This window comes from Oncorhynchus clarkii, chromosome 19 (genome assembly GCF_045791955.1).
Source record: "Oncorhynchus clarkii lewisi isolate Uvic-CL-2024 chromosome 19, UVic_Ocla_1.0, whole genome shotgun sequence".
Taxonomy (NCBI): Eukaryota; Metazoa; Chordata; class Actinopteri; order Salmoniformes; family Salmonidae; genus Oncorhynchus; species Oncorhynchus clarkii.
Genome location: NC_092165.1, coordinates 33193307 through 33481664, shown reverse-complemented (window position 1 = coordinate 33481664; position 288358 = coordinate 33193307). Strand labels below are relative to the sequence as shown.

The 288358-nt window shown below is 42.6% G+C and overlaps 6 protein-coding genes and 1 pseudogene across 23 annotated transcripts; 1 reads left to right on the top strand and 6 right to left on the bottom strand.

Moving 5' to 3' along the window:
• Positions 1–83633: 83633 nt before the first annotated feature.
• On the bottom strand, positions 83634–87530 carry LOC139375074 (JNK1/MAPK8-associated membrane protein). Of its 2 annotated transcripts, none has more exons than XM_071116497.1 (7): positions 87381–87530; positions 87114–87193; positions 86818–86972; positions 86431–86637; positions 85465–85646; positions 84859–84935; positions 83634–84753 (listed from the first exon to the last, which is right to left on the bottom strand). In XM_071116497.1, exons 1-7 carry the CDS (start codon positions 87382–87384, stop codon positions 84535–84537), a joined length of 924 nt encoding a protein of 307 aa, XP_070972598.1. In that variant the 5' UTR covers positions 87385–87530; the 3' UTR covers positions 83634–84534. The 2 variants fall into 2 exon arrangements, with proteins under 2 accessions (XP_070972598.1, XP_070972600.1); XM_071116499.1 differs by having other exon boundaries at positions 87427–87523.
• Positions 87531–93725: 6195 nt separating this feature from the next.
• Positions 93726–165765, bottom strand: LOC139375073 (disheveled-associated activator of morphogenesis 1-like). 3 transcript variants are annotated; one of them, XM_071116495.1, is made up of 25 exons: positions 165613–165765; positions 132040–132278; positions 121719–121808; positions 118431–118502; positions 117341–117435; positions 115785–116118; positions 115415–115525; positions 115222–115325; positions 115045–115111; positions 114826–114943; positions 114089–114227; positions 113287–113345; positions 112980–113167; positions 110846–111124; positions 110312–110419; positions 107902–107999; positions 104999–105083; positions 104042–104148; positions 101815–101903; positions 100045–100213; positions 99719–99826; positions 98972–99032; positions 98675–98806; positions 97407–97577; positions 93726–97094 (listed from the first exon to the last, which is right to left on the bottom strand). In XM_071116495.1, exons 2-25 carry the CDS (start codon positions 132220–132222, stop codon positions 96888–96890), a joined length of 3174 nt encoding a protein of 1057 aa, XP_070972596.1. In that variant the 5' UTR covers positions 132223–132278; positions 165613–165765; the 3' UTR covers positions 93726–96887. The 3 variants fall into 3 exon arrangements, with proteins under 3 accessions (XP_070972596.1, XP_070972595.1, XP_070972597.1); XM_071116494.1 differs by lacking the exon at positions 165613–165765 and adding an exon at positions 148756–149382; XM_071116496.1 differs by lacking the exon at positions 165613–165765 and adding an exon at positions 149018–149330.
• Positions 165766–175743: 9978 nt separating this feature from the next.
• Positions 175744–178592, bottom strand: LOC139375072 (serine dehydratase-like). Its single transcript, XM_071116493.1, has 7 exons — positions 178111–178592; positions 177649–177688; positions 177429–177568; positions 177196–177284; positions 176682–176909; positions 176440–176570; positions 175744–176306 (listed from the first exon to the last, which is right to left on the bottom strand). Exons 1-7 carry the CDS (start codon positions 178261–178263, stop codon positions 176113–176115), a joined length of 975 nt encoding a protein of 324 aa, XP_070972594.1. The 5' UTR covers positions 178264–178592; the 3' UTR covers positions 175744–176112.
• Positions 178593–178781: 189 nt separating this feature from the next.
• LOC139375071 (apoptosis-stimulating of p53 protein 1-like) lies at positions 178782–226667 on the bottom strand. Of its 15 annotated transcripts, none has more exons than XM_071116487.1 (18): positions 226058–226667; positions 211449–211596; positions 208784–208903; positions 206464–206534; positions 194454–194555; positions 189533–189707; positions 188914–189110; positions 188245–188385; positions 187606–187798; positions 187100–187225; positions 183802–183884; positions 183065–183494; positions 182054–182823; positions 181655–181795; positions 181270–181403; positions 180932–181098; positions 180451–180650; positions 178782–180080 (listed from the first exon to the last, which is right to left on the bottom strand). In XM_071116487.1, the coding sequence occupies exons 1-18, from the start codon at positions 226064–226066 to the stop codon at positions 180039–180041; spliced, it is 3249 nt and encodes a 1082-aa protein (XP_070972588.1). In that variant the 5' UTR covers positions 226067–226667; the 3' UTR covers positions 178782–180038. The 15 variants fall into 15 exon arrangements, with proteins under 15 accessions (XP_070972588.1, XP_070972589.1, XP_070972592.1 ...); XM_071116488.1 differs by having other exon boundaries at positions 181655–181792; XM_071116491.1 differs by having other exon boundaries at positions 187100–187228; positions 188221–188385; positions 226058–226152.
• Positions 226668–239153: 12486 nt separating this feature from the next.
• On the bottom strand, positions 239154–240739 carry LOC139374218 (protein tyrosine phosphatase type IVA 2-like; annotated as a pseudogene).
• Positions 240740–245096: 4357 nt separating this feature from the next.
• On the top strand, positions 245097–248031 carry LOC139374217 (gap junction beta-4 protein-like). The gene is made up of 2 exons (XM_071115240.1): positions 245097–245236; positions 246660–248031. The coding sequence occupies exon 2, from the start codon at positions 246669–246671 to the stop codon at positions 247476–247478; it is 810 nt and encodes a 269-aa protein (XP_070971341.1). The 5' UTR covers positions 245097–245236; positions 246660–246668; the 3' UTR covers positions 247479–248031.
• Positions 248032–260168: 12137 nt separating this feature from the next.
• Positions 260169–279120, bottom strand: LOC139375070 (zinc finger MYM-type protein 4-like). The gene is made up of 26 exons (XM_071116475.1): positions 279066–279120; positions 277135–277621; positions 276742–276825; positions 276541–276590; positions 276195–276359; positions 275682–276055; positions 275332–275509; positions 274989–275201; positions 274563–274710; positions 274158–274273; positions 271901–272263; positions 271581–271731; positions 271285–271445; positions 270830–270992; positions 270570–270686; positions 270258–270449; positions 269756–269901; positions 269367–269496; positions 268930–269106; positions 267879–267973; positions 267497–267653; positions 263589–263740; positions 263185–263299; positions 261481–261714; positions 261184–261316; positions 260169–261002 (listed from the first exon to the last, which is right to left on the bottom strand). Exons 1-26 carry the CDS (start codon positions 279099–279101, stop codon positions 260771–260773), a joined length of 4569 nt encoding a protein of 1522 aa, XP_070972576.1. The 5' UTR covers positions 279102–279120; the 3' UTR covers positions 260169–260770.
• Between the last annotated feature and the right edge of the window lie 9238 nt (positions 279121–288358).

Genomic DNA, 288358 nt, shown 5'->3' with positions numbered 1-288358 from the left:
ATCATCGATGTAAATGTCTTCGAAAATCTAATCAAACACTTCATGAGAGCCCATGAGCTCATGTTGCGCAACATTTCTATAGGCTATGCAATTGCAGGAGAAAAGAGTGATGGCCCTAATAAAAAGAGGAGTAGCCATTCAGCTTTCTATAGGCTAGGCCTACTATATTTATTTCTAAACATTCCTAATGTTAAGCACATTGCTTATAATTACAACAGGAGTACAGCCTACCTGGCTGGCATGAAAATAAACTGTGTGGAAAGCGTCCTCCATTTGCTACTTAAGTGCATAGATTACATGCATTTTACATTTTTAAAAATGGCAAACATATATTATTTAGTATATGTTTTATTCAATTGTATTCTTCATACTATAAAATAATGCCACGGAATTATAAGTAAATCTTGTCTGCTACAGCCATTTGACATAGCCACATCAGTACCTAACATAAGGACAACTCAGAGTATGCTATTCTGTTCTTCTGAAATAGACTACATGTTCTTCATATCATGCTTCTTTAGACCTGTCTAAAATAAATCATGGATTTATTGTGACGGTGTAGGCTATATTACAGGGATTTATTAGACTTTTTGAATGGCTTGTAGATTATGTAACACGATTGAGGATAAGACCCAGATGCAGACACAGGAGGTAGACAATTCGAATTTCAGATGTTTATTACAAAACAGGGCAGGCAAACGGCAGGTCCAGGGCTGGCAGAAGTCAGTAACCGAAGGCAGTGTTAACCAGGGACAGAACCGCAGGCAGGCTCAGGGTCAGGGCAGGCAGAATGGTCAGAACTGGGAGGACTAGAAAACAGAAACTAGAGCTACTAGAAAATTGGAAAACACGCTGTTAAGACTAGACAAGACAAACTGGCAACAGACCAGGTTATAAGTACACAGGGGAGAATGGGGGGAAATGGGAGACACCTGGTGGGGGGTGGAGACAAGCACAAAACAGGTGAAACAGACCAAGGTGTGACACTACGTATGGAAGTCAGGAGATGCTAAATGTGTTTATGTTAGTTAACGGTCGATTACAGTGAGACCGACAGTTATTTGCTTGGCCCAAAATGTTGTTACCGCCACAGCCCTAGCTACAAGTTATGATTATTATTACTAAATAACACAGCAGCCTGGTAATATGGACCAATATGTTGTTAGGATAATTTCTGGATGGCAAAATTATATTTAAGATGGTGTCAACATAATTTTATTTTCATTAATTTTGGAGTAGTATGGTCACCAGAACTGACTTTCTCACAGTCATTCTATGAAACAATTACATGCCAAGCATGTTGAAGGGTACACGAATAAGCATAGTTGTTTATAACATTCAAAATGTGTTAAACCCAGGGGTTTGGTGGTGACTGTCTGAACATCATTGTCTATGAGAAAATAGCAAGCATTTTCTAAAGGATCTGTTTGAGGTGGGTTTTTTTTAAGTGTTTTTTTCTCAAATGTATGCTTTGACCACAAATATGAGTATAAGTCCACAACATTATTTGGGTATGAGTTAACAGAACATAAACTTTTAAAAGTGAGATTTTCACCGGTCAGTTACTTTAAAGTATTTCAGTTGTGGTTGGGATATATTGACCAAATGATCAGGAAAGTTGCAGATGTAAAACAGAATTCACCAGTAACACCATTTCACAGCTCCTTATTTATTTTTAACTCTCAGGAGGACATGTCCCTGGACCCCCTAGAGGGGTGTTGACCCCGGAAACTATTGACCCCGAGCCCCCCAATATGCAACACAAAGTTACACTCTTGGCTAGTTAGTTAGCTCAGCCTACCTTAGAACATCAATATCATGGAAGTCATTACATTATATTAATTCACTGGGCAGTTGATGCTTATGTTCCTGCTCGCATTTGTATTGAAATAATTTAGTGTTCTGAAATTCCCATAAAGCTACAGCGACAATTTCAGAATAACTGTCTTTTACTGCAATTCCAAGTAAAAAGTAAATAAAACAAGTCTTTAATATAAGGAAAATGCCTATACATTTCAGCTGTTTCAAAAACATTGCTCTGCTATTACTAGTTTTACTGTAGGAGTGTTGGGCTCAATGAAACAATTCTGTTTACACTGCCCTGCTTGGTAACGGTCGAAAAACAAAAAGATTGCAAGTTTACGTTATAGATTCCTCTCGAGAATCTAATTCAACTCTCTTCAGTGTAAAAAGGGCCTGAGTAATGAGACCCCATATTGAGTCAACAGATCATGGTAAAAAAGATAATGGTGTGTAAACACACACATAAACAGTATTTGAACTATCAGCTACTAAAATCCACAGCATTAAACAAACTATGTGGCAGTGAGGAAAATAATGGATACACATTACTGTTGGAGAGTGTTCCGTCTGTCACTGAACAACAGAACAGACTGCCGTGTTTATGTTTTAGTTAAGCAAAGAGTTCTCTCTCTCTCTTTCTCTCTCTCTCTCATTGTATAAAGGACCAGACTCCTCTCGATACACAGCATTTACACCTCATGCACTGCTGCAGCTTTTATCTAAGATAAGATCATGTTTTATTGTCACATACACCGGATAGGTAGAAAGAAATGTGTTGTTTTACAGGGTCAGCCATAGTAGTACGGTGCTGCCCCTGCTCAAGGACACATCCCCAGATTTTTCCCATTGTCGGCTCAGGTGCAAACCACTACGTCACCTGCCGCCGTATTTGTCCCCCTACAAAAATAAACACACTGGTTCCATGGCACACACTCCATGGCTGGGATCAATAGGCTAGCATTGTGTGGAGACACAGACAAATCAATGTCGCCAGCCGACAAATCAATGTCGCCAGCCTCCCCAGACCAGATCCGTGTGGATCCAGGGATAAATCTGAGCCCTGGCCTAAATATTTCAGTTATTTTTAGGTTACATTCATAACTAGGCTGGTGTCATGTCAGCGGAGCAAGTAACATTGGTATCCTCCTGAGGTCCAGAGGTATCTGTGCAGTCAGGCTTCGACCCGGGTCCGGGGCAGGGTTGAAGGGCTGGAGCTGTGCTTTCCTCATAGCTGTGCTGGATGGGTAGGTCTGCTCCGCAGTCCACATCCTCTACTCCTCTCCACAACACCCTGAGGTGATGAGAAAGTGAGCAAGAAGGAAAGAAAGAAATCTGTAAAATCTGCAGTACTGCAGTCTCTCTTTGCATAACCACAATTACCAGCCAGCGTGAATGTGAGGCAGGTTCTTAAACAGAGGGGGGAGCATGATGAAAAGGTAAGTGCCAAAAGCAAGATGCTCCAGCCTCACTGCGAGACAGAAAGGTATTGCTTTAATTACTCCTCGTCCATACCAGAAAGTCTATCTTTTTGGCTTTGCAAGAAAAGAGAGAATGCAAAGGTCATCAAGAAAAAGATCACATATTTTGCATCTATATTTGCAAAGTCTTCTAACTCCAAGACCACCATGCAGGTCTGTTCTCAGCTTTGACTTTCATGCCCATGCTGGAGATATCCCTTTCACTCTGACCGATCACATGTCACATCTCAGCACAGTTATTTTCAGGCCTGTCCATTCTGGTCATTGTTTTACAGAGCAATGTACAGACAGCTTTTACAATAGCCTCACTCTTATCCATCTGTTCCCTTATGAGGACAGATTGTTTTTTCTTCATGGCCATTCATCTTGGCGCCCTACATGTGCCTTAGTCCACATTGGACTTTTAGCCCTTTGACGCGTACGATCACATATTTGTGATCATTGTTAACTGGTCCCTGCAGCGCACCATCACACATACGTATGTGATTGGAACAGTAGCAACAGAACGTATGATGCAACGCCTCTAAACAGCATTGTTGTCTGAAAAATATCGAAAACAATGTTTTGTACTGCTGGGAAATAAAGATTTTCACAACTTTATTCCTCAATGTAACCTTTTATTGTAAAAGATCAATGCGAACTTCATCACCCAAACAACAAACTCATTCCATAAACCAGTCTAAATAACAGGCTGACAAAAGACAAAACATAAATTATCAACCTAAGAGCTGGACTTGTTTACAATATATTATACCTCTGGGAGAAATGTAATATTGTTTAGAAAAGAGATGCGTGTGAGCTAAGCTAACAGCAGATCAATTCTTTATGATGGCAGCCATGTTTGTTTATGTTAGACAAGTGAAAAATTAGGGCCTAATCCCAGAATGCCACTCACTAAGTAAACAAATAAACAAAGTTAAAGATGACTGCACCCATTGCCTGAAAAATATAAACATAGTTTGGCCCCTTTTCAGCATATTACAAATGTTCGATGTACGGTACTTGATACAGTGTATACAAGAACCGGAGCACATGACTTGACAAGTAATTTATTGTTTTTGACAAATCACAAAGCAAATACAATGTTATCACCTCACAGATCATCAACCCAAATACAGTGCCTTGCAAAAGTATTCATCCGATTTTCCTATTTTGTTGCATTACAACCTCTAATTTAAATTGATTTGGATTTGGATTTCATGTAATGGACATACACAAAATAGTCCAAATTGGTGAAATGAAAAAAATAACTTGTTTTAAGAAATTCAAAAAAATGTAAATAGGGAAAAGTGGTGCGTGCATATGTATTCACCCCTTTGCTATGAAGCACCTAAATAAGATCTGGTGCAACCAATTACCTTCAGAAATCACAGAATTAGTTCAATAAAGTCCACCTGTGTGCAATCTAAGTGTCACATGATCTCAGTATATGTACACCTGTTCTGAAAGGCCCCAAAGTCTGCAACACCACCAATCAAGCAGCACCATGAAGACCAAGGAGCTCTCCAAACAGGTCAGGCAGAAACTTTGAACATCCCACGGAGCACCATTAAATCCATTATTAAAAAATGGAAAGGGGCCTCCCGGGTGGTGCAGTGGTCTAGGGCAATGCATCGCAGTGCTAGCTGTGCCACCAGAGACTCTGGGTTCATGCCCAGGCTCTGTCTCAGCCGGCCGCGACCGGGAGGTCCGTGGGGCGACTCACAATTGGCCTAGCGTTGTCCGGGTTAGGGAGGGTTTGGCCGGTAGGGATATCCTCTCATTGCTCACTAGCACTCCTGTGGCGGGCCGGGTACAGTGTAGCGATGAGACAAGATAGTAACTACCAACAATTGGATACCACAAAATTGGGGAGAAAAATAAATACATTTTAAAAAGTGGAAGAATATGGCACCACAACAAACCTGGTGGGGCTGCCCACCAAAACTCACGGACCAGGCAAGGAGGGCATTAATCAGAGAGGCAACAAAGAGACCAAAGATAACCCTGAAGGAGCTGTAAAGTTCAACAGTGGATATTGGAGTATCTGTCCCCAGGAGCACTTTAAGCCGTACACTCCACAGAGCTGGGCTTTATGGAAGAGTGGCCAGAAAAACACATTTGGTGTTTGCCAAAAGGGAGACACCCTAAACATATGGAAGAAGGTACTCTGGCCAGATAACACTTAAATTGAGCTTTCAAGGAAAGCGCTATGTCTGGCGCAAACCCAAAGTTCAATCAAAATAAAAGCCCTGGAAAGGGGGTGTCTGAGCCGGCAACCCTGAGGTACCATAGTTGCAATCTGATGCCGCGTTCAAAACAACTGGAAATGGGAACTGGTCTATTGTCTACTTCGTATGTGAATTAATAAGGAGGTGGAACACACCTCAATTCAAACTGTTGTTAGAAAGTAATTTGAAATTGACAAGTTGAAACAGCCTACAGATAAAAGGGACAGTTTGAGGACAGCACCGGACAGGGCAGCACCGGTTAACTATTCTGTTCTGTTGAGTAACAATCACATTGTGGAGTGAATTCTGACATCACACGCATAAAACAACTCACACTGGGGCGACCTTTAGAGATATTTGGAACTCACACGTGAAAAGGTTAGATAATGTCCCAAATTTCACCCGTGGCCTGTCCCCTATATAGTGCACTACTTTTGACCAGGGTCCACGGGGCTCAGTTCAAAAGTAGTGCACTACTGTATGTAGGGAATAGGGTGGCATTTGGGACACAATATATTTCGGTACATTCTGCTTGGTTATATATTCTTCTGGTAAAGTGGACCAGGCAACATTTATTATTTTATGCTGTTTTTAGAAACAAAAGGCACTATATGGGCCATTTCCCTTTGTTCTTTGTTGTTGTTGTTTCTTCTTCTATGGAAATGTGGAAGCACTCTTCCTCTAATACAATGAAGATATACATTTTTAAAGCCCTTGAACCTCCATTTGAAATAGGGACAAGTTGAAACAGCCTACAGATAAAAGGGACAGTTTGAGGACAGCACCGGACAGGGCAGCACCGGTTAACTATTCTGTTCTGTTGAGTAACAATCACATTGTGGAGTGAATTCTGACATCACACGCATAAAACAACTCACACTGGGGCGACCTTTAGAGATATTTGGAACTCACACGTGAAAAGGTTAGATAATGTCCCAAATTTCACCCGTGGCCTGTCCCCTATATAGTGCACTACTTTTGACCAGGGTCCACGGGGCTCAGTTCAAAAGTAGTGCACTACTGTATGTAGGGAATAGGGTGGCATTTGGGACACAATATATTTCGGTACATTCTGCTTGGTTATATATTCTTCTGGTAAAGTGGACCAGGCAACATTTATTATTTTATGCTGTTTTTAGAAACAAAAGGCACTATATGGGCCATTTCCCTTTGTTCTTTGTTGTTGTTGTTTCTTCTTCTATGGAAATGTGGAAGCACTCTTCCTCTAATACAATGAAGATATACATTTTTAAAGCCCTTGAACCTCCATTTGAAATAGGGAAAATCCACAAAATGGATGAAAGAAGGAACCGGTGCTTTAACCCCAATCGGCAGCTCTCTCCTATGCCTCCAGGTACTGAATTAATAAGCAGTTCAGAGAGAGGCCTGAAATAGCTGAGAGAGACCACATGGTTCAAGTCAGAAATCAGTGGGCAAAACTTTCCTTCTGAGTAGTGGAGAAACACCACTACAGCTCCAGCATCATAAGGGTTGACCTGTCAGAATAGAAAACAATAGACCGGAAGAAAAATGACCATCATCCTCTACTGCCAGCTGTGTTTTGCAATCTCTACACCATACAAGTGTAGGATATTAATTTAACTACTTTTTCACAGAAGGAAAATAATCCTGCAGCAACAGGAAATATGAATTATTGTGTAGATTATAATGAATGGACATTTTTATAGGGGTTGACAAATGTTTTGTTTAGGGCAAATGAAGTCTGACATTTTAAACGGAATATTACAAACTTCAGAAGCCTTTTTAACCTTTCTGGCACAGGCGTTCCGCTAGCAACCCACCTCGACAACATCCGGTGAAATTGCAGAGCTCTAAATTCAAATACAATAAACACAATATTAAACATTCATGATAATACAAGCGTCATACATGATTCTTTAGCTTTAGAATCTTGGCAATCTAACCGCATCGTTTCCTGCAGTGCAGGGTGATCAAATTAAGATCCTTCATATGTATTCACATCTCAAAGAGACACTACACAATCAGTTGAACTGTAACCAGTTAGAAGATAATAGAATAGAAACAAGCTAGTGAACTGAGAGTGCTGCTATACACATTTCTGCAGATTGGGAGGCTAAAAACCCGCATACCTCCAGGCTTTCATACAAATAGCATCCCTGCAGTGAACAGATTTTGTGAATCTACAGCAATTAAGATTGTCTCCACATCTGCCATACCAAGAAATGTTCTGCTCTCACAATCTCTCAGAAAGGAGGCTCCTCCTTTGTTATCCTCTATTGAAGCTCTTCTTGCACTACAAAGTGTTGCCACCGCTGCAAAGTTTCTACCGTTTTACTTTCCAAAGGAAATAAAATGCATAAAACAAAAACATGAAACTATGCTTCACTTTGAGATGTAAATTTTTTATTGTAATCGTCCTACCTTTTGTTCTGCTGTTTTATGAATTAACGCATAAATTGTTGAAATCCTAGGCCTTTTGTCTTTTAACTCCAGGTACGGATTGGTGATGCTGTGTATCATAAAGGAAGTTGAATACTAATAGTGACACATAATACCGGACAGTTTAACAGTTTGACTGACATTTCTGATTCATATAGGGACAAACCATAATTAAAGTCAATACATCTGCGTAAGGAGTACAATATAATAAGGAAACAACACATAAAATATCCTTGAGAGGTATTGAATGGCAACAAATTAGTATAGATTTTCCTAACCAGAGAATGAACTGGGGCAATGTATCGAGGGTAGTGTCTGTCAGTGCTGGTGACTGCAGATGTGCTATTTTGCCCTATGAATAGAATGAAAATCAGTAAAGATATGACCAACCTAAATACATGACCCAAGGCTCAATGGCCCCTCAATGTTCTCTCTCAGCAATATAAGGTAGCATCAAATAATATGTAAAATAAATGGTAACTGAACGTTGGCTACTTTGTGAGAGTGTTAAATGTTTTTAGTCAGGTTGTTATTTTGGTAACATTGTCTGTTTTGTCCCTCTACAGATGGATGGCTTAATGATTCCTTCTGTGCTCTCTCCTCTCTTTGTCTCTTTCTTCTCTCTCTGTCTCTCTCTCCCACCTCCTTTCTTTCAGTGTTGGTGATGATCTCGCACAGCTCATGCTGTTTCCTCTCTCTACTGAGTTTACCTTGATCGATCTGCTCTGCTTAACCAGAGGTCTGGCAGGGAGATCAAAGTTCACAAGCCCATGATTAAACCTAATTTATGCTAAAAACCTGGGCCTCGTTCTTCAATAGAACCCCCCTTATCCACCACTATCCATCCATTCCATCCCACTCTCACTTCCCCCGCTTACGACATGAAAGGGTGAAATGTATTTTCTGTTCCTGATCAGATCGAGAAAACCTTTAATCTTGTTAAGCATCGACTGAAAGACATGCTGTTGCAATGTCCGTTACATTTCTCCTCAACAGTCTGATTCTACTGCAGTTACTGCTATATTGTTCTGTTAGAATGATCACTCTCTATCATGTCCCCAAGCAGCATTTCACAATCAATCCTTTCCTGCAAGGCAGCCTTTCAACCAGTAGTTTCGAAATTAATTTAAATTCACTCTCTATACACACACACACACACACACACACACACACACACACACACACACACACACACACACACACACACACACTCCCTCCCTCCAGGTTAAGCCTCTAAGCTTCTATTATCTCTGAAAAACAGCCACCAACTCCTGGATTGGGTTTCCTGATGGTCAAGTTGCTAGGGGCAACATTTAAGATGAATGCCTTTTTGGCCCCAACTAGCCACTGTGAAAACACATTACACTCCTTTTCTCATTTCAACAGTGCACAGCTTGACTTATCCAATTCCTTAAACTATTTATTTCCAGAAAGCAAGTCCTTCATGAGAACTGTTCATGTACTTGAAGAGTGTGAGGAGGCATATCTACTGTACAGTCCTCCGCACAGCCTTCAACCTTTAGTCAGACACTATAGTGGTTTAAATTTTACACCATGTTCTTCCATTCTGTTTAAAAGTCACAGGTGGCAGCTGATTGAAGTTTGATTCGTCTCAGTCTTAGGTATCTTCAGTCTGTAGGTGTACAGGACATTCTAATCAAAGCTAACGGTCTAAGGACACCTTGGTTACACAAGCAAAGTCTTGTGGATCCCCATTATTAGGATCCCCTAGCTGGCTGTCGCAGGCCCCAGCGAGGGGCCTGGAGGGATGCATCTCCATTCTTTCACAAGGAATTCAATATTAGGTGTTTTGTTGATGGTGGTGGAAAATGCTGTCTCAGGCGCTGCTATTCAATTGGGTTGAGATGTGGTTTACATCGTTTTCATGCTCATCAAACCATTCACTCGTGCCCTGTGGATGGGGGCATTGTCATCTTATCGGGGCATAGCCATGGTAGCCAAAATAATGGTTAAGTGTTTCCATCATTTTGGCAATTACATGCACATTTCTATAACAGAGAAATTGCACCAAAACCAAAAAATATATATTTTATCAGGCCCATGGGCCATTTTACATGTTTTATAGATTTTTGTTTGTTTTTGTGTGTGTATGCATTTCGACCAGACCACCTTACAAAAAAATGGCCAATTCACCCCAGTATTGCACAATGTTTTGTTTGATGTAATGTTTACTATATGTTTGGACCCCAGGAAGAGTAGCTGCCACCTTGACAGTGATGGGCCAATGAGCGAGCCAATCTACTCCCCTCATATGCGCTCAAGAGAAAAATGTGTTCTGATTGTATAATAATTATGGGAAAAAATACAACTTTGAAAGCTTTGTCTCCTTGTCCCTGTCAAAGCTCAGTAGCAACTATTACAACCAAGCTTTTTGATATGGCTTTGAGATATGGAGAGGTACACTCACCATTGCGAGGGCATACGCCTATAGGTCTCATGGGTAGTAGCCTACAACTGCAAAGTGTTTTTAGGACATTAAATTGACTGAATACATAGCTACTAGCAGTGGCTACTATACTGAGAGCTAGCGATCTAGTTCATTCTTAAGAGTCTAAGCTATTGATTTTGAATGTTAGGACCCCTTTAAGTATAGAAAATTACATAAAACATTGATTTTGGCCTTACTGTTATCATCCCATAGAAACGCATTGAATAGCAGATTCATACATGGGGGGGAAAGAGAAGAACAGATTGTTCAAAAATGTATCAAAATGATGTTTTTTTTGTGTCTGTCCCATATCTGAGACGTAAGAAAGATCAGGAAATTGGCAGTGTGCGCAATGATGTGGGCTGGTGTGAATATAATGCCTAGGCCCAAATTCTTGTCCCAGTCTGCCCTTGGTGCAATATACAAATTGACATTGCACCATTATTACATTTCAATATTACAATACTACATTAGAGAGAGAGTGTGTAAGTGTATGTGTGTGTGCATCCCATAGGGCTCTGGTGAAAAGTATTGCAGTATATAGGGAATATGGTGCGATTTGGGAGGCACGCTGTGAGATGTGGGGCTTTTGGAGCTTTTACGGCCATGTCTTGTAAACCAAAATACTTTCTGGCGGCGACATCCATCAGTTGAAAACATCCTTTATGGACTGAAGAAAATACTTCAACATTGCTGGGCTGTTCTTTTTCCCTCCAGTCTACAAAGTACCCTCAGTGTTTTATCTAACCAACTAGGTCGTAAAGTTGTAGTGTGGTACTGAAGAGCAACAGTCTGAAGTGAAGAGGTGGAAAGGGGTCTGTCTAGCAGTAATAACCTGATACGCCTACTTCAACTAAATGACCTATGCCGCTAAACGCATTCTGAGCTGCTCTGAGAACTGCCCTTGTCTGCGCACATTTGCGCTGACATTCTTTCTCCTCGCCAGGATAAATTGACAACCACTAAAGGTCACCCACAAAATCATCTCTCTCTGTAATACAGAGTGCTCTCTCTTCCTCTCTCTCACGCTCTATCTCTCTGTATCTCTCAGTCTACGTTCTCCCGACCCGCAGTAAAAAAGCTAGCAGAGACAGGTTGTTTATGGCAACACAAATCCTAAATGATGGCTTTTACGATAAGCCTCAAAAAGGCTGATTTCAGCGTTTTAAGCATTTGCTTATTCACCGCCTACATTATGCATCAGATGCTGCTTTCGCCTTCCCCTCTCTTTTTCTCCTCTCCTTCCCTCCCCTCCTCCACCACCCACATCAGTCTAATGGGTTCGGCCTCCAGGTAGAATTAGAAATAATGTTCTCTTTCCATTGCCTTGATTTGCAAATGAATGACGGGGGATCTGGCAGGCAGTAGCTACAGTTGAAGTCAGAAGTTTACATACACTTTGGATGGAGTCATTAAAACTAGTTTTTCAATCACTCCACAAATTTCTTGTTAATTAATAAACTATAGTTTTGGCAAGTCAGTTAGGACATCTACTTTGTGCATGACAGACGAACTGGTCCGTTTGTTACATTTTTGGGAAGCTCATGGGAGACGGTGTGGCCACATTACCATAACGCTATTTATATAATAGCCTCAGATATGAGGTTTACATCTAATTGTTGTATAAGATGAATGAGTGAGGATGTTACTGTTTGATTTTGGACTGTTTAATTAAGGAAACTCCAATTCCCTTTTGAGTTGAACTAAATCAGAGGACCGCCCATGAGCCCAGTTAGGGTCAGGCATCCTGGGACAGCCCCTTTTCTGCAATTCCGAATAAAACCCAACTTTGAGAAATTCTCAGTAGACCATGTTTCTCTCAATCACGGGAGGACGAAGGTTGCAGACCATTGCTGAATCTTTTAACCATACCACGTGGTTAAACTCTTAGACTATTGATACCGACAGAATAAGAACAAGTCTTTGATATTAATTACTAGTCTGCAGCTAGGAATTCGGTATCATTGAACGCGAAGAACGACAACCGCCGAAACATCCATTCTACAACAACATGAATGAATGTCGCTCTGAACTATCCCCTCAGAGAGAGAGAGAGAGAGCGATAGAGAGATCAATAGCACTACAGAAAACTGTGATGCCCAGTAGAAAACAATATACAATTTCTTGTCAGTAACGTTATAATGAACGGAAACTCTCCAACAGAAACTAACTTTTCAACAGCGATCAAGGCGACACACTGAGCGTAAATATATATTGATTGCAATTGTTCCCGAATGAGTGAGCATTCATGTGTAAAGGATTAGCATTTCAATTATTAACTCTGTAGTGATTTCTTAGTCGACCCCCACTTCCCTTTTGTCTAATAAGCCGCCATGCCGGTTTAGCCCACTAGGGCACATTCTCCTATCATTTCTTGTAACCATATTTACTTTGTTTGTTTTGTTTATGCATTTCTGTGAATTACTTAGTGATAAATAAATGATTTAAGACAATTGATAGTGAAGACTGGGTTCGTGCAGATAACCAACAATTTACGACATTTGGAATGAGACTAACGTGAGGTAAAATAAATCATTAATTAATTATTCAGAAGACTATTGATCAGATATGAAAACATCTGAAAGGTTATATTGGGAAATTATAACTTTGTAATCTGAATATTTTCCTTGGTGCCCCGACTTCCTAGTTAATTACAGTTACTTGATTAATCAGTTTGATCGGGTAATACTATTTACAGAGAATCTTGAGTAAAAACTAAAAGTCTTCATTTAATGATAGTAAAGACACGACAGGAATATGGTACCATTTGGAACATTGGCCTTGACTCGGTTACTCTTTCTTGTTGCTCTAATAATGGTGATGAGCAGCTTATTCAATCAATGGATAAAGGGCTATGGAGATGAGGATGGTGATAGAGGTTGCCCTAATAGGTAGGTGAGACTGCATATGAAACAGCCATGGCTGCATTTACGCAGGCAACCCAATCCCTATATAACCCTCCTCAGAGGTCAGAATGTCAACCTATACACTTCTACAATAACAGATTAATCATAGAAATGTCAAGGTAATTTCAGGATTGTTTACATTGTTGTAACACAATTGGGAATTGTGAAAAAGCTTGGTTGAAGGGTATTGCTACTTGTGTTGAAAGGTATTCTGCCCTACCAAGCAAAAGAGCAGTAACTGCTCATAGAGTGAAACGAGCGATAATATTGAAATGGAAGGAGTATCAGACCACTGCAAATCTACCAAGACCTGGCCGTCCCTCTAAACTTTCAGCTCATACAAGGAGAAGACTGATCAGAGATGCAGCCAAGAGGCCCATGATCACTCTGGATGAACTGCAGAGATCTACAGCTGAGGTGGGAGACTCTGTCCATAGGACAACAATCAGTCGTATATTGCACAAATCTGGCCGTTATGGAAGAGTGGCAAGAAGAAAGCCATTTCTTAAAGATATCCATAAAAAGTGTTGTTTAAAGTTTGCCACAAGCCACCTGGGAGACACACCAAACATGTGGAAGAAGGTGCTCTGGTCAGATGAAACCAAAATTGAACTTTTTGGCAACAATGCAAAACGTTATGTTTGGCGTAAAAGCAACACAGCTCATCACCCTGAACACACCATCCCCACTGTCAAACGTGGTGGTGGCAGCATCATGGTTTGGGCCTGCTTTTCTTCAGCAGGGACAGGGAAGTTGGTTAAAATTGATGGGAAGATGGATGGAGCCAAATACAGGACCATTCTGGAAGAAAACCTGATGGAGTCTGCAAAAGACCTGAGACTGGGACGGAGATTTGTCTTCCAACAAGACAATGATCCAAAACATAAAGCAAAATCTACAATGGAATGGTTTAAAAATAAACATATCCAGGTGTTAGAATGGCCAAGTCAAAGTCCAGACCTGAATCCAATCGAGAATCTGTGGAAAGAACTGAAAACTGCTGTTCACAAATGCTCTCCATCCAACCTCACTGAGCTTGTTTTGCAAGGAGGAATGGGAAAAAAAATTCAGTCTCTCGATGTGCAAAACTGATAGAGACATACCCCAAGCGACTTACAGCTGTAATCGCAGCAAAAGGTGGCGCTACAAAGTATTAACTTAAGGGGGCTGAATAATTTTGCACGTCCAATATTTAAGTTTTTGATTTGTTAAAAAAGTTTGAAATATCCAATAAATGTCGTTCCACTTCATGATTGTGTCCCACTTGTTGTTGATTCTTCACAAAAAAATACAGTTTTATATCTTTATGTTTGAAGCCTGAAATGTGGCAAAAGGTCGCAAAGTTCAAGGGGGCCGAATACTTTCGCAAGGCACTGTATTTAATGCATAAAAAATATAAATAACTAATGTTTGACCAAATGTGCAGTTACTGCTCTTTTGTTTGGTTGGGCAGTATTGTTGTTGTTTGTGAATGTATGCCATTCTGCTCTGACAGCCAAGTTATCATATTTCTCCCTGCCCTTACCAGGGATGGGGAATAACTGATTACAAAAAACTGTAAGTGTAATCCATTGTTACCAGCAAAAGTATTGTTTAATAAATTTACAGGTACTTTTGAAAAACTAGATGATCACTTCTAGGATGACTTTTAAATTCCGAAAGAATGTGTTGGAAAAAAATATGTATAATTTTGTTTTCTCAATGACATTAAAATCAGCATTGAAGAAATGAAGAAAGTTTAAGTTTATTCTGCCTGAGCAAGTTAAAATGACTGAGTGACAGGTTGTTGCAAAAAAAATCTATCTCCGATGCGCTGTATCAGCATAATGGACAGGGTGTGCCGCGATGTGTGTAGGGGGGCTGTGGAAAGCCACTGGGTGGTTAGGTATGACTGCTTTGTACGGGGGGTGATTCATGCCAGAATTAAGCCTTGTGAAGCTACTGATACCTCTCACCAAGTCACGTAATGTCTTCCTAGTGTCATAAAATAACGCCATGAATTAACATGGACTGTCAATGGAGACAAGTTTGTTTCTAAGGTGTCAAACTACCGACGGGTTCACGTCACGTGACACGTACACGTCATGTAGACGTAGTGTTCACGTGGCGTTCACGTCGCATCACGTCACGTGTAAGTTTATTATGAATGATCTTACCATGAACGCCTTGAAAACGTCTACATGTGTTACGCGTTACGTGTTAGTTTAAGTGTCTGTTTAGTTAATCAATTTCATTTGTCGATTTAGCTAAAATAGGCCTATCATCGCAATGCAAAAATTATTAGGATAGTTGATATAGCAGCCACCATTACTGTGTAGATTTGTCTATTTCTCGCAACAATACAAACCCAAGGGCTTCTTGGTAGCCTAGTGGTTAGATTGTTGGGCCAATAACCAAAACGTTGCCAGATCAAATCCCAAAGCTGAGAATAAACTTTTTTGTTGTTGTTTTGCCTGAGCAAGACAGTTAACCCACTATTCCCCAGGCGACGAATAGGTGCATTTCGATTAAGGCAGCCCCCCGCACCTCTCTGAGGGTTCAATGCGGAAGACACATTTCAGTTGAATGCATTCAGTTGTACAACTGACTAGGTATCCCCCTTTCCTTTTCTTTGTTGGAGGTAGCCTAGGTCTCTAGTGGCGCCATCAAAACAACTCAGAAGTCTGCAATCTCTGACTTCCATCTTCAGTGCGTTCAAGACAACTGGGAACTCTGAAAAAAACGAGCTCAGACTGGGATTTTTGTTTTGTTTTGAACAGTCATCCAACTCGGAATCTCTGGAACCTGAAAATGACTGATGTCATGACTTGACCTCATTTTCCCCCCACTTCCAAGTTTGCCGGATAAACAGACATAATCACTGTCACCATGCAATCCCTTGCCTATACATTTCTGTGGAGATGTCTTATGGTTAAAAGCAGTGTTCGAATTTAGGGGGTATGTGAGGATATAGGCCTTGTTATAGAGACGTGCAAAAAGCATATGCTACCACTTGTTTTCTTAGCCATAGGAAAAGCAAAGGTACAGCTTTTATAAAGCCACCTAGGCTATAACAATGATAAACTCCACAATTATTTCTGCAGTCTACTCGCCTATCGAAGGTCTTGCGCAGCCTAAACATCCCATGATGTGGTTGGTTTATTAAATGCTCTGCAATGTAGAGCTATAGCTATGCCTTATGCAAAATACCAAAAAGTTAGAATCGGTATGGGTCTATGCATCGACCAAACAGCTTAACAGATAAAAATATTTATTATTCAGGAGCATCCCACTGAATCAGGCTATTAATTTCAGTGCAGTTGCGTTCTTACGCATATCCTTAGACTAAACGGAACTGAAAACAGATTTGATACACATGATACACACTATATTTAATCTGGAATTGACAAACAAAAGCCTGACTAGGATCCATGCAATAATGTTAATGGCAGACAGAAAAGAAAGGATACCTGTCTAATTTTTGATGTCAGTGGGGTTGGTAAGGGATGGTCCCTGGAAAAGATAGAGAGATGAGTTGTGAGAGAAACTCCAGGGTGGCGTCATGACCAGTGCAGTCATACACCTTAACAGTACCTACCTGGAAGTGGCGGTTACTTAAAGTGACCCCGTGGTTAGCTTTGAGATTAACTATTTGGAGAAACCCCTGGGCCAGTGTTGGTACTGCTGACAGCATGTTGATGCCGCCCACCATGAGGCAGCATATGCAAATAGTTATCATCTGAGATTTTTATATTTCACCTTCACAAATGTTGACCCCAGCTTGGAGCAAAAGAGCACCAAGGCTTTCCCGGGTCTCGCCTTCCTTCCGTCCTTCTTCCAAGCCAAGTCATTCACCCAGATGTTGAAGCACTTTGTCCACTTGATTCTTCTGCGCCCTGTCCATGCTCAGTCTCACCTTGATTGATAATATAAATAAATGCAATGCTTATATATCTCTTGGAAGGCCAGAAAATAAATAAACAGAGGACCATTTTTACCTGGTCAAAAACCTCCACATCCTTCTCAGTCCGTGCCTGAAGGTGGTCTTCGAAGGCGTTCTGATCTGGTTCGACAACTTACACCACATCAGGTGGAGTATCAGTGACCTCAAAGTATGTTATACAAACAGCAAAAGAAAAACACTAAGTCAGCCAAAAAAATATATTCTACAGTGTTTTTGTCAGTTAACTGCTGAGGCTCATAGAAAATAAAACAAATTGGATCCAAAACTTTGAAAAAAAAAGTACGGTCACCATGTTAATCCCTTTTCATTCATGTAAACCATTAGCAACCTAGCCAAACTCCATTACCTTACTTACAATTGGGAAAATAACAACCAGTTTTTCACTCAGTTAAAACTCCCTTCAAATATCACCAAACTCATGGACTATGCAATTAACCATGTTACCTCAATATTTTGAGTCATATTGCATTTTTGCACATTACATACCTGAATTAATCGGGTAAAATTATGAGACGGAGAAACGTTCGTTTTCAGAACTGTTACGGATACCATTATCCTGTGTGTGTTTCTTTTCTCTCTGTCTCCCCTCACAGGTGAACATCATTACTCCCCAATCAGTCAACAATCAACCCATCAATCAGAAGACACACCTCCTCCTGTTTCCTACCCTATCACAGTTCCTTCCCCATGGTTTAAAAACCCCATCATTTGTTTGCCCTGGAGCTCAATCTCTTTGTAAATGCCATGTTTGTAGATCTCTGCTCTTCGTAGATTTCAGTAGCTCAATCTCTTTGTAAATGCCATGTTTGTAGATCTCTGTTCTTCGCTCGCTCTCTGTGTATTAATTAACCTCTCTTTTGTTTGAGCATCTCCATAGCACTTTGTCATCACCTGTGAGTATTGTTTTGGTTATGGTGTTTCTTTGTTTGCTAGTGGGAAAAGGGGAAACCAAGACAAGTCGCCCATGGGCATACACTACCCGTAGGTGAACTTTGTTAAATACACTAGTTAGAACTGGGCGGACCACCCACTGTATTTTTGGTTAGTTAGCTGTTGTTAAAGTAGGCTAGTCTAGCTTAGGGGTGGTTTTGCATATTTGTTTCTTTCCTTGGGTCCAGCTCAGCCCCTTTTCCTGCTCCCCCCATTACCGTGTGTTTATAAATAAACCCTGAGTTTGACGGTATTATTTCGGTTGTCGTGGTTATTTCGTTCACACTTACTTTGTCACAACTATAATTTGCATGAGTTATGTTACGCGTCTCATTACCATCCCCCCTAGACTGTCGGGCCAAAAGGGATTCGTAACAAGAACTAATGTTAGTCATTCTCCATAATGAAGAAGAAATGTTAAATATCTCACTAACTTACTTCATTGACGTCACAGTTCCCCTAGCAGCAGTAATTATATACATACATTAAATGCAAATACCTGGGAGAGAAAAATAAACAAAATTAAACATTAATAATAATGTTTGAGTACCACCTTGACATCTCTGATCTGCTTGCCTCAATAAATGAATACTGGAACATTAGTAGCCAGGATTAGCTATTTCAAATCAAACTTTGTCACATGCACCGAATACAACAAGTGTAGACCTTACTGTGAAATGCTTACTTAGAAGCCCTTAACCAACAGTGCAGTTCAAGAAGATTAAGAAAATATATTGTTTGAATGCAAAATAATTCAATGTAACACAATAACATAACAATAATGAGGCTATATACAGGGGGTACCAAGTCAGTGTGCGGGGATACAGGTTAGCTGAGATAATCAGTACATGTAGGTAGGGGTGGAGTGACTATGCATAGATAATAAACAGCAAGTAGCAGCAGTGTACAAAACAAATGGGTGGGGGGGGGTCAATGAAACAGCAGCAGCGTTTCTAGTCTCCTAACAATTGCATAACGGTGCAAGTTAGACAAGTCATCTTTTGTATATATATTTTTATGTAACCTTTATTTAACTAGGCAGGTCGGTTAAGAACAAATCCTTATTTACAATGACAACCTACCACGGCCAAACGCTACCCCGGACGACACTGGGCCAATTGTGCGCTGCCCTACGGGACTCTCAATCACGGCCGGTTGTGATACAGCCTGGAAACGAACCAAGGTCTGTAGTGATGCCTTTAGCACTGAGATGCAGTGCCGCTGCACCACTCGGGAGTCCCAAGCATGTCTTTTTTTGGTCCTGTCAATGTTGGGTGATCACACATCCCTCAGCACACATGGGTTTCTTTGCCTGCTTGCAAATGTGTGCTAAAAGTGGGGATGTTTCATAGTATTTCTGATTATCTTAACTCACCACCACCATTTAATTTTATTTTTCACAGATGTCCACGGAACCACGACCGCAATATGGGCCTACACTCAGATAAAAAAAGGTGCTATCTACAAACTAACAGGATTCTTCCGCTGTCCCCATAAGATAACCCTTTTTGGTGCCAGGTAGAACCCCTTCTGTGCCTAGGTAGAACCCTTTTGGGCTCCATTCCACAGAGGGTTCTACATGGAACCAAAAATACTTTTACCTGGAACCACACACACACACACACTATAGCATCTTACTTACATTTCTCACATTTTAGGCATCCAGCTAAGGCCTTGGATGGATCATATTACACTGAGATGGGCACAGGGGTATATGTACAGTCATTTTTAGTGTGGTGGCAAAGTAGTTGAACAGGAGAAGACGATGTGGTTACTTGTGGAGGGAGAACATTGAGGGTGGTCGGTTGAGCACCTGCAGTGAAGCTGATTGGTTGCTCTGGCTCATCACATCTTGACTGAAAGAAAGAGATTTAGAAAGTAGCTTGACATTGCCATAGTTCAACAGCTGAAAAGCCATCAATAACATACTCCCAGAGATAGCAATATATGCAGTATTCACTGAATGAAGTAGCCTACCCATCCCCATTTACAACTGTTAATTAATTAAATAAATTATACTATAGCACATTCAATTACATTATTACTATAGACTACTCCTGTATATACCTTGTACAATAACGTAATCATTGAATGAAACAGCGTACCCATCCACATTTACAATTGATCAATTAGATAAATAATACCAGCACATAGTTACATTGTTGTAGAATAGGCTGCTACTGTATCCACACTAAATTAGGATACCGTTGTGATATTGTCAGGCTTAATTTTAGGTCTTCGATCGAAGTTGTATGTTGTACCGCATTTGCCGTCTACAGTGAAAAGTAGTTATTTCATTTACAATTAAATTAGTCCGTTAAGCAAATAATACTAGCACATCAAATTACATTATTGTACACTATCCTACTCTATTTAGACTAGTGTTATTTACGCTATCGACACAGTAAATAATATTGCCTACGTGCTTTCGACAATACGTTATCAACAAAAAAAAAATATTTTCAAATAAAACACAGAACTAAATAGTTCCTAACAAAATCACAACTTAAATATGGCCTACTTACTCCTCAATTGGATCAAGGGCATCTTGGTAATTATTTTCATTATCTCTAATGAAACTATCATGGGCAGACACTCGAAAATCCTGACTGACTTTTGAGGTGTCCACAGTTACCTGCGATAACTAATTGTCCACTTTGACAAGTGTTCAGTCAGCACAGAAGAAGCATGCTACACCTGAAGAAAGCTAAACTAATCACTCTAAAAATAAAAGGTTCCTGGAGTATCCTTTTAGGGGTTCTTCAAATTGAGACTGGGGGGAACCCCTATAATTTCTTTGAAGAAAAGGGTTCTTTAAAGAACCCATTTTAATGGATCCTCGAATAACCTTTTGAAGAACCTTTAGGGGTATATTTTTGACGCCCTCTCCCCTATTATTATTATTATTATTATTATTAATAATAATACGCATAACAATAACACAATATTTTAGTTCTCAGTGTTTATTATGATTTGAGTGGCAAAGCAGAATTAAAAAATCTAAATATGAGGTAAACTGAGAGCCCCAAGTCCAATGGGTATATCCTCTGGCGTGTTGATGATAATGTGCTGATGTTCTCCGTATCCATAGCCAGAATGATTTAGCAGTGCATGGTGATCAAACAGGTTTCCTGTTATATTTAATAGAGGTGTATGGAAGGTGAAGTCTGTGAATGAAAAAAAAATTGTAATTATACAGATGACTAACAACATGCACAAGTCAGTTTTCATACCTTGGATTTTGTGGTGAATGTGAATGAAAAAAACTGTTTTGATAAGGGTTTTCATACACATACCTTCATACACATATCCATAATGTAGATGCTTATGGGACATCCATTCACTGAAGAGGTAAGGGAGGAGGATGGTAAATGTGATCTGCGTAACATGCCAATACTAATTGACATACCTTTGTATGCCTCCTCATCTGTATACCTGCAGACACTGACAAAAAAAGTGAGTAGCTCAGTCATCTGTGCCCAATACAGCTAGCCTTCAACATATTCTTATAGCCTTCGTATTCTTACCTCTTTGTTGATTGATATCCATTGAATTGTGTCCATTTTCAGGTTTAGAAAGATTTTCACAAATATGAAAAGATAGATGGTATCATTATAGAACAATATCAATTTAGATCATTCAAGGGACAGATCTTACCTTAAATCGAGATCTTTACATTTTTCAATTAAGTGCCTGCACATGCTGTCCTTTCAATTTCAAATCCAAATGTTTCAGTTGGGCAGTCAGGTTCCTGCAAGAACCCCCACCAACTAAGGAGGTTCCTCAATGAACCCCACCTCCTATGGGGTTCTTGGAAAAACCTTTTGGAGGCCATTTTCAATGCCAAGAACCCTGAGGTTCTTCGAAAAACTGAGGATCTTAGAAGAACCCTTGTTGAACTCCACATGTTTTGAGTGTGCCGCTGTTTTGTTCTGTTCCATTCATTCACATTCGCAGTTTTGTCGGTATTCTAAGCAAAAACTGCTATTCAATATTATTACTTGCTTGCATGAATAACTAGGCAACTATTTTCAGCATGCATTAGAATGCATTATTTTGATAAGACAGCTGTGTGTACTGTTTGTAATAGGTGAATTGCCATATCTATCTTGTAGCCTATAGTCATTACCTAAATGGCCTAGCTGTTGGGTGCTGTCCATTGTGCTGCTACAGCACAGCAGAGATAGGCTAAAGATTTCAAAAGCACTCAATAATCTCGCAGTCTCTGCATTTTAACTTTGTGTTTATTGTGGTATAGCGTGATTATATAAGCATAATTCAATATTATTCCAATGCAAGAACGTCCCCCAAAAAATGTATGCCTCGCCAATTTCAACTGCGCCCGTAGTCATTTTATCCTGCGGCCAGGTCTGAATAGGCTTATAGCAAATGCAGCATATGGCATTCATTTTTCACATGCAAATAGCACTTTTCGGGTAGTGCTCAATGCGTGCCATTCAATGAGAGCAGCATTTATTTTTCAACTCTAAGCAATGAGCCCAATCAGTCCTCCACGGCAACAAAGTCATAAGCAACAGAGTAGGCTAAAAGTCCTTGGTTTTGAGGTTATGCTCAGGTTAAACAATTCAACCAATCTATATTTCCAAGTCCGATTCTTAAAGATTGAGGGCTATTAAATTAATTGGAATTACTTGAAATCTGACAGACTTTGGCCTAATCGTAATATGATCTGTAGTAGAAAGCAATGGGTTAGAAGAAGCCTACATAAAGTAAAATGCAACGTCCTGTTTATGGGCAGTATGTAAACAATTATTTATCCTTCATGTCAATAGCTCTAAAGGGGAAAGTAACTGAAAGTAATCAGATTATGTTGCTGAGTTTGGGTAATCCAAAAAATGACCGATTACAATTTTGGACAGGTAACTAGTAACTATTCGATTACATTTAGAAAGTAACCTACTAAACCCTGGCCATTGCTAAATTATCTTAATTAGCACGTTCAGTTCAACATGTCGCTGTGTTTTTCCCCATTGTCTCTCAGTCTTCTTCACAAGGAAATGCAGAGGTGTAGAGACGGTCTCAGCCCAGCGTTAAACTCATCTCAGCTTCGTTCACAATGAGGTGTGGATAAGGGGGTTGTTACACATAGTATGTACCATAAGATTGTGGTTTTGGCATTGGTGCTGTTCCCAAAGCGCTACATTGACAAATCTCAGTCATTGGGTTTGATAAAGTGTTTAACTGATACTAACTGTATGCCAGAGCTCAAAAGACATACAACCCACACACATCATACACAAGTATTATACTTTGACAACATAGCACTACACATACTGTAGAACAGACTAAGCATTCCAAATGTCATCTACAGATGAACGTGTGAATCATCACTGTCCTATAAGAACTGTAAATATAATATTTCTTATTTTTAAAGGCAGTCAAAAATTTGATTTTCCTGTCATTTATATGCACTGTATTTCCACACTATGGGGTTAGAATAATACTGTGAAATTGTGAAAATTCTGATAATTTTTGTGTAAGAGCTGTTTGTAGACACTGCCTGAAGTTTCAGCCTGTTTTGGTGGGATGGAGATTTGGCCTGCCTGGTGACATCAGAAATTATATGATATTGAGATAAAAATGGCCAGATTGGACCTTTTAACTTTTGTAGCACTTTTCATTTATGTAATGAAAAGTGCTAAAAAAGCTAGTGGTCCAATCCAGCCTTTTTTATATCAATATCATATCATCTCAAAGTGCTTTAAATATTAAAGAGTGAAAGTAAAGACATGCAATTTTGGACACAAAAACAAATAATTATTCCGTCGATGATGGACGGGATCATGACAGGCAGGGTAGTTCATTCATGGCTTGGAAGGATTGAGTAGTTCAGAGATCAAACAGATGGAGGTTTCAGCCCGGTCTAGAGCTGTTCATCAGGGAACCCCGGCACTTGCCATCTCTGAAAGATGCTTCTCTGTAGTAGTCTCTGAAGTCAGACTCGATGGGTAGAACTCCACCAGTACCGATATGTAGCACGCTGGGTGACGTCACGATAGAAACAAAGGTGCCAGAAAAGCACACTGGACATCAGTCCAGACTAGTCAGCCTTGGAGCTAACCACTCAAGAAAACTGCTCAAAACGGTAACTTCAGCATCCTTATCTCAAAAACAAACATCCCCTTTACTTTCAATCAAAACATGACCTAGTTAGCTTGCTAAACTTCTTGATGACAGTGAAATATTTTATGGCGAAACCAACTGACTTGCCAGTCATACCATGCTGATAGATAACAAATTACAAGATAGTTAGAAGATAAAAAGATACTTCAAAAATCCCCCAAAATTATTCAATATTTACAAATGTACAGGAGCTCATAGCCTAGGGTATCAAACTCATTCCATGGAGGGCCTAGTGTCTGCAGGTTTTTCCTTTCAATTAAGACCTAGACAAGCAGGTGAGGGGAGTTCTTTACTAATTAGTGAACTTAATTCATCAATCAAGGTTAAGACATAACTCTGCAAGATTATTATTCAAAACAGACCAGCTTCTGCATTCAGAATGAATGGAGGAGTATCGCCGAAGCACCAAAACAATAAGAAAGTCGATTTATGCATGTGTTTTGTAATATCCTGATATAGTTCAATGTAAATGAAGACAGTTGTGTCACAGACTAGTCTGTGCATGCTTGTTTTTTTTTTGCAAATGGTTGACTGTCTTTCTATTGTTAGCCTCTTCACTCCGGGACAGCAGTACATGTAACATTACAAGTCTCCCTGAATGAAGTGGCTAGCTACAGCGAGCGATAAAACTAAACTGGTAACCCGAAAGGTAGCCTGTGAAAATCATCCTAGCATATGGCTAACACTGCTAACAAAACAGTGGGTTGTGATTATATTGGTGATATAGGAGCAATTGCTATTAATCCCAATGTTAGTTTAAGACCAGAAGCCAATTGTCTCTCACCAAGATTGTGTACGAAAACACTCAACACAAGCATTACAAGTGTGTTTCACGTTGTCTTATGTTATTTTTGTTTGAAGTAGTTACCGTTGGATTTTGAAAGTTAATTTTCAAATGGCACCATTGATTATAGTTGTATCTTTTGCTGTAGACGTTGCTACAAAGTAACTAGCTATCTAATCAAAACCGTTCATGTACACTTGTATATTTTTTAAAGGTGCTGAGCCACTCAAATAGGGGTGATGGGGCAAACAAAATAAAACAAATCTGTTTCCAAAAGAAAGGAAAAGACAGGAATTGTGGTTTAGGGATATCAGAAGTACAGGACAGAAAAACAGTTTTCAATTGTGGTTTCCCAAACCAGGATCAAGGATTTGTGAGGTTGCTATCTATAGGTTGACAAGATCAACTTATTTTAGACATAATGTCATATCAGTCAACAGGGCTTGACATACATGTAAATTTGCTAGTGGCAAACCGGCCCATAACGTGGGCCATTGGTGAATTTTGATGTTGTGAATGTGCAGAATAACAAACGTGTCTATTCGAATTACACACCAAATTTCAAACCATGAAGAACACGTGATGCTGATGGTTCATTGACTTGTGCAGGGCATGCGGCCTACAAATTACAATTATAGGCTAGTGAATTTGTTTTTAATGTTGAATACTAACAGGGCCTATTTAACTTTTTTTTTTCATCATATTTGCCCAAATGTTGTACGTATGACTTCCTCTTTCACTAATGTTGCTTCATTCCTTCCTCGCTCTCAACAGTTAAATTAAATAACTTTCATTGTCCTTCTCGTCATGACATCAGTGGTGATTTTAGCATGTCAAACTTGGTGGGGCAAAAAAAAAAAAAAAAACATTTAGATGCATGCCAGCAAAGCCACTACACAACACTAAACAACACATTAATTGCACTATAATGGTGACAAACGGTGCTCACAAACTGTGGGCCTAAATAAAGCTGTCCCAAAAGCAGAGCTTTCTTTTCAGCACCATTGAGTGAATCATTACCACTGCTACACCTGGCTATCAGCGTAGCCTTGTCTGGCATTGAAACAGTTCAGTCAGCCTCATTTACTACCTTTAAAAAAAAACATATCTGATATGGCTGACTTGCTTAAACAAATGTGGTTTCTACTGACAATTGATATGTACAAACTATGGTATAAAGGGACGACGAGTGGATAAGAGGCAATCCTTCATTTCAATGAAGACATTAATGAGCGAGCTAGGATGGATGTAATCAATTAAACTATTTGTTCAGCACTTTTGAAAGGTACAGCGACATAATTCAGAACATGGGCCGTTCTTACAGTATGCTCCATGTATACCAAGTCAGAAGCATATGATAAATAAAGGGAACATATACGCAGACAATGAAAGCTCTTACAGTATCCAAGGATTACATTTCTCTAAAACAGGTAATAGGCCACCAAGTCAGAACAGTAGGCTAAGTTATGAGGGGGAAAGGAACCAAATTATTAGGGTGAGGAGCATGGGCTACTAAAAACTTACTACACAACATACACTTAATATTAGTTCCTTAGCTACAGTATACATATCTCCCTGGCATACAATACCTTTTTGGACTCTTGTTGTGCTTTTTGGACTCTTGTTGTGCTGTTCTCACTTGGACAAGAAGGTGGTGCGGCGGTCCTTGTGGGCAAATTTTGTCATCAATGTCTGGCATTCTCTGGATTGATGGTGCTCTCATGACAACTGGGAACTCTGGGGGGAAAAAACAAGGTCGAATCATGATGTCAGTGATCATCATGTCGGAGCCCTAGAAAGAGGCCAAAGGTCCTTGGAATTCCAAGTTGGATGACTGTTCATAATCTTCACAGTCGGAGCTAGTTTTTTCCCCAATTCCCAGTTGATTTGAACTCACTGAAGTCTGAGAATTCCTAGTCCCGAGTTTCCAGTTGCTTTGAACGTAGCAGAAGTCATGCTGGATTGACAACATGGCCAATGTATTCAAACTTTTCTGGTCCATGGTGTTGAATGTTTATCCTTTTAAGCTTGGAAAAATTACCCTTAAACCCAAACTTGGACCACATAACTACTCCACTGAATAACAGGCTACTGATTGCTTTGCAACGCTTGCAGTTAGCTACTGATTCCTTCTAAACCACTCATTGTTGAATTTGCGATTTCCAACTTGTTGTGTGATGTTTATGTCCGAAGGCCAATGAGCACCGATACGTTTTATCTGTAATTTATCTTCATATGACAAGGATTGAAAAGGATTTTCCAGGAGATTGCCAACGTGATTCATGATGATGACTGCTTATCTAGCTTGCTAGCATGATGTTAACATGATCAGTCCAATCAATGCTACAGTAGATATAACGTGATTTGTCGTAATTTTATCTGTGGCTAATGACCTTGAGCCTTCTTGGATGGGCTCTTCTAATATAACTCTATGGCAGCACCCAAGGTGCTTTCATTTTAGAGCTCTCCCTGTAGATTTTGCTGTGATGTAGTGTCCCCATAAGCAGTTATTACTACATCATTATTTAATCCAGTATTATATATGAATGTGAGCAGTAGATGAGAATGTAGTATCAGTAGACAAAATATGAACCTGAACGAATAAGCTGAACCTGAACTTATTAGTTCAGGTTCATGTTTTGTATACTGTTACTACATTCTCATCTACTGCTCACATACATATATAATACTGAATTAAATAAGGATGTAGTAATAACTGCTTACTGTACCTCTCTCCACTGATCTCCACAGCGACCTGCTCAAACGGTTCGAGGACTCTGCACACCACCTCCTGCATTGTCGCTAACACAACAGACCACTTTCCCATCTACTTGCCATTCTCTGGCCACTCTCAACGGTTCCTCTGCCAAGTTCCCTGAGGTGTGTCTGTTGCTGAACTCACTGGAGTCCAGAAGACAGCTAGACATCAAACAAATCTTCAATGAAGTGACATGTAACCGTAAGAAGTGGTTACCCTTGATGTCCAGCTATCAGTGGTAAGGCAAACTGCAGTAGCTTTTTGGACTCTCTCCCGCACTGAAGCCTGTGTGCTCTCATACAGTTGTGGAATAAGTGATTTTGAAAGGGTTTTCCTGCTTGGAATTGTGTACACTGGATTTAGACTATTGCTATAATTTCTAAAACCTCCATCCTCCACGATCAAAAATGGCTGGAAATCGGTGGAAATCATTTTAGCCAATGCAATATCAATTTGGCCTTGTTTTGCTACAGACATAGACTTTGGCATAAACTGATCCCTAGAAGATTGCGTTGCTGTGGGTCGCGGAGTAGGCCTACTTGACTGTGTGGTGAGGTGCTGGCTCCACCACTATCACTAGCAGGCCCGCTAGTTTCTCGAAGCTCCGCTACAGCTAGCTTCACAGTTGGGTGTACAGTTCACATATGACGGTGTAGGTTGTACGTTGAACCGGCTTTACATTAAATTTTGTTTTGGCAAATTCTACACTGTGCTTTAACATTGTCTACATTATTAAAATGCATCCAAATGCTACTATGCTTCCGACTCATTTTCCAGCTGTTGTTTTCACAGCTGTCCTTCCTCTCTCTCCTCGGCTGCTAAGTGTGTGACTGTGAGTGAGTTGGCTCGGCCCTCCCTCACACATCTTTGGTTCATTGGTTGACCCTGGGTGTCTGATTGACAGGAACAACACGTGAGGCTGTTAGTCTGAGCAGACAGTCAGAGCAAATGTGTGTGCGCTTGAGCATTTAGCCCTATATTATTTTTTTAAAATGTTTTTCGTTCTTTGAATTAGCTAATTATTCATTTAAATCTTTTGATTATTCATATCTTCATTTTTTTATATTTTTAGAAATAGATTCGGCTCGTTTGATATATGAGCTGGCACCCAACACTCACCTATAAGAGCTCGCTCTTAGAGCCGACTCGTTCGCGAACGACCCATCACTATCAGTTACAGCTAGTGGAACGAGCACTGGATACAAATGTCAAGATATGGAATACATAAAGCCATGTTTCACACTAAGGCACGATCATTGAAAGTAACTAACCAGAAAGATTAAGTATATCTAACGTACAGAACAGTTCTGGGTTTTGATCAAATTAAGTTGGATCTTAGTCTGTTTTTTTTATACTTGACTTAATATATTAGTGGTTGAAAAACACAAAAAATTAAGTATATTATATGTAAAAATACATAATGTTAGAAATACTCAAAAAGCTAACGCAAATAGTTACTCAATTTTTTTAAGTGGAACTTGCAAAGGTCTTTTTACAGTGAAACTTTTTACAGTGAAACGGTGTAGCAAAACACCCAGTCACTACAAAGGTACTTCCTAACTCGGTTGCCGGAGATAAAGGAAACCGCTCAGGAATTTCACAATGATGCCAATGATTGTGGACTACAGGAAAAGGAGGACCGAGCACGCCCCCATTCTCATTGACAGGGCTGTAGTGGAACAGGTTGAGAGCGTAAAGTTCCTTGTTGTCCACATCACCAACAAACTATCATGGTCCAAACACACCAAGACAGTCGTGAAGAGGGCACGACAAAGCCTATTCCCCCTCAGGAGACTGCATGGGTCCTCACATCCTCAAAGGGTTCTACAGCTGCACCATTGAGAGCATCCTGATTTGTTGCATCACTTCCTGGTATGGCAACTGCTCGCCCTCCGACCGCAAGGCATTACAGAGGGTAGTGCGTATGGCTCAGTACATCACTGGGGCCAAGCTTCCTGCCATCCAGGACCTCTATAATAGGTGGTGTCAGAGGAAGGCCCTAAAAATTGTCCAAGACTCCAGCCACTCTAGTCATAGACTGATCTCTCTGCTACCGCATGGCAAGCGATACCGGAGCGCCAAGTCGAGGTCCAAAAGGCTTCTTAACAGCTTCTACCCCAAGCCATAAGACTGCTGAACAGCCAATCAAAGTGCTTCCCAGAACCCTCTTTTACGCTGCTGCTACTCTCTGTTTATAATCTATGAATAGTTACTTTAACTCTACCTTCTTGTACATATTACCTCAATTACCTCGACTAACCGGTGCTCCCGTGTCACGCCCTGGCCATAGAGAGGCTTTTATTCTCTATTTTCGTTAGGCCAGGGTGTGACCAGGGTGGGCATTCTATGTTCATTTTCTATGGTTTGTATTTCTTTGTTGTTTGGCCGGGTGTGGTTCTCAATCAGAGGCAGTCGTTGTCTCTGATTGAGAACCATACTTAGGTAGCTTTTTCCCACTGGGGGTTTGTGGGTAGTTGCTTTCTGTTTTTGTGTCTGCACCAGACAGAACTGTTTCGGTTGTTCTCTTTGTTGTTTTGCTATTCAGTTCAACGAATAAAAGATGAACACGTACCATGCTGCATCTTGGTCCTCACCTTCTTCCACCAACGGCCGTTACGTCCCGTCGCACATTGACCCTGTACCGGTACCCCCTGTATATAGCCCTACTTGTTATTTTACTGCTGCTGTTTAATTATTTGTTACTTTTATTGTAAATGGTTTACTTATCTATTTTTTTACTGAACACTTTTTTTCTTAACTTAAAGCATTGTTGGTTAATTGTTGGTAAGCATTTCACTGTAAGGTCTACCTACACCTGTTGTATTCGGTGCAATTTGATTTGATATGAGAACTGAGGATGGATCAACAACATTATAGTTACTCCACAATACTAACTTAATTGACAGAGTGAAAATAAGCTTCTTTGTCATCGGTGTCCCTTCCACGGGACGGTTGAGCTAACGTAGGCTAATACGATTAGCATGAGGTTGTAAGTAACAAAAAACATTCCCAGGACATAGACATATCTGATATTGGCAGAAAGCTTCAATTCGTGTTAATCTAACTGCACTCTCCAATTATAGTAGCTATTACAGTGAAAGAATGCCATGCTATTGTTTGAGGAGAGTACACAATTGTGAACATAAAAAGTTATTAATAAACAAATTAGGCATCATTGGATCAGTCTGAAACTTTGCACATACAGTACACTGCCAAAATAAATGTTGTACCTGGAATAATGTTTTTTTAATCTTTTTACCTTTATTTAACTAGGCAAGTCAGTTAAGAACAATTTCTTATTTTCAATGACTGCCTAGGAACAGTGGGCTAACTGCCTTGTTCAGGGGCAGAACGACAGAATTTTATCTTGTCAGCTCGGGGATTCGATCTTGCAACCTTTCTGTTACTCGTCCAACGCTCTAACCACCTGCCACCCTTCATGGTCTTTCTCTTGCATTTCAAAGATGATGGTACAAATAAAATACAAAATAATGTTTTTTTTTTTCTTTGTATTATCTTTTACCAGAGCTATTGTGTTATATTCTCCTACATTTCACATTTCCACAAACTTCAAAAGTGTTTCCTTTCAAATAGTACCAAGAATATGCATATCCTTACTTCAGGGCCTGAGCTACAGGCAGGTAGATTTGAGTATGTCATTTCAGGTGAAATTTGAAAAAAATGAATTAACTTTTTGTCCTGAATACAAAGTGTTATGTTTGGGGCAAATCCAATACATCACATTACTGAGTGCCACTCTCCAGATTTTCAAGAATAGTGGTGGCTGTATAATGTTCTGGGTATACTTGTAATTGTTCAGGACTGGGGGGGGGGGTTCAGGATTTAAAGAAAATAAATGGAATGGAGCTAAGCACAGACAAAATCCTAGAAGAAAATCTGGTTCAGTTTGCTTTCCACCAGACACAGAGAGATGAGTTCACCTTTCAACAAGAAATTAACCTAAAACACAAGGCCCAATCTGAACCGTGCTGCAGTGACTTCCTGAGTGGCTGAGTTAGTTTCTACTTCTAGAATTTAGAAAAGAATAAAGGGAAAATGTTGCACATTCCAGGTGTAGAAATCTCTTAGACAATTACCCAAAATGACACACACCTATAATCGCTGCCAAAGTATTGACTCAGTGGTGTGAATACTTATGTAAATGAGAGATTTCTGTATTTCATTTTCAATACATTTGCAAGAATTTCTAAAAATATGTTTTCACTTTGTCATTTTGGGGTATTGTGTGTAGATGAGCATGGCAGAGCCTGGGGAGAAGCCCCCTACCATGGACCAGAGCTTTGAGGGTACAGAGGCTCAGTAAGGCAGAGTAAGCTTTATTACATCATTTACCAACAGAAACGCTTACAAATAAGTAACGCCAGTACCAAAGGTTATCTTGATCTCAGTCTTTTAGTCCCAAAATGTCTGGTGCTGTGTCCCATCCTTTGTGAGCAGCAGCAGCCTAATCATAAGGTTGGGGCTGATTGTACAACCAATCACACACTCTATTGACTAATTAACCTCAGCTGGGCTCCATTAGCCTCCCAACTGGGAAGGTGCAGGAAGGAGCCAAGAAGGCACTGGAAGGACGTCTTTCCCCCGAATTCTGTCTGTAGCACAAAGTGTGCAATAAGTCAAAGGGAAGTAATACTTTCTGAAGGCACTGTATTTAATATTCAACAAACAAGAGCAAGTTTTCACCCCTATTCAAATAGTCTATTAGCCAAATAAATGCAAAAAAAATATGTCCAACAAGTTACACCAGTCTAGATTTTCCTCCACAAGAGCTAAGGAGAGAGGCCAGCAGTGAGCAGGTGTGTTATTGCGCAATAGAACAGTGAAGACAGATGCTATAAGTTAGAAGCTTATGCATGTTAACCCACAATTCATTATCCCTAATATGAGGCTAATAGGCCTACTGCATTGAATTGATTACCATGCTCTATGTAAGACCAGAGGCTAAAACATAACCTTTCTGAAACATTTCCCACATGGAGAGCGTTTCCATCACACGCCATCATTATCTTTTATGGAGATAAACTCGCTGTAGAATGGAGCCTTTTCTTAATATTGTAATGGCATTTTTGAATAGTATATAGGCCTATTTGGGACTAGAATAAAGCACAGATCTGGTTTTGGCTTCTCTTCAAGTGGATTGAATGGGTCTAAATGAATAACTGCTATAGGCCATGCATTCATCCTTTGAGGCTTTAAAAGTGTTCTTACACTGATTTTGAATATTCAAAGCGATTGGGAAACGTCCATGGCAGGCATTGTTGTCACCTTAGCTTGCTATGTAACTTCTGAGTGATAGGAAGCACGAGCACCAATCGGCCTACAGCACTGTGCATACATCCATCGTTACTATGACAACTAGCGTAGCCATGAACATTAAGGCCTGCAGTGTGAACAAGGCTTCAGACAGAGGGATGATTTTTGCCTTGCTCGTATGCTTTCTCTGGTGAAATAGTAGTTGAAGGAAAATGAAACACGAATAGACACGAATGAGAAATCATTTCATAGGTTTGTATCTTTTTGTATTGTAACTTTTTGGGTATTTTTTATGGCATTAGCACAAAAAAAAGAAACATTGCCAACCTTATGATCGGCTTCAGACTGCTTTCCAACTGCCTAGGCAGCATACTGTAGCTACAATGCATGAGCTGTTTCCATGGTTGATTCAGAGCGGTATAACTTCCACATTATTGTGAGGCCATTGTCTGTATTCATTCAACCTAGTAGAATATTGAATTAAAAGTGGGAATTGAAATGTGTGTAGAATAACAAGAGATAGAAAAGGAGGGGGAGAGCGATTACTCAGAGGATTCATAAAGCTCTTCATAACAGAACCTAGGTATACAGAATATACTCTAAAGCCATATGGTATGGAAGGTGTGTGGGTGTAAAAAGGTTATATAGTAAGAGCATTATGAGTAATGTGTCAATAACCATTCAGCCGGGAAGTCGGAGGTTTCACTCATTAACATTCAACACGTATAACAAGGGGTGTTAATGGAACACTCAACACTATAAAGCTTCAGCTTTTTGAAGGAGTAAGTGGTTTTATATCAAGAAGAAAATAAGCCATTTTGGGGCAAGAAGTGTGATGTTCCTGTTCCCTGTTCTGAGATGCCTAGAGAGCTAAAGGGCTGTTTCTAAGTTGGCTCTGTGTTGTCCAGGAGACTCTACTGTAATGGCACTGAGGGGATTAGACTCTGGGAACAGCAGTGGCAGAACGACACGGCACGCCCCTTGCACAATGAGCCATCCTGGATCTTTATTGTACTCTGTGTCCCTAGAAGGTTTCCCCTGAAAAAGTAATCCATCAAAAGGCAGTTAAGGTTATCAATGGGGATCCTGAGACGTTCTCCCATTGTACCTCCAGATGAAAACAAAGAACAGCTAGCCAAGGACTCTGGGTCTCCAGAGGACTCATTATTTAATTATCTAGCAGCCCAGTGCAATTTATGGAACTATTAGGACAGTTTTCTTCCTTTAAGGAAGTAGACCTATCAGAAAAACTAAATCAAATATTGGGAATCCTAAATGCTAATTTAGAATTTTTGGTGGTGTGGGCATACCCCAACAACAGAATGGTGTGAGTGTATACTGATCATTAAAGTGTACGTGTCACTTCACACAAAAAAACAATCATAGTCAAAAATGGCATCTATAAAGCATTGCATCATCTATAAATATGTATGCATATTAATTTAATTATTTTTAAGTACAATGGATAAAAGGACAATTAGGAACTTATAAAGAAACGCCTCGGAGGATGATGTGGCAGGCTTTGGCGCAGGCATTAACATTATTGTTACTTAATACAATGTCACATAATTTATTATTTTCATCATTTTGGCTGGACAGCTGACAAAAAATATCATCCCTAATTTTGTTATATAACCCACAGTAAAGCAAGGCATGAGCTTCAGTTTCAGTTAATCTAGCGGAGTGTTTGTTTATCGACCAGTCTCAATAGCGAGAAGGGCCACTCCACGTCCACATTTTGTGAAAGAGCTTCGACATTGCTTGGATAGAACAGTACACACATAAGGTAATGTCCCAAAAGTGCGTTTTAAAAAGGCATTAGGTTTGCAGTTTGTTACTTTCAGGTTTGTTTATCAGTTTGTACCACTTTTAGTTCATTGCTCTCTAAAAGTGCTGATTCAAAAGCATTACGGTCATTTCTAGAATACACTCCGTACTGTATCAGTGAGCTGAGACATATGGATGGAGTTTTAAAAAAGGTTTTGACATGGTATATGCCATTTCTCTTTCCAGTTGCAACATCACAAGCCCATAAAAATACAAGTTTACATAGATGTTCTTTTGGCATGCTGCTAAATCTCTGCCAATTTGTAAAAATACATAGCCACTGGTGATGCCATAGTTTTCCAGCCCATATCGCATTGAATAGCAGCATTTGGCGGGCATTTACCCACACCAAGGTAAAATATGCAGTCACGGTTAAAAACAGCATTAACACAAGTATAATTTCCGTGCCCCCACACTACTGCAGCATAAGTAACAGCAGGTACAATTGTCAAAAGTCCGAAGTTTACATACACTTAGGTTGGAGTCTTAAAAACTTGTTTTTCAACCACTCCACAAATTCCTTGTTAACAAACTATAGTTTTGGCAAGTTGGTTAGGACATCTACTTTGTGCATGACACAAGTAACTTTCCAACAATTCTTTACAGATTATTTCAATTATAATTCACTGTATCACAATTCCAGTGGGTCAGAAGTTTCATACACTAAGTTGACTGTGCCTTTAAACAGCTTGGAAAATTCCAGAAAATTATATAATGGATTTAAAAGCTTCTGATAGGCTAATTGACATCCTTTTAGTCAATCGGAGGTGTACCTGTGGATGTATTTCAAGGCCTACCTTCAAACTCAGTGCCTCTTGAATTGACATCATGGAAAAATCAAAAGAAATCAGCCAGAAAAATTGTAGACTTCCACAAGTCTGGTTCATCCTTGGAAGCAATTTCCAAACGCCTGAAGGTACCACATTCATCTGTACAAACGATTGTACGCAAGTATAAACACCATGGGACCACGCAGCCGTTATACTACTCAGGAAGGAGACGCATTCTGTCTCCTAGAGATGAACGTACTTTGGTGCGAAAAGTGCAAATCAATCCCAGAACAACAGCAAACGACCTTGTAAAGATGCTGCAGGAAACAGGTACAAAAGTATCTATATCCACAGTGAAACAAGTCCTATATAGACATAACCTGAAAGGCCGCTCAGCAAGGAAGAATCCACTGCTCCAAAACTGTTATAAAAAAGTCAGACTACAGTTTGCAGCTGCATATGGGGACAAAGAAAACGCCGCACACTGCAGCGTTTTTGTAGTAATATATTTGTAGTAATTTACATACACATACAATGTTCAATTGTAAAAAAGACCATTTAGAAGATAAAAAAAGACAATTTAGAATTATTTCAACTATAAGAACAGTTTCAAGGTCAGCCTGTGGATCCAGAAAGATTCCCTTTGAAGAAGTTTCCTCTCAATGTCTCCTCCCTGCGTGACATCTTGACCATTTCTATTCCAATGTATCTCAGAGAACTAATAGGATGTCCAGCTAGTACAAAATGAGCAGCAACCAGATTTTTTGTCATTGGCCTGTGATGTTGGGACAAATGATGGTCCCTTACCTAGGGCAGATGAACATGTATCAGATATAGTAGACCTGTTGCTTCGTGTGTGGAGCAGGGACTTCGGGTGTTGTTGTCTTTGTACGTTGTCCACAGGCTGAACACACTGTCTCCTCTTGGCCTTAACGAGGAGTTTGACTTGAAACCGTTTTTTTTTAAAATCCTAATTGAATATTGTATGTGTATGTATATTACTATAAATATTGATAACATTCTCTGTGTATGATAATGTATTATGATACATTGAATGTTAATATTGTGAAACTATGTTATACATTTTTACCCTAAGGGTCGAAATGTTGTAAATAAATATCACCTGTGAGCATGAGCAGCAGTCAGCCGAGTTTTCCTTTCTGTTTTCCATGAATTTGCCTACAACTCCAGCTCCTGCGGAAAGTACCTGGATGTACGTATGTTCTTCAGCTTTTGTACATGAACTCTATACCATACAGCACTCCTTTATGAGACTCCCTTTTCACAAGTCTACCTGTCTTTTAACATTATGACTGACATAAGAGTTCTCAGAGCATCATTATTCCCGGATCATAATGAAGGACTCGCTTTTTGATGAAACTGGCCCAATGACAGATTGCAATGCAGACTCAGTTATCACATCTCTCAAGAATCTACGGATCCGTGAGGCAAAACAATATTATCATTAAGTGATTATCTAAGGAATAAAATTCCAAGAGGATTACGGACACAGAAAGCACCTGCTCTTGGTTTGAACCATCCCTCTTTTTGTGACCGACGGTGCGAGATTCTTAATAAATGCTCTTTTGATTTAATGGCGCTTACCATCCAAGAAGTGACAGAACAACTGAGTGGGACCAGAGATCAAGTAACACAGTTAAATGTTGATCTAGAAAACAAGATCACCGATAAGGACAAAAGAGTACATTCTGACCAATGTGGAAAATGTTTGTGACAAACTTGCGGAGGAGACAAAGACAAACAAGCGGGAAAAGTTTGAGCATGATACTGCGGACAACACGGAGCAGAAGGCTTATTTCTGGAGGGATGGCCAGAGACAGCCATTTGGCACTCCCCCACGAGCAAGCTGGAAGGGTAAATGCCAGCCCAGCCATAATCCTAGAGGGCCACTAATGTGGTGATCAACCAACTCTCTCACATCTGACTCCAGTGACCAATCCGGAGCTGGAGCGTCTTCTGTTTTGGGGAATCCCGATGGACGACGTCATCGAATAGGCCGTCATCAAGACCACCGCTCACTCTGCATACCCGCAAGAAATGCAGGCGAGGACTACGTACGAAGTCGACAGCTCCCAAAGTCCCCGCCCCACACACGGAGCAAGACACGGTAATAAACCTGTCCAACAGGTCTATATTTGATACATGTTCATCTGCCCTAAGTAAGGGGCTATCATTTGTCCCAACATCACAGACCAATGACTTTTGGACTTTTTTTGCAGTTTGAGATTGACTGAGTTTTTTGGTAATGGAGTTGCTGCCAATGTTAATCTATTGGACAATATTAGTAACCAGACAGGAAACAGTGCTAATGTTTTTCCAATTGATAACCTCAATGAACTTGACTCTCGCACGGAGGACATGACAAGGGAAAATACATATTTCAAGAGGAAAAGCACATTTTTACCAGCCAAAAGAAATCCCTCTCTTGAAACATATTGCCGCCTAGTTGTAAATAATGTAAATAATCTCCTGGCTAATAAAAATAATACAAGGTATTCCACAATATGTCCAAGCAGAGAAAGAATCTCTTGTGGAACTGAAAAATGACTCCAGTATCATTATAAAACCTGCCGACAAAGGAAGTGCAATAGTGATACTAAATGCAGCAGACTGAAAAGGAAATTCTGAGACAACCTAGTGATGATGAATTTGACAAAAGACTCCCAAAGGACCCTACTAATCAATTCAAGTCTCTGATCCATGATAAATTGTCAACATTTTTGAATGAAGTGGAAATTACAAATACAGAATATGAGTATATGAAAGTTGACTGCCCAACCACACCTGTCATATACGCTCTACCCTAAATTCACAAGAGCATGACACCACCTATACCAGGCATGCCCATCGTGAGTAGTAATGGATCTCTGACAGAGAATATCTCTACCTTTGCAGACCGTTTTGTGAAACCCTGGGCAATCTCCCTCCCCACATATACTAGAGACTATTGATGTTATACTTTTTTTTAATCAGCGGACCATATATCTGGAAATTCTATTCTGTGTACTTTTGATGTTACCAATCTATATACTAACATCCTCCATTAGGGTGGCCTAGAGGCCCTCATGTTCTAACCTCAATGAACGTCCCCCTAATGCTCTACTCAGCACCAATTGTATTGTGGACTTGGCTGAACTGGTACTAAACTCCAACTATTTTCTCTTCAGAGGAGACTTCTTCCTCCAGACAAAGAGACAGCGATGGTAAGCACTATGGCTCCTAATTATGCTAACCTATATCTAGGTATGTTTGAAAAACAGGTGGTGCTGAACCCAGACCTTTACCATTTTCTCTCTCCAATGTTCTCCAAATTCTGAGATATTTTGATGACATTTTCGTGATCTATACAGGCACCCAGGAAGAACTTTTGGAATTCCATGCTTATCTACACTCTATGAATGAACACCTTCACTTCACCATTAACTATGACCTATCACAAATCAGTTTTCTTGATGTGATGGTTATTAAGGACAAAACCTCCCTCTCTACAGATCTCTATAGGAAACCTACGGACAGCAATACCCTCCTTAGAGGTGACAGCTTTCATCCACATCCACTTATTAAGTCTCCCTATAAGTCAATTCAGTCGTATCAGAAGAATATGCAGCTCTGATGCTGCTTATCTGAAACAGACCACGGACCTCACACAAAGATTTAAGGAAAGGGGGTACAAAAACAATTGGGTAAAACATGCCAATAATCGTTTTGAAGAACTAACACAAGTGGAAGGCAAGTGCTGTACAGAAACCCAGCCTAAAACCCCAAACAGCAAGCAATGCAGGTGTAGAAGCACGGTGGCTAGGAAAAACTCCCTAGAAAGGCCAAAACCTAGGAAGAAACCTAGAGAGGAACCAGGCTATGTGGGGTGGCCAGTCCTCTTCTGGCTGTGCCGGGTGGAGATTATAACAGAACATGGCCAAGATGTTCAAATGTTCATAAATGACCAGCATGGTCGAATAATAATAAGGCAGAACAGTTGAAACTGGAGCAGCAGCACGGTCAGGTAGACTGGGGACAGCAAGGAGTCATCATGTCAGGTAGTCCTGGGGCATGGTCCTAGGGCTCAGGTCAGTTGAAACTGGAGCAGCAGCACGGCCAGGTGGACTGAGGACAGCAAGGAGTCATCATGTCAGGTAGTCCTGGGGCATGGTCCTAGGGCTCAGGTCAGTTGAAACTGGAGCAGCAGCACGGCCAGGTGGACTGGAGACAGCAAGGAGTCATCATGTCAGGTAGTCCTGGGGCATGGTCCTAGGGCTCAGGTCCTCCGAGAGAAAGAAAGAAAGAAAGAGAGAAGGAGAGAATTAGAGAACGCACACTTAGATTCACACAGGACACCGAATCGGACAGGAGAAGTACTCCAGATATAACAAACTGACCCTAGCCCCCCCGACACATAAACTACTGCAGCATAAATACTGGAGGCTGAGACAGGAGGGGTCAGGAGACACTGTGGCCCCATCCGAGGACACCCCCGGACAGGGCCAAACAGGAAGGATATAACCCCACCCACTTTGCCAAAGCACAGCCCCCACACCACTAGAGGGATATCTTCAACCACCAACTTACCATCCTGAGACAAGGCTGAGTATAGCCCACAAAGACCTCCGCCACGGCACAACCCAAGGGGGGGGGGGGCAACCCAGACAGGATGACCACATCAGTGAATCAACCCACTCAGGTGACGCACCCCCTCCAGGGACGGCATGAGAGAGCCCCAGTAAGCCAGTGACTCAGCCCCTGTAATAGGGTTAGAGGCAGAGAATCCCAGTGGAAAGAGGGGAACCGGCCAGGCAGAGACAGCAAGGGCGGTTTGTTGCTCCAGAGCCTTTCCGTTCACCTTCCCACTCCTGGGCCAGACTACACTCAATCATATGACCCACTGAAGAGATGAGTCTTCAGTAAAGACTTAAAGGTTGAGACCGAGTTTGCGTCTCTGACATGGGTAGGCAGACCGTTCCATAAAAATGGAGCTCTATAGGAGAAAGCCCTGCCTCCAGCTGTTTGCTTAGAAATTCTAGGGACAATTAAGAGGCCTGCGTCTTGTGACGGTAGCGTACGTGTAGGTATGTACGGCAGGACCAAATCAGAGAGATAGGTAGGAGCAAGCCTATGTAATGCTTTGTAGGTTAGCAGTAAAACCTTGAAATCAGCCCTTGCTTTGACAGGAAGCCAGTGTAGAGAGGCTAGCACTGGAGTAATATGATACATTTTTTGGGGTTCTAGTCAGGATTCCAGCAGCCGTATTTAGCACTAACTGAAGTTTATTTAGTGCTTTATCCGGGTAGCCGGAAAGTAGAGCATTGCAGTCGTCTTACCTAGAAGTGACAAAAGCATGGATTAATTTTTCTGCATCATTTTTGGACAGAAAGTTTCTGATTTTTGCAATGTTACGTAGATGGAAAAAAGCTGTCCTTGAAATGGTCTTGATATGTTCTTCAAAAGAGAGATCAGGGTCCAGAGTAACGCCGAGGTCCTTCACAGTTTTATTTGAGACGACTGTACAACCATTAAGATTAATTGTCAGATTCAACAGAAGATCTCTTTGTTTCTTGGGACCTAGAACAAGCATCTCTGTTTTGTCCGAGTTTAAAAGTAGAAAGTTGGCAGCCATCCACTTCCTTATGTCTGAAACACATGCTCCTAGCAAGGGCAATTTTGGGGCTTCACCATGTTTCATTGAAATGTACAGCTGTGTGTCATCCGCATAGCAGTGAAAGTTAACATTATGTTTTCGAATAACATCCCCAAGAGGTAAAATATATAGTGAAAACAATAGTGGTCCTAAAACGGAACCTTGAGGAACACCGAAATTTACAGTTGATTTGTCAGAGGACAAACCATTCACAGAGACAAACTGATATCTTTCCGACAGATAAGATCTAAACCAGGCCAGAACTTGTCCGTGTAGACCAATTTGGGTTTCCAATCTCTCCAAAAGAATGTGGTGATCGATGGTATCAAAAACAGCACTAAGGTCTAGGAGCACGAGGACAGATGCAGAGCCTCGGTCCGATGCCATTCAAATGTCATTTACCACCTTCACAAGTGCCGTCTCAGTGCTATGATGGGGTCTAAAACCAGAATGAAGCATTTCGTATACATTGTTTGTCTTCAGGAAGGCAGTGAGTTGCTGCGCAACAGCCTTTTCTAAAAATTTTGAGAGGAATGGAAGATTCGATATAGGCCGATAGTTTTTTTTATTTTCTGGATCAAGGTTTGGCTTTTTCAAGAGAGGTTTTATTACTGCCACTTTTAGTGAGTTTGGTACACATCCGGTGGATAGAGAGCCGTTTATTATGTTCAACATAGGAGGGCCAAGCACAGGAAGCTCTTTCAGTAGTTTAGTTGGAATAGGGTCCAGTATGCAGCTTGAAGGTTTAGAGGCCATGATTATTTTCATCATTGTGTCAAGAGATATAGTACTAAAACACTTGAGCATCTCTCTTGATCCTAGGTCCTGGCAGAGTAGTGCAGACTCAGGACAACTGAGCTTTGAAGGAATACGCAGATTTAAAGAGGAGTCCGTAATTTGCTTTCTAATAATCATAATCTTTTCCTCAAAGAAGTTCATGAATTTATCACTGCTAAAGTGAAAGTCATCCTCTCTTGGGGAATGCTGCTTTTTAGTTAGCTTTGCGACAGTATCAAAAAGGAATTTCGGATTGTTCTTATTTTCCTCAATTAAGTTAGAAAAATAGGATGATCGAGCAGCAGTAAGGGCTCTTCGGTACTGTACAGTACTGTCTTTCCAAGCTAGTCGGAAGACTTTCAGTTTGGTGTGGCGCCATTTCCGTTCCAATTTTCTGGAAGCTTGCTTCAGAGCTCGGGTATTTTCTGTGTACCAGGGAGCTAGTTTCTTATGAGAAATGTTTTTAATTTTTAGGGGTGCAACTGCATCTAGGGTATTGCGCAAGGTTAAATTGAGTTCCTCAGTTAGGTGGTTAACTGATGTTTGTCCTCTGGCGTCCTTGGGTAAACAGAGGGAATCTGGATGGACATCAAGGATCTTTGTGTTGTCTGTGAATTTATAGCACGACTTTTGTTCCTTGGTTGGGGTCTGAGCAGATTATTTGTTGCAATTGCAAACGTAATAAAATGGTGGTCCGATAGTCCAGGATTATGAGGAAAAACATTAAGATCCACAACATTTATTCCATGGGACAAAACTAGGTCCAGCGTAATTACAAATGTGGCCAACGTGCTCAATGCAGCTTTACGTACAAATGCTCATTTACACACACCCCACAGGGCAAAAATGTAAGATAAAGGGCCTGATTACTTGCATGTCCACCAATGTTATTTCCATGTTGAAATGTCCTTGTGGTCTGTCTTGGAGGGAAAACCTGTAGAAGCCTTAAGACACGGATCAGTGAGCACCACAGCAATATAAGGACAGGGTAGACAAAAAAATCTAGTTGCTGCTCAATTTGTACAAGCTGGACATCCTATTAGTTCTCTGAGATACATTAGAATAGAAATGGTCAAGATGTCATGCAGGAGAGAGAGGAAATTTCTTCGAAGGGAATCTTTCTGGATCCTCAGGCTGAACACACTGTCTCCTCTTGGCCTTAACGAGGAGTTTGACTTGAAACTGTTCTTATAGTTTCAATAATTCAAAATTGTGTTTTTTTTATATTTATATTGCATGCGTATGTATATTACTATAAATATTGATTACATTTTCTCTGTATGATCATATATTTTGATAAATTGAATGTTAATATTGCGAAACTGTTATGCATTTTTAATTCCTATTTTAGGAAGTGATGTCACTGAGTACTGCCCGAAATATAGGACCTTCCACCTCCACCATGGAATATGGATGCCTGATGATGATGTAAGGGTCGCAACGTTGTAAATAAATATCACCTGGGAGCATGAGCAGCAGTGTGCGGAATTTTCCTTTCTGTTTTCCATTGTTCTTTTTACCACACTGCTGTCTTCCACAGGTTCAAGCTTTGAGATGGGTTTTAAAGGAGAAAGGCGTTACTGTCATACGGGAACACATAAACCCCCTTCATTGTGGTGTGGGTGTTTGCATCCAGATGAAGAGGTACAGGTAACTGCCAAAATAAAAGAAACCAACATAAAGTGTCTAAATTGTGTGTTGGGCCACCACGAGACAGACCAGCTTCAATGCACCTTGGCATGGATTCTATAAGTGGGATGCAACACCATTCAGAGGGGTCTCAATTTACTGTTGCAAGTTAGAATTTCACTAAATTCACAAGATGTCATTCTAAATTTGATTGTGCATCAGCAGTTTCTATCTTGTTATGTCAGACCTGCAAGCAACTGCGGCCCCTCATGATGAGTTCAGATTTTTTTGTCTCCCACCCCCATTCAAAGTTGCCCATCCCTGGTTAATATCGTTTTCATGCTCATCAAACTATTCAGTGAGTGACCTCTCGTGCCCTGTTGATGGGGGAATTATCATCCTATGGGAGCATAGCCATGGTAGCCAAAATAATGGCCTGCCCAGTATGACCCTAAGCATTATGGGATGTGGTACTGTGTGGATCTGTTGGTAGAGCATGGTGCTTGCAATGCCAGAGCTGTGGGTTTGATTCCCATGGGGGGGACCAGTACAATTATGTTTTTGGAAAATGTATGCACTCACTACTGTAAGTTGCTCTAGATAAGAGCATCTGCTAAAATTACATTAAAAAAAGACATTTTAATTGCTTAAATAACTCAGGAACCACAAATGTGTGAAAGCACCTGCTTTCAATATACTTTGCATCCCTTTACTCAAGTGTTTCCATTATTTTGGCAGTTAGCTGTAAACAGTGTAAATATCCAGCTGAGAGTGTGAATTTATGCTTCTTATATTCGCCTAAATGTATTGTACATAAACAGTATGAAACAAACAGTCAGCCGACAACTTCTAACAGGCCCATTTGGAGTGAAATCAATTACATCAATGCACAGGTATTACCATACCTCCTGTCTTTTCCCAGTGGTTGACATGACATCATAATGAATGTACAATTGGTTGTAATGATGTCTGGGATTGCTATAACACTGTACAATTGCCTGCCATTTCTTCATAGTGCAGTGCAGAACAGTGCATCAAATACAAATCATTTCTGTGTGAAATCAAATGCATTACAACCAGAATGCGAAAGGCTGTGTTGGCCAGACTAAAAAGTCGCCAGAGCCCGTGTACAGGTTACCGTTACCCCTTTATTCTACCGAGTAGTGACAGGCATGCCAAACAACCCCCCCCCCCCCCCCCACGGCCAGACCCCTCGGTGGCTCTTTTACCCCCTCCTGGCCATGGTAAGAGCTGATCAGAGATGGAACCGGTATCTCTCTCTCGCAGAGTGACAGTGCAATCACGGAGCACAGACAGCACACAGGTGTTCAGTGACAGGGAACACAGCTGATATAACACTCATTATTCATCTGAGCCAGCTGATGCTTTTATCCAAGGTGACATGGCCGACAACACAAGACACAGCTGGAGACCCAGCCAGGTGATGAGGAGGAAGAGGAGGAGGGAAGAACGGGGTTCACAATGTTCTCTGAAAGATTGTATCATCCAACAACCAACCCCTCCCAAATGGTGTTGGCACAAACCAAAAACCTTCCCCACTCTACATGGTCTAAATGCAGGGAATAAGATCAGATAGGATAAGATAGTACTTCAATAATCCTCCAAGGGGAAATTGGATTGTGCCAGCCAGAACATACAAAACATGAACATATACACATATCAACACAATAATTCTACCACAAGCAACAAACGAATAAGGCAATATGATGATATAGATATGCACTCTTCATTGGGCAGTAATGAAACAACAGCTAGAATATTGCTCAATGGTAAATAAATCAAATCAAAGTTTATTGGTCAGGTAAATAGATTTGCAGATGTTATCGCAGGTGCAGCGAAATGCTTGTGTTTCTAGCTCCAACAGTGCTGTAATACCTAACAATAAAAAAAATAAACAATACACATACAATCCAGAAATATAATGTATGAGACCTGCCAACTTCGTGGGCAGAGAAAGACATTTTCTTTACAGGAGCTGTAAAATAAATTAAGCCCGGGCAAAGCAGTGCAGACAATACGAAGACAGGTCTGCAGTTGGCTCCTATGTCTCACGATTACATTCATACTTTGTTCACATTGGTAAATAATTGTGTTCGGTACATTGCTGAACATAATCAAACTATTATGTTTAGGACAATGCCTTGCTGTGCTGTGCCTCATCAAACAAATATAATATGTTTGCTTCGCTCTTTCCCCTTCAGTGGGAAAGGGAGATGTTTTAGTATTTGAAAAATGATTGTCTCTCTCTGGAGATCTTTTGTCTGAGTTATAGACACCTTGCAAGGTAAGCACTTCTATTTACGTGTTTGCATGCATATTTTCATGTAGCCTATTTTCAGATGAAGTGTTTTCTAAATGGAGCTTGGAAAGAAGATGTGCAAGAGAGCCAGTTCCTCCTCGTCTCAAATACATTACTAAACAGAAATCAGACTATTCATTCAGGTTGTTTAGGGTTCAGTTGAGCTTGTAACGGCCTAAAGTCTGCATGCAAACATAATTGTGTACAAAATGGATACATTATGCATTAGGGTAAAGTACTCTGGTAGAATGTTTTTACATTTTAAATTGTCTCTGACATTTCGGTGATGATTTGCATCTATAATCTGGGAATAATACATATTTCTGGGAATAATACATAATTCCAAAACAGTCATCTGAATTAAGCAAGGACCTGCATGTGCATCAAGCCTCTAAACAGAATGCAACAGGGTATTACCACTGGCATATAATTAAATGGGTCAAGGAATCTTTGCAGGTGTCAAATTCTGAATTCATTAGCTAGCATGACGATGCAATCCCATAGCAATTCTAGTTTGAACGCCATTTTGTAAAAGTCTGCAATACAGACAGACACACACAACCACTGATCAACTCTATACGGGCTGAAGTTGGGTGTTCCACAATGTTTGATTTGGGAAATATGTTTTGCTCCTGACTGATGTGCGTAAAAAAATAAATTAAAGTTACATTTTTTCTCTCTGCATTGTTGAGAGGGGCCTGTAAACAGGGGCCTGTAAACAACAGAGGGGCCTGTTTACTCTACACCTGTTGTGTGACAAATACAATTTGATTTGATTTAATTGATTGGCCTAGTCTGTCAATCTTATTCTGCCACCTGGTGGTTTAAATCAGAATGCCCCCCCCCGCTCCCCCCAACATTCTGTTCAGAATGTTATTTTCAGAATATTCTATGGGTCATGAAAGGGTGAAGTTGTTTTTAACTGAGCCTGTTAAACCCTGGCAGGGGGGGGAATTACGTGAGGATGGCTAGGGGGAAGGTTCCAGAGGCCCCTGTCCGTAAAGTTGAGAAATTTGCATTTTTTCAAACATCTGAAACAGCCTTTTTCTGCAATCTAGAGCCATAATCATTATTTTCCACAACAGGTGGAAATTATAGGCAATTAGCAAGACACCCCCAATAAAGGAGTGGTTCTGCAGGTGGTTACCACAGACCACCATAGACCACTTCTCAGTTCCTATGCTTCCTGGCTGATTTTTTGGTCACTTTTGAATGCTGGCGGTGCTTTCACTCTAGTGGTAGCATGAGTCTACAACCCACACAAGTGGCTCAGGTAGTGCAGCTCATCCAGGATGGGACATCAATGCGAGCTGTGGCAAGAAGGTTTGCTGTGTCTGTCAGCGTAGTGTCCAGAGCATGGAGGCACTACCGGGAGACAGGCCAGTACATCAGGAGACGTGGAGGAGGCCGTAGGAGGGCAACAACACAGCAGCAGGACCGCTACCTCCGCCTTTGTGCAAGGAGGAGCAGGAGGAGCACTGCCAGAGCCCTGCAAAATGACCTCCAGCAGGCCACAAATGTGCATGTGTCTGCTCAAATGGACAGAAACAGACTCCATGAGGGTGGTATGAGGGCCCGACGTCCACAGGTGGGGGTTGTGCTTACAGCCCAACACCGTGCAGGACGTTTGGCATTTGCCAGAGAACACCAAGATTGGCAAATTCGCCACTGGCGCCCTGTGCTCTTCACAGATGAAAGCAGGTTCACACTGAGCACATGTGACAGACGTGACGGAGTCTGGAGACGCAGTGGAGAACATTCTGCTGCCTGCAACATCCTCTAGCATGACCGGTTTGGCGGTGGGTCAGTCATGGTGTGGGGTAGCATTTCTTTGGGGGGCCGCACAGCCCTCCATATGCTCGCCAGAGGTAGCCTGACTGCCATTAGGTACCGAGATGAAATCCTCAGACCCCTTGTGAGACCATATGCTGGTGCGGTTGGCCCTGGGTTCCTCCTAATGCGAGACAATGCGCCACTACTTCACAGGAGAGGCATTTGAACGTAAACATATATTTTTTTATCAAAATGTGTTTTTTGGCAGAAATGCCTTCTGGAACATGTAATCTTTTATTTCACTTATTAACAAATTGGTATGCCATCTGTAAATACAAAGTCTAGTTGGTTTTGCCATGCAAAAAGACAGGAACCTTCCCGCCAGCCATGATTGGCTGAGATAATGGATGAGCTGGACATTCTGAGAGATGAGTTCAGATTGGTCTGCCAAGTAGCACTCTTCTGTCTATAACAATGGGCTGCTCAGTATGTGTAGGTAATACTTTCTAAAGCTGCCTTTTTTAAGATCTCACGAATAACTGCTAAATCGTTGCCCTCCACTTTCTGGAGGACTGAGTTTTTAAATCCGTGGACTGCCCGGGGGAAGCGGAGTATGATAGCTAAGGACATGGAGAAAATTCAGGTGTTTGATTGCAAATAGGTAGAGTGAGTTGAAAAGAGAACAACACAGGCTGTTGTATAAAACACCTGTCTCCGGATTACATCTTCAAACTAAGAGCAACCATGGCATCCATGACTAGGAGGGAGAATCGTCCATCCATGTATACAGGTAAGAGTATAGCTAGCTACATTTTCAGATATTACAATTTTTTATTTAGTGAAAAAGTCATTTTCATTGCAAGTTAAAGCATACTGTTAGCTAGCTAATGTTAGCTGGCTGGCTCGCTAGCTAACATTACGTGTATGATCTGTGTAGTACTATTATTCGTATCTCAGCGACATTTGCATAGCTAGTTATAGACTAATGTCAGCTAGCAAGCTAACATTGAATCTAGCTGGTTAGCTACCTGCAGGTTCATGAAGGGTAATAACATTTTGAGTTGGGATTATGGTTCACATGTCTAAACAAAAGACTACACTATGCAAGGTACCATTTCACTGTATCGTTTACACCTTCTGTATCCTGTGCATGTGACAAATAAACTTTGATTTTATTTAATATAGTGAGTGTTTACCAGAGACGATAACGTGAAGAACAACATTACCTGCACCAAAGGTAATTTCCTATTGTTCCTCAACTGTAGTGTATATACCATGTTCTGGCTCTGAGTCTCTACTTTTATCCAATGTAAAAAAAACTATTTCTAATTTTGCTACATAAGACTGAATCGAGCCAGTCGGTCACATATATGTTTTTGTCATTGAACTATATTTCTGTAGAAGTGGGAGTAAAATGGATTTGTGACAATCATCACAAAATACTATTGATTAAATACCTTTTTGCCAAGCTACATGTAAGTGTTTCTGTCTTACTGCGACAATAGATAAGGAATTAAGGGAAAGGACATTATTTTCCAAGCCAGGCTTCTTTTATCCATGCATTATCATAAATTAGACAATTGGGACACTGCCTTGTGTAGGGTACCGTCTTTCGGATGGGATGTTAAACGGGTGTCCTGACTCTCTGAGGTCATTAAAGATCCAATGGCACTTATCGTAGGTGTTTTAACCCTGGTGTCCTGGCTAAATTCCCAATCTGTCCCTCAAACCATCACGGTCACCTAATAATCCCCAATTGGCTCTTTCATCCCCTGTAACTATTCCCCAGGTTGTTGCTGCAAATGAGAACGTGTTTCCAGTCAACTTACCTGGTAAAATAACTGCTAAATAATAATTGACATTTTTCAAAGAGTAGGAGGGCTCCTCGTTTTTTGGCACTGCAATGGAAAAAATATTTTCAATTATGGGGAATTTATGCCAGCTTTCACAGCTGAAGTGTTTGAAATCCAACTGAGAAACTAGATCATTAGCTTGCCAGCTAGCACCCAGGGCACCTTTGTAAATAAAATTGTTATCTCTGGGTAAACAGAGGAGCCCATGTGTTTCTGGGAGAAATGGATCTCTGTGGAGCATCATGTTTTTTGTTAGTGCAAGACGGTGCCGCCGACAAGGTTAGTTTGAAACAAATTTAGGCCCTGTGCCATAGAGACTAGAAGCAAGATGGTTCTCAACTATCTAAGGTTTAGTGTTGACTAGAGGTGATGCCTGGCGGGATTCTCTTGGTTGGAATAGGTATGTTGAAAAGCCTGGTGGTTCTAGAGTAAAATATTTGAGAGCAGCTAGAAGCTGCAGCCAGGCCTCCTCTACAGTAAGTAGTCATCAATTTCTATCATAGACAATGTCAGGACATCTCAGAGACATAAGTGAACAGAAATGGAATGAGACCTTCAGTTTAAGTAAACAGATAGGCAGTAAGTAGAAAGGAGCGTTTCCCAACCCTCAGTATTTATTACTGTCACTCGTGCACACACACACACACACACACACACACACACACACACACACACACACACACACACACACACACACACACACACACACACACACACACACACACACACACACACACACAACATAATAACATGGCACTAATTGTGGAGTTACATCATGTGAGTGTTAGAACACACATATCTACGAGTTACTATTTAATCTAATGTGGTAAGGTATTTTTCCTGGTCTAGATTCCAATCGCATGGAAGTGTCTGCTAGGTTGTCATCACCGTCAAGGACTGCGGTATCATCACAATTATGCTGGGTGCTTATTGCCTAACCTAATAAGATCAACAACCTGACAGACTCCTTTCTCATTGTCTCCAAGAAGCAAGAGTGTAAGTGTGACAACTGCCAGTGAATGGTTTACATAATAGGCACAAGTAATACACAGTAATAACAAACTAGGACCAGGACTCTCAGTCAACAGCAAATTCTACATGTTCTGACAGACAGGTACATGTATGAATGACATGTATGAAAAGGGTAATCATTCAGGTCAATCCAGTGAACACAGAATACATGTGATGTGTCCAAAGGCATCCTATCCCCTATATAGGGCACTACATTCGAATAGGGAACCATTTGGGACCATTTACCAGCCACTCATCATCTTTCCTGTAGTTTTCATGTTCCTGTCTGGAGAGCCTGACTGACTGCCTGGTTTCCACAGTGACAATACTTCATTAGAGAAGTGGACTGCAGAGAGAGGGTGGCTTCATGAGTAGAAATCTTAGTCGTATTATATAAGCAGTATAGAGCACACAGCTACAGCTATGACACAGCAACAAACAGAGAATAACTAAATCTGCAGAATGGGACAAAAGCTCCATGAACTCCATTTGTCAAACATATTCATACTCAAGCTCAAAGAATTCAATTTATCAAAGATATTTAGCTACAATATCAAAAACATGCTCCAACCTACGCTGAAAGGATGTGCTCTGCCCAATAGCATCTATGCTCAATTTGATCAGTCGGATAAGAGCTTGTTCCCTGATCATTGATTGTTGCCAAATAATATTTCATGTTTACCTTTTTTATTCATTGTTTTCATATGTGATGTGATGAGTGATGGTCAAATTACATATTAATTTCTAGGAACAAGCCAAATATTTAATGTCAGTGTTATACAGATTCTCCATTTCCGTCTTTGAAAACTTGTCCATTCTATGGCGTTTCTACATTGGGAATCCAAACCAAATCAATCTCTGAATCTAAATTATTTGAGATAAAAATGGCCCAACCTGTGTTTCCAACAAACCCAGGCCAAACTCTAAAGGATTATGCTGAAAAAGTACAATACGAAGTATTTCAAAAACACTGCCTAGAAGGAATATTTCATCTACTGTGGTTCTATTCTTGTTTCAAACAGTTTTTTAGTGTGCAGACCAGAGCAGGGAATGATCAATAACATGGTGTGAAAAACTGCAGACAGTAAATGAATAAATGAATAGCTAGCGGATGGTACGCATAGGAACGGAGTCATCTGGCAACATGCTACAGAAAGGATCCATCCACACAGCACTGCTATTTTACCAACACCTGTTCTGTTGTCTCTCTCACGCCCTCTCTCAGCCAACCAACTGTGACGTACAGATGCTGTTAGCTAGCTAGTACAACAAGGAAACAATGTCCAGGTTTGTACTAATACCACCATTTTTTATCATTTTTTTCAGTCAAACAGTAGCCAAAATCAGTTATATTCTTCAAGAATTAATGGGTATATAATTAATTGAAATGACCATAAACATAGGTTATGTCACAACTCCTACCGAAGGTGGCTCCCCTTCCCGTTCAGGCGTCACCGGCTTACTAGCTGCCACTGATCTTTTCCTCCCCCTCCTTGTCTGTTTATTAGTTACACCTGTTGTTAATTAGGTTTATTAGTTGGGCTTTATTAGCCTGCTGGGTGTACGAGATTGTTTTATGTGTACACGCCTGTAAGTCGCGGTTGTTCGTGTACGTGAGTTATTTTCGGGACTGTTTAGTTCCCCTGTGTTTTGGGGCATTTGTTTTGAGTGGCGTCTGTTTTCACCTGGTTGGTGAATAAAGAAGAAGCGCTACTCTGAACTCTCTGTCTCCTGCGTCTGACTCCTTCCTCCGCTACACCCCGGGCATTACAGGTAAATATCACAGCTTGTACCATTAACGCCTGCAGGTAAAACCTAACTGGATAATGGCGCCGGAGGGTATGGCTCTCGTTTTACGGTCTCCTAGCCAACTCTGCTATTTTGTTTGTTTTTTCGCAATGTTTGTAACTCATTTTGTACATAATGTTTCTGCTACCGTCTCTTATGACCGAAAAGAGCTTCTGGACATCAGAACAGCGATTACTGACCTCAAACTGGACAAAGATTGTTTCATTAATTAGTCCGATGCGAAGGAAATACAGCTTTTTCGGGAACAGGCCCAAATGGCCAACATGCAATCATTGGAAAATAAATTGGACGATCTACGATTAAGACTATCCTACTGTCATGACGTTGGCCTGGGTAGGTTTATGACAGTCATAAATACCTCTACCCCCTTTTTCCTCTCTCTACCCTACTGAGGTTACATTTGCAAAACCCTTGGTTAACATAGATATTCTGGGAACATCAGTAGGTGGGGGGAAATTAACTATATTCTGGTAATCCGAACAATTGAACATATGCGGTGGTACTTAATGAATATGATGTCAGTTCGGTTGTCATCTGAGACATTCTCATCAATGATAAGATGACATAAACTTTACAGTGGAAAGTCTACACATCAGAGTTATCAGAATCACATGGAATTGTTGTTCAATCTAAATATGAAATTATTTGTGATGGGATGAAATGTGATTTTAGCTTCTAAAATGTGAGATGTGGGTTTTCATAAGATACGGCTGCTCAATCAGTGGCCCGCCCTGTGAAGGGACATGGGCTATAAAACTTTTCAAAAACGCCCTCCTCTCCCTTCCTATATAAGCCCTTGACGACAATAGAACTTCCTGGTCCGGGGATGTAGGACGACGGTCCTATGTCAGAATGGTTCAGATAATAACTACAGAACGAAGCCAACATCAGCGTGAGCTTTGGTTGCGAATGGTATGAACTTTGAACTCTTATTCACTACAGAAGTGATACCTCCTAGCCGTTGAGTTAGCAACCGCAGCTGCAAACGCAGGTTAGGAAGGAACAGACAGAGTATTCCGTCTACCACCCAACAACGTTACTACAATGTATCCAATTGACCACCAGAGACATTCTTCAAAGGACTCGGTTGGGCAACACGGCCTTCCATCTACCACCAACCTTCCGAAGCGCAGCTCAGAGTAAATACTTATTGCATTTCCTTTTCCAAATGGGCGGTAATTTAGAATGCATAAGATAAAGTATTTACGATAGCACAGCTTCTTCCCATTGTTCCTCAGTCTTCCCGCTCTTTCACGCAAACCCAGCTCCTTTTCTTTTGTGTAACAAGCTGTCATATCTGTTCCGCCCGCCAGGGACGTTTTCCTTTATGACGTAATTTGTAATCAAGTTATGATTAATTGTGTGTATGTGTAAGTCTGTGTGATTAGTTAGGTATTTAGTAAGTAAATAATTATACCCAATTTTGAATTGCTGATTCAACTTGTTGGCCAGGGTTCGTGCAGATAAAATAATTTACAACTTTCAGATGAGACTGAATTGAGATGACGATTGATATTGACTGCTATTGATGTAAAAGATTACTAGGTCTTTAAGAGTTTATTCGGAAGATAACAGCTCTATAAATATTATTTTGTGGTGCCCGACTCTCTAGTTAATTACATTTACATGATTAGCTTAATCAGATAATATTAATTACGGATAAATGATTTTAAAGAACAGCATGTCATATCACTTAATCCGGCATAGCCAAAGACACGACACTACCAACGTGACATTAAAAACTGTAATATCTTGTGTTTCACCAAGACATTGCTGAGCGACAACACGGATAATAAAGAGCTGGCTGGGTTTTCCGTGCATCGATAGGACAAAGCATCTACGTCTGGTAAGATGAGGGATGGGGGTGTGTGTCTATTTGCTGGTGCGCGATGTCTAATATTAAAGAAGTCTCGAGGTATTGCTCAACTGAGGTAGAAAAGCTGTACCAAGAGAGTTACACTATCTACACTATCTACACTATCTATATCTATATAACTATCCATATAAGGCTGTATAAGGCTGTATTTGGTAGCATTGCCTTTAAATTGTTTAACTTGGGTCAAATGTTTCGGGTAGCCTTCCACAACCTTCCCACAATAAGTTGGGTGAATTTTGGCCCATTCCTACTGACAGAGCTGGTGTAACTGTGTCAGGTTTGTAGGGCTCCTTGCTCGCACACGCTTTTTCTGTTCTGCCCACAAGTTTTCTATGGGATTGAGGTCAGGGCTTTGTGATGGCCATTCCAATATCTTGACTTTGTTGCTCTTAAGCCATTTTGCCACAACTTTGGAGGTATGCTTGGGGTCATTGTCCATTTGGAAGACCCATTTGCGACCAAGCTTCAACTTCCTGACTGATGTCTTGAGATGTTGCTTCAATATATCCACATAATTTCCCTACCTCATGATGCCATCTATTTTGTGAAGTGCACCAGTCCCTCCTGCAGCAAAGCACCCCACAACATGATGCTGCCACCCCTGTGCTTCACGGTTGGGATGGTGTTCTTTGGCTTGCAAGCCTCCTACTTTTTCCTCCAAACATAACGATGGTCATTATGGCCAAACATAACGATGGTCATTATGGCCAAACAGTTCTATTTTTGTTTCATCAGACCAGAGGACATTTCTCCAAAAAGCACGATCTTTGTCCCCATGTGCAGTTGCAGACCGTAGTCTGGCTTTTTTTATGGCGATTTTGGAGCAGTGGCTTTTCCTTGCTGAGCGGCCTTTCAGGTTATGTCAATATAGGACTCATTTTACTGTGAATATAGATACTTTTGTACTGGTTTCCTCCAGCATCTTCACAAGGTCCTTTGCTGTTGTTCTGGGATTGATTTGCACTTTTCACACCAAAATACGTTAATCTCCAGAAGACAGAACGCATCTCCTTCCTGAGCGGTATGACGGCTGCGTGGTTCCATGGGGTTTATACTTGCGTACTATTGTTTGTACAGATGAATGTGGTACCTTCAGCCGTTTGGAAATTGCTCTCAAGGATGAACCAGACTTGTGGAGGTCTAAAAGAAATCTGAGGTCTTGGTTGATTTTTGGGGATTTTCCCATGATGTCAAGGAAGAAGGCATTGAGATGGAAAGTAGTCCTTGAAATACATCCACAGGTACACCTCCAATTGACTCAAATGATGTCAATTAGCCTATCAGAAGCTTCTAAAGCCATGACTTCATATTCTGGAATTTTCCAAGCTGTTTAAAGGCACAGTCAACTTAGTGTATGTAAACTTCTGACCCACTGAATTGTGATACAGTACATTATAAGTGAAATAATCTGTCTATAAACAATTGTTGGAAAAATGAATAGTAGTAGAGTAGTAGATGTCCTACCCGACTTGCCAACACTATAGTTTGTTAACAAGAAATTTGTGGAGTGGTTGAAAAATGAGTTTTAATGACTCAAACCTAAGTGTATGTAAACATCCGACTTCCACTGTATATAAGACAACTGCTGGGACTACCCAGGCAGAGCTCCTGATGACATGTGTACTTTGGTGCATTAAGTTGGTTGGAACCTCTCCAGCACGCTGACAATAAACAATGATTAATATTAAGATTGACTTCAAGTGTCCCTGTGTCAGAATTTCCACGACACTGCTAACAAGCAAAAACTAAAGCAGGAAATACCAGTGACTCGTTCAATATGGAAGTGGTCAGATGACACGGATGCTATGCTACAGTCCTGTTTTGCTAGCACAGACTGGAATATGTTCCGGGAGTCTGTAATAACTACATGTTTCAAACAGATCACCATTGAACCTGTGCCCAAGAAAGTGAAGGTAACCTGCCTAAATTAATCTTAATCGCACTCCACACTGCACTTTCCCACCTGGACAAAAGGACCTAACACCTACAGTGGGGGAAAAAAAGTATTTAGTCAGCCACCAATTGTGCAAGTTCTCCCACTTAAAAAGATGAGAGATGCCTGTAATTTTCATCATAGGTACACTACAACTATGACAGACAAAATGAGAAGAAAAAAATCCAGAAAATCACATTATAGGATTTTTTATGAATTTATTTGCAAATTATGGTGGAAAATAAGTATTTGGTCACCTACAAACAAGCAAGTTTTCTGGCTCTCACAGACCTGTAACTTCTTCTTTAAGAGGCTCCTCTGTCTTCCACTCGTTACCTGTATTAATGGCACCTGTTTGAACTTGTTATCAGTATAAAATACACCTGTCCACAACCTCAAACAGTCACACTCCAAACTCCATTATGGCCAAGACCAAAGAGCTGTCAAAGGACACCAGAAACAAAATTGTAGACCTGCAACAGGCTGGGAAGACTGAATCTGCAATAGGTAAGCAGCTTGGTTTGAAGAAATCAACTGTGGGAGCAATTATTAGGAAATGGAAGACATACAAGACCACTGATAATCTCCCTCGATCTGGGGCTCTACGCAAGATCTCACCCCGTGGGGTCAAAATGATCACAAGAACGGTGAGCAAAAATCCCAGAACCACACGGGGGGACCTAGTGAATGACCTGCAGAGAGCTGGGACCAAAGTAACAAAGCCTACCATCAGTAACACACTACGCCGCCAGGGACTCAAATCCTGCAGTGCCAGACGTGTCCCCCTGCTTAAGCCAGTACATGTCCAGGCCCATCTGAAGTTTGCTAGAGAGCATTTGGATGATCCAGAAGAAGATTGGGAGAATGTCATATGGTCAGATGAAACCAAAATATAGCTTTTTGGTAAAAACTCAACCCGTCGTGTTTGGAGGACAAAGAATGCTGAGTTGCATCCAAAGAACACCATACCTACTGTGAAGCATGGGGGTGGAAACATCATGCTTTGGGGCTGTTTTTCTGCAAAGGGACCAGGACGACTGATCCGTGTAAAGGGAAGAATGAATGGGGCCATGTATCGTGAGATTTTGAGTGAAAACAGCAAGGGCATTGAAGATGAAACGTGGCTGGGTCTTTCAGCATGACAATGATCCCAAACACACCGTCCGGGCAACGAAGGAGTGGCTTCGTAAGAAGCATTTCAAGGTCCTGGAGTGGCCTAGCCAGACTCCAGATCTCAACCCCATAGACAATCTTTGGAGGGAGTTGAAAGTCCGTGTTGCCCAGCAACAGCCCCAAAACATCACTGCTCTAGAGGAGATCTACATGGAGGAATGGGCCAAAATACCAGCAACAGTGTGTGAAAACCTTGTGAAGACTTACAGAAAACGTTTGACCTCTGTCATTGCCAACAAAGGGTAGATAACAAAGTATTGAGATAAACTTATTGACCAAATACTTATTTTCCACCATAATTTGCAAATAAATTCATTAAAAATCCTACAATGTGATTTTCTGGATTTTTTTCTTCTCATTTTGTCTGTCATAGTTGAAGTGTACCTATGATGAAAATTACAGGCCTCTCTCATCTTTTTAAGTGGGAGAACTTGCACAATTGGTGGCTGACTAAATACTTTTTTGCCCCACTGTATGTGATTAAGCAGTTCAATGACCACAGCTCAGCGTTCAACACCATAGTGCCCACAAAGCTCATCGCTAAGCTAGGGACCTTGGGACTAAACACCTCCATCTGCAACTGGATCCTGGACTTCCTCACAGGCCACCCCCAGGTGGTAAGGGTAGGCAACAACACATCTACCAAACTGATCCTCAACACTGGGGCCCCTCAGGGGTGCGTGCTTAATCCCCTCCTGTACTCCCTGTTCACCCATGACTGCGTGGCCAATCACGACTCCAACACCATCATTAAGTTTGCTGACGACAACAGCATGATCACCGACAATGATGAGCCAACCTATAGGGAGGAGGTCAGAAACCTAGAAGTGTGGTGCCAGGACAACAACCTCTCCCTCAATGTGAGCAAGACAAAGGAGCTGATAGTGAACTGTAGGAAAACATCGACGGGGCTGTAGTGGAGCGGGTCGAGAGTTTCAAGTTCCTTGGTGTCCACATCACCAACAAACTATCATGGTCCAAATACACCAAGACAGTTGTGAAGAGGGAACAACAACACCTTTCCCCCCTCAGGATACTGAAAAGATTTGGCATTGGTCCCCAGATCCTCAAAGTTATACAGCTGCACTATCGAGAGCATCACCGCCTGGTATGGCAACTACTCGGCATCTGACCGTAAGACGCTACAGAGGGTACTACGTACGACCCAGTACATCACTGTGGCCAAGCTTCCTTCCATCCAGGACCTATATATTAGGCGGTGTCAGAGGAAGGCCCAAAAAAATTTCAAAGGCTCCAGTCACAGTCTGTTCTCTCTGCTACCACACGGCAAGCGGTAACGGAGCGCCAGATTTAGGTTCAAAAGCTTTGACCCCAAAGACTTCTGAACAATTAATCAAATGGCCACCCCGACTATTTACATCGACCCCCCCCCCCCCCCCTTTTATTTTTACACTGCTGATATGCACTGCTTATTATCCATGCATTGTCCCTTTAGCCCTACCTACATGTACAAATTTCCTTGACTAAACTGTACCCCCGCAGATTGACTCGGTACCGGTACCCCCTGTATATAGCCTCGTTACTGTTAATGTGACAAATAAAATTGGATTTGATTTAAAAACAGGATTCAAGATGGATGCCAGGGATGCTGAGACCTATACCCTGTTGAAGGCAGGGTATTCTGACGTTTCTCTTCTTTCATTTTACTTCTGACAGGCAAGCCTCTCGGTCGGGGAGTGCTATTGTTTGCTTTTAACAGGCTTTCAGGCCTGCCGGTAGTGCCTGTAAGACATCCATTATGGCCTGTGAGCCCTCTCTCTCCAATCATTCGCCCATTGTCAGTTCACAGCTGACAAGCTGCCTTTTTCTCTCTGTCTACTATCTCTCAGAAAAATCAATGCGATCTGATTTTGTGCCACCCTTGTCAGAGTGCTGTCAGAGCGCTATCTGAGTAATTAGAGTGGGATTTTTCTGAAATGCCATCGGCCGACAGACATGAACTCTTCCATTTTGTATGTGCATAGGTGATGCTCAATATCCACACAAGGCCATAACAAGGGAATTTAATGAAAGAAGAAATAAACAAGTGGAATAAACCAGTCGAGTGCAGGTTATCTAAAGGCCATCAGAGGGTTTGTAGTGGTTAGTAGCTCACAGAACCTGCCAGCCAGGCAGCCAGGCCTCTTGAGGATGCCAGAGCCAGAGACATGGATCTGAATGGACAGGAGGGGACAGCATACAGGGTGCAAAGCCGGCTGTGATGAATTTCTCACTAGGCGAACATATCCCCTGAGTCAGCGAATCAGTCTGGGCACTGTGAGTGGTCAAGGTAAGGAAGGCAGGCAGAGGAGATAGAGTCATCTCAAGCACCTGCACACATAGTTCAAGAGAGCTCCAGCTTGAGAGCACTCCAGAACTTAGAGCGGGTCATTTTAGTGCCAAGAAGCATGAAAGGATATTTCGATAGAAAATAGAAAAAAAACTCTAAAACATTGAGAATTTATACACAGGGGACCCCCAAACCTCTGTGTCAGCACTCCTACCTCCCATTGAAAGCTGTTCAATAAATCTCAGCCCTGTTGCCTCTCAGCCCTGAAAAGTGCCTCCAAACAAACTTGTTAAGCAGGAATTTGAGTTGTGTTTTTGTGGTATATATCACAGCTATCTGGGTACCTCTCCAGAGGGGGTGGATGCTGGAGAGATTGAGAAGGTACTTAAATGTGTATTATTGCCATGTCAAGTGGGGGAAAGCGGCCAGGATCATCGTGTTACTGGTCAGAGCTGTCGAATGAGAGCCCTTATCCACATAAGCTCTGCCTCTGCAGCCAAGCAAGAGACATTGTGATATATTACCCCAGCTGCCCGCCTGGAGTTCATTGGCTGAAGCCATCAAGCTGCTCTCCACACACTCACACACCACTTCCAGCACCTATAACAGTACAGTTTAGAGATGGTTCTTGAATGCCTTCAGCAGGGGGTCTGCTCCTTTACTGCCTCAATATCACAGGTAAGTGATAAACCTCAAAGTTCGCAAACATGGTCATACACACACACACACAAACACACACACACAAACACACACACACACACACAGACACACACACACACACACACATATAAACACATTCAGTCCCTAAGTGACTCCCTAGCAAGGAAACTGTAGTTTATCTGTGCTGCAGTTTATCCCCCATCATGTATTATTCAAGGCCCACTCCTGGTAAAGGGCTCAATAATGTATCAGATAAATAGGATATCTGATGTTAAGCATGTGGCCCATATCCAGTGACCAGGCTTAAGTAGGATTACTTCATGAGCAGAGCACCTCAGTGGCTAAGAGCAGGGGAAGGAAGGCCACACAGTAATCTGGGCCTGCAATCACAAAGAAGAGAAGAAAGGCCTCCATTATCAGAGAGGAGAGGAGAGGCAGGAGTCAGGACGCATTTATTAATTCTCTATACTGACGTGTAAGGAAGTGGAAATCAATCAATAAGAAGAGAGGGGGAAAGAGATTGAAGGGACCAACTCTGATCTGGTTGGTTGTAACATCTTATAACATTATAGCGTGGTTTTGATCCACCTATCAACCCACTAAACTACAACCATGAGAACCATACATCACTGTAGTTTGGTTGCTGCCTCTTCATCTCATCTTTCTTGATTTAAAACATGCATCACTCTAACATTATATTACCCAGCTGGGGCGGCAGGGTAGCCTAGTGGTTAGTGTGTTGTGTTGGACTAGTAACCAAAAGGTTGCAAGTTCAAATCCCCGAGCTGACAAGGTACAAATCTGTCGTTCAGCCCCTGAACAGGCAGTTAACCCACTGTTCCTAGGCCGTCATTGAAAATAAGAATGTGTTCTTAACTGACTTGCCTAGTTAAATTAAGGTAAAAAAAAAAAACATAGCCATGAGATTAAATAGCAATATTTTAATATCCTGAAAATCAAGTATCTTGTCTATATTGTTCATCAAGTGGTGGCATCCCACACTGCCTGTTGTGTTTATTTCCAGGTGATTGGATCAAGCTATCAAGCATGTGAATCCTCCACACCTCCACACCCTTCAACAAGACTTGTTTTTAGAACCGTTAAGGGTGAGATACCAATAGACATATGTTACAGCAACAAACAACAGATGCATGCTCCAGGACCAACAAAACAATAGTTAACTTTTTTGATAGAAGACAACAATTGTTGGAGGAGTGATGTTTGTAATGTTGGTTTCCTATTGGTAGGTTAGTTCATGGGTAAGTCTACCTGAAACCCAGAAAATAATGATTGTGGCCATTTATAAGCCTAAAGGGATGGTTTCTTCCCAAAAAAGCATAATGATTATAATTGTTCCATTGATATTTATCTGTGCTGCAAAAAGCTTTTTCTGTGTTGTAGAGGATCACACAAAAGTAAAAAGGAGAATATTACATTACATTAAAGAGATGATCTACTGGTTTAATATTTTCCTTCCTAAACGTACCTTTTCCTTCACATGTATGGTGTTATGAGAATCGAAATCCTTGTGGCCATGCTCATTAGCCCATTCTTAATGTTTTCATAATCAATGTTTCCAGCTCAGCCTTTTCTCCGCACTGCTTCAATTGATCTCATTAATTGGTAGCTCTGTGACAAGGATGAATACTTAAAGGTTTCAGTCGCTCAAGAGAGAGAGAGCGAGAGAGAGAGACAAAGAGAGAGAGGAGGCTTGGATGTCCTAATATGATTGCAGGCTGCAGTGGTGGTGTGGTGTAATTGCTAGTTTAGAGATGATTTTATTGTGTATGACAGCAGATGGGGAACAGTAGAGATGACAGCTTGGGCTCCAGGCACGCCACACTGACTGTGGCTCCGCTGTGCTGTCTGACTGGCTGCCTCTGCCTGCCTCGCAGATGCTCCTTTTTAATATTTTATTCAGACCTACATGGGTTCAAATGATTTAGCTGCTGATTGAGTTTTCCTGCTGCAAAAGAACTAACAGAAAAGTCCCGCAAGGTCAAACCTCGTCCACCTGGCACTCCAGGTAGGCTAAAGCCAAACGCTTAGTGTCTGAAAGATTTCAGATAGTATTTGAACCCAGGTCTGCTTTTATTCAGATCAATCACACAGACACCCAGAAAATGTCAGCTGCAATGCACACTGGGAATGAATAACTAGAGGGGTCGATGCAAGGCTGGCATTATGGGCCGGCCCTAGGGGGCCTGTACCTTCTTGCCCATCCCCAAAAAATATTGAAATATTGATAATTTTTTGGGACGGAGATGCACGCCAAAAGAAAGATGCATCAATCTCAGATAAAGCATCCGAGCGAGGGAAACAGTGTCCCTCTGTCTCCGTACATGTGGACCATGTATCTGACACTGTCTGGACAAAAGGAGTACGGCATGTCATACCTTTTCTGTCCAGACAGTATCAGATACATGGGATAAATATAGTAAGACAGAGGGGCGAATCGAGAGGGCTCACTCTCGCCAAAAATCTGTCCTGAATAAACCCAATGCTTTTCTATATGCACAATATGCAGACCTAAGCTTGTTGCCTGCATTCCCAGCTTTGGGACAACGACTCGCATTGTTAGGGCGGAAACATGAGCATCTCATCATTACAGTGCCTTGCGAAAGTATTCGGCCCCCTTGAACTTTGCGACCTTTTGCCACATTTCAGGCTTCAAACATAAAGATATGAAACTGTATTTTTTTGTGAAGAATCAACAACAAGTGGGACACAATCATGAAGTGGAACGACATTTATTGGATATTTCAAACTTTTTTAACAAATCAAAAACTGAAAAATTGGGCGTGCAAAATTATTCAGCCCCTTTACTTTCAGTGCAGCAAACTCTCTCCAGAAGTTCAGTGAGGATCTCTGAATGATCCAATGTTGACCTACATGACTAATGATGATAAATACAATCCACCTGTGTGTAATCAAGTCTCCGTATAAATGCACCTGCACTGTGATAGTCTCAGAGGTCCGTTAAAAGCGCAGAGAGCATCATGAAGAACAAGGAACACACCAGGCAGGTCAGAGATACTGTTGTGAAGAAGTTTAAAGCCGGATTTGGATACAAAAAGATTTCCCAAGCTTTAAACATCCCAAGGAGCACTGTGCAAGCGATAATATTGAAATGGAAGGAGTATCAGACCACTGCAAATCTACCAAGACCTGGCCGTCCCTCTAAACTTTCAGCTCATACAAGGAGAAGACTGATCAGAGATGCAGCCAAGAGGCCCATGATCACTCTGGATGAACTGCAGAGATCTACAGCTGAGGTGGGAGACTCTGTCCATAGGACAACAATCAGTCGTATATTGCACAAATCTGGCCTTTATGGAAGAGTGGCAAGAAGAAAGCCATTTCTTAAAGATATCCATAAAAAGTGTTGTTTAAAGTTTGCCACAAGCCACCTGGGAGACACACCAAACATGTGGAAGAAGGTGCTCTGGTCAGATGAAACCAAAATTGAACTTTTTGGCAACAATGCAAAACGTTATGTTTGGCGTAAAAGCAACACAGCTGAACACACCATCCCCACTGTCAAACATGGTGGTGGCAGCATCATGGTTTGGGCCTGCTTTTCTTCAGCAGGGACAGGGAAGATGGTTAAAATTGATGGGAAGATGGATGGAGCCAAATACAGGACCATTCTGGAAGAAAACCTGATGGAGTCTGCAAAAGACCTGAGACTGGGACGGAGATTTGTCTTCCAACAAGACAATGATCCAAAACATAAAGCAACATCTACAATGGAATGGTTCAAAAATAAACATATCCAGGTGTTAGAATGGCCAAGTCAAAGTCCAGACCTGAATCCAATCGAGAATCTGTGGAAAGAACTGAAAACTGCTGTTCACAAATGCTCTCCATCCAACCTCACTGAGCTCGAGCTGTTTTGCAAGGAGGAATGGGAAAAAAATTCAGTCTCTCGGTGTGCAAAACTGATAGAGACATACCCCAAGCGACTTACAGCTGTAATCGCAGCAAAAGGTGGCGCTACAAAGTATTAACTTAAGAGGGCTGAATAATTTTGCACGCCCAATTTTTCAGTTTTTGATTTGTTAAAAAAGTTTGAAATATCCAATAAATGTCGTTCCAATTCATGATTGTGTTCCACTTGTTGTTGATTCTTCACAAAAAAATACAGTTTTATATCTTTATGTTTGAAGCCTGAAATGTGGCAAAAGGTCGCAAAGTTCAAGGGGGCCGAATACTTTCGCAAGGCACTGTATATACAAATCTCTGGTTACAGCCACTTGCGAATTAGAAAAGAAAAGTTGGCGGGTGAACCTTTTGGATGCTGGCATCCCCTAAAGTAAATTGCTGTTTTGCCAAAAATATATAAGTATGTCTGTCTATATAAAGTCAATAGAAATACTTTACCAGAGCCTGACTGGGCACAGAGGATCATTAGCTTATTTGAAAAAATAACTAGCTGTGGATTGTTTCAGATCACAATAGGCCTATGCCTATTTGCGAAGCCATCAATTTGGGCAGAGTGTGTGGCAATATTTCTTGCTGATTATTGAGTTGCAGCTCTCAGTGAAAAGCAAATGTGTGAAGATATTGTGTCTTGAGTATAATTTAAAATGTTGAGACAAGAAGAAGGGGAGAAGTGTCTGGCGAAGATATGGGTATCTCTCTCCAGAATGTGCTGCACTCAGCTCTCCAGAATGTGCTGCACTCAGCTCTCCAGAATGTGCTGCACTCAGCTCTCCAGAATGTGCTGCACTCAGCTCTCCAGAACGTGCTGCACTCAGCTCTCCAGAATGTGCTGCACTCAGCTCTCCAGAATGTGCTGCACTCAGCTCTCCAGAATGTGCTGCACTCAGCTCTCCAGAATGTGCTGCACTCAGCTCTCCAGAACGTGCTGCACTCAGCTCTCCAGAATGTGCTGCACTCAGCTCTCCAGAATGTGCTGCAATGTCTCCCACCAATTCTTGCACCTTCGTTGTTTCGTTGTGTAAATTGTTCGCCTTTGATTGTTTATTTTTATCAATTCACCACTACATATGTAACCAGTAGGCCTAGAAGAAGTACTGTTAACCCCTTTCATTTGGTCACATTACATGAATTTCTGTTAATGCATGTATTGTATACATGTATATGCATGTACGTTCTCATTCTCGGAGTGGAAACGTTGTTTGCAGAGTTCACAACCTGCTACAATTGTGAGAAACAAGTTTTGGTTTATTTCATAAGCATCAATTTGGAGTTTGGTCCATTTTTTCATTATTTTTTGTTTGGAGTGCTCCATGTGAACAATGAGCATGTGTGTGATTTCTCTGTCCTGATTGTCAGCTTTAGGCCTATGTATTTTACTTAGTTGACGATGGAAGTTAGGCCTATGGCTGCATTGGCCTATAGGCTATATCTGAGATCTTTAGCCGCCAATGGATCACTGTGTATCAATGTGTCCATATGGCAAAAGATGGTGCTTTTGCATTAGTTGAATTGTAACTTTTAGGCTTTTATCAATCGAATTTGTATTGTTATGATTAGCCATTTGACAATAATTTTGAGAAACATAAACGTTTTTATTGTAGTGAAACTGCTCCACGAAAACGCGCAAATTGACATAATTACTGGCACACAGACAGGTAGAAATTGTAGGATAAATTGTAAGCCTCCCCGGACATGAAACTCATGAGTTGCCTATGGTCTTCGTGCAAGGGCATGTGAAATGGGCCCGCCTATAGAAATCAAATGCCCTTCCAACTGATTCGTTCTGGCGTTGGCCCGGGGTCATTGGTGCAATACGTGCACATCCAGAGTAGAGTACATCGAACTGTGCTGTTAGACATATAGACAGAAAGTAAAGGTGCCAAATGTTGTGGAATACAGAATGTATTATGTTTTGTGAGTTTATTTTTTTGTGAGTTATATTATCTTTGGTTCCTCTCCAGATGCCTAATTTATAAACCGTGAGTATTTACAAAATATACCCCCAAAATGTGCATGCGCCAGTTTCCACACAAAAGTTGGCATTTATAAAAATGGAACTTCACGTGAGATGTGCTCACCTCCCCGCAAACTTTAGACCATGAGTACGCACATCTGCTAGTGGTTGAAAGATTCTATTGCGAGATGGCAAGTAGAGGTATTCTGGGCAAATGGGAGATATGTGACAGAGTTGATGGACACCCTATGTTCATTAACGGACAGAAAGTTCCACATAATTGAATATAATCACGTGTTATCATAAACCGCTGCACTTGACCCAATGTTAAAGAAGTTAACCTTCAGTGATGCCAGAGTGAATGATGTGGCTCTTCAAAGAATAACCTCTTCAGCAGGGAGGGACAGCCCCAGCAGTCAGCTGGCTCAGGCATCAGGGCAAAAGGAAGAAGAGGGAGCAGATGGGGCAGAAGCACCAGCAGTACCAGGTCCGATCCTATTTGGAGGAGCCCCTCCTCCAAAGATCTGCAGATCCTCTGAGCTGTAGGAAGACCAAGGCCTTTGTCTACCCATGGCTTACTAAAGTCATGAAAGGGAGACTGCATAGCGGCCACATCGTTCCCACATCCGTTCCTGAAAACGGGACAAATAATTACTGAGAGAAGAAACTGCATCAGCCCCTCGAAAGTGAGGCAGTTTGCATTTCTGAATGCAAATCTCTCATAAAAGCTAAACATGGTCAGCATTGCTGTGTGCTGCTGGTTATAACATGGCAATAAAGAAGAGAGAGAAAAGAGGGACCGGTTTAATATTTTACGTGGGATGCTGCAGATTTATATGCACTTTGTTTATATACATTAAAAGGTTATACTTTAAATGCAAAAGTTTAATAGCATTATTTTTCATAGCAAACCAATGCATTTGAAAATACATTGTGGTTAAGGTAGAGTATGATTTCATTTAATAATTTAATTAGAATTCATTTAACACCAATCATAGTCAAACTATCGCAAACTACAGTGCAGCAAAAAAGTATTTAGTCAGCCACCAATTGTGCAAATTCTCCCACTTAAAAAGATGAGAGAGGCCTGTAATTTTCATCATAGGTACACTTCAACTATGACAGACAAAATGATAAAAAAAATCCAGAAAATCACATTGTAGGATTTCTTTATGAATTTATTTGCAAATTATGGTGGAAAATAAGTATTTGGTCAATAACAAAAGTTTATCTCAATACTTTGTTACATACCCTTTGTCTTCACAAGGTTTTCACACACTGTTGCTGGTATTTAGGCCCATTCCTCCATAGAGATATCCTCTAGAGCAGTGATGTTTTGTGGCTGTTGCTGGGCAACACAGACTTTCAACTCCCTCCAAAGATTTTCTATGGGGTTGAGATCTGGTGACTGGCTAGGCCATTCCAGGACCTTGAAATTCTTCTTACGAAGCCACTCCTTCGTTGCCCGGGCAGTGTGTTTGGGATCATTGTCATGCTGAAAGACCCAGCCACGTTTCATCTTCAATGCCCTTGCTGATGGAAGAAGGTTTTCATTCAAAATCTCACGATACTTGGCCCCATTCATTCTTTCCTTTACACGGATCAGTCGTCCTGGTCCCTTTGCAGAAAAACAGCCCCAAAACATGATGTTTCTACCCCCATGCTTCACAGTAGGTATGGTGTTCTTTGGATGCAACTCCGCATTCTTTGTCCTCCAAACACGACGAGTTGAGTTTTTACCAAAAAGTTATATTTTGGTTTCATCTGACCATATGACATTCTCCCAATCTTCTTCTGGATCATCCAAATGTTCTCTAGCAAACTTCAGACGGGTATGGACACGTCTGGCACTGCAGGATTTGAGTCCCTGGCGGCGTAGTGTGTTACTGATGGTAGGCTTTGTTACTTTGGTCCCAGCTCTCTGCAGATCATTCACTAGGTCCCCCCGTGTGGTTCTGGGATTTTTGCTCACCGTTCTTGTGATCATTTTGACCCCACCGGGTGAGATCTTGCGTGGAGCCCCAGATTGAGGTAGATTATCAGTGGTCTTGTATGTCTTCCATTTCCTAATAATTGCTCCCACAGTTGATTTCTTCAAACTAAGCTGCTTACCTATTGCAGATTCAGTCTTCCCAGCCTGTTGCAGGTCTACAATTTTGTTTCTGGTGTCCTTTGACAGCTCTTTGGTCTTGGTCATAGTGGAGTTTGGAGTGTGACTGTTCTCATTTGTCTGTCATAGTTGAAGTGTACCTATGATGAAAATTACAGGCCTCTCTCATCTTTTCAAGTGGGAGAACTTGCACAATTGGTGGCTGACTAAATACTTTTTTGCCCCACTGTATTTGACTTGAAAAAATACAAAACATATATTTTTTTAGAGCCTTTTGGGAGCCAAAAGAGCCGGCTCTTTGGTGAGCTGAGCCGATGAGCCGGCTCACTGAAAAGAGCCGAATGCCCATCACTAATGCGCATCTCTCGTTTAATTGGACCTAGTAGCCTAGTAAATAGATAGCCTATATGTATGCATCAAGTTTAAGGTTTGTATTGTCATGTGAACAACTATGCTACAGTGAAATGTATTTATTGCTTGCTCTTTCCCAACAATGCAGTAATGAATATCAGTAGTACTGTACAATATATATTTTTTTTTAAAGAGTAGCCTGCCCTACGTTTCAGAACTCGCGGGAAGGCCATCATCTTTAGGGTGGTGAAAAAGTCATAAAACATTGTTGAATTCAAACGTTCTGCTGACAGGTCCATGACAATTTGCCATTTCTTTCTCGTTCCAAAACTGCCACAGTCCTTTTCCAGATACAGTATAAATTACTGCAAAGATTAAAATATTCTGCCAACACAGTAAATAGACCATTAAAATATTCGACAGTATGGGTAGGCTACATTATTGCTGTTCGATAAGAGCGCGACATCATTGGCTATTTAATCTTAGAGCCTATACCAAGGCAGGACATATAAACCCAATGATCTATTGATAAACTGAATATTGAACAACAACTCGTATTATGCCGTGGCATAATGCCAATAGTTCCAAATTATACAGCAAATTAAGGGCATTACTGTCACCATAAAAGGGGAATGGAGGCGTTTTACAGGTGGAGTTTTAATGCTCATTCACACGTGCACAGTTTTATGACAGGTCTGATTTACAACGGGAAACATGCGTTTGTATTTTTCAGAAATGGCGCACGCAGAAAGTTTGTGTGAAATGTACGCAGCGGTTATAAATGAGTCCCCAGTAGATCATAATATGACTTGGGCCTTGATGTCAGCACAGTAAAGGGTTATATTCCCTCAGATGTGAATTACAAGGCTGTAGAAATGTTCTATCACAAAGTTATACAGTTATACAGTTTACAATACCAACTTCAATCCTTTACTCAAAGTCAGTTGCATAACAGTAGCAGCATGACCATTTTGAAAGCTACAATGTGGGAGTTGTCAACACCAGCGAGAGAGACTCTCAACCTTACAATACTGACACATTGTACACAGTGGTGTATGTAAATATATATATATATTGTTTTTAGAAACATAAAAGAATGTACCTTTCTTCTCTCAGTGTTTCATAATTGTTCTTCAAATTGCAAGAGGCAGAATGTATCTCACAGGAGAAAGCATCCAGGCGAGCGAAACAGCGCCCCTCTGTCTCTACCCATAAGCCATCTGTATGATGCTGTGAGTATGCCATTGTTGCCGCTCATAGCACTGAAGGCAAGGGAAGCCAGCAAGCATTTGGCCTCCCTTGATGAAAAAAAGTATAACAAATTAGCCAATCTGCATTGAGCTAAACTGAGAAAGCTCAACTATGAATGGCCCTGGAGCACCAAAAATAAGTGTTAAGTGTTAAGGGATTTTGGCATCACTCCTATCAAATCCCATTGAGAGCATACAAGTCATTGACAGAAAAACTTGGAATTGTTGCATCTCGTTGTCCTACAGTGGCTAGCAAGCTAGTGAGCTAAAATGGCCCTTTCCTAAATTAGCCATGAATGGAGATAGGGATTTGGATTTGTGATTTTCCTTAATTCTCTGTACTTGCCAAGGATTATAATGGCAATTATGATCCAACGATTAATTCATACATTGTTGTGCACCTGGCCTAAGAGGATGGAAGTTCAATATGTAGCTAGATGTAGAAGGCCAATGTTAACTAGTTAACGTTGCCCATGAATGGAAGTTAGGCTAGCGGACAAGAATTCTAGCCAGGTAGCCTAAGACAACAAAACACTTAAGTGGGAACAGTATGACATAGCGGTAGACCATATGTCAACATGAAGGAGAGGAGGATGGTATTTCTCTGCAAGTAGGGTGAGTCAAAATGTTTCCTACTTGCACAACACACATGCACACACACACACACACACACACGCACATGCCACACATAAATCAGAACCATGGACAGCTACATATTTAGCTTATGTTGAATGGGCTAAATTGTTTTTGGTATCTTTTAGTTGTCTCTGTATTAGACTAAGCAGAGGTGATTTGATGATGTTGAAATGTTGAAGATGAAATGGTGCTGGAATAGTAGAGGCAGCTCCTGTTTTCTTTGAGACTTGAGGTAACTCCCTGTGTTTCTAAATCAATCGTTTTTTACTGGTCCGAAAATGTCGGAAACATTAACTTTCTTGACCAAGCTGTAGGTCATATTATTAGGTCTGTTACTGTACATGCAATATGCTTTGAGGACTAAACCAGACAGAGGTTGCTATCCAGTTGTGAAAAAACAAAGTTGTGGTTGAATTTATTCGGCCACTGTCTTCCTTATGTCTCTGCATTTTTAGGCCTATATATCACGGTCGCAAGGCATATGAATTAACAGGTTATAGAGCAAACAACAGATTTAACACATAGGTTGTAATAAGGCTTTTGGGGGGGGGGGGGGGCTTCCCCAGTGATTTTACAGACGCACCGCTACTGATTGCGCATCCTCACAGGTCCTTTCCTGGCTCATTCTGTCCAATATTCTACTCAAAAAGGTTTATTTTACACATCATCTTCATAAGTGATATTCAACGAGACATTGAACAACTTCATGTTGAAATGACATAGCTAACTACAGTACAGGCAACACTGGAGCTGTTTGACATTGAGTAGATAGTGAATAAGGATCTTATACTTAACCCCTGGCCTGTTGTACTTGACCTTGAATTAGAGATCAATTATGCACATGAGTTGTTACAGAACACCTGAGTGATCCTAGGACCTGCCTGCCATGTGCTTAAACATCCTTCCACCTGTTTCATTACAATGATCAAGCCCCATAACACACGCACACGCACACGAAACAGAATACCTAAATCAGGGGTTGGCAACAGGCGGCCCGCGGGTCAAAATCGTCCCTCAAGCAAAACATTTTTGCCCCTCAAAAACTTTTTAGGCCCAAATACTAACATTTTGTTGGGGTGGGTGGAGATTTTAGTTTTGGGTCAAAAAAATGACAGGAATTCAGCTGAACATGACTTTCATTTAGGAAATCTGTTAGTCAAATATTCCCATGAAAATGATTACATTAAAAAAAGAGACGTGATCCTGTCTAATTGTAATCAAGGTATGAAATGATCTATTTTTGGTCTTAGTTGTGGTCAATTTGCAGTGTACAAATGATTACAATTATGCTTCGGGCCCCCAACCATGTGCTTTGACATAAATCGGCCCGTGGCTAAATCTAGTTGCCTGCCCTTAACCTACAGCCATGCTATGTTTGACACCAGATACACCCAGCCCTCAAGACCTAAGTGGCGGCTTGTATCCCAGTTCCTGTAAACAAAGGAGGAAAATACTGCCCGTCTTTTCATCACAGTGAGGAGTCAGAGGAACACAGGGGCCAGTGACAGAAGTAGCTTCTCTTCTAAACGACTACTGTAATTTCAGGCGATCAGGCAAGGAGTCAGTGTGCACAGGGGAAGAACATACACACAGACAAACACATCAACACACACCTGCACACACACACAGCGAGCATGATTGTATAGTTCTTCTGTATAAAATCATAGGTTTTGGTTTGAGACATCATCCTGACATCTATTTCACAGGTACATCTCTCAGGTCTCCATCTCACCCTCGCCACTTTTTTATAAGAGCTATGATTTTGGGTCTCGGTCTGTTTTAGCGAGCTGTGCTTAGCCTACAGTGATCCCTGAGAAAATATGTCTGTGAGAATGTCTTTGCCCTCAGAGAGAACTGTGTAGTATAAGAGTCCGGGAGATAACTCCTTCACAACCTCAACTAGAAGATAACCATCCCTCTCGGTCTCGCTCTACTATGCTGGTGTATGGTGCTTAGCCAAGGTCCCTTGTGGGGAGTGTCTATGGCTGCTGGCCTATTTTATCACTACTTTAAAAGGCTAATTACCCTCTGTAGATAAATAAATAGTCATCTGAAGGTCAGTGCCAGTGGTATACATTCAATTTGGTAGCATGAGTAATATTCCACAGAACTATTATGCCGTTGCGTTGTGTGGTATAACATTTGCTCTGTAAGAAAACTGAAAGCACAATAGCAATAATGTGCATCTTATATGAGGTTTTCAGGGGTTGCAGGAAGTCAAAAGGGGGTGATCTTAGCTGATGTGAATCAAATACAACAGCTAGTGAACGCATGTTGGCATCATACAGTGACTTCACCTGCCCTGAGACCTAAAGTATTGTCAGCCGACCACACCCTACCATAGCTGTTCGTTTTGGGAGGCCGGTGATTTGCCCAGGTTTGCACTGCAGTTTGCTGACACTCCTTTCCAAGGTTATAGACTCATAACTTAAGATTGCTGTTAGGACAGAGGACATTGAGGAAGCTGCTCTCCACTGTCATTGGCTAATATAGGCCATTGCTGATGGGGGTGCGGGGGGGGATCAATGCCAAAAAATGTAATGCAGCTCAAATCCATCTAATTTCCTCTCAAACATTGTGGATCAGAGCCATCGGTCCTAGTGATACAGACAGATCCACAGTGCCCCCTTCTTGTAAAAAGATGTATGGAATTATAATAGGAGCATTGCTGCTGCTGCTAGACATAGATATCTGGACGGTCTATTCTCATGTAAGCTACAACAAAACACCATCTAGGTGAAAGCACAGGTGAAAGGACAAGATAGGGTTCAATGACATGAGAACGGGCTAGGGTTGGTCAAGGGCATGCCAACATATTGCCAGCACATGGACACTTTGAGGTCAGTGGGCACAATGGAAAAACTGGACAGTCTTGTTCTGGGCATTGGTCTATGTCTGGTCCTACACTGCCATCTAGTGCACAGAGCCTTCGAAAAGTATTCAGACCCATACACTCTTTCTACATTTTGTTACATTACAACCTTATTCTAAAATTGATTAAATGAAAAAACATCCTACACACAATACAATAATGACAAACCGAAAACAGGTTTTTAGACATTTTAGCTAATTTATTTTAAAAAACAAAAAAAACTTATTTTACATAGTATTCAGTCTCAGCTATGACACGTGAAATTGAGCTCAGGTGCATTATGTTTTCATGGATCATCCTTGAGATGTTTCAACAACTTGATTGGAGTCCACCTGTGGTAAATGCAATTGATTGGACATGATTTGGAAAGGCTGTCTATATAAGGTCCCACAGTTGACAGTGCAAGTAAGAGCAAAAACCAAAGCCATGAGGTTGAAGGAATTGTCTATAGAGCTCCGAGACAGGATTGTGTCGAGGCACAGATCTGGGGAAGGGTATCACAACATTTCTGCAGCATTAAAGGTCCCCAAGAACACAGTGGCCTCCATCATTCCATCATTCTAAAATGGAAGAATCTTGGAACCACCAAGATTCTTTCTAAAGCTGGCTTCAGGTCTGGGGAACGGGCGGGCCAGTCCATAGCATCAATGCCTTCCTCTTGCAGGAACTGCTGACCCACTCTAGCCACATGAGGTCTAGCATTGTCTTGCATTAGGAGGAACCCAGGGCCAACCGCACCAGCATATGGTCTCACAAGGGGTCTGAGGATCTCATCTCGGTACCTAACGGCAGTCAGGCTACCTCTGGCGAGCACATGGAGGGCTGTGCGGACCCCCAAAGAAATGCCACCCCACACCATTACTGACCCACCGCCAAACCGATCATGCTGGAGGATGTTGCAGGCAGCAGAACATTCTCCACGGCGTCTCCAGACTGTCACGTCTGTCACATGTGCTCAGTGTGAACCTGCTTTCATCTGTGAAGAGCACAGGGTGCCAGTGGGGAATTTGCCAATCTTGGTGTTCTCTGGCAAATGCCAAACATCCTGCACGGTGTTGGGCTGTAAGCACAACCCCCACCTGTGGACGTTGGGCCCTCATACCAGCCTCATGGAGTCGGTTTCTGACCGTTTGAGCAGACACATGCACATTTGTGGCCTGCTGGAGGTCATTTTGCAGGGTTCTGGCAGTGCTCCTCCTGCTACCTCCTCCTTGCACAAAGGCGGAGGTAGCGGTCCTGCTGCTGGGTTGTTGCCCTCCTACGGCCTCCTCCACGTCTCCTGATGTACTGGCCTGTCTCCTGGTAGCGTCTCCATGCTCTGGACACTACGCTGACAGACACAGCAAACCTTCTTGCCAGAGCTCACATTGATGTGCCATCCTGGATGAGCTGCACTACCTGAGCCACTTGTGTGGGTTGTAAGACTCCGTCTCATGCTTCCACTAGAGTGAAAGCACCGCCAGCATTCAAAAGTGACCAAAACATCAGCCAGGAAGCATAGGAACTGAGAAGTGGTCTGTGGTTATCACCTGCAGAACCACTCCTTTATTGGGGGTGTCTTGCTAATTGCCTATAATTTCCACCTGTTGTCTATTACATTTGCACAACAGCATGTGAAATTTATTGTCAATCAGTGTTGCTTCCTAAGTGGACAGTTTGATTTCACAGAAGTGTGATTGACTTGGAGTTACATTGTGTTGTTCAAGTGTTCCCTTTATTTTTTTGAGCAGTGTATATTGCAAATTGTGTAAAATTGCAGGAAGTTAGCCATTTTCCCCCTCCAAAAACGTTTTGTGTGTGGGGAGGGGACTTCTGCTACTAGTCCTAATGCTACTTGTTGATGTTGCGCCCCGTGATTCAGCCAGGATTAAACAATAGACTGCTGCAACCTTGGTTGGCTGAACGCGAAATGCAACATCGGGGACTAGAATTCCTGTAGGCATTAGCCACTGTAGCATGATGGTGGAAAATGGTGTTTCATAACAAAAGTACACATACTTTCCCCATTTTCCCCTGCCTTCTCACTATTAAATCCAGTTAAGGAGGAAATCGACGAAGCGGCCTGAGTGGAAAATGTTTTATGTACAAAATGGTCCACAGGGGTACAAGTGTATAGACTGCTGCATGCATTCTCTTTAAGATGGAACAACTCAGTATAGCCATCGGCCAGCTTTTGGGCTACATCCCATTCCAAATGCACCACCTTTCAGTGCAAGTTCGACTATTTAATCTCGTGCCTGTTAGTTACCATGCCAACCCAGTGGTCAGGTGTGTCGTGCTGCGCTGCTAAACACTGATAAAGGTCAATGACAATTTGTTGTTGTTTTGGCTCTGTACGCCAGAACTTTGGATTTGAAATAATACAATGACTGTGAGGTTATAGTGCAGACTCTCAGCTTTAAGGGTATTGTCATCCATATTGGCCAACAGGCGCAACCAACCGACGGGGTCAGGTGGGGAGGGGGAGGGGTGAACTTGACGATGTCACAGAAACTTTCGGGAAGTGAGTTCAGAACAACAATGACAAAAACTTTGTACAAAAAAATATACCCAACAGGGTATGTGCCTGTATGTGGGGTCATGTGGGGGAGCCTCTATTGTTTGTAGAGAATTCTCATCAAATCAAATGTATTTATATAGCCCTTCGTACATCAGCTGATATCTCAAAATGCTGTACAGAAACCGAGCCTAAAACACCAAACAGCAAGCAATGCAGGTGTAGAAGCACGGTGGCTAGGAAAAACTCCCTAGAAAGGCCAAAACCCAGGAAGAAACCTAGAGAGGAACCAGGCTATGAGGGGTGGCCAGTCCTTTTCTGGCTGTGCCGGGTGGAGATTATAACAGAACATGGCCAAGATGTTAAAATGTTCATAAATGACCAGCATGTTCAAATAATAATAATCACAGGCAGAACAGTTGAAATTGGAGCAGCAGCACAGCCAGGTGGACTGGGGACAGCAAGGAGTCATCATGCCAGGTAGTCCTGAGGCATGGTCCTAGGGCCCAGGTCCTCTGAGAGAGAGAGAGAAAGAAAGAGAGAAAGAGAGAATCAGAGAGAGCATACTTAAATTCACACAGGACACCGGATAAGACAGGAGAAGAACTCCAGATATAACAAACTGACCCTAGCTGTTGGAGGCTGAGACAGGAGGGGTCAGGAGACACTGTGGCCCCATCCGATGATACCCCCGGACAGGGCCAAACAGGAAGGATATAACCCCACCCACTTTGCCAAAGCACAGCCAGGGATATGTTCAACCACCAACTTACCATCCTGAGACAAGGCTGAGTATAGCCCACAAAGATCTCCAACCCAGACAGGAAGATCACATCAGTGACTCAACCCACTCAAGTGACGCACCCCTCCTAGGGACGACATGAAAGAGCACCAGTAAGCCAGTGACTCAGCCCCTGTAATAGGGTTAGAGGCAGAGAATCCCAGTGGAAAGAGGGGAACCGGCCAGGCAGAGACAGCAAGAGCGGTTCGTTGCTCCAGAGCCTTTCCGTTCACCTTCACACTCCTGGGCCAGACTACACTCAATCATATGACCCACTGAAGAGATGAGTCTTCAGTAAAGACTTAAAGGTTGTGACTGAGTTTGCGTCTCTCACATGGGCAGGCAGACCATTCCATAAAAATGGAGCTCATAGGAGAATGCCCTGCCTCCAGCTGTTTGCTTAGAAATTCTAGGGACAATTAGGAGGCCTGCGTCTTGTGACCGTAGCGTGTGTGTAGGTATGTACGGCAGGACCAAATCAGAGAGATAGGTAGGAGCAAGCCCATGTAATGCTTTGTAGGTGAGCAATAAAACCTTGAAATCAGTCCTTGCCTTGACAGGAAGCCAGTGTAGGGAGGCTAGCACTGGAGTAATATGATCAAATGTTTTGGTTCTAGTCAGGATTCTCATGCATTAGTAGATAAGGCGTTGTGTAGATGGGCTCTTCTGTTATGTGTGCAGGTAGATGGTGAGATGAAGGAGTGCCAGATAGTGAAGGCCATCCACCTGGAGTCTATTGCTAAACTGTCTGACAGCTTCAAAACTCAGTGGAATGAGGAGGGAGACGTCATGGATGAACACCTCAGTGTCTCAAGACGACTCACCCTGCAACTCTGCTTTCCCGTTACTTTGGCTAACAGTCATATTTACTTATATTTTATGTTTGTTTGTCTGTCTGTTTCATTTTCAGGTTACAAAAATCCAAACTTAGACTTGAGGAGCACATTACATTGATCCCTAAACATAAAAGTGAGAACAGAGAAATGGAGAAAGATCAAACAACTCCATGAAAATAATATGTAAGTAATATGGTCCATTTGATCATATTAGGCTATAATCTCCATCATGAGGTTTGTGTAGTATCAAAGTTAATTATTTCACTATGGACAGCATTAACCATCTGACTTAGTTAAAAATATAAAGTTTGAAAAGGCAAAATAATTATGTTGAAAACTTTTCTCAGAGCTTTTATCTCATAGTTTAGTTTTTATGTACTGATCCTAAAGAGAATGGCATGTAGAATAGTGAGAATAGTTTCTTAGATAGTTTGCACTCCGTTTCTCATAGTTATTGCAGACCTGTTTGAAAGGAATATGGACGATCTGCATGGACAGCTCAATAAAGAACAGAAGAGCATGTAAGCAAGGTCCTCTTCAGATAGACAACTTATCAGGATAAGGTAAGACCCAGATGGAGACCGTGTCGAAGTAACAACGTTTACTACAGCAACAGGACGGCAGCCAGGCTCAGATCAAGCAGAGGTCAAAATTCCAGACGGGGCAAAGGTACAGGTCGGCAGGCAGAATCAGGGTCAGGCAGAGTGGTCAGGTTCAGGACAAGCAAGGGTCAAAAACCAGGAGGGTGAGAAAGAGAGGCTGGGAAAAACCAGGAGCTGACAGAACAAACGCTGGTAAGCTTGACAAACTGGCAACAGACAAACAGAAAACACAGGTATAAGTACACAGGGGGTGATTGGGAAGATGGGCGACACCTGGAGGGGGGTGGAGACAAGAACAAAGACAGGTGAAAGAGATCAGGGTGTGACACAACTCTCCCAACAAATCAAATCAAAGTTTGTTTGTCACGTGCGCCAAATACAACAGGTGTGGACCTTACAGTGAAATGCTTACTTACAGGCTCTAATCAACAGTGCAAAAAAGGTATTAGGTGAACAATAGATAAGTAAAGAAATAAAAACAACAGTAAAAAGAAAAATAACAGTAGCGAGGCTATATACAGTAGCGAGGCTATAACAGTAGCGAGGCTACATACAGGCACCGGTTAGTTGGGCTGATTGAGGTAGTATGTACATGTAGATATGGTTAAAGTGACTATGCTTTTATGATAAACAGAGAGTAGCAGCTGCATAAAAGAGGGGTTGGCGGGTGGTGGGTGGCGGGACACAATGCAGATAGCCCGGTTAGCCAATGTGCGGGGGCACTGGTTGGTCGGGCCAATTGAGGTAGTATGTCCATGAATGTATAGTTAAAGTGACTATGCATATATGATAAACAGAGAGTAGCAGCAGTGTAAAAGAGGGGTTGGGGGGGGGATGCAAATAGTCCGGGTAGCCATTGATTATCTGTTCAGGAGTCTTATGGCTTGGGGGTAAAAACTGTTGAGAAGCCTTTGGGTCCTAGACTTGGCACTCTGGTACCGCTTGCCATGAGGAGAACAGTCTATGACTGGGGTGGCTGGGGTTTTTGACCATTTTTAGGGCCTTCCTCCGCCTGGTGTAGTGGTCCTGGATGGCAGGCAGCTTAGCCCTAGTGATGTACTGGGCCGTACGCACTACCCTCTGTAGTGCCTTGCGGTCGGAGGCCGAGCAATTGCCGTACCAGGCAGTGATGCAACCAATGCTCTCCATGTTGCAGCTGTAGAACCTTTTGAGGATCTGAGGACCCATGACAAATCTTTTTAGTTTCCTGAGGGGGAATAGGCTTTGTAGTGCCCTCTTCACGACTGTCTTGGTGTGTTTGGACCATTCTAGTTTGTTGTTGACACCAAGGAACTTGAAGCACTCAACCCGCTCCACTACAGCCCCATCGATGAGAATGGGGGCATGCTCGGTCCTTCTTTTCCTGTTGTCCACAATGATCTCCTTAGTCTTGGTTACATTGAGGAATAGGTTGTTATTCTGGCACCACCCGCCAGGTCTCTGACCTCCCTAGAGATTGTCTCATCATTGTTGGTGATCAGGCCTACCACTGTTGTGTTGTCTGCAAACTTAATGGTGGTGTTGTTGTGCCTGGCTATGCAGTTGTCGGTGAACAGGGAGTACAGGAGGGGACTGAGCACGTACCCCTGAGCGGCTCCAGTGTTGAGGATCAGCGAAGGGGAGGTGTTGTTTCCTACCTTCACCACCTGGGGGCGACCCATCAGGAATCAGCCCTGTGTGTATGAAAAGGCTGTGTTGCCTTTTGATTTCCTACAACCTCGCGGATAAAACACCTCCTGTTTGACTTATGCATCCCCCACACATCCTCTGGGGGAAATACATTCTGAATAGAGAGTATTCTGTGCACGTTAGTGCCCAAGTTAGTTTCAAACGCCCAATTGAAGAGACCGAAAACCCTTTGTTTTGAAACACACACACATACATGCCCGCATGCACACGCCTTTTTTCTCCGGGTCATGCTTGGTGATAGAGCGAAAAGACATATTCCTTTCGTTAAAAGGTGAGATACAATTTTAAAGCCATTTATTTAATTCTACATCTTTAGTACAGACCTTTTAAAACACTATATAATTAATTAACCAATTTTACTGCCCAACATTGAAACATGCAATAATGTTTTTATGTATAAACATTGTTGTACAACAGTTATACATCATTCCTAGACACAGTACTACACTTTTAATAACCTTTAAATGTTTATGTTTATAACTGTCTGTTGTAGTAAAGACTGTATTCGTATAAAAATAAGACATTATTTTGAAACGCACATGCCCATTTTCCCGCGACAAACCGGGGCGAGAGCGAAAACGAGAGATTCCCGTTCGTTAAAGGGTGAGATACAATTTTAAAAACATGTATTTAATTCTAATTCTAATTCTATCTTTGTAGTGACTGGGTGTATTGATACACCATCCAAAGCCTAATTAATAACTTCACCATGCTCAAAGGGATATTCAGCATCTGCTTGTTTTTTTTTTACACATCTACCAATTGGGGCCCTACTATGAGAGATCTTTGTGGTTGAATCTGTGCTTGAAATTCACTACTCAATAGAGGGACCTTACAGATAATTGTATGTGTAATTTTAATAATTTTAAACACTATTATTGCACACAGAGTGAGTCCATGAAATATATTGTGACTTGTTAAGCACATTTTTTCTCCTGAATTTATTTAGGCTGGGGTGGAAGAGGTGGAATACTTAGGGACATATCAAAATTAACTGGTGGGAGTGGCTGGTGCGACTCAATGTGTCATATAAAATGCACCACGTGTCACGAACGTCGTCAGGGAAATGACCGGACCAAGGTGCAGCATGGTGAGCGTACATTTCTTTTTATTACGATTGTCACCAACAAAAACAAGAAACAACAAAACTAGCGTGAAGCTTACTAGGGCTATACAGGCCACTAACAAAGTCAACCACCCACAACTAAGGTGGAAAAACAGGCTGCCTAAGTATGATTCCCAATCAGAGACAAATATAGACAGCTGTCCCTGATTGAGAACCATACCCGGCCAAAACATAGAAACAGAAAACATAGAAATAAAGGCGGCTGCAGACCCAGCTCCACCTCTGGCTTTGGTGGTGCCTCTGGACTGGGGACAGTTTCGCTGCAGGCCCCAGATCGGGGACCCTCGCTGGCGGCCCCGGGCCAGGGACCCTCGCTGGAGGCTCCGGACCGAAGACCGTCGCTGGAGGCTCCGGACCGGGGACCGTCGTTGGAGGCTCCAGACCGCGGATCAAAGCTGTAGGCTCCGTGCCATGGATCCTCACTGCAGGCTCCGGGCTATTGATCATCAATGGAGGCTTTCTGCCATGGATCATCACTGGAGGCTTCGTGCACTGGATCATCCCGCAGGTGTAATGTTCGGATGTACCGATCCTGTGCAGGTGTTGTTACACGTGGTCTGCCACTGCGAGGACAATCATCTGTCCATCCTGTCTCCCTGTAGCACTGTCTTAGGCGTCCCACAGTACGGACATTGCAATTTATTGCCCTGGCCACATCTGCAGTCCTCATTCCTCCTTGCAGCATGCCTAAGGCACGTTCACGCAGATGAGCAGGGACCCTGGGCATCTTTCTTTTTGGTGTTTTTCAGAGTCAGTAGAAAGGCCTCTTTAGTGTCCTAAGTTTTCATAACTGTGACCTTAATTGCCTACCGTCTGTAAGCTGTTAGTGTCTTAATGACCGTTCCACAGGTGAATGTTCATTAATTGTTTATGGTTCATTGAACAAGCATGGGAAACAGTGTTTAAACCCTTTACAATGAAGATCTGTGAAGTTATTTGGATTTTTACAAATGATCTTTGAAAGACAGGGTCCTGAAAAAGAGCTGTTTATTTTTTTGCTGAGTTTATATATATGCCTACCATGTAGGCATGTTGTGCTTCTCTACAACTTCGTCCCTGACCTGCTTGGAGAGCTCCTTTGTCTCCATGGTGCCGCTTGCTTGTTGGTACCCCTTGCTTAGTGGTGTTCCAGACTCTGGGCCTTTCAGAACAGGTGTATACAGTTGAAGTCGGAAGTTTACATACACCTTAGCCAAATACAATTAATATCAGTTTTTCACAATTCCTGACATTTAATCAAAGTAAAAATTCCCTGTTTTAGGTCAGTTAGGATCACCACTGTATTTTAAGCATGTGAAATGTCAGAATAATAGTAGAGAGAATGATTTATTTCAGCTTTTATTTCTTTCATCACATTCCTAGTGGGTCAGAAGTTTACATACACTCAATTAGTATTTGGTAGCATTGTCTTTAAATTTTTAAACTTGGGTCAAATGTTTTGGTTAGCCCTCCACAAGCTTCCCACAATAAGTTGGGTGAATTTTGGCCCTTGAACTGTATATACTGAGATCATGTGACACTTAAATTGCACACAGGTGGACTTTATTTAACTAATTATGTGACTTCTGAAGGTAATTGGTTGCACCAGATCTTATTTAGGGGCTTCATAGCAAAGGTGGTAAATACATATGCACGCACCACTTTTCCATTTGATTAATTTTTTTACATTTAAAAAAAAATAAAAAATTCACTTCACCAATTTGGACTATTTTGTGTATGTCCATTACATGAAATCAAATAAAAATCCATTTAAATTAATTTTTGTAATGCAACAAAATAGGAAAAACGTAAAGGTGAATTAATACTTTTGAAAGGCACTGTACAACATCTCCTATAAACTCATTCACCGCATTGGTATATGTGTCGAAAATTATTTGCTGAAGCTACTCTGAACATATCCCAGTCCGCGTGATCAAAACAATCTTGAAGCGTGGATTCCGATTGGTCAAACCAGCTTTGAATGGCCCTTACCACAGTGCTTCCGGTTTGAGTTTCTGCCTATAGGAGGGGAGGAGCAAGATGGAATCGTGGTTCGATTTGCCGAATGGAGGGCCTTTTTGCATTCCGGAAGGTAGTATAACAATGGTCGAGAGTTTTAGCAGAGCATGTACAACAATCACTATGTTGATAGAATTTTGGGAGCCTTTCCTCAAATTTGCTTTGTTAAAATCTCCAGCTACAATAAATGCAGCCTCAGGATATACGGTTTCCATAAAGTCCAGTGAAGTTCGAGGGCCGTCATGGTATTGGCTATTATTGATAAAATCTAATGACTAATTCAACACTTCAGGAATCTTCAGAGAGACCACAAGATTTTGGAGGTTATCCACAGACGCATGACCAAGATCCACATCAGAAAGTTCCAACTGGGGGACCTCAAAAATATACTACAGGAAGAACTGAAGGTCATGAGTTTCCTGTTGGCCAGAACAAACATTACACTTAAAGTAGAGAGCAACTAAAGTGAGACAAAGAATTACATCAAAACAACTGTTGTTAGAAAAACTAAAAACAAATGAAAGTCATATCAGATGGTACACACTTGTAATTTTTATTTCCGAAAATCTCATTTGAACAACACTTCTGAGTTTTCACAACAGTCAAATCTAGCTAGTCAAGTCCTTGTTTTGTATGTTTTAAAATTACAGTGCAATAAAATTAGATAGATCTAATCAACACTTTCATTGTTATACATTTACAGGCATTCTATGAGCATGCATGAAACAAATTCACGATTTCACTTGCTTACTATTCAACAGTGTATTTCCACAACAGAATTTATGGGGAAAAGGCAATATAATTTCCATTTAAAAAACTTACAAGCAAAATAATTTAAATGCATCCACTTGTAACGATTAATATTAGGTTATGGTGAACCATTGTATGTGCCTCTGGGCGTATGCACGTGTTCAGAGTTTTTGGCACATTAGATTTAGCTCAAGAAAACTTAACTTAAACTATTGGACAATCCAGAGACCTCAATCGATTTCAAAACAACAACCAAGGATATCGGCGATTAAAGCAATCAAGGACGTTGAGCATAAAATATTAAAGAGTGAATATGTTTATACACAACATGTATAACAGCCTCAATGAGGAACAGTACATCTTAGGCCTTAGACAACAACATTCAAGTGTACACAAGCATCAACACAATAACATTCAATAATTTACAACACATATATGGAGCTTTATAGATTATAGACATACTGTATGTGCATAGGGTGATTGTTTTCCCACCTTAGTTGCATAAATATAATAAAATCTTCCTTCTCCCTGTGAGATGAACTCACACCATCAACCCTGCATGCAGCAGTCATCATACTACCATACTCAGAGGAGTCAGTAAAGACTATTGTCCATATGTCTATTCCACAACACCTTCTGAATTGATAGGTGGATATTAATCCCCACATCCCTCTATAATACTTCTAGTGGCCATTGCCGCCTTCTGACAGAATCCGGCTAGGTTCAGTGAACCTGGCAGTGAGAAGGTAGAAGAGGGCAGGTCCAGGTACCAGGGCCAATAGAGGCAGGTCCTGCTCCAGTTTATCCAATCGGGAGATGGAGATGATGCCATAAGCATGAAGGAGCCAATGACTGAAGAGCACCACCAACCTCTTCTTCTTGGCAATGAGATTATTGAAAGACTATGGATAGGAGTAAACAAATAGGAAATTGGATATGTTCTAATACAATGATGTTGACTGATTGATCACAAATGTTAAGTAAATATAAAATAAGGAGTTTCTTACCTGTATTTCTGAGGCTGACATGTACACTGCCAGGGTAACCAGGGACAACACCAAAATAATGTATGGAAAAGCATAATCTGAAATAAACAGAAAATACCAAAGTCATTGGAAGTCTGGAGAACTTCAGTTTTGGATTTTGCTTTTGAATGGGAGCGCTGGCTGTTAACACTCACATTTGATTTGCTCTGAGCAAAAATTATGTTTCTCCTCTGGAGGCATTCCCATATTAGTTTTTTTTCCATGTTTTGTCCGTGTATTTTCCTACCACTAGCTTGTTGCAAGGCAGAATAATTCAGAAACAACCTCTTTGGTCCTCCACCCATGCAAAATATTGGACTTATTTTTGTTTAATTATAAAAGGACTAGTTTTGCATTTCTTAAATTTTTTACTAGTTTTGCATTTCTTCATTTTTATAGGGCTAGTAAAGTATTAGAAAGACTGGAAAGATAGAGTGGTGAGTCAAAGGGCAATCATTTAAAGAAAAATATTTCACCTTTATTTAACTAGGCAAGTCAGTTAAGAACAAATTCTTATTTACAATGACGGCCTACCAGGGAACTGTGGGTTAACTGCCTGACTGGACCCTCATCTGAAAGCATACTCACAGAGGAGGCCGCCTCCCACAGCTTGCAGGACTGTCAGGATAGGGAAGAAGTAGAGAGCAGCGTAGATGCTCTTGAAGCGGTCAGATTTCCCCAGACCACAGGCAATCTTTTTGACCAGGAGTGGACGCAGGAGCATCATGAAAACCAGACAGAAGGCATAGTAGATCAAAACCATAGTGTACCTGCGAACACAATATGATAAGCCATGTTATTCAATTAACAAAACAGCTCACATCACACTGTGCTTGATGGTGTGCACAATGCTCTGAACATACCAACCAATTTCATTTATACCATGGCATTGTTGAATACTCGTTTCTGAATGGCTTGAAGAGCATTCTAGAGCGTGCATTATTTCCCTATAACGCACGGTATATCATCACGGTAGCATTTAATGGCTATAGCTTTTGAAAGAGAAAGTCACATTGATAAAATTATTGACATGTTGAAATTGACTTTCATAATAGCAAGCTAGGTTTGATGGTTTGGTTAGCTAAACTACGGCAACTACTGTAGCTATCGAGTAAACTTGCTAGCTACTTCAGTGGATGTTGAACACATTTCTACCTGCAAATGAACACATTTCTAGCGGCAAATGTGTTAAATTATAGCCATGGTATAAAAAGGACAATCAACTTAGGGCTCTATGCTTTCTCTGGAAAATAATGCAACTCCGTTGAAGGTTAGTTCCACTCTGCTAGCGCGTTGTGGAATACACCTTCCACGTCGTTCATTATTTTCAATAGAAGGCATAGACCCTTGCTGATTATCTCTTACATGTTCAACTCATTGCCAATTCATATCAGTTCATTAGGAAACAGTTGAGACAGAGATTGAACTTAATACTGGACTAAAAAGCTATTTCAACATGCTTTTGGTCCAGGACTAGCTGTGAAAGCAGCCCTACAAGTGCAAAGTGTATAGGTCCAATTCATGACGTGGACAACATAGGCATAGGGTACTCACAGGGGAAAGACTGCTTCCTGTGTGCAGTGTAGAGTTGTGACATAGTCTGGGCTGGGGTTGTACAGCATGGTGTACCAGTCTGACAGCATCTGGACTCTGCAGGACCTGATAGACAGCAGACCCACTGGGTCGTTGACCAGTAGAGTCAGCACAGCCGCAGCGCTGCACTCAAACAGGGCAGTTATGTGTTGGAAGAGGGCACTAGAGCTGCAGAAAAATATACATAATATCAGAAACATTAAAGCGAGTTACTACTACAGGACAATGTTAAAATCCTCCTTTCAAAAAGCACCACCACAGTAAATGTCACAATATGCAGCCTATTGGCCATGGGTTATGGTGACCAAATACATAATTGGTTAATTTGGCCTGAATGTGAGGCATTACCTTTTCTTTCCAGAATACCACTCAATGAAGAACCAGTGTAGAACCAGTGGCAGCATTGCCATGAAGCCCAGGTACAGCCAGTCATAAAGTTCAGGGGATTCTGTACACTTCTCACAGATCTTCTGCATGCTAGTCCTCTCTCCTCTGGGACATACCTGATCATTCAAATACATTTTAGTGTGTGGGCATAGCCTATTACTAGGTTACGGAAACATAGCTAGTGTTACAGTAGAATGCCATTTCAACAGCCTTGCTAGATCGATGACGTTTGTTAACATTCAGCTGGAGCTACTCACCCCACATTCTCCATCAAAGGAGCCATTTATTAACGTCTTGCCGCAATACAGTCCCGGACAAGTTGAACTCATAGCTACTGCTGCAATGAAGCCAGGAGTAAGTAATACAACAAGACAGTTATTGACAATACTGCAGACGTCTATATGTACTTTAGCATAATAGCTAGCTAACAGCTAACTACCTAACGTTAGCTAGCTATAGTGGCTTGTCTGGCTTAGGCAACAGGACGTTAAAGCCATCATTGTGCAGACAATGTAGCCACATACCCATGTTATTAGTCAACCTCCATACGATTAAGCGTTAATACATTACTTAGTAGAATATGCTTATGACGTATCCAACGATTTAATTTCTGCTAAATCAAGCGATCAGGCTGAAGTTGCTTCTTCATCTATTATAATATTATGGTAGTCCGCAAACAAACGTTAGAAGTACATGCCGCCACCTACTGTACTGGAGTGTGTAGTCCATCACAGTTTACAGACTGAATTCATAAAGAAACAAACATTAAGAGAAACTAAACCCTCCTATCTTAATCCTGTACTACTAAGAAAATAAAAAAGAGTCCTTCTAACAAACCCTCCCCCATTCCCCAAATCACTTCCAACCCCTTCATCCCCATCCAACCTCAATAATCCTGCACATCAATCCTCTTCCACATAGGCCTACCAGTACTTACAACAATACAACAACACATGCTTCACTGTTTCATCAACCACTTCATACACAAACCATTTGCATGCTTGCCAACCAGATATAATGAAGAGTTCAATGTACAATGTCTTAGACGCATTTGAGCAGACTCTCTTCCTTCCTTGTCTGACCCTTGAATCTTGGTCCACCAACCTTTCTTTGGAAGGCATATAAATGCAGGTCCTTGGGCTCTGTCGCACCGTTTCTATCATAATGGTCTCTAATATCGCATCACCTCTAATATGAATTATATCTTGTTTTAAAGCCCTTTGGGCTACCTGGTCTACTATTTCACTCCCAAGTAGACCCAGCAGAATCCCACTACTACACCCAGTACCGAAGGCTTCTGCTAGAGATCCCAAATCGAGCAAAGTGGACAAATGCTGATCAAATGTTAAAACACATGATGATTAAAATGTATTTATTTTAATTATTTTACAGACACACAATATGTTCATATAATATAAAAGGTAAGATAAACATGTTCCAAGTAGCCTATGTGTCATGGGTAGGGTAGATAGAGAGAGGTCATGAGCTCCTGAATTCTTTTGCAAAAAAATTGAATCAGAGTTGGATAAACATAGATAAACTTGGATTTTTTCACAAGGACTTATACAGGATACTACCCTCTACTACAAAACCTTCACTCCAAATCCAAATTCTAAGCCTAAAAACTTGATTTTGGACAAAATTACCCAGAATGATTCTTACTACTAAGGACTATCAAGAAAACACTGGCAAACCAAAACCTGCAGAAGAAGCACAGCAGAAACCTGGAAATACCATCCAACCAGTCTGAAGCTACCTCTGAAGCCAAAAAGTAAAATATAATAACCTTTAGGTAATTTTGGTATATAAAGCTAAATTAATAAGCCTACCTTGGAGCTGTTGTCAGAGGACAGACTAGAGTCTCCCAGCCGCATCATGATTCATACGTGCACAAACGACGTAAGGGGCCAGCAGGAAAGGGTGGACAGCACTCAAAGGAGTGATTGAAAAAGCTTCTTCCACTTTCCCTAACACACGAGTGGTCATCTCCACCCTGCTACCACAGAAATACTTTCACTCTGCCACCATACAACGGGTGAATGCAAGCATGTCCTGTGACTGTGCCTCAAAACCTAACTTCTACCTGGCCACCACTCCACTCGAGAATTGAACAGCCTTTATGACCAGGTCCATCTCTACAAGGCAGCAGTCCCAACTTTTGCCAGGACCTGAAGGACATCACCCTCAACCGCAGCCCCAGCAGGTCCCTGCAGGAAGGACCTCAACATGACAGCCGCACATATGCCCAGGCCATGAGCAGAGCAACAGGCCCAACCACCACTAATACACCCGCCCAAGCCCCATCCTGCGACCTAAGAGGTATGTATCAGATGCTCAACATGCTCTGCTCACACCTACTGTAATGGTCCGGACCTAAACCACACGAAAGCAACACTAGATGCTATGGAAGACAAAACTTTTATTATCTCATCCTGGAATATATAAGGTCATCCATCTGCCTTTGGCCTAAAGATTAGGAATACAGACTTCATGAAATAAATCGTAAATAAAGACATTGTCATCCTACAATAAATATGTTATAGACACTGGTTGCCCTCTAGGTTACAGAGAGTTGGTAGTCCCACCCACCAAACTACCAGGTGTGAAACAGGGAAGAGACTCAGAGGGTATGTTAATTTAGTATAGAGCATACCTAAACCAATCTATTAAATTAGTCAAAACAGGGACATTTTACATCTGGTTAGAAATTAATCAGGAAATTATCTCAACAGAGAAACATTTCCTTGTGTGCCACCTATATTGCCTCCAGTAATAGAGTCCCCATACTTTAACAATGACAGTTTCTCCATCCTACAGGAGAAGATCAACAATTTCTAGGCCAAGGGATATGTACTAGTCTGTGTTGACCTAAATGCCAGAACTGGACAAGAACCTCTTATTTTTCTTAAAACTACATGGATGGTTACAGTGCCAATTTTAGCATGTAAATCTTGGTGGTGCATAAAAAAAAGCCACTACACAACACAACCCTAAACATTACATTAATTGCGCTATAACGGTGCCAAACACGCGCGAGTGGTGTGGGTGCAATAATTGAATAACATAGATTCCTACATTTATTTTGCAACGCTAGCGGTGTAGTCAGGGTATAAACGGCACAAAGTTTTTTTTTATTTAACCTCTATTTAACTAGGCAAGTCAGATAAGAAAAAGTCTTATTTACAATGACAGCCTACCGGGGAACAGTGGGTTAATTGCCTCGTTCAGGGGCAGAACAGCAGATTTTTACCTTGTCAGCTCGGGGATTCCCTTTCGGGAACTGGCCCAACACTCTAACCACTAGGCTACCTGCCGCCCGGGTAAAGATACAGATTGTACACAAGCAAGGCTGGGAATATGAGATAGGCTACAGGATTACGATCAGGCAAGAACTGCAAACAGGAGCACTTGTCTACTGGGAATGGGACACCCAAAGCTTTACTGCTCCGGACAACAGCTCTTGGACGAGTTTAACGCTAGAAATAGTCACCATAGTCCCGAGGTTACAGTGTTTTCACAAAGGCCACTCTCGAAAACCTTACGGGCGGAGACGAGGAGTACCAATAACACACACCAGTACAGAGAGAGGAAGGGAACTCGGTCCTCCAGGGCATCACGGTGGCAGCTCAAGCCTTTGTGTTCCTGGCCATCTTCCTCCTCTCTAGTTTAGGGAATTGTGCGGTGGCGATTGTCATAATCAAACATGGCAGCTGAGAACGGTTACCAGTGCTTTCATCATGTCCTTTTCACTGTCTGATTTCTTGAAGGTCGGTTTTTTTTTCGTTCTCGTTCATGATGCTCTTCAGCAAATATGGTGTGTGGATATTTGGAGACGGCTTTTGCGTCGCCAACGGGTTCTTCAACACAGCAAATTGGACAGTTTTATCTATCTTGGTTTTCAGTGTAACATTTCTAGTGTTGATTCAGGAGTTAAATTAACTTAACACTCAGTGGTGTAAAATAACCCCAGTGTTGGTGTTAATAACTAGAGTTGAGTGTGATTGTGTCATCTTTACTTTGTGTAAAGTAAAAAACCACAACCATCCTCTATTGCAGGTTGATTTGCAGAAATGTTTGTTTTTGCATGTACAGTTGAAGTCGGAAGTTTACATACACCTTAGCCAAATACATTTCAACTCAGTTTTTCACAATTCCTGACATTCAACCCTAGTAACAATTTCCTGTTTTAGGTCAGTTACGATCACCACTTTATTTTAAGAATGTGAAATGTCAGAATAATAACAGAGAATGATTTATATCAGCTTTTATTTCTTTCATCACATTCCCGTTGGGTCAGAAGTTTACATACACTTAATAAGTATTTGGTAGCATTGCCTTTAAATTGTTTAACTTGTGTCAAACGTTATGGGTAGCCTTCCACAAGCTTCCCACAATACATTGGGTGAATTTTGGCCCATTCCTCCGGACAGAGGTGGTGTAACTGAGTCAGGTTTGTAGGCCTCCTTGCTCGCACACGCTTTTTAAGTTCTGCCCACAAATTTTCTCTAGGATTGAGGTCAGGGCTTTGTGATGGCCACTCCAATACTTTGACATTGTTGTCCTTAAGCCATTTTGCCACAACTGGAAGACCCATTTGCGACCAAGCTTTTAACTGATGTCTTGAGATGTTGCTTCAATATATCCACATCATTTTCTTTCCTCATGATGCCATCTATTTTGTGAATTGCACCAGTCCCTCCTGCAGGAAAGCACCCCCACAACATGATGCTGCCACCCCCGTGCTTCACGGTTGGGATGGTGTTCTTTGGCTTGCAAGCCTCCCCCTTTTTCCTTCAAACATAACAATGGTCATTCTGGCCAAACAGTTATATTTTGTTTCATCAGACCAGAGGACATTTCTCCAAAAAGTACAATCTTTGTCCCCATGTGCAGTTGCAAACCGTAGTTTGGCTTTTTTATGGCGGTTTTGGAGCAGTGGCTTCTTCCTTGCTGAGCGGCCTTTCAGGTTACGGCGATATAGGACTCGTTTTACTGTGGATATAGATACTTTTGTACCCATTTCCTCCAGCAACTTCACAAGGTCCTTTGCTGTTGTTCTGGGATTGATTTGCACTTTTCTCACCAAAGTACGTCCATCTCTAGGAGACAGAACACGTCTCCTTCCTGAGAGGTATGGCGGCTGTGTGGTCCCATGGTGTTTATACTTGCGTACTATTGTTTGTACAGATGAACGTGGTACCTTCAGGCGTTTGGATATTGCTCCCAAGGATGAACCAGACTTATGGAGGTCTACAAAAAAAAATCTGAGGTCTTGGCTGATTTCTTTTGATGTCAAGGAAAGAGGCACTGAGTTTAAAGGTAGGCCTTGAAATACATCCCCAGGTACACCTCCAATTGACTCAAATTATGTCAATTAGCCTATCAGAAGCTTCTAAAGCCATGACATCATTTTCTGGAATTATCCAAGCTGTTTAAGGCACAGTCAACATAGTGTATGTAAACTTCTGACCCATTGGAATTGTGATACAGTGAATTCTAAGTGAAATAATCTGTCTGTAAACAATTGTTGGAAAAATTACTTGTGTCATGCACAAAGTAGATGTCCTAACCGACTTGCCAAAACTAAAGTTTGTTAACAATTTGTGGAGTGGTTGAAAAACGAGTTAATGACTCCAACCTAAGTGTATGTAAACTTCTGACTTCAACTGTACATTGATTGGTTGTATAATCTTATGCTACACAAAGATCAAACATACATTTTTCTAAACTAATCCAATCTGTAAGTAGTTGGACTTTATTTTGTACCCATTACTGTTACCGAGATGTTTGTTCCAGTTTAGCAGCTTTAGGTAGTCCCATTATTCAATCTTCCATACTATGGCAGACATTCTGAATGCAGGTAGCGGGTGATTAAAAGTACCAATTGAACATCCTCACTCTGGCTGGATTCCAATAGGAATTACATATCACTTTGCAAACCAGCATAATGTGACTTGCAGGCCTGATGTGGCCTGTAAACCTGGAGTTTATGATATGTGCAAAATTGTCATACAAATATATTTTTTAAAGGCCAATAAGGCTGCTTGAACCATTCATAGAGGGTTCTAGGAAAAACACTTTAAAGAGAAAATAATTATCTGCAAAACCCTTCATAGAGAGATAACCATTTACAGGGGATTCTATGAAGTACCCTACATAGTGTAGCACCGAAAAGTGTTACCCTATGGGAACAAAATGAAGAACCCTATATGTTTCTAGCACCTTTTTTCCCTAAGAGTGTACAAAACAAGCTGTGAGTTGAATTTAGTTTTATTGGTAATCATTTGATAAATACTATTTTGACTTTTCAAACATTTAGAGCACCTGCTCTTTCCATGACATAGACTGACCAGGTGAATTCAATTGAAAGCTATGATCCTATATTGATGTCACTTGTTAAATCCACTTCAGTCAGTGTAGATGAAGGGAGAACAGGTTAAATAAAAAAAATATTTTACCTTGACACATGGATTGTGTATGGGTGCCATTCAGAGGGTGAATGGGCATGACAAAAAATTTAAGTGCCTTTGAACGTGGTATGGTAGTAGGTGCAATGCTGCTGGGGTTTTCACACTCAACAGAAAATAAGGTCTGAGGTTAACACAGGTTTAAGACAACTTATACATTTTGTTCTATGAGATAATATCAGTCAGTTAACATGACCTTTATGAATTATCAAGCCTTTTTGTGCTTTATGTGATTTTGACTACATAAATCCTTAAAAATGTACTAAGTGACGTTAGCTGATGAAGATTCTGTCATGTGTTTACCACAGACCTTTATTTTTGGCATTCATTCATTTCCCCATAGGTTTTGGCCAAGGAGCCATGGCGGAGTTAGTGCCTACAAAAAGACGTCATTACTATTGCTGTCTATGTTGCCAGAGGTTTTATTAGAGATCAAGTCCCTACTCACAATGCTTTCTGAATTGAAGAGTATCCAAAGTAATACAATTAACAAGCAAATTTGTGTCCTCAAAGAATGTCTTGAAAACATGGAAATGGAACCCAAAAAATAGATACTTTTGCACATTGGCCACCAGAGGATGCTCCTTACTATAACTCTGAGATGAATACCAGTCTTTATTTCTGGAAAACAGAAATACAGTTTAATACAATCCGAGATGAATTACTGGTTGTAGTTTTGGCTTGTAAACATAAAAAAACAGATTCAACAGATAATTAACATCCAAGTTTATTACTTTAGTTTCGAAATAAAAAGTTGTTTAAATAATAATAAAGCTGTATTGAAAGAATCCACATACATCAGACATGCGATCACACAGTTAAGTAAGGAGGGTGTTGGTAGAAATGTGACCAAAGGTTTGAGAAAAGGTTTTACTAATGGGGGCAGACTAAATAACTGAAATCTTTCTGCTGTACATGTTATAGTGAGGAATAGCCCATGGTCTTGACTCTCAATTCCATTCCATTCCACACATTGGATGAAGGTGTCTTCTGTACAAGGGAGTTTTGTTAAGAGCCCTGATGCTGAATCTGAACAATAACGCATCGCTTGCGGTACGGCTTTGGAAGCATAAGGACCTTATGTTATAGATCAGCAAAAAAAGGTTCAATTGATGCAGACCTTGATAGGGTTCCCACACGGCCATATCTCTATGTTACAGCGCTTGTTTTTCGGAAAACAGACGGAAGAGGCAACCACCTGTGCTAATTACAGAAGACGGTGCTCGTAACACCTGTGTTCAGGAAGTGTCGTTTTGTCAGATGAAGGCACCCATAGCTGGATCTGTGCAAAACTGCTACAGTAAGTGTATATTTTTTATTTGAAGGATTCTTTCTGATGAAAGATAAGGGCCATATGTTTCGAAAGCCGCATCGCAAGCAATGATTAACGTTTGTAGTTCAAATGAGCCACTCGTGGGCGAAGCTAATGGCTGAAAACTGTGGGGAGAAGGAAGACTGCCGCCTAGATTTTTTGAGAGTCAAGTGAGGTGACACTGGAACGGGCATACAGTATGTACATAATATACACATACAGTACCAGTCAAAAGTTTGGACACAGCTACTTGTTCCAAGGTTTTTCTTTATTTGTACTATTGTCTACATTGTAGAATGAGGACCGCCACATGAAAGGAAGACCCAGAGTTACCTCTGCTGCAGAAGATAAGGTCAGAGTTAACTGCACCTCAGATTGCAGCCCAAATAAATGCTTCAGAGTTCAAGTAACAGACATCTCAACATCAACTGTTCAGAGACTGCATGAATCAGGCCTTCATGGTCGAATTGCTGCAAAGAAACCACTACTAAAGGACACCAATAATAAGAAAAGACTTGCTTGGGCCAAGAAACACGAGCAATGGACATTAGACCGGTGGAAATCCGTCCTTTGGTCTGATGAGTACATATTTGAGATTTTTGGTTGTGAGACGCAGAGTAGGTGAACGGATGATCTCCGCATGTGTGGTTCCCACCGTGAAGCATGGGGGAGGAGGTGTGATGGTGCAGGGTGCTTTACTGGTGACACTGTCTGTGATTTATTTAGAATTCAAGGCACACTTAACCAGCATGGCTACCACAGCATTCTGTAGCGATACGCCATCTCATCTGGTTTGGTCTTAGTGGGACTATCATTTGTTTTTCAACAGGACAATGATCAAAACACACCTCCACGCTGTGTAAGGGCTATTTGACCAAGGAGAGTGATGGAGTGCTGCATCAGATGACCTGGCCTCCACAATCACCCGACCTCAACAGGGTTGAGATGGTTCGGGATGAGTTGGACCGCAGAGTGAAGGAAAAGCAGCCAACAAGTGCTCAGCGTATGTGGGAACTCCTTCAAGGCAGCTGGAAAAGCATTCCTCATGAAGCTGGTTGAGAGAATGCCAAGAGTGTGCAAAGCTGTCATTCACGGCAAAGGGTGGCTACTTTGAAGAATCAAAACTGTATAATATATTTTGATTTGTTTAACATATTTTTGCTTACTACATGGTTCTATATGTGTTATTTCATAGTTAAGACGTCGTCACTATTATTCTACAATGTAGAAAATAGTACACATAAAGAAACGCCCTTGAACGAGTAGGTGTGTCCAAACTTTTGACTGGTACATGGCAGTAAATGTTGGGCTGCATAGTTTCCAGACTGATATCCTCCGTGTGTTAGGATGACCAGAGGAAGAGCAATTATTTTTGGTAACTCTTCGAATAATATAGAAACAGTGACACTGTCCTTTCAAGTCAGCAGGCCTAAAATTAGATCCTACTCTTCTACAATACTGTATATTTCAGTTCTAATGGAGTATTTTATAGATGAAAGTTATAGGCTCTAATAAAATGGTAATATTGCATCTTTGATTTGGTTTTAAATATCTAAATTAGGTCTTTGCAAAATTGTGATAAAAACAGTATTAAAATGTGTTTCTTGTTATGCTTTTTTGCTCATCTCAAAAACGTAATTCATACATGATGGATTGTGCTTCAAGAGACACTGTTTCTCTGCATGGGGTTGGCATCCTCTACTGTACTCTCGAGAGGTGTCTGACTGACTGAACACAATAGCAGGAAAGAAGTTCCACTTTCTCCCGTTTAAAAGAGGAAATGTGTCGCAGCCGGTGTGTGCGCGTGTGACCCCTGGCTTTCCATTCCACTTCCTGCTAATTTTTGCAGGTAGGAAGGGTCAAGAAGAGTGTCCTACTCCAGGGCAACAGCACTATGCTATTAAAAAAAGTGTCCCGTCCACAACAGGAGAAAAACTGTCATTCAGAGCAAAGCATTTTAAAAGTGTAGGTTTTGGCAATTAACACAAATAGCTTAGAGAGTCACTCCTTATCCATAGTTCATGGTTTTCAGAGGAGGTAATATCTTATATGTCTGTTTCCAGATGGACACAAGCTCTGGGTTATTGTAGCTTGAGTAGCAAAAGAGTAAGTAGAGGTCTGTCCACCACCTTTCCTGCTCAGTTCCGTTTTAGAAGTGAATTCTGTCCACTCCCAAAACTGGGGGCACTAGACTCATGCCAGGACACCAGAGGGCAGCATAGCTTAGCTCCAGTAAGACAGGATCAGTTGTTTCAGAGGTTCAGTTTGGTGACGGGTCGCTCCCTGCTGGTCTCAGCTGATGAGTTGACTCGTTTGCGGTTGCGTTTCATCTTGGACAAGTCCTTATCGAACACCTCACCGGAGCGCAGGGCTGAAACGAGGTCGTCGAATTCACCGTCCTCCTCACAGTTCTCCTTTGCCTTCTTGGCCTTGCGCTCCTTCTCCCTCTGCTCCTTCAGCTGAGGGGACAAAACAGGAGGAACTTAGTGACTCACACTTACAGTAGCATTGTATTTGGTGTATTGAGTAAATGAGCTGTACAGCAGTACAAAAGTAGTGCTCATTTACAATACTGAGTAAATGAGCACTACTCTTGACCTACATTTGAGTGTGACTAGGTGAAGAGTAGCTTGCGTATTGTGTAATCTCACAAACACTAGTTTGATACCCATTTGTAATAATTGTTACATAATGAATGAGTGGTGAAATGGTGACCATAGGTGACTCTCTCTAGTGTTGTGGTTGAAGATAGACAATCTTAACAATCTAACCTGTGCTTCCATGCGGGCCCGTCGCTCCTCTTCCTCCTTGCGTCTGCGCATGTTCTCATTCTCCTGCTTAGCGTCAGCGAACGCCTGCAGGAATTGGTCGAAGATTCCAAAGAACTCGTCAGGCTGCATACGGGTTGCATCCTCTCCAAAATGCTGCACTGCCTTCAGAAACTGGAGAGAAAACAAAGTTCGACACCAAGTACTTCAAGATGGTCAAACTGCCTTTCCTGGAAAGAAAAAGGAGTATCTGTGATCCTCCATCAAGATGAATTGAAATGCAGTCTGTGTGTCACAGGTGATTCAGTGTGAATGTAGGTGAACATTCTTTCAGTGATACACTAGGGATGAATGTGTGAGACCTTGTTGCCTGGTTGATTAATCAAGCTTTAAATCAGAACCTACCCCCATCACACCTGGGTTTAAATACTATTTTAAATCCTAACTAATACATTATCTTGGCTTGATTGAGCTTGTCTGGCACATTGGAACCAACAGAACTGTTGCAAATGTTCACCTGGCACAGGTGAACTGAGGGCAAACACTCAGTATTTGAAAGATTTCGAATAGTATTTGAACCAGGGTCTAATCCCAACAGAGATAGTGTCTTCCTCCCTGTCATTGTAAAGTGTAATTTGACACATACATAACCCTCTATCCCCTGCACATGTAACAAATATATTCCACATGGCACGGGGGGGGGGGGGGGGGGGGGGGGGGTCGGGGGAAACCACGCCTTTGAAACTGATAGCCTTGACCCATCTTAGTTAAACACTAACTGCCTATATTCAGAGGTTCCAATGTCCACACAGGTAGACTGTAAACCTCAAGTTACTATGTCGTTGAAATACAGTGAAACACGAGGCATAGCATTCCCAGATATATGAGTTGGTTCGATCTTTAAAAAGGTGACTTCAAAGCTGCAGTAAGAAGACTGTGTGCTACCTACTTGGTTATGTGGCCAAGGATAATGTTACAGGATTTGCGATGCCCATCTATTATTTTTTATAGCTCTATTAGAGCTCCTAGTTGTGAAAAGGAGGGGAAAGATGGACAACACGACCCCAACCCCATAGAAATACAACTACTAGAATGTACATTCCCATTCAAGTCAGTGTTTTGTGATGGGTGAACCAACACCCATTTGAGTGTAACCATGAGTGTTCCTGTCAAGTTGCCGTGGTCTGAAGGGCTTTGTCCTCACATACAGACAGACAGACAGACAGACAGACAGACTACATGGCCCCCAGCCCTCTGCCCCCCGTTCTCACCAGCTCCTTGGCCTCGGTCAGAGAATCATCCACCTCTGAAAAGCTGAAGCTGGCCACAGTGATGAAATGGCTCACCACAGACACAAACTTATCCCCCGAAACCTGAGGAAGACCTCTCTGGAAATCCAGCTCCTACAGGGAACAGCATTACAGGAGAATTACATGATTGCCATCAGACAACCCACAACATAAGAGCACAGTACCATGCCCTTGGTAGAGGAGTGTAAGCCTAATTACACTGCCTGAGATATCATGTGTGGCTTCATTAAGGGAAACCAACATAAAATGGCCACTCACCAGCTCCACACTCTTCAGACCAGAGCGTAGATTGTTGATGTCTTTCTCCAGCTCTGTCATACTGTGGATAAGAGGAGAGGAAAGGGAAAGAGAGGGACTGGAGTTTATTCACATGAAGCAATTACAAACCATCTGTTCTCCAATCAAGCTATAACTTAGAGACATGAAATGTGAGACAATAAAACCCAACTTCCTCCCTTCTCACTCAGGAAAGAAATAGATTCAGGGTTCACTAGGTTTTAACAGAAACTAACTTAGATTATTTTTATTTGCAACATGTTTTCTTACCGTTTTAGGTTTCCTTAAATCTATGTATTATGCTGTTTGCTATAATATTGCTTTCTTCTGGTAAGACAGGAAACACCTTGACCTACCAAAGGTTCTAGGGTTCACACTTCACACTTCACACATTTGAATTAGGGGCATTAAGAACAACCTGTGCCTCTGACAAATCCAGACAATATAAATATGACCTTTGACCCTCTATGTAAACAAGGTTTGTAAGGCAACACACACAGCAATACGGACTTAACCTTTCACATTTTCCACTTAAAGTCAGGCACCATAAATTTAGCTTAGAGAGGAAGACTCAACTTTTACACTGTTGTTACAAGGTTAATTACACACAATTGCTACACAGACATGAAAGCAACTTAGGTTTATGAAACAGTATCGGTAGTGTGTGTGTGTGTGTGATGGGGGTGGAGGGGGGGTTCTGATTCAGTCATCCTTAGTAGCAGTTCTTACTTGACTTTAGCTGCCTCTGGAACACTCTGAAGCTCCTCCTGGAACACAGCCACTTTGGGATACTTCTGCTCCAGGATGGTGATCAGGTAATGCAGCAGAGTAATGTTCCTACAAACACAAACATCATATACATCACACACAACGTCATTCTCTTTTAAACTTAGAGTTGTGTCATTTGGACAGGTCTCCTATGTACAGTACAAGTCATTTTTCATATCAATGGAATATATATATATATATATATATATATATATATATATATATATATATATATATATATATATATATATATATATATATGATATATAAACCAGACCATTTCTTACTTGTCAATGCTGGACTTGGTGTCAGCGATCTTGTTGAGTGAGGACACTTTGAAGCCATAGGCGTTTCCCCTCTGGCCCTTGTTCATGTAGTTACCAAAGGCCAGGACCACTTCCAGAAGCTGCTTGAGGTTGCGGCTCTGCAGCATCTCTTTAGAGGCCCTGGTTAGAGCTGGGGAGAGGAAGAAGTTACGAGGATGCCTAGTTAAATAAAGGTTCAATAAAAATGTAAGTCAGTTAAGAACAAATTATTATTTAGAATGACAGCCTACCAGGGAACAGTGGGTTAACTGCCTTGTTCAGGGGCAGAACGACAGATTTTACCTTGTCAGCTCGGAGATTTGATTTAGCAACCTTTCGGTTACTGGCCCAACGCTCTAACCACTAGGCTACCTGCCGCCCCAAAAGACATTGGTTGAATCCCAAATGGCATCCTAGTCCCTATAAAGGCTCATACATACACTACATGACCAAAAGTATGTGGACACCTGCTCGTCGAACATCTCATTCCAAAATCATGGTCATTAATATGGAGTTGGTCCCCCCTTTGCTGCTATAACAGCCTCCCCTCTTCTGGGAAGGCTTTCCACTAGATGTTGGAACATTGTTGCGGGGACTTGCTTCCATTCAGCCACAAGAGCTTTAGTGAGGTTGGACACTGATGTTGGTCGATAAAGCCTGGCTCGCAGTAAGCGTTCCAATTCATCCCAAAAGGTGTTTGATGGGGTTGAGGTCAGGGCTCTGTGCAGGCCAGTCAAGTTCTTCCACACTGATCTCGACAAACCATTTCTGTATGGACCTTGCTTTGTGCACGGGGCATTGTCATGCTCCTACAATGTTATTGTATGCTGTAGCGTTAAGATTTCCCTTCACTGGAACTAAGGGGCTTAGCCCGATCCATGAAAAACAGCACCCAGACCATTCCTCCTCCACCAAACTTTAGTTAGCACTATGCATTTGGGCAGGTAGAGTTCTCCTGGCATCTGCCAAACCCATATTCGTCCGTCAGACTGCCAGATGGTGAAGCGTGATTCAACACTCCAGAGAACACATTTCCAGTGCTCCAGAGTCCAATGGCGGCGAGCTTTACACCACTCGAGGCGACGCTTGGCATTGCGCATGGTGATATTAGGCTCCTGTGCAGCTGCTCGGCTGTGGAAACCCATTTCATGAAGCTCCCAACGAACAGTTCTTGTGCTGACATTGCTTCCAGAAGCAGTTTGGAACTGGTTGTCAGTGTTGCATGCGAGGACAGACTATTTTTTTACACGCTTCAGCACTCGGCGGGTCCCATTCTATGAGCTTGTGTGGTCTACCACTACGCGGCTGAGCCTTTGTTGCTTCTAGACGTTTCCACTTCACAATAACAACACTTACAGTTGAGCGGGGCAGCTCTAACAGGACAGAAATTTGGCGAACTGACTTGTTGGAAAGGTGGCATCCTACGACGGTGCCACATTGGAAGTCACTGAGCTCCTCAGTAAGGCCATTCTACTGCCAATGTTTGTCAACGGAGATCACATGGCTGTGTGCTCGATTTTATACACCTGTCAGCAACATGTGTGGCTGAAATAGCCAAATCCACTAATGTGAAGGTGTGTCCACATACTTTTGTATATATAGTGTACCTTTAACACCTTAGATAGCAGGCTTTGATTATTGCCAGCATCTCTCATTAGAGTATGTTTACATTTGATTCCACAGTCCAACCAGTTATTAAAATTGTTTAAAGGTAGATCATTTGAGCATCGAACATTGTAAAGAAAATCCTACCTTCAACTTTAGGTTTGACTTCGACGATTCTTTCAGCAAACTTCTTTTTGAAGTAGAGGGACTGCAACCTCTGCTGGTAATGGTTGATCCTGTATTGTAGTTTGAAGTGAAAAGGTTCATTAGGAGTTTACATAGATACAACGCTCCACTGAAACGGTTTGTGTAATATGGTATGACGTCCTAAATGAAGGGCATGAACTTTTTAATAGAAAGACAGTTTTTTGGGGTTTTGTTCATACATTTTATCAACAATCGGGGTTAAATGACTTTGACCTCATTCTGAGGTTTTGTGACAAAAAAAAAATATCTTTGCAACATCTTTTACAAATGATCTTACTGGATTAAATACCCAACATGGAAAACTCAGAGCACATTTAATAAAGAAGCTCCTTTCCTTCTCCCTGCCCAAACGCTGTTTCCATGGCTACAATGTTTTCAGGAAGCCAAAACACAAACGTCGCCAGATCCTGGAAGGAAGTCTCTATTCCCATAGTAAACGGCTTGATACATCATGGAAAAAATGGTGCTGGTGCTACACTTGTACATTAGAACCTGCACATTGTTTCCCTTCCTGTAATCTAGTAATCCAATCTTCTTTTGTAACACAGAATGCTCATTAAAGCGAGAGCTATTAAAACAGTGAGCCCTATCCCTGGGGTTTTGTTCTTTGTTGCTGCGCGAGCCGAGAATGTCTCCCCATGGGGGCTTCATATTAATTCATGAACAATATGAGGTACATGGAAAGTTCAGCTGCCTGCCGCCACCTACACACCAGCCTCCCCCTCAACCACAGTCTCCCCCTTAGCTTGTAGACAGTGACTCATGGTAAAGAATAATCCAAAGAAATAAACAATTTACACACTCACATATTATACTTAAAACATAATATTAATAATCCTCATAATTTGGTGGGTGCTTATTTGTCTTGTTACACATGGTTTGAAATGGAAATGTGTTTTTTGCATATCCCCACTCCCCCTGAGACACCCTCGGAGAGTGAACATTGAGCAATTAAGTCCCTTGAGCAATAAAGTGCCTTGCTCAAGGGTACAGAACGATTTTTCACCTTGTTGGCTCAGGAATTCGAACTAGTGACCTTTCGGTTACTGTCCCAATGCTCTAACCACTAGGCTACCTGCCACCACAAAAAAACTAAACAGTTTGGGGGCTGAATCTCGTAAGTATGGTCCATAGTGAATTAAATGGAGAGCATCTATTTGACCTAAACAGGTCCAAATACAGTGCTGTTAATTTGATTTACTAAAGAACGATCCCAATCCTTCTACACTCCCCAAACCCTCACTGGACCAATGGCCTTCACTGGCACCTTTTTAATGTCTAGAGTGATGTCCCTCAGCAGTTAGATATGCCAAATAGATTTATGTTAAAAAGACGTTCACATCCAGCTAGCATGTGTCACTGGGTGTCATACATATGCTCCTGGTGTTGTAAAACAATGAGGGGATTCAATGAATCTGGCCTGGGCGCCCAGGTAGGTGTGCTTTGCACTGGGTGAAAGTTGATTACATTCGTTATGGAACCGGGCTGCCTCCGGGCATGAGCTAGGTGGCCCATTCAAAGCCTAACAAAATTCTAGCATACTGTATGGAAAAGAGATGTTGTATGTTTCTCGACGATGCACCATTCTGCCTTGTTGACAACATAACCGAGAGGCGCAGATTACTGTTCCATTTGAGAAGGGCACTCCTCCCTCACCATTCAAGTCATGGGCCATAGACCAGCATTATCGAATCCGCCCAATGATCGGTCTCGATTCCTGACATTTTATTACAATACTATAAAAAGCATGAACTGGCGCTAAACCCAGAGAAAATGATTTAGTGTAGAGGTGATGACTAACGGCGAATAAACTGTAAGCTATAAAACAAAGACAGTCACACACTCCATATGTATAAACTCCCAGTAATTTATTGGGTAAAACACCAACATTTCGGCATCACTGTGCCTTCTTCAGGGTGATACTATATAAACACAGAACGTGTTGTTACAGTAAACCGACAATGGAGTCAGTCCCTGATGAAGACAACTTTTTAACAATTAAGTTGTTTTTAAGTCAACTTCCCTTGTCATCCAAGAGCACATGAGTATTTTCCAGTATACCAACAACAAAATAACATCCTGTGGCTAGTGCCTAATATGGGGAATGTAGTGATACACATTGTAATAGTACCAATTTTGTATTATGATACCGAAACGAAGTCCGTACCTGCTCATCTCGTAGAGGAAGCGGTCAGCTTTGGCCATGCGGTCCAGCTCATGCTTGTGCTCCTCCAGGAGATCCACGTCACTCTTCTCTGGGACAAACTTTAGCAGCTGGACAGGAACACACCAGGGGGAGAAGACTGTTACCAAGAGAGATCTTGTACATCCACATGCTATTCCCCATATAGATTCACTGTGATAGCTAATGTCTGGTGAGCTAGCTGGCGCAAAATGTAAGGTAAGGCGAGTTTCCACCTTACTAAGTAAAGACAGCATTCAGATCCTTTAAACCCTTGCTAAATAACCTACGCCATCCGGGCAGGGCCATGCCCCACCCCTACAAATACTCCAATCCGTCACTAACCCAGTCCCCTTATTTAGGTCCCTAAAGCAACTGCAACAAAAAGTCTTATAAAACTGGATTATCCTTCAAGTACTCTCACATCTATTTGAAATTACTATAGTATTTCACCTAGTAACCATCATAATTATGGGGCGACAAAAAACATGAAGGCTCAGTGGTTTTGAGAAAAGTTTAAAAGGGGATGAGGAAGGAAGAAAACGTGACAAACTGTATCAAAAATGCAGAGTTTTATGGTTACATGTCATCAATTAGTTGTCATCAAAGCATCACCTGTAAGGTGGAAGCTAAATGGTGGAAGCTGCTGATACCTATCCAGACCCTTCAGATCTGCAAACATCGAAGGGTTAGGGGGATGGATCGTGATTCTCCCCCTCCTAGCCACCGTGCTTCTACACCTGCATTGCTTGCTGTTTGGGGTTTTAGGCTGGGTTTCTGTACAGCACTTTGAGATATCAGCTGATGTAAGAAGGGCTTTATAAATACATTTGATTTGATGGATCGGATGGGAATTGGGACCTGCTATATGGTATAAAGCCATTAAGCCGCTACAGTAGAGAGGAGGGCTACATGCTGTATGAGTGAGAGAGGAGGGCCCACCTGCTCCAGCATGTCTTTGGGCAGATCCTCCTGTTCGTCCATAGTCAGGATGGCCTTCTTGATCTCCTCATTGGTCAGCTTCAGGCTGCAACACAACAGCATCAGCATTACCACAGAGGACTACTGTACACCAGTTCTAAATGGTCAACAAGAGAGAACACCAGTTGTACCAGTTAATGCCTTATTATGGGTGTGTTTACTTTTTGTTTCAAAAGTAATGTGAAATGCATTCCTGTTATGTAATGTACTGTTCTACATGTGTCACCTCAAACAATTATCAGTTAGTATCCATTTTGAAAAGCACTAAGTGTCAGTTAAAAAGAAAGTAAAGTCCAGAACTTAATATCGGGTGCCGCACACATTCAGCAGTTGCAGAGACAGAGTCAATATTTCAAGTCACAGCTATTAGAAAGAGCCAGCCAGCCAGAGAGAGCAGGTGGCAGAAAGCCTGGTGGTTCTGCTCTTTGAAAAGCTCCATTGGCAAACAAACACCCTCATCATCTGAGCCTGAAGCCCTAGCCTACCACAGCAGACCACGGTGCTTTCTGACAGGACTTCTCACAGTCCGAATACCTGATTTAGGCACACACTAATGACAGAGCAATTAAGATTCAGTCATGTCAATTTTATTAAATAAATGTACATATTAGCCTTATTCAAAGTGTTGGCTAGGTCTGAAAAGGCTTGTTAATGCATAATTGATACCATTTTGCAGAAATAAAACATTTTCAAGTCTGCAAGTTCGAAAAAAGGAATGAACCGCTGTTCATAAACCACAAATATTGAATGAGACTTTAAATACAGGAAGCAATCAAAATAGCTGAATCCCTTAAACTTTCAGGTTTCTTTTACAGTGTTTAAATTGAGAAGGATAGCTACATGAAATTAACTAAGTAGAAAGGACACAGGACTCTGTTTGTGGTTGCTGCCATGGAGACCAGGGATGACAGTAATGAAGCAGCAAATAGTTCCTGGCCAACATCATCCCGTTACAAAGTACATATTTTATTCTTGGCTGCACTTGATGTTTAAACACATTGTCAAATATGAAAAATTATCTCTCAACTTGAGTCGAAGTTGATGTAAATACAGAATTGCTCAAATGGTAGATTAAATACGAATTGAATGTACACACTTGGCTGTGTACGTTAACAAATGAAGTGTGTGTGTGTTTGTACGCGTACATGTACAGTGCCTTGCGAAAGTATTCGGCCCCCTTGAACTTTGCGACCTTTTGCCACATTTCAGGCTTCAAACATAAAGATATAAAACTGTATTTTTTTGTGAAGAATCAACAACAAGTGGGACACAATCATGAAGTGGAACGACATTTATTGGATATTTCAAACTTTTTTAACAAATCAAAAACTGAAAAATTGGGCGTGCAAAATTATTCAGCCCCTTTACTTTCAGTGCAGCAAACTCTCTCCAGAAGTTCAGTGAGGATCTCTGAATGATCCAATGTTGACCTAAATGACTAATGATGATAAATACAATCCACCTGTGTGTAATCAAGTCTCCGTATAAATGCACCTGCACTGTGATAGTCTCAGAGGTCCGTTAAAAGCGCAGAGAGCATCATGAAGAACAAGGAACACACCAGGCAGGTCCGAGATGCTGTTGTGAAGAAGTTTAAAGCCGGATTTGGATACAAAAATATTTCCCAAGCTTTAAACATCCCAAGGAGCACTGTGCAAGCGATAATATTGAAATGGAAGGAGTATCAGACCACTGCAAATCTACCAAGACCTGGCCGTCCCTCTAAACTTTCAGCTCATACAAGGAGAAGACTGATCAGAGATGCAGCCAAGAGGCCCATGATCACTCTGGATGAACTGCAGAGATCTACAGCTGAGGTGGGAGACTCTGTCCATAGGACAACAATCAGTCGTATATTGCACAAATCTGGCCTTTATGGAAGAGTGGCAAGAAGAAAGCCATTTCTTAAAGATATCCATAAAAAGTGTCGTTTAAAGTTTGCCACAAGCCACCTGGGAGACACACCAAACATGTGGAAGAAGGTGCTCTGGTCAGATGAAACCAAAATTGAACTTTTTGGCAACAATGCAAAACGTTATGTTTGGCGTAAAAGCAACACAGCTCATCACCCTGAACACACCATCCCCACTGTCAAACATGGTGGTGGCAGCATCATGGTTTGGGCCTGCTTTTCTTCAGCAGGGACAGGGAAGATGGTTAAAATTGATGGGAAGATGGATGGAGCCAAATACAGGACCATTCTGGAAGAAAACCTGATGGAGTCTGCAAAAGACCTGAGACTGGGACGGAGATTTGTCTTCCAACAAGACAATGATCCAAAACATAAAGCAAAATCTACAATGGAATGGTTCAAAAATAAACATATCCAGGTGTTAGAATGGCCAAGTCAAAGTCCAGACCTGAATCCAATCGAGAATCTGTGGAAAGAACTGAAAACTGCTGTTCACAAATGCTCTCCATCCAACCTTCAGTCTCTTGATGTGCAAAACTGATAGAGACATACCCCAAGCGACTTACAGCTGTAATCGCAGCAAAAGGTGGCGCTACAAAGTATTAACTTAAGGGGGCTGAATAATTTTGCACGCCCAATTTTTCAGTTTTTGATTTGTTAAAAAAGTTTGAAATATCCAATAAATGTCGTTCCACTTCATGATTGTGTCCCACTTGTTGTTGATTCTTCACAAAAAAATACAGTTTTATGTCTTTATGTTTGAAGCCTGAAATGTGGCAAAAGGTCGCAAAGTTCAAGGGGGCCGAATACTTTCGCAAGGCACTGTATGTGTGTGGAAAAAGACATTTCAAGCACCCATCAGATGGACACGATCACAATAAGCGATCTCCACTAATATAAGTAGGACATACTTCTACAATGATGTCATGGGGTAGAAAGGTCAAATACTAACCGAGAGAGGAGGATGTTACAGTTCTGGGCTCTGCGACCGTCAATGACTGACAGCTCCTTGACCTTCTTGGAGGTCACAGTATCATCTTCGGACTCTTTCTGGAAGGAGAACATTTGGGAGGGAAGGAAGAGTTTGAACATGAACCGTAATTAGCTGAACTTCACATTCCGTTCATGTAAACAGAATATTGTATAATTTATCACACTAAGGCACTTTGGGATGGAGGCTAGCACGCAGAACAGCTCATTCTTTTTGTACTACTGTACATGACCTTAAATTATACTCTCTACCATCAAGCTAGATTTAGACAGCTTTACTGTTTAATAAACACCCAATTGTAAATCACTCATCATACTTAAGCACTTTTGGATGCAGTATTTGCTGAACACAGCAAATGCTTGTGACTACATGACCTTAAATAATACTCTCTCTGGGAGGAAGAGCCACACCTAATACACCAGGGTTATATTCATTAGGGAACACGTAGAAAAATATTTTGCAACGTAAAACAAAAAATGTGTGTTTCCTATTGTACAAGCCCAAGTAGTCGTTGCTTGTCTCAGTCAGTATTCAAATTTGTGCGTAATGAATAAGATCCAGGAATAACAGTGCCCCATGCTATGCTAGGTGGCTGACTCACACCTGCATACAGTTTAGCTGTTGATCAACGGCAATAGGAACAAGTGTTTTTAAGGCCTCTTCCATTTCACCACCTGCTGGTACATAGTAACCAGACCACAAAACAGACACACACACACGCACATACACACACAAAGACTAGACACGATACCCATATGCATCCACCATAAACCCTAACAAAAGCCCAGGATGCACAGGAGACACACAGTATGAACATAAAACAGCAAATTGTTCCTTTGAATGGGTCAGTATTTGAAACTGCCAAATGGAGGACAGCTGTGAAACAGGCTGTGTGAAATAGTGTGTTTGGCGATCAATTGCTTCACCCCAAGAATACAGGAGAGATTTGTTTTTGGAAAACGGAGATCTGGCACTTTTTTATAGTTGCAAGACTCCAGCTGTTTGCAGAATTGACTGCGTGCCACAAAACCAATTTGGCTAATTATGTTCAGAAACATCTTGAAATGATAACCAATAAAACAGTTCATTCAAACATCATGTTGGTGTGTTTAGAAGTACAGTATATTCTAAAAGTCTTGATTGAAAGAATAAATCCACAGAAACGCAGAGATGGAGGCTGCAGGAAGACATGGCTTTCACAAGTATTTCACCTCTACGGACACACATACACACAGAGACACACGATCCCCATAGACATAAACAGGACAGAGACAAGAAGAGAAAGAGAGCAGCGTACGATGAAGGACGGTAGCGAGCATCAAGACAGAAGCATCACAGAAGCAGAGTAGGGTAAACGTCAGAGGGGTCAGAGGTCACTCACCTTGTTATTGTTCATTGTTAAGAAGTCCTAATCAGGTAGGTGGGCAGGAAGCAAGGAAGATTCGGCATTCATTATTAATCAGAACAAGCGTGCAGTAGGCTATGTATGGTGAAATACAGGGCCAGCTCAGCGGCCATTTATGCATTTGTTTGTGAGGAAAAGCGGAATCATGAGTCAGAGATGCAAATTAACTTTGTTCAGACACATCATAAACAGCATGGCTTAAAATTCATAAATTCCTTATACAACAAAAGGAATTCAATTTGATGCAACTTTATTTATACTTTTAATGGGCAGTTAGTAATGGGAATTGGGCCCTAGTCTAACCTTTCCAATCACAGACTTTTTAGGTTGGTTAAAGGAAAAGGTATGGGAAAAGTGATATCTGGGGGATTTCAACTGAACTAGAATAGACATTGTGGACATATAAAGGCTTAATGAAAAATGCCACCCTTCTCATGCAGGATCATCAGTAAACTATCCAAGGACCATGTTATCAGCATGGCTACTTCCTGTTCCAAACATTAATTCCGTCTGGGAACACTCACAAAGTAGATGATTCAATTGATCGGACCTACATAAAACAAAAAAGCTAGCCTGGTCCCAGATCTGTTTGTGCTATCTTGCCAAGCCTTAAGGTCATTGTCACCATAGGAGTTGGCAAGACAGCACAAACCGATCTGAGACCAGGCTATAGTAAAATGCTCTGTAATGGCCTGATTGCCCTTTAAGCCAGTTCCAGACAATGTGTTGAGAAGTGCTGCTGGAAGGATTCAGTTACAGAGTGCAATGGCATGCATGTGTTTATCACTAGCTAGAAGTGTTTGTTAGAACAGCATGGTCAGTGGCCATGGAAACACTCAAAGTAGTTACATGCAAATTGTTAAGAAGTGATTCGAGGTCTTGTGTCCTGTGCTTAAGGATGAATTGCTATATACTGAAATGCCTTTTCCCTACAGTAATACTTAGTATTTAGGTGTTAAACTATACCTGCTGTCTCTGGTATGCAGAGAAGGTCTTCTCGATGTCCTCAAGGTCCAGGATTTTGAAAACCTTGATGTCATCGACATCCGTCCACACAGTGCCCTCCAGCTTATTCTGCAACAAAACAGCCCTCATCCATAACTAAGACTGTAAAAGTTACAACAACAACATATAAACACGTCTAGGGCTGGTTTGCGATATTGATTTCATGCCATTGTGCAAACAATGCAAGAGATAAAGCATTGGATAAAAAGGCAATCCTTATCCTTCATTCCCCCTGGACAGTCAGATGTAGCTACAAAAACCTCTGTTCTGTCTGCCTCGTCAGCACAGCCAGCACTCACTCCCTCTGTACTAGACAGACATGCACAAAAAAATGTAATTACTGGCTTTGTCCAAAATGACACCCTATTCCCTATTAAGTGCATTACTTTTGACCATGGTCCATAGAGCTCTGGTCGAAATTAGTGCACTTCATGGGGAATAGGGTGCCATTTTGGACGCAATCCATCACGTTCTGACTAAGCAGAACTCACTGACCTCAGCCAGCTTGGCCCAGTTGAATGACTTGAGTGGGTTGGAGGGCTGGGGGATGTTCTTTTTCAGCCCTGGTCCCATGGGAGCTCCAGGTGGAGGAGGGGGACCCATGCCTGGAGGAGGAGGAGGGCCACCGGGTGGAGGGGGTGGCGGTGGAGGCATGCCCCCAGGGGGTGGTGGAGGGGGTGGGGGCATGGCAGCCTGCATGGGAGGGGGTGGTATGGGACCTCCAGGGGCCCCAGGTATGAGTGGATGGCCACCAGGAACACTTGGATTTGGCCTCTGAAAAAAATGGGACACATTGGGATGTACATTCGATTAGTACTGGATGTATTACAATAATTTCTGTTACATAATGGAAATCATAGAAGCACTCTGTACTAGCTAGAGCAGTTCTAATCAACATATATTGATTTGGAAGAACATCACAAGGCAATGTTGTTGTTCATGTCTAACTGTGCAGTAATCAAACATCCTGTGTATCCACTCCTAAACTGAACGGCTAAGGGGAATCTCAATCGCACTCCACTGCCCTTTCACACATGGACAAAAGGAACGCCTATGTGAGAATGCTGTTCATTGACTACAGCTCAGCATTCAACACCATAGTGCCCACGAAGCTCATCACTAAGCTAAGGACTCTGGGACTAAACACCTCCCTCTGCAACTGGATCCTGTACTTGCTGACGGGCCGCCCCCAGGTGGTATGGGTAGGCAACAACACGTTTGCCACGTTGATCCTCAACACTCTAGCCCCTCAGGTGTGTGTACTTAGTCCCCTCCTGTACTCCCTGTTCACCCACGACTGCGTGGCCAAACACGACTCCAACACCATCATTAAGTTTGCTGATGTCACAACGATGGTAGACCTGATCACCGACAACGATGAGACAGCCTATAGGGAGGAGGTCAGAGAACTGGCAGTGTGGTGCCAGGACAACAATCTCTCCCTCAATGTGAGCAAGACAAAGGAGCTGATCGTGGACTACAGAAAAAGGCGGGCCGAACAGTCACCCGTTAACATCGACGGAGCGTAGTGGAGCTGGTCGAGAGTTTCAAGGTCCTTGGTGTCCACATCACCAACGATCTATCATGGTCCAAACACACCAAGACAGTCGTGAAGAGGGCACATCCAAACCTTTCCCCCTTAGGAGAATGAAAAGATTAGGCATGGGTCCCCAGATCCTCAAAAAATTCTACAGCTGCACCATCGAGTGCATCCTGACCGGTTGCATCACCGCCTGGTATGGCAACTACTCGGCATCTGACCGTAAGGTGCTACAGAGTGTAGTGCTTACGGCCCAGTACATCACTGGGGCCAAGCTTCCCGCCATCCAGGACCTATATAATAGGCGGAGTCAGAGGAAAGACCATGAAATTGTCAGAGACTCCAGTCAACCAGTCATGAACAGCAAGCGGTACCGGAGCGCTAAGTCTAGGACCAAAAGGCTCCTTATGAGCTTCTACCACCAAGCCATAAGACTGCTGAACAATTCATCAAATGTCCACCGGACTATTTACATTGACCACCATTTGTTTTGTATACTGCTGCTACTCGCTGTTTATTAACTATGCATAGTCATGTACAAATGACCTCAACTAACCTGTACCCCCGCAAATTGACTCGGTACCGGCACCCCCTGTATATAGCCTCGTTATTGTTATTGTGTTACTTTTTACTTTAGTTTATTTGGTCAATATATTCTTAACTCTTCCTGAACTGCTCTGTTGGTTAAGGGCTTGTAAGTAAGCATTTCACGGTAAGGTCTACACTTGTTGAATTCAGCGCATGTGACAAATACAGTTTGATTTGATTTGAAAAGAGGACGTTAGCCTGGCCCCAGATCTGTTTGTGCTGTGTAGCCAACTGCTATGGTTGTTGTTTAGCACGCAATTATCGTAGGAATTCGCAAGATAGCAGGCTATGTTGTTGTTCATAAACAACTGTACTATAACCAAAGCATCCTGCCTTTATTCCTGATTGGAAAAGCTAAAAGAAGGAGTAAGGTGTAAAGATGTGATAGTGTAACATAAAATTACAATGCATTTGGTGATGCTATTTTCTATGCTTTTCCTTGGACTTTTGGAAGATATCCCCATTGTGAGCTAAAACAGAGATCTAAACAAACAAACGTACAGTGCTGAGGTCATGCAGCCGGGCTGAGAGGTCGGCCACCTGCTGCTTGACCTGCTTGTGTTCGCTGGACTCCTTCTCCAGCTTCTCCTTCATCTTATTCAGCGTCTGCATCATGTCCTCCTTCTCCTGGGTCTTGGCCTCACACTCGCGTTCCTTCTTATCAAACTTCTGCTGCAGCTCATGGTGCTCTGAGAAACCAGACCAGAACAGGCGAGACCAGAGCAGTCGTCAGTATGATGATACACAGTACAGAAAGGTCTGCCTTCCGACAGTTCCTAACGCTAATAGAAACCAGAAATGTGTGTACCTTTTCTCATTTTCTCGGCCTGTTCTTTCCATTGTTTGACTTCATTCTCGTTGACCAGCCTGAGCAGAAGAACAGAGGTTAATCTAGGTTAATCTAACGTATTAAACATCGCAGCAAAATCCCACTAGGCATTACCCCCCCGCCACTGAGGTTAGGCATAGGCTTAGTTTTAAAAACGGGTTCATTAGACAAGTCATTGGTGATCAGAGTTGACAACAGGGAACCTATAAACTTCTTCTAAACCTACCCAGTCAGATTGAGATTTGCAAGAGGCAGCTGAAGGGGTTGACTGATGTTTGTGTATGTGTGTTTGGAATTCTACATTTCACAGATTTCCTCATCCAAAAAACAGATCAAAGCACTTTAATTCTGGATTATATTTTCAAAAGGGAATTATTAAAATCCTGGTAAAATCTGCTTGCTGATTTTTAGCAAGTATTAAGGGATCAGGGTATTCATGCTAAATCAGCAAATAGCATTGAAAGGATTGTAAAATGAAAGTGATAATAGGACATACATAGTTTACATGTAATATTTGTGATGTAAAGTACCTGGACCAATATTGATTTTGATCATGGCCACTGTATTGAGCGCAGGATAACATGAACGCATTAATAAATATACAGCATTGATTATATTCATGATCACCATATTCGGGTTTAAAGCCATTTCTGGAATGAGGCATGTTAAATAACACATGGAGATTTATGATGAAGACCGTCAGTCCTCTGCCGTGCGGAGAACGTCAAACCGACTCAGACATAACTCAGGCATGTCAAAACATTTCCCCCCCCTCACTCACATTCGCACCACGTTCCTCACGTTGAAGTTCTCCAGGGGGGTGACGTCAGGGTCATGACCTTTGTCGTTCTGCAGGACGATCTGCTGGACGATGCGGTCCAGGAGGAGCCAGTAATGCACTGTGTTCCCACTACGCTTGTCTGAGAGAAGAGAGAGCTTTATCAATACCCTAAGGGAACATTTGATTGCGCCAGCCAATGCATATGCAACAACAAACATCTAGGGCCAGTCTTCTGGACACAAACAAAGTCTAGTCCGGGAGTAAAAAGCATGTTTAATTGAGATTGTCCATTGAGAATGCTTCTTAGTCTAGGACTAGGCTAAATCTATGCCCATGAAATCCTACCATACACATAGCAACACAATAAGGACAGAGTCTAAGGGCAGAGATTAGGCTGAAGTCAGCTCCCTCAGGACAACATACACAAAGCTAAAGCATTGTGGAGGAACAACATTTCCGCTGTAGTGTAGAAAGTTCTTATCAAACGGCAGAACACGCTCTAGAGAGAAACCCCTTACATAAGCAGAACTCCAACAATAATTTCCAGGTATTCAAAACTACCTAGAGAGGACATCATTTTTACTGCTGTTCTAAAATACACTAAAAACACTGATATATAACCACCTTGGATCCCTCTGAGAAACCAAACCGTTTAGTTCTCAAAGATGTAAAAGTTGAGGCCTGAAGAGTCTTGGCAAACTCAAACAAATGGCGGACGGGAGGTAGGTGGCACTTACAAGGCATAAGGAGACAGTGCTGTAAGACAGATATAAAGTGCGGGTGTGCATCTGTGTGGTTCATCTTCTTCTTTATGAGCTCAAACACTTGCGTGGCACTTTTTGTGTCAATGTGCACCTGCAACAACAAAAAACAAACGTTGATATTAGAACTAGTAGACAGAGAAACGACTATTACAAACTCCATGTACTGTATAGCTAAATACCAATGTTACTCACAGTGTCAAAGCGTTTTGCCAAAGATAGTTCATCCTCATTTCTCAGCATCTCAAAGAAGTCCAAATGCCTGGAAGACAACATCTCATGGTCAGACACAATCTACTGCAGTTGGGTATGACAGTGTGGTCTAGATCTTAAATGTACTATACCAATCACGCAGTTTATGACTTCACTCACCTGTCTAACGTTGAGTTGTCGTGAGACCTCAGTTTATCGATGACTGGCTGGATGCCCAACATAAGGAACTCGTATCGCAGGTGAATTCTGAACTCAAAGCTTGACTGTGGAGTACACATAGCAGTTAAGACTCTCTGAAGACAACTAACAGGACCATAAGAGGGCAAAGACTTCAAGGAAGAGGAGTACTCACCTCCCCTGCTCCCTGACTAAGCACTGCATTGATGAAGGACATGATGGCTGTTTTCAGGTTGACCTCGTCCCTGTAGCGCCCCGTACTCCTGTCCAGGTCATTCAGCAGAGTCTAAGACAGGAGAAACGAGGAGAAATAAGGAGTAAGCATCAGTAATATGATCTTAAGAAAAAAATAGCTGTGGTCGTAAACACGAATTAGATAAACATCTGAAAGTTATAAATGTTAAGTGAATAAGACCATGCAATATCTCTGGCACAGCCTTAACACACGGTTAAGGAAAACCTTGGGCTAACACATTAGTGTGAAAAGCCCAATTGAACACTTGGCTACAGTGGTGTCTATGAGGCTAAGGTGTCTGTCTTCCCACCTGGAAGCGAGTCCTCTCGCAAGCGAACTTCTGATAGTGCAGCATTGCCTCCAGGATCTTCCTGTGCCCTCCTGGCACCAGACACACAGCACCCATGATCTCCAGCACCGCCACTTTGGTCTTGACGTTCTCAGTTGCCAGGCTCTGGGCAATGATGTTGATGCTCTCTGTGTGGGAGAGCACATGGGAGCGCCCCTGGGAGTTGTTCATCAGGGCCTTGATGCAGCCAATCAGGGACGTGTGGATCTGGGACTCGGTGGTCTCGTAGTCCATGCTCTTCAGGAAGTTCAGGATGCAGGTCAGACCGTCCAGGTCGATGAACCGCGTCACAAACCTTTAAAGGAAGAGGATTGAGGGTAAAGGTCAGGGAGAGAGACAGGTTGCATCTGAAATGGCACCCTATTCCCCATGTAGTGCACTATTTTTGACCAGAGCCCTTAGACCAGAGCCCTTTGAGACTCCTGAGTGGCACAGCGGTATAAGGCACTACATCTCAGTGCAAGAGGCGTCACTGCAGTCTCTAGTTCGTATCCAGAATGCATCACATCCGGCCGTGATTGGGAGTCCCAATGGGCGGCTCACAATTGGCCCAGTGTTGTCTGGGTTTGCCCGAGGTAGGCTGTCATTGTAAATAAGAATTTGTTCTTAACTGACTTGCCTAGTTAAATAAAGGTTAAATTAAAAAAATATATAAGTAAAATAGTGTGGTGACCATGTGTTCTATGAAAATTGACTAAATTATATTTATAGAGAGTTTGATCCCTTTGTTGCCCTCTACAGTAACTTCTCTTTGTTTAACAAAACTAAGAGTTTGCACACGTGTGTTTGCATGTGCTTTCGGTGTGCATATGTGTTCAATGTAAGCAAGTGGAATTGCAGTTTTCATTCTATGAAAACAAGAACAGAGGACAAATAAACATCTTCAGCCAGCAGCCAAGCGCCATTTAGCACAGTAAAACAGGCATGGAGGAAAACAGAGAGAGCTCATTGGTGATAAACTACCATGACCCCTGGGAGGGGTTAGAGGTGAAAGGTGAGAAGGAGACCTAACCTCTGGAGGACCTTAAGGGGAAGACATTTTACCTCACGTGTGTGTGTGCGTGTGTCAGACTAGTCTACGCGGTGTGGTCTATAGAGCTGTAATATCATATTAATGCAGTGATGTTTGGACTGGAACTGAGTCTGAATGGCTCTCAACACAAAGCCTAGTCTGGTGATTAATCATATTAGGTCACTCTAATGATGATGAATGGACTCGGAGACTGAATTAACAGTGAATTAACTCAACCTACTTTGTGAAAATAGCAGACTCACTAAATCACTCTTGGCCAAAATCTGTTGTGACTTATGCTCAAAATAGAATATGAGTTTATCATAACTAATATCTCATAAAAGAAAAGGAAACTCGATCTCGTGTGATCTAAGGCTATCCAATTCTTCAATTTCAGCCTTCGGTTTCACAAACACATACATAGCACACATCATAATTGAATGCATGCATACGAGAACATGTAAGCATTAAAAGGAGCATGAGTGTGTGAGTGTCACTGGTTTACCTCATGGGTTGTGTCCTTAGAGCTGTCTTTAAGCTCTCTATTGTCTTGTTCCTCTCTTCCTCATCCTCCATTTCCAAAGCAATAAGGGTCTTCCTCTGGTGATGACAAGACGACTCAATGACAATGTGCTCACTAAAACTCAAAATGGTGTCCTTCAAGGCTCTGTTCTAGGACCGTTATGGTTCTCTGTTTTTTCCAGGCCATAAGAACTTTGACCACCAGACCTATGATTCACAGTGCTGGGAAGGAACCTGCTCAGTAACTATCCCTGGCTGTAGACCACCAGCAGGCAGCTCTTATCCTATTATCCCAGCAGACCACCAGCAGCTCCTTCACTGATACATGACTGGAGGTCATTTCCTTTACTTGGCCTGGAGCAGGCTACACCCTGTGGTAACAGTTAGAAGTTAGGGATCCAACCAGAATCTCACACCTGCCAGCCCTAGTGCTACTGTAACTTCACTGCCCTGTGAAAACATCCTAAATTAGCCTATAGGGATCCCCCCCAGGACTACTACCTCCAAACCAGAGGAAGCATGTGGAGATTTAACACACAACTCCAGGGTGTGAGATTCCATTAAGGGACCATAGATTAACGTCATCAGCTTGTCAAATAGTGCATGTTCAGGTGGACAAGCCTTTTCAGCGCATATATTTTTAAAATATATGTTCTCAATAACTTACCAGGTTAAATAAAAGGTCACTATTATACTGCATATTTGCCTAATATAAACTGTGAGGGTTTCACAGTTATTTACATATGTGAGAAATATGTAGCATTATAAGAGACACACACACACAGACCCCCCCACCCCCACCCTCCAGGCAAAACTATAAAACAAATTGATATTACCCCCTTAATTTACTCAAATTTTCCACAGATTTAGCATCAGACCATAAGCTTTTACAAGGAGAGACCCATAAAATAGAGGGCCTACTCTATATAGTGGCTAGTGCAACACCAAAATCACATGGCTCTGTCTACACTACAGCATGGTTGGTTATTGTGTGTTATTGTTTTGTATCTGCAATGTTAGCTATATTTGCCAAGTACAGGTTGGGTGTTTGATGAGGGGAGAAGGGTACTTACAGCAGCCATGGAATTCAACTGGTCGATATAGAACTCTGGCCAGCTAGTCGCACCCTTGCTCTCTTCTCCCTCCTGAAACAGAAAAGACAGACAGACAAAGGGTTACATAAAACACACACACATTCCTTCCAAACCACATAAACGTTTAATATATTTCCCTTGACCATCATATCATTATCCAGACAAAACCCAAACCCTGTATTGAAAAGTACAGTGCATAGCCTGAGAACAGAGAATACCTCCAAGGCCTTATGACCCCTATATAACCTGACCCACTAGCGTGTAATTGCAGCTCAACTCCTTCCAGTGACAGTGGAGTGTGTGAGCTGGACTGCCCTCATTAATTTCCAGCCTAGCCTCCCTTTGGGATCATAAAAACCACACCAGATATGTACTCTCTGGTTCTCACCTGGCTCTCAGTCTCACAGAATGCATAAGGTTGCTGTGCAGCCTAATCTCATGGATTCTTATAAATCCCCTGTGTATCGCAGGCTCAAGTCGTCCATTTTGTCTTAGGTTTTGGCTGAGCATGAACAGTCTAGAGTAATGTCCAGTACATGCCTTTTCCCTCCTTAGTTATGGGTTCTCAACAGATGGTAGTATTTGTATTGTATAAAAAGGTTAATGATCTGAAATAATGCCATCTACATTTACTGCAATTGGGTAATTTTCTATGTTTAGGCTATAATCTGCTACTGCTCCTCTTTAAATCACAGCGTACGTTTGGCCAACACTGACCAGGATCAAGCCCAGCCTTCAATGCACACGTTCTTTCAAACATTCTTCCACAATCATTTCAAAAGAGAAATTATTCTATTCTTCATTCTTTCTTCCTGTTCAGTGTCCTAGTTCCGTATACTGTCCAGTCCCCTGGCACCTCATAATTGAAGCCTTTGAGTCCCCACAGGAGTGGTTAGGTAAGCAGATTTAATGGGCTACTGGGTGAGCTGCCCACCCACACTTCCCAAAGCTTCCCAGACTAAAAAACCAAACACTAACACCAGCACACCAAAGACTGGGCTAGTGAAATGAGTGTGTGGCTTTTCTCACAGGCTTAGCAATGGTCAACACAATATCCCATTAAAGGGGTCTAGAAATCTGTAAAAACAAAGGAGCTGGAGCACTCCCTCTCTCTCCCTGATGAGGTGTTAGTTACCCAGATTCCCATCCATCCTCACCACATGAGCAATGAGATAAGGATGAAACCAGAAAATATTTCAGAGGTGGCTATATTTCAGACTGCAGAATTTATTAAAATAGTTGGGTTTAGTAGATCTTTATTAAAAAAAAAGTATGCAGCCAAACAGAATGAGTGTGCTCGCATACTCCCTTAAAGGACCTTCGCTTGAAAAACAAGAAAAAAGCAGAAATAGTACCGTTTGTCCATTTTGAGATGCCATAGCCAGTATACACTTCCTCAAAACAGTCAGTATTAATCCAAGATAACTCAAGAAACCTGTCATTCATTTTGATGTTTTTGCCGATGAGATCTTAGTGGTGCAAACATCTAAGATGTTTGGTGCAGTATTTCTCAAAGAAAAAATGTGCATGAAAACTTTATTGAAGAATCCCTACTGTTGTCTAATCACAGATTAAGGTACGCAGACTTTGGCTCAGAATTTGGGCTTGCCTTTAGAAAAAATGTGTGCCTGAACAGCTGAAAAAACCCTCACCCAAGTCAAAAACATCACAAAATGGTGTCATAATATATGCACAAATTCTTCTGAAATGTTTCGGCTGGGAAGCATGTGGACGACTTAAGGAGTGGGTCAGCAGGAATGAGGACAGTAGTATTGACCACTTGTGAAATGTAGCACTGTGCTGCTATATCTCCCAGTACTTACTGGAAGACTGGTAATCTTGGAGCTCGCTTTGTAGGTCAGTAAGACATCACTGCGACCACAGCGCACTTGCTACCCCACATTGACCACCTTGGCAGTTATCATGGCTGGAAGGTTCCGGCCAACTGACGATGAGATCTACCCGGGAATCCCAACTGAATATTGCTTAATTTCACTATTGTGTCACTTGTCTGATCAACAACATTGTACTTACGCCACAATACCAACCTAATTGACAGAGTGAAAAGAAGGAAGCCTGTACAGAATAAAAATATTTCAAAACATGCATCCTGTTTTCAATAAGGCACTAAAGTAAAACTGCAAAAAACGTATCCTGAATCCAACACAACACGTCACTGAGTACCACTCTTCATATTTTCAAGCATGGTGGTGGCTGCATCCTGTTAAGGGTATAAAAACTAGGGAGTTTTTTGGGATAAAAATAAACAAAATAGAGCAAACAGGCAAAATCCTAGAGGAAAATCTGGTTCTGTCTGCATTCCACCAGACACTAGAAGATTAATTCACCTTTCATCAGGACAATTACCTAAAACACAAGGCCAAATATACACTGGAGTTGCTTACCAAGACATCATATTGGTGGCCTAGTTACAGTTTTGACTTAAATTGGCATGAAAACCTATAGCAAAACTGGATAACAGCTGTCTACCAATGATTAACAACCAACTTGAAAGAACTTGAAGATTTTTTTTAAGAATAATGTGCAAATATTGTACATTCCAGGTGTTGAAAGCTCTTAGAGACTTACCCAGAAAGACTCGTTGCTTTAAATCGATGCTAAAGATGATTCTAACATGTATCAACAGGAGAGCGCAAATTCGATATTTCTGTATTTCATTTTCAGCACATTTGCCATTTCTAAAAACATGTTTTTACTTTGTTATTATTGGGTATAGATTGGATTAAATATATATTTTTCTCACCATTTTAAATTCAGGCTGGACCTCTGTGTGTACTTTAATCTGGCAAGACAGCCAGGATTCTGTATTCACATATTTATCAGCTAGTCGGCCAGGACAGATGAGAGCGTCCTTCCAGGAAATGTATCCAATCCATTAATGAGGAACAGCACAACTCCAACGTTAGGGTTAATTTTCTATTAGAGGGCTGGAACACTAGGAGAGGGCTTTGATGTGTTGACTCAACGGAATTGGGGCAAGGAGGTGGGGATTGGAAGGGGAAGAGAGGGGGGCTTGTGTTGAGTCTCTCCCGCTCTCTCTCTCATTTGTTTCAATTGAAAATATTTCCCACACACTAGCAGCGCTCAGCAGACATTCCCTCTGGATACTGTAGCTAACATACACAGAGAGCAAGAGAGATGCACACACACACACACGGTCTCTCTCACACTCAGACACAATACAAACAGAATCAAAACACATGGTTACATTAATACTAACTACTAGTCAAGGGGCCTTAAACCTACCTTCTTTTTGCTACAGTACATCTGCCATTTCTTCTCAGCTGGCAGGGCAAACATGACTTCCCGGTGTTTCCCTGACAGGTCCAGCTCATCCTGCAAGGTGAAAGAGGAACATTGTACTGAGTTAGAGGGTTATTAGGCATCTCTGTGCCTGACACTGTCACGAACCTGTTGTAAGAGGGACTATTAAATATTTCTTGATCGATGTGAAACCTGTATTACGATCATTTTAAGCTGATAGTGTCTTTGAATGATCTTGGCATTGTGATTTCTCAAAATATATATATTTTTTAGCTTTCTGACTTCAAACTGGTTTTGTGAGTAAGATGGGAAGTAGATTGATCAAATTATACAATAATAGTGAAGACATCAAAACTATGGAATAACACATGTAATCATGTAGTAACCAAAAGAAGTGTTAAACAAGTCAAAATATATTTTAGATTATTCAAAGTAGCCACCCTTTGCCTTGATGACAGCTTTGCACACTCTTGGCATTCTCTCAACCAGCTTCATCTTGAAGGGGTTCCCACATATGCTGAGCAAATGTTGGCTGCTTTTTCTTAACTCTGCGGTCCAACTCAACCCAAACCATCTCAGTTAGGTTGAGTTCGGGGGATTGTGGAGGCCAGGTCATCTGATGCAGCACGCCATCACTCTCCTTCTTAGTCCAATAGCCCTTACACAGCCATGCTGGTTGAGAGTGCCTTGAATTCTAAACAAATCACAGTGTCACCAGCAAAGCACCCCCACACCATCCCACCACCTCCTCAATGCTTAACGGTGGGAAATACAAAATGCGGAGATCATCAGATCATCTACTCTGCGTCTCACAAAGACAGGGCGGTTGGAACAAAAAATCTCAAATATGGACGGTACTGATGCAATCCGCCTGGTGTCGAAAACGCCATCTTCTCCCGGGAGGAGTCTGCCAACGGTACCTGCCAATATCCTTTGGTCAGGTCAAGGGTGCTGATGTACCGGTCCTTTCCCCAATCGGTCGATGAGCTCATCCACCCTCCGCATAGGGTAGGCATCGAACAAGCTTATGTCGTTCACACCGCGGAAATCTTTACAGAAGCGCAGGCTACCGTTCGGTTTGGGCACCAACACGATGGGGCTGCACCATGCACTGTGAGACTCTTCAACGAGCCCCATCCTCAGCATAGTCTCCACTTCCTGTTTCATGGCCTTCCTTCGGGCCTCCAGAATCCGATATGGCCTCTTTCGTATCGTTTCCCCGGGCCGGGTATGCATGTGGTGTTCAATGAGGGTCATGCGGCCGGGCTTCTTGGAGAACACCGCCATGTTCCGATCGACGAGCTCCCTGAGCTCATGCCTCTGGGCTGGCTCGAGGTCCTCATTGGTACCGTTGGCATTCTGGGCCCCGACCATAACACGGCCAAGGCTGTCCTCTCGTGCCATTTATTGAACTGGTTCACGTGGTAAACCTGCTGAGGTTTCCATAATTGACAGGTCCCAGCTTCTCATTCACCTCGTAGGGCCCGTGCCATATTGCCAGGAACTTACTTTCGGCCGTGGGGATTAAGACCAACACCCTGTGTCCCACCTGTAATTCTCAGGGCTGGGCTCCCCGATTGTAGACCTGGGCTTGGGCGCGTTGGGCCTTCTCGATATGTTCCCTCACGACTGGCCATATGGCTGTCATCCGCTCCCTCATCGTCTCAACGTGCTCTACCACGCTGTGTAAGGGGGTCGGTTGGGCTTCCCACACCTTCTTGGTGAGGTCCAGTAGGCCGCGTGGCCTCCTCCCATAGAGGAGTTCAAAAGGGGAAAACCCCATGGAGGACGGGTACTTCTCAGATTGAGAACATTTATGTGGGGTAGTAGCTGGTCCCAGGAGAGGAGAGCACACAAATCTTTCTCCTCCCTCATGTGGTACCCTTCCTGCAGGCTCATCCTGACATGACCCTCCAGCATGACAATGCCGCTCGTTCTGTGTGTGATTTCCTGCAAGACATTAATGTTAGTGTTCTGCCATGGCCAGCAAAAAGCCCGGATCTCAATCCCATTAAGCACGTCTGGGACCTGTTGGATTGGAGGGTGAGGGCTAGGGCCATTCCCCCAAGAAATAAACGGGAACTTGCAGGTGCCTTGGTGGAAGAGTGGGGTAACATCTCACATCAAGAACTGGCAAATCCGGTGCAGTCCACGAGGAGGAGATGCACTGGAGTACTTAATGCAGCCGGTGGCCATACCAGATACTGACTGTTACTTTTGATTTTGACCCCCCCCCATTTGTTCAGGGACACATTATTCCATTTATTTTAGTCACATGTGTGGAACTTGTTCAGTTCATGTCTCAGTTGTTGAATCTTATGTTCATACAAATATTTACACGTGAAGTTTGCTGACAATAAACGCAGTTGACAGTGAGGACGTTTATCTTTTTGCTGAGTTTATACACACACACACACACACACTCCATTTAGCAGGTTGATTTTATATGAAGTCATTTACTCATGTGTGCATATATTTTACGTATGGGTGGCTGGCCCAAGGAAATGAACATGCAATCCTGGCTTTGCAAGTGCCGTGCTCTATCAGCTGAGTCATACAGGACAGCTATGAATGCTCTGTGTGTGTGTTTGTATGCCCCATCCATATGTGTCTGCTGTTCCCAACATCTAAACCAGCCTGCAGCGCCATTGATCCACTGTCTGGTCCCTCTATATGTTTGTCAACAATCATCACTTACAGCCAAACATCCCTGCAATATCACATCATTATTGACATCCCATTGGACAGATTCCAGACAGGACAGGATGGCTGCCAAGTGGGATATCAAAGGATTATTTATTACATTACGCGTGACCAGACAACACCCCATTTCTATGACAACACCTATAATGCATCAGAATTCCTGTCGGGACTGGATCAAATCGCATTTCATTTGTCACATGCTTCATAAACAACAGACAGACTAACAGGAAGATGCTTATGGGAACTTCCCAACAATGCAGGGAAAAATAGAAAAAAAACATAGAAAAAATAATAACGAGGAATAAATAAAACATGAGTAAAGATAACTTGGATATATTTTCCCGTACCCGTAGGGGGCCTTTTTCCTGGCCGTCATTGGAAATAAGAATTTGTTCTTAAATGACTTGCTTGGCCCTCCGTTAGTTAAATCAAGGTTAAATAAATAAAAAATATAAAAACACAGGGCACCAGTAGATACAGAATGCACATATAGTTGGGGCTAAAGTGACTTGGCAACAGGAGAGATAATAAACCGTAGCAGCGGTGTGTGTAATGAGTCAAGAGTTAATGAGTCATGAGTCAAGTCAAGCGGGTCAATGCAGATAGTTAGATAAATAGTCCGGGTAGCTATTTAGAAGTCTTGTGGCTTGGGGGTAGAAGCTGTTCTAGATCCTGTTAGTTCCAGATTTGGTGCCTCGGTATTAGTTGTCGTGGACACCAAGGAACTTGAATCTCTGGAGCCACTTCACTACAGCCTCGTCGGCCCTCCGTTTCCTGTAGTCTACGTTCAGCTCTTGCTAACGTTGAGGGAGAGGTTGTTGTCCTGGCACCACACTGCCAGGTCACTGACCTCCTCCCTATAAGCTGTCTCATCATCGTTGGTGATCAGGTCTACCACTGTCCTGTTTTGTCAGCAAACTTAATGATGGCGTTTGAGTCGTAGGCAGCCACAAAGTCGTGGGTGAACGGGGAGTACAAGAAGGGATTAAGCACGCAGCCTTGAGGTGCCTCCGTAATGATGCTCAGTGTGTTGGATATGTTGTTGCCTACCCTCACCACCTGGGGGTGGCCCGTCAGGAAATCCAGGATCCAGATGCAGATGGAAGTGTTCAGTCCCAGGGTTCAGGGCTTAGTGATGAGCTTCGAGGGCACAATGGTGTTTAACGCTGAACTGTAGTCAATAAACAGCATTCTCAAATAAGTGTTCTTCTTGTACACGTGGGAGAGGGCAGTGTGGAGTGCAATAAAGATTACATAATCTGTGGATCTGTTGGGGCGGTATGTGAATTGGAGTGGGTCCAGGACACCTGGGATGATGGTGTTGATGTGAGTGATTACCAGCCTTTCAAGGTTATGAGGCAAAAATAATTTAAACAGTCCCTGTGCCCAAGAACGCCAAGGTAACCTATGGTGGTCTGCTTGAAACACATCAGCTACGGAGAATGGTCTGGAACTGCTTGTGCTCTCATGAATGGTTCATTGTTGCTTGTCTCAAAGCTAGCATATAAGGCATTTAGCTCGTCTGCTAGGCTCGTGTCACTGGGCAGTTCGCTGCTCGGTTTCCCTTTGTAATCAGTGTTAGTTTGCAAGCCTTGCCATGTCTGACGAGCATCAGCGCAGTCGTAGTAGGTGATGTCATATCCTGTGTTTAATCGATTGGTTGCTTACTGTGTAATCTGCATTGCCATTGGCTAGTTATGACTGGTTCATCCAGTCATCCAATCTTTTTCTTGTATTGACGCTTTGCCTGTTTGATAGCTTGTCAGAGGTCGTAGCTGGATTTCTTATAAGCGTTCCGGATTAGAGTCCCACTCCTTGAAAGTGACAGATCTAGCCTTTAGCTCAGTGCGAATGTCCTGTAGCTTAGCATCCACTTCATCGGACCACTAGTACTTCCCGTTTGAGTTTTTGCTTGTAAGCTGGAAACAAGAGGATAGAGTTATGGTAAGATCTGCCAAAGGGAGGGCAGGGGAGAGCCTTGTATACGTTTGTGTGTGGAGAAAAAGGGATCTAGAATTTTTTTACCTGTAGTCTCACTTATGACATCTTGATAAAAATTAAATAAAACATATTTCAGTTTCCCTGCACCTAAAATCACCAGCCAAGAGAAGAGCTGCCTCTGGGTGGGCACTTTCTTGTTTGTTTATGGCCCTAAACAGCTCATTGAGTCTGGTCTTAGTGCCAGCATTGGTTTGCATTGATAAATAGAGTGCTATGAAAAATATGTTGGTAAATAGTATGGTTGGTCTGCAGCTTATCATAAGGTATTCTAAACTCAGGAGAGCAAAAACTTGAGACTTCCTTAACATTCGAGATTGCGCCGCAGCAGTTAACACAGACACACCACTCCCTCCCTCATCTTACCCGAGGCTGCCAACCGGTCTTGAAGATGTATGGAAAAGCCAACAAGGTGTATATTATCCATCTTCTTGTTCAGCCACGACTCTGTGAAACATAGAACATTACAATTCTTCAGGTCCTGTTGGTAGGACAGTCTCAAACGGAGCTTGTCCAGTTTGTTCTCTAGTGACTGTACCTAGAGGCGGTTTATTTACTTGTCAACAAAGTTTGGTCGGGATGCCGGCTCATCTGCATCTTTCGCGCCATCTCATCCAATTTTGAGTCCCGGTGATTAGGGCCTTGTGTCGGAGTATGCAGAACGTCCAGAGCTGCTGACTCGTTGAAGTAGAAACCGGTTAGTGATCGCTGTTCTGATCTCCAGATGCTGTTTTCGGTCACACAAAATAGCAGAATTGGTCAGGAGCCAGAAAAACGGCTGCTATCCACTGCAACGCCTCTCAGTTCATTCTCAAACCATATGTTTGGGTGCTAATATATCAACTTCATGTGTAAGTTATTACAGGTCAACTATCTCTCCCCATAACAGCACAGTGATGACGGTTGAGGACGTGGAGAAGGAGTGAAAAAAAGACAACAACAAAAAATGTTTTGACCAACAGACAGCATGAAATGTGGCTAACATAAAACCCATCAAAACAGAGTAGCTAAATCAGAGCAGATAGTTCAGTGTGAACAACAGGCATACCAGAGAGAAAACATCACTGCCAGATGCCACAGCTCTTCTCCAGGTCTGCCAAGCTACAGGCCTGATCTTATCCAGACGAGACTTGTGGAGCCCCAAGTCAGAGACACACAACTGTCTGGTGCATCAAAGGACAGACGCAGTGGTGTAGTGGAGGGTATACACTGTATACCCACTTATTTTCAGTGGGCATTGCGTATACTCACTTTTTAAACATATAAACATATAAACATATAAACATATTTTAAACATATAAAAGTAGTGTCAAGGATGTATATGTCATATCAATTAATAAGGTTGATGGAACAGGAACAGATCAGAATGTTCTGGATCAAAATGTTGATCAACTATTATTTCTTCACATTTTAGGCGCAGAATTGTGCAAACTGCGGTAGGCCTTTGCGCAAATGTTCCAAAAATGCAATTTGCGGGAGAACACAGTTCTAAAATTTCGCACCACACATGCGAGCGGTTTAATGGACAGAGATGGAAATATCTGTTAGAAATGTAGAAAGAGGGGAGATCTAAAGATGCAACAACTATCATGGGTTGCGAATATGACTAGGATACTGCATTTGGCTGTTAGACAATGAAAGAAAGTTGAAAGAAAACCAATAGAACAGGAGAACTCTTTACAAAATAATGAGGAAGTATTTATAAAATAATTGTCTCAACATTTCTATAGTGGGATTTTGGCTATAGGCTACTTTGAACCAAGACAAGACATTAATATGAAGTAAAAAAGTCCAAGTTTCAAACAATTAAGGAACAGGAAAGACATAGCGATGCTAATGATAGGCCTAACCGTCGTCTGCTAGATAGAGAGACTTTCCCAAAAAGTAGCTACAAAGTAGCTTATGCCTGCCTACCTGGCAGAATGATATCATGATTTGCATCAATCCAGTGACCATCTGTTTTGCAAACTCATGTGCTACAGAAACCCTGCTAACTAAACCACAGTGCAAGGTGCATGTGCACTTGAATTAAAAGGGTAACTACTCTCAAAAATAAAAGTAGTCTCACGATGTGGTTTAAGCATTGTTATGGACTGAGAACATCCAATTTTGTTCTTTTTCTATTAAAAAAGTGTTACTTTGAGAGCGAAAACCTGTTTCAATAGTAGAACTACTATTAGCATACTTGCACAGTACAGCTTGGCTGACTGGGAAAGACCAATATGGGATTCATCATTTTAGGGCATTCAGAATGTATGTAACTGTTTCTTAAATAAATAAGACAGGAAGTACCCACTTTTCCAGGCACCACTACATCACTGGACAGACGGAAGGAATGGAGGACTGAAATAACTTAGAGATAACGAGAGAGCTTCCTAAATCATTTTTCTGCTGACCTTTGAAGTAATATAAATAACTTAAAAGAAAATAAAAAAATGCCGCTCTCTCTATGTATCCTGTATTACTCTTCTTCTTTCAAATATGAACCAAGTGGATGGTTGGCGACATCCCCTCGTCTATTAAGGCACCTCCACCTTTGACAGTTTTCTTCCGTTTCGTGCCTACTCAATATGACCCAAGCCAAATTTCCCTCATCCAGAGGCATAGAGCTGGGGTGTTTACCATGCTGGAGTTTAAGCTGATACTGTTTGACATCTCTGTTTTGGCCCATTGTGAGAGGTCCAATCAGGACACAATGGCTGCAAATGGACTCTCTGTAGGAGTCTTGTTTGGCCGGTGCCTGGGACAACTGACTCAGTCGGCAGAGCGCGTGGAAGCCCTGCAAGTCGAAGGGCCAGACTACTGCTGGCGGTTGCTGCTGCTGGGTAGGGACAAGGACAGGCACCATCATGAACTGGTAGCCAATGCCTGCACAAACACTCACTGGCCCCCTTCTCAATGGAGTCTGCAGAGCTAAATGAGGATGAGCGTGTCTCACTCATGGTAGCTAACCCTTTAATGGATCAATAGTGAGAGTAATAAGGGGATAACAGAGAGCTTGGGATTATTAGGATGAGCACTAGGAAGAAGTTATTCTCTATCCCTATAGAGGCATGAGCACTGGGCCTTTGTTGACCCTGTGATGACCATACAAAGAGGAAGCATTGGCCTCTGAGTTTTCTGAAGTTTCCTTCATCTGAAACACTATTATTGCAACCCCCCTCCAAGTCTCTGATCACAATTTCCCTCCCTCCCTCCCTCCCTCCCTCCTCCAACCCTACCCACTCAACCATAACAATCTTTGCTCTCCCTCTCCCGTTACTCTCTCCTCTTCCATCCTATCATCTCTACCATATGCTATATCCTTCTCTCTCCTGTCTCCTGATTCTGCCTTTTCAACCCTACTCACCTCCCTTTCCGCATCCTATGACTCTCACTGTCCCCTTTCCTCTTGGCCCTCACCTCCTGCTCCGTGGCTGAGTGACTCACTGCAAGCTTACAGAATAGGGCTGCGTGCAGCTGAGCTGAAACGCAGGAAAACTAAAGTTCCGGAGGACCTATCCCTTCTCTCTACCTTCTCTTCCTCTGTATCCGCTATTACGCTACTTTCGATCACTCTACATTTCAAGCTTCTGCCTCTAACCCTAGGAAACTTTTTTCCACCTTCTCCTCCCTCCTTAATCCTCCACCTCCTACCTACCTCTCTGCGGACAACTGTCAACCACTTTGAACAGAATGTTGACGATGTCCTTTCCCAATTCACTCAGCCTACTGAGTCCACTGGTCCCACTCTCACAGAACTTCCCTATGCCTTGACCTCTTTCTCCCCGCTCTCTCCAGATGGAATCCTGCAACTTGTGATGTCCCGCCACCCAGCAACCTGCCCGCTCAACCCCATCCCCTCTTCCCTTCTCCAGACCACATCTGGAGACCTCCCATTACTCACTTCCCCTCATCAACTCATCCCTGACTACTGGTTGCGTCCCCTCGGACTTCAAGAAGGCCAGAGTCGCTCCCTTCCTCAAGAAACAAACACTCGACCCTTCTCACGTCAAAAACTACAGACCGTTATCCCTTCTTTCTTTTCTTTCCAAAACACTTGAGCATGCTGTCTCTGACCAACTCTCTCTTTATCTCTCTCAGAACGATCTTCTTGACCCTAACCAGTCAGGCTTCAAGACGGCTCACTCAACTGAGACTGCTCTCCTCTGTCACGGAGACTCTCCGCACCGCCAAAGCTGACTCTCTGTTTTCCTCCTCCTATATTTATCCTCTGCCCTCGACATTGTGAACCATCAGATCCTCCTCTCCACCATCTCAGGCACTGCACACTCTTGGATTGCATCCTACCTGGTAGGTTGCGCCTACCAGGTAATGTGGAGAGGATCTGAGTCTGCACCACATGCTCTCACTACTGGTGTCCCCCAGGGCCCGGTTCCAGGCCCTCTCCTATTTTCTCTATACACTAAGCCACTTGGCTCTGTCATATCCTCACATGATCTCTCCTATCACTGCTATGCAGATGACACTCAACTACTTCCTCAACTACTCAACCTTTCCCCCTTCTGACACCCAGGTAGCAACCCGCATCTCTGTGTGCCTGGCAGACATCTCAGCTTAGATGTCGGCCCACCACCTCCTCCACTACAAGACCATGGTGTTTGCCTACGGAATAGCAATGGAAACTAGCCCTCCCTACCTTCAGGCTATGCTCAAATCCTACACCCCAACCAGAGCACTCCATTCTGCCACCTCTAGTCTCTTGGCCCTCGCACCCCTATGGGGGTCAGCTCCCGCTCAGCCCAGTCAATGCTCTGTCAGGGCACCCCAAAGATGGCTTCCTCCTGACGCTAAATCAGCAAAGTTCCTGCCAATCTTCCGAGAATGTCTGAAACCCTGCCTCTTCACAGAGTATCTTAAATGAATCCCATGGCGCCCCAAAAAAGTCATGTCTTCTCCTACTAGCACTGACTTTGCTGATAACTACATTATTGAGGTTGTTTCACCAAACGAATTGTCGCTCTTGATAAGAGTGTCTGCTATGCCTTTATATTGCTGTCAAGAAGCATTGATTATGCTGGAAACAAGCTAACAAAGTATTTCAGAGGAAATATATCAAAAGCGAGCTCCTCCCTTAGTGAGTATTTATGAGTCCAAATCACACAGCCAGGCACTGAAAACAGAGTTGAAGAAAAGTAAGTGCAGACCTGGCCACTTCGCCTTCAAACATGGCCATCCACGTATCCCCACATATGATTAAGCTAGTTAAATACTTCACAGTCCTGAAAGATTTTGATTCGAGTGTAATCATGTAATAAATGAAAGCCATAAATGGCCAGATCCCTTTAGTCATCTATACTGTAGAACTGAACCAACTACCAACCAGCAGCTCTTAAAAGGATACTTTGGGATTTTGGCAATGAGGCATTTTGTCTACTTCCCCAGAGTCAGATTAAATGGTAGATACCATTTGTATGTCTCTGTGTCCAGTATTAAGGAAGCTAGAAGTAGTTTCTCAAGCCAACTCTAACTAGACAAAGGGCCTCATTGCCAAAATTCCGAAGTATCACTTGAATGGGCGAGAGAAGCAGAGTAGAGCAATAGAATGAGACAGCAGTTCAGCATGGCATTGGGCCCAGCCCAGCCCAAGAACAGTACGTACAACCAGCTCAGAGAACATGGCATCCAGCTCCTCTTCAAGCGGCATGGGCAGGGAGGGCTCCATGGTCTGTAGGATGAAGTTACTGTCATGGCGAAGGCGGTAGGTGATCTCCGGGTGATCACTCCCTTTAAAACAGCAGAAAATATCGGAGAGGCCCCGCCCTGGACGCTTGCGAGGGGCCATGGCGGCCAGGGTTTGGGCCCTTTCTAGGGAACGTTACCGTTTTTCACCACGGCTCCCTGTAGAAGGAGACAAAACAGATTGTTAGTGGAATACATGGTGGAGTCATTTAACCAGGTTATTAATTTGGCTTCTGAGGGTGTGATATATGTAAATTCTAACCCTGAGGGTGTGGTCTATATCACCCCCCAAGGTGTGGTCTATGTCACTCCCAGAGCATGGTGTATGTCACATGATCTATGCCATGGGCAATTCCACGGTCACAGAATGAGACGTACAGTGGGGCAAAAAAGTATTTTGTCAGCCACCAATTGTGCAAGTTCTCCCACTTAAAAGGATTAGAGAGGCCTGTAATGTTCATCATAGGTACACTTCAACTATGACAGACAAAATGAGGAAAAAAATTCAGGAAATCACATTGTAGGATTTTTTATGAATTTATTTGCAAATTATGGTGGAAAATAATTATTTGGTCAATAACAAAAGTTTATCTCAATACTTTGTTATATACCCTTTGTTGGCAATGACAGAGGTCAAACGTTTTCTGTAAGTCTTCACAAGGTTTTCACACACTGTTGCTGGTATTTTGGCCCATTCCTCCATGCAGATCTCCTCTAGAGCAGTGATGTTTTGGGGCTGTTGCTGGGCAACACAGACTTTCAACTCCCTCCAAAGATTTTCTATGGGGTTGAGATCTCCAGGACCTTGAAATGCTTTTTACGAAGCCACTCCTACGTTGCCCGGGAGGTGTGTTTGGGATCATTGTCATGCTGAAAGACCCAGCCACGTTTCATCTTCAATGCCCTTGCTGATGGAAGGAGGTTTTCACTCAAAATCTCACGATACATGGCCCCATTCATTCTTTCCTGTACACGGATCAGTCGTCCTGGTCCCTTTGCAGAAAAACAGCCCCAAAGCATGATGTTTCCACCCCCATGCTTCACAGTAGGTATGGTGTTCTTTGGATGCAACTCAGCATTCTTTGTCCTCCAAACACGACGAGTTGAGTTTATACCAAAAAGTTATATTTTGGTTTCATCTGACCATATGACATTCTCCCAATCTTCTTCTGGATCATCCAAATGCTCTCTAGCAAACTTCAGACGGGCCTGGACATGTACTGGCTTAAGCAGGGGGACATGTCTGGCACTGCAGGATTTGAGTCCCTGGCGGCGTAGTGTGTTACTGATGGTAGGCTTTGTTACTTTGGTCCCAGCTCTCTGCAGGTCATTCACTAGGTCGCCCCGTGTGGTTCTGGGATTTTTGCTCACCGTTCTTGTGATAATTTTGACCCCGCGGGGTGAGATCTTGTGTGGAGCCCCAGATCGAGGGAGATTATCAGTGGTCTTGTATGTCTTCCATTTCCTAATAATTGCTCCCACAGTTGATTTCTTCAAACCAAGCTGCTTACCTATTGCAGATTCAGTCTTCCCAGTCTGGTGCAGGTCTACAATTTTGTTTCTGGTGTCCTTTGACAGCTCTTTGGTCTTGGCCATAGTGGAGTTTGGAGTGTGACTGTTTGAGGTTGTGGACAGGTGTATTTTATACTGATAACAAGTTCAAACAGGTGCCATTAATACAGGTAACGAGATGAGGACAGAAGAGCCTCTTAAAGAAGAAGTTACATGCAGAAATCGTACTTGTTTGTAGGTGACCAAATACTTATTTTCCACCATAATTTGCAAATAAATTCATAAAAAATCCTACAATGTGATTTTCTGGATATTTTCTCTCATTTTGTCTGTCATAGTTGAAGTGTACCTATGATGAAAATTACAGGCCTCTCTCATCTTTTTAAGTGGGAGAACTTGGTGGCTGTCTAAATACTTTTTTGCCCCACTGTAACAGATGTTTCACTTTAAAAATGTATGTCAAACAAAAACCAATGATTGCAAAGTTAAGCAAACCATACAGCTTTTAATGACATTTAGGATGACTTATCAATTTCCACAGGAAATTTAACAAAAACACATTTACTTGAACAGGGCAGAATGACGGAACAAATAGCACAAACGGTCATTCTGCAACCAAACTTTGCATCTGCATTGTTCTCAAAGTAAATGTGGGTGGCTGAGTTAAAACACAGGCCTAACAGTGGAGGACCATCCTCCTCAGTGAATTTCATAAAAATAAAAATTGTAAAACTTAAAGTTATCCTTTTTAGAAAAAACTATACTAAACATAATCATGTCACCAAATAACTGATTGAAAACACTATTTTGCAAAGGTCTACAGTAGCCTCAACAGCACTCTGTAGGGTAGCACCATGATGTAGCCGGTGGACAGCTAGTTTCTGTACTCCTCTGGGTACATTGACCTCAATACAAAACCTAGGAGTCTCGTGGTTCTCACCCCCTTCCATAGACTCACCCCCTTCCATAGACTTGTAATTATATATTTCAGAGGACGTCCTCCAGCCTATCCGACTTCGAGGCATGAACTGATATGTTGGCCAACCAATCAAAGGACCAGAGAATTAATCTAGTACTGAAAGCATCAGCTACAGCCACCTAGCACTGAAGTATAAAATGTGGTGAGTAGTTGACTCAAAGTGAGAGAGAAAGACAATAGTTGAACAGTTGAACAAATACATTTCTTCGCCCCAAAAAAAGTTAACTTTCAGTTTCACTTACTTAGCAAGCAAATGCAGCCAGGTAGTTTAGCCTACTGAAACACCCTGATCAAACAGAGGGATGATATGTTAGCTAGCTGAGTTTCCAACACAACACTGGAAGATAAGCTTTTGGTATTACTAATTTATTGCCATCATGGAACGCCGGTATAACTGCTTACTGACTGTACAATAACATTACTGCATGATTGTAGCAAGTTTACTAATGCGTTAGCTCTATTAACAATGCTGACTTTGACGTTACTTTAGTTAATATGGTGATAACGATGTGTGTAGCGGTTTGGCTTGGAAAGGTTTTTTCTCCTGGTCACATACAGCTGTGTTGTGCATTGAAGTCCACAAGTGAAGGGAAGAGAATTAATACAACGTGGCTGTTACGAGAGTGAACTCTGTTTACGCGTGATCAGGGGGTGTATTCATTCCGCCGATTCTGTTAAAAAAACATTTCTTAAAACTGAAGTAAACGGAACAAAACAAGGATAAACATACCTGAATTTTTCCAATAGAAACTCTTGTTTGCAACTTTGGACTAATGTTTACACCCTATATCAGCTAGATGCAGGCAAGAGTGTGCAAGGCGGTATTGAATGTCAATGTCTCACCTCAAATGTCTCTCGACCTGTGGTCACCTACGCTGTAAACTTTCATTCATAGGCTAGGTTGTAGCAACCTCAGGTTGGCTATAAGAAAAATGTTAGTATCATGTAGTAGCCTAAACCTATCGTTGTTACATTGAACTGGGTGAATGGAATATGAATGAGCGTCATCCAACATGCTCTAATAGAAATAAGGCCATGCTCATTAAGAAAAAAATGTGTTCTCCCTCACCTTAAAACGACACTAACCACAACTGAGGCCTAAATGTACTGTTATACATCCAGACATCCTAGGACTCCAAATAAAGAGACAGAGAGTCCTGTATGTCAATGGGAGAGAGCCATTACTGGATTAATGTCTTCTGTATAGAGAAAACACAGTGCAGATTGTTTTTTATTTTTTTTAATTTCACCTTTATTTAACCAGGTAGGCTAGTTGAGAACAAGTTCTCATTTGCAACTGTGACCTGGCCAAGATAAAGCAGAGCAGTTCGACACATACAACAACACAGAGTTACACATGGAATAAACAAAACATAGTCAATAATACAGTGGAAAAAAAGAAAAGAAAAGAATAGACTGCATCCAATTTGATGAGTAGAGTGTTGGAGGCTATTTTATAAATGACATTGCCGAAGTCGAGGATCGGTAGGATGGTCAGTTTTACGAGGATATGTATGGCAGCATGAGTGAAGGATGCTTTGTTGCGAAATAGGAAGCCGATTCTAGATTTAATTTTGGATTGGAGATGCTTAATGTGAGTCTGGAAGGAGAGTTTACAGTCTAAACCAGACACCTAGGTATTTCTAGTTATCCACATATTCTAAGTCGGAGCCGTCCAGAGTAGTGATGCTGGACGGGCGGGCAGGTGCGGGCAGTGATCGATTGAAGAGCATACATTTAGTTTTACTTCTATTTAAGAGCAGTTGGAGGCCACGGAATGAGAGTTGTATGGCATTGAAGCTCGTCTGGAAGTTAGTTAACACAGTGTCCAAAGAAGGGCCAGAAGTATATAGAATGGTGTTGTCTACGTAGAGGTGGATCAGAGCAGCAAGAGCGACATCATTGATCTATACAGAGAAGAGATTCGGCCCGAAAATTGAACCCTGTGGCACCCCCATAAAGACAGCCAGAGGCCCGGACAACAGGCCCTCCGATTTGACACACTGAACTCCATCTGAGAAGTAGTTGGTGAACCAGGCGAGGCAATCATTTGAGAAACCAAGGCTGTTGAGTCTGCCAATAAGAATGTGGTGATTGACAGAGTCGAAAGCCTTGGCCAGGTCTATGAATACGCCTGCACAGTAATGTCTCTTATCGATGGCGGTTATGATATCATTTAGGACCTTGAGCATGGCTGAGGTGCACCCATGACCGGCTCTGAAACCAGATTGCATAGCGGAGAAGATACGGTGGGATTCAAAATGGTCGGTAATCTGTTTGTTAACTTGGCTTTCGAAAACCTTAGAAGGGTAGGGTAGGATAGATATAGGTCTGTAGCAGTTTGGGTCTAGAGTGTCTCTCCCTTTGAAGAGGTGGATGACCGCGGCAACTTCCCAATTTTTAGGAATCTCAGACGATATGAAAGAGGTTGAACAGGCTAGTGATAGGGGTTACAACAATTTCGGCAGATCATTTTAGAACGAGAGGGCCCAGATTGTCTTGCCCGGCTGATTTGTAGGGGTCCAGATTTTGCAGCTCTTTCAAAACATCAGCTATCTGGATGTAGGTGAAGGAGGAATGGGGGAGGCTTGGGCGAGTTGCTGTGGGGAGTGCAGGACTGTTGACCGGGGTAGGGGTAGCCAGGTGGAAAGCATGGGCCAGTCGTAGAAAAATGCTTATTGAAATTCTCCATTATAGTGGATTTATTGGTGGGGACAGTTAAAACGGCAGTGTCTAATTAATTCAGTGAATTAGATAAAAGCAAACATACCCGCTTTAAAATATATGGGTAGATAGCTACCTCACCACACGGACCAGAACATGTCTCCCCTCACAATCCTCAGATTGGTTTAGGGGCCTAGCTACAGTGGCTTTTTATGATTATAAAACACACACACAGAGAGAGAGAGACAGAGAGGAAGCAATATCATGCCGCGGGGCCTCAGCCTGCCGCATCCCTCTCAGTGACCCTACACAACAGGACCAGGATTTATATCCAAACAGGGGCACTGTGGGGATTAGTGCACTGACTGGGAAGACCCGCTGCTTCTCAGCTCAACTCACTGTGGTTCCTGGTTTTCATGTTCATGTACTAGCAGCAGGCAATAGACACACACACACACACTTCTACACTCTTCACATACGCTGCTGCTACTCTGTTTATGATCTATCCTGATTGCCTAGTTGCCTTAACCCATTCCTACTTGTATATATTACTTCTAATACCTCATACATTGACTTGGTACCAGTACTACTTTTATATCGCCTCGTTGTTGTCTTTTGTCTTACTATTTTTATTTGCTACATTTCTTACCTTTTAACTTTGCATTGTTGGGAAAGGGCTTGTAAGTAAGCATTTCACAGCAAAGTCACAGATTGAATCTGAGTTTAAGCAAAGTGATTTCTAAGTTCCAGACTGGGCCAGTAAGACTAATGGCAGTATGTTAGTCTTTGAAGAGGGAGAGATGTGGATGTTATGAGTGTAAATCATGCGACTCGTATCTATGAGCTTTGATTAAGCAGGAACCAGAGACTCAACTCCTGTTGAGAGAATAAGATTAAGAATCTAAATGAAAGGAGAAAAGCAAAAGAAAACAATATCACCTCAGAATTGTGCTAAACTGAAAAGTTCCATGAATATTAACTTGTAAATGAGGTCCTGGGGTTAGCTAACAGAAACCAGGACTGGCCTGAGAAGCCAATCTAACAACCGCAGGAGAGGAAAGTGAAACCCAGCAGTCTGTGATAGCAGACAGTGTGGTCCCCAGTGAGGTTAAGTTCCGACTGAGGGCAGTCTACTCTGTTTTGGGTTCATTCACAAAAATCACAGTGAATCATTTACACAAGGTTAGATGCTCTCAATGTTTCTCCTCTTAGAGGTCGATTTACACAAGGCCAGAGTGAGAAAGATCAGCTTCCAAAACTCCCAAGGAAGCACTACTCTGACCTTCCACAAAGCACTAAGCAAACATCATCATTCAACATCTTCAGTTACTATAAAGAGGCTTTTCTTGAACTAACAATGTGTGGGTGTGCTAAATCCTGTGGATCTGTACAGTAGCTAGGCTAAATCCTGTGGTTGAGTAGCTAGGCTAAATCCTGTGGTTGTGTAGCTAGGCTAAATCCTGTGGTTGTGTAGTTAGGCTAAATCCTGTGGTTGTGTAACTAAGCTAAATTATGTGATTGTGTAGCTAGGCTAAATCCTGTGGTTGTGGAACACACATAACTCATACAATCCACACCATTGAAGTCTTGGAGTAGCCTATTAAAGAACAACTTTACCACATTCTTACAGTAGGTATGGACAAATGTGAACAGACCAAACAAGACTAGAAAGGTGAATGACCACTCTTTGCAGCAGGTAGGCCTATATACAGTATGTTGTATATTTGCTAGTATAGGATATTGTAAGATATGATATGTATAATATTTACTAATTTAATTGTTTCATCACTGAATCAACAGCGTACAAAAGGCAGATAGTTTGAACATTATATGGCAATAAAAACAATTGCCGACAAAGTATAAAACAAACACACATCATCTAGAGATGCCTAACTTAAACATGACATAAAACCAAGATGTCTCTCCAGGAAATCAAATTAAAATAAGTCTCCCTCCCCGGCAGTCATTTTAAAAACACATGAAGCGGTCTGTTTATTTATGTGCAACCTTGTCCTTCCTGAATGGACTACCATCATCAGCACAGAGAATGAGTCCCAAATGGCACCCTTTTACTGCACTGCTTTTTTTTTTTACCAGGGCCCCTAGTATATAGGGAGTAGGATGCCATTTGGGTCGCAAACTGAGTGTTTTCCACATGTGCTGGACTCCAGTGAATCTGTCGGTTCCTACAACAGCAGATGATGTCCTTGTGAACTTTACACGGTCCATCTTTAGAAAGGGAGATGTTCTGTTCCAGAGAACTAAAAAGGAAAACGAAAAGGAGGGCAGATACTGCAGAAGAGCTGTACTAAGACCTGGATCAGAGCCCATTGGAGAAACCATTCCCACCTCTTACCCAGGTCAGCTTCAGGAAAGACACACACACAGGACAACTTCAGGGAAGCGATACTCTTTGAAGCACAGCCATCAATAAACACTGAGTTTCTCCTCTCCTTTCTCTTTCTCATTCCTTTCTTTTTTCCTTACTTTTATTAAAGACTAAGCACAAAGAGTCCGACTGGAAAACTTTGAGGGATGGGGATTTTTAATATCTTCCATTTCAAAGAGCAGCTTGTAATAGTCAGGATGCTGATAGCAATACTAACTGATGCAGTTACTTTTATTAGCAGTCTCATTCGTATCCTATTTCCTGTTTATCCGTGATATATGACAAAGGGAGTATACTGTACATCCAAAAGAGGCAATCAGAGAGCATTTTGGGAGATTATCATGAGTGGTCGGTATAGCCTGTATGTTTGCATGTCTGAGCTATACATGAATTCAATTTACTCATGATCCTCCATGATCCAACACACAGTCCCATACATTACACATCCATGAATTCATAATCCCCAATTCACAACACAAACATGCTGATACACCAACGTGCCTCCCTCCCTCTGAGACACTGAGCTTCGGAAGCCACATCTGTTCTGATTGTTGTACCAAAGGTGAGTCAGCAGGAGAAAACAGGATGTGTGCAGTGCCACTGGTTGATTCTCATAGACTCGCTCATTCACACCCACACATGTTCCTACTGTAACAGCCCTTCTGATTACGCTGTACCAGCTGAAAAACACACAGCGACTGAGCTGACAGTCATTCAAATTAGGGTTGGGATCAATTCCATTGAAATTCAAACAATTAAAGGAAATTGACTGAGTTGAAGTGGAATTGTGTCTTGTAGTTTGACTGGTATTGCTGATTCCTATGACAGGCATCTAACTAACAATGCCAATAACAACGAGTATTACTAGGCTATAATTGCGTAGCACTGGGTTGAGGCAAACCCTAAAACAATGTTTGAACAAATACAACTCACGATGTGCAGAATCAAATTAAGTGATCTCGAGATCCCAAAGTGTACTTAGACAACATACCAGGCTGATTGTTGCCCTTAAAGAAAAACCAGATACGCTCAACGTGTTCAAGAAGTAATTATTGGATTCGTAGCTAGAGCTGTTTACACATATTGGGTACAGATGTCATATTGGATACAGGGCCATGAGTTGCATTGTAACCCCTCTGCAAAATTTTTTTTTTTTTAATTATTCCAAAGACACGCACACATCTGAGAACATCTGGCAATTAAAAGTCCTGAACAATCGCAGGATGTTCGTGATCTTTATCAGTCTCCTGACAGGCAGGACAGTTTGATATTCTCTCCATTGCTCAGCCGCGTCAAAGTTCTGATTGCTGTACACACAACACTGAAAGATGACTCACTTGCTCTCTCTGCCATTGCTCTGAGTTAGGGCTTCTGATAAAAGCAGACACATTCAGACACTCCTCTGCTCCCATTTCTGATTATGTTATGTTTATATCTGACTGATTGGAGCATTGTTCACTTGCAGTATGGGCCGGGTTTCCTGGACCCAGATTAAGTGTATTCCTGTTCTAACAAGCACTTTCAAGGGAGTTGATTGAGTCGCCATTGACCAAGCAGTTTAGTCCAGGAATAGGCTTAATCTGGGATTGGGCAACTGGCCTTGATAACCACTAATACAAACTCACTGCACTATGAGCAGCAGCATAGGAGGACTGCAGACAGAGAAGGTGTGAAAGGAAATAAAGTAACTTAGAAGTGTATTGCTCAGCAGCCAGTCAAAGATGATGTAGTTCTAATCTAGACATTAGAGACAGACTGACAGACAAACCACATGTTACACATCCTGCTGCTGCTCATTGACCCGCTGGACCAAACCAACATATACTGTACAGCCAGGAATACACACTGCATTCAGTAAGAATATCTGTTCATCAAGTGTGTGAGGACCATTTGGTCTGAGCATCCATTTTGCCTAAATAAAGTCTGCATTAAAATATTATTCGAAACTCATGGCCTTACCTTATGATAGTTCAGGGCTGTCAGACTCAGGGCAACAATACAATAACAATGTTCTGCCTCCGTAACATTTATGCCCTGTAGGTAAACAAAGCTATAGAACACAGGTGTCAAACTCATTCCACGGAGGACCGAGTGTCTGCGGGTTTTTGCTCCTCCCTCGTACTTGATTGATGAATTAAGGTCCCTAATTAATGGGGAACTTCCCACACCTGGTTGTCTAGTGTTTAATTGAAAAGATAAAACTAAAATCTGCAGACACTAGGCCCTCCATGGAATGAGTTTGACACCCCTGCTAACAACTTAAATGTCACGTAGAAGAGGTTACAACCTCAACCCTTTCAGTATGATTAATATACAAAGAGCAAAACAAGCTTCTTTGGCTGATGAATAATGACAAGGAGTAAACATGCATCATACAGTCTACACCTTCTCTCAGAATCATCAACAAGTGCACAACCATCTGAAAAAATGCTGAGTTGTTCAAGCGTGGTCTACCGATAGCAAGACATGAGTTCCTCCCGTGTTCTCCCCTTCGCCTTGCACAGGAAGTCCAAGTTGAGTTGCCAAAGACCTGAAGTTATGACAGCCAGACAGCAGACAATATAATGCAATCATGTAGATGTATCTTTATTATGATGATGTGGAATGTAGAAACAAGTCCTAATCTATCTCAGCCTGCGTGTTTATTATTTCCCTCGACGTCGCCAAGTCAAATACTGATCTATGGTTCTGTCCCAAATGGCACCCTATTCCCTATAGGCCCTGGTCAAAAGTAGTGCACTACATAGGGAATAGGGTGCCATTTGGGACATATAACTTCTGACCTAAATATAAAACTGGAAGAGGAAAATCAACCAACCATTTTAAAAAAATACACTTAAACTGATGAGATCATAGCACAGACAGGAATCCCATTATACTACTGTGAACACGTTCCAGTGTTTGCATCCCAAATGGCACCCTATTCTCGACATAGTGCACTAACTTCCTACCTTCGTCCTAATATTTATGAATTTCTTATTTCACTTTAGATGTGTGTGTATTGTTGTGTATTGTTAGATACTACTGCACTGTTGGAGCTAGGAACACAAGCATTTCGCTACATCCGCAATAACATCTGCTAAATATGTGTATGCTACCAATAACATTTGATTTGACCTATGGGCCCTGTTCAAAAGTAGTGTACTAGACAAGGAAAAGGGTGCCATTTGGGATGCAAAATATGTGAAGCAGCGTGCTAACAGTAAAGGCTCACTAGAGGCTGGGCTAACCCATACAGAGAGCAGCCTATCCCTTGGGGCTTCCCCGTCACATGCCTGTCTCTGTCTGCTAATGACAGGCAAACCAGAGCCAAGCTCGCACTCCCAGCCCAATGATGTACTGAACTCTATCCAACCATAGGCACTTCACTGCTAGAAGTCCATACCAACGGATGAGAATAAAACACATAATGTGTGTGGGCTTTACTTCCTTTCATCATCAGTCTTTTTGGCCCTGCCTCAGTGGAGAAATGTAAGATGTGCTTAGCTATCATCACCGACACACTTCATCTATGTTGAGATGGAGGTGCACTGATTGATAGTGATTCATACATATACATGATTTACATTTGCAATTAATCTAATCAATCCTACCCGACAGACTTATCCTTGTCATCTGAGAAAAGAGATCTGAAGCTCAGACCCCTCTGATTCCATGTCAACATCACCAACATGGATGGAATGATAAGCTGGGTACTGTAAGAGCATTAAGCGCAGCACATGAGGGCCCTTAGAAATCAGAACGTTTAAGTGGAATCAATGATCCAGCAGCATTGCGAAACCCAGGACAAACTTTTAAGGTTCACATAAGAGAGAGTCAGGCTGTCCAGTACAGTTCAATGAGGTTAGTCAATCACACCATGGGCTGGGTTTTTACTTAATGAACCCAGCAAATCCACTAAACGATTTAACCGGCATCAATATGTAATCAAATGGAAGCAAAGTGTGTCTACCTAGTACTCGTAGTTCGGCACAACAGTAGATACCAGATTTATAAAACACGCACATTTTACCATGTGACACATTCACTCACTGCATGGATGGAAAACTAGCTCATCTGATTGTCAGATCCCATTATAATGGAGATGATCTGGACACCAGCATTGGAACCACTGGGTGAGGAAAGGAAACAAGGACAGAAATAGAGACGCGTGTGTGTCTGTATCTGAGGTAAGGGGCAATTTCCCATTCACAGGATATGAAAACAAACCAGGGCAGCATCCCAAATTGTACCCTATTCCCTATGTAGTATACTTTTGATCAGGGCCCATAGGGAATAGAGTACCATTTGGGACGCAGACATACAAGTCATATAGCCTAGCTAGTGACATGTGTGTTACATTTTGGTTGGAGTTGGGGCCATTTGGAATTGATTTTGATCGGGGTGTTTTGGGGGCTCTCCTGACAGAATGCAATTGGGATCAGATCACTCAGACTACAAAGTGGAGCACTCCAGGTCTAGAGAGTTGCTGAGATCAATATTAGCAGGGTGCCGACAGGCTAATCTGCCCTTATTTCCCCTGGGCAATGCTAAAGGGGTCATAGTTTAAAGCCCCTAGGGGGATGCCTCCAGCCCTCCTCCATCCTTCTCATTAAATAACCAAAAAGGCAGAGAGTCTGGTCCCTGCAGGAATGCAGTTACACACACACACACACACACCTACCTGATCCCTCCCTCTTGTTCAGCAATATCCTAGCTAACTCCCAATGTTATACAGAATGCCACTACAATAGATACAGTTGAAGTCGGAAGTTTACATAGACTTATGTTGGAGTCATTAAAACTCATTTTTCAACCACTCCACAAATTTCTTGCTAACTAACTATAGTTTTGCCAAGTCGGTTAGAACATCTACTTTGTGCATGACACAAGTATATTTTCCAACAATCGTTTACAGACAGATTATTTCACTGTATCACAATTCCAGTGAGTCAGAAGTTTACATTCACTAAAGTTGACTGTGCGTTAAACAGCATGGAAAATTCAAGAAAATGTCATGGCTTTAAAAGCTTCGGATAGGCTATTTGACATCATTTGAGTCAATTGAAGGTGTACCTGTGGATGTATTTCAAGGCCTACCTTCAAACTCAGTGCCTCTGTTTGACATCATGGGAAAATCCAAATAAATCAGCCAAGACCTCAGAAATTAAAATTGTTGACCTACACAAGTCTAGTTCATCCTTGGTAGCAATTTCCAAACGCCTGAAGGTACCACTCATCTGTACAAACAATAGTACGCAAGTATAAACACCATGGGACCACGCAGTCGCCATACCGCTCAGGAAGGAGACCCGTTCTGTCTCCTAGAGATGAGCGTACTTTGGTGCAAAACGTGCAAATCAATCCCAGAACAACAGCAAAGGACCTTGTGAAGATGCTGGAGGAAACAGGTACAAAAGTATCTATATCCATAGTAAAACGAGTCCTATATCGACGTAACCTGAAAGGCCGCTCAGCAAGGAAGAAGTCACTGCTCCAAAACCGCCATAAAAAAAACAGAATACAGTTTGCAACTGCACATGAGGACAAGGATCGTACTGTTTGGAGAAATGTTCTCTGGTCTGATGAAACAAAATACACTGCTCAAAAAAATAAAGGGAACACTTAAACAACACAATATAACTCCAAGTCAATCACACTTCTGTGAAATCAAACTGTCCACTTAGGAAGCAACACTGATTGGCAATACATTTCACATGCTGTTGTGCAAATGGAAAAGACAACAGGTGGAAATTATAGGCAATTAGCAAGACACCCCCAATAAAGGAGTGGTTCTGCAGGTGGGGACCACAGACCACTTCTCAGTCCCTATGCTTCCTGGCTGATGTTTTGGTCACTTTTGAATGCTGGCGGTGCTTTCACTCTAGTGGTAGCATGAGACGGAGTCTACAACCCACACAAGTGGCTCAGGTAGTGCAGCTCATCCAGGATGGCACATCAATGCAAGCTGTGGCACGAAGGTTTGCTGTGTCTGTCAGCGTAGTGTCCAGAGCATGGAGGCGCTACCTGGAGACAGGCCAGTACATCAGGAGACGTGGAGGAGGCCGTAGGAGGGCAACAACCCAGCAGCAGGACCGCTACCTCCGCCTTTGTGCAAGGAGGAGCAGGAGGAGCACTGCCAGAGCCCTGCAAAATGACCTCCAGCAGGCCAAAAATGTGCATGTGTCTGCTCAAACGGTCAGAAACAGACTCCATGAGGCTGGTATGAGGGCCCGACGTCCACAGGTGTGGGTTGTGCTTACAGCCCAACACCGTGCAGGACGTTTGGCATTTGCCAGAGAACACCAAGATTGGCAAATTCGCCACTGGCGCCCTGTGCTCTTCACAGATGAAAGCAGGTTCACACTGAGCACATGTGACAGATGTGACAGAGTCTGGAACCGTGTAGAACATTCTGCTGCCTGCAACATCCTCCAGCATGACCGGTTTGGCGGTGGGTCAGTCATGGTGTGGGATGGCACAGCCCTCCATGTGCTCGCCAGAGGTAGCCTGACTGCCATTAGGTACCGAGATGAGATCCTCAGACCCCTTGTGAGACCATATGCTGGTGCGGTTGGCCCTGGGTTCCTCCTAATGCAAGATAATGCTAGACCTCATGTGGCTGGAGTGTGTCAGCAGTTCCTGCAAGAGGAAGGCATTGATGCTATGGACTGGCCCGCCCGTTCCGCAGACCCGAATCCAATTGAGCACATCTGGGACATCATGTCTCGCTCCATCACCAACGCCACGTTGCACCACAGACTGTCCAGGAGTTAGTGGATGCTTTAGTCCAGGTCTGGGAGGAGATCCCTCAGGATCAGGCGATCAGGTCATACAGGCACGTGGAGGCCACACACACTACTGAGCCTCATTTTGACTTGTTTTAAGGACATTACATCAAAGTTGGATCAGCCTGTAGTGTTGTTTTCCACTTTAATTTTGAGTGTGACTCCAAATCCAGACCTCCATGGGTTGATCAATTTGATTTCCATTGATCATTTTTGTGTGCTTTTGTTGTCAGCACATTCAACTATGTAAAGAAAAAAGTATTTAATAAAAATATTTCATTCATTCAGATCTAGGATGTGTTATTTTAGTGTTCCCTTAATTTTTTTGAGCAATGTATAACTGTTTGGCCATAATGACCATCGTTATGTTTGGAGGAAAAAGGGGGAGGCTTGCAAGCCGAAGAACACCATCCCAACCGTGAAGCACAGAGGTGGCAGCATCATGTTGTGGGGGTGCAGTGCTGCAGGAGGGACTGGTGCACTTCACAAAATAGATGGCTTCATGAGGTAGGAAAATTATGTGAAGCAACATCTCAAGACATCAGTCAGGAAGTTAAAGCAAACGTGTCTTCCAAATGAACAATGACCCCAAGCATACTTCCAAAGTTGTGGCAAAATGGCTTAAGGACAACAAAGTCAAGGTTTTGGAGTGGCCATCACAAAGCCCTGACCTCAATCCTATAGAAAATTGGTGGGCAAAGCTGAAAAAGCATGTGTGAGCAAGGAGACCTACAAACCTGACTCAGTTACACCAGCTCTGTCAGGAGGAATGGGCCAAAATTCACCCAACTTATTGTGGGAAGCTTGTGGAAGGCTACCCGAAACGTTTGACCCAAGGTAAACAATGTAATGGCAATGCTACCTACTAATTGAGTGTATGTAAACTTCTGACCCACTGGGAATGTGATGAAAGTAATAAAAGCTGAAATAAATCTCTACTATTATTCTGACATTTCACATTCTTAAAATAAAGTGGTGATCCTAACTGACCTAAAACAGGGAATTTTACTAAGATTAAATGTCAGGAATTGTGGAAAAACTGAGTTTAAATGTAGTTGGCTAAGGTGTATGTAAACTTCCGACTTCAACTGTATATAGCCAAGCTGTCGTTACTCATTGTGTATTTATTATTACGTTTCTATTATTTCTCTATTTTCTTTCTCTCTGCATTGTTGGGAAGGGCCTATAAGTAAGCATTTCACTGTTAGTGTACATTTGTTGTTTACGAAGCATGTGATGAATAATATTTGATTTCATTCGATTTTCTGAGCTCATCCTCTTCCACAGGACCTTGGATAACCCCCGCCCTCTTCCCTTGTTGCCAGGGCTGTTTCCGATTCAGTGCCCTGCATTACATGTGCTAATCCAGCAGGATGAGTCGCTGGGATTGAACAGGGACCAGTGTGAGTAATGAGTTTTTCCAGACTAAGCTTTCGGATGCATGGGGCCCCCAGCTGCCAATCAGAGATGGGTGGGAGTCTCTGGGCTGTGTGTGGGGGGGGGAGGGGGGACCGACCGTAGCTGCTTCCTGCAAAATCATACAGGGGCTAAGCGTCTAACGACATCCATTCAGCCGTCCATCCACATGGAAACGGATGTGTTATTAAGCAACTAAGGAGGATATATTCAACCATGACACAGCCAGCTGGCCCTTGCCCTTGGAAAGTAGGGATATGCCAACTACTAACTCAGAACAGTCAGGCCAGAACAAGGCCAAAGTTCCTGGCCCCATTGACTTGACATTTATTACCTTTCTCACAGCCTAGCCCTAAACTCCACCTTCTATTTAAACACACAAAGTCATGGCAATTGCCAGACCAGAGTTCCAGTCAAACATACCACTGCTAAAAGCTCCTAGAAAACCACAATGACACCCAGACGTCCTAAAAACAGTAATAATCAACAGTGCAGTGGTGCAATCTGACATGCAAGCTGTGTGTGTGTGCGTGCATTTGTTGGGCACCCTGGGCAGTCATGTATACGAGTCTCATTCCATTCATAATAGTTTTTCTGTTCAGGGTTCACAGTTTACACCTCATAGAGACAGACGGAGTGTTGTTTTCCATTGAGTCACACGACACACACATTCTGAGCACAAACCTGCCTAAATACAGAGGGAGTTAAATTCCACTGTGCCTGTAGCCTACTACTCATACTTCCCCAACAGTTAGTTGTCCATAATGAAACAGAAGCAGCCACAGATTTCCACTGTGACCCATTACTATGCTACTAGTGGTTGTTATTACCTTGTTGTTTGGCCTAGAATAAGATACAACCAGGAGAGTTTTGTTTCTCTTTCAATTAGAAAGATGTTAACAATCTTACCTTTTTACCCAACAGCAATAGATCCACTTATATGATTAAACAGCCATGCTATAATGTCCCGTCCAGGCAGTTAAGCAAGCTCCACAGTACAGAGCGAGGCCTGCTCTGCTCTATACAGGCAGGCAGACAGAGATAGTAGAGACTAGAAAGTGTGAAAGGCGCTGAATATAGGGCTTCCTACATCTCCAGCAGTGAGATCACACCATCACAGAACAGGAGAGAAACGCATCCAGCTCCAGCCTTATCCAGAAAAGACACAGACCTCTTCAGCTTGGACATAGCATTATGACATCCATGGGTTGAGTCAGTGAAGCGTGGTCACGTAGCTGTAGAGTCGAGCCAACTCCTCTCCCTGCTGATAGATAACCTCGTACTGTAGGCTACAGGACCCTTGTGTGCTCCCAAAAGATCTCCCGATCAGTCACAAACTATCTATCACACAGAACTGTCTCACTGGGATCTATCAATCTATCCAAGAAAAGTCTCACTCCAATCCCGTAAAGTCTCCACGGTGAAACAATCTGTCGAACTGGCTACACAGAGCACAGAGGCAGCCAGTCCAGACTGGTCTGAGACTATGGACAGAGACACACAAACACACAGATGTTGGCTCCTGCTGCCGCTTCTGTCAGCCAGCCCTCCTCCCCGGGCCTGCCACACCCCCCAGTGACCAGCCGTATTTCTATTGGAGAGAGTCAGAGCTGGGCTCCTCCCACTGCTCTCAGCTTTCTTTCTGTTCCAAGTGGAGTTCCGAGTGAGTGCGAATGTTGGATCACGGGAGAGATATCTTAGAGAGGTTGTGTGTGTGTGTGTGTGTGTGCGTATGTTTGCATGTCTGTGTGATATAGGATAGCTGATAGCTCCAAATGCAATGTTCCCACAGGCTTCTGTGTGTGTTCCTCAGCGTCATTTCATTGTTCTCATCATGCACAGCCCTGTTTCATGAAGAGAGTTTACAAACCGAAGCTTAGGACAACACCTGGAGAGGATAACATTAAGGTAGCAGATGTGCACTGATAATATAAAGCTTTTATCCCAATAGTTTCAAGATTATTTGTATTCATATGCCACTGACGACCATCACTGAAAAGGACGGCCTCACTGACATAACACTCTTCTACTAGGCTTTTAAAATGAGACAATGGGAACGAATGTGGATATTTACAACAGCCAGTTCAAAACAGACAGCTGATGATAGTCCATGCAGTGTATTCAGTATTATAACCAGAATCAAGGGCAGTTGTGTTGTGAGTCTGAACCATTTCCTGCCCGATTGACTCTGCTGAGAGAAAGATCAATACCCTTAGTGACACGGATCATCCATCTGTTCATATTGGGTTTCACTAAGCAGGAACTATTTTGTAAGAGGTTGAAATCACACACCATAACGTACATCTATCATGGACAATTAATCATTTTACAGTCTAAAGTATATTGAGCTACAATACTATCACCAACAATGAATCATTTCACAGACTAGGCCTACTGTACATAACATACTGTACATTGTGCTACAATGGCTGTCGTCCTGCCTTTGCCTTCCATCCACCAGACAGAGAGTTCATGTCCTATAATTTTCCCAGAATACTTACCCATCAAGGCAGTGATGAGGGCTTTCCTCTCCAAGAACAGATCACATTACCATCCCGTCCAGTCTGTCTGACACACACACACACACACACACACACATCTGCTTCTGAGGTAATCCTTTCTATTAGGTGGCTTTAAGACTACATTTCCAACCAACCACCACCACTGCTGTTTTGACTTAGATCGTGATTCAAGTGGTTAATCACTTTGGGCTAATCACAGCCATTACCATTTATTTTATTTAATCATTTCAAATTTCATACACAGACAGAGTTTCTTTCCATCCATGGCTGTAATTCTGTCCTCCTTTGGCAGTATTAACATTATTTGATCTAACCCTGTAATTATACACCACATTATATAGATGTTGTGTGGTGAGGGAAGTTCTGGTTGTTGATGTTTCTTCTCTGTCAAGAAGCACTACATCTGATTCTGATGGATGTTAACATAAAAATAGAAAAATAAAATCAGAAAAATTACAATATTTTAAATGTCTACAAAAAGGGACAGTTCCTTTGTTTGAGACCTAGCACCTTTGGGATCATTCTAGATCGGTGTACCTCACCCATTTGACTCATATCAATGTAAATGTAGAGTACTCCACTATACTGACTACAAGGTAAGTAGTGGGCTACTCAGTAAGCAAATGGAGCTCCTCAGTAAGTAGGGGGGCTCCTCAGTAAGTAGGGGGGCTCCTCAGTGGGCCACAATAAGTAGTGGTCTACTCAGTAAGTACTGTAGGGGGCTACTCAATAATTACTATAGGGGGCTACTCAGTAAGTAAGGGGGCTACTCAGTGGGCTACAGTAAGTAAGGGGCTACTCAGTAAGTAGTAGGCTACTGAGTAAGTAGTGGGCTACTGAGTAAGTAGTGGGCTACTCATTGGGCTACAGTAAGTATTGGGCTACTCAGTAAGTAGTGGGCTACTCAGTAAGTAGTGGGCAACTCAGTAAGTAGGGGGCTACTCAGTGGGCTACATACAGTCGTGGGGCTACTCAGCAAGTCGGGGGGCTACTCAGCAAGTAGGGGGACACCAGTATTGGGCTATTTTTCCCCAAAAATTTACACGAAGCAGATCAAAATCATTGCACCTTTAAAAACCTTCTTTACATAAAATAGTGGGTGCTATAACTTGGAAAATAAATAAATGTGATTCTGGATGACAACATAATGATGTTTCTTTCCAACATTAGGACTGTTTGCCTGTGGAAGTTAAATTCCCTTTGTGTTTTGTTTCCTACCAAGTATCGCGACACTGGTATCATCCCAGCCCTAGTAAGTAATTTTGTGTTTGTCCCAAATGGCACCCTATATAGTGCACTACTTTTGACCAAAAGCCCTATGGGCCCTGGTCAAAAGTAGTGCACCAAATAGGGAATATGGTGCCATTTGGCATGAAGTCTCCATCCACTCCAATCAGTAAACAGCATGCTAGTGTTTCTGTGGATGACAGACCTTTGCCCAGATAATACCCAGCAGCATTCACACTCATGTTTATTTTCTCAGATAGTTGCCAAGTAAAGGAATAAAAAAGGGTTTCTCCTGCAGAATATTCTAGATGCTTCTTTTTCTCTCTCTCTGCAAAGCCCTCTAGATGTACAAAGTCACATTCATTAGGTTGTTGAAAAATACAGTATAATTCGATCACAACACATACAGGGTAGAGGTCGACCGATTAATCGGAATGGCCGATTAATTAGGGACGATTTCAAGTTTTCATTTTTGGGCGCCGATTTACCACGAAAGTTGCTCACCTTTTAGCTAGGTACATTTTATGGCAATGAATCCTTCAGAACTAACCTGCTCCGGGGCAGGCTAACTCAGGGCTAACTCTATTGATCCTGAAATGTGTCTGAGCCACAAGTTGAGGACCAATGAAATAGGATACCCTCTCCCTCGCAAAGATTGCATCATAATCCCCTTAAATTTGAGGACTGATTAAATATTTTATTATATCAAAGTTCTGTGAAAATGTTTTTTTTAATGTTAAAATATCAATCACAGCATTTGCTTTACAAACTAAGTTTTTCACACGATTGTATTTTGAAATTTACAAACTGACAGCTGCAACCAACCAACCAACTGCGCCACTCGGGAGTGCTTATCAATGCAAAAACAGTTTCCTACTTCTATCCCTACTTCTTCTGTGGAACAGCTTGTTGCGTTGTGGCCATAGACCTAATCAATAGGAGGGTTTTGCAAACTCTTACCCTTGTAAGTTGACTGTTAAACTCATGGGTACACTAGCAATGGCTGCCAGTCTCAACTTGAATGGGAACTGCCATCTATGGATTATACACTGAGTGTACAATACATTAGGATCACCTTCCTAATATTAAGTTTTGCCCTCCGAACAACCTCAAATCGTCAGGGTATGGACTCTACAAGGTGTCAAGCTTTCCTCAGGGATGCTGGCCCATGTTGACTCCAATGCTTCCCACAGTCAAGTTGGCTGGATGTCCTTTGGGTGTTGCACCTTTCTTGACACACGCGGGAAACTGTTGAGCGGTAAAAACCCAGCAACATTGCAGTTCTTGACACACTCAAACTGGTGCGCCTGGCATCTACTCCCATACCAAGTTCAAAGGCACTTAAATATTTTGTCTTGCCTATTCACCCTCTGAATGGCACACATACACAATCCATGTCTCAAGGCTTAAACATCCTTCTTTAACCTGTCTCCTCCCCTTCAGCTACACTGATTTGATTGACACTGATTACCTTTCACCTGGTCAGTCTGTCATGGAAAGAGTTCATAGGCAGGGTAGCCTAGTGGTTAGAGTGTTGGACTAGTAACCGGAAAGTTGTGAGTTCAAACCCCCGAGCTGACAAGGTACAAATCTGTTGTTCTGCCCCTGAACACCCACTGTTCCTAGGCTGTCATTGAAAATAAGAATTTGTTCTTAGCTGACTTGCCTAGTTAATTTAAAAATATATATTTTTGAAAGACTGCATTTAACGATAAATAATAAAATAAAGACGGCACATCTAAAAACCTATTTCACACCTTAGCCTGCTGAATTTGCAAGATAACTTTTATTTTGTTCAAATTTTGGCACCAACTAAAATGTGGCACTGGATTCATGTTTCAGCATTGTCTCAAATAAAAGTCTGGTGTTCGACTAGCCATGTGCGACATCCACGCACAGTTACAAGCCTGCTAGAGTTATCAGCAGGCGGACGAGCAATATCCACCGTCGTAGTACGGACGAAGCCTGACCTCGAATGTGAAGTTAACTGAAGCTGGCTAGCTTTCTAAAATCCGAAGTAGATCTAGCTTGCTTCGTAGCATACCACTCTGGAGTACCTTCACACCCTGGAGACGAATCTCACTAAGTCATGATCTGACACATTCAATAACGCTTAAACGTCACAATCACTCATACACACTTTCAGCTGTATCAAACATGATGACACACGTCTGCTGTGGTGGATAGAGCTTGGTTACTTATAGGATTACATCAATTAAAATGGTGGAAAAACATCACCAGGATGTCACCACTAATCATCAACAGTTTCATGAAACATCAGAACATGAAAACCCTCTCACTGTGAGAATTACAGTTGGCTGAAACACATGGCACTGCTTTTGTTTGGGTCCCAGTCGTGCTCTGGGACAGGCTGTGCCCTTTCTCTGTCCTCAGCAGGGCACTTTGGTCAGTTGGCTGCTGCCTCATTAGCATGCTAAAGTGAGCGGTCAGACACAGTGCCGTCTGAAAGTATTCATACCCCTTGACTTATTCCACATTTTGTTGTGGTACAGCCTGAATTCAAAATGTATTAAATCTACTTTTTGTCTCACCCATCTACACACAACACCCCATAATGGAAAAGTGAAAACATGTTGTTGGAAATGGTTGCAAATTTATTGAAAATTAAATATGACTCATTTACGTAAGTATTCACACCCGAGTCAATACATTTTAGAATCACCTTTGACAGCGATTACAGCTGTGAGTTTTTCTGTGTAAATCTAAGAGCTTTGCACACCTGGATGTTTAAATATACATTGTACAATTCTTCATGCTCTGTCAAGTTGGTTGTTAATCATTGCTAGACAGTCATTTTCAAGTCTTGCCATAGAGTATTAAAACTAAAATTGCCGTGTAAAATGTTCCTAGGCCAATCAGTAGCATTCAATGTCGTCTTGATAAGCAAGTCCAGTGTATATTTGACCCTGTGTTTTAGGTTATTATGCTGACGAAAGGTGAATTTGTCTCCCAGTGTCTGTTGGAAAGCAGACTGAACCAGGTTACCAGTTAGGATTTTGCCTGTGCTCTATTCCATTTTTTTGTTTTTTTACTCCCTAGTCCTTGCCGATGACTAGCATACCCATAACATGATGCAACCACCACCATGCTTGAAAATATGAAGAGCGGTACTCAGTGATGTGTTGGATTTGTCCCAAACATAATGCTTTGTATTCAGGAAAAAAAGTTTAAAATCCTGATATCTTCACAGATCTTCATTGTAAAGGGTTTAAACACGGTTTCCCATGCTTGTTCAATGAACCATAAACAATTAATGAACATGCACCTGTGGAACGGCCGTTAAGATACTAACAGCTTACAGATGGTAGGCAATTAAGGTCACAGTTATGAAAACTTAGGACACTAAAGAGGCCTTTCTACTGACTCTGAAAAACACCAAAAGAAAGATGCCCTTCTACTGACTCTGAAAAACACCAAAAGAAAGATGCCCAGGGTCCTGCAAGGAGGCATGCAGATGTGGCCAGGGCAATAAATTGCATGTCTGTACTGTGAGACACCTAAGACAGCGCTACAGGGAGACAGGACAGACAGCTGATTGTCCTCGCACAGGATCGGTACATGCAAATATCACACCTGCTGGACTTGTATAGGATGGCAACAACAACTGCCCGAGTTACACCAGGAAAGCACAATCCCTCCATCAGTGCAAACACTGTCCGCAATAGGCTGAGTGAGGCTGGACTGAGGGCTTGTAGGCCTGTTGTAAGGCAGGTCCTCACCAGACATCACCAGCAACAAACGTTGCCTATGGGCACAAACACACAGTCACTGGACCAGACAGGACTGGCAAAAAGTGCTCTTCACTGACGAGTCGCGTCTTTGTCTGACCAGGGGTGATGATCGGATTCGCGTTTATCGTCGAAGAAATGAGCGTTACACCGAGGCCTATACTCTGGAGCGGATTTGGAGGTGGAGGGTCCATCATGGTCTGGGGCGGTGTGTCACAGCATCATCGGACAGAACTTGTTGTCATTGCAGGCCATCTCAAAGCCATGCGTTACAGGGAAGACATCCTCCTCCATCATGTGGTACCCTTCCTGCAGGCTCATCCTGACATGACAATGCCACTCGTTCTGTGTGTGATTTCCTGCAAGACAGGAATGTTAGTGTTCTGCCATGGCCAGCAAAGAGCCCAGATCTCAATCCCATTGAGCACGTCTGGGACCTGTTGGATCGGAGGGTGAGGGCTAGGGCCATTCCCCCCAGAAATGTCCGGGAACATGCAGGTGCCTTGGTGGAAGAGCGGGGTAACATCTCACAGCAAGAACAGGCAAATCTGGTGCAGTCCATGAGGAGGAGATGCACTGCAGTATTAATACTGACTGGTACTTTTCACACCCCCTTTGTTCAGGGACACATTATTCAATTTCTGTTAGTCACATGTCTGTGGAACTTGTTCACTTTATGTCTCAGTTGTTGAAGCTTGTTATGTTCATACAAATATTTACACATGTTAAGTTTGCTGAAAATAAATGCAATTGACAGTGAGAGGATGTTTTTTTTTTTGCTGAGTTTATGTGTGGGGTACAGAGATGTTAAATCATGTTAAACACTATTATTGCAAACAAAGGTGAGTACATGCAACATATTATGACACTTGTTAAGCACATTTTTACTCCAGAACTTATTTAGGCTTGCCATAACAAAGGGGTTAAATACTTATTTGTTTTAGCTTTTCATTTTGTATTAATTTGTAAACATTTCTAAAAACATAATTCCACTTTGACATTAAATGGTGTATTGTGTGTAGGCCAGTGACACAAAATCAAAATGTTATCAATTTTATATATTCAGGCTATAAAAACAAAATGTGGAAAAAGTCAAGGGGTATGAATACTTCTGAAGGCATTGTACAGTATCTTAAATAACCAAACAACACTGTTCCCACTGAGAAATATTATTAGCCTTCCTGCATCCAACTCTCTGGGATGTGTACACTTATGCACTCCGCACATATTTACTGTAAATAGCATTTGATTGGTGTAAGCATGGGCCATAGGGAGTTTCCACCACGTCTTCACATCAGTCATTTCCTTTTAATAGGAAGAGGTCAAGTGCACAATAAGGGTAGAGAATCGGGACACAGTCCCTGTTTGTGCGCAGGATACAAACATTCAAAGGAATGTATAGATCATCCGATCACACCATTTCTCAGCTGATTGGCGATAGTCAGCAAGAGACAAACTTGACGATTCCCTCTGTACCTCTCCATGTTGTTATTGTTCAGAAGCTCCCTTATATAGCCTATTTACTGTAAGTAAATCAAGCTACAGACTGAGGGTGAAACCAGTGTCATTGAGGATACAAAGTGCAAACACATGATGTATGGTAGCATCAACAAAGTCTGAATCCTGGTTCAAATCTTGACTTTTTCCACTTTTTGTTATGTTACAGCCTTATTCTAAAATTGATTCAATTATATTTTTTCCTCATCAATCTACACACCCCATGATGACAAAGCAAAAACAGGTGTAGAAATGTATTTAAATGTGTTATTTTGAATACATTTGCAGACCTTATTTAAGTAAGTATTCAGACCCATTGCTACGAGACTCAAAATTGAGCTCCGGTGCATCCTGTTTCCATTGATCATCCTTGAGATGTTTTTACAACTTAGAGTCCACCTGTGGTAAATCCAATTTATTGGATATGATTTGGAAAGGCACACACCTGTCTATATAAGGTCCCACAGCTGACAGTGCATGTCAGAGCAAAAACCAAGCCATGAGGTTGAAGGAATTGTCAGTAGAGCTCCAAGACAGGATTGTGTCGAGGCACAGATCTGGGGAAGGGTACCAAAACATTTCTGCAGCATTGAAGGTTCCCAAGAACACAGTGGTCTCCATCATTCCTAAATGGAAGAAGTTTGGAACCACCAAGACTCATCCTAGAGCTGGCCGTCCAGCCAAACTGAGCAATCGGGGGAGAAGGGAGGCGACCAAGAACCCAATGGTCAATATGACAGAGCTCCATAGGTCCTCTGTGGAGATGGGAGAAACTTCCAGAAGGACAGCTATCTCTGCAGCACTCCACCAAACAGGCCTTTATGGTAGAGTGGCCAGATGGAAGCCACTTCTCAGTAAAAGGCACATGACAGGCTGCTTTGAGTTTGCCAAAAGGCACCTAAAGACTCTCAGACCATGGCCTGAATGCCAAGCGTCACATCTGTAGGAAACCTGGCACCATCCCTACGGTGTAGCATGCTGGTGGCAGTGTAATGCTGTGGGGATGTTTTTCAGCAGCAGGGACTGGGAGACTAGTCAGGATGGAGAGAAAGTTGAACGGAGCAAAGTACAGAGGGATCCTTGATGAAGACCTGCTCCAGAGCACTCAGGACCTCAGGCTGGGGCAAAGGATAACCTTCCAACAGGACAACGACCCTAAGCACACAGCCAAGACAACGCAGGCGTGGCTTTGGGAAAAGTCTCTGAATGTCCTAGAGTGGCTCAGCCAGAGCCCAAACCCGATCAAGCATCTCTGGAGAGACCTGAAAATACCAGTGCAGCGACGCTCTCCATCCAACCTGAGAGCTTGAGAGGATCTGCAGAGAAGAATGGGAGAAACTCCCCAAAAACAGGTGTGACAAGTTTGTAACGCTATAGCCAAGAAGACTCTAGGCTGAAATCGCTGCCAAAGGTGCTTCAACAAAGTACTGAGTAAAGGGTCTGAATACTTATGTAAATGTGATAGTTTTTTTGTTATACATTTTCCCAAATTTATAAAAACCTGTTTAATCAATTTTAGAATAAGGCTGTAACGTAACAAAATGTGGAAAAAGTCAAGTAGTCTGAATACTTTCCGAACGCACTGTATATGATAGTGTTATAGACATTATAAACAGTATATGAATAGAAAATGTGTGTACGGCAGTAGTTATATAGGATGAGCCTGCCTATATGTATACAGTACATATGAAGTTGGTAAAACAGTAGGTAAACATTCTTAAAATGACCAGTGTTCAATTACTATGTACAGTCGTGGCCAAAAGTTGAGACTGACACAAATATTAATTTTCACAAAGTCTGCTGCCTCAGTTTGATGGCAATTTGCATATACTCCAGAATGTTATGAAGAGTGATCAGATGAATTGCAATTAATTACAAAGTCCCTCTTTGCCATGCAAATTAACTTTCCCCAAAAAACATTTGCACTGCATTTCAGCCCTGACACAAAAGAACCAGCTGACATGTCAGTGATTCTTTCGTTAACACAGGTGTGTGTTGACGAGGACAAGGCTGGAGAGTTCAAATAACAGAATGGAAGCTTCAAAAGGAGGGTTGTGCTTGGAATCATTATTCTTCCTCTATCAACCATGGTTACCTGCAAGGAAACACGTGCCGTCATCATTGCTTTGCACAAAAAGGGCTTCACAGGCAAGGACATTGCTGCCAGTAAGATTGCGCCTAGATCAACCATTTATCAGATCATCAAGAAATTCAAGGAGAGCGGTTCAATTGTTGTGAAGGCTTCAGGGCACCCAAGGAAGTCCAGCAAGCGCCAGGACTGTCTCCTAAAGTTGATTCAGCTGCAGGATTGGGGCACCACCAGTACAGAGCTTGCTCAGGAATGGCAGCAGGCAGGTGTGAGTGCATCTGCACGCACAGTGAGGTGAAGACTTTTGGAGGATGGCCTGGTGTCAAGAAGGGCAGCAAAGAAGCCACTTCTCTCCAGGAAAAACATCAGGGACAGACTGATATTCTGCAAAAGGTACGGGGATTGGACCGCTGAGGACTGGGGTAAAGTCATTTTCTCTGCAGAATCCCCTTTCCGATTGTTTGGGGAATCCGGAAAAAAAGCTTGTCCGGAGAAGACAATGTGAGCGCTCAAATCAGTCCTGTGTCATGCCAACAGTAAAGCATCCTGACACCATTCATGTGTGGGGTTGCTTCTCAGCCAAGGGAGTGGGCTCACTCACAATTTAAGAACAATCGAAGAACACAGCCATGAATAAAGAGTGGTACCAACACATCAGTCCGAGAGCAACATCTCCCAACCATCCAGGAACAGTTTGATGATGAGCAATGCCTTTTCAAGCATGATGGAGCACCTTGCCATAAGGCAAAAATGATAACTAAGTGGCTCAGGGAACAAAACATCGATATTTTGGGTACATGGCCAGAAAACTCCCCAGACCTTAATCCCATTGAGAACTTGTGGTTCTCAAGAGGCGGGTGGACAAACAAAACCCCACAAATTCTGACAAAGTCTAAGCATTGATTATGCAAGAATGGGCTGACATCAGTCAGGATGTGGCCCAGAAGTTAATCGACATCATGCCAGGGCGGATTGCAGAGGTCTTGAAAAAGAAGGGTCAACACTGCAAATATTGACTATTTGCATCAACTTCATGTAATTGTCAATAAAAGCCTTTGACACTTATGAAATGCTTGTAATTATACTTCAGTATTCCATAGTAATATCTGACAAAAATATCTAGAAACACTGAAGCAGCAAACTTTATGAAAATTAATATTTGTGTCATTCTCAAAACTTTTGGCCACGACTGTACATAGGGCAGCAGTCTTTAAGTTGCAGAGTTGAGTATCGGGTAGTAGCTGGCTAGTAACAGTGACTAAAGTTCAGGGCAGGGTACTGGGCGGAGGCTGGCTAGTACCCAGTACACTTTAGACAGATCAGACAGATATTTTCCTCCTTGAGGTAGTTAAAAATTCAATTCTCAGGAGGTCCAAGTTTCTTTTGAAGATTTCAATACGCCTGACCAACATGGACAGTTCTTCTGATTGACTCAGAGACCAGACAGTAGCCATCAATTCTCCTTCCATCTGTTGAAAGGATCAGAGCTACCGGACATCCTCCTCACCGATCCAGGATATGAACATTTATAACTACAGTAAGTTTTATGTTGGAAAGATACCCAGGCTTGGATGTCTCAGACCTCAGTCAGCAGGATATGATCTTCTTTGAGGAGGACCTGTGCTTTATGGTGAAAGGTCAGCCCCCCCCCCCCCCCCTTCTGTTTAAAATCTAGCCAAAGGAGACAGACAAGAAGTACCAATATGACAGAAAACATTTCTTATAAATCATCTTATTCAGGGAACAGAGAGGCTGAGAGGCATAGAAAGCACAGCATGTCCATATTGAATGATCTTACACAATATTATGAGTCCTTTGAAGCACTACAAAGAACCTACAGCCCATATAGGCCTATGGTCAGACGGTTAAAAACAAATACTTGGTTCCATTTGATGTGCCATGGGAAATCAATTCTTATTGTGAACATTACAAAAACAATCCCATTGGTTTGCTTCATCTGGAAACCCCATCACTATTTAGAGTACAATCACTCACACACTATATCAGAAACTGCCCCACTCACAATAACATTGATAGGTGAGCAAATGCTGTAGTCGTCTGTGAAAACAGCAACCACGGAGTGAGGAGCATTAAGGCAGGCATGGGAGTTTGTTCATTCAAACCGGTAGCCGTCAGGTAGCTATGAACATCACCGCTTTTTTTAATTTGGTCACCTTTTGCATGTCACATTACTGAAGCAACACTGTAGCAATCATTCATGCTGATCACGTATCACTGCAACATGACAAGGCACATTGCTTCAACTCATGGAACCCTTCCAGCCATTTGGAACAACAGTGTCAGTGATGTGGAATGTTGATGACAAACAAGAGACGCTCTTCAAGCTTATTCACAGTGGAATGCCGCCTGGGCTCTTTGTTAGCATGTCGCAAACGAGACATGAATCCATTTAGGCCTTCCCCTGTGGAAAACCATTCTGGCTCATAGTTTCACTCCTGCCCCAACTACGGTTTTCAGAGTTCTTACTTGTTACTTCATGGTTAGGGATAAGAGTAGGAGCCGGCTTAGTTTGTACGTGAGGGTCTCATTGTTTCTGAGTGTGGTGATGTAATGTGTACCTCTAAGATGAATGCCTGTTCACACTCTCTCTGCCCTGTTGCCAAACAAGACGATTCAAAGCATAGTATTGTAACACACTCGCCAAATACGGAAGATTATTCAAAGCATACACACAAGCCTCAAAGCAGAAAACATTTCAAAGCTGCTTGCTCGTCACAACCACTCAAAGACTAACATAAGTTAAAAAGAGAGAGAGGAAGAAAAACCCTTTTATGCATTAGGCACACTTTCCAGCTGCCCGTTGGCTATAAAGTACTATCAACACAGTCTGCAAAGCTTCTCCATCTTTGGGGTGTACGTTTGTGTATGCTGTGTGGGTGCTGACAACCTTCTCTAGGGGAGCAGCGAGGGGAGCTAGGCTCACTGAGGCAGCCCTCTGGAGGGTTTAAGTTAGGAGGAGCTGGGCTAGAGGACCAGAGTTAGGGGGAGCTGGGCTAGAGGACCAGAGTTAGGGGGAGCTGAGGCTCACTGAGGAAGTGGGGTGGGGTGACAGACAGACTGGCTGGCTGCGCCTCTGCCTGAGAATGAATAACACCAGGACACACCATTGTCCAGCCCCAATGAAGCACACAAGCAGAGAATGGGAAGTTGTTCAAACAGCTACACTGGACCATTGTTGAGCCTCACCGGACAGAGGGCTGGGCTCAATGGGTGGGGCAAGGCAGGCAGGGCAGGGCTACAGAGGCCTCTGGGATAGTCCCATCCACTTCATACTAGTCCTACGCAGAAAACTAAATGGTGCCCGGTGCACCGACCGCACATGCTGGTGCTCCTTCTATCTGCCTAATTTTAATGTGGGTGGTACAAAGGGTGTTACCACCCACCAACCTTTATGCAATGTCTGTCTTATGCTATGTCTGTCTCCACCACATGCAAATATGCAAGTCTAGAACACACACAAAGCAAAACACAAACACACACAAAGTCTAGCAGAGCATAGAGTACACTGGTAAATCATTCTCCAGAGCAGTTCACAGGCAAAGGCGGAAGCTGAGCGAGCACCGAAAGGAAAACAACTGGCTTGGTTTCACTGAGTGAGTTACCTAATTTATCCTCACCTCACCTGAGCAATGTTTTGACATAGCAACAAAACTATTCCAAAAACTAAATCATCATAACTAAATTAGGAGGAAAAAACAGTGCCAACCAGAACTGTGCCAAACGCTATATATATATATATATATCCGGAGGTAGCTCCTGCACACATTTAGTGGAAGAGCTTCAATGTTGCTCTTTTGAAAGGCTTTCCCAATTGCCATAGAGTTAGCTCAAGACCGGCATGTGTTATGAACAACTAGACCTAGCCCAGTTAGAGGTGAATGCTCTACCTCATTTCTCTACCACCCATCTAGCTCATCTGTACTTCTCCTCAGACTGCATCTGCCACCACAGAGGTAGACTAGAGGTCAGTCATTCATTCATCACTTAAGTTCTATTAATATGTTTTAAAAACTAATGGTATTAATGACTCTTTACCCATACGTCATGGTGTCATTGTGCATGACTGAGTCTGGGACTGGGGCTGCTGTGAGCAGAGATTTAGATGAGTTCGAGGGGGGGTGGGAACATCACAGAGGAACACAAACATCTCTCACAGAACTCCTCCTTGCTCAGTATTGGTTACTTGTAGTGGAAAGAAGTTCTGGTATCACATCTTGGCATAGCTGTGACATTCCCTCACGTTGAGATAGCTCCTACAGTACAGTGTTTATGGTATTCTATCAGTATGACCTCATTGGTTTTAATTTAAGGCTTCTGCTACTCCCACACTTCATGTCAGCGATTCCAGATCTCTCACTAATTGAGCTAAATAAAATCCCCTTGTGGCTGTCTGCTGGATAACAAAATAGACACGCCAGACACGCACACAAAATGTGCATACACACACACCCACACAAGAGAGAGGGGGAGGGTGGGATTATATACGCTATTAGAGCCCCAGTCAGTCCCCCAGACAGGGGAATGCAGAGAGGTCAGTAGTAGGAACCTGCGATTCAAGGCTGGTGAACCAGGGGGAATGTCAGCCTGGGGGCGCAGCGTAGGCAGCCAGACAGGAACCCATCTAAACGGAATGGTCTGATGATGCCTGGAAGAGACTTGGGCTTCTGCCCGGTGCTCAGCGTGTTAAGTATCGGAGGTATTACTTATTAAAAAGGCTGAGAATCCAGTGCCGCACACAGACACAAAAACACACACAGAGGGGCCTGGTCTGGAATGGATGATTAACAGCACTGTAGTAATCTAAGTGATCGTGAGGCTGACTGAGGCATGTGATTTGTGTCAGCCCTACAAAATACCCATCATATTTCAGAACGAGAACAATTTAGCACTGAGCTACTAGGCTTGTTGTCATTAGCATGACTTGGGCTTGATCAGAGACCTCTGGGTAGCATGTAGACTATTTTGCGTATGATAGAACATTCAAGCCTATGCATGTCTAACATCACGGACGTCAGTGCATGGAGGCAACCAAGACATCACCCATCTTCTACATCATTACACACAGCAATTAGGGGTGGATTGCGCACAAGACGGTTCAGCAAACATTGGTTAAATCTTTTATTTTTAATGCCTCACCTGATGATAGGGTTAGAGGGGCAAAACTGATGCATGTAAACAAGTTGTAATGTCCTCTAGGCCCTTTTTTAATCAAAATGAAAGTTGATTTGTCACATGCTTCGTGAACAACAGGTGTGGGTGGACTAACAGTGAAATGCTTACTTCCACGATAAGAGGGATGCTGAGACTCTCACTTTAAAATCTATGTCAAACAAAAACCAAATGGTAGCAAAGTTAAACCAATAACTACTTTTCATAACTTCCACAGAAAATTTGACAAAAATACATTTACTTGAACAGTGCAGATCTAAAGAACAGATAGAATGACGGATTTTGCCCTCATTCTGCTACCAAACGTGCATTTTAAAGTGAAAAATCTGAGTCTCAGAATCACTGTTACTGTGGAATTGCTTGTATGTCCCTCACTGCTACTCTGACCCCAAGGAAAGAGTATAGAATACAAACTACAGACAGTTTCCTAACAACAATATATCATTGAGAGAAACTTGTTTGCTTGTTGATGGTAAAACTTAAAGAGCCGAGACTCTCGGTCTGAACATTAACACGCGTCGCTTGCCGTACAGTTTTGGAAACATAAGGATCTTATCTTTCAAATTTCGAGATTGGTGTGGAAGAACTTGACTGGTTTGCATAGAACCCTGACCTCAACCTCATCAAACACCTTTGGGATGAATTGGAACTTCGGATGTGAGCCAGGCCTAATTGCCCAACTTCATTCATGCTCTTGTGGCTGAACAGAAGCAAGTCCCCGCAGCAATGTTCCAACATCTAATGGAAAGCCTTCCCAGAAGAGTGGAGGCTGTTAAAGCAGCAAAGGGGGGGAGCCAACTCCATATTAATGCCCATGATTTGGGAATGAGATGTCCTATGAGCGTGTGTCCACATACTTTTGGTAATGTAGTGTAGCTTCTAACTGACGTTCAAGGGAAATGACATTCATAGGCAAATTACAGTTGGAACAGTAGAGTAATACACGTTGTGAATGCATATATCTAACTTGTTCCCAATCTCGATCATTCACACCATAATCACACTGTAGGCCTAATTGCAAAACAAAAAAACTGGTTTAGGCTACACTGCATTAATAAAATTACAACAGATCAAAGCATTCACTTGTATAGGCCTACTATAGTTGCATTGCATGCGAACACCAGTTCCAGAGATATAACACCGGCTTCTTCGCCACAAGCCCGCATAAATACACGAACTGATACAAAAGACACACGACACTTGAAACCGCGTAAAGACATTCTTCACATACCGAGGTAATCAAATCGCCTTTAACTGTGCAGTTTTGCATCCAAAATGTGGCGGCGGTATACATAGATCTTTCATTTGCAATCGAATTTGCATGTTTTATCCCTTCGTCCCACCCATCTAGCTGATCCTCGGTCATCGGGTCTCATCTGTGTCGATCTGTTGCCGTAAATATGTAAAAAATGTATCTGGAATATATTTGTATGTGGGGAAAAAAAATACACCACCGTCATCGTGCTAGTTATCTAATATCGATTTAGCTTACCTTGTAAACAAATCCATAATTGAAGCAGTTCGATCGGTGCTTTATGGTTGTGTATTCCCCTTTAACACAATAATCATAGGGCTGTTGCAGGTGACATCATCCCTTTTGGCCCGTGTCAGCACAGGCCATTGTGTAAGCACAGAGTCTAAACCCAAAGGCTCGAGATCGCGAGGCTTCCGGGAAAGCTTGTGAAGCAGACCAAGCAGGTCAGGTAGGGGTTTTGGGATTGAGAAGTTAGAGAAGTGAACAATTCTTCTTTAGATGTTAATTTTCTCGAATTTTAAATGCACAATCTAGATTCGAGCCAATATCTTATCTAGTTGGACATGTTATTACTCCAACCTCGTGAAAGTGACAAACAGACACGTTTACATTTTTGTCAAAACAACTTTATATCGAATGAGTGCCTTTGCACATGCGCAGTTCGGTGCAAAACGACCCGTTAGACCGAAGACGTGTTTCTGCGCATAACTTCAGCCAGCCAACCATGACAGTCACCATGACATCGCCTACAAGCGTGATCTGGTATTTCTAATGGAGAAGATGTTTCTGCTGTACTGTCTTTGGTACTGTCTTTGGTGTCAGCGCTCACGGACCAACGATTAATTACAAAGCTCATGTTTTCATGGGAAATGTCGTTCCAGAGGAATGGTGCGCCGCTATCACTTGGTGAAAAAAAGCAGATGTGTAAATGGTTGATTGAGAGCCTAGATTACAAGACAATGTGACAATTCAACATGACATCTTCATCTGACAGGCATATATCTGGTATAGAATATAATAGAATTATAGTGTAACGACCCTGGGTTTATAAACGCGGAAATCGTCCCTGCCGCACCAGCATGCTTTTGCGGCACAGTCGATAGCGCGCCGGACCTCGGGCTCGAAGGTCGAGGGTTCGAGACCTGCTCCCTGCTGTTTTATTACAATATATTTAAGCAATAAGGCCCGAGGAGGTGTGGTATATGGCCAATATACCATGGCTAAGGGCTGTTCTTAGGTACGACGCAACACGTGTATACCATAAACCCCAAAGGCGTGTATACCATAAACCCCAAAGGTGCTTTAATGCTATTATAAACTGGTTACCAACATACTTAGAGCAGTAAATATAAATGTGTCATACCCGTGGTATACTTAAGCAATAACGCACGAGGTGGTGTGGTATATGGCCAATATACCACGGCTAAGGGCTGTTCTTAGGCACAATACAACGTGTATATACTATCACTAGCCACTTTAAACAGTTACACTTTTATATGTTTACATACCCTACATTACTCATCTCATATGTATATACTGTACTCGATACCATCTACTGCATCTTGCCTATGCCGTTCTGTACCATCACTCATTCATATATTTTTATGTACATATTCTTCATCTCTTTACACTTGTGTGTATAAAGTAGTTGTTGTGAAATTATTAGGTTAGATTACTCGTTGGTTATTACTGCATTGTCGGAACTAGAAGCACAAGCATTTCGCTACACTCGCATTAACATCATCTGCTAACCATGTGTATGTGACAAATAAAATTTGAATTGATTTGATTTGCTATTATAAACTGGTTAACAATATACTTAGAGCAGTAAAAATACATGTTTTGTCGTACCCATGGTATACTTAAGCAATAAGGCACGAGGGGGTGTGGTATATGGCCAATATACCACAGCTAAGGGCTGTTCTTAGGCACAGCCCTTAGCCATGGTATATTGACCATATACCACAAAGCCCTGAGGTGCCTTATTGTTATTATAAACTGGTTACCAACGTAATTAGAGCAGTAAAAATAAATGTTTTGTCATGCCCGTGGTATACAGTCTGATATACCACGGTTGTCAGCCAATCAGCATTCAGGGCTCGAACCACCCAGTTTATAAAATAAAATAGAATACATCTAGATGTAGCTAGTGGCTACAGTTAATAAAGTGAGGTAATTAAAAGGTGATGTGAAAAGTCTTTGAAACCCTCTTATGCATGGAGAACTATGTCAAAGTTGAGTTTCAAGTTTCGCAGCGCTGATGGGAGCTATTGGGGAAGGGTAACGTGATTTATTTAGCCAAAAACAGGACACAGACAGAATTACAGGGTATTGTAGGAATACTGTTGGAATGAGAACTGTGCGGCAGAATTACAATCATGACAGTAGCTGGTTGTGCATGCGGAGCAGGACTATGGTCAATTTTGGAATACAGCAATTTACTACTGATTTTAGACCTAAATGTTTTTTTTGCTCCTTTTATGTAAGGATGAGTGGGCTAAATTGAGCCACCCTTGTTTATAGGAAGCCATACACAAAATGTATAATTTGACCAAATATTTAGGAAGAGGTCATCATTTCATGGAGCCTGTGAATGATAAAACCACATAGAAATAATGGTAAGCAAATTGGGTTATTTCAACAAGTCAAATGAATTTATTGTGTTCAAATCAGATGACATTTTATTTGTCACATGCGCCCGAATACAACAGGTGTAGTAGACCTTACCGTGTATTGCTTACTTACAAGCCCTTAACCAACAATGCTGTTTTAAGAAAAATTTGAGTTATGAAAAATATTTACAAAATAAAAAAATAAAAGAACAACAATAATATAACAATAACGAGGCTATATACAGGGGGTACCGGTACCGAGTCAATGTACTGGAGTACAGGTTAATCAAGGTAATTGAGGTAATATGTACATGTAGGTAGGAGTATAGTGATAATAAACAGTGAGTAGTAGCAGCGTAAAAAAGGGGGGGGGGGGGGGGGTCAATGCAAATAGTCCGGTCGCCATTTGATTAGCTGTTCAGCAATCTTAAGGCTTGGGGGTAGAAGCTGTTAAGAAGCCTTTTGAACCTAGACTTGACGCTCAAACACCCACAAACCAACAGTGAAACCCAGGCTACCTAAGTATGATTCTCAATCAGAGACAACTAACGACACCTGCCTCTGATTGAGAACCATATTAGGCCGAAACAGAAACCAAACTTAGAAAAACAAACATAGACTGCCCACCCCAACTCACGCCCTGACCATACTAAATAAAGACAAAACAAAGGAAATAAAGGTCAGAACGTGACAATGCCAAATCATTTCATTCTCCTGAGAGGGAATAGGTGTTGTTGTGCCCTCTTCACGTCTGCCTTGGTGTGTTTGGACCATGATAGTTTGTTGGTGATGTGTACACCAAGGAACTTGAAGCTCTCAACCTGCTCCACTACTGCCCTGTCGATGAGAATGTGGGCGTGCTCAGCCCTCCTTATCCTGTTGTCCATGATCATCTCCTTTGTCTTTATCATGTTGAGGGAGAGGTTGTTGTCCTGGCACCACACTTCCAGGTCTCTGACCTCCCTATAAGCTGCCTCGTTGTTGATCAGGCCTGCCATCGTTGTGTCATTGGCAAACTTAATGATGGTGTTGGAGTCGTGCTTGGGCACCAAGTCATGGGTGAACAGAGTACAGGAGGGGACTAAGAACGCAGCCCTGAGGGGCCCCCGTGTTGAAGATTAGCGTGGCAGATGTGTTGTTGCCTACTCTTACCACCTATGGGCGGCCCTTCAGGAAGTCCAGGATCCGGTTGCAGAGGGAGGTCTTCAGTCCCAGGGTCCCTAGGCTTTGAGGGCACAATGGTTTTGAATGCTGAGCTGTTGTCAATTAACAGCATTCTTATATAGGTGTTGCTTTTGTCCATGTGGGAAAGGACAGTGTTGAGTGCAATAGAGATTGTGTCATCTGTGGATTTGTTGGGGTGGTATGCAAATTGGAATGGGTCTAGGGTTTCTGGGATGATGGTGTTGATGTGAGCCATGACCAGCCTTTCAAAGCACTTCATGGCTACAGACTTGAGTACTACGGGGTCGGTAGTCAGGTTACCTTGGTGTTCTTGGGCACGGGGACTATGGTGGTCTGCTTGAAACATGTAAGTATTACAGACTCGTCCAGGGACAGGTTGAAAATGTCAGTGAAGATACTTGCCAGTTGGTCAGCGCATGCTTGGAGTATACGTCCTGGGAATCCGTCTGGCCCTGCAGCCTTGTGAATGTTGACCTGTTTAAAGGTCTTAATCACATCGGCTACGGCGAGCACGATCACACAGCCGTCTGGAACAGCTGATGCTCTCATGCATGCTTCAGTGTTGCTTGCCTCGAAGCACGCATAGAAGTAATTTAGCTCATCTTGTAGGCTTGTGTCACAGGGCAGCTCGCAGCTGGGCTTCCCTTTGTAGTCCGTAATAGTTTAGAAGCCATGTCAAGTAGTAGCATTCAATCTTAGTCCTGTATTTACGCTTTGTTTGATGGTTCGTCTGAGGGCATAGCGGGATTTCTTATACGCGTCCGGGTTAGAGTCCCACTCCTTGAAAGCGGCAGCTCTACCCTTTAACTCTGTGCGGATGTTACCTGTAATCCATGGCTTCTGGTTGGGGTATTACGTACGGTTACTGTGGGGACAACGTCATCGGCGCACTTATTGATGAAGCCGGTTACTAATGTGGTAAACTCCTCAATGCCATCGTATGAGTCCCGGAACATGTTCCAGTCTGTACTAGCAAAATATTCCTGTATCTTAGCATCTGCGTCATCTGACCACTTCCGTATTAAGCTAGTCACACATGTAACATGCTTGTAGAAATTAGGTAAAACGGATTTAAGTTTTCTCTGCTTTAAACTCCCCGGGCCACTAGGAGTGCCGCCTCTGGATGAGCATTTTCTTGTTTGTTTATGGCTTTATACAGCTCGTTGCCAGCATTCGTTTGTGGTGGTAAATAGACAGCTATGAAAAAATATAGATGAAAACTATCTTGGTAAATAGTGTGGTCTACATCTTATCATGAGATAATCTACCACAGGCGAGCATAACCTCGAGACTTCCTTAATATTTGATTTTGTTATTGACAAATAGACACATACCACCTCCCCTTGTCTTACTGGAGGCACATGTTCTATCTTGCTGATGCACGGAAAATCCATCCAGCTGTATGTTATCCATGTCATCGTTCTGCCACGACTCGGTGAAACATAAGATATTACAGTTTTTAATGTGCTGTTGGTAGGATAGTCTTGAACGAAGTTAATCCAGTTTATTCTCCAATGATTGCACAATGGCCAATAGGACGGATGGTCGAGGCGGGTTTGCTCACTCGCCGACGAATTCTCACAAGGAACCCGGACCTGTGTCCCCTGTATCGGCATCTTCTCTTCATGCGAATGACAGGGATTTGGGCCTGGTCGGATATCTGGAGTAAATCCTTCGCATCCGATTGATTAAAGAAAAATCTTTGTCCAGTTCGAGGTGAGTAATCGCTGTTCTGATATCCAGAAGCTCTTTCGGTAATAAGAGACGGTGGCAGAAACATTATGTACAAAATAAGTTATAAACAACCTGAAAAAATACAAAGTAGCAGAATTGGTTAGGAGCCTGTAAAACGGCAGCCATCTCCTCTCCGGCACCCATCTCCTCCGGCACCATTCTTATGCATTCTTAGCAGTTTCATGATGCTTGTATCTAAACCAAAGTAAATCACTTACCCTGTTCCGTGGCTCAATTTACACCATACGTAAACTGTGCCAAGAGGACACTTTTTTGGACAAGCTCCATTTTCAAAACTGTAATGTTTACATGAATTCTGATTGTTTCCAGGGATACACATTATCCTGAAATATACACTACTGGTCACAAATGTTAGAACACATACTCATTCAAGGGTTTTTCTTTATTTGTGCTATTTTTTACATTATAGAATAATGGTGAAGACATCAAAACTATGAAATAACACACATGGAATCATGTAGTAACCAAAAAAGTCTTGAACGAAAATATATTTTATATTTTCAAATAGCCACCTGTCACGACGGCGGTCACAGGACGTCTAGCCATCATCAATCTATTTTTCATGTTCCATTTGTTTTGTCTGGTTTGTAGCACTCACCTGGTTTTAATTCCCTAATTACATGTTGTATATGTTCCCTCTGTTTCCCCCATGTCCTTGTTGGGAATTGTTTTTTGTAAGTACGTGTGCTTTATGTGACTGGTGCGATACGGGTTTTGTTGGCCATGTGTTTTGTTATTTTTGTATGCCGGTAGTTATGTACATTAAACGGCTCCGGCTATTTACCAAGCTCTGCTCTCCTGCGTTTGACTTCCATGCCACCAGTTACGCACTCCTGACACCACCCGTTACCTTGAATACAGCTTTGCACACGCTTGGCATTCTCTCAACCAGCTTCATGAGGTAGTCACCTGGAATGCATTTCAATTAACAGGTGTGCCTTGTTAAAAGTACATTTGTGGAATTTCTTTCCTTCTTAATGCGTTTGAGCCAATCAGTTGTGTTGTGACAAGGTGGGGGGGTAACAGAAGATAGCACTATTTGGTAAAAGACCGAGTCCATATAATGGCAAGAACAGCTCAAATAAGCAAAGAGAAACAACAGTCCATCATTACTGTAAGACATGAAAGTCAGTCAATACGGAACATTTCAAGCACTTTTAAAGTTTCTTCAAGTGCTATGATGAAACTGGCTCTCATGAGGACCGCCACAGGAATGGAAGACACAAAGTTATCTATGCTGCAAAGTTCATTAGAGCCTCAGAAATTGCAGCCCAAATAAATGCTTCACAGTTCAAGTAACAGACACATCTCAACATCAACTGTTCAGAGAAGACTGTGTGAATCAGGCCTTCGTGGTCAAATTGCTACAAAGAAACCACTACTAAAGGACACCAATAAGAGGAAGAGACTTGTTTGGGCCAAGAAACACGAGCAATGGACAATCGACCTGTGGAAATGTGTCCTTTGGTCTGGAGTCCAAATTGGAGATGTTTGCTTCCAATCACTGTGTCTTTGTGAGACGTGGTGTGGGTGAACGGATGATCTCCGCATGTGTATTTCCCACCGTAAAGCATGGAGGAGGAGGTGTGATGGTGTGGGGGTGCTTTGCTGCTGACAATGTCTGTGATTTATTTAGAATTCAAGGCACACTTAACCAGCATGTCTACCACAGCATTCTGCAGAGATACGCCATTCCTTCTGGTTTGCACTTAGTGGGACTGTCATTTTTTTTTCAACAGGACAATGACCCAACACACCTCCAGGCTGTGTAAGGGCTATTTTACCAAAAAGGAGAGTGATGGAGTGCTGCATCAGATGACCTGGCTTCCACAATCCCCCAACCTCAACCAAATTGAGATGGTTTGGGATTGAGATGGTCAGACCGCAGAGTGAAGGAAAAGCAGCCAACAAGTGCTCAGCATATGTGGGAACTCCTTCAAGACTGTAGGAAAAGCATTCAAGGTGAAGCTGGTTGCGAGAATGCCAAGCGTGTGCAAAGCTGTCATCAAAGCAAAGGGTGGCTGTTTGAAGAATCTCAAATATAAAATATATTTTGATTTGTTAAAAAATTATTTTGGGTTACTATATGATTCCAAATGTGTTAATTCATAGTTTTGATGTCTTCACTATTATTCCACAATGTAGAACATAGTAAAAATAAAGAAAAACTCTTGAATGAGTGGGTGTTCTGTAGCGTATGTAGATATCTTTTTTTTAATAAAGAATAGATATTTCCCTTGATGGAGTGATGATGAATGTAAAAATGGCTCAACTGCAAGTGTTGGTTCAGGAGGTTTTTTTTTGGGGGGGGGGGGGGGGGGGGTCGAGGTTCTGTTCTGCTCACCCTTCCAAGAGCCAGAGCCAGTGAAGGGAGGGAGGCATGCAGGCATAAAGCATAGGGTGACGTCAGGGGCTGGTTGGTCTGCTTTATGTACGAAGGGCAGCACTTCCAAAAGTTGGCCTGGGAGTATTGCGTAAATATTTAAATTGTCCGGGCCTGCTTATTGTACCCTGCTCAGGGGCTAATAGAGGCATGTAGCTGTAGTGTACAGTCAGTACAGCACAGTAAAACTGCTCCAGGGATAAGCACCCTGTACAGACTGACTGGTCTTTGTTGTCAGGCAGGGCAGGCACGACTGTAGAGTTCAAACTAAGGTTCCTGTCTCTGTTCTCTACTTATTCCTGGATTTCTTTATTTTTTTTCTCTTTCTGTTCTCTTCACAGGTCTGTTCTGTTCTCTCTCTGACTTAGCTGTACTGTAACTCAACCAGAGTCATTTGTGATGATTCGGTCACTTTCATTTGCCTCACCTAAAGGTCAAAGATGTAGACTTGTTGACTTCATAGTGATCTTTTGATGAAATTCCTGATACCAATACATTTGTTAGGAGTACTGCCCACCTCTGTTGAGCAAAGCCAACCAGACAAGGCCTCTACAACTTCACTGTGGAAATGTGAGAGCTAGGAGCTCTTCATAAGGCAGATAGAACATACAGCAAGTGAAACAAATGTTTATTTTACAAAGTTTTGATTTCCAGCACTTGATTTATAGTTTTAAACCAAAGGAAAAACCCATCAAGCCTTGCCTACACACTTACATCTAAACATCAAAGGTTGTGATTGATGGAGGATTAATGATTGGTTCAGTACCCGCCCCATCAGTGGCTCTGAGCTTGGCGCTCCTACCTGCACACAAAGAACATGATGGATAATATGTCATGCTTTGTTTAAAAATGACTGGGATGAATAAAGTTGGGACTGCAACACTATTTCCATAAACTAGTCTACTGTATTATAGACCTAGCGAACAGAACAAAGAAACATTCTTTAGCAGACAGGCAAACTATGCAGCTCTTTGCTCCCGCTCTTAAATCTTTCATATCTCAAACATACATGTATTTCATCCACACTAAACATTACTAACACATTTGTGTATTTTCACTTAAAAGGCTACACGTGTGATAGTTTTCAATGAAAACTGCTTACAGCGTTACTTCCTTTAACTACATTACAGTAAAGAAAGAAGTTAGTATGCCAATGTCTATACCTAATATTGTACCAGCCTGTATTTTCCTTGTCTGGAAGGCATCATCATTGATAGCTGAGGCTGCTTCTCAAGTGGCACCTTATTCTTTATATAGTGCACTACTTTTGGCCATAAAAATAATACACTATATAGGGAATAGGGTGTAATTTGGGATACAACCTCAGCGAATATGAGGGAAGATGTCCTCTTAAGGGAGGTGGGGAATCAATCCTCTAATGTCTCTGATCTGGTCTCAGATTATCCTTTAAGACTCCATCCCCTGGGGGAGGGATAATAGACTATGAAAATAGTCATTAAAAAGCATTTCAAAGAAATTAAAGCTTAATCACATCTTCATAGTGGATCTCAATGACTGTCATTTACAACATATCAGTGTCCAAAAAGAGGAAAAGCACCTTACTTTATTTTATTACTTTTTTAAACTAAATGTTTTACTATAATCTTGAATTGTTATAGTCATGCTGGGAAATCATACTTACATTTGTAAATCAACTCTCTTCCTGGAAAGGCCTGGTAGAACTGTGACTGACCTAGTGCCTTGGTGAACTGCTTCATAAGTGTGAGGTAAACCTGTCACATTCAATAAACTCACATAAGCAATGGTGCTATTCCATTCTGTGGTGCTTCTTATGACCCTGTAGCTTGGGAGATGGTGTCTAACTCACAGACATTGTGTCCCACAGTTGTGTCAAGTTGTCTGGATGCCCTTTGGGTGGTGGACCATTCTTGGTACACACGAGAAACTGTTGAGTGTGAAAAACCCAGTAGCTTTGCAGTTTTTGAAACACTCAAACCAGTGCGCCTGGCACCTACTACCATACCCAGTTCAAAGGCACTGAAATATTTTGTCTTGCCCATTCACCCTCTGTATAGCACACACACAATCTATGTCTCAAAGGCTTAAAAATCCTTCTTCAACCTGTCTCTGCTTTTTCATTACTATTTTAGATTATTATATGATAGATTTTATGAGGCTTCTACTGATATCTGTTAAACATAGCCACGTTGGGTTCATCAACCATGTCAGCTTAAACAAAATAGTAGCCTAAATGTATATCAAATAAACAATGGAATACCAGAAAATACATGCTTATAGCCGATAGAAACAGAATGATGTCAGAAGTTAAGCAACGGTTGTCTTCTTAATATAGCCTACCAAGTCCACTGGTCTTTTGGTTGGAATTCTCAACAAGGAGTACCACCTGCTGGTAACAAATAGTAACTGCATTTGAACAAAGCATTAAATGTACAGATAATAACCACTACTGAATTGTATATCAGATTTTATTCTATGAGACATAAAAGGTTGTCAGAGATTTTCCAAATGTGACACTGATTGCAAAGCAGGGAAATTAGAGGCAGCATTAGTCAACATTGTGAAAATGTATACAACAGGGTGAGAAGCTGCAATAAAAAACAAATTACGAATCGGTCCTCATTATCTTTCATTAAAACAGTCTGGAGCCATGACCTGCTGGTGGAAATCCAATAGCCTCGTCCATACTGTATGTGCTGTAGCCAAATATTTTATTGTTTGATCAACTATGGAACAAGGCTATAGGCCCTGGTCAAAAGTATTGAACTATATAGAGAATAGGGTGGCATTTGAGACTCAGCCTAGGAGCTCCATGTTCTGTGTTCATCTGTTGAGGACCTTCCTGAGATGTTCCAGCTGTGCCTGGTTGATGCTGCTCCCTCCACAGACAATCATGACTAGGGGTCCTGCTAGTGGAACAGGCAGCCGGCCCTCACCCTGCAGTCTCTGGATGACACCACAGTACACAGCCGCTAACGCAGCCCCACAGGCCAGCTCCACCAGCACACGCTCCTCGTCTGGACGGACACACACACACACACATATAACTATACATCAAATAAAGCAGAGTAATGTATGGAGATGTATTCAACATTTAAAACTATTCTAGAATGCACAATCTGACAACAGCGGTGTCTGGTATAACCTCACCCAGGAAGGTCTCCACTGCTTGCAAGGCCTGCTGGTCAGTGACCAGCTCTGATATGATGTTCATGTTGCCCTCCTTAATGTACTCAAAGGCCTGGCTGCACACCGTCTTCGAACCCAGACACTTGGCCTCACTGGCAATGCAACCATCATGCCAGATCATTACAATGGAATAGAGTAGAAAAGATTTGAATATAACATAAAGCTAAATGAATATCTCAGTGTTATCTCTGTTCTCTTCTCACCTAGTGATGTCAGGGAGGGTGACTATCTTGCCAGCCTTTACTGCTGCGTTAAAACAGTCTGCTCCCTCAGTCTCCATGCAGATGATGGGCACACTGGCCCAGCCCACTTCCTTCATGCCCTCCACCACCCCACAGAGCAGCCCTCCTCCCCCCACAGATAAAACTACAGCCCCAGGCTTGGATGGAAGAGAGGCCTTGATCTCTCTCACAATACTGGCATGGCCTTGCCTGGGGGAGAATCAAATCAAATCATATTTAAAGTGTAATTTCCAAACAAATGTGTCACCATACACTTTACACAAAATAGAAAGGGGGAAAAAATGAGACAAACAAGAAGAAAAGGGGTGGGGAAACTGTCTATTCAAAAGCAAAGGCAACAGCAACTCCTAATAGGAGAAGAATGGTGTTAATTTCACAGAATCTGAACCATTATTTGTGATCTAAGTCGGTCATTCTAGAAGTCATGCCCCTTACAGGCTCATTTAAGGTTGGTGTGACTGGAGTATCTTCTCACCAGAGCAGAGGATGGTCAAAGGGTGGGACATAGGTCAGGCCATCAGTCTGGGTCAGACGCAGGGCTTCATCATTGGCATCATCCCACACCTGAACAGGAAAAATGAGACAGACAAATGGCAACAAACACCTGGGGGAACAGAGTAGCCTACAAAGTCCACAAGTAAATCAGTCTTTGGTTATAAGGCTGGAAAAAACTAGAGAGGAGAGGTGGTCACTAATTGGCGGGATTACCTTGCCGACTACTCTGACCGTGGCTCCCTGGTCCTTTAGCTTCTCCCTAATCAGCTCAGGAGAGGATGACGGCACAATGATAGTTGCTGGAATGTTTAGTTTGCGTGCCACATAGGCTGTGGCCATCCCAGCGTTGCCACCTGAACACAACATAAAGATATTGTCATATTGGGGAATGTTTGGATCACTTGGAAATATTATTATATAAATCGTCTACTACCTGAAGAGCAAACAACTCCTTTGGACTCTGGTCCTGCAATCTAGAAATTTTAAAAAGTATAATGCCATTGATCAGATGTGTATTTTCTTTTAATTCAAACTGGGAAAGTGTTATTTATATATTGAAACGTTGCTCTGTTCTTATCGTCATGAACTCAAGGAAGCATTAAATAAAAATATATCTGGTCAACACTAGGAGGTGTTTTCGCAGTGTTTGAGCAGTACTAAATAAACCTGAAACAAACTCTTTATAATAATGGCGGATATTTTCCATGATGAGCAGAATTTCAAAGGTTTGTGCGTGTGAGGTTGTTTGTTTCCAGTATGTAGGCTGATAACTTGGGTAAAACAATAGGCTAATCTTTGAAATGTTACTAAATCTCTATTCTACGTATGGTTGTCATTAGATGTTATGTAAATTGGATTTACGATCATTTTACTTCAACCCTTTGAACATGCCTACCTTTTGGCACAGGTGTCCGATACCACGGATTTTGAATGAACCGGATGGTTGGGAACCTTCCATTTTTAAATACACATCGGTCCCCGTCCGTTTTGACATGTCTATGCTCTCCAAAAACGGGCTATTTATGTGAAAGGCTTTTGGGCTTGCCATGAGGGCTCAGGATAACAACGTTGGAAGTATTCGATGTCCCCTTGAATGACAGTGCGTAAATTGCGTATGTGCAAATCCAGGTTTTCTTTTCTCGCCAATGTGCCCAATCCACAGAGAGACGCAATGTACCGCTGTCAACTAAAATTGCAATTCCGTTGCGGATGACAAGACAATAATAGGCAAGAAGTAGGCTACTGTAGAACAATATTCCGTTTGTAGTCGTAGGCGGTGCAACTTTGTGACAAGATAGCTTGCTGCGACAATCAGTACATTAGTTATCCCTGACCTTTGCATAAACTGCCATATCTATCCGTTAATGTTTAGCTTTCAAAGGAGGTGGGATAGATCATACATTAATCGACACGCCCCCTGTTATTAACTCTTGTTTGGTAGACTGTATGAAAACTGCAGCCAATGTAAGCAAGCATTGTGCATAGCATAGTGAGACGGTATTACTATAATAACATACAACATTCTATGTGACTTTTTTTTTTACTCCCATTCAAGGGGAACAATTATTTATTGTGTACATTTACATTTTTTGCAGCATATTGATTGGTGTTTGTTTTGTATGTCACATAACCCATCCATACAGTAGACTGTAATACACAACCAGTATATCAAGCCAGCGTCGGTCAACAGGTAGGCTATACTCAGTGATGAAATGGTGTATCAATTTGCATGATGGCTATTAAATAGACAACAACCAACCTGAAACAAAAATAGGGAAAATAGCACAATGTAGAAACTTCTGCCTAAATTGAACTCAATATGAATACAAACGCCAAAGAGAGATCCTAACTATAGACCTCCTGTTTGGGTGATAAAGCATTTATATACTGTAGGCCTATGCGTGTTTGATGAGCTTAGTTTCAATTCACACTCATCGTTAGCTTCATAGTTATTATATCTGTATAAGAAAATACTGCACCTCTCACTTTCCTATCCCAGCACTCCCCTCCTTCCTTCAGAACGAACACATTTTGGTTCGCAAAAATAAAACCAATATTGTATGACTGTTTTAAACATTCCACATCTCTTTCAGTAGCTTTAACCAGCCTTCAGAGTCGTTCAATAACACCTGCTGTCACATTTCATCCTGTCCATTTCTCATCTCGTAAAAACATTACCTTATCTCTCGCTTTCTTTCCTCCACTGAAACCCTGGAGATTTGCCTTGCAGGGGAACTGTCCATCTTCATCTAACAGCACTTAGTTCAAACCCACATTCACTAACCCATGACTGCCTCTGTCCTGTCCTCTGCTCCCTTCTCTGAGATTATCACATTCAAGTCCTTACTCGACTGACACACAGGAGAAAAACACTAAGTGAGAGAGGGAAATGGGAAGCCCAGTCCTAGAGTATTCTCTGAATGAGGGGTGGTGGCAAAAAAATAAGTACAAATGTTGCTTCATTGCTTCATGAACCAATGAGAAAAAGTCAGCTTAGTCAGAGAGAAAAGCAAAACCTTAAATGCAGACAGGGATCTATGGATGGTGTGTGCTGGCTCTTCTTCCTACTTGGTAAGTGACCACCAATATCGAGCCTGTCTGTCCGTCCGTCCGTCCGTCTGTCTGTCTGTCTGTCTGTCCAGATATAGGCCACTCTGTCCATGCCCTGGCCCTTGTCCTTTGTTCTGGGGTGGCACAGACTGACACAGAGAGAGGGCACTGTCCAGGCGCTGCCACTGTCTGCAAGTCTAGTCAGCTCCAGCTCTGAGCCCAGTCCCAGCACAGCAACGTGCACTATCTTCTCAGCAACGTGCGTCATCTTCTCTATGCCAGAGAACGTTGTCTAGGCTTGATCCTTGGATACAACTGTAAGAAGAAGAAGAAAACGTTATTGTTCATATTAAGGAATATTCAGCTTATAGGATGTATTACCAAATATTTTGAGATGCCACTTCTGTCATTGGGTTAAAGCTCCTAATAAATGTCAACTAACATTTAATTAACATGTAATTTCAAACAAGATTGGGGATATCTTATACATAGTATATAAGCATAAATACACCACATTAATCACATAATTAAAGGATCTATATGATATTAACATCCTGGTGATTCATATTAACATCCTGGTGATTCATATTAACATCCTGGTTATTCATATTAACATCTTGGGGATTCATATTAACATCCTGGTGATTTAGACCATAGTTGTATCCATCATGGTGGCTGGCCTTACCCCTAGCAGGTTGCGTGGCACGTATCCCTCCTTGTCATGTAGTCTGGCCCACCACCATTCTGTCTCAGCGTCGTCCCTGCGGCTCAGAGTGGTAATGGCGTCTCCCTCGTGGAAGGACAGCTCGTCTGAGCTCTGGGACTCGTAGTCCCACAGCCCGTACACTGACCCTTTATTCATCACACCCAGCTTCTCCTGCACCCCTGGGGGGCGGATAGAGGGGAAGAGGGTCACTTCACAGTTCACATGGAAAAACTATTGAACCTTCCTGACACAAAACCATGTCCCTGTCTAGAAAACCCTGGCCAAACAATAACGTTGGAACTTCACCTAGCCTTCAGATAGGTTAGGTGGAGCTTTCACCATATTGCTTATACCTATCCAATTTGACATATCCTAGCACGAGTTCCTAGTGTGTAGGGTGTAGGGGCTATGGGTTGTTTGTGTTCAGGAGCCATATGTCTCTCTATAGAACACCACTCACCGTAGAGGAACTGGGAACACTGTGTGTATCCATCCTCCATCTCCTCACACTTATCAGCCGCTGTCTCCACGTCACTTATGGTGGTGGCAAAGATGGCCGCCCCTGACTCGACCAGCATCTTACAGAGATGTACACTGTTACAGGAGGCTGCACAGTGTAGTGGGGTCCTGGATATATGACGGACACAAAAGGAGAGACGTTCATGGAGACATTGTGTAGTCTTGACCATTTTAAATACAGGTGAGCAAAGCTAAGTTGAAAGAAATTGAAAATATCAAGTGAAAGAGGAAGGTAAAGAGAAATGGTCACAGCAGGGTTTAAACAGTGTATGTCCTCACCATCCATCGCTGTCAGCAGCGTTGACGTTGACCCCAAAGTCGAGCAGGAACTTGACGATGTGGTGATGTCCAGCACATACAGCGTTGTGCAGGGGGGTGATGCCCTCGTCATTGGCTGTGCTGGGATTCTCAACCTGCATGGTGAAAGGGTCAATCAATCACATTTATTTAAATTCAATTCAATTAAATAATTAAATAATCATGATAAAGACTTTTTTTTACATCAACAGTTGTCACAAAAGCTGTTAAAATGTTTAAAGGTAGATGATTTAGATGTCAGTTTGAAATCCCTCACATGCTGACAGTCTATGGTATGTAAAATGAGAAGACTCACAGTTCATTTATCTTCTGGGATAATAGTTTGAATTGAAGAGCGTATGATTACCTCATAGATGATCCTTTGCACCAGGTCAAACTCTCCCTCCAGAGAGGCGTCCAGTAGCAGGGCCAGGGGGTTGAACTTGACCCGCAGCCCGTGGCCTGTCCGCTCTGACTCAGGCTTCTTCAAGTTAGTCCTCTTGATCTGCTGAGACAGAGAAAGGGGAGTTACTCTCTACCTAATGTCATGACTAAGGCAGATAATTTTTCCTGTGAAGAAAGTGAAGTCTGCAACTCTGATGGCAACTCTAACATAAGTCAGAGTTACTGTCATCACTTTCTTTTTTTTCAAGGAGTTTTTGCTTACCGTGTGACCTGACCAGGAGAAACTCTGGACCCTATGAATTATGACTTACAAAAAGGAAGCATGCTGTTACATTGTGGAGCTGTAGCTCCGCAGGCTTACCTTAGGCAGTGCCGGGGGTGTGACAGTCCGGGGAGAGGTGTCTTTCTGCTGGGGGAACGAGGCCTCAGGGATGGGCCTTGGAGTGGAGGTGGTGCTGGTGGTGGTAGGACCAGGCTGGTTGTTGTTGTTGTTGTCTTCCTTGCTGGGCTGGGGGGTGGGCAAGCAGGGAATGGCCTCACTGGGTGGGGGGGTCCTCTGCTGCTGATTTTCATTGGAGTCAGAGGAAGGGGACAGGCGATGGTCTGAATTGGGACCCTCTGCTGCAGTGACCACAAGGGAGGCTGTCTCCATCTGGTTCCCATTAGCAGTGTTGATGTTGTCCATGTCAGGACATCCCAGGACACCACCCATGAAGACAGGCTGGTAGAACGGAGTGTTGTTGCTGCCCTCCATGCCTCCGGCCAGGGTGTTGAAGCGCTGGTACAGGAGCTTCTGGATGTTGGGTCCGGTGGGGCCCTCTGGCTCTGTGATGGAGCTGCGTTTCTTCAGCGGGCGCGGCGCGTTGGTCAACCGCCGGCGCAGGACCTCCAGGTCGGCATCGCTCTGGTAACGCAGCGGGGAGTGGGCCACGGGGGTCAGCTTGGTGGGGCTCAGGGGCCGCGGGATGTTCTCCACACTGGGAGGGGGTAGGAGTCTACCCTCTGTGGTGTCCCCTTCCCTGTCCACCATGTCCTCTCCACCCCCCAGGCCTCCTCCTGGGGACAGTGCCCCGTGTTGGAAGGGCACAGGGGAGGGAGAGGTGCTGGAGGGAAGCACTGGTTTCCCATACACTACAAACAAAAGGAGATAAAGACATTATTATAGGACCATACCGGTTGAGGCCCAACAGGAAAGTCAAGCGTTATCTGGATTGAAATGGGTTTGCACTTTTGGGACTATTATATTGGTCCTACTGTGCCAGACAAGCTCAATCAAGTGCATATTCATTATTTGAAGGAAATCATATACTATTAGAACCCAGGTCTGACTGACTCTTTACAAAATATAATGTTAATCTATTGAGGGGTTTACCTGCTTTGACAGCAGATCTGCCTCCTAGTGTGTAGCTCTTGGCTGCAGGCTGCTGCAGGTACATGTGGTAGATGGAGGAGGAGTTCATGGTGGCTGGGCCCTTCCTGGGGGACTGAGGCCTGGAGGAGGACCTGTCTGGGACGTAGGGCCTCACAGCCACAGCCAGCGGGGGGTCAGGCCTCTCTCCCTGGCCCGGCTGGGGTGTGGGGCTGGGGGGGACAGAGATACGCTGCTGGATCTGCTGGGAGGAGGAACCAGGAGGTGCAGGGGTTGGGGCTGAGCGCTGCCAGGCTAAGGTGGCAGGGGCAGACCTGGGCAGGGAGCTGGTAGAGCAGACTATAGACGGGTGACCAGTAGGTGCAGGGTAAGTGCCATAGATGGGTGGTGGTTTGGACACGGATCCTCCTGGTAGCTTACTGGAGTCAAGGCTCTGTGGAAGGAAATAGAGTGAACCAGTGAGATAGACGTCCATGTAGGACAATAGGAAGGAGAGAGTCCAAGGAATGTGTGAAAGAGCAAAAAGTGAATGTGTGTCCTCTCCTTCGTCCTTATTGATCTGAAAAAACAGGGTCTGTGAAAGCAAAATGGTGGAGAATGCCTACTAGGAATTTGCTTTTCTTGGTTAGTTACAGAATAACAGTGCAGGTGAAGGAGAGGAGATGATGACAGGAAGCTACTTTAGACTATTGAGAGGTACTCAATGACCGTAGTAGTGGGAGGTGAAGTAGGGATCTCACCTGGTCTGGGCTGGTTTTCCTCCAATCTGAAGGTTGGCGTGAGGAGACACTTTTACTCAGGGTGGGCCACACTGCATCATTGGCTACAGGAGGGGTAGAGAAGAGAGGGATTGAGTGAGAAAGGCAAGAGGTTAAAGAGGGGGGGGGGGGGGGGGGGGGGGGGGGGAAGAGACAGCAGGACCCGGTAGTCTGTGTATCAGTATAAAGGTTGGGGAAGATGGGCTGTGGTATTCTAGTTGTCTTGAGAAGTGATCGATAGAATGTTGACGTAGTCTAAATGAGCAACTGAAAGTACAGTTACACACACACACACACACACACACACACACACACACAAAACACTGTATTTGAAGAACTAGTGCCTGAGGCTAATACGTTTCCATTCCTAGATCACGTTGCTCTCTTTGCCTTGTGTCTCATACTAATCTCGGTTAACCCAGAACTAAAGTCTTGCGTAGTTGGTCAGATGCTCGATTAAGTTCTGGGTCCATATGTGTTAAGAGAAGAGGATAGGAACCGGAACGAAGAGCTCCACCCTCTCTCTTTGCAAATTAGAGTCCAAATGTTGCCTCCCCTTCCAAAATTCTAAAAATGCTAACACCTGCGAAATCACAATTTGCCCACAGCACCGGGAACTAATGCTGCTCGTTATCCCGCGCATCCCATTGTATCATGACAGATCTCCAGTACCGTTTATGTCGTCTGTCCACTAGAGATTAGTCTCATACAGACTGGCACAGTACAGGAACAGGGTGACCTCCATACCTATATTGCAGGACTGACTGACCTGAGGGACACAGTGTCAGTTCTAATAACAAGGAGTATGTGCTGTGTGTATTTTAGTCCCCGTTTCTGATCCGGTTTAGATCAGGTTAAAGGGATTAGAGAATGTCTATCACTCCAAGAGGATCTCTCTCTCACTCCCTCTCCCTCTCTTCTCTCGCTCAGCTCTCCTGGAGACATAGTCTGTCTGGAGGTAAACTATTCCCTGCATCCTGTCTGTCTGCCTGCCAGGCTTCCTATTAAACCTGTTGCAGTGTCTGTGCCAGCAAAGCCACTGCTACTCTCCCTTTCAAACATTACAACTGCCCGGTCCTATTAAAGGTGAGCACTAGAGGCGCTACCTCATCTAAGGCTGAGCCTGAAATGGCATGCTATTCCCTATATAGAGCACTAGTTTTGACCAGGGCCCACAAAGAGCTCTGGTCAAATAAAGTGGACAATATAGGGAATAGGGTGCCATTTCTGACGCAGGACAAGTCCATCAAAGAGGACACATCATTCCTCTCTCTACATGAGTCCCGTTTGAATTGTACATTCATAGAGGTGGACAACTATGCATCAGTAACCCGTTCTCGAACGTCATAGATCTATTTTTGTCCATACAAATAAACCAAGTAGCCTATCCATTTCCCCTTATTCAATCGAGGTCATTTAGACCGTGGTATTTTTGTCTACAAATATTCACACAATAAGATTCAATTCCAATATAAATAAATTGATTTTCTAGGCGGGAAATGAATGGGACCTCATAGTAGGCCTACAGAAGATGAACACAATGGTTACATAATGATTCAACCTGTAGCTACATATTTTATGTAAGGAGGGAAGGCAAGGCTGTGGCATTAGTTTTAGGTAGATGTTATAACTATATGCATGCATGTACACTACCGGTCAAAAGTTTTAGAACACCTACTCTTCAAGGGTTTTTCTTTAATTTTACTATTTTCTACATTGTAGAATAATAGTGAAGACATCAAAACGATGAAATAACACATATGGAATCAGGTAGTAACCCAAAAAGTGTTAAACAAATCTAAATATATTTTATATTTGAGATTCTTCAAATAGCCACCCTTTGCCTTGATGACAGCTTTGCACACACTTAGCATTCTCTCAACCAGCTTCATGAGGTAGTCACCTGGAATGCATTTCAATTAACAGGCATGCCCTGTTAAAAGTACATTTGTGGAATTTCTTTCCTTCTTAATGCGTTTGAGCCAGTCAGTTGTGTTGTGACAAGGTAGGGGTGGTATACAGAAGATAGCCTATTTGGTGATCGTCCAAGTCCATATTATGGCAAGAACAGCTCAAATAAGCAAAGAGTAACAACAGTCCATCATTACTTTAAGACATGAAGGTCAGTCAATACGGAACATTTCAAGAACTTTTAAAGTTTCTTCAACTGCAGTCGCAAAAACCATCCAGCGCTATGATGAAACTGGCTCTCATGAGGTCCGCCACAGGAAAGGAAGACCCAGAGTTACCTCTGCTGCAGAGGATAAGTTCATTAAAGTTACCAGCCTCAGAAATTGCAGCCCAAATAAATGCTTCACAGAGTTCAAGTAACCGGCAACTGTTCAGAGGAGACTGTGTGAATCAGGCCTTCGTGGTCGAATTGCTGCAAAGAAACTACTACTAAAGGACACCAATAATAAGAAGAGACTTGCTTGGGCCAATGGAAACTTGTCCTTTGGTCTGGAGTCCAAATTGGAGATTTTTTGGAGTCTCACAAAGACCGTTGTGTCTTTGTGAGACACGGTGTGGGTGAACGGATGACCGCCGCATGAGTTTACAACCGTAAAGTATGGAGGAGGAGGTGTTATGGTGTGGGGGTGCTTTGCTGGTGACACTGTCTGTGATTTATTTAGAACTCAAGGCTCACTTAACCAGCATGGCTACCACAGCATTCTGAACACGCCATTCCATCTGGTTTGGGCTTAGTGAGATCATTTATTTTTCAACAGGACAATGACCCAACACACCTCCAGGCTGTGTAAGGGCTATTTTACCAAGAAGGGGAGTGATGGAGTGCTGCATAAGATGACCTGGCCTCCACAATCCCCCGACCTCAACCAAATTGAGATAGTTTGGGATGAGTCGGACTGCAGAGGGAAGGAAAAGCAACCAACAAGTGCTCAGCATATGTGGGAAATCCTTCGGGACTGTTGGAAAAGCATTCCAGTTGAAGCGGGTTGAGAAAATGCCAAGAGTGTGCAAAGCTGTCATCAAGGCAAAGGGTGGCTATTTGAATATAAAATATATTTGTTTAACACTTTTTTGTTTACTACATGATTCCACATGTATTATTTCATAGTTTTGATGTCTTCACTATTATTCTACAATCTAGAAAATAGTAAAAATAAAGAAAAACCCTTGAATGAGTAGGTGTTCTAAAACTTTTGACCGGTAGTGTACATAACTATCAGAATTCATGTTTAAGCACTGTTGTTGATATTGAGTTATGCTACTGAAGCCCCTCTCCTTCTGCTGCCCTGGTCCCTGGCTGCCGACTCACTGTTGGCACCGTGGGCCCCAGAGGGGGACCGGGGCCCCTCTCTCAGCTCCACGGGGTCCACTATGATGTCTAAATCTGAGACCTTCCATTGGCCGGAGGGCTTCCTCACACCGCACCCCTCCTCCTCTGCTGAGCCGAGACCGCCACACACACCGTGGTCACAACAACAACAATAACGACGACAACAACAGCAGGAAAAGACGATACGAGTAAGGGAAGGAGAAGAAGAGGTCCACAGACATGGGAGAATAGAGGAAAGGAAGTTAGAGAAAGCTGAGCCAGATAACACAAAAATACGACAAGTTTAGATTTGAAATATCTGCTCAGAGGTGTTACGTGCTGCTACCACTCTGAACTAAAATCCTCTACCACCTAGTCCTTACCAATCTCATGACTGTCGAGATAAGATCAACCAAGGTGTCCCAAATAGACAGATATAGTCTGACAAACAGTAGTTTGAGAGTGATAAAGTAGGTAAAGCTGCAGAGTGTGGAGCAGGGACTGACCTGATTTAGAGCGACCATGGTTGATGGGGCCAGTCCCAGGGACAGACTGTAGTTTTAAGGGGTCTGGGGGCAGAGCGTAGCCTCCCTCCTGTCTGCCTGGGACGGGGACCTGGATATAGGGACACACAGCGGCCACGCGCCCTGAGCTGCTGGGGGTGGGCTGGGGGGAGGGAGGCCCATTTATCCTGTTAAGCTGTGGAGTGGAGCGAGAGAGACGGGAAATACAATGTCAGCTATACTTAAAATCACAATGATCTGCTGTAGATTACAGAGAATTTCAAAGAGACAGAGAGTGAAGACAATTACCTAAATACTGAATGTATAAACAGTGCCTCGTGAAATTATTAGCATTTTGTTGGCTTACATTTGCAAATTTAAAAACTTGTTTTAAGGCATCAAAATGTGAAAACTGTGAGTACTTTCACTAGGCACTGTGCAGTGCAGTATGTAGGCGTGATATGCTACTGCATATGCGCTGATGGTCTGAGTGTAAGAGTGAGTGGGAACAGAAAGTTATTGAGTATTGAGATAGATTGAGTATCTCTGGGAGCACAAAGGTATTGAGATAGATTGAGTATCTCTGGTGAGCTTGTGAGAGTTCCTTCCTGGTCTTACAGGGTTGTTCTCTTTTTGACGTGCCTCAGCTTTTTTCTTGTGCAGGCGCTCGCGGAGGTCCCAGATGCGCTTGTCCATCATGGTCACCTCTGTGTTGCGCTTATTCAGCAGCTCCTTGTTCTGCTGCAGCCTGCCGCTCTGCTCCGCGTTCAGCTTGTTACGCACCTGACAGAGACACAGAGGGAACAGGGAACACACCAGGGGTCAGATGGATGGGAAATAGGGTCATTCCTGTGTGTGTGTGTGTGTGTGTGTGTGTGTGGTGTGTGTATGAGTGGACGTGTGTGCGCGTTGGTGGCATGGCAGAGTCACGCCAGTGGGCATCCTGTCCTGTCTCTGTTTAACCAGGCCCTGGCAGGATGAGGGATGAAGAGACAAAAGCTGCAAATGTCCTTCAGAATGAAAATGTCAATAGGACTCTAATCTCCTCTCCTTCATCTGATCTACAGCTGGATGATGTAACTTCCCCTTGAAAATATGAATCTGAACTGTCATTACTTTATATAGTGTAATTTCTTGTTGTATTACGTAAAAACACATGTCACATTAAACTGATCTCTCAGCATGACTCTGTGTCATCATAATCTAGTGGTATTGTGATGAGATGTTCACTTCTGTACAGTACTTGCAGTACTACTGAAAATATAATTTTAAATGGCTGAAGCAAGCACACATTTTCTTCAGGAAATGTACCTGTAGCTCCTGGTAAAGTTTGCGTAGCTCCAGGGCGGCCGTGCCAGTGAGAGGTCCTCCTAGGGGCTGCAGGCCGTTGAGACGTCCCCTCCTCAGGTCCTCCAGCTGCTGGGTGAGCTGGTCCACCTTCACCACAGCTGACTGCAGCTCTGCCTGCTTCTCCTGGAACAGCCCACTCACATGCTGGATCTCAGCCGCTGCATGGGTAGAGGACAGGGGACGCAATACACTAATATCAGTAACAATGTATTATGTGTGTGTTAGGGAGAAATCAAAACATATGCTTCAAGTCTGATGCTGTGTGAGAGAAGAGTGAGTATAGTGTATCATTATCAGTGTGTGGCAGGCAGGGTGCAGCCTTGGACGTTATACAGAACAAGACCCTGCTACAGTATGACCATGGAGACGTTAAAACATTCAGAGAACTCCTGTCAACACCCAGACACACCCAGTTCCAGACCACAACATAGGGAGGGTCAGATTCCAGGCTCACTGACAGAACTAAGGAAAGAGATGACATCATGGACAGCTGAACGGAGCCCAGATTCTACTTTCACCACGTTAACAGGGCAGTGTGTGTGTGCGCGCGCAAGCGTGTGTGAATTGGAGCATTGCTTACACAGGTTGCCATTGATGAGCTTGCTGTAGTCCACCTGGCCCCTCATGGCGCGGATCTTCTTTAGTTTGGCCTCCTGACTCTCCACTCGCTCCTTCAACCTCTGCAGCTTCTCAGCCTCTGACGCTGTCTGGCCCTGTGTGTGGTCCTGCTGCTTCAGGTACCTCAAACGCTGCTCCTGAGGGGAGGGGAGGGGAGGGGTGGGGAGAGTTGAAGGAGGGACAGAGGGGAACAATGAGTTACAGATGTGGGGAGGTAAAATGTAGTGCAAGCATTCCTCCACTTCATTCAGACACAGATAAAATTACACACACTGACGCAGACACACATATTCGAACACAAGCACATAACAATGACCTGCTTTTAGAAATTATTTTCACACACACACACTACACAGCCACACACACCTCCGTTCTCACTGAAGAGAGCTGAAAGAAACAAAGGACGAAAAGGAAGGAGATGGTAAAGGAAAAAGAGAGTGAAAAGAGAAAGAAAGTAATAAAAAGTATTGAGAAAAGAGGGAGCAAGAGACACACAGCAAATGTAATCGAATTCAGCTTACTTAGTGGACCTAAACACACAGATTTGCAGAGAAGAGAGAATACACAAACCATTTTTCTCTTATCAAAACATTTAAAGGGCTTTGCTGCCAACACACGTTTTCTCCAATACAAAAAATACCAGCCTTGCAAATGACATACATAGATAATCTAAATAACGAAAACAAATCCATACATACCAGTAGTGGAGTGAGTGAATGAGTGAAAAACAAATCAGTATGTGAATGAGAGCGAATGAGGTAGTGAGTACAAGGGATTGCAAGGCTATGTGGTGCTGACTAAAGAATTTTCAGGTCTGCTCTAGAATGAGCAAACACAATGCAGGTTCTGACACAGAAAGAGAGAGCGAGAGAGAGAGAGAGAGAGAACTGGGCAGGGAGTGTTGACTAAACACAATCCACTGTTCAATAGAATGACAAAATGAGAGCGGTAACCCACTCTATGCAAACACTCAAAATCACAGCTAATCACACACATTAATACACAGTGTTAATACAGTGAACAAATAAAACATTCCCATACTGACACGTGTATGTACGTAGCTTATAAAGTCACAGAAGCTTCATTAAACATCTAGTAGTCAACTGCATCACCAGTATTACCCTAATCATCAACACATAAAGGCATCATGGCTGCTTATAGGATAGACAACGTTGAAACATCCAGTGTTTCCTCAGCCCCATAATAAAACATAAACAGACATATTTACCTTCAGACTGAGAAACACCAGTTAAAACCTAATCCACAATCGGATCTAAACAGGAAATGTGATTATCAGTAAAATACTAAAGAATACATGACAAGTTGTCCCCTGATGTCTCAGGTAAATGCTTTCCTGGTGCTAAATTTGAGTTTCCAGTATGTTGCGTGTGGTAAAATAGGGTAAACCCTTAACTGTTAAACCCTTTAGGTTCCTCTCCATCCTCTCCTCTCCTTGAGACAGCCCAGCAGCTGGCTAGGTCACCGCTTACCTCATTTCCTGCCGGACATCTATTCCCTTCCTGTTGTTGTCCCTGCTCGTTGTCCCTGGCGATGCATGCTGCCACCTCACACAATGACCATACTGACCTTAGTAACCATAACTCTGTACCTAGCTAGTGACTGCACACAACATCACACACAAGATGATCTAGGAACTACTTGATGTGTTTAAATGACCACAGAGACCACAACAAGCTGACCACAGCACATGTGACCAGATCAACAACAGACCATGTGTGAACTATATCCCAACCAATCAAAAATCAAGCATAAGCAGAAGTACAATGGTCAGGAAAAACTATTCCCCAACGCATCCCACCACAAATGCTGTTTGTGATGAGCAACCAACACTATTAAGACATGACAGGCAAGCAGGTAACACACACACTGCCTCTCTGACCTTTTAGCACTCATGTTTGCATGTTAATGTGTCCTGCATGTAAACAGATGCATCTGTTTTGGATCTTCATCCAAACCCTTTGACAGTGTGCAGGTATCTATTTTCCCTGATAGCATGTTAGCATGTCCCTCTGTCTGAGACCACAGTAAAACAGGCCTCCCTGTCCTGGCCTGTTCCTTAGAGCAGTGGTATTCAAAGTCGGGGTCGCCAACTTATTTATTAGATTTTTTAGGAACAAAAAATGTGGAGTACAGATTATTGTATGGGACAATATACAAACATGTTACCTGCTTGCCTGTCATGTCTTAATAGAGTTTGTTGCTCAGCACAAACAGCATTTGTGGTGGGATGAGTTGGGGAAGAGTTTTCCCTGACCATTGTACTTCTGAGAACGATATTTTGAAAAATAAAATGTTATTGAGTAAATGTATTCATTGGTTTATTTTAATTTTCATAAGAGATTAAAAAAATTTAATGAATTGAAGGTTATTTGTTGATCTAAAAATGGAAATGCACCGATTTTAAGATTGTGTCATTATATTTGGGGTAGGGTCACAAGAAAGGATTGTGGACAAAATGGTGTACCCAGAAATTCTGGCTGAAAAAAAGGGGTCCCTGCTGAAAGATTTGAATACTATTGCCATAGAGGAGATAGGGTGCCATATCAGATGGATCCCTGGTGACATTTGTAAACTGAGGATCTATGTATAGCTCTATAACATATAGATCTGCTCTCTGACCCACATGTTGACTGACTGGAGCCCACAGCAGAGAGAGGGAGGGACTGAAACCTGAGCCAAACCAGAACAACTGTCTGTGACCAAGCAGAATGATTTACACTCTGGACACACTCAAATGGCACCAGGTTGATGTTCAGTAGCCACCAAATGGAAGAAAAAGGGACTGAAGTAAGGGGGACTACCCGGACTTGTCCAATGCAAAAAGCTTTGACGCGTTTTAAGCGGTCTAAGGCATTGCAGTGCTTGAGGCGTCACTACTGCCCCGGGTTCGATCCCAGGCTGTGTCAAAGCCGGCCATGACCGGGAGACCCATGAAGCAGCGCACAATTGGCCCAGCGTCGTCCGGGTTAAGGGAGGGTTTGGCCGGCTGGGATGTCCTTGTCCCATCGCGCTCTAGCGACTCATTGTGGGGGGACGGGCGCCTGAAAGCTGACTTCGGTTGCCAGTTGTAAGGTGTTTCCTCCAACACATTGGTGTGGCTGGATTAGTGTGTCAAGAATCAGTGCGGCTAGACAGGGGCGTGTTCCGGAGGACTCATGGCTCTTGACCTTCACCTTTGCGCTTAGTGGGACAATAATTTGTTACGGGAGTTGCAGTGATGGGAGAAGACTGTAACTACCAATTGAAATTTACAAAATTGGGGAGAAAATGGAGTAAAAGTTCAACAACAACAAAATATATATATATATACAGTACCAGTCAAAAGTTTGGACTAACTCCATTCAAGGGTTTTTCTTTATTTTTACTATTTTCCACATTGTAGACTAAAAGTGAAGACATCAAAACTATGAAATAACACATATGGAATCATGTAGTAAAAAAGTGTTGAACAAATCTAAATATATTATTTATTTTAGAATTATTCAAAATAGCCACCTTTTGCCTTGACAGCTTCACACACTCTTGGCATTCTCTCAACCAGCTTCAAATGGAATGATTTTCCAACAGTCTTGAAGGAGTTCCCACACATGCTGAGCACTTGTTGGCTGCTTTTCCTTAACTCTGCGGTCCAACTCATCCCAAGCCTTCGCAATTGGGTTAAGGTCGGGTGACTGTGGAGGCCAGGTCATCTGATGCAGCACTCCATCACTCTCCTTTTTGGACAAATAGCCCTTACACAGCCTGGAGGTGTGTTGAGTCATTGTCCTGGTGAAAAACAAATTATTGTCCCACTAAGCGCAAACCAGATGGGATGGTGTATCACTGCAGAATGCTGTGGTAACCATGCTGGTTAAGTGTGCCTTGAATTCTAAATATATCATAGACAGTGTCACCAGCAAAGCACCCCCACACCTCCATGATTCACGGTGGGAACAACACATGCGGAGATCATCCGTTCACCTACTCTGCGTCTCACAAAGACACGGCTGTTGGGACCAAAAATCTCAAATTTGGACTCCTCAGACCAAAAGGACAGATTTCCACCGGTCTAATGTCCATTGCTAGTGTTTCTTGGCCCAAGCAAGTCTCTTCTTCTTATTGGTGTCCTTTAGTAGTAGTTTCTTTGCAGCAAATCGACCATGATGGCCTGATTCACGCGGTCTCCTCTGAACAATTGATGTTGAGATGTGTCTGTTACTAGAACTCTGTGAAGCATTTATTTGGGCTGCAATCTGAGGCTGGTAACTCTAATGAACTTATCCTCTGCTTCAGAGGTAACTCTGGGTCTTCCTTTGCTGTGGCAGTCCTCATGAGAGCCAGTTTCATCATAGCGCTTGATAGTTTTCTGGATTGACTGGCCATCTTAAAATAATGATGGCCTGTCATTTTTCTTTGCTTATTTGAGCAGTTCTTGGCATAATATGGACTTGGTCTTTTACCAAATAGGGCTATCTTCTGTATACCACCCCTATCTTGTCACAACTGATTGTCTCAAACACATTAAGAAGGAATGAAATTCCACAAATTAACTTTCAACAAGGCACACAATTGAAATGCATTCCAGGTGACTACCTCACGAAGCTGGTTGAGAGCTGGTTGACATCAAGGCAAAGGGTGGCTACTTTGAAGAATCTCAAATATAAAGTTACTACATATGTGATTAGATATGTGTTATTTCATAGTTTTGATGTCTTCACTATTATTCTACAATGTAGAAAAATAATTTTAAAAATTAAGAAAACTCTTGAATGAGTAGGTGTATCCAAACTTTTGACTGGTACTGTATATTATGTTTATTGTTTATATATATATATATATATATATTATTGACTATGTGATCAGCAGTGTCTGTGTCCTAGTACCTTGGCAACCAGCATCTGCTGTTGGGCCTCGATCTGTTGCTGTTGACGTGTGGCCATCTCCTGCAGCTCCGACAGAGACAGCTCCACGCTAGGGTTTCCCACCTACACACACACGCACGCACGCGCAAACACACACACACGTACGTACGCACACACATCAGACAAACCGGGAGAAAGAACAAGCTCAAAATGTGGGCCCTCTCAAACAACAAACAAAGCACATTCTCACACACACATTGACATGAAAACACTGGCTGCATCAGATGATGAAACATTATGCTGTAGAGTTACAGAGACTGGTGTAGGCAGCAGTAGACCTAGATATAACAACGTCAAACATGGAGACAACAGGTCTCATCTCACCGTCTTATGTAAGAGTATTCTCCATAACGTCAAAAAACACAACTCTCCTCTCTGATGTGAAGTTACATTAGCTTTGTGATATACAAAATGAATATCAAACATTATGCTCATGATGTTAAAAGGTTTGATGCTGACCCGTGATGCTGTGTGCAACACACAGCTGTCAAAAACAATATATATATTTTGTTTAAATGCATTTCTCAGTGCACACACACTGCAGTCACATGGCGCTCACACACACACACCAGCAATCATCACTGGACCACTAGGAAATGCCTGGATTGCCTAAACAGGAAGCTTGTAGTCCTGTCATGTCCTGCAATTGTGTATAGTTGTGTGTATAGTCACTGATTAACAAACACAATGCTGTCGCTCTCTCACACACACTTTTTATAAAACACACACATTAAGTCCTGCTTTCACAGTCAACTCATAATCTCCCTCAGGTGCTTGATCTCGAGTCTCCTTTTGAGGTGAAGAGTTTATGGTTTTGTATCTTGAGAAAAGGGCTAGTGAACAGGAAGACTACAAAGCACAGCTTAGTGAGGTCACTGGACCATTCCAATCCATTCCCATTACGGCTAAAGTTGAAACCATGAAGTTCAAAGGGAAATACATTACAGCAACCTTGAACAGGCCTCTGGTGCTTTAGCTTGTGGTGCCAAGGCAGCATCTGTGAGCTAGTGAAAACAGGAAGGCTTGCTGTTTGCCTTTGGACAATAGACGCCACGAGGGAAATAGGGTCATTCCTCTGTGTGTGTGTGTGTGTGTGTGTGTGTGTGTGTGTGTGTGTGTGTGTGTGGTGGAACAATGAGAGGTGCCTCTGAGTGGTCGATTCATTCATGCCTCAGTCAATGGACATGTCAAGTGTCGCCTGTCACATCAAGATTTCCTGGAATACATGACTTCCTCTCCCCTGAGGGGCTTAAATATGCAACATTTCAAGTCACCAGTAACAATTCAACAGTGGAACATTGGGTCATCCATTGTCAGAAGGATAGAATGAGTACTACACAGAACATTTTGGACCAGTGGAATCCATTGATTAGGCCTATGGGCAGAATTGTCCTCATTCTAGAGAGGCACCAAATTATGTCAAATGAGGTTTTAAAAGACAACTGAAGCAGGCTTGTTTGCATTTCAACAGAGCTGTAGAGAAGCTTCATACAACATAGCTACAAACAAATGTTGAACTTTGATAACTACTGCTGTCTGTCTTAACTAGTCTGTCATTGTAAGTTCAAAAACGGCAGGAGAAAAGGGGTCTCTAATGCAAGTTAAGAGAAATGGACAAAAAACTCTAACAGTGCATTTCCTTCACATCAAACATTGACATAACTGCTGATATTAGGAAACAGCGTCCCTGTGCAGGATCAGAATTCTGACTCAGCCCTCATACCATACGCAAGACCATGCCAGAGTACTGTACCTGCAATATTTTATCCATAGGAAAAGACAAATAAAATGTTAAACAGGTGTAGACTGACAGTGAAATGCTTACTTACGGGCCCTTCCCAACAATACAGAGAGAAAGAAAATAGAGATATAATAGAAAAGTAAAACACGCAATAAAAGTAATAATAAATACACAATGAGTAATGATAACTTGGCTAAAAACGGGGCACCAGTACTGAGTCGATGTGCAGGCGTAAGAAGTAATTGAGGTAGATATGTACTAGTGGAGGCTCCTCAGAGGACGAAGGGGAGGATCATCCTCCTTAGTGATTTTTTTTTTAAAGTTAGCATTTTTAGATAAAACTATACTAAATATATTCACATCACCAAATAATAGATTAAAACACACTGTTTTGCAATGAAGGTCTACAGTAGCCTCAACAGCACTCTGTAGGGTAGCACCATGTTGTAGCCGGAGGACAGCTAGTTTCTGTACTCCTCTGGGTACATTGACTTCAATAGAAAACCTAGGAGGCTCTTGGTTCTCACCCCCTTCCATAGACTTACACTGTAATTATGACAACTTCCGGAGGATGTCCTCTAACCGATCAGAGCTCTTGCAGCATGAACTGACATGTTGCCCACCCAATCAAAGAATCAGAGAATTAATCTAGTACTAAAAGCATAAGCTACAGCTAGCTAGCTAGCAATGCGTAAAATATGTTGAGTAGTTGACTCAAAGAGAGATAAAATGACTATTAGGAGAGGCAAGAAAGAGTGAGGGAGATGTTGTTGTATTTCACTTTCACTTATTTAGCTAGCGAATGCAGCTAGCTAGTTTAGCCTACTCAAACACCCGGTTCAAACAGAGAGGGACGCTATGTTAGCTAGCTGGCTATGGCTGTTCAACACTGGAATTCTTCCAAGTCAAGGTAAGCTTTTGGTTTTATTAATTTCTTGCCACAGGGCCTGCCAGTGTAAATGCTTGCTGCTGACTGTACACTGTTTGAGTAGCTATGTTGACTATTACATATAATAGTAATATTGTGACAACGATGTAGGCTGTGTGTAGCGGTTAGCAATTATGATATCAAGGTTTGGCCTGGATAGGTTTTTTCGCCTGGTCACAGAAAGCAGACGTATTGTGCACTGAAGTTCACAAGTGAAGGAAAAATGTGAGAGGAGAGCGCGTAGATGCGAGAAGGAATACAACGTTCAAATGGACCATGTTTTTTTTATGTGGCTGCTATGAAAGTGAACTGTGTCTGTGTGTGATCAGGGGTGCATTCCACCGATTCTGTTGAAAAACGTTTCTTAATCTTAGAACCACCCATCCCGGATCCGGGAGAATTGTCATCAACAACGCTGAATAGCATAGCGCCACAGTCAAAAAATATTACTAGAAAATATTCATATTCATGAAATCACAACAGCTTAGCCTTTTGTTAATCCATCTGTTGTCTCAGATTTTGAAATTATGCTTTACAGCGAAAGCAATACAAGCGTTTGTGTAAGTTTATCGATTGCTCGACAAAACAATAAGTACACATAGCATCAGGTAACTTGGTCACGAAAATCAGAAAAGCAATCAAATTAATCGTTTACCTTTGATGATCTTTGGATGTTTTCACTCACGAGACTCCCAGTTAGACAACAAATGTTCCTTTTGTTCCATAAAGATATTTTTTATATCCAAATACCTCCGTTAGTTTGGTGCGTTATGCCCAGGAATCCACCGGAAAGAGCGGTTACGACAACGCAAACAAAAATTCCAAATTATATCCATAATGTCCACAGAAACATGTAAAACATTTTTTATAATCAATCCTCAGGGTGTTTTTCAAATATCTATTCGATAATATATCAACCGGGACAGTTGGCTTTTCACTAGGACCGGGAGTAACAATGGCCGCCTCTCTCTTTTGCGCACAAATCACTCTCCTGTCCACTTATGCAATGTGGTCGTTCACACTCATTCTTCAATATAAAAGCCTGAAACTATGTCTAAAGGCTGTTGACACCTTAGGGAAGCCATAGAAAATGGAATCTGGTTGATATCCCTTTCAATGGGCAATAGGGATGCATAGGAACACAGGGGTTTCAAAATAAGAGTCACTTCCTGATTGGATTCTTCTCAGGCTTTCGCCTGCAATATCAGTTATGTTATACTCACAGACAATATTTTTACAGTTTTGGAAACTTTAGAGTGTTTTCTATCCTAATCTGTCAATGTTATGCATATTCTAGCATCTGGTCCTGAGAAATAGGCCGTTTACTTTGGGAACTTTATTTTTCCAAACATAGAAATAGTGCCCCCTAGCTTCAAGAGATTTTAACGGAAGTAAACAGAACAAAAAGTGGATAAACAGTCCTAAATTTGTCCAACAGAAACTCTCGTTTGCAACTGTTGGACTAATGATTACACTGTAGATCAGATAAATGCAGGCAAGAGTGTGCATGGAGGAATTTAATATGTCAATTTCTGTCACCTTGATTAATCAAATTTCTTTTGACCTGTGCACCTACACTACCGGTCAAAAGTTTTAGAACACCTACTCATTCAAGGGTGTTTCTTTATATTCACTATTTTCTACATCGTAGAATAATAGTGAAGACATCAAAACCATAAAATAACACGTGGTAACCAAAAAAGTGTTAAACAAATCGAAATATATTTTCTATTTGAGATTCTTAAAAGTCCACACTTCGCCTTGATGACAGCTTTACACACTATGGCATTCTCTCAACCAGCTTCACCTGCAATGCTTTTCCAACAGTCTTGAAGGAGTTCCCACATATGCTGAGTACTTGTTGGCTGATTTTCCTTCACTCTGCGATAAAACCATCTCATTTGGTTTGAGGTCAGGTGATTGTGGAGGCCAGGTCATCTGATGCAGCACTCCATTACTCTCCGTCTTGATCAAATAGCCCTTACACAGCCTGGAGGTGTGTTGGGTCATTGTCCTATTGAAAAACAAATGATGTTCCCACCAAACGCAAACCAGATGGGATGGCGTATTGCTGCAGAATGCTTTGGTAGCTATGCTGGTTAAGTGTGCCTTGAATTCTAAATAACTCACTGACAGTGTCACCAGCAAAGCACCACCACACCTCTTCACACCTCCTCCTCTATGCTGCACGGTGGGAACCACAAAGGACAGTTTTCCACCGGTCTAATGTCCATTACTAGTTTTTCCTGGTGCCAAGCAAGTCTCTTCTTATTATTGGTGTCCTTTAGTAGTGGTTTCTTTGCAGCAATTTGACCATGAAGGCCTGATTCACACAGTCTTCTCTGAACAATTGATGTTGAGATGTGTCTGTTACTAGAATTCTGTGAAGCATGTATTTGGGCTGCAATCTGAGGCTGGTAACTCTAATGAACTTATCCTCTGCTGTGGCAGTCCTCATGAGAGCCAGTTTCATCACAGCGCTTGATGGTTTTTGCGACTACACTTTCAAAGTTCTTGAAATTTTCCAGATTGGCTGACCATGTTTTAAAGTAAAGTAGTTTTAAAGTAGTTTATCTTTGCTTATTTGACCTGTTCTTGCCATAATATGGACTTGGTCTTTTATCAAATAGGGCTATGTTCTGTATACCACCCCTAACTTGTCACAACACAACTGATTGGCTCAAATTCATTAAGAAGGAAAGAAATTCCACAAATTAACTTTGAACAAGGTACATCTGTTACTTGAAATGCATTCCAGGTAACTACCTCATGAAGCTGGTTGAGAGAATGCCAAGCATGTGCAAAGCTGTCATTAAAGCAAACAAATATAAAATACATTTTGTTTAACACGTTTTTATTTACTACATGATTCCAAATGTGTTATTTCATAGTTTTGATGTCTTCATTATTATTCAACAATGTAGAAAATAGTAAAAAATAAAGAAAAACCCTTGAATGAATAGGTGTGTCCAAACTTTTTATAGGTACTGTACATAAACTCAGCAAAAAAAGAAACATCCCTTTTTCAGGACCCTGTCTTTCAAGGATAACTCGTAAAAATACAAATAACTTCACAGATCTTCACTGTAAAAGGTTAAAACTCTGTTTCCCATGCTTGTTCAATGAACCATAAACAATTAATGAACATGCACCTGTGGAACGGTCGTTAAGACACTAAAAGCTTACAGACGGTAGGCAATTAAGGTCACAGTTATGAAAAGTTAGGACACTAAAGAGGCCTTTCTACTGACTCTGAAAAACACCAAAAGAAAGATGCCCAGGGTCCCTGCTCATCTGCATGAACGTGCCTTAGGCATGCTGCAAGGAGGCATGAGGACTGCAGATGTGGGCAGGGCAATAAATTGCAATGTCTGTATTGTGAGACCCCTAAAACAGCAACAACGTCGCCTATGGGCACAAACCTACCGTCGCTTGACCGGACTGGATTGGCAAAAAGTGCTCTTCACTGACGAGTCGCGGTTTTGTCTCACCAGGGGTGTCGGATTCGCATTTATCATCGAAGGAATGAGCGTTACACTGAGGCCTGTACTCAGTGGGGGATCAATTTGGAGGTTACACTGAGGCTTGTACTCAGAGCGGGATCAATTTGGAGGTGGAGGGTTCGTCATGGTCTAGGGCGGTGTGTCACAGCATCATCGGACTGAACTTGTTGTCAATCTCAACGCTGTGTGTTACAGGGAAGACATCCTCCTCCCTCATGTGGTACCCTTCCTGCAGGCTCATCCTGACATGACCCTCCAGCATGACAATGCTACCAGCCATACTGCTCATTCTGTGCATGATTTCCTGCAAGACAGGAATGTCAGTGTTCTGCCATGGCCAGCGAAGATCCCGGATCTCAATCCCATTGAGCACGTCTGGGACCTGTTGGATTGGAGGGTGAGGGCTAGGGCCATTCCCCCCCAGAACTTGCCGGTGCCTTGGTAGAAGAGTGGGGTAACATCTCACAGCAAGAACTGGCAAATATTGTGCAGTCCATGAGGAGGAGATGCACTGCAGTACTTAATGCAGCTGGTGGCCACACCAGATACTGACTGTTACTTTTGATTTGGACCCCCCCTTTGTTTAGGCACACATTATTCAATTTCTGTTAGTCACATGCCTGTGGAACTTGTTCACTTTATGTCTCAGTTGTTGAATCTTGTTATGTTCATACAAATATTTACACATGTTAAGTTTGCTGAAAATAAATGCAGTTGACAGTGAGAGGATGTTTATTTTTTTGCTGAGTTTATAACTAGGAATAAAGGGACAGATAATAAACAGTAGCAGCAGTATGTGATGAGTCAAAAAAGTTAGTGCAAAAGGGTCAATACAGATAGTCCGGGTAGCTATTTGGTTGACTATTTAACTAACTATTTAGCAGTCTTAACGCTTTGGGTAGAAGCTGTTCAGGGTCCTGTTGGTTCCAGAGCATTGGTACCGCTAGCCATGTGGTAGCAGAGAAAACAGTCTCTGAGTTGGGTAGCTAGACTCTTTGACCATTTTTAGGGCCTTCCTCTGACACCGCCTTGTATAGAGGTCCTGGATGCCAGGGAGTTTGGCCACAGTGATGTACTTGGTCGTACGCACTACCCTCTGTAGCACCTTGCTGTCGAATGCCAAGCAGTCGCCATACCAAGCGGTGATACAGCCAGTCAAGATGTTCTCAATGGTGCAGCAGTATAACTTTTTAAGATTCTGAGGGCCCATGCCAAATCTTTTCAGCCTCCTGAAGGGGAAGAGGTGTTGTCGTGCCCACTTCACGACTGTATTGGTTGTGTGCTACACTACAGCCCCGTCCATGTGAATGGGGGCGTGCTTGGCCCTATGTTTCCTGTAGTCCACAATCAGCTCATTTGTCTTGCTGACATTGAGGGAGAGGTTGTTGTCCTGGCAACACACTGCCAGGTCTCTGACCTCCTCCCTATAGGCTGTCTCATCGTCATCATAGGTATGACTATAGCACTAGCTTAAATCATATGTAGTTTTAATCACACCCCACATGAATGGGGATCCTAAAAAAAAGATGTAGGCTATAGAACATGTCTTACATATTTCAATTACACACACTAACGGGCAGCTATATTTAAAATCAGTGCCATTTGACAATAATTCATTTAATTGTGCAATTATGACATATTGCATGATCAGTAAAATCCAGAAAAATGCTGATATTCAAACATGTAATAGCCTAATCATCAGGGATTTGGGCATATCTTTATTCTTGCCTAGTTATATAAAGATTAAATTAAATAAATTATATTATTAGCTTTTTATGCATGCCTTATGGTACCATTCCTAGCCTTTATAGCATATATGGCATACAATGAAATGCTATACAAACCAATAAAAACACATGAAAACATATAGGCAGACAATATGTGACCTGCCCGAGAAACTTTACACCATGACAAAACATCAAAGAGATCTAATTTAAATTGGTTTTATTACCTGGTGGGCGTCCCAGGTAATTCTGCAAGATCGCACCTTAATTTTGCTGCATTGTCCTTCAACTGTAAATTCCTGTACAGCCTCAACATGTTTCCACTCCATTTTTTTCATTCAAATCGTTCCTCTACTCATCTAGTAAACGTAGCACCGGTCACCGCGCCAATGAATGACAATGCACCGATTCCTATCGCAACTTTCGCACTTGTCCGATGCGGTGATTTACGAGTCTCTTCCTATGGCTCAAGAAGCACGGTTTGTTATTCCCCTCGTGTCACGTTAGAACATGTAAACCAGCGTGCGCATTCAGTAAACAGAGAGGACAAATCAACTCCGTGACTCAGTCGGGATGAGATGGACAGGTATAGTTGTCACATCCATTTAGCCTGAAGAGTAATGGGTCACACTATATGTTCATACGACAAACACCACTAGCTACCTTTAAAAAAAATGTACGTTGGCTATAAGAACATCTCAAACATGTATCAAAAGCGCCCATTCTTCGTCGCTGACGTGACTTTGTGACTGCGTAAGTTTTTCTCCCCTGTGAGGGATTTGTTCCAATTTTGACGTGCCAGCAGTTCTTTTCACTCTCCCTCTCTCGCTCCTCCTCTCCTCTCTATGCTGCTGGAGCCGGACTGCAGCACGAGAACATCCCCTCCCTTTCCCAAGCTCCTGCTGCCATAAAGTCTCTGCGCCACAGCTGTCTCCCGGACAGGTACTCGGACCCTCCTGATAATGCACATAATGGAAATTTAGGGGGAACAAAACCTGCCAATCATTCCAGCGCTTTCATGCATCATATTCTAAAATGGCTGTGATCTCAGAAATACAGATTACACTTCTTGCATAATAAATGTGATGCTCAGTAGAACCTCAGAGTCAGTCTCAAACATAAATGAAACTGATTCAGTTGCTGCTTACTCCACACACAAATCCCAATTCTAAGGACCTAATCATTATGACACCTAAACTGTCTTCAATTTTGATTCCCCCGCCCCGCAAAAAAAATGTATACAATGGAAAAAGAGCAGATAATAATCTTTATCAACAAACCCTTGACCTGTTTTGACATAATCAAACGTATTCCCTAACCCAGCTGTTATTTCTGTTTGCACAACTGTGTGTAATTATAAAGGTGTCAGTGTCATGTCAGCCGTAAGGGTCCACCCAACCACTGCTGCCTGAGCCTTGCTCTGTTGTAGCCACAGCTCACTCCCTTACAACACATCCAGTAGCAGGAGCATGTGAGGGTGGAGGCAGCACACTTCATGTCTAGGAGAAAGAGAGGAAGGAAATGAACATACAGAGAGACATAGAGAGGGAGGATAAAGAAGAGGAGGGAAAGACACTGACAGACAATGAGATCAGCACAGTGTGCTGGCGTAGGCAACTTCTGTTTCTCCTAAAGTTGCCTCTGTCTCCACACTGAACTTTCAACTTTCAGTCTGGTCAAGTTGTAACGCTCTAGACTCTGGACCACATATGCCCATCCACAGGGTTCAGGTCTCGGCTTAGCCCTTCCTACCGGTCATTCATCCTTCATTGTCTCCCCCCTAACATCTGCCTATACTGTCTGAAAACCCATAAAAAGATCAAAGGATGTTCAAATCTCCAATCTCCATTAAAAAAAAATGATCGCTTGGATTGAGTTGGCCTACATATAAATGACAAGACACACACTTTCCTGGCAGTTAACTACTCCACCCTGTGAAGACAATGACGCACAGAGAGATATGAGATTGCTAAGAATCAACATAGTACAGTAGACTATTAAAGTACCATTAAATTTTTTTTTTTTTAAACACGGACAGCCAACTACGACAAGCCCATGGGTTGCAGCTTGAGTGCCCCTTGATCAGAAAGAGACATCATGCTACATGTTATCAATTAACAGTAGTCCTGAGTGTCTCAGTTGCTAGATCATAGCGCTTGCAATGTCAGGATTCCAGTTGTGGCCACCCATACATAAATGTTGCTTTGGATAAAAGTGTCTGCGAAATGGCATATTATTTATACACTATATATTCAAAAGTATGTGGACACCCCTTCAAAATAATGGATTTGGCTATTTCAGCCACACCCATTGCTGACAGGTATATACAATCCAGCAGACACCCATGCAATCTCCATAGACAAACATTGGCAGTAGAATGGCTTTAATGATTGACTTTCAACGTGGAACCGTCATAGGATACCATCTTTCCAACAAGTCAGTTCGTCAAATGTCTGCCCTGCTAGAGCTGCCCCGGTCAACTGTGCGAGCTGTTATTGTGAAGTAGAAACGTCTAGGAGCAACAATGGCTCATGGTTTGGGCTAGTACCAGTGAAGGGAAATCTAAACGCTACAGCATACAATGACATTCTAGACAATTCTGTGCTTCCAACTTTGTGGCAACAGTTTGGAGAAGACCCTTTCTTGTTTCAGCATGAAACCCCCGTGCACAAAGCGAGGTCCATACAGAAATGGTTTGTCAAGATCAGTGTGGAAGAACTTGACTGGCCTGCACAGAGCCCTGACCTCAACCCCATCGAACACCTTTGGGATGAATTGGAACGCCGACTGAGAGCCAGACCTTTTTGCCCAACATTAGTGCCCGACCTCACTAATGCTCTTGTGGCTGAAGCAAGTCCCCACAGCAATGTTTCAACATCTAGTGGAAAGCCTTCCCAACTCCATATTAATGCCTATGATTTTGGAATGAGATGTTCGACGTGCAGGTGTCCAGATACTTTTGGTTATGTAATGTATTTACAGTAACCCCACCCCAGTAACTGTAACCTCAGCGCGCGCACACACACACACACACACACACACACACACACACACACACACACACACACACACACCACAGTGAGAATCAGCCCCCCCAAATTATCTTAAAACAGTTATTTCATGAGATTGTTGTAATCCATCAGGACTGACTAAGAGAACCAGTCCTGAATAAAAGCACTCAACTAAAGGTAGATGCACTGTCGCTAAACGTGTTAAGTTACTAGGCTAAATTATATTCTAAGTTATCTGCGTCTTTTAATACATTCATGGCGGAATCTGAACTTGAAGATGTGCGCATGTAACTCAAATCAAATTCAACTTTATTTGTCACATTCACCGAATACAACAAGTACTGTGAAATGCTTACAAGCCCTTAACCAAATGGCTGTCAATGAAGGACATAAGCGAACATTTGAGTGACAGATGAGTATCTCAGATCATAAACTGCGAAACTAAATGCAATTGCTTTTGAGCACTGCCTGGGGACAGCATCTAGGGGAAATTGTTGATATGTGACACAAAAATAATAGCCAAAGAAAGCAGTCAGGATTCCAGCCTGGGTCAGAGATGCCAGACCGTAGTAGGTTGAGCTTTATCTCCTGTTTTCACATGGACAAATTCTGAGGGAACTGTAATCATGCCTGTCACTAAGCCTTCTTCTAATCCTCTGTACTCTACAAACAACAGACACACACACACTCTAATACACACACTCACTCAAGCACAATCTAACATGCACGCACGCACGCGCACACACACACACACACACAGTCGCACAATCGAGCACACACACACACACTCTCTGCCTCTCTCTCACAGTTAAAGACCCACTAAGAAAATCTCTTAAAGAGAGTGACCGAGGAAGTCCTTGGTATTACAGTAAAAACATTGTTTTTGGCCCTATGGATAGGAATTATTAAGACTTGAAATGCTAAATCATGATGCCATACAGCTTTCCTTCCCATTCACAAACCTAATGAGCAGGCAGGCATTATGCCAGGAAGTGTGTTTGTTTACTGCAGTGTGTGAATGTGTGCATTTGTGTGTGTGTGTGTGTTGTGTTGTGAGGACTTACCCTGTCCTCACAAGGCTGGTCTGAGCTCCCTCTACTGCCTTTGCTGGACTGGTCCTGAGAGAGCTGTCTCCCTGAATAGCAAAGAAGGACATTACATCAGACAACAGTGCAAATAACCAGTCACTAACACAGTAGAGCAGTACAGAGTTAACAATATAGAGTACAATGACCAATCAAGAATCTAGATCACACATGACTCAATAATGAAACACAGAGGTCTACCAATCATGAGGAGAAAAACGCATTCCTAACAAAATTACATTGACATTACACCTACTACACAGGATAACAATTGCTTCAGGATACAGCCCAGGACAAATCTATCACGAGTCAGACATCTGATCACTATCACCACAGCCATACCTTCTAGGACAACTCACTGCATTGCGGTCTTCTAACCAACTTCCAAACTCCCCTGCCACACTAGTCTCAGACTGGATAAGAGCAGATGCCCGGCGCGGTACAGTATAGTACAGCCCCCACAGAGTCCTCATTCAGATAGTGATCTGGTCTAATGAGTCCAAACACTGAGCCAGAGCTGTCCAGGATCCAGTATTAAGTCTAATTATCATTGGTTGGTTCTCCACTGGGCCGGCGCGCCGTGCCATGCGACTCCAGTCCAGAGTCATAAGGGAGGGGCGTTTGTCCCAACCGTTTACCCAACCGTCCCTCCCTCAGGCACTCAGTCCAGTGTTCTGGACTCTATTCTCTTCGGTGAAACAGCCCCCCCCAACTGTCATCTATAAATAGCTAGATGTTTAATTCCCTAAATCCTGGGCCTGAATCACTATGTGGGTAATCCTGTCAGTCAGCTGCAAATACCTCAACCTCAATGGGCCGGTCCTCATTACAATGCCCCTCAGGCAGGGCTATAGGAGGTTCAACGTTAATGGCCCAGTCCTCATTATCCCCCAGGCAGGGCCTTAACATGTTCAACCTCAATGGGCCGACTTGTGCTAATTACAGTACAATGCCCCCCAGGCAGGGGTTTCTCTGTACTTGACTTCAACCTCAATGGGCCAGACCTGTCCTCATTGCAATGCCCACCAGGCAGGCCTGTAATTAGAAATGTTCTCCTGCAACAGGGTAATCAAATTAAGATCCTACATCTGTAGCATGTTCCACATGGCTGGATTTCTCTTGCCTTGACTGTACCTCCCCCTCCCTCTGTTTGAAGGTGGGCTGGGAGTCTCTGATACCTTATCCTCCCCTCTCAGGAAGTCAGTCTACAGTATAGATAGCTAACATGATAAGAACTAGTGAACAGCGGTAAGCTCCTCTCTTTACTTAAGGCTAGTTCCAACTTCCCAGGCCTTTCTTCCACCCCTGGTTAGGCATCAGTTCCCCAGCCCTCCACGCCTGGTCAGGTCCCAGTCAGGCACCAGCCCCCTGCCCTCCACCCCATGTCAGGCCTCCACCCTCCTTAACCCTGCAGGCCTGGGTGTCTCTCTCTCTCTGATCCATCTCAGGTGCACCGGTCAGAGGAGGTCACAGGCGAGGAGACCAATTAGCCACAAAAGAGATTAGTTACATAAAAGCCAGTCAGGCAGGCAGGCAGGCAGGCAGGCAGGCAGGCAGGCAGGCAGGCAGGCCAACCATACAGAGCCATCACACACACACGCACACAAACACTCAGCCACGTGGAAAGGGACAGACAGAGCCAGTTATGTGTCATGGAAAAACATGATTGAGAGCTCTAACAGGAACTCCGGAGTCAAAACAGAAACACACCTTCCTGTTCAGAGAAACAAAACAAAAGTACAGAGTATGTCCCAAATGGCATTCTATTCCATTTATAGTGCACTACTTTTGACCAGAGCCCTATGGATAGTGCGGTAATTCGGGAATAGGGTGCCACTTGGGACACAAACATTGAGCTGTTCCAGAATTGAGAGCACATACTGCTTTTCATGACAACCTTCTTATGATAATGGCTTCTCAGTGAATGTCTGGTTTATGTTATCTGATATGTTACTAGCTAACTGAGAAACAGAATAAGTCTGTGCCAGAAATGGCACCCTATGTTCTATATGGAATAGGGTGCCTCTGTCCAAAAGTAGTGCACTCTATATGGAATAGGCTGCCTCTGGCCAAAAGTAATGCACTCTATAATGAATAGTTTCACTTCAGGTACAAAGGTAGCATACTATACAGGAAATAGGGTGCCATTTAAGATGTAGCCTAAACCATGGGTCAAGCCTAAATGTGCTTTATAACTCCATGTCACTCATTGTCATATTTGGCTTGACAATGACAGCAATGGTGTTGGCAAGAGCATAAACAGATCTGGGACCAGGCCTGGCGAGGGCCAGTCACCCACCCTGGTTTCTGCTTTCTGAGGGGGAGTCTTCGTGTCTCAGGTAGAACCTGACCTCCATCCTCCTAGAACCCCACTTCTGCAGGTGCTCATACATCAGGTAGTCAAAGGGGATCACTCTCTCTGGGGAGGACAAGGAGGACAAAGTTATACCATAATTATAATATATACAACACTAATGAGAGGATCACTCTATGGGGGGGGAGAAGAAAACAGGAGTTGTTGTTAGACACATAGACTTGGGTGATTATCTATTGGTGATTGTAAAGTGATACGGTGGGTTGATTGCCCCTCAGCCCTGATCATCATTAGAGATGAACTAAGTACTTTCTATTAATAGAATAGGATAAACCACATAAGTCCCCACAGCTATACTCTGGCACTGACGCACTGTATTGGGTCGCGATGAAGAGAAATACCTGTCTTCAGTAAAGAACCTATGAAAGTCAGGACAACCTTATTGACACTGTAGCTAGCTACTCTATGTTCCCTCACTAGGGCATGTGTTCATGCGCTCCCTGGCCTGTGCAGCCGGGTTGGGGCTGTGAAAACAGTGAAATAGAATTACGATTCCATTCAAGTCAACATTCTGTAATGGGTGGACCGGCGGCCATATTGAGTGTACCCATGAGTGTACTGTCAAATTGCTGTCTGCGGTCTGAGCTTCAAAAACAAAACTGCTGTGGTCTGAGGTGCTTTTTCTGTTCCAGTAATTATATTTCTACGTGACGACAGGCCCACAGGCTGTGTGTAAACAAGCACCAGAGCCTGGAGGGTCACAGAGAGACATCCTGACCCACTTTCTATCCCGCCTCACTGTCTGTCTGGGACGTACAGGCTGCCTGAGACAAAAACATCATTGTTGTATGTCAGGGGCAGACCACCACTGCTTTTGTTCAGGGAGGGGAGAGGGTCATTAGCCAAGTAAAATTTCTCAATGATGGCTGGCTGTCAATGTCTGTTTCCACATTTTGTTGTGTTACAGCCTGAATTTAAAATGTATTAAATTGAGATATTTTGGTCACTGGCCTACACACAATACTTTATTAACTGTTACAAATTAATACAAATGAAAAGCAGTCTTGAGTTAGTAAGCATTCAACCCCATTTGTTATGACAAGAATAAATAGATTCAGGAGTAAAACTTTGCTTAAAAAGTCACATAATAAGTTGCATGGACTCATGCTGGGTGTTTAACATTATTTTCTAACCTCATCTCTGTACCCCACACATACAATTATCTGTAAGGTCCCTCAGTCGAGCAGTGAATTTCAAACACGGACTCAACCACAAAGACCAGGGAGGTTTTCCAATGCCTTGCAAAGTAGGGCAACTTTTGGTAGATGGGTAAAAAAAAAAGTAGACATTGAATTACCTTTGAGCATGGTGAAGTCATTAATTACACTTTGGATGGTGTATTAATGCACCCAGTCACTACAACGATACAGGTGTCCTTCCTAACACAGTTGCCAGAGAGAAAGGAAACCACTCAGAAGGCCAATAATGACTTTAAAGAGTTAAAATGGCTGTGATCGGAGAAAACTGAGAATGGATCAACAACATTGTAGTTTCTCCACAATCCTAGTGGAATGAAAAGAAGGAAGCCTGTACAGAATAAAAAAGATTCTAAAACATGCATCCTGTTTGCAACAAGGCACTAAAGTAATACTGCAAATCAAATTGCAAAGCAATTCACTTTTTGTCCTGAATACAAAGTGTTATGTTTGGGGCAAATCCAAAACAACATATTACTGAGTGACACTCTCCATATTTTCAATCATAGTGGTAGCTGCATCATGTTATGGTTTTGCTTGTAATCGTTAAGGACTGGGGAGTTTTTCAGGATAAGCACAAGCAAAATCCTTGAGGAAAACCTGGTTCAGTCTGCTTTCAACCAGACACTGGGAGATGAATTCACCTTTCAGCAGGACAATAACCTTAAACACAAATCTACACAGGTGTTGCTTACCAAGAAGACAGTGAATGTTCCTGAGTGGCCGAGTTACAGTTTTGAGTTAAATCTATGTCAAGACCTGAAAATGTGTTGTCTAGCACTGATCAACATCCAATTTGACAGTGCTTGAAGAATTGTGAAAATAATAAATGGCCAAATGTTGATCATTGCTATCCAGGTGTGGAAAGCTCTTAGAGACTTACCCAGAACAACTCACAGCTGTAATCACTGACAAATGTGATTCTAACATGTATTGACTCAGGGTGTTGAATACTTATCTAATCAAGATATATTAGTGTTTTATTTTTCATATTTCTTTTACAAATATAAGAATGTTTCTTTGACATTCTATTTTGTGTAGATCGTTGACAAAAAAAAGTATATCAAGACATTATCATGTATATATCATGTATATCAAGACATTCAGTTGAATAGATTCATGCAAAACTTGGAAGAAATCACTATAAGTTCATTTTAAGAAAGTCATGAAGCAGAGACAAATTATAAAAAATACAGTGCTTTGCTAAATATCTGTAAAGCTAAGATTTTCAACTTGTCACTTTGCTCAGTGTATTTAGAGCTTGTGACACAGCTCAACACCAGTCAGTCAGTGTAGCAATAAACCAGTCAGTTAGTTAACCCCAGGAGGTTAGGGGTTGAAGATTAGGTTAAATAGGTTAGAGGTCAGAGGCTGAAAATGAAAGCATCCCTTACCTTTTCCCTTCCAGACCTCAGCCAGGTGACACACGTTCTCTCCGGCCTCCTTACAGAACTCAACCACATTCTTACAAGTGGTCTCTGGGGTGATGGGCACCTCTGTCAGCATCTGCTGGCAGTCACTCAGGTACACTGTCAGGATCATCTGCATGAGAGAGACAGAGAAATAGCTTGTCAAACATACTATATATCTCTGACGAAACATAGCCTGGGCTCATACTGTATATGCCTTAGCAAACTCTTATATCGTAGTCATGAAGAGTTGGCTACAGCAGATCAGACAGCAGATCAGACTACTGGTAATATCTATACAACGTACATACAGTGCCTTGCGAAAGTATTCGGCCCCCTTGAACTTTGCGACCTTTTGCCACATTTCAGGCTTCAAACATAAAGATATAAAACTGTATTTTTTGTGAAGAATCAACAAGTGGGACACAATCATGAAGTGGAACAACATTTATTGGATATTTCAAACTTTTTTAACAAATCAAAAACTGAAAACTTGGGCGTGCAAAATTATTCAGCCCCCTTAAGTTAATACTTTGTAGCGCCACCTTTTGCTGCGATTACAGCTGTAAGTCGCTTGGGGTATGTCTCTATCAGTTTTGCACATCGAGAGACTGAATTTTTTTCCCATTCCTCCTTGCTAAACAGCTCGAGCTCAGAGAGGTTGGATGGAGAGCATTTGTGAACAGCAGTTTTCAGTTCTTTCCACATATTCTCAATTGGATTCAGGTCTGGACTTTGACTTGGCCATTCTAACACCTGGATATGTTTATTTTTGAACCATTCCATTGTAGATTTTGCTTTATGTTTTGGATCATTGTCTTGTTGGAAGACAAATCTCCGTCCCAGTCTCAGGTCTTTTGCAGACTCCATCAGGTTTTCTTCCAGAATGGTCCTGTATTTGGCTCCATCCATCTTCCCATTAATTTTAACCATCTTCCCTGTCCCTGCTGAAGAAAAGCAGGCCCAAACCATGATGCTGCCACCACCATGTTTGACAGTGGGGATGGTGTGTTCAGCTGTGTTGCTTTTACGCCAAACATAACGTTTTGCATTGTTGCCAAAAAGTTCCATTTTGGTTTCATCTGACCAGAGCACCTTCTTCCACATGTTTGGTGTGTCTCCCAGGTGGCTTGTGGCAAACTTTAAACAACACTTTTTATGGATATCTTTAAGAAATGGCTTTCTTCTTGCCACTCTTCCATAAAGGCCAGATTTGTGCAATATACGACTGATTGTTGTCCTATGGACAGAGTCTCCCACCTCAGCTGTAGATCTCTGCAGTTCATCCAGAGTGATCATGGGCCTCTTGGCTGCATCTCTGATCAGTCTTCTCCTTGTATGAGCTGAAAGTTTAGAGGGACGGCCAGGTCTTGGTAGATTTGCAGTGGTCTGATACTCCTTCCATTTCAATATTATCGCTTACACAGTGCTCCTTGGGATGTTTAAAGCTTGGGAAATCTTTTTGTATCCAAATCCGGCTTTGTACTTTTTCACAACAGTATCTCGGACCTGCCTGGTGTGTTCCTTGTTCTTCATGATGCTCTCTGCGCTTTTGACGGACCTCTGAGACTATCACAGTGCAGGTGCATTTATACGGAGACTTGATTACACACAGGTGGATTGTATTTACCATCATTAGTCATTTAGGTCAACATTGGATCATTCAGAGATCCTCACTGAACTTCTGGAGAGAGTTTGCTGCACTGAAAGTAAAGGTGCTGAATAATTTTGCACTCCCAATTTTTCAGTTTTTGATTTGTTAAAAAAGTTTGAAATATCCAATAAATGTTGTTCCACTTCATGATTGTGTCCCACTTGTTGTTGATTCTTCACAAAACATTTTTTTTATATATCTTTATGTTTGAAGCCTGAAATGTGGCAAAAGGTCGCAAAGTTCAAGGGGGCCGAATACTTTCGCAAGGCACTGTATGCCAGGAATTTGAATGCATGTAACCCAGGGAGGAAAGCTCTTGAATTACAGGAAATGTCCCCTTAGCTCCGGTTGCCCTCTAACCTAAATACATTTCCATCAAATGCTTTGCCTTAAAGACAGAGGCATTCAGGAGGGAGAGAGACTATTGAAGACTGAGCTGAGCTACAAACATTAAAGAGATATTACAAGCGCAAAGATAGTACAGGCAGACTGCCAAACCAACATGCGTGATTTGGTGGCATCATGACAAGTTTGCTTCAATTAGTGCCTACAACCTATTGGTAAATAAAAACAAGATTGATTATTGAAATTCCTAGCACAAAAAAAAGAGGCAACACGAAGGTGTGTGTGTGCGCGTGCCTGCAATACAGTATTTGCTCTCAATAAAGAGTACTGAGAAACCACATTTATAAATAGGATTTCCTGGTAAAATGAGAAGTGACGTCCTCATTTCCAGATTGACAATCTGTAGTAAACAGAAATGGGGGATAATCTGCTAAATTTTGGATTAATCTGCAAATTTGGGTTGCGGAATCCAAATATGTTCCTCCCTAAATGTCATACCCCCCTTCCTGCTGCAGCGGATACTTCCACGATAGGATTGACATAGACAGAGGTGCTTGACACGGGTCCCTTGGCCTGTATAAACCATCTGTATAAACCCTCTGCCTCCACTCTGTAGTGGCTCAGCCCAGCCCCATAAACATGTCTAAACCACAGACACACCGACCGAGACAAGCCCTGCAACGGGGCCGCACGTCCAGTCCAAGATGTAAGGTAATCTCTCACTGCCAGAGCACACGCACAGACACAGACCGATAGATTGAGAGGAGGAATTCTGTAAGGCGCAGATTACAACATAGAGAGCACTATAATAATGAGATTATGGAGGTTATAAACATGTATATGTCTGTGTCCACGGGGTGACAAGTGAAAACATACACCAGGGGAGAGAGAGAGAGCATAAACAAATCCAGGATGGGAAGGTTATTGTAGGGGGAAAAGGATAATCTATGTTTTTCTCCTTAGGGATTGGCCTGTAGTGCTGTCGACTATACAGGGGGAAAAAAACACACAGGCCGCTTCGAACCATTCTATCAAACAAGAATCAACCAACAAGGTTCAGAAAACCCAAACCAGTCCTGAACTCATCATCGGTGCTAAATATTCTCTTGACACACAGGAACGTGTTTGCCAACACGCATGCATCTGTGATCTACTCTGTCCTGCATCTCTCAATGAAAGGTCAGAAACCAGACAGAAAAAAAGCTAACAGAGGGGCAAAACCTACCTCTGCCTAATAGTATTAAACACTCAGTCACACTGAGCAGCCTACTACACGTTAGTTCTGCACAGGGGAGCCAGCCAGCCACACACAGTAACATGTTAACATTCTTAATAAACTTTCACACAGTCAAGTAACATTGTATAGCTACAAAAAGAAACCACACATACGCCTAACACCTAGAATCCAATCCCCTTGAAAATTCTGTGCAAAAAGATACAATACACATTCATATGCATCAGCAACATTCTGTACTCAACCACATACATACTGTGCCTTTCCTGTCTCCTGTCTCCTCACCCGAACTACACTCATTCACTAACAAAAACATCAACAGCCCACCAACCTCTTAAACTTACACAAACACTTAACATACAAGCACACTCTCCAGCTTCCCAAAATGACTCCTAGCCAGCTGTGAATGCCTTTCGCTATTTTAAGGAGCAGCACATGGGTACCGTCAGAGTCAGACTCAAAGCTGGACAGGACAGAATAGCGGCAGCGCCCACCTCCCAGCCAGCTCCAGCCAGTCCAGTGCTACAGCTATAACCCTGTCTGTCTGTCTGTCTGTCTGTATGTCTGTCTCTGTCTGTCTGTCTGTTCACCTTAGCCGCCCTGCATGGCGTCTTCCTGCCCTGGTTCCTCTGCTGCTGTTGCTGCGGCCCGGGACGGACCCTCTGGTGGAGCCAGGCCTTGTCCTTGGTTACACTAACCAGACTGTGCAGCACCATGCTGAAGAACCTCTTCATAGAGCCGGAGGGAGAAGACTCACACAGGCAGACAGATGGACAGGAGGGCAGGCAGGGCTGAGAGAGACTCACTGCGTGTCTGTCTGTGTGCACGGGTCTCCAAGTGTGTGCGTGTGGGTGACACCAGGCACAAGGCAGGAGAAGGGTAGGGGTGGGGGTGTCAGTGACTGAACGTGAGGAGCGTAGTCAAGGTGGGGGGGGGGGGGGGTGATAAATGCAGCCATAGCCAGGGCCAGGCAAGGGGTAGGGGTAATATAACGCGGCCGGCCCCCTTCAGAATGAGATTCCCTAGGAACAGGAACAGCCGTGGGGCTGAGAGAGATAAGAGGCGCCTGGTGACACTAACCAGACCAGGCTGTCACTGTCATAGGGCATCAATAGGAGGAACAGGACACTCAGTGACCACAGACACATAATCATCCAGCTAAACAACACACAGAGGCATCCAGGCTGTATCACAACCGGCCGTGATTGGGAGTCCCATAGGGCGGAGCACAATTGTCTCAGCATCGTCGGCTTGGCCGGTGTAGGCCATCATTGTAAATAAGCATTTGATCTTAACTGACTTGCCTAGTTAAATAAAGGTTATGTAAAATATAATAAAATGAAACACACACACACAGAGGCACACTGTCAAGAGCGTTTAGAGAAGGATTGGACCAAGGTGTAGCGTGGTAAGCGTACATCTTTCTTTGTTAGATGAACACCAAAAAAATATATATATATATAAACGAACGTAACGTTTTGTAGCGCTAACACAGCAACTATACAAAAACAAGATCCCACAATCTAAGGTGGGAAAAAGGGCTGCCTAAGTATGATCCCCAATCAGAGACAACGATAAACAGCTGCCTTTGATTGGGAACCATACTAGGCCAACAAAGAAATAGAAACATAGATTTGCCCACCCAAGTCACACCCTGACCTAACCAAATAGAGAATAAAAAAGTCTCTAAGGTCAGGCGTGACAGTACCCCCTCCCCAAAGGTGCGGACTCCGGCCGCAAACCTGAACCTATAGGGGAGGGTCCGGGTGGGCATCTCATCTCGGTGGAGGTTCCGGTGCGGGACGCAGACCCCGCTCCGCTTGAAGCTCCCCCCACTTCGGTGGCTCCTCTGGTGCGGGGATCGTCAACGGGGACTCCGGACCGTAGATCGTCGTCGCGGACTCTGGACTGGGGACCGTCGTTGGAGGCTGGGGACCGTCGCTGGTGATCCTCACTGGAGGCTCCGGGCCATGGATCATCACTGGAGGCTTCGTGCCATGGATCATCACTGGAGGCTTCGTGCCATGGATCATCACTGGAGGCTTCGGGCCATGGATCATCACTGGAGGCTTCGTGCCATGGATCCTCACTGGAGGCTTCGTGCCATGGATCCTCACTGGAGACTTCGTGCCATGGATCCTCACTGGAGGCTTCGTGCCATGGATTCTCACTGGAGGCTTCGGACCATGGATCCTCACTGGAGGCTTCAGGCCATGGATCATCACTGGAGGCTTCGGGCCATAGATCATCACTGGAGGCCTGAGCGCGTGGAACTGGCACAGGACGCACCGGGCTGGAGAGACGCACTGGAGGCCGGGTGCATGGAGCTGGCAAAACGCGTCCTGGCTGGATACCCACTTTAGCTCGGTAAGTGTGGAGAGCTGGCACAGCACGCACTGGGCTGTGAAGGCGCACTGGAGGCATAGTGGGTAGAGCCGGCGCAGGATATACTGGGCCGTGGAGGTGCACTGGAGGTCTGGAGCGTAGAACTGGCACAACGCGTCCTGGCTGAATACCCCCTGTAGCACTGCAAGTGCGGGGAGCTGGCACAGGCCGCACTGGGTTGTGCTGGTGAACTGGGGATACCGTGCGTAGAGCTGGCGCAGGATATCCTGGGCCGAGGAGACGCACTGGAGACCAGGACCACTGAGCCGGCACAATCCGTCCTGGACAGATGCTCACCTTAGCACGGCAAGTACGGAAAGCAGGCACAGAACGCACCGGGCTAAAGGTGCGCACTGGAGACACGGTGCGCAGAACCGGAAAACATGGTATCTGAACCGTGACCAACTCCTCATCGTAATTACAGGGAGTTGGTTCTTGTTCCCAACTTTGCTCTGCTCGCCACCCCATGTGCCCCCCCAAATTTTCTTTTGAGGTTGCCTCTCGGGCTTCCGTCGTCTCGTTGCTGTTCCTCTCTCGCTGCCTCAGCCTGCTTCCATGGCAGGGTCTTGTCCCCTGCCATTACCTCCTCCCAGGTCCAGGATGTCCTCCACTCCTGGGCACGCTGCTTGGTAACTTGGTGGTGGGATCTTCTGTCAAGAGCGTTTAGAGAAGTATTGGACCAAGGTGCAGCGTGGTAAGCGTACATCTTTCTTTATTTGATGAACACCAAAAAAATGTATATATATTATTATATATATATATATAAACAAACGTAACGTTTTGTAGCAGCAACTATACAAAAACAAGATCCCACAATCTAAGGTGGGAAAAAGGGCTGCCTAAGTATGATCCCCAATCAGAGACAACGATAAACAGCTGCCTCTGATTGGAAACCATACTAGGCCAACAAAGAAATAGAAACATTAACCTAACCAAATAGAGAATAAAAAAGGCTCTCTAAGGTCAGGGCGTGACACACACACATTCTGACTGTTCAAACGTTCAAATGTTCCAGCAGCTACATAACTTTTTATTTTTTGTTTAACCTTAATTTAACTAGGCTAGTCAGTTAAGAACAAAATCTTAATTACAATGACTTAAACCTGCTGAGAGGACAAAACTACAATAATTCCATTTGTTAGAGAACAAATGATCCCATCCCATCTCATATTTTCATTCTCTATTCTCATTCACTTGATTTTTGGTCTGAAGAAGGGCAGAATGGATCTCCTGACTGATTTCCATGAAGCACAAATCTAATAGTTGTGCCAGCAGCATCCCGGGCCTTGTCGATAATAAATCTGAGGACACAAAGCAGGCGTTGTCGCAGTGGGCCTGGAGCTGGGCTGACTGATGAACCACTGCCTGGAAACAAATCCCTGTGATGCACAGTTTACCCTGTTACTCAGACCTCATTTACCAGGCAGAGCGAGATAGACAGTGAGTGTGAGTGTGTGTGTGCGCGGGTGTGTGTAAAACCCTTCTAATATCCACTTCTGACTCAGAGGCAGTCCTATGGGGCAAGATGTTTATAAACAAAGTGTCTTAAGCTCCTTAAAAGGAATACCCCCAAGGCATCAAACGAACCACATGAAAAGTATAACAAATCATTAGAGAGATTTGAGATACAGTATCTCCTTATCAGTGGATGGATTTGCAACATGTCTGATTGGTGGAAGATATAGTGTGTGTGCTACTTTTAACCAGGTCCCAGGACAGACAACAAAGATAAGAACCCAAAATGCAGACAGACAGTGTGAGGTTTCAGAGTCAGACACATTGGGACTGACCCGGACCAACCAACCGACACCTGATTTAGTGTCCTGGCTGGCTCCCCTGTGCAGCACAGTACAGAACAGTCAATAAAGTCTCCATAGCAACCACTGTGTCTGTGGAAACACGCTTGCCTGGCACCCCTAGAAAAGATCCCAGGCAGACAGTCCTGTTCTTCTTGAGATTGTGGAAGTTAAACACAGGACATGACTGTAAACAACACTCTCCATCCTCAGTCTATTCAATGGAGCTGACAGCCTCCCATTCACACAGCTGACATACATGCCTAGTGGGTTAGCACATTGACGCGAGACTGGGGGGAGTGTTTGCCATTAAGTCAAGAGGTTGAATGGAAGGTTCAGTTTTTATAAGGTGAGGATCTGAACTTAGTTTGTTTTGGTTCGGATGTATAGCTTTCTCTGTGATAGAACCCTGCCTTGGAGCAGCTGACATAGACTAGCACTGTTTGCTCCACGTTCTGCTACAAACAGAAATGTACTTTATCCTCTAGTTAGCGAGATCACGGTTGGGTTGAATTCCATTTCAATTCAGTCAGTTCAGCAAGTAAACAGAATTTCCAAATCCAATTTTCCTCTGTGATTTTCCCCCCAATTGGAATTGGAATTTCACTTTACTTCCTTAATGGACTGAATTGAAATGGTATTGACCCCAAACCTGAGAGGGAAGCATCAATACAAATGGCACATGGCAGGAGTCATAACAACGACAGTTCCCTGCAGCTCGACTACACAGTGATATCATGCATCACTTACACTAATGAGAGCTGAGGAGGAGATTTTTAGACTCTGCCCTGATATGATCGAGGAAGAGAAGGAGGGGGACTCTCACTATAACAACAACAATAAGTCAGTAAATTAAACAGGTTAAGTCTGTAAGCCTACAACTGGCTACTGGTCAAGTCATGAGATGAGATGAGAGCGTACAAAATGGCTCACGATCAAAATCAGCCGGTTAACTACTGGAGGGCTCTGAACTTCATATTTGGCTTGTAACACTGCCGTTGAAGTAGGTTATATGCTATTGGTTGTGATGTTTATAATACTCAAGCCCCCAATGATAACTCATGTACAACCCAGTCTATTTTCCATGGAGGTTCAGCAGCTCAAAATAAGACTTAGAATAATACTCAGTCCACCAGCAGCTTGTCTTTTCTGACTATTCCACCCAAATTGTCAATTCCGCTGTCTGTTTAAAAGCTATGAGAGGGGTTGTAAATCTGGGTGGGAATAAAGGGAATAGGGAGGGACTACAGTTGAAGTCGGATGTTTACATACACTTTAGCCAAATACATTTAAACTCAGTTTTTCACAATTGATGACATTTAATCCTAGTAAACATTCCCTGTCTTAGGTCAGTTTTGATCACTACTTTATTTTAAGAACATGAAATGTCAGAATAATAGTAGAAATAATAATTTCTTTCAGCTTTTATTTCTTTCATCACATTCCCAGTGGGTCAGAAGTTTACTTACACTCAATTAGTATTTGGTAGCAATTTGGTAGCATTGCCTTTAAATTGTTTAACTTGGGTCAAACATTTTGGGTAGCCTTCCACAAGCTTCCCACAATGAGTTGGTTGAATTTTGGCCCATTCCTCCTGACAGAGCTGGTGTCACTGAGCCAGGTTTGTAGGCCTCCTTGCTTGCATATGCTTTTTCAGTTCTGCCCACAAATGTTCTATAGGATTGAGGTCAGGGCTTGTGATGGCCACTCCAATACCTTGACTTTGTTGTCCTTAAGCCATTTTGCCACAACTTTGGAAGTATGCTTGGGGTCATTGTCCATTTGGAAGACTCATTTGCGACCAAGATCTAACTTCATGACTGATGTCTTGAGATGTTGCTTCAATATATCCACATAATTTTCCTAACTCATGATGCCATCTATTTTGTGAAGTGCCAGTCCCTCCTGCAGCAAAGCACCCCCACGACATGATGCTGCCACCCCCGTGCTTCACGGTTGGGATGGTGTTCTTTAGCTTGCAAGCCGCCCTATTTTTCCTCCAAACATAACGATGGTCATTCTGGCCAAACAGTTCTATTTTTGTTTCATCAGACCAGAGGACATTTCTTCAAAAAGTACGATCTTTGTCCCCATGTGCAGTTGCAAACCGTAGTCTGGCTTTTTTTTATGGAGGTTTTGGAGAAGTGGCTTCTCCTTGCTGAGCGGCCTTTCAGGTTATGTTGATATAGGACTTGGTTTACTGTGGATATAGATACTTCTGTACCTGTTTCCTCCAGCCTCTTCACAAGGTCCTTTGCTGTTGTTCTGGGATTGATTTGCACTTGTCGCACCAAAGTACGTTCATCTCTAGGAGACAGAACTCATCTCCTTCCTGAGTGGTTTGACGGCTGCGTGGTCCCATGGTGTTTATACTTGCGTACTATTGTTTGACAGATGAACGTGGCACCTTCAGGCATTTGGAAATTGCTCCCAAGGATGAACCAGACTTGTGGAGGTCTACAATTTTTTTCTGAAGTCTTGGCTGATTTCTTTTGATTTTCCCATGATGTCAAGCAAAGAGGCACTGAGTTTGAAGGTAGGCCTTGAAATGCATCCACAGGTACACCTCCAATTGACTCAAATGATGTCAATTAGTCTATCAGAAGCATCTAAACCCTTGACATAATTTTCGGGAATTTTCCAAGTTGTTTAAAGGCACAGTCAATTTAGTGTATGTAAACTTTTGACCCACTGGAATTGTGATACAGTGAATTATAAGTGAAATAATCTGTCTGTAAACAATTGTTGGAAAAATGTATTGTCATGCACAAAGTAGATGTCCTAACCGACTTGTCAAAACTATAGTTTGTTAACAAGAAATGTGTGGAGTGGTTGAAAAACGAGTTTTAATGACTCCAACCTAAGTGTCTGTCGGCGCCGGTGACTTCCGGCGCCGACAGAGATGGCCGCCTCGCTTCGCGTTCCTAGGAAACTATGCAGTTTTTTGTTTTTTTACGTGTTATTTCTTACATTAGTACCCCAGGTCATCTTAGGTTTCATTACATACAGTCGAGAAGAACTACTGAATATAAGATCAGCATCAACTCACCATCAGTACGACCAAGAATATGTTTTTCGCGACGCGGATCCTGTGTTCTGCCTTACAAACAGGACAACGGAGTGGATCCTATGCAGCGACCCAAAAAAACGACTCCGAAAGAGAGGGAAACGAGGCGGTCTACTGGTCAGACTCCGGAGACGGGCACAGCGCACACCACTCCCTAGCATTCTTCTTGCCAATGTCCAGTCTCTTGACAACAAGGTTGATGAAATCCGAGCAAGGGTAGCATTCCAGAGGGACATCAGAGACTGTAACGTTCTTTGCTTCACGGAAACGTGGCTTACTGGAGAGACGCAATCCGAAGCGGTGCAGCCAACAGGTTTCTCCACGCATCGCGCAGACAGGAAAAAACATCTTTCTGGTAAAAAGAGGGGCGGGGGCGTATGCCTTATGACTAACGTGACATGGTGCGATGAAAGAAACATACAGGAACTCAAATCCTTCTGTTCACCTGATTTAGAATTCCTCACAATCAAATGTAGACCGCATTATCTACCAAGAGAATTCTCTTCGATTATAATCACAGCCGTATATATCCCCCCCCAAGCAGACACATCGATGGCTCTGAACGAACTTTATTTAACTCTCTGCAAACTGGAAACAATTTATCCGGAGGCTGCATTCATTGTAGCTGGGGATTTTAACAAGGCTAATCTGAAAACAAGACTCCCCAAATTTTATCAGCATATCGATTGCGCAACCAGGGGAGGAAAGACCTTGGACCATTGTTACTCTAACTTCCGCGACGCATATAAGGCCCTGCCCCGCCCCCCTTTCGGAAAAGCTGACCACGACTCCATTTTGTTGATCCCTGCCTACAGACAGAAACTAAAACAAGAGGCTCCCACGCTGAGGTCTGTCCAACGCTGGTCCGACCAAGCTGACTCCACACTCCAAGACTGCTTCCATCACGTGGACTGGGAGATGTTTCGTATTGCGTCAGATAACAACATTGACGAATACGCTGATTCGGTGTGCGAGTTCATTAGAACGTGCGTTGAAGATGTCGTTCCCATAGCAACGATTAAAACATTCCCTAACCAGAAACCGTGGATTGATGGCAGCATTCGTGTGAAACTGAAAGCGCGAACCACTGCTTTTAATCAGGGCAAGGTGTCTGGTAACATGACCGAATACAAACAGTGCAGCTATTCCCTCCGCAAGGCTATCAAACAAGCTAAGCGCCAGTACAGAGACAAAGTAGAATCTCAATTCAACGGCTCAGACACAAGAGGCATGTGGCAGGGTCTACAGTCAATCACGGACTACAGGAAGAAACCCAGCCCAGTCACGGACCAGGATGTCTTGCTCCCAGGCAGACTAAATAACTTTTTTGCCCGCTTTGAGGACAATACAGTGCCACTGACACGGGCTGCAACGAAAACATGCGGTCTCTCCTTCACTGCAGCCGAGGTGAGTAAGACATTTAAACGTGTTAACCCTCGCAAGGCTGCAGGCCCAGATGGCATCCCCAGCCGCGCCCTCAGAGCATGCGCAGACCAGCTGGCCGGTGTGTTTACGGACATATTCAATCAATCCCTATACCAGTCTGCTGTTCCCACATGCTTCAAGAGGGCCACCATTGTTCCTGTTCCCAAGAAAGCTAAGGTAACTGAGCTAAATGACTACCGCCCCGTAGCACTCACATCCGTCATCATGAAGTGCTTTGAGAGACTAGTCAAGGACCATATCACCTCCACCCTACCTGACACCCTAGACCCACTCCAATTTGCTTACCGCCCAAATAGGTCCACAGACGATGCAATCTCAACCACACTGCACACTGCCCTAACCCATCTGGACAAGAGGAATACCTATGTGAGAATGCTGTTCATCGACTACAGCTCGGCATTCAACACCATAGTACCCTCCAAGCTCGTCATCAAGCTCGAGACCCTGGGTCTCGACCCCGCCCTGTGCAACTGGGTACTGGACTTCCTGACGGGCCGCCCCCAGGTGGTGAGGGTAGGCAACAACATCTCCTCCCCGCTGATCCTCAACACTGGGGCCCCACAAGGTTGCGTTCTGAGCCCTCTCCTGTACTCCCTGTTCACCCACGACTGCGTGGCCACGCACGCCTCCAACTCAATCATCAAGTTTGCGGACGACACAACAGTGGTAGGCTTGATTACCAACAACGATGAGACGGCCTACAGGGAGGAGGTGAGGGCCCTCGGAGTGTGGTGTCAGGAAAACAACCTCACACTCAACGTCAACAAAACTAAGGAGATGATTGTGGACTTCAAGGACATCAAGGACATCAACCACCCGAGCCACTGCCTGTTCACCCCGCTATCATCCAGAAGGCGAGGTCAGTACAGGTGCATCAAAGCTGGGACCGAGAGACTGAAAAACAGCTTCTATCTCAAGGCCATCAGACTGTTAAACAGCCACCACTAACACTGAGTGGCTGCTGCCAACACACTGACACTGACTCAACTCCAGCCACTTTAATAATGGGAATTGATGGGAAATGATGTAAATATATCACTAGCCACTTTAAACAATGCTACCTTATATAAATGTTACTTACCCTACATTATTCATCTCATACGCATACGTATATACTGTACTCTATATCATCGACGGTATCCTTATGTAATACATGTATCACTAGCCACTTTATACTATACTATGCCACTTTGTTTACATACTCATCTCATTTGTACATACTGTACCCGATACCATCTACTGTATCTTGCCTATGCTGCTCTGTACCATCACTCATTCATATATCCTTATGTACATATTCTTTATCCCCTTACACTGTGTACAAGACAGTAGTTTTGGAATTGTTAGTTAGATTACTTGTTATTACTGCATTGTCGGAACTAGAAGCACAAGCATTTCGCTACACTCGCATTAACATCTGCTAACCATGTGTATGTGACAAATAAAATTTGATTTGATTTGATTTGATTTGACTTCCGATTTCAACTGTAAGTGTAAGGGAGAGATAGGAGGACTACTTTAGTACAGTTGGACTATAGGGGCGAGCGAGAGGGGCTTGTGCAGAGCTGAAAGCTCATCTGGTATGGGAAATTACCCAGAAATTCAGCCATCTCACCCAACCTCTGTGACGCACAGCGAGGCCGTCCCAGACCATCACAATCCACAGGCTAATCCCTTCCGTCATTCAAACAGCAACTGACTGACTCTCTCTCTCCAGCCTGGTCTCCTCTCCACGCAGCCGCAGGAGGGTAAATTGATAAAGCACACTCTTTATAACCTCCATGTCAACTTGTTTTGACATCGCATTGTTGTTTTTAGCTATATAGATTATGTATTTTGGATGTTTCCAGTGTATTTTGATTACTTTCAGACAATACGATTAATTGCACAATTTTTTTGTTGTTGCAAAAGTAGCTATGCAATTCTGAACTTTCAACCCACTTCACTGCCTCGCTAATTATATAAGTAAAAAATTGCTCAATGAGCAAAAGCCAATTAGCAGGCATGAGGAGAGCCATGTTGGAACAGGGTGTGTGTATGTGTGTGTGTTCTTTCTTACACTGACATCAGCTACTGGTGGACTGACACTGACAGGGAGGTTACAGGTCATGGTGAATGTGCGTCACTGTGTGGGTGATCACCAGAATTGCCTGTCTGTCACTGTTGTGTGGGGATCTTACATAGGCTACCCTAAAAGTATGCCTTACTCCCCTTAATGTTCACTCTCTCTCTCTGTGTAGTTGTATAGGCAGGCAGAGAGTTGAGCAAATGCATAGATCAGTGGTCTATCAAGTGATGTTTAATCATAGTAAAAAACTGATATTGCAGTGATTTGTCTCATTCACCACCTGCTCACACTCTCACACAAACACACACCACTCAAACACAAAAAGTGGATGAAAGGACAAAAAAAGTACATTGTAATTGATGGGAGTACTGTAGGTCATCCACCACTCAAATTTGCAGACACACAATCCATATGTAGCCTAAAATAATTATGTATATTTTTTATTAGAGCTCATTTGTTCCAAGCTATTCATTCCACAGGCATTTATTAATTCAATCCACAATCTATTTCCAAGAGCTCTCAAAGTAAAAAAAAAAAAAAAAGAAAAAGAAAAAAGAAGATATATTATCTTCTATTCCTATCGGATTACTTTTACTTACCGGCATCATGACTGCAGTGAAACAATAAATATGTTTATTCCAGCCAATCTCTTGGAGTAACACACTCCTCTGTCTGCCTCCTTTGCCTCCCCTAGCCTATGTTGCCTGACAGGCCGGTCCGAATAACCGGTCGGTAGAATCTGCGTCCCGCTCCAGAATCAGATGTAATGGTCCTAAAGCAACGATGCTTGATCCCACAGAGACGCACACAGACACAGACGCTGAAGGCGACGTGTGTCACTGCACGCAATAGTCACAGAACATCACACAGCCTAGTTGGGTGGCATGTTGTTTCAGGGAATTTGCTGCTAAGCGTTACGCTGTAATGACAGTGATTGAACGAGTGCACGCCACAAATAATTCGCCGATTGCCTTAACACGGTTCGACTGCCCTCCCGCGTGCTCTAATATGTAGGATAATCCAAGGACATGACACAGACTGGGACAGACCAAGTCCGCCCCAAAAAAATGTAACAAAGATTATTGCTCTGATCTTGGTTATCCGTGAGATAGTAGCCAATTTTAAAAAATTACCCAAACTCTCTAACGTAGACTTCATATCAAGGAAAAAAACGAACATGTCAAACCACAACAACGTTAGTTTGACTTTCAAACCCAGACTGGTCTCATAGACTAGACGTAACATAGTAAATGTAAATCCGAGACACTGACATTAGTATATGTTACGCTTAGTGTGGTTACATAACATGAAAGGTTACTTAACGCAAAAACGAAAGGGTGGTTCGGTAGGAGTATAACATGAACATCTAGCAACCCAAAGGTTGATTGTTTGATTCTGATCATGGACAATTTCAGCATTTGAGCTAATTAGCAACTACTTACTACTTTTTACTTTTTAGCTACTTTTCTTTTTAGCTACTTTGCTAAAAAGATTGTGTGTTCGAATGTCATCACGGACAACTTTAGTATTTTAGCTAATTAGCAACTTTGCAACTATTTAATACTTTCTTGCCTAGTTATTATCAGCCAGTGCTCTAGTCCTCGTTGATGTGACAAAGAAAATATAAATACAACAGAACTAACTGTTTTAAATGCACAAGATAATGCAACCCACTCTCCATCAGCAGGGGACAAACGTCAGTGACAGGCATGCTTCACACAGAGAGGAGAGGAATGATAGCATTGTACTATTTTGAGGTTGATGCAAAAACATATATACTGATTAACCTCATAAAATAGGCTACCGGAGTATTTGTCCTTTAGTTCAGTTGTTTTAACTCTAAACCAAGTTTATCTGCATGAGAGCAGTTTCAAAACAAGGATGATGCAGATTTAAATGGAACTTCAGTGTCATCTTGTGTCCATACTGTGAAATTAGTTGCTTGCAAGGATGTGTCTAAATGAAGCAGCCTAAACAAATACTTGTAGTTAGCCCTTTATCTATAGTTAGTTGCAGGGAAGGGGAAACAATTTATTGGATTCAATAAACTGTCATTGTTAAGTAACATAGTAGATGCAGTGAACAGTTGGGAGCTGTGAGTTGATGGTTCGGATTACGGGATGCCAAGGTAATATTTTTTCGATATTCTGGTCCAGTTAAAGGGTTGTTCAGATTCACTTAGATCTGTGGACCATACTTTTGGTCAGAATATGAGCTTTTCAAAAGTTGTTTATATATTATAGAGATCAGCCCTTTTGGGAGACCAGATACTTTAGTTATAAATCCCATCATTAGATGGTTTGGTAGTTGGGTTTGCCAAGGGACTCGATAGGCCAGCATAGCTGACCTAAGTTTTAAATATAGAAAAAAGGAGTTGCCTGGTAATGTGCATGTATCTTTCAAATCTTGGAATGTTCTCACACCATTACTGTCCATGATATCGGTAAGGGTACGGATTCCACATTTGTACAATTGGGAGGATGCAAATGGCCGCCCTCCAGATCGCAAGGCATTATTGTGAAATGATTTCCAATTACATCGTTTTTCAATTTTGCGCCAAAATATAAATTGTGTGAGCAGTAATAGGACGAAAGCGTAGTTATTATTGTTTAAGGGACATCTCAGTGAAGACCACCTCTTCCAGGGCAATTGGAGACACCATATATCTCTGTTCTCAGCCAGGGGGCGGAAGAATCATGTCTAAACCAAATTAGGATGGGGTGAAATGCTAGTGCCTGAAAATACAATTTAAAGTTAGATGCAAATAGTCCTCCTACATATTTCCCTCTTTGTAAGTTTGTTAATTGTATCAGGGATCGCTTACCTTGGCATATACATTTTTAAGCCGCAGCAGGCATTTTATCCCAATAGTCAAAAGGGCAATATATTCATTTTGACAATAGATATTCTGCCGGCTAAAGCAACTGGGATATTAGTCCATCTACTGAGGTCGGATTGAATTGATGTGAGCGTTCTGTTAAAGTTTCTGCCAATGGTTTTATCTAAGGAAGGAAATACACTATGCAGTGCCTTTGGAAAGTATTCAGACCCCTTGACTTTTTCCACATTTTGTTACGTTACAGCCTTATTCTAAAATGGATTAAATAAAACTAAATCCTCATCAATCTACACACCATACCCCAGAATGGCAAAGCAAAAACAGGTTTTTAGAAATGTTTGCTAATTTATACAACATTTAAAACAGAAATACCTCATTTACATAATTATTCAGACCCTTTGCTATGAGACTCAACATTGAGCTCAGGTGCATTCTGTTTTCATTGATCATCCTTGAGATGTTTCTACAACTTGATTGGATTTGGAAAGGAACACACTTATCTATTTAAGGTCCCACAGTTGATAATGCATGTTAGAGCAAAAACCAAGCCATTAGGTCGAAGGAATTGTCCGTAAAGCTCTGAGACAGGATTGTGTCGAGGCACAGATCTGGGAAGGGTACCAAAACATTTTTGCAGCATTGAAGGTCCCCAAGAGCACAGTGGCCTCCATCATTCTAAAATTGAAGAAGTTTGGAACCACCAATACTCTTCCTAGAGCTGGCTGCCCAGCCAAACTGAGCAAACGAAGGAGAAGGGCCTTGGTCTGGGAGGTGACCAAGAATGCAATGGTCACTCTGACAGAGTTCCTCTGTGGAGATGGGAGAACCTTCCAGAAGGACAACCATCTCTGCAGCACTCCACCAATCAGGCCTTTATGGTACAGTGGCCAGACGGAAGACACTCCTCAGTAGAAGGCACATGACAGCCCGCTTGGAGTTTGCCAAACGGCATCTAAAGACTCTCAGACCATGAGAAACAAGATTCTCTGGTCTGATGAAACCAAGATTGAACTCTTTGGCCTGAATGCCAAGCATCCCATCTGGAGGAAACCTGGCACCATCCCTATGGAGAAGCACGGTGTTGGCAACATCATGCTGCGGGGATGTTTTTCAGGAGGCAGAGACTGGGAGACTAGTCAGAATCGAAGGAAAGATGAATGGAGAAAAGTACAGAGAGATCCTTGATGAAAACCTGCTCCAGACCGCTCAGGGCCTCAAACTGGGGAGAATGTTCACCTTCCAAAAGAACAACGACCCTAAGCACACAGCCAAGACAACGCAGAAACGGCTTCGGGACAAGTGTCTGAATGTCCTTGAGGGGCCCAGCCAGAGCCCGGACTTGAACCAGATCTAACATCTCTGGAGAGACCTGCAAATATCAGTGCAGCAACGCTCCCCATCCAACCTGACAGAGCTTGAGAGGATCTGCAGAGAAGAATGGGAGAAACTCCCCAAATACAGGTGTTCCAAGCTTGTAGCGTCATACCCAAGAAGACTCAAGGCTGTAATAGCTGCCAAAGGTGCTTCAACAAAGTACTTAGTAAAGGGTATGAATGCTTATGTAAATATGATATTTCTGTTTTTTATTTTTAAATAAATTAGCACATTTTTCAAAAATCCTGGTTTTACTTTGTCATCATGGGGTATTGTATATAGATTGATGAGGGGGAAAAACGATTTAATACATTTTAGAATAAGACTTTAACGTAACAAAATGTGGAAATAATCACAGGGTCTGAATACTTTCCGAACACACTGTATGTACAAAAGTATGTGGACATCCCTTCAAATTAGTTGGTTCGACTATTTCAGCCAACCCAGTTGTTGACAGGTGTATTAAATCGAGCACACAATCGAGCCATGGAATATCCATAAACACATTGGCTCTAGAAAGGCCTTACTGAAGAGCTAAATGATTTTCAATGTGACACCGTAATAGGATGTCACCTTTCCAACAAGTCAGTTCATCACATTTCTGCCCTGCTCGAGCTGCCACAGTAAACTGAAAGTGCTGTTATTGTGAAGTGGAAATGCCTAGGAGCAACAACGGCAACAACGGCTCAGCCGCGGAGTAGTAGGCCACACAAGCTCACAGAACGGGACCGTTGAGTGCTGAAGCGCGTAAAAGTAATCTGTCCTCGGTTGCAACAATCACTACCGAGTTCTAAACTGCCTCTGGAAGCAACATCAGTACAATAACTGTTTGTTGGGAGCTTCATGAAATGGGTTTCCATGGCCGAGCAGCCGCACACAAGACTAAGATCACCATGCGCAATGCCAAGTGTCGGCTGGAATGGTGTAAAGCTCGCCGCCATTGGACGCTGGAGCAGTGGAAACGCATTCGCTGGAGTGATGAATCACCCTACATCATCTAGCAGTCTGACAGACAAATCTGGGTTTGGCGGATGCCAGGAGAATGCAACCTGCCCGAATGCATAGTGCCAACTGTAAAGTTTAGTGGAGGAATAATGGTCTGCGGCTGTTTTTCATGGTTTGGACTAGGCCCCTTAGTTCCAGTGAAGGGAAATCTAAACGCAACAGCATACAATGACATTCTATACATTTCTGTGGTTCCAACTATGTGGCAACAGTTTGGGGAAGGCCCTTTCCTGTTTCAGCATAACAATACCCCTGTGCACAAAGCGCGGTCCATACAGTAATGTGCCCGACCTCCCTAATGCTCTTGTGGCTGAATGGAAGCAAGTCACCACAGCAATGTTCTAGTGGAAAGCCTTCCCAGAGGAGGCTGATATAGCAGCAAACCGGGTCCAACTCCATATTAATGTCCATGATTTTGGAATGAGATGTTCGACGAGCAGGTGTTCACATACTTTTGGTCATGTAGTGTATATCTACTCCCAAATATTTCAAATGGGAAACAATTGGAATTCCATAAATAGAGACGGAGTCCTACATCGGGGTCTTGAGAGGAACTAGGGCTGATTTGATTAAATACATTTTATAACTTGAAATGAAGCTGAATTTACCTAGGATCTTCAATGCGTTTTGGAGCAATTGAGATACATTGTCGAGATATAGTAAAATATCATCCATGGAATCATAGTTGATTCAAAAATGTCAAATAGACCTCAGGAGGAAAACAGTCCCATCCAGGTGATTTGCCTTTATTTATGCTATCCAATGCCCTTTAAATTTCATTAAGAGATATTTGGGCTCCCAGCAACACGGCTTCTTTTAAGAGAAGAGGAGATCTTCATTATTTTAGAAAGGTCTTGGTCAGCCTTGGTGTGGAATTACAATCAAAAGTGTACAGTTCTTTATCCTCTACTGGATCAGTGTCCTTAAACTGGGACAGTTGTAGCTCAGTATGTGATAATGTGACTAGATCTTTCCGGGACATAGACATGTCTTATATGGGCAGAAAGCTTAAATTATTGTTAATCTAACTGCAGTGTTCAATTTACAGTAGCTATTACAGCAAACAAATAACATGATATTGTTTGAGGATAGTGCACAACAACAAAATACTTATCACGGCAACTGGTTTGATACATTCACCTCTGAAGGTAAATAATGTACTTACATTCAGTAATCGTGCTCTGATTTGTCATCTTGAGGGTCCCAGAGATAAAATGTATTGTAGTTTTGTTTGATAAAATCCATGTTTATATTCAAATGTAGGAACTGGGTTCTACAGTTTGATCCCACTGCTGTCTCTGGCTCCACCCCCACCCCGCCCGGCCATCTAGATGTGTGAAGGTTAGTGTATTTTCTGTAAGGAAGCTAATGATCCATCATGTATGGAATTCCTGGGAGTGTGTAACCTTTAATGTTTTAGTGTCATAACATTTTTGTATGTTCTCTATACCTATGTACTTGAAAATGTATAAATTGACCAATTCGGCACATTTGGGCAAACTCCTGGCAGACTTGATACAAAATATTGTGTAGTGATGTAATTCTTCAATGAATCAGACTGAAAATGTGCATACACTGCTGCCATCTTGTGGACAACATCTATATTACACCTAGAATCCTACATCACTGTCTGGCCATTCTCTTGCATTTCAAAGATGCAAAAAAAATAGAAAACGTTTTTTTTGTTTCTATTATCTTTTACCAGATCTAATGTGTTATATTTGCCTACATTAATTTCATATTTCCACAAACTTCAAAGTGTTTCCTTTGCAATAGTATCAAGACTATGCATATCTTGGCCTCCCGGGTGGTGCCGTGGTTAAGGGTGATGTACTGCAGCGCCAGCTGTGCCATCAGAGACCCTGGGTTCGCGCCCAGGCTCTGTCGTAACCGGCCGCGACCGGGAGGTCCGTTGGGCAATGCACAATTGGCCTAGCGTCGTCCGGGTTAGGGAGGGCTTGGTCGGTAGGGATGTCCTTGACTCATCGCACACCAGCGACTCCTGTGGCGGGCCGGGTGCAGTGCGCGCTAACCAAGGTTGCCAGGTGCACGGTGTTTCCTCCGACACATTGTTGCGGCTGGCTTCCGGGTTGGATGCGTGCGGTGTTAAGAAGCAGTACGGCTGGCTAGGTTGGGTTGTGTATTGGAGGACGCATGACTTTCAATCTTCGTCTCTCCCGAGCCCGTACGGGAGTTGTAGCGATGAGACAAGATAGTAGCTACTACAACAATTGGACACTATGAAATTGGGGAGAAAAAGGGGTAAAAAAAAAAAAAAAGAACAAAAAAAAAGAATATGCATATCCTTGTTTCAGGTCTTGAGCCACAGGCAGTTCGATTTGGGTATGTCATTTTAGGCATAAATTGAAAAAAAAGAGGCTTTTCCAACAGTCTTGAAGGAGTTCCCACATATGCTGAGCACTTGTTGGTTGCTTTTCCTTCAATCAGCGGGTCAACTCATCCAAAACCATCTCAATTTGGTTGAGGTCGGGTGATTGTGGAGGCCAGGTCATCTGATGCACCACTCCATCACTCTCCTTCTTGGTCAAATAGCCCTTACACAGCCTGGAGGTGTGTCGGATCATTGTCCTGTTGAAAAACAAATGATAGTCCCACTAAGTGCAAACCAGATGGGATGGCGTATCACTGCAGAATGCTGTGGTAGCCATGCTGGTTAAGTGTGCCTTGAATTCTAAATAAATCACTGACAATGTCACTGGCAAAGCTCCCCCACACCATCACACCTCCTCCTCCATGCTTCACGGTGGGAAACACACATGCGGAGATCATCCGTTCACCTACTCTGTCTCACAAAGACACGGGAGTGGGAAGCAAAAATCTAAAATATGGATTCATCAGACCAAAGGACAGATTTCCACCGGTCTAATGTCCATTTCTCACGTTTCTTGGCCCAAGCAAGTGTCTTCCTCTTATTGGTATCCTTTAGTAGTGGTTTCTTTGCAGCAATTTGACCATGAAGGCCTGATCCACTCAGTCTCCTCTGAACAGTTGATGTTGAGATGTGTCTGTAACTTTAACTCTGTGAAGCATTTATTTGGGCTGAATTTCTGAGGCTGGTAACTCTAATGAACTTATCCCTCATTAGAGCCAGTTTCATCATAGCACTTGAATTTTGCGACTTCACTTGAAGAAATGTTCAAAGTTCTTGCCATTTTCCAGATTGACTGACCTTCATGTCTTAAAGTAATTATGTACTGTCGTTTCTCTTTGCTTATTGGAGCTGTTCTTGCCATAATATGGATTTGGTATTTTACCAAATAGGGCTATCTTCTGTATACCACCACCACCTTGTCACAACACAACTGATTGGCTCAAAGAAATTAAGGAAAGAAATTCAACAAATTAACTTTAGACTAGGCACACCTGTTAATTGAAATGCATTCCAGTTGACTACCTCATGAAGCTGGTTGAGAGAATGCCAAGTGTGCAAAGCTGTCATCAATGCAAAGGGTGGCTATTTGAAGAATCTCAATTATAAAAAATATGTTGATTTTTTTAACACTTTGGTTACTACGTGACTCCATATTTATTATTTAATGGTTTTGACGTCTTCACTAGTATTCTACAATGTAGAAAATAGTAAAAAATATAAAGAAAAACCCTTTAATGAGTAATTCCAGGGTTTGAGTAGATGTGTCCAAACTTTTGACTGGTACTGTATGAATCTCAATAGACATTTATTAAGTGTGAAGCAGAGAGTGAATATCCAACAGAAATGAGTAATATATATTTATAGTAACATTGTTAGGGCATACTAAAATGAAAACAATGCCTTCCAATAACGAGAAAGTTATGTTTGTTTTGATTGTTTTTACACTTTAAAAAAGGGGTAAAAGCAGAACATTGTTTAAGAGTGATCCTTGTGTATTAGCAGTAGTGATTGAGAAGGTCTTCCAATTGGGAAGAAGGGAGAGTCCTAGTTGAGGGAAACAGATATGGAGACTAATGAAAGTAACAAAGAGAATGGTAATATTAGTGGCTTTCAGCACTCTAATAATGCAATATCTTAGTAATTTGAAGTAAATGTTTCAATACAAGGTCACGACGAACAGAGGGATTGAGCAATGGGACTGATATTAAATTAAAGGCTGCTATCTGTTGTTTGAGTTAGAGATAAGCTTCCTGTGGACAAATAGATATTCACCAGTACTTACTGCACTCAAACAGGCTGTAGTGGGACAGAGGTATAAATAATTGAATAAAATATGTTTATGATCATTTCCAATTAATATTACTCAATTCTATACTTTGGGTAGCACCAGTGATTTAAGTAAGAAGGTAATGTAATCTAAAACAGTAATCTGTTTCCATTAAGTAGAACTGTGTCCAGAATTCAAGTAAATGGTTTTAGTTCCGAATATTGAGCTGATAAGCCAGCACCAACTTTTTGAAGGTCCCATCAGATTTGTTAAATAACAGGTTTCATATTTTGACAAGTTAATGTCACATGTAAATACGTCAATGCAACAGGTCAAAATGATAAGACAACAAAAGGAGGACTCTAGGATTGTTTACTTTAGAAGGTGCCTATTCCGCTTAACGGGACACTGTATCATCTGAATTGTCTGAAGTATAATTCTGGATATGCATGGTTTCATCAAGGCTTCCTGCCCAAGATGCAGTAAACTCAATTAAGATTAGGAATTTTTAGTACTGACTAAGTCTACCAATGAATCTGTATTACCAATGGTGCCTTAGGAGAACAGCTAGTATAAAGGTACCCAGTTAAGGGACCTCCCAAATTAAGTAAGTCCTGGCCATTTTGTTAATTTTTACCCTACGTTTTACCACAAACGCCAACACCCACACAACCCACCTGTTAGGTACAGGGAAGAAACACTCACTTAATGGGGTGGAATGATCTCAGACTTCTGTTCTGACTTTCTGATCACCCTCACTAGAAAGGCTAGAGACATTGGGTGAGATTTAAATATAATATGTGAACACTGATAATTAGATAGAAGTTTATAATTTAGTCCTATGTGTGATTCGAACCAGAGAGAAGGAGAGAGCACTGCACCTGAATGAGGGACACCTGTCTCTAGTCTATTTTACTATTCCTTTAATTAACTTATGGGATACATTCAAATTTTATGTTATTTTAATTTAACCGGCAGTGTTGTTTTTTACGCATGTGAGTTGTGTCAAAAGGGAAGAAGTGTATTGTTGTTGTTGTTTTGTTTTTGTCTTGCTTCAATACAAATCTCACCAGATTCGGTCTGCTGGATGGTCTGGATTTCTCCCTAAGGATTTGTCCCTAAGGATTAGCCCTCTATCTCCCTAACCGTGTACCGAGAATGCCAAGATTATAGGGGAGTACAAGCAAATTTGAAGGAAAAAATGGTTTCATCTGTGTGTTGTTATTCTCTTTGACATTTGTCTTAGAAATCTGTATTAAGAATGTTGACCATAGTCAACAGTGAATAATTTGTCTGGATTTGTTGAATCAGAAATGCCCTAAACTAAACTGTTGTTCTGGTCTGTCCTCTCTCGGGGTTATGGCGAAGGTGACAACAGACGGTATCTAGAAGTAATGGGAAGGGATCATTCGACCGAGAACAGTGTGAGCCTCACCCCATCTAACCGGCTGAAGTAATGGCGACAATGGTGTTCACTATGGTCCTTCAACTGAGTCCGAGACAGCAACCTGTACACAGAATCCAGTCGAAGCTACTCTCAGGAGTGAGACATAAGTCCACGTGGAGTGAGCATGGAGAGATCCCGTCCAAACTTCTCTTGTGCTGCTGGTGTACTAGTAAGAAAATGGACAAGACATAATGGACCGTAAATGACAGGTGAGCAATTCGTCTGCTTGGGAAAATCTGATTATTACTCAGATATTGAAATCGGGTTATTGTCAAGGGCCATCCACTTTGAACATGTGCCATTGGGAGGACAAACTGTAAAGCTATCTGACTAAGAAAATTCACTTCTTACGGATCATTGGGACTCTAGCGGACTCTAGCGTCCCACCTCGACAACATCCGGTGAAATTGAAGAGCGCGAAATGAATGCATACAAATGAAGGAATGTATGTTACCAATAAACTTCTTCCAAACATATTAAACAACGTTCCTAATCAATCCTCAGGTACCCTAATATGTAAATAAACGATAAAATTTAAGACGGAGAATACCGGAGACCATTAGTGGAGATAAATAACGAAGTACGGGCCCTCACCGGAACGCGCAACAAACACTACAGCCAAAATGGGAGCCACTTACTAAAACTACAAATTCTATCCGATTTTTTTTTTTTAAACAAGCCTGAAACTCTTTCTAAAGACTGTTAACATCTAGTGGAAGCCCTAGGAACTGCAATCTGGGAGGTATTCCTTTTATATTCCCATTCCCAGCCATTGTAATGAGTGGTGAGCTGAAGAAAATAAGCTATAATCTAATGCTTACCTTAAAATGTAATGATTATTATCACAGAAGTGATAAGAGGCAATGTGAAGGTACATTTTATGTTTGTGCTTTTCTAATAACCAATTTGAATGGGTTCAGGCAAGTGACGGATTGATCGTGCCAGGGAGGGATCCTCTTGATCAGTATCTTCAATTTGGCAGTACACCCAGAACATTGTTTTGAGAATGGAAAGGGATATCTCAGTTTCAAGGTCTTAGCTTGGAGAGAAGAAGCTTCATGAGGTATTGGTCGGTCTCATGAACCAAATGTTAGTGATGAATTCATTATGAATAATAATAAGCTAAATCATGCAAATGCAACTTGTGTAAACAGTATATAAGAGAACTAACAGAACTGCCCCGGTGGCGCTCACTTCAGACCGGTACTTTATGAATATAAGTTTGACTGTGACCGCTTCAGATTGCTGTTAAAAAAATAATGATTCATTTAAGATTTACTTCAGGTGTCTCTGGTGGTAATTTCCACAACAATCTCTACAAGGTAAAGAAACTTAAGCAGGAATACAATATTTTACTTTTCAAGAGAAGCAAAAACTACAGGTTAAACTCAAATAAAGTATACTACTTAATGGCAAATAAACCTGTTAATATCTCACAGCACTCACAAAACGAATACATGCTACTGCCAGTTATAATTTAAAAAGATTAAGATACAAAAGAGGTCATTAGAAACAACAAAGCAATTGACAATTTTAAAAGCTTCCATGAAATTATATATACAGTGCCATCAGAAATTATTCAGACCCCTTAACTTGTTCCACATTCTTACATTACAGCCTTCTCTAAAATGGATTACATTTAAATTCTCAGCAATCTACAAGCAATATCCCATAATGACAGAGCTCCAGAGTTCCTCTGTGGAGATGGTTGTCCTTCTGGAAGGTTCTCTCATCTCTGCAGCACTCCACCAATCAGGCATTTATGGTAGATTGGCCAGACGGAAGCCACTCAGTAAAAGGCACATAACAGCCCACTTGGAGTTGGCCAAAAGGCACCTAGACTCTCAGACCATGAGAAACAAGATATCTTTGTTATGGCATTCCAAAATATGTTCAGGAGTAAAAACATGTAAATAACAAGTCAAATAAGTTGCATGGATTCACTGTGTACAATAAAAATTACTATTTTCATTATGCCCTTTTTCACCAGATTTGACCTTTAACCCTTGAAAAATGCCTTAAAAATCCAAATGTAACATGTCATCAGGCCTACCTTTGTGTATCATCCCATCATTGTTTGATCTAGCATGGATGACAGCCTTCAACAAGCAAAAAAAGAAAGCAAGCACTTTTTCCAGGTTGGCTGGTCTACTACAATGTAATGAAACAGGCAGGGAGTGCGCTCAAGTCCTCAACCTTCTAGCCCGTAGCCATGCGCGCCATCGACTATGCCACAAAAGCATGCTCATATGGCAGAGTCAATAACCAAGCTCATAAACCAAGGGTCGTTACAGTATTTACTCTGAAATTACATAGTAAAATGGCAATATCATGATAATAACCATAGGCCTAAATTACATTTGATTCAGGATTCATTCAAATAATCCCGACTGGGCACCATTTGGTACCAGGCAGTTACCCAAATATGTTGAGATAATTGACTTTTTGAAATATTTACCAGAAAATAGAATACACAATTTCATAGGACGTATGTGGTAAATACAGTATTTGTGCAGATTTGTACTCATGCCTTCATGATAATGTTTTGAATAACAATAAAGACTGTTAGACTTGTTAAATACACTTATTTTAGCCTTTGCAAAACTTGACCCTACCACCAACAACTAGTAACAATTTAAAAATGTTTCTTCAATGATTCACAACTACAGTAGTTGAGGAAAATATCAGTGCTAACAACTGAGTTGAATCTCTAGCTGGTCTTTTTAGAATGTTAACTTTAATCAAATTCAATTTTACTATCTAGACTAGTTTTCTTGAGTATTTTTTTGTTGCTTTGAGTATAACCAATAACTGTTCTTATAGTAATCAGTTTCCTTTTTGAGTAAATCTTGACAATACCGCTTATCTTCTTACTGGATGCAGCAATTTTGTCCATTAGCATCTTTGAAGCGGAGACACATCTTGGGTTTGTAGTTTAGTTGTTTTAAGTTTAAGTTCTTTCTGAGAGAAGAAAAAAGGATGGCATTTTGATGGCAATCATTGTGTATTTTAATGATTTGGCTTTCTGATGGCACTTTGAATGTCATATTGAAAGACTATTCTGGAATCAGCTCATCATAACTTATATCATCTTTATTTTTAAATTACACTAGCAAGAAGATTTGATCTAAAGTAGTGATGACAATGGTTGAAATGTCACAATATGATCAATTGAGAGAATTTACTGATTATAAAGTGAACAGCATCTTCATATTCCATCCCACACTCAATCAACGCCAGCGCTACCAGGACTGGGGCTCTGGAGAGAAAAAGATAGACCTAGATATCATGTAGATACAGTGGACGATTGGAACCAGAATGCCTGAAGCTCCAACCAAATCTGAAGGTCTCTGATGGGTTAACATCATGGCAGAAGAGAACAAAAGTTGTCTTACCACAACAGTGATGCCTTCCTGCACCACAGGGGTTTTGTCATAAGTGGCATTACATACTCTGACTAGTGTCTGCACACCAAAAGCATTGAGGTCCTGGTTATAAATTAAATGAAGTGTTTTATGTTAGTAATCAAGACACTGTCTGTTTTTCAGTACATTCCAATCTGGCTTGACAAAAGAAAATGCTATAAACTCAAATAACACAATGCTTCATGTGATTACAAAGCATATGGGGATATGTATTATAGGAGTTAATACTGCGCCTCTATAAAATTTCACCAGCTGGTAGTTGGTGGGGTTGTGGGTGATCAGAAACTTCATACACTCATAGGTGAACTTAACAGGGGCGGGCCGATTCATCTTGACAGACAGTTGGAGAAGGCAGTCTTCCAGGAGAGGGTGAACAGTCCAGCAGTAGAGAAAAATACTCCAAAATCTGTGATAGATTGGGTATAAAGGTGGTTATTGAAATATATAGGCTATAGAGAACGAGGTGGAAGTAAATAAAAAGTGGAATATGAAAAGGAAATAAAACATTCAGAAATGGTTTAGTGGTTGCTAAACGACTGGATTAACTCAATCGAAGCCACATACTTGGAAAAATATCAGCCTCTCTCTCCAGGAGTACTGATCGACTTCAGGTGGGGTATTTCTTCATATGTTTGGCTAAAGGCAGCTTACTTGTCCACAATGACCAGGTGCTGGTGCTGTGCCTGGCAGAAGTCTCCACAGTTCCTCACCCTCACAAATGCCATAAATGTGCATCCTAGAAAACACATTGATCACAGGAAGATAACAGTCACAGGGAGACATGGCTTTAGCAGCAACACAGCCCAAGTAAAACATATAGACTACCTGTAGAACTAAATCAGATAGAATACAACACAGGTCGTGTGTCACGTGGTATTACATGTGTCATGTAACATTGATTTGCAACAATAAAATAGGCCTACATGGTAAAAAAAAAAACTAAAAGAACTATGAGAAAATCTATGAGTGAAACAAACCAACCGTTGTGTGCTGAGTAACGTTGAGTTCATCCAGGCGGTGTGACAACTCTGCACACCATTGATTCTTCTCTCTACAGTGGCTCAGCCTAGGGCTCCTGCTGCTCACAAAGAGCTCCTGACCTGGATAAAACATAGCTTAAAAAAGACCAGTTAAGGAAAAATGCTGTGCAAGATTAGCCTAGTAAGAATATAATACATTTTACATAGAAGAGGTACAATACAATTTATTTACACGGAAGAAGAAAAAAAAACGCAACATGCAACGAAATCAGTCAATTGATATAAATGAATTAATCCCTAATCTACGGATTTCACGACTGGGAATACAGATACGCATCTGTTGGTCACAGACACCTTAAAAAAAAGGTAGGGGCATGGATCAGAAAACCAGTCAGTATCTGGTGTGACCACCATTTGCCTCATGCAGCACAACACATTTCCTTCGCATAGAGTTGATCAGGCGGTTGACTGTGGCCTGTGGAATGTTGTCCCACTCCTCTTCAATGGCTGTGCGAAGTTCCTGGATATTGACGGGAACTGGAACATGCTGTCGTACACGTCGATCCAGAGCATCCCACACATGCTCAATGGCTGACATGTCTGGTGAGGATGCAGGCCATGAAAGAACTGGAATTGTGTACAGATCCTTGCGACATGTGCCGTGAATTAAAATGCTGAAACATGAGGTGATGGTGGCGGAAGAATGGCACGACAATGGGTCTCAGAATCTCTTCACGGTATCTCTGCTCATTCAAATTTCCATAGATAAAATGCCTGCCCATACCATAACCCCACCATGGGGCACTGTTCACAACGTTGACATCAGCAAACCGCTCGCCCACACAACACCATACACACTGTCTGCCATCTGCCAGGTACAGTTGAAACCAGAATTAATCCGTGAAGAGCACACTTCTCCAGCGTGCCAGTGGCCATCGAAAGAGAACATTTCCCACTTAAGTCGGTTACGATGACAAACTGCAGTCAGATCAAGACCCTGGTTACAATGACGAGTACGCAGATGAGCTTCCCTGAGATGGTTTTTGACAATTTATGCAGAAATTATTCAATTGTGCAAACCCAGTTTCATCGTTAAGGCTCAAGGTCCTTAACGATATCATAACCGCCATCGATAAGAGACATTACTGTGCAGCTGTATTCATCGACCTGGCCAAGGCTTTCGACTCTGTCAATCACCACATTCTTATTGGCAGACTCAGCAGCCTTGGTTTCTCAAATGATTGCCTCGCCTGGTTCACCAACTACTTATCTAATAGAGTCTAATAGAGTTGTGTGTCAAATCGGAGGGCCTGTTGTCCGGAGTTTGGCAGTCTCTATGGGGGTGCCACAGAGTTCAATTCTCGGGCCGACTCTCTTCTCTGTATACATCAATGATTTTGCTCTTGCTGCTGGTGATTCTCTAATCCACCTCTACGCAGACAACACCATTCTGTATACTTCTGGCCCTTCTTTGGACACTGTGTTAACTAACCTCCAGACGAGCTTCAATGCCATACAACTCTCCTTCCGTGGCCTCCAACTGCTCTTAAACGCAAATAAAACTAAATGCATGCTATTCAACCGATCATTGCCCGCACCTGCCCACCCATCCAGCATCACTACTCTGACTTAGAATACGTGGATAACTACAAATACATAGGTGTCTGGCTAGACTGTAAACTCTCCTTCCAGACGCATATTAAGCATCTCCAATCAAAAAATGTAATCTAGAATTGGCTTCCTATTTCGCAACAAAGCTTCCTTCACTCATGCTGCCAAACATACCCTCATAAAACTGACCATCCTACCGATCCTTGACTTCGGCAATGTCATCTATAACATAGCCTCCAACACTCTACTCAGCAAACTGGATGTAGTCTATCACAGTGCCATCCGTTTTGTCACCAAAGCCCCATATACTACCCACCACTGTGACCTGTACGCTTTCGTTGGCTGGCCCTCGTTTCATACTCGTCGCCAAACCCACTGGCTACAGGTTATCTACAAGTCTCTGCTAGGTAAAGCCGCGCCCTATCTCAGCTCGCTGGTCACCATAGCAGCACCCACTCTTAGCACACGCTCCAGCAGGTAAATCTCACTGGTCACCCCCAAAGCCAATTCCTCCTTTGGTCGCCTTTCCTTCCAGTTCTCTGCTGCCACTGACTGGAACGAACTGCAAAAATCACTGAAGCTGGAGATTCCCATCTCCCTCACTAGCTTTAAGAACCAGCTGTCAGAGCAGGTCACAGATCACTGCACCTGTTCATAGCCCATCTGTATACAGCCCATCTATCTACCTCATTCCCATACTGTATTTATTTATTTAGCTCCTTTTGCACCACAGTATCTCTACTTGCACATCCATCTTTTGCACATCTATCATCCCAGTGTTTAATTGCCATATTGTAATTACTTTGCCACCATGGCCTATTTATTGCCTTAACTCCCTTATTTACACTCACTGTATATAGACTTTTTTCGCTACTGTATTATTGACTGTATGTTTTGTTCATTCCATGTGTAACTCTTGTGTTGTTGTATGTGTCGAAATGCTATGCTTTATCTTGGCCAGGTCGCAGTTGCAAATGAGAACTTGTTCTCAACTAGCTTACCTGGTTAAATAATGTTGAAATTTAAAAAATTAAAAATCAGCTGTCCGGGTGGCTGGTCTCAGACGATCCTGCAGGTGAAGAAGCCGGATGTCGTGGTTACACGTGGTCTGTGGTTGTTAGGCCGGTTGGGCGTACTACACAAATTCTCTAAAATTACATTGGAGGCGGCTTATGGACATTCAATTCTCTGGCAACAGCTCTGGTGGACATTCCTGCAGTCAACATGTCAATTACACACTCTGTCAAAACTTGAGACATCTGTGGCATTGTGTTGTGTGACAAAACTGCACATTTTAGAGTGGCCCTTTATTGTCCGCAGCACAAGGCACACCTGTGTAATGATCATGTGGTTTAATCAGTTTCTTGATATGCCACACCTGGTGGATTGTTTATCTGGGCGAAAGAGAAATGCTCACTAACAGCGATGAAAATGAATGTGTGCACAAAACATGAGAAAAAAGCTTTCTGTGCATATGGAACATTTCTGGTACCTTTAATTACAGTTCACAAAACCAATACTTTAGGGTAGGTATAATTTGTGTTACGTTCCAACAGGAATCTGTTCCAAGAACTTAGTAAAGTACAACGTTGCCAAACGCATACAAGTAACGTTAGCACGATCAATTCACCTAGCTAACTAGCTGCAGAAAAGGCATCAACTCACCACGTAGCTTGTTCTTAATGCCAGTCCATAGGCTACCAGAGTGAGGACAGACATTTTTCAGAATAAACGTGGTGAGTGAAACACTTTGAAATAGCACACTTCCTACCCGGTATCTTATTCGGCCGCTATACAACTTTGTATGCCTTTGTTGGCAACCTTGTTATTTACGAAGTTTTTGGAACAGATTTCTTTTGGAACGTTCCACAAATTATACCCACTCTTTGTCTCTCCGTCTGTACAAACATAACATAATAGTACAATACAGTTCATGCAATAATATTGATATACGTAACTAACTATTGCAGAAGTACTTTCATTTAACCACCATAATTATCTAGCTATAAGCTAGCATTTGCCATACAGTATTTGGGAGTCAAGCTAACACGTTAGAAACGCAGCAAATCTAGCTAGTAAATATATTTGTAGTTAACTAGCTAGTTACTTACAAAAAGCTGTTGAATAAAGTATTGCAATGACAATTCGGTGAAAGACCGGTTGACAAAAGCAACGTTTCCGTTTGTTGACAGCGGTGCTAAACAGTTTTAGCTTCTAGGGGCTTGACGCTGGAAAAACAATACTGTGAGCATTTTCTTTCATATTCTCAACACCAGAGGGAGACCTTGACCCACAGTTTAGTAACATTGATTTTGGGGGAAAATACAGTTTTTTATTATTTCATGTTATTTCAATGATAGACATTGGTGATGAAACATGATATTGAATGTTTGCCCAATTCTGACGACAGACACCCATTTAAAAAAAAAACTTTTTGCCTTGACAAGATACCTAGTAGACGCATTAATTGCCATAGAGGTTATTCAGTCCTCATTCGGTGTTATATGTTAGGCCTACATAAAGTAATTGCAGTTTCATTAACATGGATACCACAGGTGTGAAATCCTACTATTACTCTTACTTCTTACAGTAAACCTACAGCCCACAGCCATACTCTCTCGTTGGGGTTGGGTGGGCTTGTAACAACATGTCTGGTCTAGTGTGGTTTCCTCATGAATAGATAAACACACACCCACACCCTCTGATCAACAGGTAGAAAAACTATACCACTGGCAATAGCATACACTCCTCATCACTCACTCCTCACACACCTGGGGCAGGTAGGCTAGGCTGTTTGCACTCTGTAGTTTTCCAGGTGACAACAGGCTAAGCCCTTGATCAGGTTTGACAGGATTTCTGAAGTGGAGCAGGGAGCTACTTGATAGAAGCTTCCTGCTGTGTTTGTTCGGCTGTAATATTCCCATATTCATATTCCAGGTAAGGTCATTTTGAGTCTACTTTAAGAAACACATGCCTTAACTATATTATCTTAGGGAAATGGGGGTAAATAAACTTTAAAATTCCGAAAACTGGAGGTAGGCCTACCACAGTATACGCTCTGTACAATATAACCACTCCTGTTTCCATACCTGTCACCCAAGTATGTTTATAATCTCTACACATTAGGTGTTCTATACTCAAGGTTTAACAATAATAATACATTTTATTTAACAGATGTCTTTCAGGACACTCGAGGATACCATCCTTTAGCAGTACATAAAATCAAATACATCAATCAATAGTGTAATTTTAAAGTCATACGGTTTAACACTCGTTAACACTTACACTGACTAATACATGTCTTATAAGAGTAAAGATGCTACAATAACTATGGTCGGAGCGTTAACTTGAACACTTTGTAATAAAATGTGACATCTGTTCTAGTGTTACTCCTATCAAATGTGTACATCTCAATTGGCTTTTTTTCAATGAGATGAACTGGTTTGTCATACTTTTATTTTTAAACATCTTTACACCGTCTGTTCAGTGAATGTTGCTTGTTTAGACTAATGTTGATTAGAGCCCGGTGATGTGTTTTGAATGTAGAGAGAACAAACTTTTGCTTTCTACAAACATAGCAATACCTCTGTACACATTTAAATGACAATTTACTGGCAAGTACTGTTGTTGCAAAGACTTCAGTAATAATAAATCATTCCATCAAATATAATCATGATCTGGAATACTGAATACTTGTCAAATAGTCTCTAACAGTTAATAGTCTGAGTGGATGTTGGAGGCATACAATACAGTGGAATAGTTGTACATCATTACTGACATTATGGAAAAGTAGGCGTTCCATTTTCCATTTCTCTTAAGGCCTATAGTTTCAAAATTGATTGCTGTGCTTCGGAGCGCTAAAAGCATCTAGAGCTGATAAATCCTATCAGAAGGTAGATTAGTTTAATCTCCATGGACTAATTATATATGATGTAACACAAACTGATACACATACCATATCCCATTTAGATCTAGTTTTATTTAGGCTTCCAATTCATGATGGATGAAATGATGTGTCAAGAATACAATTCACTAATTTCTTTTCATCAAGAGTTTTAGATTAAATATACTTCCTGTATTGTAAATGGGGTGTGGTTTCTTCATTTAGTAACCTTGTTTCCTAGACTGCTTTGTGGTAGAGTCACAAAGTAGCAAGCGAGAGCTAATGTCATCACCAATGCCATCATAGTCTATTTTACAGCACTGAAAAGGATGGACGATTGGCTGTGTCAGTGTCTTTGTGGCCAGGTTAAGTCTATATATCTAATTGATGACAGATGGATTGTAACCCTGTGTTTGACCATTTTGCCTTGTGACTGACTTCTGACTCTCTCTGTGTTCATGGTGCCTGTGTTGACAGTCCGCAGGGATGAACTGGTCAGCACTAGAGAGCCTCCTTAGCGGGGTCAACAAGTACTCCACAGTGTTCGGCCGTGTGTGGCTGTCCATGGTATTTGTGTTTCGTGTCATGGTGTTCGTGGTGGCCGCCCAGCCCGTGTGGGGAGACGAAAACAAGGACTTTGTGTGCAATACCAGGCAGCCCGGCTGCACCAACGTCTGCTACGACAGCATCTTCCCCATCTCACACATCCGCCTGTGGGCCCTACAGCTCATTTTCGTCACCTGTCCCTCTCTCATGGTGGTGGCGCACGTCAAGTACCGCGAGGGGAAGGATTCAAAGTATACTGCCCAACACCAGGGCTCTCACCTGTACGCCAACCCAGGGAAGAAACGTGGAGGCCTGTGGTGGACCTACCTGGTCAGCCTGATCTTCAAGGCCGGGTTTGATGTAGCCTTCCTCTACATTCTCTACTATATCTACCACGGGTATGACATGCCACGTCTCTCCAAGTGTGCCCTGGAGCCTTGCCCCAACACAGTGGACTGCTACATCTCCAGGCCCATGGAGAAGAAGATCTTCACCATCTTCATGGTGGTCTCCTCAGTACTCTGCGTCTTCATGTGCATACTGGAGATGTTCTATCTGGTGGGCATGCGCTTACAGAAGGTGCTCAAAGTATGGCAGGCCAACGAGAGACTGCTCTTTGCTGAGCGCCATAAGGTCACCAACATTGCTCTGCCGAGGTCATCGTACATCAGGGTAGATCCAACTATTGGGAGCCAGCAGAACATCAACAGACAGAAGAAGGCAGAGGAGGCTGCTGCCACAGGCCTGTAGCCCTGATCTGTATGATTTTGGTGCATAATGGGACTGTGCAAGAATCATGAAGAACAGAAGGACCTTACACAGGAATAAGAAGCTTTATAAATGGACTCCTACATGTACAGATAACTGTGGTGTGTGTCTGCTTGTGGTTCGTTGTGTTTTTTTGTTTACTTTTGTTTGTTTACTTCTTTTGCCGCTTGTTTACATAGCTTACAATTGTTCATCTATTTTTTATGTTTCAGCACTGTAGCACTAATTATTTAGTACTTACATGATATTATGTCTTATTCATATTTTTTTGTTTTAGCCACTTCCTTGACTTGAAGAGTATTTCAAATCCCCAACCTAGTCAAGATAGAATTATATTACAGAACATCAACGTACATTTTTAAATAGCTTTCCCAATATTTAACATCCAGAGATTTAAGGGTTTATAGTAAAATGGCAAAATCAAATACAGACTTTTTGCACAGTAATGTTTTATAGATGTTTTAATATTCAAGGACCGTGTGAATTTTTGTCTTTTCTTTAAATTCATTACAGATCACTTATCGATCTTGTATTTCAGCAAGTAAAAGTCTGTATACATGAAATAAATGATTGTATTTTAAAAGATTGAACATGTACATTTTCAATATATTAAGGCACTGTCCAGAACCTCTATGTAGAGTGCTAGGATTTGGGACCAGGTATTAGTAGTAGGCTAGGTCAGGTCTAGTCCCCAATGAAAATCACAGTATAGAATATCAGAATATTAATATTCAATTGAATATTTATTATGCTCATGACTCAGAGTCCGATGGCCATAACAAAAGCCACGACTCCTACTCTGTTATTCTGAAATGTGCAACGCTCACCTCACTCACTCAGAACACTATTTAAATCACTTCTAACTCTTCAACCAAACAGTATTTGCATTGCCACCACAAACAACTCACGACTACTTTTCTTACTGCACGCGAACATGATTCAAAGACAACAACCTTTATACAATTCACAAAGCTACCACAATTTTTACACATGCAAAGGTTACAACAACAATCGTTAGAAATATAAATTCAAAAGCTCTACTTTTTCTGAACCCGTCTTTTTACTCTCTCTCTCTCTCTTTCTCTCTTGCAGGTTCTATTCCCCCCGTCTGTGTTCTGAAGCCACATTCCACACGGCTTCTGTCTCTCTCGCTTTCTCTCTCAGCTAAAGCACCTTTTAAAATAGCACACTCCATCCGCAGCACAGCATAGTGCCCGCCTGCCCAGAACATTAGCATTTACATAACGTTACATAAGCGGCACCTCTTGAACTTTTACTTGTACTTCCCTCCTACCATTCTATCTATCCATTATCCTCAGACCCTCTCCCTCACTCTCGAGTTCCATTCTTCCCTTTGTCATCTAACCACAATAACACTTTCCTCTTGTGCTTTCTCGTTGCCATGACTTACACAGCTTATTGTCCCTCATTCATTTATGGCAGAATCTTCCTATTATTCAAACATCAATTGACATCAGCTGATAAGTAAGAGCGAGGATGTCAGATGTGGCATAATATCAGTGTTTTTTGCTTTTCTTCTCAGTCAATCTGACCAGCTAGCAATGGCAGATATTCTGCTGCATGATTCACCCACTCAGCTACACCCACGTATGCAGCGTCCTAGCTGGCTACATTTCACACATACATACAGTACAATCAAGAACACAGACAGCATGCACTCCCACACACTCCCCTGTCAAACAATGCAGGGCCACATATTTTATTTTAGCAAAATCTACAGAAAATATAAATATGTTTAGTCTGAAATGTGTTCATATCTGTATTCTCCAATGATAATAACGATGATGATACATAGATATAGTGAGTGTCAGTTTGTTTGTGCTAAAATGCCAACTCCCTGTCATGCCAAACATATTTGGCTTTGACAGTAACGGCAAATCAAATTGTATTGGTCGTGTACACATATTTTACAGATGTAATCGCAGGTGCAGTGAAATGCTTATGTTTGTAGCTCCAACAGTGCAGTATACACTATACAGTTGAAGTCAGAAGTTTACATACACGTAGGTTGGAGTCATTAAAACTCATTTTTAAACCACTCCACAAATTTCTTGTTAACGAACTATAGTTTTGGCAAGTAGGTTTCTTTGTGCATGACACAAGTAATTTTTACAATTGTTACAGATAGATTATTTCACTTATAACACTGTATTACAATTCCAGTGAGTCAGAAGTTTACATACACTAAGTTGACTGTGCCTTTAAACAGCTTAGAAAATTCCCGAAAATTATTGAATGGCTTTAGAAGCTTCTGATAGGTTAATTGACATAATTTGAGTCAATTGGTGGTGGACCTGTGGATGTATTTCAAGGCCTACCTTCAAACTCACTGCCTCTTTGCTTGACATCATGGGAAAATCAAAAGAAATCAGCCAAGACCTCCACAAGTCAACTTAGTGTATTGTAGACCTCCACAAGTCTGGTTCATCCTTGGGAGCAATTTCCAAATGCCTGAAGGTACCACATTCATCTGTACAAACAATAGTACGCAAGTATAAACACCATGGGACCACGCAGCCATCATACCGCTCAGGAAGGAGATGAGTTCTGTCTCCTAGAGATGAAAGTACTTTGGTGCGACAAGTGCAAATCGATCCCAGAACAACAGCAAAGGACCTTGTGAAGATGCTGGAGGGAACAGGTACAAAAGTATCTATATCCACAGTAAAACAAGTCCTATATCGACATAACCTGAAAGGGCACTCAGCAAGGAAGAAGCCACTGCTCCAAAACCGCCATAAAAAAGCCAGACTACGGTTTGCAAATGCACACGGGGACAAAGTTTGCACTTTTTGGAGAAATGACCTCTGGTCTGCTGAAACAAAAATAGAACTGTTTGGCCATAATGACCATCGTTATGTTTGGAAAAAGCCAAAGAACACCATCCCAACCGTGAACCATGGAGGTGGCAGCATCATGTTGTGGGGGTGCTCTGCTGCAGGAGGGACTGGTGCACTTCACAAAATAGATGGCTTCATGAGGTAGGAAAATTATGTGGATATATTGAAGCAACATCTCAAGACATCAGTCAGGAGGTTAAAGCTTGGTTGAAAATTGGTCTTCCAAATGGATAATGACCCCAAGCCTACTTCCAAAGTTGTGGCCAAATGGCTTAAGGACAACAAAGTCAAGGTATTGGAGTGGCCATCACAAAGCCCTGACCTCAATCCTATAGACAATTTGTGGGCAGAACTGAAAAAGCATGTGTGACCGAGGAGGCCTACAAACCTGACTCAGTTACACCAGCTCTGTCAGGAGGAATGGGCCAAAATAAACCCAATTTATTGTGGGAAGCTTGTGGAAGGCTACCCAAAACGTTTGACCCAAGTTAAACAATTTAAAGGAAATGCTACCAAATACTAATTGAGTGTATGTAAACTTCTGACCCACTTGGAATGTGATGAAAGAAATAAAAGCTTAATTAAATCATTCTCTCTACTATTATTCTGACATTTCACATTCTTAAAATAAAGTGGTGATCCTAACTGACCTAAGACATACAATTTTTACTTGGATGAAATGTCAGGAATTGTGAAAAACTGAGTTTAAATGTATTTGGCTAAGGTGTATGTAAACTTCCGACTTCAACTGTATATGAAAGTATGTGGACGCCCCTTCAAATTAGAGGATTCGGCAATTTCAGCCACACCCGTTGCTGACAGTTGCATACAATCGAGCACACAGCCATGCAATCTCCATAGACAAACATTGGCATCAGAATGGCCTTACTGAAGAGCTCAGTGACTTTCAACAAGACACAGTCATAGGATATCACCTATCCAACAAGTCCGTTTGTCAAATTTCTGCCCTGCTAGAGTTGCCCCGGTCAACTGTAAGTGCTGTTATTGTGGAAACGGCTGTTTTTCTTGGTTCGGGCTTGGCCCTTTAGTTCCAGTGAAGGGAAATCTTAACCCTACAGCATACAATTACATTCTAGATGATTCTCTGCTTTCAACTATGTGGCAACAGTTTGGGGAAGGCCCTTTCTTGTTTCAGCATGACAATGCCCCCGTGCACAAAGCGAGGTCCATACTGAAATGGCTGGTCAAGATCGGTGTGCAAGAACTTGACTGGCCTGCACAGAGCCCTAACCTTAACCCCATCGAACACCTTTGGGATGAATTGGAACGCCGACTGCGGGCCAGGGATAATCGCCCAACATCAGTGCCCGACCTCACTTATGCTCTTGTGGCTGAATGGAAGCAAGTCCCCACAGCAATGTTCCAACATCTAGTGGAAAGCCTTCCCATAAGAGTGGAGGCTGTTATAGCAGCAAAGGGGCGACCAACTCGATATTAATGCCCATGAATGTTGAATGAGATGCTCAACGAGCATACTTCTGGCCATCTAGTAGTGTACCTAACAATACAAAACAATACACACAAATCCCCAAAAAAATGTAAAGAAAGAAACTTTGAAATATCAGAACGAGCAATGTCAAAGTTCAGAATACAAATATGCTGTATATGTATATAATCGTGTGTATAGACAGTATGGCTAGTATATGAATAGGAAAAGTGTGTACAGCAGAAGTTATATAGGATGAGCCTTGACTTGAATACAGCATACAGACCGCTTGACTTTTTCCACATATTCTTATTCTAAAATGGATAGCATGTATTTTTTCCCTCAGCAATCTACACACAATACCACACAATGACAATGCAAAAACAGAACAGAAATACCTTATTTACATAAGTATTCAGACTCTTTGTTATGAGACTCAAAATTGAGCTCAGGTGTATCCTGTTTCTGTTGATCATCCTTGAGATGTTTCCACAACTTGATCGCAGTCCACCTGTGGAAAATTCAATTGATTGGACATTTGGAAAGACACACACCTGTCTATATAAGGTCCCACAGTTGACAGTGCTTATCAGAGCAAAAACCAAGCCATGAGGTCGAAGGAATTGTCCGTAGAGCTCCAAGACAGGATTGTGTCAAGGCACAGATCTGGGGAAGGGTACCAAAAAATGTCTGCAGCATTGAAGGTCCCTAATAACACAGTGGCCTCCATCAATCTTAAATGAAAGAAGTTTGGAACCGCCAAGACTCTTCCTTGAGCTGGCCGTCTGGCCAAATTGAGCAATCGGGGGAGAAGGGCCTTGGTCAGGGAGGTGACCAAAAACCAGATGTTCATTCTGACAGAGCTATAGTTCCTCTTTGGAGACGGGAGAACCTTCCAGAAGGACAACCATATCTGCAGCACTCCACCAATCAGGCATTTAAAGTAGCGTGACCAGACGAAAGACACTCCTCAGTATAAGGACAGCCCGATTTGGAGTTTGCCAAAAGAAACTTAAAGACTCTCAGACCATGAGAAACAAGATTATCTGGTCTAATGAAACCAAGATTGAACTCTTTGGCCTGAATGCCAAGCGTCACGTCTGGAGGAAACCTGGCACCATCCCTACAGTGAAGCATGTTGGTGGCAGCATCATGCTGAGGGAATATTTTTCAGCGGCAGGGACTGGGAGACTAATCAGGATCGAGGGAAAGATGAATGGAGAAAATACAGAGAGATCCTTGATAAAAACCTGCTCCAGAGTGCTCAGGACCTCAGACTGGGGCTTAGGTTCACCTTCCAACAAGATGACGCTAAGCACACAGACAAGACAACACAGGAGTGGCTTCGGGACAAGTCTCTGAATGTCCTCGAGTGGCCCAACCGGAGCCCGGACTTGAACCCGATCTAACATCTCTGGAAAGACCTGAAAATAGCTGTGCAGCAACTCTCCCCATCCAACCTGACAGAGCGTGAGAAGATCTGCAGAGAAGAATGTGAGAAACTTCCCAAATACAGGTGTGCCAAATTTGTAGCGTCATACCCAAGAAGACTCGAGGCTGTAACCGCTGTCAAAGGTGCTTCAACAAAGTATTAATATTGAGTAAAGGGTCTGAATACTTTATTTTTTATTTTTAATACAATTGCAAAAAACATGTTTTTGATTTGTCAACAATTGTATCTATTTTAGAATAAGGCTGTAACGTAACAACATGTGGAAAAAGTCAAGGGGTCTGAATACTTTCCGAATGCACTGTATACATATGAAGTGGGTAAAACAGAATGTAAACATATCAAAGTGTTCAATGACTACGTACATAGGGCAGCAGGGTAGAGTACCGGGTGGTAGTAACAGTGACTAAGTTCAGGGCAGGGTACTGTGTGAAAGCCAGCTAGTGGTGACTGTTTCACAGTCTGATGGCCTGGCGATAGAAGCTGTTTATCGGTCTCTCTATCCAGGCTTTGATGCACCTGTACGGTTTCCGCCTTCTAGATGGTAGTGGGGTGAACAGACCGTGGCTCGGGTGGCTGAGGTCCTTGATGATCTTCTAGATGGTAGCGGGGTGAACAGGACGTGGCTGAGGTCCTTGATGATCTTCTAGATGGTAGCGGGTGAACAGACCATTGCTGGGGTGGCTGAGGTCCTTGATGATCGTCTTGGCCTTCCTGTGACACCGGGCTCTGTAGATGTCCTGGAGGGCGGGCAAACTTGATTGAGTTGGAGATGTGCGTGGCCATGTAGTCATGGGTGAACAGGGAGTACAAAATAGGGCTGAGTGCACACCCTTGTGGGGGCAATGGAGTTGGCAAGAGCACAAACAGATCTGGGACCAGGCTAATATATAATTAATATTCACAATAATAATCTTCAGCGGAATCAATAAATTATGCAATAACCTTGTCTGGTGTGTCTGAAGTACCTCGAATAAACAATCTGCATGCCCCTGAGAGATCGTCATAGCATGAACCAGCCGCTAAAACAAAAGGTAGATGTCACCTGTGTCATTCAATGCTCCAGAGCTCAATATCAACTGTGACACTTACTTGGGTTAGGGTAAGAAGCAAAAATGTTTCTTTCTGCTAAAAAAAAAACTGTGGCGCATATAGTGAGTGACACAGTAATGGTTTTGGGAGATTAGTCACCCAGACACACTGTGGTGATGATGAAAGACCACTGATGTACTACTAACCTGGGTACTAGTCTGTTTGTGCTATCATGCTCAGACACAAACACAACAGTTCGTCTGTCAGCCTCCTCAGATAATGTGTGTATTGATTCTCATGTGAAATATAGCTGACAATTTAGCTATCAATTACGACAGCCCCCCACCACACACACACCTACTGCCACCTCTCTGGCCTTGTTCACAATGATCTAATTAATTTGGACAGAAATAGACTGAGCCCTACATTTCTGCAAAAACAGTTCGGCCTTGGATGTACCTACGATGTAATACACAGAAGTCACAGTTTCTATTTTATAGGAAAATAAAAAATATGAGACAGAACAAGAGCACAAGTAAAAATTGAAACAGACAAAATGCTGAAAATCTACTGTAAGGGGATGATGGCCAACTGTTACAGTAGTAAAATAAAAATGTTTGAAAAAAAATATTGTGGGGCTTACTTTTCCCAATAGACAAAATGCAGGTGACACAGAATCACCAAGTTAAAATATTTATTTTCACATTTATGCATTTCAACAAGTCCTCATAATTGCACACAAAAGCTTTACAATAGATCCCTCCATACGCATCACTTAGTATTATTCACCATCAAAAACTAAGCAAGGTGGGCTACTGTAGATCAATAGTTAATTTCATCAAGACATCTTCAGGATTTCATAGCTTTACAATGCTAAATTAGGTTCAGAGCACGTTATTATATATTTGGCAATGATCAAATATACCACATTCACTCATCATTTTCATACAACAACCAATCAACACTTTTCATGAATTAAATATATAAACAAATGTGTCGCTTAAATTCAGAACCTTTCATTCTAACAATCAGAACAAACAAATACTGTAGATGAAAATCCAACATAATTTCCATATTAATCAACTTGATAAAGCATATATATATATGTAACTTATTTGATGCAACAAAAAATACATTAAATAAAAGCTGTAGAAGGAGAATTCTTACATTTTGCTCATATGGTAATATAAATCGATGAATTAAGCTGTTATTACGGTAGCATTTACTGGGACTATCTTTACTGAAATTAAGCATAGATACCATAGTATATGACAGAAATTGGTAATTGTGTTAACCTAAAAACTCATTTGTAATTTAATCAAAACAAAGGCTGTCATAATCAATGTGAGATCAACAACTATGAGGCAGACTCCCTCTGGTTGTATCCCAAAATGGGGAATAGGGCGCCATTTGAGATGCAGACAGTGTCTCTCCTCTCACACCTCTGTGTGGGTTGAGGAGTGTGAAGAGGATGAAGAGGAAGATGAAGAGGATAACGTGTCTTTTTTACTCGTCTGACGAGTTGAACCTTCAGCGGCCCTGAACTGCCAGGTAACCTTCCTCGGTTGCTCGGTTACAGGGACTGGAACTTCCTCTGTCACTGGCTCGGTCACTGGCTTCACTTCCTCACAGAATAGATAAGACAACACCTCCTGCTCTAGCTCCTTCCACAAATCCCATGTTGGTTGTTTGATTGGTTTAGATTTAGCCTTAGGACCAGACTCGGACTCATCAGAATCCCAGTCACTGTCTCCAACCATGGAGCCGAGTACAAAGTCCACTCCGGACCCGCTGTCATCAGAGGAGTCAGACTCCCTGGAACTACCAAGGAAAGAAGAGTGGCCTTCTGTTGCGAGCCGGTGACACTCAGGACCTGCTAGGTAAACAAAGCTATCTGTTGAGAGGAAGTCACTTTCCTCAATGTTGGGGCAGAGGTGTTTGGAGAGGGAGGTTGGGGGTGTAGACTCAGTCAGAGAAGGGAGAGAGGGGTGCTCCTTCTGTGCTGATGAGACAGCAGGGGGCACAGACACAGCCAGGTATACAAAACTATCTGTAGTAACGAACGGATCCAGGTCACTGCTGTCCAGGCCTGATTTATTCTGTGGTATCTCATGTCTGGAGGGGGATAAGGGGAGTGGGGAGTCAATGCCAGAAATTATTTGAACACTCTTGTTCCTCGGTTTCAATTCTGCCTGGTCAGGCCCTTCATTGCTGGTTGACTGCAACTCACCCATTTCGGTTTCTTTCATCAAAGGTGATTCTTCCTCAAACCCATGCCCCTCACAGTGAGAGGAGCTCTTTAAGAGTGATGGGTAGCACCACTGGAGCTCTGTGCTCTCCTCCCTCCCCCAGTCTTTAAATGCCACCTCGTCTTTATCCTGGTCCAAAGATGTGTTGCTCCCCAAGTCTGACTCAGTCAAGGGTCTGTCACTACCATCTGAGGCGTTGTCCTCCTGGCTGGTCTGACTGGGGTTCGACATGAAGACTCCACTTGAGTCTGACTCCAAGGTCAGGTTGGAATCAGGCGAACCATCTTCCTTGAGATTTTTTGTTGTCCCTGTTGAACACCCCATGGCAAGGAGTTCCAGGCTGGGTTGGGTACTGATCTGCTTAGGTTCAGAGACCCTTACAGAAACAACAGATTGCTCCACTGTGAGCTGTGAAGCTTTCTTTCTCAGAGAATCTGTCAGACATTGTTGTGCCACAAGTTCACTCTCTACTTCCTTGGCCCTTCTCTCCAGCTCCAGGAGGGAGAGTTCAGAAGCAGCACTAGAGGGTGGGTGAGATCCTCCAAACCCAGAAGGGGGTTTGAGCAGAGGCCAGTGCCTCAGAGAGCCAGTGTAAGAATCTGTGTCCCCCCAGCCTTCATCCCACAGTGTGTTCACCATACCGAGCACTATGTCCCACTCCTCCACCACCTCCCCTTCTGCACCACCACATCCTGCTCCACCCTCCTCCTCCTTGCTTTCTGGATCTCCCTCCTTCACACTTGACTCAGCACCATCACTGCTTTTACATTCTGGCTCCTCTCCTTCTTCCCCTTCCTTCTCTTGTTTCTGGAGAGGTTTTTTTGCAGAGTAGACCCTCCAATTTTCCAGGTTTTGCTCCTTCAAGGAGTAACCCACCCTACCTACCAATTTACCCTGGTGCTCAGAAAAAGGGGTGAGGCGAGGAAGATTTTTTCTCTCTATGGCACTAAGAACCACCAGGGAGGGCAGAGGGGGAAGAATAGGGAGGTTATGGAGTGCACCGCCTTGTCTAACAGTTCTCTTCCTTACAATCAGCCTGCGAGGCCAGGTGGATTCCATAGGCTGGGGGCTCACAGCACGAGCAGGAGCAGGTCCTGGGGAAATCTGATCGAGCATGAGGGGGGTAGTGTCACGGGTTGGCTCTGGGGAGAAGGGAGAATCATTGTCAATGGCTGAGTCCAGTGCCTTGGTCCTGGGCGTAAACCCAAAAACCCCAACATTCTCCTCTTGAGACATTGAGCCCACTGAGTGGGATACCTCCCTTTTTTTCTCAATCTCTACGCCATTCTCTTTCTTTCTTTCTCTTTCTCGATCTCTTTCTCCTATCCTTCTGAGATCCTCTTGAACACATTGGAGGGCCGTCACAGAGAGCTGGGAGAGAGGGGGTTTGGGAGGCGGGTGACGAGGCTGAGAGGGGGGTGATTCTTCGAAGATGAAGCTATGCTGCTGAAACGGCAGGGGTTTGGCTGGGGATAAGAACACAGGGGTGTGACAGCCTGAGGAGAGGGGTGACCCAGAGAAGGGTGAGATGAGAGGGGAGGTCATGCTGTGTTGTAGGTAGAGAGGATTTAAGAAATTCTTCTCCATTACATCACCAGATGAGAGTTCTAGATGCTCAAGATTCTTGGGGGGTGTCAGGACTTTCCAGGACTGCCGGCAGTTGTCCCCTCTCTTGCCGCTATCATGCTGGTGTTGATGTCTCTTGCCACTGGAAGAGGAAGTTCCCTCAGGGGCTGACATCAAGGAGACACTGGGGGACACTGACCTGCCCCCAAACCCCCCTGGGGACCGGCTGCTCTGGCCAGCTTCAACCAGCTTTAGCTGGTCAAATATCACCCTTTCATCCAGCCTTCTACCTACGGAAGGTATGGGAGTCGTGGATCGTGATCGTGCCTCGAATGTGATCATGTCCACGCAGGCACCTGCTCCCACCCCTAGGTTGCCATTGCTGGAAAAGTTGTTGTCCTGGCCTCCCCTGGAGGTTATTGTGTTCTGAGCAGAGCCATGGTCAATATGTTCATTGATACACATTGTGTCGTAGATGGAGCGCTGGGGGATGTAACCGTCCTCATTATAGCCATCTCCGTCTACACTCTTCTCCAGGCAGCAGGAGCTCTGCCTGCAGCAACCCGGTCGACTAAGAGGCTTCCCCATAGTTTTTATTTTTCTTTTCTTAATAGTCCAAAAAGAGATCGTAATTAAAATATACTAGATACACGAGTTGCAGGGAGACAACTTAAAAATGTCTAAGATGCACGTCAGCTCATTCCTTTTGGTCATGCAATAGTCAACTGTAAATGAGAAATATTCAGATTGAGGAATGCCATCTGTAAAATCTGTCAACAGTCTCCTCTCAATAATAACAGTAGAGCTTGGGAATTTATTTTTAGTCATACATACAGGAATATTAAAGAACAATTTTGCTCGCTTCCTCTGACTGCAGCCAACAACACAAAAACAGAAGAATTTAATAGTTGCAGCTTCAAAAAATAACACGACTTCAACATCATGATGCCGGGTAACTCACTGCTCTCTCTGTGCTGGTCCATTCAGAACCCCCAAAGCATTTCTTATCGTCTATCTCTGCATTGGTTTCTCCTCATACTTGTCTCTGCTGTCATCAACTTCCATTGTGCCCATCAATAATGAAGTCAGATGTCAAACACTTGTTATTGCCATAGCAGCTGATCAGTACATCCCCTTTCTTGCTTTCGCTCCAAAATAAAGCATTTCTGAAATGAAGATATTCAGGTTTAGGAAACCATGTAAATCATCCTCGTCTGCTCACAGGCACTGATTATTTGTCAAATATTTCAACACCAACGCAAACCGCCCCCCTCCTCTCTCTCACGCTCTCCATCTCTCACACACACACACACAATTACAGATTCCCCTCCCCCATGTTTCTAAGGCTGCTTCAGGGCTTAAGAGGTTTGGAGCTGTTAAAGACTAACTTTGCTTCTTCTTTCTTTCTCTCCGTCCCCTATTCTCTCCATTTAGGTTTGACCGCCATGGGCTTTGATTTCCTCTCCAGACAGAAATCAGCAGGGGAAAAACAGACGTTTCTAAAGAGGTGAAAAGGACAGTCACAGCTTTGCGATCTCCATCTTATGTGACACTGACAGAATGATATCCTTGAAATGTCATCACTTGAAACAAATCAGAAAACAAAACGCGTTGTTATACAACCAGTTTCAATGTGCTTGGCTGAGAGATGCAGGAGGATAAAAATTCAGCCTGCAGTTTGATCTTTTATCCATCTGCCTCCTCTCTCCCACACAAACTCTTCTTCGCGCAACACACTCAATCCCTCAGTACCACTTCTCTCAGTACAGTCCCCTTTCCTCCCACTCATGCCCTTTCGCACATGCAACGAGAACGTGGTCTGACTATCTTTTCTATTTGTCCATCAATATATAATGTACTGTACTACAACATGACTCTGCACTGCTAAAGCAGGAGCATCACAACACAGATACATAACCCCACCTTGAACCATCAGTCAGTAAATCATGGCAGATGAAAGCGACTCTTCAGTTCCACTCAGATTTGCATACAGGACCAGGTGCAATTTAACATATCATTATTCAAATCTAAATGCTGATGACTTTCACAGTGAAGGAACATTTTCAATCGGTTTCTGAGTTTTATTCTCAGAGTCAGAGGTTTTCTTTTAATCCCTTCAGAGAACAAACAGCAGAGCAGACAGAAATGTCCTTTGCATAATCATGTTGCTTATTCAAGTCCATAACAGAGGGATCCATACAAAAAAACATCTATGTACAATATTACGTGATCACCTTGGTTTAGTTAGTAGAGTGGATGATCGAGACTATGGAATTAGTTGTGTGGGCCCTTAGAATAAAAGACAGATTAGTAGAAAGTAACAATAAAATGTTCAGCTATAGTAACAACTTAGAAAAACAAACGGACACTAATGTAACATTAACAGTATTTTTATGTTTTGTCAACAATGATTCCATTCATCCTCTAAAACTAGAATCTAGAAACAAAGACATTATGAAAGACTAAATGAAGTGTCAAAAAAGTATCTTATCGTAGTGTCTTTACATGATTGTGGATGTTTTTGCAACATGTCCATGGTTGGTCTGAAATGGCACCCTATCCCCTATATAATGCACTACTTTTGACCAGAGCCCTATGGGCCCTGTTCAAAAGTAGTGCACTGCACTATATAGGGAATAGGGTGCCATTCCATGAGTCTGTTATATCCACTACGAGCTATCATCGTTGTCGTCTGTGGAGGCTGATGAAGCTTCAGTAGAGTGATGATGCAGTGGAGGCTCATCCAGATGGACCTCCCGTACAGCCAGGATGCGTGTTAGCATGCTCTCCAGTGCAGCGCCTTCTAGTTGCTGGCCAGAGTACCACAGCGAGCTGTTGGAGAGGCATGAAAGCTCTGGCTGCAAGTAGAACAAGCCTGGCCTATTCTTCACAGACTCTGAGCTGGAGGAAAAAGAGGATTATATAATGAATCGATAGGCAGCCATTACAGAAATGTTATCCGTTTCTCTTTTTCAGACTGCAAAACATTGAGGCATTAAAATGTGGTCAATATCTAAAACAAGTCATATGTACAGTAACAGAGTGAAATATAGCAGGAATAAACATGTTTATGTAATCTCACCATTTGGAGATGTAGAACTCGTAGAGTCTGACCGGGCAACGTAGTGGGTTCTCAGTGTTCTCTGACATCTCCATGTCACCATCCTGTTCATCCAGCTTCCTCTTGGCAGGCAAAGCTAGGAGCTCTGGATATACTACACAAAGTGACACAAATCAACCTGCAACCTAGCGCATTATGGAGCTTGTGGAGGATGTTGTGGCTTGGGATATGGCAATGCATTTCTTAATTGCTACTAATGGGATAAATAAAGTAGAATAAAATGTGATAGCCTTCAACACCATTGAGGTCGGAACTCACCGGCGGTGTCCTGACAAGGCCTAAACCTCAGGAAGGCGCTCTTGCCGTTCTTCGTGACCCTGGTACAGTGGGTGAAGTTGGCGAAGGACAAACGTCTGTGTTGGCTCTGGGTCTTGAACTGGAAGAGCTTGGTTCCAAAGAAGAGCAAGGTGTTGAGCAGCACGAAGGGGGAGTGGGCCCCCAGCTGCTTACAGTCCCACAGGTATTCCTCCTCCACACGGGAATGCAGGTAGCCTAGAGACCGACAGTGGAGGAAGGGTCAGAGGTATGGGTCATCATTTTTTATGCATTTCAAAATGTCCCAGCGATATTAAAGGGATACAACAGGCATATAAGAAGAAACGTAGGGATGGACCCTTTTTTCTTTTCAATTTTCGCCTAAAATGACATACCCAAATCTAACTGCCTGTAGCTCAGGCCCCGAAGCAAGGATATGCATATTCTTGGTACCATTTGAAAGGAAAAACTTTGACGTTTGTGGAAATGTGAATTGAATGTAGGAGAACCTAACATAATAGATCTGGTAGAAGAAAATACAAAAAAACAAAACAAAAAAAACATCAAAAACCACCATCTTTGAAATGCAACAGAAAGGTCCCAAATCTAGCCATCACTCTGGTTGGTATCTTGGTGTCCACAAGATAACAGCAGTGTATGTGCAAAGTTTCAGACGGATAACTTGAAGTATGAGCAAACTACATGACATTTAGTGTGAAGTCACCCACGTACATTTGGGCAAATCGTGACAAGAGACATTTACATTACATTTTTCTGCAAGAATATTGTCAAATCTTAGACTTTGATTTAGCTTTTCTAGTATTAGTAGCCATATTACAAGTTCAACATTTGCAAAACACCCCGTTTTCATAACACTCCATATTCTTGTAATTTTTGTACAAAAGGAAAAGGCTTGCTGTTGCACAAGGTTAGCAGCAACATTTGGCGACATACAGGGTTTCCGTAAAGCACAGCTCATTGGCTATCTAGCTAGCTTTGTTTGACTCCGATTGGTGCTTATTTGACAAAGTTACAGTCAATCAAGTGAAGACCGCCCACGTCATCGGCGCGACATGAAGGCGTCGGTTTCTGACCAAATCTGGTGTCCTATAGGATATACTACACTCCTAATGATATAGTGAAGTCTGGTTACGTTCTAGGATCTCTGAGGAATAAATACCAACGTGTTGAAACAACGTTTAGGGTTAGATTTTCACAGATTCCTTTATTTGCAAATTGAACGAGTGGAAATACAAAATCGATCGCGCATGATATATGGACCTTTTTAGGATAGGAAAAAGGATTTTATCTAACAAAACCTCATGTTATCTCTGGGACCCTTTGGATTATAAATCAGAGCAAGATTTCAGAATGTAAGTACACATTTCACATTCAGAGGTGAATTTATCAAACGTATTGTGGTGAAAAAAGTGTTTAGTTGTTAGGAGCTCTCCTCAAACAATAGCATGGCATTTTTTCGCAGTAATAGCTACTGTAAATTGGACAATGCAGTTATATTAACAAGAGTTTAAGCTTTCAGTCGATATAAGACACTTATATGTACCGACATTTGTTGTTTCTCAAAAAATCTGTGATGGCGCTGCATGATTTACAACTGCCCCGTTGATGGGACGCTTATTCCTAAATTTTAAAGGGATACGACAGGCATAGAAGAAGAAACTTATAGAAGACTAGAAATATTCTTACCGCTGGGAAGCAGGGTAGGTCTCCAGAAATGTAGCATCATAGTAATCTCCATGGTGAACTTGTGGTAGAGCACGTCAGTGAAGATATTCTCTATCCTTCCATTCTCAAATAGATACTGGTGAGCCAAATGAGAGATGGTGAGGGAGAGAGGCATTCGGCACTGTATATCATATTTGGCAGAGGGGCAAGTACAATTGATGTTGTTGCCCCTGGGGAAGTTGCTATAGGAAAAGTTCAGATAATATTGATTGTAATAGTCTGCAAACAGTGTTAGCTGCCATCACATCAGTATAACTGGGGCTTTAGACTGAACCGTATTTTAAGTATGGCCACTGACAGACAGAAAAGGTGGTACCACAGTGAATAACATAGTACGGAATAAGAGAAACATGGAGGTTCAATACCTGCTGTATGCCCAGACAGAGGTAGAAGATGCTGTCAGCAGGGTAGGCCTGACCGTTGGGGCGACGGACCTCACTGATGAAGCGACAGAGACCATAACTAAGCTCAGAGGAGTTACACTGCAACACGTCCTCCTTCAAAACCATGGATTTAGCTGCCGTAGGAGAGACAAGGGCACAGAAAACCAGATTAGAGAACCATGGATTTAGCTGCCGTAGGAGAGACAAGGGCACAGAAAACCAGATTAGAGAACCCTGGATTTAGCTGCCGTAGGAGAGACAAGGGCACAGAAAACCAAAATAACCATGGATTTAGCTGCCATAGCGAGAAAGATGGCCACTGAACACCAAATCAAATTTTATTTGTCACATACACATGGTTAGCAGATGTTAATGCGAGTGTAGCGAAATGCTTGTGCTTCTAGTTCCGACAATGCAGTAATAACCAACAAGTAATCTAGCTAACCATTCCAAAACTACTACCTTATAGACACAAGTGTAAGGGGATAAAGAATATTTACATAAAGATATATGAATGAGTGATGGTACAGAGCGGCATAGGCAAGATACAGTAGATGGTATTGAGTGCAGTATATACATATGAGATGAGTATGTAAACAAAGTGGCATAGTTAAAGTGGCTAGTGATAAATGTATTACATAAAGATGCAGTAGATGATAGAGTACAGTATATACATATACATATGAGATGAATAATGTAGGGTATGTAAACATTATATTAGGTAGCATTGTTTAAAGTGGCTAGTGATATATTTTACATCATTTCCCATCAATTCCCATTATTAAAGTGGCTGGAGTTGAGTCAGTGTGTTGGCAGCAGCCACTCAATGTTAGTGGTGGCTGTTTAACAGTCTGATGGCCTTGAGATAGAAGCTGTTTTTCAGTCTCTCGGTCCCAGCTTTGATGCACCTGTACTGACCTCGCCTTCTGGATGATAGCGGGGTGAACGGGCAGTGGCTCGGGTGGTTGTTGTCCTTGATGATCTTTATGGCCTTCCTGTAACATCGGGTGGTGTAGGTGTCCTGGAGGGCAGGTAGTTTGCCCCCGGTGATGCGTTGTGCAGACCTCACTACCCTCTGGAGAGCCTTACGGTTGTGGGCGGAGCAGTTGCCGTACCAGGCGGTGATACAGCCCGACAGGATGCTCTCGATTGTGCATCTGTATAAGTTTGTGAGTGCTTTTGGTGACAAGCCAAATTTCTTCAGCCTCCTGAGGTTGAAGAGGCGCTGCTGCGCCTTCTTCATGATGCTGTCTGTGTGGGTGGACCAATTCAGTTAGTCTGTGATGTGTACGCTGAGGAACTTAAAACTTACTAACCTCTCCACTACTGTTCCATCGATGTGGATAGGCGGGTGTTCCCTCTGCTGTTTCCTGAAGTCCACAATCTCCTTAGTTTTGTTGACGTTGAGTGTGAGGTTATTTTCCTGACACCACACTCCGAGGGCCCTCACCTCCTCCCTGTAGGCCGTCTCGTCATTGTTGGTAATCAAGCTTACCACTGTTGTGTCGTCCGCAAACTTGATGATTGAGTTGGAGGCGTGCGTGGCCACGCAGTCGTGGGTGAACAGGGAGTACAGGAGAGGGCTCAGAACGTACCCTTGTGGGGCCCCAGTGTTGAGGATCAGCGGGGTGGAGATTGTTGCCTACCCTTACCACCTGGGGGCGGCCCCTCAGGAAGTCCAGTACCCAGTTGCACAGGGCGGGGTCGAGACCCAGGGTCTCGAGCTTGATGACGAGCTTGGAGGGCACTATGGTGTTAAATGCCGAGCTGTAGTCGATGAACAGCATTCTCACATAGGTATTCCTCTTGTCCAGATGGGTTAGGGCAGTGTGGTTGAGATTGCATCGTCTGTGGACCTATTTGGGCGGTGAGCAAATTGGAGTGGGTCTAGGGTGTCAGGTAGGGTGGAGGTGATATGGTCCTTGACTAGTCTCTCAAAGCACTTCATGATGACGGAAGTGAGTGCTACCGCCCCGGTAGTCGTTTAGCTCAGTTACCTTAGCTTTCTTGGGAACAGGAACAATGGTGGCCCTCTTGAAGCATGTGGGAACAACAGACTGGGATAGGGATTGATTGAATATATCCGTAAACACACCAGCCAGCCTGTCTGCGCATGCTCTGAGGGCGCGGCTGGGGATGCCGTCTGGGCCTGCAGCCTTGCGAGGGTTGACACGTTTAAATGTTTTCCTCACGTCGGCTGCAGTGAAGGAGAGTCCGCATGTTTTAGTTGCGGGCTGTGTCAGTAGCACTGTATTGTCCTCAAAGCGGGCAAAAAAGTTATTTAGTGGGAGCAAGACATCCAGGTCCGTGACGGGGCTGGTTTTCTTTTTGTAATCCGTGATTGACTGTAGACCCTGCCACATACCTCTTGTGTCTGAGCCGTTGAATTGAGATTCTACTTTGTCTCTATACTGACGCTTAGCTTGTTTGATTGCCTTGCGAAGGGAATAGTTACACTGTTTGTATTCGGTCATGTTTCCGGTCACCTTGCCCTGATTAAAAGCAGTGGTTCGGGCTTTCAGTTTCACGCGAATGCTGCCATCAATCCACGGTTTCTGGTTTGGGAATGTTTTAATCGTTGCTATGGGAATGACATCTTCAACACACGTTCTAATGAACTCGCTCACCGAATCAGCGTATTCGTCAGTGTTGTTGTCTGACGCAATACGAAACATATCCCAGACAACGTGATGGAAGCAGTCTTGGAGTGTGGAATCAGATTGGTCGGACCAGCGTTGAACAGACCTCAGCGTGGGAGCTTCTTGTTTTAGTTTCTGTCTGTAGGCAGGGATCAACAAAATGGAGTCGTGGTCAGCTTTTCCGAAAGGAGGGCGGGGCAGGGCCTTATATGCGTCGCGGAAGTTAGAATAGCAGTGATCCAAGGTTTTTCCAGCCCTGGTTGCGCAATCGATATGCTGATAAAATTTAGGGAGTCTTGTTTTCAGATTAGCCTTGTTAAAATCCCCAGCTACAATGAATGCAGCCTCCGGATAAATGGATTCCAGTTTGCAAAGAGTCAAATAAAGTTTGTTCAGAGCCATCGATGTGTCTGCTTGGGGGGGAATATATACGGCTGTGATTATAATCGAAGATAATTCCCTTGGTAGATAATGCGGTCGACATTTGATTGTGAGGAATTCTAAATCAGGTGAACAGAAGGACTTGAGTACCTGTATGTTGTTATGATCACACCACGTCACGTTAACCATAAGCCCCCGCCCCTCTTCTTACCAGAAGGATGTTTGTTTCTGTCTGCGCGATGCGTGGAGAAACCAGCTGGCTGCACCGACTCCGATAGCGTCTCTCCAGTGAGCCATGTTTCCGTGAAGCAAAGAACGTTACAGTCTCTGATGTCCCTCTGGAATGCTACCCTTGCTCGGATTTCATCAACCTTGTTGTCAAGAGACTGGACATTGGCGAGAAGAATGCTAGGGAGTGGTGCACGATGTGCCCGTCTCCAGAGTCTGACCAGAAGACCGCTCCGTTTCCCCCTTTTACGAAGTCGTTTTTTTGGGTCGCCGGCTGGGATCCATTCCGTTGTCCTGGGTGAAAGGCAGAACACAGGATCCGCTTCGCGAAAGTCATATTCTTGGTCGTACTGATGGTGAGTTGACGCTGCTCTTATGTTCAGTAGTTCTTCTCGACTGTATGTAATGAAACCTAAGATGACCTGGGGTACCAATGTAAGAAATAACACGTAAAAAAACAAAAAACTGCATAGTTTCCTAGGAACGCGAAGCGAGGCGGCCATCTCTGTCGGCGCCGGAAGTAAGTAGAGGTACTGTACATGAATACTGCTAGCATATTTTAAACTCATCTGGGCATGGCATCTGAGATGTTGCAAGGCACTTTAATTAACAAATAAATTAAAATCAATCAATCTGACTCACAGGGATCTTTGGCAAATTCACAGTCAAACTGCTTGTTCCTCTGCAGGACCCAATTCTTCCAGGCTTTCACCCCATACTCGTGGTGGAGTTTTGATCTGGCAGGAGGGAGTGAAATAGTTTGCTCCACCATGTCCATAGTCCCAATTTGCTTACAACTCTGCAATACAGAAAGGGAAAGGGAAAAAGGTTTGGACCAACAACGTAGTGGAAGGAGAAACAACTTGCTTTTACTGTATAATATCTCTGAAACCCTATTGCAGTCAATAGTAATAATGGTGCTGATGTGACCTAACTAGTTATGTTACCTATAGCGTTAGACCAGTAACCCCGCTATAAAATAAATAGGGTAGCGTTTGGGACGCAGACTACAGTATAGACATACCCGTTTTCTGGGAGGAAAGCCATCTTTGGGTCTCTTCTGTCTTGTGGCCTGTACAGTCAGCCTCTGTCCCTTCACTGCAGCACGATCAAACGACTCTGAAACAGCATTGAATACACAGTTACACAGGGGATACAAATGTGATCTGTGGGAATTGGCAAGTTCATCATTAACCACATTCCCATCTACAGTTTCTATGCGAGTATCGTATAAAAATAAATCACGACAGCTGTGACGGAAACAGGAAGTGCCGGTGTAATTTTACAAATGCCGACAGATCATTTGTTCGTTCAACATGGTGGGATCTTTTTGCGTCTGTTAAATTAATTGGCGGGGAATGTTGGTAGAAACTCCATTATGCACAAATATTGATATAATAACCATCATATCGAAGTAAACTTGGAGTCACGCCATGATATGGTGTGGGGTCCTCCCACTACGACTCGGGAAACCATGCAGTTAGGCTACAGATGAAATAAGTTATGATGAACTTCACTGGGTGGTGAACGTACACGGTGATGAGCTTGACGCCACTTTCCAATAAATATTGAGGGTTTTATTCTGGTGACATGACGATCGATGCTTGACTGCAGTTTATTCATAATAATCTCATGTAGACTAGACAACCCGCACTGTATCTGAGAGATGTTGGCTAGAGAGCAGGTGCCAAGACCAGAGTAGACACATTTGCTATTTAACTCAACAAAGTGACAAAACTATCGGTAGAGTTGAAAATGGGATGAGAAAAACTTTTGATTTTTATTCAGTACATGAAAACCTAAGCGAAAAATACATTTTGTGTGCACTACGTCATCATGCACTAATTGTTTCCACAACAAGTCAACTAGAAACATACAACTGGTGGGAAAATGTACATATTTCCTATGCGCAGTTTCTAGAATATAATACCGCAAATTGGATGGAAACTTAGCTAGTGCAAATATAATTGATTCTTAACTGGATAAATAAAAGGTTGAATAAATATTTTCCACCTAATAAAAAAAACTTTGGAACATAAATGTAGCTATGTTGTTATTCTCAGAGCCTTTCTTACCAGGGGGGTAGTCAGCCTCCAGGTCCAACATGCTGGGGGAGGCTGTTGTGCTGGGGGGTTCGACAGGACCCTCTGCCCCTCTCTGGGGGTTGGATGTAGACTCATCCTCTCCACCCCAGCTGTGGGGGGTGGACACAGCCTCAGACTCCAGGTCTCCACTGTAGGCGCTGCCTTGGTCTGTGGATAAACACCACACAGACAGACACCATGTTATCTAACCCTTCAGTAAGATCCTCCACCAGAGTGATTTTCATTTAAAAGGTTGCTTTTCTAACAGTGTGTATCTATTAATACAGGTTAGTCTAAATATTGAGATAAATGCAAGAGAGACCCGTTCAAGAAAGCAGCAGTCGGCTGATGTGCCAAGCAACAAAGTTAGACAGTAACGTTCCCATAAACACACTGCCGCAGCTCAGAGTACAAACTTTTCTCTTCACCTCCATGGGAGACAGGTTTGTCTTTCTCCTCGTCTTCCTGCTCGGCCATGGTTTGAGATGCGACACCGTCTTTCTTGTCCTTGAGCTCTGAACGGCTTAATGAGGGGGGTATTACCATGGGCACTGGCACCTGGACAGAGGGCACAGAGAACAGAACATGGTTTAACCAGCCAAGTTAACCAATCATTAAAAGAACACACAATGAACCATGGTGGGGGTATTAGTAGGGTCCTCAGAAGAATAACAATCCAAGACACGGGGGCATGTGAGTGTTTAGGCCACCAGGGATGGGTACTTCCCTTTGAAAAGTGGAAAATAAAGTATCTATTAAAAGGCATATAAAGAGAAAGTGGATGTAGGCATGAGAAGAGGACGCAGAGCAAACGTACAGGCACGGGGATACCCATGGGCACAGGAGTGTACTGGGTGTACAGGTTCATGGGCACTGGGATGAAGACTGGCACAGGAACGGGCATCACAACCACCCGCACTTTCTCCCCGTTCTCTGTGTACGTGAACCCAGTCTCTGTGAACCCTACAACAACAACGAGAGAGGCTATTATTTAACCTTTAAATAAAGTCAGTTAAAAACAAATTCTTATTTACAATGACGGCCTACAATCAGAGATCCTTACTAACCCTTTAAACCAAGTGGTCGTACTATGAACATGTAGTGGAAGGTCTGATTTACAAATTCAGTGGAAGGGTGGGGCCATAGAAATATAATGAAGATATTATTAATACCTTTATGGACGAGGCATCTTAAAAAGTAGCTAGTTTGTTCCAAAAATATTAAAATAATTTAAAGAATCAAGATATAAAAATCGCAGAGTAGGCATCAGCGACTAGGTTAGCATTTCTGATGTTTTGGATGTCGGTCTGTTGTTTTACCCATGGGTGCCATTGGTTTCTCAGCGGTTTGCATCGGAATCGGGCAGCTGGTTTCCTGGTCCAGCATGAGGGGTTTACAGATGATGGCCTTGTTCTTCATGATCCGACGGCGGGCTGAGATCCTCATGGCGTCCGTCTGGGTGCTGGCATCGCCAAGGCTCTTGCCGTGAGAGTTCGACGTCGGAAGAGCTCCTACAAGCAAAACAAAAAAACAGTCTGAACTACAAATGCTTATATTAATCGACCACTTCTTCACAAATGTCTTAACCATGCTCGGTGTTAGCCAGTGTTCTCAATGGGTGTACTAGCTACCAGTCAGGGCAGTGGCAGCCGTAGCATGGGGCTGGCCAGCAGGAGAGGTGGCCAACGAGACAACATCAGCAATGACAGGAGCTGGCTTGGAGAGGGAGAACAGAGGTTGGGACGGACCTACAGGGGGAGAAAGAAGGGAAGGAAAGAGGGGAGACATGTTGAGTAGTAGGCCTAAGGCAGCCATTAAACTGAGATGCAGCGATAGGTCATCCAACCAGGTAGTCGTTTTCAAGAGAAACGTGTATATAATTAAGTAGTACCCTGTGTAGTAGTGGTGCCGTTGCTAGTCCGAGGGTGCAGCTGGAAGGTCTGATAGCAGTACTGAATAACACACTCCAGGTTACAGAAGTGCCTAATTGCCCCAAAACACTTCAGTTGCTCTCTCATCTTCCCTTGACGTCTGCAGCACTCACACTTAGCCATCTGGGTAGGGGAAGGACAACAAACAGTTCAGCAATTCAAAGAGCTTCAGCCATTTGTGGACTACATAGATATGTCCCGGGAAGTGGTTGTAAGGTAATCAAATCAAGAGAGTGAGAGATCAGGGCATGTATTCATAAAGCGACTCAGAGTAGGAGTCCTAATCTGGAATCAGGTCCCTGCAGTCTTATTCATTGTCGTCTTAAGGCAAAACTGATCCCAAATCAGCACTCCTACTCTGAGATGCTTGCTACATACAGAGGTCAACATGCATAAAAAATATTCTGGCTCTGACCTCATAGAAGAGAACAGTGTAGTTGGACATGCACGCGTCCCTGCAGAACTCTTGCATCCTTCCACCAAAGTGGTTGTGGATCATCTTGGGGCTGATGTCGGCACAATAGGCACACGTCCGCCATGGCCCCTTCATGTCGTGCTTGAAGAGCAGCTTACAGCCTGTTACAACACCCACACAGACAGGTTAATGTACAATATTATACTCAAAACAAATTATTACATCATTGTTATATTTATGGCATAAATTGTCAAAAAAGGACTAGGAGAAAGAGAGAAAGGGTCTTTGGTACTCACTCTCACTGCAGAAGGGCCGGTCGATGAGGTCATATCTGATGACTTCTTTGACCACCTTCTCCAGTTTGCAGTATTCACACCTCACTTTGATATTACTCCGTTTCTTAAACTCAACACAGCACAGTTTGCAACAGAACTGCATGGTGCGACCCTGAAGGAACACAACAAGCCCAGGAGGACAAAGAGCATTAGAGATAAAACTACAACCCCAAACGCAAAAGCATTATTAGACAACACTACAATACCTATCACAAAACGACCATTCCCATAACACTTAAAATGTAATAAACAAGGTACAGGATCAAGAGAGAGGTACTTACATTGTACTCATAGAGCTCAGGTTTCCAGCGGAACTGCTGAGGACACTGATGGCAGGAGAGTTTCACAGGTCCACTGGGGGCGGAGGTAAAGGAGGGGGCCATGGGCGGACCTGGTTGATGCTGCCCCACCCCGTAGGCCCAAGCCAATCCTGTGGCGGCTCGATAGGGTAGAGGTGGAGCAGAGGTCTGAGTTGGGGCGTACGGGCGGCCAGTGGTGGGGACCCAGGATGGGGGGTAAGGATGGGAGTAGCCCTGGGGTGGTGCTGGAGGGGTCTGGAGGTACTGAGACACCATGGGAGGAGCAGTGGATGAGGAGCCGTTCATCTGGCCCAGTTGGGGGGGAAGCTGGCTGCCTTCGGCCTCCTACCACATTACATCAAAGGAGAACACATTCAAAAACATGATGTATTCCGTACAATCCATTATACAATGGGGCAAAAAAGTATTGTCAGCCACCAATTGTGCAAGTTCTCCCACTTAAAATGAGAGGCCTGTAATTTTCATCATAGGTACACTTCAACTATGACAGACAAAATGAGAAGAAAAAAAAATCCAGAAAATCACATTGTAGGATTTTTAATTAATTTATTTGCAAATTATGGTGGAAAATAAACTTTTGTTATTGACCAAATACTTCTCAATACTTTGTTATATACCCTTTGTTGGCAATGACAGAGGTCAAACGTTTTCTGTAAGTCTACACAAGGTTTTCACACACTGTTGCTGGTATTTTGGCCCATTCCTCCATGCAGATCTCCTCTAGAGCAGTGATGTTTTGGGGCTGTTGCTGGGCAACACGGACTTTCAACTCCCTCCAAAGATTTTCTATGGGGTTGAGATCTGGAGACTGGCTAGGCCACTCCAGAACCTTGAAATGCTTCTTACAAAGCCACTCCTTCGTTGCCCGGGCGGTGTGTTTGGGATCATTGTCATGCTGAAATACCCAGCCACGTTTCATCTTCAATGCCCTTGCTGATGGAAGAAGGTTTTCACTCAAAATCTCACGATACACGGCCCCATTCATTCTTCCCTTTACACGGATCAGTCGTCCTGGTCCCTGTGCAGAAAAACAGCCCCAAAGCATGATGTTTCCACCCCCATGCTTCACAGTAGGTATGGTGTTCTTTGGATGCAACTCAGCATTCTTTGTCCTCCAAACACGACGAGTTGAGTTTTTACCAAAAAGTTATATTTTGGTTTCATCTGACCATATGACATTCTCCCAATCTTCTTCTGGATCATCCAAATGTTCTCTAGCAAACTTCAGATGGGCCTGGACATGTACTGGCTTAAGCAGGGGGACACGTCTGGCACTGCAGGATTTGAGTCCCTGGCGGCGTAGTGTGTTACTGATGGTAGACTTTGTTACTTTGGTCCCAGCTCTCTGCAGGTCATTCAATAGGTCCCCCCGTGTGGTTCTGGGATTTTTGCTCACCGTTCTTGTGATCATTTTGACCCCGCGGGTTGAGATCTTGCATGGAGCCCCAGATCGAGGGAGATTATCAGTGGTCTTGTATGTCTTCCATTTACTAATAATTGTTCCCACAGTTGATTTCTTCAAACCAAGCTGCGTACCTATTTCAGATTCAGTCTTCCCAGCCTGGTGCAGGTCTACAATTTTGTTTCTGGTGTCCTTTGACAGCTCTTTGGTCTTGGCCATAGTGGAATTTGGAGTGTGACTGTTTGAGGTTGTGGAGAGGTGTCTTTTATACTGATAACAAGTTCAAACAGGTGCCATTAATACAGGTAACGAGTGGAGGACAGAGGAGCCTCTTAAAGAAGAAGTTACAGGTCTGTGAGAGCCAGAAATGTTGCTTGTTTGTAGGTGACCAAATACTTATTTTCCACCATAATTTGCAAATAAATTCATTAAAAATCCTACAATGTGATTTTCTGGATTTTTTTTCTAATTTTGTCTGTCATAGTTGAAGTGTCCCTATGATGAAAATTACAGGCCTCTCATCTTTTTAAGTGGGAGAACTTGCACAATTGGTGGCTGACTTAATACTATTTTGCCCCACTGTATATAGGCTGATTGGTATCTTTTCAATTTGACCTGTATTGTATGCACTGTGTTTTTTATGTTTGGTACAATTGTCAAATAAACCTGAACCTAAATGCATGCTGAAAAACACATAAAATCCCTCTCAAATCTACCTGACTGAGACTGAACCTTCTCTAATATGCACACACAGAAAGCACAGATCATATGTAACATAGTCTGTTTGATCCATTTAGACAATTAATCAACGAATACCCGGAAAGTCTTGACGCAGGTGTAAGAGCAGAAGTTGCGGATGCTGCCATCTACCATGGCCAGATGGTACTGAGAGACAGCCTTCACTTTGCAGTAGGTACAAGGGAATGCCGTTCCTGTGTGTGACAACTTTTTTTAATACCACTGCAAATAAAATGTAAAAACAATTATGGCAAAATATTGGTTGAAACACGAAATTGTTTGCTGGCTAGTGGAAAATAAATCCCGACCGAATCCACTGAAGGGTTTTTTCCACTCTCTGAGTAATAATTATTGGACTAAATGCATCCCAGAAAAAAATTATACCAGTCAAAAACATATTTCAGACAACATATGGCCTACAATATTGATAAACTAAAACACATTTATAGACTTCCGCTTATACAATGGTAAAGTCAATGCTACCTGACAGGTCGTTCTGCGGCCGGCTGTTATTGACACAGACGGAATTGCAGAAGAGGTCCACCTTGCCATCCGTATCAGTGCTCTCCACCATGTCAGACATGAGTCTCAGATCACGACAGTGACCGCACGGCATTACCTTGGTGGTCGTCTGCCATACAGGAACAATGGGAAAGAGTTGATAAGAAGAAGAGATTTGATGATGGCGGAGGTGGGACAGGGGGACTCAGTGAGACAAATGTGTATAATATCAATAATGTATTCATAGAGACTCATTGAGAGATACCAGACTCGGAGGGGAGGCCCAACCTCCATACCTTATAGAAGTTAAGAGTACATATGACCATCAAGGCCAGACATTTTTTTTTAAGTGGACTCCGGTTTCTATGGAGGACTGTCTGTGTGTACTACCTGACTGTGCATACTTACTCGTTTAAAAGTGCTAATGCAGGTTCGACTGCAGAACTTCATGGTGACACCCTCTACTCGGAGCGACCGGCAGTTCCTGTCAGTACTGGCGCAGTACTCGCCACAGCTCTCACACACATTTATGACCAGGTTGTGGGAGGAGCGAAAGCGCATGAAACACTCATCGCTACACAGTTTGTGCAAGGAGCCCTGGTGAGTCACTTCGTGCTGAATCTGAGATGGGGGGGTTATCAAATCAGGCAGGATGGTCAAATCAAACATTTCCTCATGTAACCTCACCTGAGGTTGACTTAGAAATGAGAGTGAACTAGTCAAACCAGTGGTTGTCTGTTTTGTCCCTTACCATGTCGCTCTTCTTGCACATACTGCACGTCGGGGCGGTGGGCTCTTGGAAAGAAGGCATGGAAATAGTCCCTGGTTTCCTCTTGCGGTTGAACACAGAGAGGCAGAACTGACTACAGAAATCCTTCAGGTTATTGTCTGTAATCACACTGATTACATCCTTGGGGTCCTCGATCTCCCTGAAAAAAGTAAAAGTTATAAACGAGTTATAGACAGATTAAAGAGTTATAAACATCAATACAGCTATGAGCAACGGGGGAAGTTATTTGGTGCACCCCCACAGTAACTCCGGGAATCAGATGATAGCAGAACGATTGAAAGTTGAAGTGAGTCAGTAGCCGAGTGACTCACTTTAGGCACTGGTAGCAGGTTCTCAGTTTGATGGGAGGCAGGGTGAACCCAGTGAGGCAGACAGTGGAGCAGAAGAGCTGGGTGGATCCTTTCCGTTGGAAGGCAGTCTGACCGCGCAGCAGGATCTTAGAGCAGCCCGAGCAGGACACACGCACTGCGTTGGCTGGGTTGGAGCCACTAGGGGGCTGGGGCTGGGGCTGGGGAGGGGGTGGCTGGGGCACTGGAGCCAGGCTCCTGAGGGTCATTGTTGGCCCCTGTTGAACTAGACTTCTTCCTGGTGCAAATATGGAGGTGGGGGTCTGGGGAGCAGCAGTGGGCGAGCCATACGCATTTCCTCCACCAACAGAAAAGACAGAACTGATCCTCAGCACCTCCTGTAACATACAACAAATAAGAACAAAGAATTGATGATAATAATAATAATATAGCAGCAATAATATAGCATAACAGAATCATCATATCCATATGTTGTAAAAGGGGACATTAAGGCAGGGCATGGGATCCTTTGCTGACCTCAGGAGCTGTGTTGTCCAGCTCCTCCTTGATACCCCGTGTTGAGGGTAGAAGGGCGCAGTCATATCCTTCATCTATGGGCTCATCCTTGATGTTCATGGGGGGAGAGATGGGTGGCCGTTCTCTGTCACCTACCACTGGGTTCTGGAGCACACTCTCTGACCTCTGGAGGTCAGGGCAAAGGGATGAAATAGATTAATAAAGGTGACACAAAAAAAAAAAATGTTCATAACAGCATTCCGCAAAAGGGAATTATCCTGAAATCTCTCGCGCTCTCCGCCAGTTCTTTCTTGCTGCCCCTCTCCACTTACACTACCGGTATACTAAGGTCATACACTATACAGACCTCTTGACGGCTGGATCCCCCAGCAATAGACCGATTCTGTCTTACTCCATCTGACAGAAATAGAGAAAATGCCATTTAATATAATCATCACAGCTCTAATAATGTGCATTCCATGTGCATGGAGTGTGGAAATGTCCTAAATCATGTTCTTTATTGAAACTATAGTTCTAACTAGCAGGGCAAGTTTGCTTGCAGTCTTACCCAAGCTGTTATCTGGTGAAGGGGACTGAGATAGGTTAGTTGAAAGATGGCTTTCTCCTTGCATTTGACTAGCCACCTCAGAAGCTGCCAAAAGAATGACTGTTGTTAAGCAATGAAAAAGAAGTAGGCCTAAGTTCAAGGAAAATGCCACACAAAAAAAACTATTTTTGTTATTTGTTTCATTGGTCCACTGTTGATACAGTTTGCATAAAACATTTTGGGAATGTATCAACATTGGACTAATGAAACAAATACCACGTTTTTGAGTGGAATTGTCCTTTAAGTAGTAAGAAATGTAAGTAAGAAAAGTTATATTGGTGATGAGAAGTAAGAAATGCATGAGGAGTAAAGTCACAGGCCAAGTCAGACTAGGCATCATGTTTTCATTCTAACCTGTTCTAATATTGGAAAGTGAGACTGCATCAAGGAATCTGTCAGTGGAATTTTTATCATCCTGAGTCTCTGCACGTCGTGTGTCAGGCGATCCAGCCGGCCGTCCGCCTGACTCTCTGTCAGACTCCACATCACCCAGTGCCACCTTGGGCAGGGCTATGTCCCACTCCTCATCCTCATCTGCCCCAAACACAGGGACCCCATCCAGCTCATCCTCTGGCTGGCCCACACCCAGACCAGCTAGGGAGAAGGTGGTACTGGTACGATGAGAGATGTGAGGGAATACATTCCCTTCATCGTCACTGCTAAAATCATGTTCGACGTCAGGCCGTCCGACTGGTTCTGGTGCTCCAAAGACTGGTCCGGTTGAGATGCTGCTCCAAAGAGATCTTGTTGACAGGGGAGTGTGTTGTCGCTGGGACTCACCAGCCGTTGGGGCTGAGAGCTTCACCGCCTCATCAAAAGCCTTGGACAGCCGGAGTTCATGCTGTGGGAGGAGACAACTGGTTAAAAAGTGTGGTCTTGGGGCCTCCCGAGAGGCGCAGTGGTCTAAGGCAACGCTAGCTGTGCCACTAGAGATCCTGGTTCGAGTCCAGGCTCTGTTGTTGCCGGCCGCGACCAGGAGACCCATGGGGCGGCGCACAATTGGCCCAGCGTCGCCCGGTGTTAGGGGAGGGTTTGGCCGGCAGGGATGTTCTTGTCCCATCACACAATAGCGACTCCAGTGGCGGGCCAGGCGCAATGCACACTCGCCAGGTATACTGTGTTTCCTCCGACACATTGGTGCGGCCGGCTTCCGGGTTAAGGGGCGTTGTGTCAAAAAGCAGTGCAGCTTGGCTGGGTTGTGTTTCGGGGGACGCACGGCTCCCAACCTTCGCCTCTCAACCTTCGCCTCTCCTGAGTCTGTACGGGAGTTGCAGCGATGGGACAAGACTAACTACCAATTGGATACCATGAAATTGGGGAGAAAATAGGGTATAAAAAATAATAATAGTAATAAAAAAATTGTGGTCTTCTCTAGCCCAGTTGGTAGAGCATGGCACTTGCAACGCCAGGATAGCATGTTCGATTCCTGGGACCACCCATAAGGGAAAAAATTATGCATGCATGGCATTCACTTTGGATAAAGGCTTCTGCTAAATACCATATATTCATGCAATATGGCCCAAGGGGGTGTGATATATGGCCAATATACTACAGCTAATGGCTGGTCTTTATGCACGACTGAACGCAGAGCGCCTGGATTCAGCCCTTAGCCGTGGTATATTGGCCATCTACCACAACCCCTCGAGGTTCCTTATTGCTATTATACATTGGTTACCAACGTAATTATAACACTAAACAGAAATGTTTTGTCATACCTGTGGTATACGGTCTGGTATAGAAAGCGTAGAAAGCTATGACATTATTCGTACTAGGGCAGCAATAGAGGGGGAATCGTCTGGTTGGGATTTGAACCAGAAACCATATTTCATACAGAGCAAGCACACTCCTGCCTGTGCCATGAGGGCCCAGACCTCTGGACAGTGCTGTAGTAGCTACACAAACAGCCGCAATGGGCCTTGGTTGAACCAGCGACCCTGGCCTGCCATACCGTTTCGGACCTCATGACATAAGCCGTTACACTCACACAGGGATGCAAACTCATAATACTTTTGACAGAACTGTGATATATTATCTTCACTGGAACCCCTTATTGATATGAGGGTTGATTATTCTACGAACACTACTATCTAGCTAGCTTAAAATAGCTAACCTAGCTACATGGCTAGCTAGCTCTAACTACTGTAACGTTAAGCTACATAGTCATGCACTTGAGGAAAATCTAGCAAGATAGCCAGGAAGCTAGCTGCAACAAGGCTGGGCAGATACAGATGGGTCGCTAGTTAATAAGATAATAATGCCTTCATTATTTGCAAACATATTTTCACCTGAGATTTTTGTTTAGCCTCCTCTGACTCCGCCATGTTTTGGTCGCGCGCTGTTCTTCTCGGAAGGGGGGGTGGGTTTATTTTGCAACTAACGTTAGCTAGCTAGACAACTAGCTAGGATGCACTGCACACAATGCTATTGTTAAAGACAGTGCAAAAGCGACTTCACGATGTGCATGAAAATATATGATTTGCAGAATTTGTATGAAATAATTGTCATTGACGGGGCATTCTCATTTGTGTTTAAGTAGCTGCAAGCTTTTCAATGGGAAATTGCATGCACATCGAACTATCCCTTTCTGCTGGTATGGCTGTACCGTAAAGTTCCATAGATAGGCGCATTCTCTGTCTGTGTTCGTGGGTAATTTGATTCAGTAACGCAACACATTAGATGTAACAAAGCAGTATATACACATTGTACATATCTGAATTCGTTCTCTTTTCTATAGGTAGATAGCCAATGTTGACACCTCATTACGTTTTCCCAGTTAAGATCAATTCTAATCTCTCGCCCATATTTCGATTAGTTCGGTACCCTTCTAGCTTGAACGTTGCATATAGAAATGTACAGTAGATTGGCAAACCCAGTGGGTCTGGGTAGTGATGAACATTCCGAGTGTTTTTGGTGAGCCGGCTCATTTGGCTCCGTTGACGTAATAGAGACGGCTCATTTGGCTCCCAAATGGCTCTTCGTTCAAAATGCTTAAAAATCGACATAAAACCATGAACATTTTTCTAATATCTAGTGTAAAACCCAAAATAGAGGCTGCCATTGTCAGATTATGGAATAATTGTTGACCAGATTGACGTGCTCTCCTCAATGTTTATACTTTCTGCAGTGAGGATTCGCCCTCTTTAGAGAATGATTTTGTAATTTATTTGCAGAAAAACGTTTCAGCTCAAAAAGCCGTCGAAGCACTATGCAAATCAGGAAGACAAATGAGCGGCTTTTTCGCCGATGCGATTCGGTTCCCGATGTTCACCAAAAATATCAGTTCAAAAAGAGCCGTTCGTTCGCACTAGGGCCGGGGTTTATGCGTGTCAGTTGTACTATGTCGTTTATTTCTAGCTGCATCGTTCAACGTTTCATACAGGTCAAATGACAAGGATCAAATAGTCAAGAAGAATCCGGAAAGGAGACTCGACATTGTCAAAGATTGTCTATTATATTGACAATATATTTACTAGAGTTACTGCTCTAACAATGGAAAAACATGTCATCAAATATGGAAAGCAGGAGGGAGGAGGAAAGATCAGGTGGGACCATTCTAGCCAATGAGATGGCAGATAGGGGCGTGACCAACAGGCCATAGAGATATATAGAGGACTCAACTTTGTATCTGTGCATTATACCGTCTGTGGCAGCATAGGCAGCGTCATTGTGGCTATTTCCATTTTAAAGTAGTACATTTTCTCCTTCTTCATCAGCTGATTGCCCCACACAGTGACTACTTTAAAATGGGGAAGCCCCCAATGACCACGTCTATAAGAGCGTTGGATTGGGGGTGGATTGAATCCCGGAGCTGACAAGGTACACATCTGTTGTTCTGCCCCTGATCAAGGCAGTTAACCCACTGTTCACCGGGCGCTGAAGACATGGATGTCGATTAAGGCAGTCTCCGCACCTCTGAGTCAGAGGTGTTGGGTTAAGGGTTAAATGCGGAAGACACATTTCAGTTGAATACATTCAGTTGGACAACTGACTAGGTATTCCCTCCCTTTCCATGCTAAAACAGGGTATATCCATGATGAGTACTCTGTCTATCTCTATCACAACAGGCACAACTCCGATATAAAGTCGTTTTTTGTAAAGTTGACGAAATTGCACGTGTCCCCTTATATCAGTACATTTGTAACAACCTAACCGTTACGAAATATATATTAGATCAAATAAGCCTCACAATTAGCAATAATATAATTGCAAACCAACATGAAATTAAGGCCACCAAAAGTATAGAAGACATGATGAGGAATAAAGTTCCACATAGAAGTGTGTCTTCTTAGCAATTGTTTTATCCAATTGATCTTAAAAGTATTATTTAAGGTAGTAAAGTCCAGAAAATTCAGCCCACCATACTCATAAGTGTTCATTACAACAGTTTTTCTACTGTAATGGGTACGGTTTCTCCACAGAAAGTTGAAAAGCACTTGGTCTATCTCTTTGCTTATTTTACCGTCAAGATATAAAGATAGAGTGGCATATGTTAGTCTAGAGATACCTTCAGCCTTGGTTATTAGGATTCTTCCTTATAAAGATAAGTCCCTCTGTAGCCATTGATTTAACTTCTTCTGGGTTTTTTTTAATATGAGGGTTAACATTTAGTAAGCCTCTAGACTTCTGATCCTTTGTAATGGTTATGCATAAATATGTAAGTTCTTCTTTCACTGGAAAATCATAATATGAGGGTGTCACACAATCGTTGACAGCCATGAGTTCACATTTATAAATGTTAAGACATTGACCAGATGCTTTGGAAAAGGATTCTATTACATTGATCGATATGGGAATCTGACTAGCGTCTTTCAGAAAAGTGTAGTATCGTCAGCCAGCTGGCTTATAATACTTTCTTTACTAGCTATGGAAATACCTACAGGACTATTATTTAAATAATTTGTAAGAAATTAGGTGATTCATAAAAATAGATACGGTGAGATAGGACAACCTTGCCTAATTCCTCTCTTCAACTCAAATCTAGGTGAGGTGCCATGTTTGAGTTTGATAGAGCTGTTACTATTCGAATAGTCTTAATAGCCTTACAGAAAAATCCCCAAAGCCAAATTTATCAAAGGAGTGGAAGGGGAACTGATGTTCCACTGTGTCAAATGCTTTATAAAAATCTAAAAATAATATGAAGCTATCCATGGTTATTAGGTCTGAGTAGTCAAGTATGTCTAATACTAGTCGGATATTGTTAGAAATATGTATGTTCCTCATAAAGCCAGACTGGGTTTCATCAATGATTGCGTCCAGGACTTCTTTAATTATTTTTGCAAGTAGTAACATACAATCAGTAGTAGTCATTATTAAGAAGATGCGTTGGACGCCAGTTATTGATGAGCAGCACCTCTTCTTTAGGTTTAGGTATCAATGTTATTAACCCGACTCATTGTAAGAGGAAGAACATTGTTTTTAATACTCTCTAAAAATACTTCAAGTAGGAAGGGAGCTACTTTTTAAGAAAATAACTTGTACAGTTCTGCCGTAATTCCATCAATTGAATTTAAAAATGTTTAACCTTTATTTAACTAGACACCTGGTGATTTATTGTTCTTTAGATGTTTGATAGACTCGATAATCTCTTCAACTATGATGGGTTCATCACACTGTTTAGATTCTATATCACTGATAGAGTGAACATTATTCTGTGAGTCAAAAAACATATCTGTCGATTCCTGAGAGAAGGTAGATCTATACAATTTCCTGTAAAAATTGCTACAGTAGTTAGTGATTCATTTTTGGTCATCTGTAATAACACCATCAATGTTTAAATCATGTACAAATGAGGTAGGACAAGAGAGGTAAAGGCAATAAATTGGCCATGGTGGCGAAGTAATTACAATATTGGAATTAAACACTGGAATGGTAGAATGTGCAGAAGATGAATGTGCAAGTAGAGATACTGGGGTGCAAAGGAGCAAGATAAATAAATAAATACAGTATGGGGATGAGGTAGATTGGATGGGATTTTTACAGATGAGCTATGTACAGGTGCAGTAATCTGTGAGCTGCTCTGACAGCTGGTGTTTAAAGCTAGTGAGTGAGGTAAGAGTCTCCAGCTTTAGTGATTTTTGCAGTTCGTTCCAGTCAACGGCAGTAGAGAACTGGAAGGAGAGGAGGCCAAAGGAAGAATTGGCTTTGGGGGTGACCAGTGAGATATACCTGCTGGAGCGCGTGCTACGGGTGGGTGCTGCTATGGTGACCAGTGAGCTGAGATAAGGCGGGGCTTTACCTAGCAAAGACTTGTAGATGACCTGGAGCCAGTGGGTCTGGCAACGAGTATGAAGCGATGGCCAGCCAACGAGAGCATATAGGTCTCAGTGGTGGGTAGTATATGGGGCTTTGGTGAAAAAACGGATGGCACTGTGATAGACTGCATCCAATAAGTCACCTTGTCCTAGAGATTTACAGGGTTATTGCAAAGTCCCGCCAGGGTAAGCCTACACAAAACACAGACCTTATTTTAAGTGTTTCTCAAATCCGCTATTGGGGAAATTGAATGATGGAAAAAACGAGCCATTTCACTGTATTCATACTATGGTACCAAAGATTTTTATAGCTAAACCAAGGTAGACCACAGCCCGTCGTTTCAAATGGGAACAAATGAAGTCATAGTGGCAGAACAAGCAAGAAGGAGGACAGAGCCAAGCATGAGTTAGCGAGATCCTGTTCGCGCATTGTAGCAAACATTTGAATATTTCCGTTAGGGAACGCCTACTCTGTGAAGTTCCTACTCTGTGAAGTGCGCATGTGCAATAACTCAATTCGCCTTTGCACTCCTGCACAATGCACTTTTTAAAAACTTTAGTCAAGGATAAAGTCTACAAAACTTAGTTCACTGTTCGTAACATCGTTTCGGGAACAGAAAACTGTATTAATATTAAATGTTTCATCGATGAGAAAATTAGCAGAATGTTGGCCAAAATCCATCTCGTTCCATCTTCTCACACTGCCGGACATTTGGCTTATTTGGTAGTGAATGGAAATGCCAAGCGGATGCTTCACATTTATACATCCTGTGAAATATCGGTCTCATTGTTCTATCTGTGGAAAGAGAAATAGTGATGGTGTCTTTTTGTAGGCACTAACTCCTCCATTGTTCGTTGGACAAACCCTATGAGGAAAATGTATGTCGTTTTTGTAGGGGTTTTGCGACAATGAGGTCTGAGGTAAACACAGGCTTAGGAGAGCTTATACATTTTGTTTTATGAGATAATCTTCATCAGCAAACTTAACTTTTTGTGAATTTTGAAAAATATATGTAATAACAAGAAACAAATCAAATAAAGGCTTCATATTTCATAAAGTCATGTTAACTGAAAGCTATTATCTCACAGAAGAAACCGTATAAGATCTAAGCCTGTGAAATGATCAGATCTTATTTTCTGCGTTTATTCCAAAACTGTATTCTTTCCCCATTCATTTTTCCCATAGGGACGGCTGAATGAACCAGAGATCATTTTTTTCCTGGTTTTATGACTACAAGCTGGCGAGTTCTTAGCTACTGCACATGCAGCAGCTACTCTTCCTGGGGTCCACATAAAACATACAGATATACTGAACAAAAATATAAACACAACATGTAACCATTTCAACGATTTTACTGAGTTACAATTCATAGAAGGAAATCATTCAACTGAAATAAATTCATTAGGGCCTAATCTATGGATTTCACAAGACTGGGCAGAGGTGAAGCCATGGGTGGGCCTGGGAGGGCATATATATCCACTCATAGGTGAGCCAGGCCCACCCACTGGGGAGCCAGGACCAGCCAATAAGAATGAGTTTTTACCCACAAAAGAGCTTTATTTCAGAACGAAATACTCCTCAGTTTCATTAGCTATCCAGGTGGCTGGTCTCAGACAATCCCACAGGTGAAGAATCCGAAAGTGGAGGTCCTGGGCTGGCGTGGTTACACACGGTCTGCGGCTGTGTGGCCGGTTGGACGTACTACCAAATTCTCTAAAACAACATTAGAGTCGGCTTATGGTAGAGAAACAAACATGAAATTATCTAGCAACAGCTCTGATGGACATTCCTGCAGTCAACATGCCAATTGCACGCTCCCTCAGACATCTGTGGCATTGTGTTGTGTGACAAAACTGCACATTTTATTGGCCTTTTATTGTCCCCAGCACAAGGTGAGAGTAGAGTATTACTTTATTAATCCCAGTTTGGGAATTGTTTTATCACAGCATGCAACATCAATGTCTTACAATGACAGAACATGCAACAATGACCAACACATGATAAAAATAAGAAAAATGTATAAATAAAATAACACATTAAGACAAAGGCACACGCACTAACCATAGTATCCATAAAATAATAGTCTTATTCAAGTGCTGTTTTCTGCCCTTCTCTAGGGAAAATAGGCAACAACATTTTCCAATAGAATGACCTTATAACACAGTTAATTAATTACACTCATTAAAAAGCCTAATGGCTGTGGGTAAAAATGACCATCTAAGCCTCTCTGTGGAACATCTGGGCAGGATGAACCTGCTACTGAAGCTGCTCCTGTGTTGCATTAGAGAGCTGTGGAGTGTGTGTGTGTGTGTGTGTGTGTGTGTGTGTGTGTGTGTGTGTGTGTGTGTGTGTGTGTGTGTGTGTGTGTGTGTGTGTGTGTGTGTGTGTGTGTGTATGTGTGTGTGTGTGTGTGTGTGTCACTGTCCATGATTGTGTGTGTTTTTACTTGCAGCCTTTTTATGAACATGTCCTGTATTGATTCCAGGCTGCAGCCAATTGTAGCACTTGCTTTGTTAATGATTTTGTCAAGCTTGTTTGTCTTCCTTAGCTACATGTCCTTTTCAGCACACAATGGCATAGGTCACTACACTCACCACTACACTGCTATAGAACATACAAAGCATTTTGTCACATACACTAAAATATCTAAGCTTCCTTAAAAAGTACAGTCTGGATTGAGCTTTTTTGTAGAGAAGTATCCTTTCAGTTCAGTTTGTTGTCCACTATTACACCCAAGTTGTCACATCCGCTCCCACTATGCCCTCTTGTGTTCATCCGGTGTCGTCTTAACCTACAGTTCTCTCCCTGTACACTCTCTCTCACTCTCGCTCTTGGTGTGATTGTGTGGTTGGAGACAGTTGTGCTGGAGTCAGAGCAGATCGCTACCAGCTACAACCTGTTCCATAATCAAGACCTCTACAAATACTCATTCCTGCCACTTCCACTCTGCCAGATTGTAATCTCTGCTCATTACCGCTCTGTTGCTGGCTCCTGTACCACATCTCACCACCCAACCACCTTGCTCTGGACTTCACTCACCACCACTGCCTTGGATTCCCCTCCGGACCTGTTTACCCTGTTAAACTCAGTCAACTCGAACCTCACTCTACACTTCTGGGTTTTCTGCAATTTATCTGAGCTACCCCGGTTCTGCACTCCACATCTCTCTGTGTACAATAAACATTTTGGTTCATTCATCCCTGCTTCCTCATCTGAGTCCGCTCTTGGGTTCCCCTGTGTTCGCGCTGTGAAACACAAGTAGTTATAAGAGTCAATAGGGCCAATCTCTTCACAATTAATAGAAATGGGATTAATAACATCTTTGTGAAATGGTGTGAGGCCAATTACTTGGACCTGAATGTACTGAAGATCAAGGAGCTAGTGGTAGGAAAAACAAAGGACTCCGTCATATCCATCAGAGTCATCAGAGAATTACTGTAAGTGGCTCAGTTCATTCTTGTGTGTGAAGTCATTTGTGTAAGCAGAAAAGATCTGATACTGCCTGGTTCAGTCTTACGAACTGTGGTCTATTGGTCAGGTAGTTCACAATCCATTTGATTGTGTGTGGATTTAAGTGAATGCCCTTGTAATGATGCACCTGTGTAATGATCATGCTGTTTAATCAGCTTATTGATATGCCACACCTGCCAGGTGAATGAATTATCTTGGCAAAGTAGAAATACTCACTAATAGGGATGTAAACAAATTTGTGCACAATATTTTAGATAAATAAGCTTTCTGTGCGTATAGAAAATGTATGGGATCTTTTATTTAAGCTCATGAAACATGGGACCAACACTAAACATGATGCATTTATATTTTTGTTCAGTATACATGACAAAGTACCGAACGGTAAAATAAAAAATAAAAATAAGAGTTATATATAGGAAAGACACCAAGAGACAACAAAAATACTATTTACACACTATTCATGGTTGATTTTGCAAATATGGGCATGGTTGTTAAATGTTTTGAAAAATGAAACCTCCTGAGACTGCGTTTTATCTATCTGAACATTTTCTTCACTCTGTCTGGAAACAAGATCCCCAAATACCCGAGGGGAAATGTCATTATCACCACATCATAAAATGTGCTATTTTAGTTAAAAAGGAAATTACAGAAATTGTGCCTATGGTATTTGATATAACATTTCACATTAATTGTATTTTTTCCATGTTTGTTTTTTTACTATTTTGAAGTTTGAATTATATGTATTCATCGTTGTTGTTTAAATGTCCATATATGCCTTGATGATACTCAGAAACATGTATTTACCAAATCAAAATCTTAATATTTTACATTACTTTAGAAATTATCTTAAGAACCAGTATATAAAGTTCAGATTTGGGAAAAAATCATCAATATCAATTGTAATTTAATACACCTCTGCCTCAAAAATATGTACCATGATGGTAATAACTTGGCGTTGTGGTAATGACAGAGTGTGGTGGAAATTACATTTCCTATAAAACAACTGATGAAAAATATCATTAAACATTTTAATGTCACAGTAGTAGTTACTTGATCTCTGTGAATAATTTTTTGGGCCTGCAATTTCTGAGGCTGGTAACTCTAATGAACTTATCCTCTGCAGCAGAGGTAACTTTGGGTCTTCCGTTCCTGTGGCTGTAATGAACACGAGGGCAGACAGAGAGCTGGTTTCAAGAGCAGGGCACAGCAGGTGTTTAATTGTAAAGGACCACAGGAGGAGGCAGGTAGCTGGGTCCAGGGGCAGGCACAAGGTCATACACAGGGGGTCCAAAAAGGCAGTACAGTACAGGCAGGAAAAAAGACTAGTAACGTCATCCGGGAGATCAGGCAATAGGTAGATAACAAGAAATCCGATAGGCTAAAGTACAGGCAGGGAATAGGCAAAATGCATCATTAGTGGGGCAGGCATAAACTATCATACACGGGTGGATTAAATTGCAGGACCACCAGCACTCCGAATAGAAGTGTGTCACAAAACAAACAATATCTCACAATGATGGGGTGCAAATAACTGAACTAAATAGTGTGTGATAATGGCATACAGGTGTGTGAACAGGTGATCAGAATTCAGGTGATTGGAATCTGGAGAGTGAGTTGCAGTCAGGGGATCTATGTGTTTGAGAGTGTGAGCTGGAAAGTGAGCTGCGTTCAGGGGATCTACGTGTTTGAGAGTGTAAGTTGGAAGCAGACGTTACAGTAGCAGTCCTCATGATGATGGACTGTCGTTTCTCTTTGCTCATTTGAGCTGTTCTTGACATAATATGGACTTGGTATTTTACCAAATAGGGCTATCTTCTGTATACCCCCCCCCCGTACCTTGTCACAACACAACTGA

Bases quoted from the DNA above. Each gene is read 5' to 3' on its own strand.
- LOC139375070 (XM_071116475.1), bottom strand. From the start codon at position 279,101: ATGGCGGAGTCAGAGGAGGCTAAACAAAAATCTCAG. The intron at 277,622-279,065 runs GTGAAAATATGT...CTCCTCCCACAG, and splicing joins AGGCTAAACAAAAATCTCAG to CATGAACTCCGGCTGTCCAA. The intron at 276,591-276,741 runs GTAAGACTGCAA...TATTTCTGTCAG, and splicing joins TTCACCAGATAACAGCTTGG to ATGGAGTAAGACAGAATCGG.
- LOC139375072 (XM_071116493.1), bottom strand. From the start codon at position 178,263: ATGGCAAGCCCAAAAGCCTTTCACATAAATAGCCCGTTTTTGGAGAGC. The intron at 177,285-177,428 runs GTAATCCCGCCA...TTTCCTGTTCAG, and splicing joins CGGTCAGAGTAGTCGGCAAG to GTGTGGGATGATGCCAATGA. The intron at 176,571-176,681 runs GTGAGAAGAGAA...TTGCATTGCCAG, and splicing joins ACCCTCCCTGACATCACTAG to TGAGGCCAAGTGTCTGGGTT.
- LOC139375073 (XM_071116495.1), bottom strand. From the start codon at position 132,222: ATGGCCCCTCGCAAGCGTCCAGGGCGGGGCCTCTCCGATATTTTCTGC. The intron at 121,809-132,039 runs GTACGTACTGTT...TTCACCTTGCAG, and splicing joins CCATGTTCTCTGAGCTGGTT to GATGAGCTGGACCTGTCAGG. The intron at 118,503-121,718 runs GTAGGTTTAAGG...TTTCTGTTTCAG, and splicing joins TGTACTGTAGCAAAAAGAAG to GAGGGAGAAGAGAGCAAGGG.
- LOC139375074 (XM_071116497.1), bottom strand. The intron at 85,647-86,430 runs GTGAGTACCCTA...TTGTGTTCGCAG, and splicing joins CAGGAAGCAGTCTTTCCCCT to GTACACTATGGTTTTGATCT. The intron at 84,754-84,858 runs GTAAGAAACTCC...TCCTATCCATAG, and splicing joins TGTCAGCCTCAGAAATACAG to TCTTTCAATAATCTCATTGC.
- LOC139375071 (XM_071116476.1), bottom strand. From the start codon at position 215,430: ATGAAGAGGTTCTTCAGCATGGTGCTGCACAGTCTGGTTAGTGTAACC. The intron at 206,535-208,783 runs GTGGGTGACTGG...TTTGCTATTCAG, and splicing joins CTCAGAAAGCAGAAACCAGG to GGAGACAGCTCTCTCAGGAC. The intron at 188,386-188,913 runs GTACATTTCCTG...TGTCTCTGTCAG, and splicing joins AACTTTACCAGGAGCTACAG to GTGCGTAACAAGCTGAACGC.
- LOC139374217 (XM_071115240.1), top strand. From the start codon at position 246,669: ATGAACTGGTCAGCACTAGAGAGCCTCCTTAGCGGGGTCAACAAGTAC.